This window comes from Camelus dromedarius, chromosome 9, assembly GCF_036321535.1.
Source record: "Camelus dromedarius isolate mCamDro1 chromosome 9, mCamDro1.pat, whole genome shotgun sequence".
NCBI lineage: Eukaryota > Metazoa > Chordata > Mammalia > Artiodactyla > Camelidae > Camelus > Camelus dromedarius.
The window spans coordinates 212,739-449,619 of NC_087444.1; the positions used below are offsets into that span (position 1 = coordinate 212,739).

Sequence of the window (236,881 nt, forward strand, 5' to 3'; positions counted from 1 at the left end):
TGGCATCTACCTCCATGGCTGACGCTGGCTTCTGCCCATCTCCAAGTTTCTGATTACTCGTCTGTGTTTCAGTTCCTCCCCAGGACTTCTTCCAAGGCTCCTTCTGAACGACTGGAGGCCTGGCCTAGAAATCAGCCTAGGGAACTGAGCCTTCACGTCCCTTGACAGATCTTCAGGTCTTCATTGCTGCGTCTTGCTCACAAGCCAGGACTCCCTGCTACCTCACTGTCAGTTGTGTTACCAGCTACACATCTGATTGAACCTGACTGTAGCCCTCAGAAAGTCAGAACGCATGCTTACCTGACAACCTAAACCCAGCCCAGCACATACATCAGGTGCCAGCTCCCCACTGGGTGGGTTTATTGCCAAGGCCCTCCACCGAGCCTATTCTGGTGGAAAGAACTGACATGTTCTACCAAATCCCAATAATAATAGCAGTTAACACTTATTAATATCTTACTAAGCTCCAGTCTCACTGTAAAGTATCTTTTTTTTTTTGGTTCTTACAACAACTCTGTGAGGCAGGTACTGCTGCCTTGTACAAAAGAAGAAATTGAGGCACCTACTGGTTAGATAACTTACCCAACATTCGTTGCTCGTAAGCAGCGGAGATCAGACTTCAGCAGGTAAGGAACATTGCAAGGAAGCAGCCTGGGACAGGAGGGAGAAGAACTGGTCATTGGGTACACACACGTTCACCAGGAAATAAAGCGTTTAATCTACCTGGGAAATGACACAGAAATACTTCAACCACATATAGAAGACCAAGTGCGTTTCAGAAAAAGGAAAGGTAAGAGAGAACAAATGACTTTAAATTTGTTCATACACAGGTGAGAAGAGCTGTAAAGAAGGAGAAAAAGTTGAATCTGCTAACTGGGCAACTGGACAACACTTGGCAAGAGACACGAGAGAAAAAGACTGGTTTTGGGAGAAGAACCTTCCTTCAGTTGCCAAAACCCTGGAGAGGGGAGGAAGCCTGAACTTAGTCCTGGCAGGAAGAGACCTGGAATGGCTCCGAAATGCTGCAGGGAGCTGTCGGGTCTGGCATGCTGGGCACTTGAACTCTCAGTCCGGGAGGGTTTTCTACCCCTTAATGGGAAAAGAAGGTGTAGTAGAGCTGTTTGGAGCCCACCAGAACCAGGGTCCACAGGCTCCACCACCTTGAGAGAACGAACTCGTTTTTCTGAGTCTCAGTTTCCTCGGTTATAAAATGGGAGCGTTAGTGTCTACCGTACAGGATCATGATGCTGATGAGAGACACTGTGTCTCTCACCACAGTGCCTAGCACAGGGCCAGTGCTTGGCAAGTACCTAACAATGATATCATCGTGATTTGTGAGGGAAGTAGGGGAAAATCCACTGCAATGCCAAGAAAATGATTGTGAGCTGTATTTTTGGTCCTTAGCAGACTTCCTGGCACATAGTAGGCAGTCAGTAAACATTTGAGTGAAAAAAGAAGTAAAACAAGGAATAGAGGAATCTCAGTATTTCCATTTCAAGACCCAGAATACAGATGCTTGCATAAGAGAAGGCAGCATGTGTGCTGATATCTGATGTGCTGTCCAAGGCTCTGTCATTTTCTGTGTCTCATGGGTCTTCTAGGTCCTGCAGGCTCTGAGGCAGGGTCCAGCACGCTGCCTCACTGGCATGCTGTAGGAGACTCTAATGCTTTTAACATATAGGATTCATGCACAGTAATAGTTGTCACGTGTATGCCACGTCAGAATTTTCATGTCTCTAATCTGAGTATTTTTCCAGACTTTACTCTTACTTTGGAGGTAGAGTGGGTCAAGAAAAGGATAAACCAGTCGTGTCATAGCCTAGATCCCTCAGTTGCCTGAGTAACCACTTGGTCCATAGTCACATGTTAGTATGGAGGTGGTAAAGGGCATCATTTGGGTATGGATACATGACAGTTTGGAAGTGGCATAGATGTGACATCTACTACTTTGAGAAGGAACTGAAAACAGGAGAGGATCAACAGAAGGAGCTCCAGGAGTAGGCAGGGCAGATTAAAGGAAAGTATAAAATGAAATCATACAAGAAAAATGCTGTAGTCATGCAGCAAAAATCTGTCATGACATTCTGAGAGATTGGCTATGCTCACTTCATATCAGGAATGAAATAAAATACAGCATCGTAATGAGCCAGAGACTTTGAACCCTGTGATTTTTTTGTAAAGAAAGAACAAAGAATTACTTATACTGATGGCATTTGCAGAGCTTTCAAAACTAGTAAATGATGCCAACTCACACGGCAATTAATAAAATATCCAAAGCCAGTGATATGGAAGGGGGAAACCAGATGCTTTCAGGGACCCACCCTTTGTGTAAGAGCCGAATCCCCAGAGCAAAAATGAATCCTAATAAAGAGAACTGACTATCAAAATAGATGACTGGAGTTATCATATGGTAGTTGGTTCAGTTCCAACTCAAACAGCAGACCAGTCTGTGGTACTTCTAAGCTCTTTCTACAGGCTGGCACCAGGCAACAAATAGCCCATCTGTATTCCTGGGGATGGCACCGATGAGAGCAGACATCTATTTACATAAAGACAGACTTCAGTGGCTAAAATTACCCTATATTTGGCACGGCTTCCTCCTAAAAACTGGGCATTTAATATGCCAGTAGGCTATAATTGGTCCAATGAATTGTTCAATTCTTGCATGGTAAATTTTCAGTGTTTTCCAAGAGGCTAAACCTACAATTTGCAAGAGCCTAGATTGTTTTACCTTAAAGCTAGCTAACTAGAAAAGAAAAGTTATTTTACATATTGTTGGAGGATAACGATCTGGACCTTTGTACTCAGAAAATATTTGTTTATTATTTCCTTCCAAAATCAAGGTTTTTTGAAGTTGCTTTTTCTTATGGCTGATGAACTGTATTTTTGTTTGTTTGTTTTCAAAAAGGTATGCACTGAGGAGCCGCGTGGGCCTGAATCATACGCTTCTTTCCAGCCCTGACGAACTGCGTCGCTGCGGTCACGTACGGGCTTCTGCTCCTGATCTACAAAGTAAGGGCAGTAGCAGCCGCCTCAGCCTGTTCTGAGGCTAAGTGGGACACACAATGCTTAGCAGAAAGTCTGGAAAAATTAAATACTAAATGAAGTTTAGTTACCTCTGCTTCCTTCTCTAGCTTCAATGTTCCAAGAGAATCAAATACAATGTTTTTAAATTTTAAAAAGTACTTTGACCTCAATTTAGCACTCTGTCCAAATGCTTGTTATTTTTCAGGAAGTAGCTCAGATGGGTAAATCTATGCAGCTGTAATGATTACGGGAAAGCTGGTGCACAAATTCCATTTTAAAAATCTAATTATTAACGATGTTAAAATCAGAGTTCACACTTTAAAAGAATCCTGTGAGGTAGCACCCTTGTTTGGAAAAAAATAACCACATCTAATTAATCTGTTTTATAATTCTGAGTTTCTGGGTCCTACATGAATAAAAATGGGACATGTCTCTTTTTAGTTCTTTGTAAGCCTAAAATTATGTATTTATTCATCAATGTCAGTAGACATGGAAAAAGAGTATTGTATAATGTTTACTATATATTGATTTCTGAAAACACTATTGTCAGAGATAATGTTTGATTTTTTCAAATAATAGGGCCATTGTTACATTTCAGTCTTCTGGGGAAAGAGCCTGCCTGATGTGTGTGTGTGTGTGCGTGTGTGTGTGTGTGTGTGTGTATGCTATAACATGGACTATAAGCATATACTCCAACTAGTCCATGGTAGATGCTTAATGACTTTTTGTGACTGTTGATTTTAGCATATATTAAGCTGTTGTCAGCCACAGACACACGTTGAATTGATTTAACTGGGGCAGAGTCCCAAGGGTTAGCAAAAAGAAGAATAAGATTGAAAATATGGAGAAGGACTTACCCTCTCCACGGAGAGTGGAGTTGTCGGGCATTGAATGGAAATAAAGGGCCATTGAAGGTAGTAATTCACTGCAAATGGAATACATGTGAGAGACAACACATAGAAATACTAAAAATTGATGTAAGCAGAGTATAGATTATTTTCCTATTGGATTATGTCCTAAAGTACTGTCCATTGTTCTAGTTGCATCATAAAATAAAAAACACAATAAAAATAGTAGTGAATTACGGATCAGCCTGACCTTGTAGGGAAGGAAGCACCGGAAGTGGTCATTTAGCAGGATGCCAGTCATCAGTACCAGTGCTTCACCTGCTCTGCCTAAGCCAGCTGTGACTTCTTCGTCTATTCCTGCTGGCACGTTACTACATTTCTACTGGTGCATAAGGAGTGATTTCCTGAGGAGAATTTAGTTTTAAGTTCTCCTACAAACTGCTGTAAGAAACCTTAAAAAATATTGAAATGCCATATGCTAAAAAGTATTCTTGCATGACAAATTTAAACAATGTGAAACCCAAGAGACTAGAAATATAGTTCAATCATCTTACCAGCCTTGGCTGGCGTCGAAGAAGCAGACGTTAGAGGAAACTGTAGGAACTATTTCATTTCGATGTAATAGATCTAAACTTTTCTCAAATGTCTTTGTTATAACACCCACATTATTCATATGCCAATGAGGTCTTTATAATTTTGTTGTCGAAGTTATTAACTTGTCAGATTGCACTGGTGTTTCTAGGTCTGAAACTACAACTTCTGTTTTTAGGAGAAAAGGCAAGTTTCTGTTTTGTGATAAAAATCACCACTTTCAAATATTTCTGTGATATTCAGATGGCACACCGTTTGGAGTCACGAGCGAGAGTTACTTATCTGCTAATGCATTTTTAAAGTAGCAAGACAAAGTGAGAAAGTGATTTCTAACTCCAACTGCACACTCACTGGCATAGATCAGTTTAGCTGGGCGCCTAACTTACCACTTCAGTAGAACCATTTTCTCACCGGATGGCACTTTCTCTTTAACCTAATCTTAAAAAGGGAAGGCTTTGGAATGGCCTCCATGATCTACTTCACAAAGTATCTTTAACATAAAAGGAAAGCATTTGTTGCATCTAACAGCGACTGGGGCTCAACTTGTAAGTCCTCCTTTATGTTCTTTTTTTTTCAACTGAGGTACAGTCAGTTACAGTGTGTCAATTTCTGGTGCACAATGTCCCAGTCATGCACATTCACACATGTATTCCTTCTTACTAGGAAACATCACAGTGCTACCTTGTGAAGAGAGACCAGGTGTGTGTATTCTCTGTTTACACAAATCTGGCTCTTTCGGAAGAGGCTGCTGCAGGATGTTATTTAAATTGATGTTCGTGGAGCAGCTGAACACTTAGCAGTTGAACCACAATGGGGCTTCGGGGGATGGAGCACTACTTGGAGTCTCTCCACTGCCAATTAATTTGAAGGAAAATACTTGCCATGTGGGGTTCTTGCTTCAGAGAAATAGCTCTGCTCCTTGCTAAGCCAAGTAATTTAAGCAAGTTGAGTGAGAAATGGACCCATGTGCAATTTTCCTCAAATTCTCCCCCTTGAGTGATATTAACCAAAAGAGTTCAGCATTGTTGAGCCTTGACAAGGCTGACCTCAGAAGGCTTAGACCAAATCTGAGGGTATTTGTGCTCATGAAGAGCTACTGGGGCACCTGCTGGTCCTGCCCTGGCGCTCCCATGCATGACTATACTTTTATACTTTTATGCTTACCATTTTATTCTCTTCTCTGTTTTTACCCTCTGTTTTGCTTTCATTTCTCATTTCTTTACCTCTTCTTGGACAGTTTTGTGTAAGTAATGGACAGAGGACGGGCCTTGGAGTCAGATGGGTTGCATCTGAGACTAAGCTCTAGAGCCAAGCTAAGTGACCTAGAAGAGGTCAGCTCTAATCTCTTCACCTGCAGAAATGTAGGAATAATATCTAATTTACTGTGTGGTCATGCGAGTTAGAGATGGTAAGTGTACTTCCTTAAAAGGTAGAAAGCGTCCGATAAGAGTGGCTGTTATATTATTTTTATTACTGTTACTACAATCATGTTTATATGGTTGATTTAGCTTCCTGTGGCAGCTGTTACTGAACTTTGTTCTGAGTCTGTGCTCTTCACATACTCTTTACTATGATCATTTTTATGCGGTTGATTTAGATTTTGATAGCTGCTATTGAACTCTCTTAGTCTCCTTACAGCAGAGTATCCATCCCAGGACGCTGTGAGTGCTGGCTGCTAGAGTCGCTCACATGCTCTCCCTTGAGAGATGCCTGGGAACTTGCATCCTCCCATGTCTCCACTTCTCTAAAGATTTCTTCTCAGAGGATTCAAGCAACAAATCATCTACAGGAATTGCCGCCTTAGGCTTTGCTTCTAAGATACTAACATAAGAAAATTATTATTATTATTATTATTATTATTATTAATTATTAATTTTTAATACTACAAATATATCTTAGGCCTTCCACTAGCAACCAAAGATACTCCAAGCCCTCAGCTAAAGAGAATGCTAATCTATACTGGATCAGTTTTCCCTTCCTGGCTCCACTTCTGGCATGACGGTGTGCAACTCAGACTCACTCCTCAGCAAAACTGATGAAAATTGTTTTTAAAACACCCATTTAAAAATAGTTGGCCTTATGGGCATACAAAAAATGGAAATACCCTACAGGCATACAGCAAATGAGGACACATTTACTCAAGAATATTTACTACAACTCCCTAAAACGACAGGAGTCTGTAGCAACTGAAGACCCGTACCCTTCCCCACTCCACTCATTGAGCTGGGAACTCCACCCAGACTGGTACCACCACGAACACAAGGTTCTGACGCCCCCCAGGTCCTGGTTGGAGGGTTGTCCTCCTGGGAAGGACAGGACATTAGCATTTCTCATGCTGCCCCTAGATACTTGCTGCGGAGGCAAAGTTCTGGACGAGTGCAGCCAAAAGGCGGGGGCTCCATTCTTCCACCAAGCTTCCTCTCACGAGACAAGGGTTCCACCTTGGGCATGGCAGGACACTGAGGCCCCAGCTGCTCTGGACTCAGCTCACGGGACCTGGGCTTGTGCCGAGGGAGACAAGCTGAGGGCGCCCGGGGCTCCTGCCCTTGTACCCGCTGGGCACTTACTTCTTCACACGGGGCCGTTGCTCAGAGCTGACCTGCTGGGCCTCACTCCAGCACGAGTTGTGGCTCAGAGATTCTCCCTGGGACGAAAGGCAGACCGTAGAACAGAGAGCTCAGATCCTCTCCCCAAAGGAGAGTCAACTTTATTTGCAACAGCATATGAAGTTCAAGTCTAAGGATGCTTTCAAAAACAGTAGAAGTGTTGGTGAGAGGCAGTGGGGAGGAGACTGATAAATTCATTGAAGATACAGGCTGAATGATAAGCCAACTAGTTGCTGGAGAAAAGTGAGAAAACAGCTGCAAGAACTAGAGTCTGAATAAACTTCACACACTGACCGTCAGGAACTGTCCCTTCATAGCAACCTGAATTTGACTGGATTAGGGTGTAAATAATTCATTCTCCAGGGCATTGTCACAAACAATAGAGCTTTTAACCGGCGGTTAGTGGAGTTTCATCAGTTAGTGTGGTCAGGTAACTAGACAAGCACTGCCAAAGTCCTGCTAAAACCCTGTTATCCCAGAGTGGCTGGGCATGTCCGAGGATGAATCCCTGAGGAAAAACATCAGAGGCTTTGCCCTATGTCTGTTGAGGGGATAGAGGAGGAGGAGCAGGGAACGGACATCACTAAAATAATCCAGTTAGTCCTTAAACAAGTAAACAAGCTAACAACAATGACAAGCACGGGAAGGGGGGAGAGATGAAGCCAGTACCCAAAGTTGCTGCAATATCTAAAATGTTCATTTTCCAAAAAATATTATGAGACATGCAAAATAAGCAGGAAATTATGGCCTAGATACCAGAAGAAAAGCAGGCAATAAAGCCACCTGCAGGAGTGACCAGATGTGAGAAAGAAGCCATTATAAATATGTTCAAAGAAACAAAGGAAACCGTGATTTTAGAAGTAAAGCATGATGACAGTGCCACATCACGTAGAGAACATTAATAAAGAGACAGCAGTTACTAAAAATAACCAAATGGAAATTTTAGAGTTGAAAGGTGCAGTAACTGACATTTTAAAATTCACTAGATGGGATCAATCGTACACTTAAGCTGGCAGAAGGTACAATTAAAGAACTTGAGACTAGATCAATAGAAATTATGCAATCCAGAGAACAGAGTGAAAAAAGAATGAAGAAAAAAATGAGCAAAGCCTCAGAGAAATGTGGGGACACTAAAGCACACCGACAGACGTGGAAAGGCAGCACCAGAAGAACAGAGACAGAAAGGAGCAGAAAAATATTTGAAAAGTTAGTGGCTAAGAAATTCCCAAATTTACTGAAAAAATTTAAATCTACATATCCGGAAGTTCAACAACCTGCAAGTAGGATAAACTCAAAAAGACCCACGAATAGACACATCATAGTAAAAATGCCGAAGAAAATCTTGAAGGCAGCAAGAGAAAAATGACTCCTCGCTTAGGGAAACTCCTATAAGATTAACAGTTGACTTATCATCAGAAACAATAGAGGGCTGAAGGCAATGGGATAACATACTCTCAGCCCTCAAATTTTAAAAACTCTTAATCAAGACTCCTATATCCAGGAACATTATCATTTAAAAATGAAGATGAAATAAAAAGACATTTGGATAAACAAAAACGGAAAGAATCAGCTGCCAGCAGACCTACTTACAAGATAAACTGAAGTTAGTTCTTCAGGCTGAAAGCAAGTGACCCAAGACAATAATCTGAACACACACACACACACACACAGCAAAGAACACTGGTGAAGGTAATCATGCAATTATAAAGGAGTATAAATGCCTATTTCTTACCCTTTCTTCTCTTACCTCATTTAAAAAGCATAAAGCAATATATATTTAATTGTATCTGAGGGCCTATAACATACAGAAATGTAATATATTTGCCAATAGCAGCACAAGGAGGTTGGTGAGAACAAACCTACGCTGGGTTAAGAACTGACTCCAGATGTTTCACTTGAATCCGAAGGAGCAAGTGCAGAGACCCTGAAATGGGAAGAAGGCTAATGTGAGAAAAGTTACACGTACATACTTGCTCTCCTTTCTGCTCTCAGCTTCTGTAAAAGACATACAATTACGTAAAAGAATAATAATTATAACGATGTTTTGTTGGGCTTGTAACATGCATAGAGATAACACTGCGACAAGAATACCACAGTAAGAGGGAAGAGAGAACAGAGCTGTGTGGGAACGCCGTCTCTGCATTCTCTGGAATGGCTGGTGCAATTCTGAAACTGGTTTTGATAAGATGTGCATGGTAAGCCCTAAAGCAATGACTAAGGAAACAACTAAAAACATACAGCAAGAAAATCATTAAAGAAATTAAAACGTAATATTAGAAAATGTTCAATTAATGAAAAAGAAAGCGGTAACGCCAAAAAAAAAAAAAAAAAAAAGGACTCGAGGTATAGAGAAAATAGTCACTTAAACGGGAAGCGTAAATCCCTTTGTTTTGCTGAGTTTTGTTTTCATGCACTCTGGGTACAAGTCCCTTAGCAGGTATATTATATGTGAATATTTTCTACCACTCTGTGGGCTGTCTTTTCATTTTCTTAACCTTAATATTTTAATTAATGCCATCTCTTTTTTTACTTAAAGTGAATGAGAGCAAACACAACGTGTGTACAAATGTATAGACACAAGTGCTCTGGAAGAAAGGCGTAAATACATGGCAAAGAAATGAGACTTGGTGTTTCAATGCTGATCATGTCATCCTCAATGCCGTAACACCAAATCTGTGCTTGAGACACAGCAAACTGTGTGTACCTTCCGTACCCTGCTTCTCAAATCCAGGACTTATGGACTCAAGTCAGAATTTGCCATCAAAGCCTCAATCGACCATGAACGCCTGTACTGGGAATGTCCCCAGCAGAGAGCACTAATGTGTTCTGAATATTCAGTGTAAGTGGCTGTAACTGAGACGAGGCTTAGGAAGCAGTTACAGCCCCTTCCCAGCCCCACAGCCCTGGGGACACAGGACCCAGGCATTTACGCCACCTTCATCAACAGTTCACAGAGCAGCCCCTGTCCCCAGGCACCACGTTAGGCCTTGGGACCCTGAGGAGGAAGTTCTTACCCTGAGGGATTTAAGTTCTAGTGAAGAAGACTGTCTCAATCTCCTAATAACCTCTCCTTCCATCAATCAAGGAAAGCATTTACTAACTAATCATGCACTTTCCTATCACAAACGGCATACGTATATGTAGAAAAGTGCATGGACTGTAAGCATTTGAAAACAGTAGGTTCAGGAGGGCCTTAGAGAAAATCCAGTCAAAACCTCTCATTTTATACCTAGAAACTCTAAGCCCAGAGTGGGTAAGTGACTTGCCCGTTTCACAACAAGAGCCAAGATTAATACGGCACTTCCTATGTGCCCAGAACTGCTCTAACAGAGTTATTTATTTAGTCCTCACCACAACTCAGTTTTCAAAAAGAAAACTAAGGCACAGAGAAATCAAGTAACAACAAAAATCGAGTAGCTCACAAGGGCCAAGTCAGGATTTGAATCCAAGTAGCCTTGCTCCAGAACTCATACTTTCAGTCGCCATGCAGCATTTAAGTAGCTGCGTCTAAAGGCAGCCATGATTTTCTGACTCACGTTTTCACATTGTCTTGTTACTTTATACTGTCAGGGTTTCCAGCATCCCTAGAACCCACTGGTCAAAAACTATCAAAGAAATCTCAAGATGTTATGGTACTTCAAAGTCACAACATCCTTGAGTTGGGGAAAATGGCTCAATCCAACGTGGATGTATATGTTGCCAGAAGGTGAAGATGCAGACATACAGAGCAGTGAGAGATATAATAGTAACCTTGTAATAGGTAATTTTTTTTTAGCGAACTTTGACAAATGTTGCCACTTGTATCCCATTTCCTTGTTTTCCTGAATCACTCCTGTGTACTCCTTCCCACTTCCAAACCCCAGTCTTTAAGTGTGTTGATTCTTCCATCAAGTAAGAACATGTTAACGTAGACAGAGCTAGGGATTAAAGCTTGAGAGGACCCTGCACTGTACAAGCTAGAGAAGATGTGCATTTCAGAAGCCTCAGACTTCATTTCACTCATTCATTTATCATCTAACAAATATTTACTTGGTGCCTGCCATGTGCACAACACTGCACTGGGTTCTGGGGATGTCCTAGTCGATGTGATGGATGTGACCTTTGCCCTCCTGAGGTCCAAGGCTTGCAGCATTCCTCCAGAGGAAGTTAGGGATCTGTAGCTAAGCACTTGTCAACTCTCAACCTGCTGGGCCTCTGAATGTTGGCCGAGCTACAGGCGAATGAACAGAATGACTCAGCAAGACTGGGGACTGCTAATAGACGCTGTGACTCAGGTGTGCAGACGACAGAGGAGAGAGCATATTGTTTAGAAATGACAGTAATACACTGTTTGAGTGATATGCATGAACTATAAAATAGTTTATAAATAGAAATTACTTGCATTATGATTGTGTTTTGTCAGAATGCACACATCTTTTTTTTCTGTCCTTGAGGATGAAGAGCAAGGTATTTTATCTGCTTATTGAATTGGTTAAGTAAATTAAGCAAATCCAGGGATTTTACCTGATAATCAAGTTCACTCAAAGATGAAGGCAAAATTGTAAAACTTACACCCACCTGTGCATCTGTTTCCACCCTTTAGTACACTTTCCCCTCACTTTTACTTGTGATCGAGCTGTCTGTAACTCCCCCAGGTACACAGAGGCCTGTACCAGACACCAAAAGCTTTTCTGCTCACAAAAACAACAGGCTTCCTCTGGCCTCAAGTCCTTTACTTTACCCTTTAGTCTCAATTTCCCTGAGAAATCTGGGCAGTCCTCTCCACTTTAACCCACTCTCATCTACCGTGTGAGACCCGACTATCTCTGCCCTTCAGTTTTGTAACGAGATAAAGGACGCCTGGTTTATTATCATACTTCTGTTTTTCACAAGGCGACCTGGTTACATTCAGCTATGACAAAGCGTATTTGAGTCGTAGGCTCTGAACCATGTCAATATCCTGTATTAGGAAATTCTGCTCTGCCCTGTATTTGCTCATGTATCCAGCTACATATTTGCCTCTGTTTTTTTTGTTGTTGTTGTTTTTTTGGTAAGCATGTATCTTTTTTTTTAAACTTTTTTTTTATTGAGTTATAGTCATTTTACAATGTTGTGTCAAATTCCAGTGGCAAGCACAATTTTTCAGTTATACATGAACATACATGCATTCATTGTCACATTCCCTTTTGCTGTGAGCCACCACAAGATCCTGTGTATATTTCCTGTGCTACACAGTACAATCCTGTTTTCCTAGTCTACATTTTGAAATCCCAGTCTGTCCCTTCTGTTTGCCTCTATTTTTTATTTTGTTTTAAAAACTTTAAGATTCTTGAGGGCACATGTCTTTTTGTTTTTATATGCTCCAAAAAATTTGGCAGAGAGAGTGAACTGGATATAAAGAAGTTGGCAGAGAAGTTAGTAGAAGAGTAAGTGGATAATTGGAAGGTGTGCCTGCATTTGGATACATAGGATTCAGGAGACAAAGCTGAAGAGAATGGTGGTGTGGGGACACACTGGGGTTTGGTTACTTAGTCCTCACTGATTTATCATGTCCAGCCTAACGGTCCCTGGAGGAATGCTTGGAGACTTGTGGACCCCAGGAGGGCAAAGGCCACATCCATCAAATGGACCAGTGCATCCTCAGAGCCAGTCCAGTGTTCTGCACACAGTAGGCATAGAATAAATATTTGTTGGACGATAAATGAGTGAGTAAAATGAAATGAAGTCTGAGATTTCTGGAGCATGAACTATTTCTATCTTCTTTTCTTATGTAGCCCAGGGTAGGTACATTAAACACATAGAAAACAGAAACTCCTGCCTAGACTGCTAGTGGCTTGCCCTAGGTCTCACGGCCAGAAGAGCCACCAGAAGAACCCAAGATACGAATTCTCATACACTTTCTGGCACACATCTCTTCTTCTCTAGCTCTAAACTGTTCTGAATCTTGTTCTTTTATAATTTATTTTGATTCTAAAAAAATTCTTAGTAAATTATACACACACACATGCGCGCGCACGCACACATTATGTCCTACTCTTAGAGAATCAGTCCTGGCGAGAATTGAAGTCCGGTATTAAATGTGTATTACAATGAACAGATAGCCTAATATTAGGCCAAGAAACACATGTGCACAAATACATACACACACAGCCGTTGAGGAACAAAATGTGGGAGTGGGGGTGGAATCAAACTCTGGCTGATGTTAGACCTGGGTCACCACAAAGCAAAGAAATGAGCTGACTGTGAGGAACCTCAGAAACCAGCTGCTTTCACAGCATCGGGAACACTTTTGCCCAGATTTCAACGTGGTCCAGGGAACACAGATCGAACCCTCACAGGGACCCCAGCAGGCACTGTCTCAGTCACTAGCAGAACCCATCAGGGCTTTCTTCAGACCACTTCACAGGAGCTAAGGAGCACCAGCTCTGCTTTAATTCTAAGTTTCAGCCTGGCTTCACTTGCAAATGTTTTCTTAGAAGTCTTCATTTTATGGATGGGAAAGGGACAAGAGTCAATAACTGGCTGGCTCCTGTGTGGTGGAATACAGTATGTGACCCAGATGACAGTACATATTCTTTAAATGGGATGCATGGGAAACTTTCAAAGAAACGTTTGGATGTCTTCCCAGAAGACAGATTAGCTGGGGATGGCGGGCATCCTGCTGCAGGAATTCGTGTTTTTCCTTTGGAGAAGAGCCTGGAAGGTCGCCTTCCTAACACTTGTCAGAAAAAGGAAGGGGTGTCCCATAGTTAAGGCAGAGGGTCAATCAGCACAGTGGGCACTGAGAACACAGAGCAGTTGGTCGTGAATATTTAAGACTAGGACCATGATAAGGGATCAGCTCACACAGAAGTGCACAGCTGGCCTTGCACAATTACCGTCTCTAGTCAAGCTACCTTATTCCAAAAACACGCGCAGTGTCCTCCTCATCCTGTCCTTGGAATTCTCACCACTGAGCTCATCCTCAGGGGTCAGTCTCAGAGTCTCTCCCAGGCCCGAGGAGAGCTCACGTTAAACCTCTGCAACCAGGAGATTGAAAAGGTCAGGGAAACATGGTGAAGTCTCTGGCCAAAAGTAAATAACAGTTCTCCCTCAGTGACAATATGCCCAGTCATGCACAGCTGGACCAGGGGGTGACTTTCTGAGAACGCAGAGCCGTGCATGCCTTCTCACTGCTGCTCTTTTCTCTGACCTGACGTCTCAGTAGGACTAACAAACTTGAACCCTGATGCTGAGACAATATTCCAAAGTGGTATTTCAATCGAGCACCATAAAGCTAGCCACACTTTCCCAGACCCATGTTCCTATGCTCCTCCTTCAGCCCTGCGTGGCCCACCAACCTCTCCTTTCCGTTCAGGTGCTGCGTGCTTCCCCTGAAGAGTACATGCTTCCCCTGAAGAATACATGCTTCTGAGGAAAGGAGCAATAATTCCTGTTTACCGTGGTATTCTGCCTCACCTCTCCAGATCTCCAGTGCTTTCTTTTAGATGCTGTAGACTTTCAATGTTTTAATTAATTTAAAGAAATAGAGGAGTTTTCATTATCAGAAATAATTTTAGAATACAGAATTGGAAAAGAACTGTTAATATTGGATAATATTCTGTCTTCTATTAATCATAAAAATTTTCTCATGACACAGAAAACTGAACACTTATCAAGGCAGCCACATGGGAGCATAGCTTAATGCTGATGACACTCAGGGTCTCTCTCTCTCTCTCTCTCTTTTTTTTTTTTTTTTTTTTTGGTTTGGTTTGGGGTTTTTTTTGTTTTATTTCATTTTGTTTTTCAGGGAATCAACTCAGAAGGGCCCTGCCAAACCCAGGAGTGAGCTGATTATTCCATGTGGGTCACGCAGTTCAATAACCAGATGACCAGACTGTAGTGACCCTTTCATGTCTGTTATTTGTGACTCTGCTTGTGTCACTGGGCAGCGGAACTGGCAGCACTGCTGCTCACAGCCATCCCCTTCATCATACGAATGTGAGGCGCCTACCCCTAGCTATTCCCCAAACCAATGGCATGCTGAAGAAAACAGTATTTCTACGTCTGTTTCTTCTAGAGTTTCTCAGCTAACCAGAAAGAGATTGACTGAGCCCTGAGGGTGGATTGGTCATTTTAAGACAATATTTGGGGCAGAGAAGGCAAAGGTATAGAATTTAGTTCTCTCTAAACAATCAGACTCTTCCTGATTATTACCACCTGCACCGATCCAGCTCTCCATGTTAGTACTTGGTTGTCTTCTATGTGTTCATCTAAGTTCTGAGCTGCTTGAGGTCAGAAACCAAGACTGACGCTTTGTTTGATATCACGCTTGATGTCTAGCATACTGATGGGCACAAAATGAGTGCTTAATATTTATGATGAGACTTCTAAACACAATTTTACACTTTGACAAATTTGGCTGTGGACATAGTGACTGAGTCTTTTTAGAATTTTCTTTGAATAGAATAATTGATTTTCTTCGATAAAAATAAGTTGATCAGAGAGTCCCTTAGAGAATTTTGGATATTCCTCTAAGGACTTGAGCATATTTCAAGACTCCACCTGCTGTGTTTTCAAAGAGATTGCAACGTAGTAGAAAAACTGGGAACAGGCATAAAACACCAAACACTTTTGTATTTCTCATCATAAGGCCTACCCTGGGATGCCAGTAATTTCTAGTTACTAAATACTCTCTTTTCTTTTTGGGCCCGAATCACGTGAGTAGTATTAAAGTTCTTCGAGAACAGCGTTTGAGGTTATTCAGTTTTCTCCCCACTGCAACGCAGGCAGGAGCTTACATGAAGCGAAATAGGAGGAGGAAGAAACAAAGAAACATCTATTTGATGCTACAGTTTCAGAGGAGGATTCCCAGGAGCAATAGCTCAAATTCAGAAACCCACTTTTTCCAGTGTTAGTAATATGTGTTGTTATCATGGAGGACGATTTTGTTCATGAGAATTGGAATAAAATAAACACATTTATAAGCTACATATCTGAGATGAACCCAGAGCTGATATGGTGGTTTTTATGAACTTGAGCACTTCATCTTCCTGCTAATGGTGACTTGGGTTACCAAGCACGGGAGTCACTTTTTTACTCGTACCCTCACTGGAGTTGAAATCTTAACAGATCGTCTAGTTTATAATCTCTTATTTTGTAGATAAAGAGCTTGACTCCCAAGGACGTTGAGTGACTCCCCCAAATCACACAGGTAGTGATATTGCTGTGGCAGAAGAATGCATTCTCTGTCCATAGATTTGGAAGGGGAGAGGATATTCCTTTCTAAACATTCAAAGACACATGGGAAATTGGACATTTTCAGTTTTTAATGTCATGACTTCCCAATCAGTATTTCTCGTAACACTCACCTTTTCCCCTGTTTTATATTTAATTCTGTAGCTTTTATCTTCCCCTCCAGGTTGTAGGCAGTTTGAGGACCCAACCCAAATCTAAGTTAGCTTAAAAGATCTGTCCATAAACGCATACTCTAATGTCTCACACTCATAAGCTAAATAACAACTCTATCGACGACCAAAGGAAGGAATGCTCTTCCAGCCTTTCCTCCAAGACTCAGGAAGGGCAGCTGCCAGCTCAGAATGGAGTGGACAAGGAGAGAATAGAGAAGACAGCCTTCTTACTCCTTTTCAGGGTAATTCAATCCGGAGTCCTAATCAGTCTCTGTCGGGCACATCTCCGTCTCAGATAGCACAGTTGTGCCATTTACTTTCATTTATACAAACCGATCAGATATGCTTCAAAGGCTTCAGAGGCTTCGGTTTTTACAGTGTTTATTTTATTCCTTTGGGAGGTTCCTGTAAAAACTTTTTTTTTTTTTCGTTAAATGGGAATGTGATCCCTGTAGCAATCCGGAGATAGAGGTGTTGCCTAAATTGAATCAGTGTTGAGGATGACAGCCTGTGCAAAGACTGAGTTAAATCTGGGGTGGGGATGAGAGGAGGTGGTGAATGGGGATAACAGAAATTTTAAATCCCCCGAATTCCTGGGTTTGGAGTGTTTGTTTGGTAAGGAGCCTTGCTGCTTTTCAAAGGAAGGCCACTCAACTGCAGAAGGAAACCGAGCGGGGCAGTAGGCGGGTGGACCGGCCATAAAACCCCCTTTATGAGTAAAACTAGGCTCCTCTGCCATGATGCTCCCTCCCCATCTCGAGGATAAGGATTTATGAGAGAGACGGATGCTACTGGAGGCCCAGAATCCTAACTTAAGCCGCTTAGTTTGGTACAACTGTAAACTGCCACGCGGCCCTGCAGCCTGTCTAAGCACGCGGTGTAAGAAAAGATAGATTTCTGCGGGTGAGAGTTAACTTCGCGCCTGCTCCCAGTCTTCCCTTGGGCTGCAAACCCATCTGTAAATAACAAGTCGCTCAGGATGCACACGTGGGAAGGCGGCGGCCGACACCAACACCGGACTTCCAGAGCCCCTCGCATGTGCGCCTGGACAGTCCTACGCCTCTCTCCCGACCCTCTCCCCGCCCGCGAGAGGTGTGCAGCCGGGCCCTGCTGCCCGCGCACCGGCGCTCGCGGCGGGGCGGCCGGGCGGCCTCGTGGCGCGCTCCCGGGTGACGGCAGCCGCGCTTTGTTCCCAGCGCTGAGCGGTGAGTCACCGGCCGCGCAGTCCCGAAGCTCGGCAAACACTCGGGCCGCGGCGGCTGCGAAGTCAACAGCAGGCGCAGCCACCGAAGCCGCCGCAGCGCGTTCTCCCTCTTCCTCCTCCTCCGCCGCCGCCGCCGCCGCCCCGGCGCGGCCCCCGCCCCCGCCCAGTCCCCTCCCCCTCCCTCCGCGCTCTTAGTCAGCGGTTCGCGCCGCCGCGCCCCGATTGGCCGCCCGGACGCGCCGCGTCACAATGGAGCCGCTCGGAGGCGGCGAGCCGGGCAGCGCTGGGGCTTCCCGCTGAGCCCGCAGCAGCCGGCGGCGAGGGAGAGCCGGCGCGGGGCGGCCGCCGGCGCGCCCGGAGCGGCGCAGGGCGCCCGCCGCGGGGAGCGCCGGCGTCCGGGGCCGGAGGCGCGCAGGTAGGTCGGGGCGGGGCGCCCCCCGCGCGGAGCAGGAGCCGAGCCGACCCGGGGGTGGAGGAGGAGGACCGGGTGAGGGGACGCAGCAGGTGGGGCCGGCCGAGCAGGTGCGGGTACCTGTCCCCGTCTCACCTGCGGGCCGGGCCTGCGGGCAGGTGGCTGGGCCAAAGCGATGAGGCGCGGCTTTGCCGCTCCCTGGTCCCCGGCAGAGAGGGAGTGATACCCCGGAGGGGACCTCTTCCGAGTGCTGGGGTCATCTGGGGCAGGAGGAGTGGGCGCCCGCGGCGAGCAAGCCCCTCTCTCCCCGAGCCCCGTCGGCGCGGCAGCGGAGCGCGAGTCCTCGGGGGGTGCGGGAAGCGGGCTCCGGGTCCCCGGGCTGCAGTCTCGCCCTCCCTAGGGGAGCGGACCTCTCCGGGGGGCGTCTGCGCTGCGGCCTGTCTCTTTTGACCCCTGCCCTGGCGCTGTTGGTTGGCAAACATTTTCTGCTCATGGGAAACCTTCGATTGTTGGCCTGCGATATGATGGTGGTGTCGGCGTTCGTTAGGGCGAAGGGAGCAACCTACACCCGTTTCGAGAGAGAAGCCGAGAGTTTCCTCCGGCGGGGCTGCAGCGGAGCAGGTGCTGAGAGACCGGCGGGGAGGAGGCTCGGTGCTGGCTCGTCACTCTGTGTCCTCAGCTGACTTCCCGAAGTCCATAGGTCGCCTCTAGTCGGATGACGTTGGTGGAAGCTTTCTTTGTGGTCAGAAAGGCTCCCTCTCAGCAGCCCCCTTCCCGCCTCCCGAGAGGAGGGCAGATAAATTTTAAAACAAAAACCTACCCGTGAACTTCCTTGAGTAAATTTGCCTTGCCAAAACCTTTTTAAAAGTCCGTGAAAAGATATCAGTATGAAAATTTTAAATTGCAAATATGTGGCCAACTTAAAATAGGCAGTGTTCACTGCTTTCCAAGAGGAAATGAAATGGCATGTTTCTTTATCAGACTGTTAGGTCTGCTAAACCTAAGAGTTAGGTTGAAGACACAGAAGCAACCAAACTGCAGTGTAATTAGTTACCAGTTCCAGGACCCTCCGTGTGTTCAGGTTCCACCTCCTGAGACCCCAAAATGCTCTTCGGTTTCTGAGTGCCAAGACGACTTTCTTTTGCCCCTGGCTTTCCTAGTCAGTAGCCCCACCCTTGAAGGAACATGAAATGACAGCCAGGCGCACGAGTAACTGGGTCTGTGTGAGTGAAGAGTAGAAGCGCTGACGTGTCTGACGTTGCTCTTCGTTCAGGTATGAAGGGCGCACAGCTGTCACTGAGTGCACGGCTGAGTTACGGCACTTAACCCTACTTACCCCTCTACTGCTCATTGGAATTAAATTTACGATTCTTTGAAACTTGTTCTGTTTTTCTTCAGTTGGAAAGGTGTTCCAACATGTCCAGCCTAACATGCACATTCTCACGTTGAGAGTGATTTCATTTTCAATGATTTAGATTTGCTGTTAAGATTTGCTTTTCTAAGACCGTTCCCCTCCCCATTGCTGTTTCAGCCTTCTGACTCCTCAGAAGGAAAGCACTAACATTAGTTAAAATGAAAAGGGCTCTAGTCAATATAACTGGAAAGAGATATCATGTCCTCCAAGGTTTGTTTTTTTAAATAGAATTTATTTTTAGAGCAGTGTTAGGCTCACAGCAGAACTGAGAGGAAGTGCGCAGAGTCCCCATATCCCCCCGCCCGCAACTCCTGCACAGCCTTCCCCATCATCAGTATCCCCCAGAGTAGTCCATCTGACACATCGATGAACGAACGTTGATGCATCATTCTCCCCCGCAGACCATATATAGTCTGCATTAGGGCTCATTTGGTGGTGTACATTCTATGATGCATCCACCATTACAGTATCATCAGAGTGTGGTACTATACTGTATTATCACTGCCCTGAAAGTCCTGTGCTCCACCAAAATCCTCTGTGTTCCACCTATACATGCCTCCTTCCCCCACCTACCCTTGGCAACCATTCATATTTTTACTGTCTTCATAGTTTTGTTTTTTCAAAATGTCATGTTATTGGAATCAGTCTGTAGCCTTTTCATATTGGCTTCTTACACTTAGTGTTATGCATTTAAGTTTCCCCCATGCATTTTTATGGTTTGATAGCTTATTTCTTTTCAGTGCTGAATAATATTCCATTATCCCTCCAAATTTTTTTAGACTGCGTGGGTATTTTCCTGCAAAGGCTTGAAATTTGTGATTTTTTGTTTTGTTTTGTTTTCTGGGGTCGAAGGGTAGAAATATTTTAATATGTAGAAGATTCTTGCTTAAGCTAATTTTTAAAATCTATAAACAAGTTTTTTTTTTTTTTTTAATTTAAAAATCCTCTTGATGGTACCTGAGTATTTTTATATTCCTTTTGGACTTTTTACTGCCCATACGAAAATAGCCTATTTAGTCTAATCTCTGAAATTTATTTAGTGTCTCTCACATTGAAGTTCCACATTTTATTTTTGTTTCTCCTTTCCAGCATCCACCTAGCATACACTGATATCATCAGGAAAAATGTACACTGAGGATTGAACCCAGGACCTCGTGCATGCTAAGCACTCACTCTGCCACTGAGCTATACCCTCCCGCTGGCGGCATGATTCTCATTGCCTGCTATACAGCGTGTCCCTCTCTGCTTTCCTGACTTGGGGAGTACAGTATGCTCTGCAAACAAATCTGACCTGTGACCACTCAAAAGAAACCGGGGAGGTCCAGTTACAGCATAGAGTGCATTTAACCAGCTGCAGAACGCATTGCCATTTCTGTCTTGTCTGCTTTCACATTGCCGCCTTTCCTTTTTTTTTTTTTTTTTTTTTTTTGCTATTGCCCACTTGCATTTTATTTCCCATCTATATTTTATAAATTTCTTGCATAACCTTATTATGACTTAGTTTTTTTTTTCTGGTGTTTAAAATAATGTCTTTGGCAGACATAACAACTTATCTTTCCCTGTCTGGACTATTAAGATTGATCTTAAATAAAATTAGGCCTAACTCCAATCACTGGGTCTCTCTGCTAAGTTCTTATCAGTGCTGTTCATTTAGAAACTGAACAAAGGGTAATAATAAACTCCCTGTTCTATGACTTCCCCTCATTTAGGATTCCACTCAATTGCAACACAATTTAAATTCACTTCTTCAATGCTGTTGTGAATCTGTGTAAAGGAAATGAATAAAAATGAGTTGTCAGAGCTTCAACCTTGACCTTTGTTTTTGCCTTTTTGGGCTGTATGCTGTCTTTGATATGGGTCATGTGACTTGGCTTGTCCCTTTCCAGACCGTGCATCTCATCTCCTGCTTCTCTGATTTCAGGGTTCCTTGTAATTCTTCCTTGTCTGTTTCATCCTGTGGCCATTTCCAGGGCTCTGCTCCACAGTGCCTCCTTCTCGGTCAGCAGCATCTTTCAGAGACATTACCAGCTGCACAGCTTCTGTTTCTTTTCCCTTCTCAGCTCCGTGCAGGTCCCTCTCTGATGGAGACTACGTTCTTGCTCTCCAGTAGCATATTTCCTTTGATTGTCTCTCAGGTATGCAGAGTTGAGAGTGTATTCGAACCTTCCTTCTTTTCTTCTGTCAAATTCTTGTCAGCATTTTTACACACACACACTCCTCCCCTACCACCAACCTTTTGCAGAATTATAAGCAGGAGTTCTTCAGGCTTCTACGTAAGAGCATGGACTTTGCAGACTGGTGGGCCTGGATTTGAATCCTACATGAAGACTTTGGATGAGTTTCTGGATGAGGTAAAATTAGCTGCCAGTTACAGAGACTGCAGAGAAGAGTGGCTTAAACAAAGTGATGTTTGTTTCTCTTTCACATTAAAAAAAAAAGTTTCTAGAGAGACAATCCAGAACTGGTATTACGAGTTCACAAATCTCCTGAGACCTAGGCTGGTTCTACCTTTTAGGTCCACTAAACATCAGATGAGGCCTTCAACTTCATGGTCCTAGATGGGGCTTTAGCCATCACATGCAAAGTAGAATGGAGGAAGGAAGGAAGGGAAGGAGACGGAGAAAGGCAAGAATCTGTGGTCTCTTTTTTTGTTTTGTTTGTTTGTTTTTAAACTTTTTTTTTGAGTTATAGTCACTTTACAATGTTGTGTCAAATTCCAGTGTAGAGCACAATTTTTCAGTTATACATGAACATACATATATTCATTGTCACATTTTGTTTTTCGCTGTGAGCTACCATAAGATGTTGTATATATTTCCCTGTGCTATACAGTATAATCTTGTTTATTCTACATTTTGAAATCCCAGTCTGTCCCTTCCCACCCCCACCCCCTTGGCAACCACAAGTTTGTATTCTATGTCTATGAGTCTGTTTCTGTTTTGTATTTATGTTTTTGTTTTTGTTTTTGTTTTAAATTCCACATATTAGTGATCTCATATGGTATTTTTCTTTCTCTTTCTGGCTTACTTCACTTAGAATGACATTCTCCAGGGACATCCATGTTGCTGCAAATGGTGTTATATTGTCAGTTCTTATGGCTGAATAGTATTCCATTGTATAAATATACCACATCTTCTTTATCCAGTCATCTGTGATGGGTGTTTAGGCTGTTTCCATGCCTTGGCTATTGTAAATAGTGCTGCTATGAACATTGGGGTGCAGGTGTCATTTTGAAGTAAGGTTCCTTCTGGATATATGCCCAGGAGCAGGATTCCTGGGTCATACGGTAAGTCTATTCCTAGTCTTTGGAGGAATCTCCATACTGTTTTCCACAGTGGCTGCACCAAACTGCATTCCCACCAGCAGTGTAGGAGGGTTCCAAGAATCTATGGTCTCTTAAGGAAATTTCCTGGAGGCTGTTATACACTTCCTGTTACATCTCATTGACAAGAATTTAGTATTATGGCCTCACCGAGCTGGAATAGAGACTGGGGGATATTGTCCTTATTCCATACACCCTTATGCCCAGCTGAAATGTGGGAGGTTCACATCTTTAGGAAGAAAGGGGGAAAGGAACATCAGAGTAGCCAAATACCACAGTTATTCTATGCCTCTTTTTTCTTGACTGTTATTACCCATCTCACAGGAGTCTTAGGATTAAAAGAAATATTACTATGAAAGCATTTAATACAGCATCTGGCATAAACAAGCTTTCAGTTAATGTTAGTTCATATCCCTCCTTATTCCTTTTTCATGAGTTTTCTCATTTCCCTGCTACCGCATCATGGGCATCCAAATCCTATTTTAAATACTCGCCCCAGTTGATGGTACTAAGCTGTAGTCTTGTACCTTTTCATGAGCGGGAGCAACAAACACATTATTATTCAATGTCAGCTTTTTTTTTTTAGCTTAAGGTATGGCTTAGATTTAAGACATAGCTCTTGGGATCAAATAGACCTAGATGTGAACCCTGGCTCTGCCGCTTAGTCAGTGTCGAACCCCAGCCTCTTGCTCCCTCCATTTCCTCATCTGTGACCCGGGGTAAGATTCAGATATGAGGATTAAGTGAAAATAATAGAGAGAGAGCGCCTGACAACGTCAGTGGTAGTTTTTCTTATCTTTTTAAATTTGGTCTAATCTGGGTGAACCTTTTTGAAAATAAACTGTTATTCCATTAAAAAAAAAGTTTTAAAATTGGTCATCTCCATGCATATCCAAATGAGTGTTGTTAAATTGTTAGTCAAACCTTTTGATAATTGTCTCCAAAATCAGTTTAAACCCAAATAGCAGCAAAGTCTTTCATGTATCTTTTTTTAAAGAAAAAAACAGCATAGCTGAGCCTTATTTAACCTTATTCAGCCTTGATTTGAATGATTTTTGGCAGATCCACTCTTAGAAGCAGAAACATTTCCACCAGTGAGTATATTTCATAGCATCTTTCCCCCAGTGGCTAGTTGTTAAGCACCTACTGTGTGCCAGAAGCTGTGCTAGGTTCTGGGGACATCTTGGTAAGCAGAAATGAGCATGGTCCCTGCTGCTGTGGAAGCTGCAGTTACTGAGGGAGACAGGTGAATCGATCACTGCAAGTAAGTGAAACATTGCCATTATTAAAGCGTTAGGAAGGAGACGTGCGGGTGCTGTGAAAGTATGTGCGAACATCTTATGATCCGAGGTTGAATGGTGACTTTAGGAACGAAAAATTGGCCAGTGAGCTGAAGTAAAGAGATGTTATGGGCATATGGTTTGAAATGAGCTCGGACACAAGGTGAGCCTGCCCTTGGCATGGACCAGAACACGCCACGGTCTCCAGCACCACTCCAGAGAATGCATTTCATGGTTTGGGGCCGTCTTTAAGTGCCCATGACATGTAACTTCTCAGCGTGCTGCTCTGAAAGGGGCTGCATAATTTAGGAATAATTTAATTCTTTCACAATTTATTCATGTTATATTGACAAACATTAAATTCACATACTTTTTTTTTTTTTTTTTTTTGATACACCAAGCACAGGCATCTGACAAAACTGGCCGTAAAGCAGGCTCTTTTCAGACAGGGTCCGAGGTGGATCTGCATCGCCCTTAGCGGGTGGAATTGGAAGCCATTTGGCTGAACGGGGGGCATATGAAACACTGTGGGCAGAAGAACAGGTAGCCCACAACGCAGCAGTGGAAGGCAACCACGGGGTGAGAGGTGTGAGCAGCGTGTGCCAGAGAGCGGGCGGGACCGTGCTTGGGACGGCCCACCTCAGGGCCAGCAGGCAGCCCAACACCTGTCTCTCCAAGGTGTTCCAGGTCCGCATAGACAAGAGCCCAGCTTGGCACCTTGGCAGTGGGGTGCCGTTTCTCCTTGTCCTGTCCAGCTGAGCTAGTGGGGCATCCTTTGGGGGAAATGTCGCCTCTGGCCCCTGGTAGGGCTTGGGGTTTGGTTGGAGGCTCTGCTCCTGTGCACCATGTCAGGGCACGACTGAGCCTCGGGGCAGAGCCGCCTGCCACTGGGCTGCAGGCGCTTTCTTGTTCTAAGCTGATACGTTTAGGGTGAATTCCATTCGTCTAAAGGGTCTAAAGTTCATCTGTCTAGGCGAACCTAAAGGAGTTTGTTCCTGGCCCTGTTTCAGTGCGGGAATAGGCAGCTGAGCAGTGGCTTGTCTTCCCAAAGCAATTGTGAGTCATGATGCCGTTTCTGCAGGCACAGTGTGTGCGTGGTGGGCGAGAGTATCTGTGCTAGGCAGCACTGCCCTAAGGGCCCGCAAGCCTTTCCCCTTCGCCCTCCCAGGAATGCCACAGGAACTGGGACTTCCCCCAGCTCCTCACTTGCCCTGTATGTGGAATTCCTCCCTCAGGGTGCACCAACCTTGTTTTGACCTCAGGGACTTCTCAAATGCTGTTCTCTGCCTGGAACATTCTTCCCTTAAGAATCTGCATGACTGCATCCTTCTCAATGGAAGGTCAGCTTCAGTGTGACCTCAGGGATACTTTCCCTGATCGCCTAGATAAAGTGTGGCTGCCTGCCCCCATCACAGTCCTCGGGCCTGGGTTTATTGCTTGCCGACCTGTTCATCTTCTGTTCCCCCCAACACAGACACCAGAATGTAAGTTCTGTGAAAGCGTGGATCTTGTCTCCCTGGTTTACCTGCTCTTAAGCCTGGAATGGAGCGAACTTCCCAACCTGCTGCATGTGATAGTGGGCAAAAAAATTACCTGCCTCGTAGAACAAGTGGGGCCTGGAGTTAGGGCGCTGAAGGTACTTTCTCTCCCTGAAACTTGTGATTCATCTTTTGATTCCATCAAACATCAATACCATTTACCCAATTACATAACCCAAAAAACTTAGAACACATTTTGGGCTTCTCTTTGCTTTGTTCCCCCCTAAACTACTCCTTAAACAATAGTAACCAGTTTGTCCAGAGGCCACATCCTTAAGGTCCCTCCCTTCAGCACCCTTCCTTCACAGCCTCTTGACTGCCTTGAGTCCTGCCAGGACCACCGCTAATTGTCTTCCAGCCAGCAGTTCAGTTTGTAGTCTTTCCCCTCTTCCACCTCCCAGATCTGTCACCCACACTGCAGGGAAGGCAAATTCCACAACCACTGCTGCTTAGTTTAATAATCGTGTCGTGACTTGCTTTGCCGCAGGATCAAGTCCAGATGCCTTGGAGACCCACATAAGACAGTCTTCCTCTGTGTGCTTCTGCAACTCTCCAGCTTCACCTCTCGCCCCTCTGTCATTTCTAAGTCATCAGTGCACGCACCACGCACACAGTGTGCACAGTCACGCACCACGCACCAGCCATCCCAGACTGTTCGCGGTGCAGGGAGGAAGGCACTAGGTTGCCAGGTGGCTTCGCTCCCCTCTGTCTGTGGTGTTCACATCGCCTTGTCAAACACCTGCCCGTCTTTCAAGAGTCAGTTCAAGTGTACCTATTCTGAAAGACCATTCCAGACCCTTGCCCTCTGCCCACCACTTCCAGGAGCTCCTCATTCCTTTCTCTGCACTGGCTCTGAGCCTGCACTAACCCTCGTGTAATCCCCGCGCCAGAGACCGTCTCCGCCGCCTGCTCGGTGCTCCTTCGTGGTGAAGCTACTTTCTTCATCTCCTGAGCTTCCTGGGCCAGGCATTACGCTCGGCACGTGAATCAACATCTGGAAAAGAACTGAGCAGTCAGATTCGGTGTGCTTACTATCTAGTCCGGGGCTTTGTTTCAGTAAGACACTTTTGGCTGGCATTTGAAAAATTGAAAGACCTCCTTGAAGGTTAGAGGTAGGAAGAAGGGGTACTGTACACGTGCTGTTAGTAGATGCCAGTTGGATGGCCGAAGTATTTTGTCAGTGAGCTGGCGTTCACTGAACACTTACTGTGTGCAGAGCGCTTGATTTGGCCATTTGCAGGGGATGCTCGAGACAGCTTTCGGACTTTCCTGAAATGACTCTGGCTTTATCTTTTTATTGTATCAAAACGTTAGATGGTCGGCACAGGTTCTTGGCTTCCAGGCACTTTAGAACAAAGTGTCTGAATGTTTTTCATCCACTACCTCTAAAAGGATTTTGAAACACTGTCCTTTTCTCATCCAGTTTAAAAGTTAATATCAAAAATTTTTATCTTGATTTTAAATAGTTATAAAAGATGGTGCTTCTGATATTATAAACACTGATTTTTAAAAACCACTCTTTTTAATGTACACAACGGAAGCTAAATTTAATACCAAAGTGGTTTTGTCTCTACCGTGTCATCCGTGTAAAAACCACATTGTAAACAGACTCTTCCAGAGAAGCCGGGAGTTTTACACAGTTGTTTCCCTCGTGGAATCATTTCATTCCTCTTCTCCTGTAAAACTTAATCCCCATACAATGTTCTTACGTTTGAAATCTTTTACTTATTACCTGTCATACTCTTGTGACACACATGTACACATACCAAATCTATTTTTTTAAGTTCTTTTGACAATAAGTTTCTATACTTCAAATAAAATTTCATTTGGATTGAGTTATTAATTTTGACTAACATACAATTGACCAGAACAAGTATATTAGAATTTTGATGAATAATTATTAAGCATAGGTAAAATTTTGCTGGAAAATAATTTCTCAGTGAGGTGCCTGGGGCTTTAAAATAGCTTGTCTATGCAGAGGTATATATCACGTATGCTAAAACAAGATAGGCTTCATAATCAAATCAAGTGCTTCTCTTTAAATGTAAATACTTGAGACACATTATTTTACTGCATAAATGAATATATGGGCATGAAGGCAGTATAACTCCACTCTGCTTTTAAAACTCCTGAGGTGTATGCCAAAAGTTACGTAGCGACTGACCACAAAAGTGATTGTCTAACAGCTTGATAAGGTCTTCTTCTAGTGCTGTTTGCAAGCAAGGACATGGATGGATATTTTCCCCTGACTCCCAGAAGGATTTCTCGGTCTTGAAAATCATTCTCTTTCTTAACATCTCTCACCCTACAGATATTTCAAATGACCTTCGGCTTTGGGCCCTGGAGATTTTCACTGCCCAAGGCAATGCACCGTAAGCAGTCTCCTGATAAGTGAGCTGTTTACCTTTCTTCTGGAACGTGGGGAGAGGATGGCTGAAAAGGGAAAACGGGAGATGGCCAGAAAGAACCAGCTGGACATCAGGGGTTCTGAAGCAGATGCTTTTTAGACAAGGGTTAACTGGTGATCTGGAAGGGTACTCTACCAGAGTACCCTTCCTTCCAAAAACAAAAGGCCCCCAAACCCTATACCCACTTTGAAGATCAGCTGGTTTGGGGGGCTCAAGAAAACTTTTCAGTCAAACTGACTATCAGCTCTTAAGGGGGAAGGCCTCTAATAGACCAGTTTAAAGATTTCTTCTTGGTGGACAAGAGCATTCATTAAGGAAAGAACATAGTTGGAGCTTATGACTCTTTTAAAAATACTTGATGGAAGTTAATTTGATACCAAAGTAATTGAATCACCATTATTTGTTTTAAGAACGTATGCTCAAACTCTCCTAGAACATTTAGAAATAGTACATGAATTTTTAATACTCACTGTTAGATTAGACACAGAAAGAATGCTGGTAAGGATCACCAGGTGCTTGACCGGCAATCACCTACGGCAGCAGTAGGTGACTTCTGAAAACAAGTTTTAATCCCACTGAAAAGAAAATTTCTGCGGTGTTTCATCGGGAATGCGAATTTCTTTCCAAGAGGAGGTTGTGAATTACATGCAAAATGGTTTGGTCCCAGGCTAGGTTTGGGACGCTGTTTTCTTTACAGAGCACTGCAGTCTGAAGGCAGAGGAGGTGAGTCTGGCTTCGTGCCACTGAGTGGGACGTCTTCGCTGGGTCCTCCCGACACCTTGTATGTCAGGACGCTGTGCAGGTGTCCCCCGTCCCCTTGCCTTCTCCCGACAGCTTATAGTAGGTCTCTCCTGAAACACTTCACAGGAGCCCCCACCTCATTACTGTGTTACACATTTGCGCATCGCTTCTCTCATACCAAAGCATTTATTCTCCTGATGACCTGTGGGAGATGGAGCAAGTGTTATCCATCCCCATGATACGGACGTGGACACTGAGTTAATAAGGAGATGTGCGGCTTGTCTCAGCAGATGCCACACGTGAGTGCAGATCTGGCACCTGATGAGGCAACTTCTTCTGCAGTGTGCTGCCGGCCTCCTTTCCCCGGATGTGTTATTTTATAGAAGGCTCTAAAGATTGGAAAACGTGTCTTAAGGTGAGCACGTGAAGACTGAGTAAGATAGATACGCTCGTGAAGTGCTCAGTAGAGTGCGCGGCTCTTAGCAGGCCCCCAGATTTTTTACAAAGAGAAAAAGAGTATTTGAATTTTGGGCCTGCCATGCTTTGTGTTATGGATTAAAAAAAGTTCATTCATTATTTTTTGAGCAATTCATATTTACCAGGCATCTCACCAGGCACTGGGATCTATATGCAACTATGAAGAAAACAGAATTCAAACCCAACAATGAAGAAGACAGAATGAGCCCTTTTTGGATGTAGCACACATCCCAGAGGAGAGAAGAAAGGCAGTAAGCAAATCCGACACATGATGTCGTGTGCTAAGAGCGGAAATGAAGGAAAATGAAGCAGGGCAGGGAGCTAGAGAGTGGCTGGTGGCGGGGGTTGCACAGGGTGGCCAGGAACAGCATCCCTCAGCTTAGGGTGAGGACTTTTGGGAAGACCTGAATATTACGCTCACTTGAGTCGGAGCTCAGAGCCTTGAGTTCATGTGGATAACCTGACTCAGTTCATGGTATTCTAGACTTGTGCGAAAGAGACCTTAGAGAGTATCTCAGTTTTTACATCGCACGTGCATACGTAGCCTTGAGAGTTTTTCCCGGAATAACACACATGCATAACATTTTAACGTGCCTTGACACCTCCAGTTCACACCCCTGCTCTATTTCAGCTTTTCTTTTTGCTGACAAGACATTAAGGTTAAGACATCAAGGTAAGAAGCATCCAGTGGCAGACTGGTTTGCAGCTGAGTCAAGGGCCTACGAGTCCCACAAAGTTGCCCATTGCTTTTTTCTGCTAAACTCGTAGGTTGCTAGAGTGTTAAACTCTCTCAGGTTAGTCCATAAAGCATCCCCTGCTTTGTTTTGTATATACACCATTTTTATCTGCATGGCATAAAACCTCCCCAACTAGCTCATGCAGCTAGTGTGTCTCCTTTTCCTGTTTCCTGACCAGTAACAACATAAATAATATCCCAAGTATTCCAAATGTCCTAGAAAATTAGGACCCGGGCTGGTGGCAGGGAAGGAAAAAAACAAAAAAATAAAATGGAGATCTTGGAGCGGGAAGAATTTTCTCACAGAGCTGATAGGGACTGACAGCGCCTTTGAAGGTCTCTGTACAGACATCAGAGGGGCTGGAGATGGGAAAGACCTTGTCCCAGTTTCAACAGGGACAGCGACTCCCTGGGGGAATAACAGCCACCCCACAACCCCACCCAGGGATTTCCTCTTGGGCCGTTTTTTACAAAAGCTTGGAAGACAGAGCTGTCTCTTTCAGGAAGATACTCACTGTATCAGCTTATCTTCCCAGCCACGCTTCCTTAACAGATGTCTCGACTTTTAACACTGCAAAATAACAAAAAATGTTCAGTAGTAATCCTCCACACTGGGGAGTGCATATGTGACTTCCAAAGTTGGGTGCTGTATAAAGCTTTTGATTTGCATACAGGATTTTCTAATAAAACACATCTGGCTTTAAACCCTCCGAAGCTTGGCAGCTACCTCCTGCGAACATTGATAGTTGTTGAATTTTTAGGCTGCTTTCTGTTGCTGCTCTTGAAGACAAAGAAACCTACTTTCCCCATTAGAAGTGCCCCTTAGTGTTATGTTGATAGATAGAAAAATTCTGGCCTTTCCTCTCTGAACCAGTGAAAGGACCCTTCTTCCATATTCCCATCCCCACTTCCCGTTTCTGGGTATTTCTAGCCTACTTTTCCATCTGTGTGCCTTGTTACTATGGTGATGGGCACCATAGAAATCGAGAACAAAGCAGATGTAATAAGCATCTCCTCCATGGTTTACAGTGCTAAAAAGGGATCAAGGTTTTTTCGGGCGTGGCTTGTTCTTTATTGGTGGCAGAACTGGGCCAGCCCAGCTGAGAGGGGGCGCGGGGGCTACGAGCTGATTCAGGGTCTGCTCTTCTGTTGCTCTGGCTTCACCAGCCCTTTCTTGACCCGTAGTCATGAAGGTGAATGGAGAGCGGTGGGAGCCTGTGGAGGGGTGCACGGCAGAGATAAGTGCTGCAGAGTCAGCCCACTGCAAAAGGCAAACCTACTGAGCGTAGCACGTGGGAGGGGATCTTGGCTGGTGTTGAGGTCTGCCAGTCCTGAGTCCTTGGCTGGATTGAGCGTTGTTTAACATGACCTTTCAGGAGAGGGGCTCTGCCAGCATGGACTTTCCTTTCTTCAAGGTACTTAGCCTGCATTAGATATTTTAAAAAATTAAAGATCTATCTTGCTTACTGATAGCTTGCAGTATTTGCTCCCATCCATTAAATTTTTAAAAATAAGTGGTTAAACTAATGTGCACTTATTTTGTGCTTGTTTTAGAATTACAGTTAAATGTTCTCTAGATACCGTGGAAATTAGTGTTTTTCGTAAGATCTGGGAGAAGGTGCCCACGGGCAGTTTCTGACCTTCCACACGCGTGGTCATTCGTTCATACGTTGTGTCTTCACATGTCAGGTTCTTAGACACTCACTATGAAATACCCAGAGATTAAATAAAATATTCCAGCTAATTACATCCTCTGGACAGTTATTTTTAAATTTATTATTATGTCTTAAGTTTTGTATCACTTATATTTTATGTCTATGTTTATGTAAAGGGAAAATAATTTAGCACCATGTTTTAGTATATGAAGTCAAGGGGCGTGAATCACATTTTTGGAGCTGAAGAAGGTGAATGCTCTGTGTGTCTTGCACGGTGTGTGGCATGAGGGCCTGAAGTTCCTTTTGGCTTTAAATTCGAGTTTCTTTGGCCATAGGGCTCCTTTCTTTTTTGCCTGATGAAGTAGGACTTTGCCAATTTTATCTACTATATTGGCTCTTACACGGATGTGGAAATGTGCTTGGAATCAACCTCATGCTTTGGGGCTTTTCCGTATGTGACAGTGTAGCCCTCGCCACCAAAGTCAGCTTTTCCCCTGGTACCATGCCTGGGAGAACCAGAGCACTGGAGCCTGGAGTGGGAGCTGGAGCTCCCAGTGCTGACTCGGCGCAGCCTCTGCCCAGGGCGGGCCTGCACGTGCACTTTTGGCCCCCCAGGCAGCACGCAGCTTCATCAGGGGCAGCCCAGGAGCTGCAGGGAAGGTTTGGAAGCAGAAGGTGACGTCGGCTTTGCTCCAGGAAGCGATGCTGGCAGCTGTGTGGAGGACGAGTTGGAGATGTGAGAGAGCACGCCGAGGGACCAAGCAGGGCAGTGAGGATGGAGCAGAGGAGGCTAATAGGAAAAAAATGCCTGAGGAAGAGGTCAGAGGAGTAAATACACCCGTTTCCTTTCATCACGGGTCTCATGGTGATTACGTTGCTGAAGTTTTGCTAGTTTTACTATTAAGTCCTAGCTCTTCAGCTGTTTTTCACAGAAGGACTGGATTACATTCCTCCTGATTATTTATGAGGCCCCTCGAATCCTCAAATTTCAGATTACCCGTGAATATACGTCATACCAGCACAGCTTTAAAGCTGAGTCTTCTGCTCCAGACTGAATGCGTCTCCCTCCAGAGTCATATGTTAAAACCTAACCCTTAAGGTTATGGTGGTAGGAGGGGGCCTTCGGAAGGTAATTGAGTCACGAGGGTGGAGCCTTCAAGAGCGGGATTAGTGCCCTTGTGAAAGGGTCTCCAGAGAGCTCCCTGGCCCCTCCAGCCACAGCCGTGTGTGGACCAGGAAGTGAGCTCTCACCAGACCCCGAATCTTCCGGTTCCTGGATGCTGGGCTTCTCAGCCTCTGTGACTGTGGGCAGTGAGAGTTTCTGACTGAGCCGCCCAGGGTGTGGGAGTCTGTTGCAGCAGCCCCAGTGGACTAGGACGGTTCTGGACGTGAGTGTCTTCTGACTAGCGACGAGGGAAGGCTGCGGAGAAGGAGTGTGTATTCTGTGGGAAGGAAAAGGACTCTTTTGCACAGGAGAGTCTGCAGAAACCAGGTAGTCCTTCCGTGCAGGGCAGCTCCTCGTCTTCTAGGAGGCTTGCGAGCTGTCGGGTAGGTTTTGTGTTTGCGAGGAGTTCACTCCTTCGTGGGCGATTGTTCTCTGACGCCTCCGGAGCGGAAGGAGTGGCCGCTGCGTTGGAGGCTGTCTTAGTGTGGAGGAGACAGTAGGCCAGGCAGCGTTGCTTCTGCTTTCCCAGTTAAGCTGCGTTCTGAGAGACGAGCTTGCTCGAGTGAAGGCGCCGCCAGGCAGAGTGAGGGGCCACCCTGCCGAGCCGCTTTGCCGAGCACTGCTGCTGCGCGCACGGCGGCGCGAAGGCACAAAGCACGTTTAGGCTGCTGTTCATCTCATCTTGGGCTGAGCTGCTTTTGACTCTCCTCCAAGGTCTGTTTGAAGGTTATTCGCATTCGTGCTAGCCTTGTGAGATTGTTGGTTGTGCAGACGTAGGTAAATCCCGTAACTGCCTCAGTTGCCTCATCTTACAGTGGAGATAACCTCACTGAGTTGTTGGGAGCATGAATAAGGCAATTGATGTAAAGGGCTAAGTAGCATATTGAACACGTGGTCACCTTGTGATGGGCACCAGCTCCCGCAGCTGAGAGTCAGAACATACTGGCCACATTCGACTACCTCAGCCTCACGTCAGCCGCTTCTCAGGGCCTCACAAAACACGGGGCTTGTTGAGTCCCATTGACCTTTGACCTAGGAGGAACTGTTAGGGCAGGTGCCACCCGGTTTGTCTCTTGATGATTTATGACTTGTTTCAGTTAACTAGGCTTCAGTGGACCTTTTTCCTGGTTATCTTAAAAGTAGAGTCCAATTGCTTAATTCTGGAAAATTAGGCTTTTGTATAGTTACTGATTGCCCAGGAGCACTACAGACTAATTAGAAGAAATTATAGCTGTTCCAAGACCAGGTTGGAAAAGCCTCTAAATTTTTGTTATAGCCTGAAATATGTTCAGTCTTTGCATTCTCTGAAATTCAAGCACAAGTTATTCAGCAAACGAATAAGTAAAAAAAATTATGGTCCTTCCCATCTTTAACACGTATTTTGAGATACATAGGTTTTAACTTTGAAGAGTCTTTCGTTATAATTGGTCCTCATGGTAACAACACTCAGAGTCACGTAAGTCTAAGTGGTAGGAAATGCTCATTTTTATTTGTCAGAAGTCCTAGAACGCCTTTGTTTCTCTTCCTGTTGGGTGTGAAGGTGACTGAGTCAGTTAGGGGTAGTTTCCTAATCTTCAAGCAATCCAGATGAGAGAAGGTTTATTCTAACAATATGATCTCATTTTTGAAAAATGATGATTTTTTTAAAAAAAAGGTTTCTGTCTAAGTGGGTGTGTGAGTGGAGAACGAGCCGCAAGGGTGCAGAGAGCTGGCCGGCGTGTGTGGCGGAGGGCGGGGAGTGGGGAGCGGGCAGAGGAAGGAAGCCGCTCCGCGGTTCATTCTTTTGATGCTGTGTTTTCCCTTCCAGTGAAGCATTCAGAGGTGTTACACATGGTTCAGTCTAATAAAAAAAATTCTCCCTAGACAAAAGATTTCCTTTCCTAATGAGATTTCGTTTTGGTGCTTTGTCGTCAGTGTGCTGTGAATCTTGAGATGTTCTGTGTGTTTCTGTGATGTTGAACTAGTAATCTCGTTTGGATCTACCAGGCTTAGCAGCTGTTGTTTTTACCAGCTATTGCTAAATTGTGTTAACGTCCAGAGTTGAAAAAGCCTTTTCTTTACATTGGCCTAGATTATCCCGAGTTTTATGAAAAAAAAAATTAGAAGCCTTTTCCTCACCCCTCATAATTTTCACTTACTTGCAAGAAAACTTGTAATATTAATATTCCAGTGGATCATTTAGGTAGGCTGAGTCTTTCCCTCACGGGACACTGCTTGCAGTGTCATTTGTAGAACGGTATTTTTTTTGATGACGCCATCCATCTTCTTTTCTGTTGGAGGAAGAAGAGACCTCAGTTCCACTGTAATTTAAGTAGTGTTTAGTGTAATACGATAAATATTTGCAGTTTGATAGTCATGATTGTTCTTTGGCAAAGCAGAAGGAAAAGTTGAGAAGCCAGACTTTGAAAATGTCCTAGGAGAGAATAAACTCAGAATGACAGCCATGCCACTGGATAACTCTGCAGTTTCATTTGAAGGAGGGAATCAGATGTTGAATTTTGCCTTTTCATGTAAGTCATGTAACAGGAATTTTTCTTAAACAGCCAACTGTCTGGCTTGCTTCTTTTGCAGTCTCTTTTTAGGGGTCCTTCGGTTTGTCTATGTTGATTGTAAGGCAGTGGTTTTTGAAGCTAGAATCTATCTGTGCTCTTATATTCCCCCAGGGTTAAGCTTGTGGTTCTGAATCCTGTCTGACCACGATGCTGACTTTCACATTCTCGTTTTCCCGGTTGAGAGCTTTAATTTATTCTCATATAATCAGGATCCAAAGCAATAGTTTTCCTTGTAATCAAATCAGATGGCCAGTTATTTCTACATTTACAGGTAATGATGTGTATCAACAAATGCTTTATAATTACAAAGCCGTCTTTACATATATAATCGCATTTGATTCTGACCGTTCAGTGACGGGGAGAGAGGATGGCTACAGGTGATTTTATGGGTGAGCTCTGAGTCATTCAGTGTACCCAAAAAACACACGAAGAGAAGGACCAGGACAAGGACCAGCCTTTTAGCCCCGTGTCTAGTGCTCTCTCTGGCCTGTCATACTGCACACCACGTTCTGTGCCACGAGGCGTCTGCCACGTGAGGAATTTAGTCAGTTTGCTGTGTGAAATTGGTGTACCAAATTTTAATAAATTTTATAAGACCAAATTGTTATCCTTTAGTTCTTTCTTTACTAAGCATTGTCACTGCACTGTCTGTGCAGTGAGAACAATTTCCTGCTTTCCAGGCCAATGACGTTGTGAATGTGCAACTTAAGTGGTAAGGAGCCCCAGGACAGCGATAAGAAGGATGTCCAAGGAGACATACGACTCGGGCAGGTTCAGTGCAAACAATGTAGGACGTGAGACCCAGGTGAGCCTGGCAGGATGAGATAGAATTTGGGAAGGTGCAGGGGATGGGAGGGACGTGTCTGAGCAGAGATGTGCAGAGGGCAGAATGTTCGCAGCACTGAAAGAACTGTGGGTGAAGTGATGCGTCCAGGATTTGCTTGCAGTAATCCCAGGCGTGGGTGTGGTGTGTTGAGAACTGCTGAAGCTGGGTGAAGGCCACAGGGGCTTCCTTGTGCTACTATTTATACTTCTGAATAAATATAAAATAGTATGTATTAAATATATGAAGACGGGGTGTGTTTGTGGGGCAGTGCGCAGGCCGGCCTGTCTGGAATAAAGGGTTTGTCCAACGGCAGGGTGGGGAGTGATGTTCGGGAACAGATTGGGTGGTGGGAGGGGGTTCGTGAAGGTACACTCTGGAGTCTGGGCGAGTGCTGGGAGACACTGGTTCATTTACTGGACTTGAGTTTCACCTGACGGTGAGCTCAGGGTGGAGTCACAGGGCAGCCTGGCGTCCTTGCCAAGGATTCAGCAGGATGCTTACGCCCCACCACATCTGACTTGCCGTACTCAGCTCTGGAAGGCACATTTCAAGCGGGCTTTTTACAAACTGAGTCTCCGTGGTGGGACGGATCTGTCTGGCATCTCAGGAGTTTCTCCTGCAGAGCGCTCCGTCGAATCGCAGCTGTCCACCTGGGAAAGGGCTTAATTCCCTCTGCCAGGTCGCTTTCCTGCTCCTCTTCAAACTCTCTCTCACGGGCCTGAGAATGGGCAGTAAAAGTGAAATAAAAACACTGCCGATTGCCAGTAATACGGGGTACCCGTGCGTGACGGCGTCTCATTTAGCCTAGAAACAGCCTCTCACAGTCTACGGAGCTGCACACAGCAGCACCGAACCATTTAGAAAGCCTAACATTTCGATGTAGCCGAAGCAGAGCTCCCTCTTCCTTCCTGCTGAAAATGCTCCTCTGTTGCTGAGGAAGAAGAGAAGGAAGAGAAATTTGGGTGGTTGGTGGTATTAAGGAATTAATTGTTCATTATTTGCTTGGATTCAGTGGTGCGCTGGAGCTGATGGGAGCTGATTGTTATGTTCTCAAGAATTTTGCAAGCCAGTTGTTAAACACAACCATTATAAAATTCAAAGTATTAAAATAAAGGTCACACTCAAAACTTTTAATTTTCTATTTTACTATAGTTTGCTGTTGTCTGTGCTCTTAAGGTTATGTATGTCTAATGTATCTGCATAGTAAAGGAGCTGCACATCCAGTGACATCGTGTCAGTAGCTTGAAATTGGCCGTGGTGGAATATTTACACCATGGAAATTGGCAAAGACTACAGATCGGGGCCTTTTATTTCCCCCTCAGATAACTGGTTGTTAAATATCCACCAGCACACAATTAGGATATTGTGGCTATATTAAAAAAAAAAAAAAAAAAACTCTACCTTTTGGAGGTGCATACTGAAATAAGACAGATAAGATGTAATATCTAGAATTTGTTTCAAATAATCCAGTCAGGGTAGGTATCACGATTGTTGTATCAGAGTGATGGGCACGTGGGTTTCATATACTACTTTTGCGTATGTTTAAAGTTTTCCATGATTAAAAAGTTAATAACTAAGGAATGTTACAGTGTAAATAAATAAGTTGCCTTTACCCAGTGGACAGTCTAGTACCTGTCTGTCCCTCAAACTTTGATGCTATAATTGATAAAACATTATTCTCTAATTTTAGAGCCCTAATTTGTAACTGGTTTACATAGATCATTGACTTTAAATGTCTGTTTCTCATTAAATAGCATCCAGAAGTCACTCTGTGCAGTTTATCATACCTGTAAGGGTAAAGGAATCCAACAAGGCCCTCCCCCTACAATGAAAAGCTCTCTCTTCACAATGGGGTGAGAATGCGTTTATTGGATTGCGGTCGTGTTTGCAGAACCAGTTGTACAGAGAGGGAAAAATGAATCAAGCTGTTGCTAGAGGACTGCTGTGGGCTGTGTGACAGCTGTGCACCCTCTAGGTTTATTTTCAGTCTGACTGATTCAAGTCATTACTCAAGAAAGTGCTGTCAAGTGAATTGTCTTCTGTGCAGACGACGAGAGCCTTTCTAAACATTGCCCTGCTGATAAAATTGATGTGTTTGGCCGATGAATTAAATTCGACCCAGTCCAGCGACTTGAAATGCAGAGTTCAGGTTGCACACTGGCTGCATCTCACAACGAATGCGCAAGCACAGAACTTTCTCCTAACATAGCTAGACATCAAACGGAAAATTTGTAGCGTAAATTGCTTAGAATACATCTTTTTTCTAAGTTTGAAGTCCTTTTTAATTTCATTCTTACTATGCATCTGGAGAATGGTAATAGTTTCTTCTTGTCTTTGATTGTATAATAGTTCATGCTGACTAAATCCAGTAGACCAGAAAAAATTCTGTAGAGTAAGAAATGCAAGTGGTCGCTGTGATTATCCCATCAAACAGGGGGTGAGGAAATTATCGGGTGTTATAAGGGGGACAAGAAAAGGTAGTAAGAACCTTGAGGAGAAAGTATAACAGTCTTTTTTTTTTTCACATTTTTTAAATTGAGTCATAGTCATTTTACAGCGTTGTGTCAAATCCCACTGTCTTGTGAGGTGAAGTTGTGTGAGTGCCTAGGCTGTGTGAGAAGCACAGGCTTAGGCCTTTCTCTAGGTTTAACAACAAGAAAGAGAATCAAGATGTCAAGCGATGAAGACGACAGGTGTCGGGCTCAGGTAAGCCGGGGTCAGAATAGCAAAAGGAAGTCTGGCTTGAAGCAGGTGCTGAAAACAGGAATTGAGATCAGGAAACCAGAAGCCAGAGTGGGATGCGGAGAGGAACCGTGACTCCTCCTTTCTTCCCACTGGTAATTTCTTTGCACCAATTACCTTCAGTGCCCTACAGGGTCCCACCAAGATGCAGATCCTGAAGGAGTTTCTTTGGAGATATAAATAGAAGTCGTGGTTCAGGGTTAAGCTGGAATATGGAGACCGAGCCATGATTGCTAAGGAAAAACACACGCTGAGTTCTCGAAGTGCAGGAATCACGGGATTGCGATCTGTCTACTCAGCAGTTATTTACTGAGCTCCTGCTCTCTGGGTTGAAATCTGGGGACACATCGCTGAACCCTACAGATGAAAGCTCTGTGCTCTTGAAGCTAGTGGGTAGACATAGAAAACAGACAGAATGATTACATAGCACATTAAGCAGAGATAAATTACATAGAGAAGAACAGAACAGGAAGTGCTCTTCAGCATTGGATTCCCCAGGATACAGTTTCCAACTCTACCAGAGCTAGCAAAGGAAAGATCGGTATTTGTAAAAATACAAAACATATGACGTCTGAAATTCCTTCCTGTTTCTGTCAACTCCTCAATAAGCTAAATATATTCACTATTTCTTCAAACAACCAATAGGTTTAGAGCACGAAATGTAGTTGAAGTCGCGGGGGGCGGGGGGAGAGCAGCCTTCTCTCAGTGCAGTGCAGTGAAAGCAGGCCCTCGTGTATCGCGTATCGTGTGAGAGCCGGCCGTTCGTGGACAGGGAGGCAGTGAGCACCTGCAGCAGGGAGGCTGGAAGTCACCTGAGAACTTCCAGTCCTGTTTACTGGATTGGGCAGACAAGCAGAAACCACTCAAGGAGGGGTGTGCGTGTGTGTGTGGGTGTGGGTGTGGGTGTGTTATAACATGCAGACTTCATGTCTTAGTCAACTTGATTGCCCTGGTAAAAAGTTAAATTGTCTCATCTTTAAATAGAAATATTTACAAAGGAAAGTGCCAAGTGCATCCTTTGCAGACAAGATGGACTCAGTCTAGTTCTTTATTTTAAGTAACTGATTTTTTCCAAATTACCAAGTGCACGTCTTTCAATCCAACACTGGCCAGGGCCAGCAGCAACAACGAGCATCTAACAAGCTCGTTCATTCGTCCTCCTCACCCAGGGCTCCAGTTTGCATCTATAACTGCCTGCCAGACCTTCACCCAATGACCCACAGGTATTGCAGACTCAGTATTTTGAAAACCAGACTCCTCACCCTTCTCCACTGACCAATTTTCACCATCGACTCTGTGACCAAAACCAGGGTGGTCACTTGTTCTTGAGTCCTGGCTCTCCTTAGCACCTGGTCTGCCACCAGCCCTGGTCAGTCCCTGAGGGAGCCTGGAGTCCGTGCCCGTAAGCTGTTCAGCAGAACACCTGCTTGAAAGTGCTTAGGAGTGGTGGTACTCAACAGCGCCGTAACGTACTTGCTTCTCTCCCCCTTCTCCTCACAGTCGCGTCTTCGCGCAAGCCTTCCTGTCTCCGGCCTCCTGCCCACATCATACACTTCTCCCTTCTGATGAACCCTCCGTGCTGCTGCCAAAGCAGCAAATGCTAAATTCCTAAATTTGAAATTTGACACTAGCCAGAACATTTCACTCCCTTGCATAAAAACCTTCATGAATTCCACAGCATGGTACCCAAGTCTCATCATGACCTGAACCTAAATGGCCTTTTCACCTCACCTTCTTCAGCTTTCCCCCTGGATTCACCCCCAAGAGCAATGCTCGGTCAAAACTTAGCTATGCCAAACTCCTAATAAAGGTATAAAACCTTAATTATGTTCGTAAATTACCCTTGATTCAAAGGAAAAGAGCAAAATTCACCAGATTGCTCATTGGATTTTCAGTGAATATTGAAATATTAACTCACACTTTATGATAAAGCCTTCACCCAGGTCTACTTCTATTTCCTTTCCTCATCTCTCCCGTCAGCCAGTACAGCCAGATTTTTCCCTGTTAGCACTACTTAAAGTCACACCGGACATCTCCACGGACACCCCCTGTTCGGGTCCTCACTCCTCAGTTATTGATTTACTGCCGTGGGATCCTGCCTGGCTCCCTTGCCTTCATTCTGTCTCCCTCCCCTCCCTTCTCCCGCCCCAGGGTAGCCCCCGTGCCACACCAGCTTAATTTCCCCAGAACATTGCTCACGTTCTGTTTCAGAATTTATAATGGTTCCCTTTTGTGAGTCAAGTGAAGCCATAGTCTTCATTCTGGATGGAATCTTAGGTCCAAACTGCCCTCACCACGTCACCGCTTCACGTTGTGACGTCATCGCGCTCTGGCTGTGAAGACTCTCTGCTCAGTGGGACCTGCCGCCTCGCTGCTCTTCCTCACGCGAGACCCCGCTGCTCTTGCCGCCCCAGCGAGACGTCTTCCTCCTGGTTGGCCCCTGCTTACCCCCAGGGGCTCAGGTGCACACCGCCCGGGCTGCTTTCTCCACTCTCTGAGCTGTGAGAGGCGGCCTCAGACGGCGAGAACAGCACGATTTTGGTGTCAGTTATGGAGTCAAGCTCTCGTTCACCAGACACGTGTGACTTAGTTTATTTTTTTCTCTCTGAGCTGGTGTCCATATTGCAAAGTCAAGTGCATGATTTAAATGACTTGTGGGAAAAGATGCTCCATAAACTTTAAAGCATTATGCAAATGTATCTCACTGTTTCAGTTATACTGTTTAATCCTTGATTATATATATTCCTGTTCCCTATTCATTTTGTGTGTATCTCCCATCTCCCTAACCTTGAGTGTTTTAAGGATAGATTTAAGGTGAAATGCCAGAGTAAAATGAAATAATGAATTCTCATTCACTGATTATCATTCCTTCTTGTCCTGTTTAGCCCACATCCACAGTAAATGTGCAATAAATTCCACCCTGTTCCCAGACTCCAAAGAATGCAAAGTATCAGGTGCTGTCGTGACAGTGTGGTATTTGCTACAGAAAGTGAGAGTAACAGGAAGAAAACGAGGTGCCTGAGAGCAGGGGTCTGACCAGGAGGCGACTGCCTCCGCACGACTTCTTTACGGTCCACGAGGGAGCCTGTTAGACCCCTCGGCAGTCTCTTCGGCCTCTTTACAAAACGGCAGTAGGACCGTCTCATTTTCTTGGGCGTGACACAGCTCTTCCAAATGTCTGCTGGGTTCACTGCCCACGTCAGTGTGCCGGCTGTCACGCACACACACACGGTATGGACACACACACACACACACACACACACACGCCAGTGGGTTTGCACGTCGCTGCTTATCTTCGCAGGTTTTTTCTCTTTAAATTTCATTCTCGTGTGCAGCGGCCACGTGTCTGCGTAGTCTGCAGAGCAGCGCTGGTGTTCGCACTTGCACTGTGTTTGTGCGGTGTCTGATGGGAGGTATCTGACCACTTGATGAAGTCGTAGTAGTTCATTGCTAAGAAATGTCCATAAAAATACTGCAGTATTTTTCATATTAAACTCACTCAAATCTTGCTTAAGAATAAAGAAAAAGAATCAGTAAATGAGAATTCGTTCTATTTTTGCACAGGTATCTTCTAGCTGTCTCTTCCACAGGCAGCCCGCTAGGAGTCAGGGTGGAAGTGGAGTGCAGGGACTTATGGCTGTGCTTAGAAGGGCCATATGAACTGTAACAAGTCTTTTTTTTAATTGAAGTGTAGTCAGTTTGCAGTGTTGTGTCGATTTCTGGTGCGCAGCATTCTGTACACGTACGTATACACTCGTTTTCACATTCTTTCTCGTTACAGGTGACGTAAGATATTGAACATAACTGTGACAAGTCTTGTCTGACGCCACTGTCCTTGGACAGTAAGGGTAATCATTAGGTACTTGATGACTTAGTACGTCTGGGTCACTGAATCTTCATACTCAGTTCAAAAACAAACTACAAATAGTAAAATACAGTTCCTGTTTTTAAAGAGTTTGTATTTTAAAGCAAAATACAGGGAATGACAGTAACCCCAAAACAATTAGGAGAAATGAGATTTGCTTGTTACCTTAGAGGCAAAAGGTACATTTCTCCAAAGCAGGTCGTTAAAGATTGTGCCGGTTTGTGGCAGAGCTGGCTCAGTAGCATGAAAATGATAGCTTATCCCCGTTCCCCACTCACCAGGCCGGCGGGTGAGCACTCGCATCTCAGAGGAGCCAGCCTGGCTACAGGAAAAGACGTTTGCACAGAAGATGGAGGGAAGTTGCCAAACAACAAAGTGAAGACTTCTGCTTTTGAAATTCCTCTTATTGCTGCTTTAATTAAATTGATGTTTCCAAGGGGGTGAATTTTTAAGTGAAATCTCTACAGTGCTTCAGCTAAGCCAGACATATTCTTTCATGTTACTTGGTTTTCACAACGTGACCAAATTTGGTTTCACTTCCTGGTTTGTTCACATAAGCCGGTTGCTGGGAAATATTTAAGTAGAGTTTGTGAGAGAAGACTGTTTTTTAACAGATGCATTTTGGTTTGATTTAGATTTAATTCATGTGATAATTTTTATAGAAATGAGATTTCTGTTGTCTAAACTGATAGATCAGTTGCTTAAAGAAAACAAAAAAAAAGACCCCACTTTTTTGGCACCGAATTTAATTAAGTTACCTTGTGGTGCAGTCTACAGAACTGTTTGATTAGGCACCAGTTGTGAAACAAATGAAATGTTGGCCCATAGTTAGAATAACTGTAACTTGATTTTAAGCAGAGGTTTGATTGCGTGGTGAGTGACATCACGCCTAGTGGCTTTTCCAGAAGGAAGGCCCATCGTGCTGTCAGGCTGCTGGCTGGCTCACGGTGCATCCAGCATGGCCACTCGCGTACCTGGCGCCATTGTGTGTGTGTGTGTGTGTTAAGTGACTGCTCTTGTGTGCTGTGGCATTGCATGAAATACTTGACTACTGTTTCTGAAAGTAACATTTTTACTCCAGAGCATCAAATTTCACCAAAGTATTCAAGTAGCATGTAGTGTAGAAAAGCTGATCAAATCCATTCCTCTTTTGAAAATATCAGTTAAGACTTTTGGGAACAGTCTGCTGCCTCAAAATCTAACTGTCTTGTCCAGTTGCATCATTGTACTGCCTCATGTTTCTGCTTGGCATTTTACCTTCGAAGTCTCTGTTTTATTTCACAAGGTGATGTGATATGTGCCCTGGTCCAGGCTTAGGCGCCCTGTCTCGTCCTCAAACCCCCTTCGATGAATTAGTCCTGATGCTTTCGAGTCAGCGTCCCTGATGCGCACTAACATGCCCTTCAGTGTGTTTTTTCCATCATTCCTCTGCTCGGGCATCATCAGTGACTCCCTACTGCTTGTGTGATCAAATCTAAACTCCTTTGTGCTCTCATAAAGATATTTGGCTGTTAATCCTGAAAGTGGCATTTTTGTGCCGAAGCAGTTATTTCTCAGGTGCCTGTTGATGCGAAGGGCTGAGCTATGTCTTGAAAAATTCTTAGCCAGACATTCTAGACTTTAGTATTTGACCAAAATCTACTTTCCATTCTTATCTCCATTATTTCTGTCTCAAAAATTCCATTTCATCCATAGATGTCTCTTCACTAACTCCTTAAATTCGCCTTGTCTTCCCCCGCCTTCTTTATTTGTTCCTCATTCCTTCACGTAACGTATTACATGCCCCGCCATTAATCCTCCTCCCTCGGCCCCTCATCCCTCACCTCCATTTGTGTGAACCCCGTGCATCTTTCTTGGTCCAGCTCGTAGCTCCTGGGCAGTGACTCTTACTGCTTTGGCACAGATTCCCTTAAGACACAACTGTGGAAGCCATTTGTTTGATCTCACATTCAGGCTTATTTCAACGAAGCATGAGTTCCTTGTGGAGGCTGTGTCTGAGTTGGACGCCTTGCCATCCTCTTCAGCATCTGGGGTGATGATGCTTTGCACCTTAGCGGTTAGGCCATGATTACTGAGGACACCTTGTGTCAGAGAGGATGCGAGATGTGACGGTCTCAGTACCCAGCTCTGGTCATGACGTGCGTTGGTGGCACATGAGGCCTCTTCCTTTCTCTGTTCAACGAACAGTGCCTAAGTTGTCGCCGTCTTTGAATGAGTAAGACTTTCCACAATAAAAACACATGATGTTGTCAAGTATAAATAGAAAAATACTGTTTCTTGTGTAGGGGTTGGGGGGGGGGGAGACAGAAAAAAAAGACGCCTTCAGCTTTCGTGGTGCAGTCCTTCCACATTCAGGTTTGCTGCAGAGAAATGACTGTAGACTTACTTGCTGTGAACAGAGGAGGAGCCTAGGTCGCTGAGCGGAGGTGGTGCTTGCGCGGCTGACTGAGCCAGACAGAGCCCCTCCCTGACTTAGAAATCCTGTGTGAAGCTTCCAGATGGGGAATGTAGCTTTTGTTTCCTGGGAAGCCATCAAAACTAAATTGCAGAGAGAACATGGTTTCTCCTCTTTGCTGACACCAAGCAAGGCCGCAGAACCCTGGGTTCTGAAGCCCAAAGCCGGCCTGATGTGCAGGGACGCTGCCACTCCCCTTCCTTGGACCGCGGGCGTCCTCCCCGATCCCTGTTAGCTCTTTGTGGGATCTTACGGAAGCCTGACCGTACTCATCACTCCAGCGTCCCGAGAGCTCCTCGAAGTATTCTTGATGCCGCGGCTGAGCGAAGTCTCTTCTCTGCTGATACGGCTGGAAGAGTCTTTACCTGCTGAAGGAGTCAGAGGCTTTTGCGTGTCGTGTGGAATTTGGTGAATTGAAGATAAGATGATGCAGCAATGATAAGTTATTCTTGTCTTTGCTCCACACGGCGGGGAGGGTCTAGTTTTAATTCTTCTAATGTTCATTTAATATTTAACAGCAGCGGCTGTCTGCTAAGCCCTGGGGACACAGCGATGAGCATGATACACGTAGAGCAGACCTGACGGAGCTTGCACTTACTTTAGTGCAAGAGAGAAACAAGCCTTAATTGAACAACTTCATGAAAGTGTGTGGTAAGTGCTGTGAAAGCGAGGAATGGAGAACTGAAAGCACGTTGTGAAGGGCCTGGTCAGAGTGGCCAGGGAAGGCCTCCCTTCAGAAGCGACTGCTCTAGTCATTGACCCAGGGTGTCGCTGGCTCACCTGCTTTGTTTGGTCCTTGAAGGTGAGCTTAACTTCCTAAGTGGCCTGCTTGGCACTGCTTCAGAGTGCAGCTGCTCTAAACAAGCACTAGACCTCCTGCAAGACTGTCCCCCTGCAGTGTGATGCCACACGTGGTACAGTCAGAAGTTCGTGTGTATTTTGGCCTTGCCCCCGGCGTCTGGCACAGAGCTCCTAAAACCCTTGGAATTTCCGGCTGGGGCATCTTTTGTTACTCACAAGCGCCCCTTTCCATCCTGCCCGAGTTTATGCTGAGTTTATGCTGATGGAGTGACTCTGGGTGGGGGTGCTGGTCGCCAGAGGAGCTGACCAGGTGGTTGGAGGGGCAGAACTTTCAGTACACCTCCTGACTGCTGAGGGGGCGGAAGGGGCTGGAGATTTTCCATCTCCAGTGGCCCATGAGTTCATCAGCCGTGCATGCCTATGTGATGAAATTTCCCCAAACACCCCTAAACGCCAGAGGTCGGCAGCGTCCAGGCTGGGGAACGTAGAGAGGTTCCAGGAGGGCAGCGTGCTCAGTGCAGGTGGAAAGCTCCCCCGGTCCCCCCACCCCGGTCCCACCTGCTCCCCCCCTCCCCCCGCCGAGTGCCTCGCCCGCGGCCTCTCTTCCGTTTGGCTGCTGCTGAGTTGTGTCCTACACAGTAAGCCTGTGTGTGCCAGCAACGGTCTTCCTTAGTTCTGTGACTTGTTCTGGTGAATGACTGAACTTGAGGGGGGGTGTGAGAGCCCCTGAATTTTGTCCAGTGGAGCTGTCCTGGGTCCCTGGGACTGGAGGCTGGCACCTGAAGTGGCGACAGTCTTGTGGGACGGAGCACTTACTTAAACCTGTGGAGCGACACCGCCGTACGTGTCAGAGCAGGCTTGCGTCACCGGACACCCAGCTGGTGCAGAGGGGGCGGTGTCAGAAAAAAGGCAACTCGCTGTGTTTCCCCTGAGTAGAAACCAGATGTTTCTCTGCTCCAGCAGGAGCCAGCGGAAGCCGGTGGTCTAGAGCCCCAGCGGCCATAACCAAGCTACGAAGATGAGGCTCCGATTGAACACCAGGGTGAAAGCGGACTTTTTACCTGAAACGTGGGTGACACAAGAGCTTGTTTTTTCGAAACTGACCTATTTCTCTCTTCACGCTCTTGCTCAACCCTTTACGTCCGCACCTCCTTCCAGGGAAAGTAGGAGCCGGAAGAGATGAACAGTCCTGGCCGGCTGGAATGTTTTGAAGAGCCGTCTCTGTGCCGGGCAGACAGGCGCGGCCGCATTTCATCGGCACCGTGAGCAGAGGTCGGTCCCCGGCTGGCACTGTGTTCGCTCCATTCCTGCTCGTTGCTGCAGGGTCGACTTGGAGAAGGGCCTCCTCCTCGGGTCACTGCCTGCTCGCAGGGAAGAGACTGCTGCAGCTCTGTTGTGGCCACGCATTTCCACCTGGACCGCTGGGCCTGTTTAAGAAGTTCTTTTTGACTTTATAGCAGGACCTAAACGTGAGGGGGTGTCGGTGGCCTTCCAGCACGTGCTGCTTTGTTTCCTTGGAACCAAAGTGGTGTGAGTAGGGCTCATTTCGTGGCTGTTTGTGTCAACTTCGGATACTGTTCCAAGGCCAAAAGCAGCTTCTTTTAAAATTACTGGCAAAAAAAATTACTTTCTTTGAGTCACCCTTTACATTTACGTGCACCGTTAATGATTTCAAAGTGCTTCCACAGTATTTCTTTTACCACTGCTACCAATCACAAGGCCAGCATGAGCGTCCACGCTTTGAAGCCTGGGGTGGGTGAGTGCGCTGCGTTGGTCCACGCAGATGGAGGTGGAGGCAGGCCTGGGAACCGCTCCAGGGCACGTTTTCCACACTGTGAGCAGAGAAAACCAGCCCCCACCGCTCACTCTCACTTGAGGGGAGGGGAGAGGAGGGTTGGGGGAAGGAAAGATACACAAATAAATAAAAAGCGGGTGGTTTGCAGTTAGCTAGAACGTCTCCAGAACATTCACAGAGCAGCGCCTCGGCAGGAGGGCCAAACACTGCTTTCCTAGAACCGACCGCCCCAGCAGCGAGCACTGCTGACCAGGAAGTGGAGGGGACCTTCTGTAAAGGTGCCTGATTCTGGGAGCACAGACGCCAGCAACGGGTAGACAGAAACGGAGCCAGAGGCCTCCCCGCCCCCTTCCCCTCACAGTTGTCCGGACTGCGTCAGAATCCACAACACGGGCAGCGTGAGCTGGAGGTAGCGGTGGCCACACCGAGCCCGCGAGGCTGTGTGATTGCCGCCCGGGAGCCGCGTGGTGCAGCGTCCTTCCTTCCTGTTCCAGCTGTTCTCAAGGGAGTGGGAGTCACGGTGATCACAGAACATGGTCCCGTCTGCCCAGCCTTTTGGGGTCAGATCCTCGCATTCCTGCTGAGAATAGCAAGAGCTAATAAAACAGCAAGAGAAGCTGGATAGCGTGCCTGCCCATCATGGCCCCTTGCCAGCCGCTGCCCTCCCCTCACCCCCAGCCGAGATGTTGCCTTCATAATAACAAACAACCGAATCAGGAGGCAATGTGCTTTAGAAGGAGCTCTCTGGCTGCAATACGGAAACGGACTAAGAAAGGATATCTCAGCTGTCCTCCCCAAAGATGGCGCAGGCTCCACTCAAGGGAGTGATGGCAGGGATGCGGAAGAAGGGGTAGTTTAAGAAAAGAGCCAGCTGATTTCAGGGAATAGAGGAAAAGGAGGCGTGAGGTTAGGAGCCTGCACGCTTGATGCTGCTGCTGACCTGCAGGGACCCAGCAGGCTTGGTGCGGGCGTGGGAAGGAACGGCAGGTTCCGTCTGGGGCTGAGTCCAAACTGCTCCCACAAGTCTCAGTGCGCATGGCCAAGAGGATAATGGGCAGGCGGTTCTGAAGCTTAGGGTTAGGGAGTGGACGCGCGTGTGGTTTTGGGGAATCGTCCATGCACAGGTGGTGGATAGAGGATGTCACCCAGGAGAGCTTCTGCTTGAGCAGAGAATCCACCGGTCAGTCCACTGACCCTGGCGAACCGCGCTGCCCAAGGGATGGGCAGCATTAGGACCCGTCCGTGGTTCCCAGTTACCTTTCCACCTTCAGTAAAAGTCCGTGCTTTCATTACACGCGTGACCCGATGACCTTCTGCACCTGCTGTGACCCACTTCGCTCTCTTCTCAGCAAGACCAATTTATTGGTTGCCAATTGTAGACCATTCAGTGTGCACTCTTTCTAAGAAAACACACAGCATTCATCTTCGAGTTCATGCCTTTTCTGGTGCTACCACTGTCTTCTTTGAAAGCCCTGCTCAGTTCGCACCACTCCAGAGGCGTCTCTTCAGCTTAGGTCTCCCGTAGCTCCAGCTGCAGGCGACCCACTCACGGGCTGGTGGAGTGCTGGGAGCGGAGGGTCTGTCTGCACCGTTTGGCTCGCTCTCGTGCACGACAAGTGAGCAAAGAAGGTCAAGTCAGGTGAGATGACTTGCCCAACATTGTATTGTCAGTTAGATGTAGAGTAGGTAGTAGAAGCTGGGTCTCTGACAGCAGGTCGGGGGTTCTTTCTGTTGGGGTGCGATGCCTCCTAGCCTGATTCTTCCCTGTGCCCTGGTGATGGTTACTTCCCTTCATGTAAACATCCAGTCTTGTCGCTGCATGCCCCTCCTCCTCCTCCAGTACAGCCCTGTAGAGAGCAGAGCAGCTGTTGCTTGTGTTAAATCGGCTCTCATTTAACATAGGTCACTGCCTGTGTTTACTCCTGCCTTGAATGGACGTTTCCCCCAACATAACTCAGAGACCAAGGAAGCAGCAAGGCAATCCTACAAAAATGTGCCTTATTCTGAAAGCCTCAGGGATGGATTGATTGACTAGTGTATGTGCCCAGTGAGTATGTCTCCTCTCACTGAGACAGAAGGTCATGGTGGCTCTTCTCTAACCACTGCCACACACACACACACACACACACACACACACACACACACACACACAACCTCTCCATCTTACCACCAACCTCTCCCTCCACCCTGGCTGGCACCCACACCCTACAAGGCTGTTCTTAATGCTTTCTGCTGAATTGAGCTCTTAATAGAAGATTAGCAAGAGGATCAAATACTTTTCAAATTCATCTGAAGTTATTAATGATTTTTGTAAATATAGGTGCTCCAACGGTTATTTTGCAAAAAAAAAAAAAAAAAAAAAAGATCTCAGGTGTGTGTTTACCTCGTCACTAGAAGACCTTTGAATGTGTTCACTGCCTCTGTGGCTGTTTTTCTAGTGTAGAAGCAGCTCATACCTTTCCTGGGCAAATTAGTGAGATCATATCATCTCTCTCACCCAAATCCTTTAAAGTAAAGGTGATGGAAACTTGGTAAATATCTGTTATTTATCATCATAGCCTATGGATTGTGGAAAGCAGCTCTGACATGGCAAAGTTACATTTTCATGTGTTGGTGTGTTTTCCAGTACGTGGGGACCCACTGCGTATTTAATTTGTGTCATCCATTTATGTTTGTTTTAAAGCAGTCAGAACAGTTTTCCTGTTTTACATGATGATTTTTTTGTGGTAAAATATATGTAACATAAAGTTTATGATTTTTACCGTTTTTAGGTGTACAGTTCTGTGGCATGAAGTATATTCACTTTGTTGTGCATCTATGATTATAGATTTTATTTTTTAATATTTTATTTTGTATTGAAGTATAGCCAGTTTACAATGTTGTATTAATTTCTGGCGTGAAGCATAGTGATTCAGTTATTGATTATAGATTTTAAAACATGGCCTTTGCTTGTGTGACATTGGCTGTATCTGACCTGTCTGCAGCATGAATCTCGGTTGGGAAGACAAGCGTTGCATCAAAAAGTGGAGGTTGCTTGCCCCGGTTAACTTTTTAAAATGTTGCATTGCTGTATATTGTTTTGACTTCACAATATTTTGGTCTTCCCTGCAGGTCACAGATTAAATAATTGAGGTGTTACATTTATAATTATATTTCACAGCATTTTCTAGTAACTGGAGTCATGCAATATGTTGCAAAATCTGGCACGGAAATCACTAAGTTGGGTGGATAACCAGACCCTCTAACATCCAGTCTGGTTTCTCTTGGTAGGATAACCCTGTAAAGCCAGCCTTTAAAGAGCTCACTGTAGCTAAGCCTACTGCCCAGTGAGTGCCCGTTTCTGGGCACTTACTGAGTTCCTGCTGCTGTGCTAAGCGTTTTGATTCATAGTTGCCTCCTAAGTTATCTAATTCTTAAAACAACTCCATTCTTATCTCCATTTTAGGGATGAGAAAGTTGATACTTGGCTTATCTAAGATCAAGCAGGTAGCAAATGACACGGTCTGCACTCGGCCTTGCCCGCTGTGCACCCTCCCTTTCTTGTATGAGTTTCAGGTAAGAACCAGGCCTGACAGAGTAACAATGAGGACATGAGATGCATCTTTATCAAGGCACTCAGAAGGAGGGTCATATCTAGGTGATGTGGCATAAATTTATTTTAGCCACATTTGATAGGAAGGCCAGGGAGAAAAGCCACATGAAACATCATTTAAACACAGTTTAAACGCAGGTTATTCCTCTCGTCGTTAGACGCGAGGGCAATGTTTCTCTGGAAGAGGTTGTGCTGGCAGGATGCTCCCCTGCTCAGGCGTCTGTCACGTTGATCTAAATTACTTAAAAGAGGCAGGCAGGATGGAGGGAGCAGTGGTGGTTCTGTTTCTCTAGATGGAATGCTGAGTCATGAGCTAGCACAGCTATAGGGACCTGATTTTCAGATTGTGTCTTTTAGTTTCTCTAAAAGATAGACTGTAGTTTTTTTTGTAAAGCGATGTCACATTCTATATAAAACTCCTTTTCACACAGCTCATTGCAGAGGCGGTGTAGCGGACGGCCCTTAGAGCTGCTGTGAGTTCTGCTTCGCCTTGTGAGCTTGAGCTTGAGCAAGCTTCTTGGTTTCTCCAGGCCTTACCTTTCTCACCATTAGAGTTGGGATGGTTATTCCTACCTCAGTCAGTGCACAGTAGCTGTAGCCTTCCCCCTCCCACCTCCCATCGCTTTCTCCATTCAACAGATGATTATCAGAATACCTGGTGTGTCAGCCCCTGTCTTGCATGCTGAGCCCTTCTGAGAGGCAGGAAGGCAGCGCCTGACCAGCTAATGGCGATGCCGTTTAACAGAAGCCATAGAGCACTGAGCGCTCCCTCAGCGCCAAAGGAGCACCTCCTGTGGAACAACTGCTCGTTTTGGGGGAAGAGTGAGCAGCAGTGTTTATTTGAAACATCGTTTGCACTTTGGGTCAGAAATTAGCTGGATCTAAACACTGCTCTGATTTGCCCTGCACAGCAATTTGATTTCTGTCATTGGGTTAACAACATGGTACAGCGGCGAAAGCGTTCTTTACAGTGATCACTGTCGGAAGTTACTGGTTTTATGAGACTGAAACCATCCCAAGATGTGAAATATTGTCATCTTGATCATAGCTCACAGGGTTGTGGAACTACAGCACTCAGGGAGCACTTCATACGCGGCAGGCTCTGGGCGACAAGGAACGTCCTTACCTTCCCGGAGCCTGTGGTCTCAGGGGGAGGTGGACTGGGCAGCACTTGGGCACCGAACAGCATGGTGCACACTATCCTTGTGGGGCAGCAGCTTGATACTTCCACTGGTCCCAGCATTATTCCTGTTGCATTATGCTGTTAATTTGTACGGAAGAAGAATTGTGAAATCATAATTTGATAAGATCTTAAGATCATTTAGGGATGCTGTGGCATTTATCCAGTGATCCATCACTGATTCAGAGTGACTCACTGTCGTTTTAACGCAGCCAATCCTGCTGAATGTGACAGCAGTTCTCCATTCAGATTTGTGAGATGTCATGTTTGGTGAGTAAGTTGGCAAATATGAATTTTTCTCCTTTCTTTCTGAAGGGGGGAGGCTCAGCCTCTGCTTCTGAACCTCTGTGCCTGTCATGAGCTGGTGGAATGGCTGCCTGAGGCTCTGGCCCCACTGCTTTGCTCATCGTCCTTCCCGACCCACCGAATGTGCCCCCAGGTCCCTCAGAGCGCCAGCCCCGCTCCTCTGTGCCCTTGGTTCCTGGCTGGTTGGGGCAACCTGATCCAGTATCATTGGCTCACGAAGTAATTCCTTACTCAGTGCTTACGGTGCGGGAGGGCAGGCCTGAGACTGGGGGCAGCTGAGGTGGGTTGTCAGCCTGTGTCCTGGGCAGGCTAAGGATCCGACGCCACTTCAGGCCACTGTTCTTTAAATACCTGTTCCGCATTTCTAAGAGGAGCCAGGAGCTGTATGAGAGGGAAGAGGGAGCCAGAGAGCCCCTTGTGGCCCCCCCTCTGCCAGCTCCCAGGATCTCAGCCGGCTAGAAGTCCCCTAGCAGACTCCCAGGCGTCCCTTCCAGCCACGCTCTGCACAGGCCCCGACGGGAGGTCGGGTAGGTGCTATGTTTGTGCAGTTCAGCAGTTTTCCCGAGATGCTGCGGCGCCCGTTGATGAACTGGCACAGGGCGGCTGCCGTAACACCCGGGCCCTTAACCTGGCCCTGGAAGGAGACTCTGGGGTAGGTCCCGAGGATGCAGGCAAGTAAGGTTCTGCCCCCGTCCTCAAAGGTCTGGAGGCAGTCGCTTATTACGTCTCTTAAAAGAGTGAGAGGGAGCCACTAGTGGCGGGCTCTGGGGCGCAGATGGAGGAGCAGTGAGTGTGGCCTGCGGAGGGCGGGGTGGCCCACGCAGCGGTCGGTCGTAGGGTGGGGCTGCCGGTGAAGTCAGGTGTCCTTCTCTTAAGTGCACCTGGTACTCACGGTCTGAACCTTTCAAACTGGTGGAAACAGGACACTTGAATTTTACACGACCTAACGCCTTCAACCTGGGGGCTTGCACGAGGCAGGTCGCGTAAGTGTGCCGTCGCAGTGGTTCCTGCCACATCTGACCTGCAAAATGGGTCGAGTGGCTCTGCAGAGATTCTTGCCTCCTTGCTAAATCCTAAAAGGAGTCTGCTTAACTATCGCTGAAAGACAAACTCACCCATCCCCAGTCTCCAGAACTGTGCGGCAGTTCTTCGCTTTCCTCCAAGGAGTGTGTTTTGTGCGTCCCCTCTGGCCCCCCCTGACAGTAGGGAGGTAGGAGCACCCGCTTTCTCAGTTTTCAGTGAAAGCCTCGGGGCCTTTTGTTTTTCCGTCAGGAAGCTGACCGCCCCCTGTTGTTCCTTAATCAGCAGTCACTTGGGAGTAGCCCTTCTTGTCCCCCACTGGGAACCTTCTGAAAGGAGCTCTTATTTGAGAAAGGGAGTTCTCGGCATATGCTTGTCATCGCCAGATCTTCCGGAATACATTTTTTTAGATGATCTGGGAATTTATTTTTTGGAGGGAAAATTCATGTCTCTTGTGTCCTGCCTCTGGGGGGAGAAAACATTTTTCAGGGGAAGATAATGCCGCCTTTACGGCCTCCATGAGCACTGGGCTGGGGATCCCATGGGTGCCGCCTCTGCGGCCCTTCTGCCTCGGTCGCGGTCCAGCCCCTGCCCTGACCCTGCCTGCCAGGGAGCATTTGTCCCTGTTCTGAGGAGCATTGCCATTTAGTGCTTTCGCGTTGGCTTCTTCCTTCCCACTTGTGTTTTTATTTGCTGCTGGGGAGGAAGAAAGACGATAACTTCTGCTACGGTTTCTAAAATTAGTTTGGGTGATTTGATTTTACCCCAAAGATGGAGCTAGATTTCACTTTTTTCGCTTGACGGCCATGGCTTCACTCTGAGATGACAGGTTGTCGTTCTGAGCGAGATTTCATTAAGTTCTACGTTTAGTCTTCCCAGCAAAATATTCCTCCAGTTTAGGTAAATGTGAAACAGGAAGGAGGAATGAAACTCATTGCTCAGACATGTCGGGAGGCATTCAGCCCAGTTCAGTCAAAGAAATGCACAGTAAGGCAACAGCGAGACCATTTTCGTGTATGGGATCAGCAGAGACTTATTTTTGACGATGGTTCCCACATATGGTAAGGGTGCTGCTCGTGCTGTTTGTAGGAAAGAAAATTGGTGTAATCTCCTTGGGAGATAACTTATGTTATATGTCAGAAGCCTTACGGCGTTCATGCTCTTTGACCCGTCACTCTTACTTTTGGAGGTCTGTGCAAAGGAAATCATGTGAACATAATTACAGATGTTTACAGCTTAATTAGTAGTAAAAAAAGAAAATCTAAGATTCAGAAGGGAAGTGATTTTGTAAACTATGACATAGCCATGTGTGAACTACTCTGCTTCCATCAGAAATGATGTCTAGGGAGACTACAACATTGTCAAGAAAGCGTATGAGAAATGAGGCGAAAAGAGGCCTCAGTGTCCTGCTGTTGAATTTATAATGGCGCGATCGTGTGCAAACAGCAGGCCAGCAAAAAGCAGAGCAACAACAAACTGGAAGGAGAAGGTGATGCTAAACATTAAGCCGCCCCTGCTCCATGTTCCCCTATTTGAAGCACAGACGATTTCAGTGAGCTTTCCTGTCTTCTGCTTATAAAATGAGTGGTGCCTCAGATACAATGCTTGTCTCATTCTTCATTACAAATTTAAAATTCGTGTTTCTTGCCCTGTGAACTCCCGTGGGGATGGGACTGAGTGTGTGCCTTATGGCAGAGATCTGTTTCTCTCCCTGGGCTTCAGCTGACACCTTTTGTGAGAGGTCAGAAAGTGATCTCTTTTAACAGCACTCACTTTTTAAAAAAGTTATCTTTTGTATGTTGCATAAAGTTATTATACATGTCTGAAATTTTAGAGCCACATAGGTGGCTGCATTGTCTTGCAGTTCTGTGATGCATAAAATATAACAATGTGTTTATGATTTCTCTTTAGGAATTTTTCAAGCAGAAACTAACTGCAGAGCTTCCGGTTGACCAGCACTCACAGGGTAAGATTACTATTCTAAACTGTGAGCACACGGCAAGGAAAATTACTATTACACTGGTAGCTTGGGGCAGGTAAGTACTGACTGCTTGGTGTGTAAAAAGAAATTACTATTCAGACAGACGTTTTGAGTAAAATCCTTTTGATGTTTTTAAACCAATTAAACAGAAAAGTAAATCTGAATGCATTCTGGTAAAATGTTGTCTTCTTATCCTTTGTTGGTTTTGCATGTAGAAAAGGGTGTATGTTTGGTGTTTGTCATTTTCTTTACCATTAGAGATCTAATGAATATAATGAATTTCTGTGAGAGACTTACGCTCCACGACTCCATGTCTAGACTTTTCTGACTTTTGTTTAAGTAGCACTCTTAACGCATGGACTCAGTTGCCATGTTTCCACAAGGGAAAGCTGGCCACGCTCTCCTAGAATAGGTGGGACGGAAATAACCAGGTCCTCCGCTCTGTCACCTCCTGCAGACTTCACTCATCTTTCATGATTCTGGAAGTTTAATCCTAAACTAGCTCTGTGGCAGAGCTTTTGACTTTGACACAGTGGGTGATTACTGTGAACACGGTATTAAGCAGCATGGCCCTCTGGTGCTGAGAATACGACACACGTGTTAAAAGCGTGTCACCAGCTCCGAACGCACAGTCCAGGTGAGGCAGGAATGAGGACAGTGGGTCTGCCCCCTGCTGCGTCTTGAACACCCTTCTTTTCATGGTTGAAGGTGTGGACCTTGGACCTCCTGGGTGTCCCCGCATTTCCCTGCTGATCCGCTGAGCTGACCATGAATCTAAAAGCTGATGACAGATGAGCTACTTCTCTGCTTAGGACTCTTCCGTGGCTTTTCCACCACCGCTGCTGATACCCAGATGCTTCATCTCGGCTGCAGGCCCTCTGTACTGCTCTCGCCGGGCTTCTGACAGTCCCGCCAAGTGGCCTCCATTTTGATCTACACACATCCTAAGCTTCTTGCTCTTTCTGCCTGGAATGATCTTCCCCCAAACCATCACACGGTTGGCTCCGTTTAGGTCTCCATTCTAACGGCAGTCCTTTTAAAGAGGCTTTCCCTGACTCCCCAGTCTAAAGTAGCTGTGTGTTCTTCATAAAATTTCTGATTCCATCGTGCGTGTATATTTAATTTTCTCTCTTCCCATACTGCACAGTAAGGCCCCTGGGAGCAGGGATCTAGTCTGTCTTGCACATCTATATTACCCTAAGACATAGAACTCTGTCTGGCACAGAGTAGGCTTTCTAAGTATTTGTTGCATGAACTGACTAAAATCCTGCCCTCTCTTTGACAAGTACTGCTTTGCCGTTCTCAGTAAGTTTTCACCCATTCTCCTTCGGCATTTTGTTTCTGTAGAACCAAATGCAGAACCCAATAAAGATTTGGCCATCATCCTGCTCATTTTGGTGCTGAAATGACAGCATAGATGGTGGGGCTTACTCTCAACCATGCATGTCTTCTCTCCACAATAAGACTGCAAATCCCATGAAGGCAGAGACAGGCCTCCTGTTGCCTTGGTGTTCATTTGTAATGCTAACTTCCATAACTGAATGCATATACATGTTAACTTTAGAGAAATGGTTAAGATTGGTGGCTTAATCATACCTTTAAGTATTTCTGGAATACACTGGTTTCTGTGTCCCAGGGCTCAAAAAAAAATCTCATTTTGATTTATAGTTTAAAAACAATTATAGCATAGAAATGTTCTGGACTATGTTTGCCACTTCGTGTTCCAAAACCCTGTTTTATTTTATTGAGGAGGCTTATCATTACTTAGGGTAGGTGGCCAGAAGCAATGCTGTCAACCTCCCAGTTCTTTTCAAATTAGGAAAGTTGGCCACAATCCCGCATTCTGCTACCCTGTGTCTATAGAGAAGCTGCTCAAACACCTCTGGTATTTAGTTCTCTTATTTGAGGAGAGTTAGACCCAGACTCTGTGGTTTCTTCCTGGGTTAAGTCGTCCATGTGGTCCTGCTCCTGTGGAAGGTGGGTCACCTGTGGAAGCACTAGGAGAAACGCGTGGGCTGATGGTCTCTGCTGTCAGCTCGTCATCCGAAAGGAGAGCATGTGTGTGTCACCAGAGACCACGCATAGTGACTGGGCTTGGCTCTCCTTTACGGCTTGCTTACTCTGAGGAGACAGGAGGGGTCAGGAAAACAATTTTATAAACGATGAAGATGGTGGAGAAGGGTTTGAGGTTGCCTTCTGTTTACACATTCTAGGAATTCTGTAGCCACTGGTAGCTTATGCTCTAGTGTTAATATTATAATAATGTGGCTGTAACTTCTCTTCATTTTAAATGGATTATAGATAATTTGGTAGCTTACTAAAAGCATCAAAGAATTGAGAGGTCTTTTCCTAAAAACACAATTACCATCTAAATTAAATGCGCGATGTATTTCATAACCGTCAGAAACAAGGAGACGTGAAGCCAAAGTCCTTAAAGTTCAGCAAGTGATTTAATTAGGGTTTCTGGAGTTGCTCACATGCTCTCACCTGTCACATCCAGTACCTTTCTCCTGGGGCTTCAGCTGGTTAGGGTGATTTTCCTCATACTTCGCATGTTACTGGACTGATTCACAGCTCTGGGCAAGAAGCTGCAGAAAGGCGGTGCCGGTCACTGCCCTCCCCTGCTTCCTCTGTGTCTCGGCTGCGAAGCCCGACTCTGGCTTCTGTGTCCACAAGCACTGCACTGCTGCTTTTTTTTTTTTTTTTTTTTTTTTTTTTACGTTACTGACTCTGCTTCTCTGTCCCCCTTTTGCTAAATCTTCCTTGTCTGTCCTTCCTCATCTGATATGTTATACAGGGAAGAGAAATTCTATTCTTTACTGACTAAATTCTTTCAGAGAATGAATTCATTTCTATGGCACTGTCTGCTCCTTAAATGCTCATGACTCCCAGTGGTGGACTAAAGATGGCTGCAAATACTTTGTGATTTTTCCCATGAAGAGGTAGAGTCTTGTTTCCCCTCCTGTGCATCTGGGCTGGCCCTGTTACCTTTTTGACCCATCAAGTGTGGCAGAAATGGTGTGGAGTAATTCCTAAGGCTGGACCTTCAGGAGATTTGTAGCCTCTGCCTTCCGGTGCTTGCAGCTGCTCCTGCTTAGAGCTGAGCCACCTGGCTGTGAGAAAGCCTAACCAGCGATGTGGAAGGGCGGCCGGCGCCTGGCCACTCGCTCAAGCTGAGTTCAGGCCAGCAGCCAGCTGAAACAGCAGCCCTTTGATTTTGGACCGTCCAGCCATCCCAACATTCTGGCCAACACCATGTGAAACAGAAGAACTGCCTCATCATCCCACAGAATCATGAGAAATGATGAATGGTTATTTTAGCTGCCAAGTTTGGGGATGGTTCGTTACATAGCAATAAAGAGCCAAAACAAAAATTGGTGCCTAGAAGTGAGGTTCTGCTGTAACAAAACATCTGGCACTGGCTTTGGGACCAGGTGGTGAACCTGGAGGGGAAGTAAGAAGACTGTTCATGGTGGCTGGAAGGGCAGTGAGGAAGTTGCTGTTGGAGGATGTAAAGTGGTACCCTGGTTGTGTGTTGACGGGAAGATTGACAAGATTGACACCCACAGTAACGTGGAAAGTGGAAAATGAACCTAACGGATTTGTGATTCTGGTTTAGATTTTCCAGCGGAATATTAGAAGTACTAGTTGACTTTTTTAGACCACTTACGCCCAAATTATTGTAAGAGAGAGGTTAATTAAAGAAGAAACGGTTCAGATTTCAAGTAGATTTTAGAAGATACGTTTCCAGTCCAGAGTTTTCTGGGGTCATGGATGAAACTGTTTCTTGTTCCTAGCTTCTCCACCCAGCAAAAGGGACCCAAAGTAAGAAATGGCCTCAAGCTGAAAGAACAGATCCAGAGCGCTCGTGCAGTAAAACTCGGTCTTAAGGTACTAATGAAAGCCAGGGCACGGGTGCAGGACCCTGCATTAAGACTTCAAAAGGCTTTAAGGCAGTGCCTCCTGGATCTGCCCTGTTAGACAGAACCTTAAGGGTGTTGTCCCGCAGCATCCTGGACGTGACTGACAGCACAGGATCCTAGACTTCAAGCTGAACTTGATGCCATGGTGAGATGAAGCTCTTGGAGGGCTGGGGAGAGGGTGAGGCCTTTCATGCGGGAGAACGGTAAGTCATCTGTGGGCAGAGACTGTGGTGGATCCAACATGGCCGCACGCCCCAGTGGTCTTCCCGCGGGGAGGAGGCATTTGCTTCCTGTCCCCTTGAACCCTGTGACTGGTGGAATGTGGCAGAGCTGGCACTGTGTAGCTTTGGGGGCTGAGCCATAAAAAACCTGCAGTTTTCGCCTCTCTGCTCGGAGCGCACCACTGCAGAACCCAACCCCAGGCTACGTGAGGACACTCGAGCAGCCAAGAAGAGTCTCAGGTGAAGCTCCAGCCAGCAGTCAGAGCCGACTACCAGCCTGGCGGGTGAGGACATCTGGGCCTTCTTTGTGCCAGCACCACGAGGTGAAAGAACCACCCACAGACTCACAGGAAATAAAACTACTTTTAAGCCATTAAGGTTTGGAATATGCAGACCAGTTAACCAAAATCCTTCCCATCTATATGCTTCTGAGTCTAGCCTCTCCAGGGAGAGGCTTAATCACCTTAGATACACCCTGCCTAAGGCATGAACGTACTTTCTTCTGCCTTCCGCTTTTTGTGTGTTCAGCTGTGTTTATTGTACACCACGTGCTAGAAACTATGGAAGGTACCATAGTACCTTAGGATCTGAATCAGAGCCCTTTTAAACCCTGCTTCTCCATGGCCCTCTCTTTGGATATTTGATGTTGCTAATGGTGTTGAATTTTTATTTACAGTGATTATTTCATATACTGCTTTCTTTTCAAATATATTACAAAGTGTTGCCATGTCATCTCTGGCCGACATGGCTGAAATAGCCTTTCAGCTGGCCCCCTATTTCTGATCCTTCCTCCTTAAACCCATCCTGCAACTCTCTGCAGCTCAGCGACTCGCTGTCCCACTGCCTCACAGGCCTGAGTCTCTGGAGTGTGGTTGGCGGTAGCTGTTACTTCGTGGCCTGTGGCGGGGGGGGCGGGGGGATCTAGACAGCCGAAACTTCTGGGAAGACTTAAAAGGTAGGCGCTTTCCCCAGATACTCTGTTGCCAGTCTGTCTTGTGAGCCTCTTCTCCTGGGGAGAGTTGGGGAGAAAAAAAGTCTGGCCTCACCTAGACCAATTGAAGTGCTCTGTAGGAGTGGCGCCCGAGTTTCAGTTTCTTGTAAAAGTGCCCCAACTGGTTCTGACGTGAGCCAGAATTGAGAACCCTGTCTTAGATTTGCGATTCTCAAAAAGTGACCTCTGCGCCAGCAGCATCAACGCCGACTCAGGGTTTGTTGGAAATGCGCATTCTCGGGCCTCCTCCAGCCCTAACGAGTCAGAAACGCGCAGAGGGGCTCGTCGTGTTCGACTGCACAGGCTCTCCAGTGATTCACGAGCACTGATGTTAGAGAAACCCTTTACTAGATGAATCCTAGTTCTCTTCTAGACCTCAAAACCAGTGTCTTGCTAATGATCATTCAAGTGCTGGAGAAATGCTAAATGATTGTCATCAGATTTCTGATGAAGGTTCGGGGGTTATTTAGTACAAAGAAAAGGAGCAAATTAATCCTGGATATAGCACATTGTCTCCCAGCGAGAGAACTCACAGAGGTGAGTGTAAACTTCAGTTAGGTGTATGTTAAACCCCAGAAGCATCTTGATGAGAAGTAGGACTAAGCATTTTGAAAGGATATAAGGTGATTTTTAAATCAGTTTTCAATGGTGGTATAGAGAAACCCCATTCTGAATTGTTTGGCTGTATCCCTGCCTGGGGCCAGAGGCAGAGACCTTTGAAGTGGCGTCCAGATCTCAGCATATAATGACTCTAAATGCCATCTGATCATCATTTGTTTATTTTTTCACTGGTTATTTTGGAAATGCTTTCAAAGTAAAATAAGGACTAGTGGGAAGTGAAGGCCGGCTAACTTGAGTGTTGTTGTTCAGTCTTAGAGACTTGGTGGTGGTGGGGGGGGGGGGGGAGATTGCCAAATGAATTCATGTGCTTTGAAAGCTTTTATGATTTTTTAATGAGGTTTAAAAGTTAAAGGAATGGAATTAGGACCATAAAATCCTTTACTTTTAACATTGTTTCTTTGAACTGATTTAGTGCATTGGTATATTAGAAATAGAGATCTGATTCAGATTGAATTCTCATTGTTTGCAAAAATATTGTCTGGAAAAAATTCCCTAGACACACAAACGGTATTAAATTTTGTAATGACAAAGGAGAGCTATGTTCTAATCTCCAGTTAAACACTTCAGTTAGAAAAATTAACATCATTTAATACATAGAAATGCTTGAAACTTTTCATACATCATTAAAGTCAGACAGATTTATATAAAGTCTTAGGTAGTTCAGTGGGAAATGTTTAGTAGAAAAAGTTTAGCTGAGAAAGCAGATTATATAGTATATAACTGGAGACACTGCAGAAAGCTGTTCATTTGTGTCCTGGTCTTTCAAAAGGTTAAAATGGAAGCAGTTATAATGCAGATGTGGGGGTAAGTTGATGTCTTAGTCCCTTCAGCACACATTTATCTCTCACAGTTTCTGGAGGCTGGGAAACCTGAGATCGAGGTCCTGGCGGACTCCGTGTCTGATGAGGGCTCACTTCCTAGTTCCCAGATGGCCACGTTCTTGCTTGTGTCCTCACGTGGTGGGAGGGGCAGGAGCGCTCTCCGGGGTCTCTTCTGTGAGGGCCCTCATCCCATCCACAAGGGCTCCACTCTCAGGACCTAATCACCTCCCAAGGCTCCACCTCCTAATACTATCACTTTAGGGATTAGGATTTTAAAGTATATATTTTATAGGGATGCAAACATTCAGTACATTGTAGTTAGGGAAGAGAGTTAAATATTCAGCTTTCTCTTTAGCTTTTGAGAGAACTCAGACTGGCATAGTTAACTGAATGAGACAGCATGGTCTAGTGTGCACAAGGCTGGAGATTTGAGCTGGAGGACCTAAGTTCTAGTTGTAACTATTTCTTGCCAGGCTTGTCACCTTGGACAAGATAGCTCCTTTGGGCCTGCCTTATTTTCCATGTTTATGAAATGTGTGAAGAATAATATTTATCTTAATGGTTTGTTGTTGGCATGAAACTAATGTAATGAAAGTGCTTTGAAAATAGAGAAACAGACATTAGATTATTAATAATAGATTTTTATTTGCTTTCTTGTTGACAAGGAAATCATCAAAGGGAATGTGAACTAGGTGATTAGAGGAAAAATTTATAATTCTTTTTTAAAAATAATTCTTAAAAAGGTGAACAAGAAGCATTCTTTAGAAAAATTTTTGGTTAGAATAGATATGGCGAGCCTGTCCTCAGCTGTGGTTCTCTGACAGGTTAGTTGCAGAAGTTTCTCATTATGATTATTTTAAAATATTACTGTAGTTGGCTTGTGACTCTCTCTTTTCCTAGAAATACCATGTTTAAAGCAGAAAAGTGTATTTGCAGTATTTAAAGGAAACTGTATTGTGCAGGAAGTGATCATGATGGCCTGGTAGCATGCTGGAATTAGGCAATAAATTCTCCCCTGGCTCATTACAGATGCAATGCAGTGGGAAATATGTAAATGTTTCACACAGTGAATGTCTTTATCATGCTTACTACACGTAAATGCAGTTATGTAGCATATGTTGTAAGCCTTTCAAAAATGAGTCGTGAACAAGAAACTCATACTCCAGTGGCGCCGAGTATGAACTAGTACATAGCTGGGTTGTCACACACTAACTGTGCTTTCTGGCTTGCAAAATAATTTGATACTGGATGGTAATTATAAAGCAGGCTTTAAACATGGATTGGTAAATCCAAAGTACATTTCAGACATGCTAACTTTTTGATCTTTGAAAATGACAAAGTTACAAGAATACTGCTAAAAATACCTTAAATACAATTTGGGGTCAGTACTCTGAGCTGGATTTCAAGTACTTAATAAACCAAAAAAGGATTGTATCTTCAGCCAAATTTATAGAACTTCCCAGCAACTTTTCAGAGATTACATAGGGACTAAATATATAATTTTCATACCCAGCTAAAAAAATTGTTTATGTTTTAGAATGTTTTCACATTTCAAACTAGTCAATATATGTGTAATTTAAACTACTGCAAATGATTGTTTAAGTAGATGCTAAGAATGGCTTTTATTCACCTACAAGGTAAAAAACAAAAGCCCAATACAAAGGGTGGAGCTATATTTAATGATATAATTTCAGAGAATTTCAGCCATATTTTGGGACTATGTCTTAAAAAGTTATTAACTTGTAACTATCTGATGAATCAGTAGGCTAAATTTTAGGAGCATTGAGTCTTATTTGGATGGATGTATGGTAAGGTTCAAAAATTATATGGTTTGACAGGCCATCTGATAAATGCAACTGTGTGTGAGGACCAAGTGAGAGAACTTGACATACATAAACTACTTGAGAAAGCCACGTGTTCATCTAAGTGTTGTAGACACAGCATTTTGAAATACATTAATGTCTAAATTTCTGTAGAAACTTCTCTGTAAATTAAGGGAGTTCAGGGGCTGTGTGTGATCTGTTTGTGGGTGGGGTCCTGTCTATACACCTTTGCCAGAATGTCCCCCAATATGAAAAGTAAGCTGGTCTATGAAAAATCCATCTGCCATATAAAGTTTTACGATGGAGAGGGTCTCTGAGGATAGTGTCTCCAGCTTTGTTTGTTTGAACATCCATAGCTATTTCAAGTTACCTATGCTTTCTCATAGAATGAAGACAATCACAGAGATGGTGTGTCTAAGAAATTTCAAAAGGTGTAGGCCTCCTGACTGAAGAACAGTCAACTTCTCAGATTCATTTTTCTCACTATAGTAAGTATAAATATTTGAAGTATTTTATCTTGGCCAGTGTTGACTTATGTTCTTTGGTGGATAAATATTCACTGTCTTGTCAAGTACCCTTGTTGTTAGAGCCATTTGTGTTTACATTCTTCCATAATTTCAGTTGTGGATCTTACATGACTTTAACTCTCAGGACCTTTGAGAGTATAAAGAAAGCCCTAAGCTTTGAGCTGCCAGAGCCCGTGGAGATGGTCCCGTTCACCCTCTTTATCCATTGCAAGAAATCCCTCTGCAGCCTCCTTGGTGGATGGTCATCTTATTCAGCTCTGCCCCAGTCGGGAGAAGGGCCTCAGCTATTCCTCGGAGGAGTCAGTTCTACGGATGCTCTGCTACAAACTGAATCAAAATGTCGTTCCTAAAATGAGCACCCACCTCGTTCTGCCTCTGGAAGAATTCCACTTATTCTTTAATCCAAGGGGTGGCACTGCAAGATGTAAAGATAAATTCTCAGGTTCCCCTAGTCATCTTTTATCTCAGCTGAATATCTTCAAGTGCATGTGTTCCTCCGTCAAGTACCTGTGTTCCTCTATAGGAAATGGTTCGTAGGCAAGTCGCTCCTGATTACTTTATTGCCCACTTGGTCTTTAACCCTATGACTGCATGTTGGGTGCCAGGTATGGTCTCACCAGCTGGGCACAGAAGGACTGTTGCCCCTTTACTGGGCTCGTGTAATACTATGCCCCTAGATTATAGTCATGTCATAACTCTGCTCAGCATAAATACAGCACATAGCTGTGTTTTACGTAATAGCTCTGACACAGTTAGCCTAAAGCATGCATTTATGTCGACTGAAACCCCTAGATATTTTTCACATGTTCCTCCAGCAGTGTTTTTTGCCATCCTTTCCTCCCATCGTGTTTATAGTATTTGGGGGTCTTAGTCCAGGATTTTCTGTTTGTCTCTTATAATCCTCTTGCTTTTGTCTTGTCTTGTCTTCACACACAATTATGATTAACTGCAGTGGGGTGAGGCAGAAGGGAGGAAGTTAAGAGCTAGACCCACTAAACTAAAGTAAAGGCGCCCTGGAGAGTTATTTATTCAAGCCATGTGTCCCAAGAGGAAGTTGAATCCATATGACATGCTGGTGCCCAGTGAGAATACAGCTGGACGGTGGTGCCCCAGGCCAGCAGGTAAAGTCAGGATCGGGGGTGTCCTTGTTAGGGGACTGCATGAAGGGTTAGGGTTCAGGGTCAGGTGGTCAGGAGCATGCTCGGACTGACTAGCAAAAGAGAAGATGCGTATTCGCAGGTCCCAGGGCCCCTGTCATGGGATTCTAGGGTCAAAGGCAGGACACCAGGCCCTCGGAGGGGGACTGGTGAGAGCAGAAAGTTTTCCTTGGGGGTGCTCCCAGTACTAGGGTGTCCAGAGAGAGAAACTCAGACCCAGGAAGGTTAAGACTTCAGACTCAAAAAAGTGCAAGAGAAGCCCTCGAGCAAAGCTTGGAGCTGGACCACCAGCAAAAGACGACCATGCTGCTGCGATATTTACCAGAATTGTTACTAGATCCAAATATTTCCTTTTATCTGTCTTAATCTGTGCCATCTTATAGATGGTCTGGATTTTACTAGCTAGCAGTTTTTTAAACAATTGGTACATGTAAGGCTGAACACTACATCAATCATTTCTGTAAAGAGCATTGTCTGAGTACTTTTTGACGTGAAAATGCAAAATCCACCTTGTTTTTCTGAAGGCAAAAATACTTTAATAATAGCATGTGCATGTGCCCTGATCATTTATCTTATTAGTGTTTTGCCATCGGGCCGTTAAACGTGAGAGCGTCCCCATGGGGGAGTCGTAACTGGGGCCTCCTTCCCCATCCATTTTTAAGCCGTCAGCTCTGTGTGTCAGCTTTTAAATATTCTAAGTTGGGTGTGAACTTAAGTTACGAAGCAAGAGCTCGGAGGGGAAAGGAGATAATGTATTAAATCACAGTTTGTTCTGACCATACAATTGATAAATCACTCAAACCCTAAGGGATAATTTTATGAAACAGTGTTGGCTCAAAGGAAGTTCTTGCAGTGGTGGGAGCACAGCTCTGGGGCTGTGCCCAATGCTCCGGGCAAGTGAGTGGGACGTGAGAAAGAGCTTATTCAGACCGTTTGGAAGGTACAAAACGTGGCTGTTAGAACTTAGTGGCATAAAAGCCAGTTTTCCTAATGTTGATTGAAGAAAATTTGGCCTCCGGTTTTTAACAGCTTAGCGTGGAGTGGCGCTCCAGGAGGAAACGAGGTAGCTGCTCCATGTCCTGCACCGAATACCTTTGCAGATGCAGCCTGGCCGGCACCGAATGTGTCTCAACTGAGGGGCTGTGTAGCGCACAGAGGGATGGCCTGAGGTTTCACATGAAACCAGAAGGCTCTCCTGCCTCTTGGTCATCAGCTCTGCCTCCCAAGACTTGCCCCTGAGCTGAGTCCTGCTTGGATGTGCTTGAGCTTTAGAGCTTCAGCTTGCTTGGGGGTACCTGCTCCAGTAGTTTTTCTTTTACTTTCCTCTTCCAGCTTCTGTACTCCTGCAAGGGGAAGTCATGATTACACTAACAGAGCTGAAATGTTTAGCAGACGCCCAGTCATGTTATCACATCCTGAAACCGTGGTGGGACGTCTTCTGGTATTACATCACCCTGATCATGCTGCTGGTGGCCGTGCTGGCTGGAGCCCTCCAGCTGACACAGAGTAGGGTTCTGTGCTGTCTCCCATGTAAGGTGGAGTTCGACAATCACTGCGCCGTGCCTTGGGACGTCCTGAAAGCCAGCATGAACGCGTCCTCTGATCCCGGGCCACCGCCTCCGCTCCCCCTCAGAATCCAGAACGACCTCCACCGACAGCAGTATGCCTACATTGACGCTGTCTGCTACGAGAAGCAGCTCCACTGGTTTGCAAAGTTCTTCCCCTACCTGGTGCTCTTGCACACGCTCATCTTTGCAGCCTGCAGCAACTTTTGGCTTCACTACCCCAGCACCAGTTCCCGGCTCGAGCACTTTGTTGCCATCCTGCACAAGTGCTTCGATTCTCCATGGACCACCCGAGCCCTGTCGGAAACGGTGGCCGAACAGTCAGGGCGACCCCTGACACTCTCCAAGTCCAAGGTTTTGCTTTCGTCCTCAGGGTGCTCAGCCGACGTCGATTCCAACAAGCAGCCGTTGCCCTTCCCGCAGCCTGGCTTGGAGTCAGCCGGCTTGGAAAGCCCGGCCTCTAGCGTCCTGGACAAGAAGGAGGGCGAACAGGCCAAAGCCATCTTTGAAAAAGTGAAAAGGTTCCGCGTGCATGTGGAGCAGAAGGACATCATTTACAGAGTGTATCTGAAGCAGATCATCGTCAAGGTCATTCTGTTTGTCCTCATCATCACATACGTTCCGTACTTTTTAACCTACATCGCTCTTGAAATCGACTGCTCGGTGGACCTGCAGGCTTTCACGGGGTATAAGCGCTACCAGTGCGTCTACTCCTTGGCGGAGATATTTAAGGTCCTGGCTTCGTTTTACGTCATCTTGGTGATACTTTACGGCCTCACCTCCTCGTACAGCTTGTGGTGGATGCTGCGGAGTTCTCTGAAGCAGTACTCCTTTGAGGCGCTGCGAGAGAAGACCAACTACAGTGACGTCCCGGACGTCAAGAATGACTTCGCCTTCATCCTGCACCTGGCTGACCAGTACGACCCTCTTTACTCCAGACGCTTCTCCGTCTTCCTGTCGGAGGTCAGTGAGAACAAACTGAAACAGATCAACCTCAACAACGAGTGGACGGTTGAGAAACTGAAGAGTAAGCTTGTGAAGAATCCCCAGGACAAGGCAGAGCTGCACCTTTTCATGCTAAACGGTCTTCCAGACAATGTCTTTGAGTTGACTGAAATCGAAGTGCTCAGCCTGGAGCTGATCCCTGAGGTCAAGCTGCCCTCCGCAGTCTCGCAGCTGGTCAACCTCAGGGAGCTCCACGTGTACCATTCATCTCTGGTGGTCGACCATCCCGCCCTGGCCTTCCTAGAGGAGAATTTAAAAATCCTCCGCCTGAAATTTACTGAAATGGGGAAAATTCCCCGCTGGGTGTTCCACCTGAAGAATCTCAAGGAACTTTACCTGTCGGGCTGTGTTCTACCTGAGCAGGTGAGTACCATGCAGCTGGAGGGCTTCCAGGACTTGAAAAACCTGAGGACCCTCTACTTGAAGAGCAGCCTCTCCCGGATCCCACAAGTCATCACAGACCTCCTGCCTTCGCTGCAGAAGTTGTCCCTCGATAATGAGGGAAGCAAACTGGTTGTGTTGAACAACTTGAAAAAGATGGTCCATCTGAAAAGCCTGGAGCTGATCAGCTGCGACCTGGAACGCATTCCACACTCCATCTTCAGCCTGAACAATTTGCATGAGTTAGACCTCAGAGAAAATAACCTTAAAACTGTGGAAGAGATCATTAGCTTTCAGCATCTGCAGAATCTTTCCTGCTTGAAGTTGTGGCACAATAACATCGCTTATATTCCTGCACAGATCGGGGCATTATCTAATCTCGAGCAGCTCTTTCTGGACCATAACAACATAGAGAATCTGCCCCTGCAGCTTTTCCTGTGCACCAAACTACATTACCTGGATCTAAGCTACAACCACCTGACCTTCATTCCGGAAGAAATCCAGTATCTGAGTAATCTGCAGTACTTTGCTGTGACCAACAACAACGTAAGTAACTCCACTCTTCCCTTTGTTTGGCCAGTCTTTCAAGCATCTGCTGTTACAGCGTGTGATGTAAGTAAAGATAATGGACTTTAAGTCATGCCGAGCGTCCTGAGCTGGCCTGACTACCACCCACCAGACAAGTGTTCAGAGCACTGAGCATCAGTTTTTAATCTAACTCACAAGCTGTCATGGGGATTTTATGAGAAAATGGATAGGCCTTTGGCACAGTTCCTGGCACACAGTAGTTGATCAACAAATGTTCTCTTTATTCTCTTTCCCTTTTTTTTTTTAATGTAACCATCAGAGTTGAAGTATTTTAAACTAATTAACTAGTTATGACAGAGCTTGTGTTCATTTTGGAAAAGCCTTAAGTACTTAGAAAGTTTCGTAGAACTTTTCAGCTTTCCAAATCTGTCACAGGAGAACTTTCTGTTAAAAATACCGGGATCATGAGTTATTCATAAACCCTATTTGTGATGCAGTAAGAAAGACTTGAGATCTCCATGCATGTGTAGAAAGACAACTCAAAATGAAAGGCCTGGTTCTATAATGCGACACTAGGGCTTCTTGGAAGCTTTTTCCAGCATCCACGCTTTTAAAATGAACCATAATTTGCAGCAGTAAAGCCAAGTTAAGGAAAACTTAACTTTGCTGAAACAAGAAAAAACAAAATAAATGAGTAGTTTCCTAGGTTAAAATGTGAAGGAGGAGGGAAAAAACAAAAACCATGCTGGCTGGAAGGGCAAGAGAGTGATGGTAACATCTGCACGGGAAGAAGGAGAAGAACCTGTCAGAAATCAGGTCTGCCAGACGATGGAGGTGCCCCCTCTCTAGTCGAACATGGGGATGACTTCCCTCTACCCGACCCTGAAAGGTGTTACCTCCTTTGTAATTCGTATTTTATGCTAAATATAGCTGTAAGCATGGTGTTGGCTGATAAACACATTAATCACCTGACGGTATTTTCAGAAACCATGGATTGTTGGGAAAATACCGAAGATCTAGGGAAGAAGAGCAAAATTCATGCTTTTAGAACTCTGTGACTTTACTCATATGCACAAGATTAGAAGCCATTATAAAACACAAAAAACTTCAGGTCTTAAAGGATTATGAGGTTTTCAAACTCCTTTAAGCCTGATCTGGATTATCTGTGTACACCAGAATCACCTGAGGGGCTTGTTAAAACACCGATTTCTGGGCCCCACTTCCAGGGTTTCTGATTCAGCAGGTCTGGTGTAGCACCCAAGAGTTTGAAGCTCTAAAAATCTCAAGGGAAGCTGATGCCACTGGTCAAGCGACCACCTTGGAAAACTACAGGTCTCGAGATTTACCGTTAGTGTCATTGATTTATGCAGTTGATTAATGTTAGTATTTTGGTGACACCTTTTCCATTGTTAAACCTATCATAAAAAGTATAATTATTTTGAAAGGCTTCGGTTTTACCAAGTTGTTGTACAGTTAAATCACTCCATGAAGTTTTGAAAGTTGGAGCTGATTAAATTGTTAGCAGCTCTTGAATTATCTAAATGTATAAGCAGGTTAATGTTTTTTTTCCTGCCTTAAGGTAGTGAAACTGTAAGACGTTGGTACTTTTGATACCAAGCTCATTTACTTCTTGATCTTGGTTGACAGAGAGAATAGGCGTGAGTGTCAGATACAGTCTGTCTTGAATAAGGGAGGTACTTGGTAGCACGTGAGGAGCCTTATGCTGGGGACAGTTCATGGCCAGAGTAGAGTGGTGCCTTTAGCTGCATTGTCTCCAGAATCTGGTGACCAGCAGATGCTGAGCATCCTTAGAACCACAAAGAGTCTTACCTACTAAGGATGTGGAGGAACAGGAACTCACTTGGAAGACAACAGCCAGAGAGAGGACAAGTTCCTCTCTAATGGGACAGTGTAGCCTAATGATGGGAAGTACTGGGGAGGGAAGGGCGAGAGAACAGTCCACAGTATTGGTCTTCAAATGTTTGGAAGACTTACATAGGAAAGAAAGCTTATTGGGAGTAGCTGTAAATGTTAGAGCTTAGACAATCAGTAAAAGCTTTCTCATCTTCCCAAAAAAGCTGTCTAAAGACTGAATGAACATTTGAGAAGGGAGAAGTGATCTTCTTATTCATGAAACTGTTCAGATATACATGGTCAGTCCCTTGGTAGGAATATTGTTGAAGGAATGAGGATTCACGTTTCACGTAGGGATTTAAATAATTTCTTCAGAGTTCCTTCTTGAAACCTTGAGATTCTCATGATATTATGAAGTAGAACAAAATATTTGTAAAAATTCGAAAATAAAAGGGGAGGGTATAGCTCAGTGGTAGAGTGCATGCCTAGCATGCATGGGGTCCCAGGTTCAATCCCCAGTCCCTCCTCTAAAAAAAAAATCAATAAATAAACCTAATTAACTCCTCCCAAAAAACTCCAAAAACAAACAAACAAAAAATCAAACTGGCTGTATTAATATTTAGATATGCATATACTCAGAAATGTGACTTAACGCCTCCATTTGGAATGGAGGTTGGTAAAGATTCCTGAAAAAAGAGGTTTTAAAGACTCTTTTTTTCTCCAAAGACTTAGGCATTGTGTCACGTATATAGATGGAGGAAACAAATACTAACTCAGTTACAGATGCTAAATACAGTTCCTCTAGTGGGAAGTGGGCTCTGCTTCCCACCGAGACGAGACAGGGAACTCTCTAGACATCAGGATGCTGGGCAGCCCCCACATGGCAGACGTGCACTGAGAGGGCACTCCAGAGCTTCTTCCACAGGGTAGTAATGGTTCTTATCACAAAAAAACATTAAACACGTTTATGATATTTTTGCTGCAGGACTCCTCAAAGCCTTTAATCCGTGAGCATGCGTTGTGCTTCTCTGAGAGGGAGGTGTGGTGCACAACGGTTGCCACGCGTATTTGAGCAGGGCATTCTTTTTCGTGGTAACTCTTGGAGAAGAGTGTTGCTGGGAACACTGAATGGGGTGATGTGAAAGAATAGAGGTCATGCCCAGAGGACTGCAGTAGGCATGCCCCGATGAAGTAAGAGATGAGAGCCTTCAGAAGGTGGGTCGGGAGGAGAGTGCCTTGAAGTCTGCCAGTCTAGTTCAGTGCTGAGTCACTGGGTAGTAGCCGGGATCAGACCTGAATTTGAAAGTGCTGGTGAGCCTGAACTGGTACCTTCAAAGGAGGCTCTGGTGGTAGCATTCAGAAGGGTTGGGAGAAGGCAGTCGAGGAACGAAACCCCATGGGAAGGTTTAATCAGTTACGGTTCAGAAGTAGGAATATAGATTAAAACCAGGAGACAAAGGCTCATATCTGAAAGGAACACTGTGGGTCACCTGGTCCTGAGGTCAGCAAAGTACATACAGCCTGCAAGCCAGATCCACCCACAGCCTGACCTAAGAATGGTTTTTAAGTTTTTAAGTGGTTGTGGGAAAAAATATCAAAAGAATAATAATATTTATCACATATGAAAATTATAGGGAATTCAAATTTCAGTGTTCATGAATAAATTCCATTGTTCTCATTAGCGGGCCTGTTTCCAAAAAAATTGTACTGAATTGTTTTTATATTTTTAACTTCATCACTTAAAAATATAACATGAAATTTTTTCCCTCTTAAGTCATCAAGTACCTACGTAATATTTTCAATTTTGCCACCTGGCTCGCAAAACCTAAAATATTTTCTGTCCAGCTCCTTTAGAGAAGAACTTTGCTAACCTCTGCTCTAGTCCACTGCCCTCATTTTGCTGGTCCTGAAACTGAGGTTCAGAGCAATTTGCCCGAGATCCAAAGCTTCCCAGGGATGGATCTGGGATGGACCCCACGCTCCAGCTCCGGCTCGCGTGCTCTTTCTACTACATCGCAGACGCACTGGTCCAAATGATGATCCCTGAGAAGCGGTGGTGTGTGTGGATGATGGGAGAGGGAGAGGCAGCACCCAGTTCTATCTGGTGCCAAAGCATAGTTGGACAATGATGGTGTTAAATGTGACGGAGAAGCACAGGGAAGGGGGAGGATGTAATAGCTTTGCTCACATCTTAAAAACCATTTCAGTTTACACCTAGGTCTTCCAATTTCTCCTTTTCTGCATCGAATGCATTTCTTTAATTAATTGGAAGACTTTAGCCAGAAGGTGAATAATACAGGAATTTCTTTGGAAGACCATTTATCTGGCAGTGCTGCTTGTTGGTTTTGACATTACTGCTTAATACGGAAATAACGCAACTTTGTTTCTTGAAATGATTGGATTTCATAGATTAGGTTGGCACGTTCCGAGACAGCATGTGTCAATGGCCAGAAAAACAGGAAATCTGACATTGAGGAGTTCTGAAGTGGGGTCCCAGCCTCTGGGAAACAGGGGAATGTTTAATTATCAGTGTCAGCCATGGACACAGAGAAAGAGCCACCCTTCCCTGCATGTTCTGGGGGTCCAGTCGATTTTGTTGAAGACACTTGGTTGTAAGGAAATTCTAGGATATAGAGTGGTCATGTAGCCATTAGTATGGTTGGTTTTTTTTTTTTCAGTTTATGTATGTATAAAATTTATCCTATAAAACCATTCTGTTTATAAAGTTTATCATCTGATAGTCTGTAAATATTTCTTTTGATTTTTGAGAAGAAATCACTAGTCCACTGGGGAATTTTTTTCCTTCCTGACTCACATATTATATAGTCTAAGAAAGAGCATGCTTAATGAATTCAGTATAAATAAATGCCATCTAAACATTTCTTTTTAAATTTTACTGGCTCAGGCAAAATGTGTAAGTAGATTTTTCAGGGTAAAACTGCTCAAGTCTCTAACACAGCTCCCCCGCCTCCTTTAGCAAAGATGAATTCCAGCAGGTGAGCTGAGGTCCTGTGCTTTAGCTGGCTGCTGATCCCAAGAGAAAGCCCCTGAAAGGGACACTTGACCCTCAGGGAGCATGCCTCTAGCCACACCCTTAGCTCCTTTCACGAAAGCAACACGACTGAGGGGCTGACCCCAGAGGGGCACTCCCATTACCTGGCGAAATCCCTTGCCTGGACTGGGGGCTGGGAAGTCACTCAAATCACAAATTCTGAGATTCGAAGGACCATCGTTAAGACAGGGTAGTACCGACAGCCGGACAGAAGGAGAGGGAGGCAATGGCTCAGGGTGTTCAGCAGGAAATAGTCCAGTCAAGCAAGGTACCTGCTGGGATCTGGAAGCCGACCGACCACAGAAAGGAGACTGGGACTCCCTGGTGCAGCCCTGGCTAGGGCACTCTTCTGCATGGCAGCCGTTGCAGACTGGTGATTGCTATGATTGTTTGCTACTTCTCTCCCCTGTTAGACCAGTGCTTCTCAGATGGGGACAGTTTTGCCCCCGAGAAGACGTTTGCCTGGAGACGTTTTTGGTTGTCACAGCTTTGGAGGAGAGTGGCACTGGTGTCTAGCGGTCAGAGGCCAGGGAGGCTGCTGAACGTTGACCAGTATGCAGGGCACCCCCATAAAAAGACTATGCCGTTTAAAATGTCCACAGTGCCAATGTTGAAAGACCCTGCATGGGTCCCAAAGACCCATTTGTCTCACTCAGCGCTCTGTCTACGACACCTGGCTGGGAACCTGGCACAACCCCCGCCCAGGCGCTCAGCAGGCGTCCACTGAATACAGGTGAGCTAAAAGCCTTCCGTCCTTCCAACTCATTTTTGCTTGTTGTTGCCTCGGCATCAAAGGGCACTCTCAACCCTGAGCTCACAGCGCAGGACTTGATTGTTCCCTCTGCTCACTGACCCTGCTCCTGAGCTGCAGGTGTCTCTGATCAGAAAGGTTACATTTCTTCTGTCTCATCTCTCTGCTGCATCTCTGTGCCGAGCGTTGCAGGGCGGGGTGTGTGCAGCTCGCTCTGCCCGGGGCAAACGTGCCCCTCAGTGGCAGGATGAGGGTGAAGGGCACTGTGCATGCTCGGCCTCTCGCTGGAGCTCTTTCCCCAGTAAATCCTGTGCATTTATATGTACACTGTGGCTCCCCCGGAAACTCACATGGCACCCTTCACACCAGAGACGGAGCAGTGCAGCCGAGCCGCTGCGAGAGTTGACCTAACTGCAGGCGGGTTATCGTATTTAAAGTGATCTCTCTGTCATGTGGTTTAATCAAAGCTCCCAGAGAGGAGGAAGAGTGAAAACTCGTGTGTGTGTATGTAGAGGGGAATGAACTGTACATATGTATGTATTATATCTTTTGGTCTCTGCTTCTGTCAACTTTTTTTTTTTTTTAACAGAATCGAGTTTTCAGTCTATGCTATGAAACCCTTACAAATAGCCTTGTGTCTGTTCTCAGGACGTTCTTGACGGTGGAGCCCCTTACATCACACAGCAAACTCCGTATGAGGATTCTTGAGATCGATTTATTTCTGATCTAAGACTCAAGAATAATTATGATTCTCCTGAGTTACTGGTTTGTTTTTTTATCTTAGGGATGAATGTGTGACAGAGAGGTTTTCTTTGAGAATTGAGAACTGCTCGTTAGAACGTTTCGAGCCAAACCGGTTGCCCACTTGTGTATAACAGGGATTTAGAAGTTCGTGGTGGCTTCAATCCTGACTCCATGTCGGGATGTCCTTATTTTTCCTTTAAAATCGTCTCTGTCCACTTCAGATGTTTTGGGGGGGAATGTAAGGGTGTATATAAACAAATGTGTTGTGGTAGGCCATCCAAAACCAGTTTTACTAGCTTCTTTTTCTCCCTTTCCAGATTGAGATGCTACCAGATGGGCTGTTTCAGTGCAAAAAGCTGCAGTGTTTACTTTTGGGGAAAAATAGCCTGATGAGTTTGTCCCCTCACGTGGGTGAGCTGTCGAACCTTACTCATCTGGAGCTCATGGGTAATTACCTGGAAACGCTTCCTCCTGAACTGGAAGGGTGCCAGTCCCTAAAACGGAGCTGCCTGATCGCCGAGGAAAGCTTGCTCAGTACCCTTCCTCCTCCTGTAACAGAACGTCTGCAGACGTGCTTAGATAAATGTTGACCTAAAGGGCAAATCATTTCTAAGAGAACACTCCAGGGCTTTAAATGAGAACTAAAATTTCCTGAGTTACAAGGATGAAAAATGGATCTTTGTGAGTAACTAGAACCAAATGTCTTATTAAAGAAACTCAGTGTCTATCCCTAAATTAAACAGGTAAAAAAGTGTTAACACTGAACAAAGTTTTGTGAGTCACTGATCTTTAACTTACGGAGATGTCCGAGGTGCACGTGGAGGGTGAATGGGGGCGTGACGTTGCTGCAGTTTACACCCTAAAGAGTAGACATTCCCCCCCCCAGCCCCTGTTACTTATTTGCACACTTGTTTTAGCGGACTTCCTGTTGTGACATTTGTCACCTAGACCATAAACGCATCAGTATAAAGTCCCTTGATGTGCCCTCAGCACTGTCTTTGATTTCTGTTCTTAAATATTTTTAAGCAGGGTGCATTGTGCTTGGCAGAATTCCTTCTCGGCTCAATTTTTACTTCCTGTCCCAGCTTCCTTGAGTCTTCCTTTAATGACAGTGATGAACGCTGAGGAAGTGCCTGCCTTTGGCCTTTACCTGGAGCAGGAGCAGGGTACTTAGGGCACGTCACCCTCGGGGCGTCCTAAAAATGAATGTGTCCGCTGAAAGGTCCTCTTGTGTATCGTCAAAGCCTTTTTTATTTGCTAGTAATTTTTATATTCAATGTAAAACACATAAATATTTTCTATTATATAATCTTGGATTCAAAATCTGTGGGAATGATTTTTGTAAGGTACAGGGAACACATGCATTTCTTTAAGAATTTATTATTAATATGCTTGGTTTGGGCGGCTTCTGATTCTCATATTTGTGTGCATTCTGCTCCAAAATGTTTTTGTACTCTGCAACTAATTACTTTTGGATAACAAAAGCCTTGTGTTTCATGCCCTAAAATATTTGGGGGTTTCCTTCTAAGAGGACGGCCGTATCGTCTGCCTCTCTCTTCCCTGGTCACCCTGCTGTCGCTGTGCTAACTGCTCCCAGAGCTGTGGTGGAGGGGCAGGCGCAGATCTGGGTCTTTAAAACTGCCTGTAAAACACTCTGTAGAAGTAAGAGTTAAGCCAAACACTTTTCTTCTCCGTCTGCATGATCTCTAGATGTGATAATGATGTAAAACACTCAGCCTCTATGCGGTGGTTCAGATGAGCTCTCAAAGCTCAGAAAGAAGTAGGTCCACTTAACTGAAATGCATCTCATGCCTTTGTCCAACTTTCCTGGAGTCCATTTTGCTCTTTTTTATAAAGAGCTTTGTGCTTGGCCGTTGATTATCACACATGTTGTAAAATGAATAAAATCGACTGACTCGTTCGGGGGAATGTGCATTTCCAATGCGGTTTCTCTGACGGGCCCAGGCGTCGTGCTGCCGCCTCGCTCTGGACGTAGCCGTGAAGGGATCTGCTAGCCGCGCCTGGACAGACCTGGGAGGCGCACGGAACCGTGAGGTGCAGTGCTTCGTGCTCTGCCCCTTCCAGAGGATGAAGTGGGTCTTTAAATTACAGCAAAATGCAGCTTCCCTCACCTGCCACTCACCCCTGGACTGGTCCGCAGAGAAGAGAATTGTTCACATCAGACGAGATTTGAGTAATACTAACTATAAAACACACAAGACACCAAAGGCTGCCTAAAACATTGTTTATTTTGTTGTAAACAAGTGTAAAAACGCAATTCTTACCAAAACTTGCCTTTAGTCAGAACACTCGAGTTCTCAGGGTCCCAGGCGTAATGACGAAGTGTTCCTCTAGGGCTTCAGAAAACAGATTCTCACTCTCTCTAGGGTTTTCTGTTATTTTCAATTTTCTTAATGTGAGTTGATCATTTTAATGTTTTGCATCTGTGTTTCACAATAGACTTGTCATGTGTACCGAGTCCACTGTTGGATAGGATTATCTGACGTTTGGAACATGAATATGATACATGGACGTATGTTTAAATGTTTTGGGCCATGTAATTAGCCATAATTTGTATGAAAAATCCCACCCTCTTCTATAAGAAAGAGTTTTCAAAAACAGTTTTCAGATTTGCTACCATTTCTTTGAGACTGGACCTTCTCCACGGCTAGTCACTGGTTCTGTTTACCTGCAAAAGTCACTAACTAAATCGCACCCACTGTTGAAACCCTAGAAGCGAGTTACTGTCGGGCTCAATGGTGAATTTTGTAAGCTGCTTTCCAGACAGCAGGGTGTGGTCCCTGTTCTTGACGCCGTAGCTGTTGGACCTCTTCTTTGCTTCAGCCCCACGCGTCAGTGTTGGGGAGCTTTTCGAATGATGTGGCACTGACGCCATGGACTCTGAGGCCACCCACTTAATGTGCAAAAGTCTGGTGTTTGATGCCACCTCTACCGCTCTGTGGGAGCAGATCTTCATTTTGCAAGTGTTTGTATTCATATAAGAGGATTTTAAACGAAGAAAATAAAGTTTGTTCACTTATAATTTTGAGACTTTAGGTGGCACTTGATTTCCAAGAATGTATCATGTATTTTCCAAAAAAATATAGATGTTATTCAGAACAAAGTTTAAGGCTTATGCTGACAATGGCATTGATTCATTTACTTACATCCACACACAAGGAGACACAGATGCACAAAGACGAGCTTGCGTACACAGACACACACCCCTGTGTGTGCAAAATGTAACTTACTAGTTCTGGATATGTTTAGTGTTTTTCCAAAGTCTCCAGAGGCTGCGGGTTAGCGCTGGGATAGGCATTCTGTTTTATTCCTCACTTGTAATCGCGGAGTGCTCCATTCTCTTAGTTATAACATTTCAAAGAAAACTGAATGCTCAGCCTCGGTCTGCAAACCTAGGTGGTTCTGAGCATTCCTGGTAAGGAAGGTGTTCCCTCCCTAACCTGTGTCGGGGTACGTCTGTGTGGCACTTAGACACGGCGTTTCATCCTTCATCCTCAGCCCTCGATCTCTCCCCCAGATAGCACCACGTCTTGCTGTCACTCAGCAGATGTTTGTGCTAAACAGGGTGCACAGAGGTCCTCGGGGTCCCAGCGCTGTGGCTTAGCTCCAGCGTAAGTGCAGTGAGTTACTGGCTTAACATTGCTGTTTGATAGTGAAATACTTGTTTCTGTCCTTTGGGCGTCTCGTGAGTCGAGTCCTGTGGCTTAATTAGGGTTTGCGTTATATCGACGGGCTCGGAAACCACTGAAACAATCATCCTTGAGGGCTTACAGCTTTCCTTCCTCGTATTTTCATTGAAATGCTCTTTCCGTCTTTACTGTCCCTTCGCACTGTCCCGTCCGATAAGGAATTTTGTTCTCCCTCTCCACTCGCCCGCTTCCTTGAATTTGTGAGGCAACAGAGTGTGTTTGTGCTGGAGGACGTGCAGTGACCCTCGGGCACGTATCTTGGGGGGAGCCAGAGCCCATCACTGTGCCTGACTGCTTAGTTCTCTTGTCCCATCCTGCAGAATTTAGGGCTGGTCCCGTGATCCCTCATCCCTGCCAGCAGCCCGTGACTATAACTGGAGACCCACTTTGTTTTCAGGAGCTACGTATTGCGTCAGTGTTTCTTTCTTTCTGGAAACAAGAGGAAGGCTGGTGGGAGAGGAGAGGAGAGGAGTTACTTTGCATCCTGGTGTGAATTATGAAGACATTATATACATGAAATGGCATAAACTAATAACTGCTGCAAAATGCCCTGGATATAATTACTTCTTATCTTCAGCTGGATATGGAAGTTGAAGCAGGGGGAACACTGCTGTGCTGTTTAACTGGTTCCTTCCAGTTTCCGGCCCAGCACTGCTGCATGCACTGGGGACTGTCTACCAAGTACCTTTGGTAATGGACTGCGTTCTCTCCAACTTTTTTTTATGTGAACAATTTCATCAACCCCTAAAGCATTAACAGAATATATGAGCCAAAGTACTGAGTGGCAGTGGCTTCCAGCTGAACTGAATTCATTCTTAAGTTTGCGTTTGACTTGTGTAACACGCCACTGCTGAGAAAAACAGGAATGCCTCCTGCATGTTACATACTATCTCTGACAGAGACGGTGCAATTTTAAAAATACAAAGGGGCACAGAATTAAAATGGATGTGTTTGTGCGTATGTGTGTTGTGTGTAACCCTAAATATTTATGCTCAGATATTTTTAAAAACTCTTCAAATGTTTCACTCTCAGCAAAGTAATGGGCCAACCCTGAGTAGAGGCATTTTCTTTTGTTAGCTAGCTTCACAGTGACAGCTAGCATCCATTATTTTGTCTTTGTCACGTCTTTTGAAACATGTACATAGTTGGTTTTTGCTTCTGATAATGATTATTTGAAGATGTAAGGTTTTGCTGTGAGTTGAATGTTTTGGGCCCTCAGGTTTACCGTGTAAATCTGCATCTTGGTAGTAACCATTCTGCCTGAGATTCAGTAGTTTTTGGTAAATTTTACTGTTTTTAAGGTAATTTTTGTGTAAAATAAAAATCTGATTTTTCTAATAAATGGCGAATACAAGCGGACGCCGTGTCGGACAGTGCCCGCCACTTCTTTCGCCCTCGCGGCCCAGGTGCCAGAGGGACCCTCCTCTTCCCACGGCTCCCTGGGCAGCTGTCCTGTTGTATTATTCACCGGAAGATTGACTTTAGACTTGCATGCAGATCTCACAACAGTAGTGGGAGATTTCAAAATACACTACAACGGCCGCAAAATATCAAGACCCTGGAAAGAGCCGGCTTGAGCCGAGAACGCGCTGGGGTGGGGGAGGGCGTGAAGTCTGCCGCTCTCCTGACAGGCCCATCTGTCCAGTCGTGCTCACCCTTGGGGACTGGTGTTCACAGACCAGCCCATCTCTCCCCGCCTCCTTCCTGACTCCCGTTTCTCTGTGTGCTGTTAGTCCAACACCGACACTGAATGGTGGCCTGGATCAGTAAAAAGTGAGAAGCTGCAAGGTAGGAACTTTTGAGAAGGTTTAGTAAAGGGAGAAAAAATTGAATTATCAGGTAAGCTAGGCATGCATTGGTTGAAACTTTTGGATGGAAGACGTTCCTCTTTCAGACACACACACACACACACACACACACACACACATGAGTTTACACACAGTAAAGCAGGTACCGAGAGAACAGAACTCAATACAGATGAAGGAAACCAGGCGGCCGTATTTTCTCCTGGAAATGCAGTTCTGCAAGTGAGGCTTTCCCTCACCTCTAAGTGCCTTAGGAGTGGGGATGCGTTAGGAAATGAAGCCAGTGCCTGAGCCCGGGCCTCCCTGCGAGGTGCCTTGGGTGCCGGGTCCTGTGACCCAGCCCAGAGTGCAGGGACCAGGTGGCCTCGGGTTCCTCAGCTCTCCCTTCTGCTTTGCAAACTCACTTTTCAACCCACACCCAGGGCCTGGCTGTGCAAGAGAGAGGCTGCGCTGGCGCCGTGGAGGCCACGGTTTGACTCTCTGGAGCTGCAGCTTGTGCCTGGGTTCCTGCCCCTCGTCTCGGTTCTCTGAAATCCGGGTTCCTGGCGTGTGTCCTCTGTCCCTCTCATCTCTCAGGTCTAGAGCAAAGCAGTTATCCAAAAGCACAGAGCCAGACCTTGAACTCAACCCCACACTTAGGAAGAATATATATGCCAAAGAAGGATCAGGAAAAAAGTCACTTTTTGATGCGCGTCGTCTTTGGAGAGCCAGCTCTCTGCGCCCGCGTAGCTTCGTCGTGCTCCAGGCCAGCATTCCTAGTCCTGCCTCTGCCGTGCCACGGAGTCTCCAGGACGGCCTGTGTGCTTCTGAGGAGCTTTTCAAATTGCTGCTTATACCAATACCTTCTGTGTCCGGTGCCTTTTTACACAGGCCTGCTTGTTGGTGTGTGGACGGCTCACACACATCTTTTCTGATTCTCTGCCTCCCTCTGCCGCTGAGATGAGAGTAAGTCAAGCAGACGTGTGCTCGGTTCCCACTCCCTCCCGTGGGTTCATTTCCTCCCCGCCCTGCCTGTGTCTAGTGCAGCCCCCGAGGTAGGCGCTGGAGGACTCAGGGACCCTCCTTAGTCTCGATGACTCCATCTCGAGTGAGATGCACTGAGAAGCCCCATGCAGTTCCCAGCACCAGGACCAGACCAGACGTGAGCAGGCGGCCTGGGTACAAGAGGGAGGTGGCGCTTCGAGACTACTACGAGCAGAGAGACAGGTGCGGGGAGGGGGCTGCTGGGCAAAGGAGGGTTCTCACGGCACTTCTGTGCACCATCCCCAGGGGATGGTCTCGTCCCCCAGGCCTCATCGGCTGCTGGGTCTCCCTTCCCGTCTCTCCAGCGGGGCGCCCTGCTTTTCGGCCCCGACTCTGTCCCTTCCCGGTCCCACTCCCTGCAGACTCCAGAGCCTGTCTCCCTCCCTCCCCCTCCCTCCCCCTCTGTCTCCCTGTCCCTGCCTCTGTCTCTCTCTGTCTCTCTCCGGGCTGTCTGGCACTGGCCTAACCGCATACTCCAAGCTTACGTACCCTCACCCATCACTAAACCCCAGCTTTGAAAGTATCACACACCTGCCGTATCAAAGGGGGTGTTTTAGCCTGTGCTCATCAAAATGAATGTCTTTCCGTTATCAAGGTCCCCACTCCCTGCAAGGGGGCTTCCTGGCACAACTCCGGGTTCCAAAGAAGAGACTTGCTCACTGCGCTGGACAGAGTAGGGCCATCGCGTCCCCTAGGCTGGTGACCTAGCTGCACGTGGAGACCTGAGTGGCCTGGTCCCCACCCTTTACCAGTCATTCCGGTGGCACTCGGTGTCCCTTGTAAGTGAGCACCCGGTCCAGGGTTCAAACACCGCCTTGTGCGGGGAGTCCCCCTCCAGTCTTCCCTCGAGCGGGGGGGAGGGCTCGCGTGCCGGTCTTCCTGCCTCTGCTGCACTTCATGGAGGGCTACTCGGCTCATCGTGGCGAGAAGAGGGCGTTCTGTCCCCCTTTCCACAACAGACTGAACCCATCTCAGGCGGTTGCTCTGTGGAAAGGAAAACCCTGAAGAAGCTGCCGAGTGAAGGAGCGCCGGTGCAGTCTGCAGCAAGAGGCCTGAGGGAAACTCTCTGGACCTGTGACGCGGAACCTGGGCAGAGCAGAGCGTCCCAGACCTCATGAGAGGCTCCACACTGAGGAAAGATGAACATCTAGCCGCTTCATCCCCGCTCCTCCAGCGTGGAGTCTGTCACCTCTGGGGAAGCACCTCAGCGAGCCATTTACCTCCCGCCGGGGGCTCCACCGGCCCCGCATGTGTGCTGTGTCAACCCACCCAACAGCCTGCTTCGGTGTGTCATTCCCATTTTACAGATGAGAAAGAAGACTTAAAAATGAGGACTCTCCCAGCATCTCATGGCTGTTCAGAAGAGGAGCCCTACTTAACCCACAGGTCTGCGAAGCCGCTCCCACGGAGGGTCAGGTAGACAGCACCCAAGCTCGGCACGCCTCTCCCTCCCCCACCCGGGTGTCTGAAGACGCAGGGCTCACGCCATGGTCCCCAGCGCTCCCTGGTCTCCTCTCGCCGGCTCTGAGCTGGTGCGCCCTCCCGCTGCCCGTCTGTCCTAGCCGTCTTCTCCTGAGCCAGCAAGTCCCTTCCTAGCCATTGAGTTTCTGCCTCATCTCCTAATGTGATTTAGAAACGCAGAGATTTCCAGTTAGAGGAACCATGGAGGCTGTTCTGAAGAGGGAGGCCTAGGTGGCTGGCCCGCGGTCGGAAGCCAGCTGTCTGAGGGAGGTGGCACAGGGACTGCGTGTGGCCCTCCGGGGCACAGAGTCGGCTGAACCAAAGCCTAGCGGAAGAGCCACGGCTAGCGCCCAGGCGTCCTCCCTGACCCCCGGCCCCGGACCGCCTCTGAGCAGCCGCAGTCCCTGCGGCCACGGTCTGCATCCTGTTGCTCGCCCTTCCCTGTGCTCCCTGTCACTGCGCCCACAGCCCTGGAGGCTCCCGTCCCCATCTCACTCGGCAGGGAACAGGGCTCTGAAAGGACCATCCACAGTTACAATTACTGAGAACTGCTAAAGCGTCTGCCAGACTTTGTAAGCATCGCTGATGCTTACTACGCGTTAAGGCAGGCGCCGACTCCATTTTATGGAAGAAAAGAAAGCGGTCCAGGAAGACTAACCGACGCAGCGGGCCGCGGGCCGGCACAGAGCCAGGGCGCAGCGGGCCGAGGCCTCGAGCCGGAGACTCTGTGGCACCACATCTCTGCCTTTTGCACAGTGCGTGCGGCCAAGGTCCTGTGGCAGGTGAGTGATGGCGGTGAGTGCAGCGGAGGACTCTGGCCTCTAACCCAGTCTTCTGTCTTTCAGGATGTGCAGACACCCTGGAAGAGGGGTGGTGTGCATGCAGACACACACACACACACACACACGCACAGTCCTCGACACCCTGTAGTATAAATACAGCAATTTCACCCCAAGGACTGATGTAATTTTAAACCTTGTGGTTCTTTTCCCAACAGCAGGGCTCTTATTTTAACGTCCTAACCTAAACTGTGAGCACATGGGCTCTCCTTAGAGCAGAGTGCCATTCTGGATTTCAGACCCTGTGGGAGACGTTGGATAAAGACCTCATCCTGTTGAAGAGAGCTGCCGACGTTCTGGTTTTCGTTTCAAGGTGCAGAGGGGGCTCCCAGTCAGCTTGGGTTTTATACGGAACTGTAGTTCCAGTTGACTCCCTGGGAGTCTTGATGTACGTAGGGAGATGCTGGCCAGCGTTCAGAGCTGCAGAGGGGCTACCGGGCACAGCTCAGGCTGGACTTGCTCTGAATGTGCTCTGCTGATGTGGACTTCGGGAGGGGGAGGAGGAGGAGGGACGGGCTATGCTGTCCCTACTGACTTCGTGCCGTGCTCCAGATGAGAAGCCGTGTTCCTTACCCCAAAACGATGGTGTGTCCCTCCCTGCCCCTGCCTTGTGGCTGAACACACGTCTACGCCTGGAGAAAGCCTTGACGGGGCTCTGAGCACTGACTCCCCGAAGCACTGGTTCACTTTGCATTTCCCCTTGGCTTCTTCAGAATGTGCCTGCCCTTCAAGACGGGGGGCGTGTCGGGCCCACTGAGCACCCAGATCAGCACGTCCAAGGCCCTCCACACAGTGGGGCTGCCGCTTTCACAGTCCCTCCTCCTTGCACTGGGCTCAGGAGAAGGAGACTTACCAAGTGACTTCGCACCTTCACCTTAGCTGTTTTTTGTGCTCTTCTAAAAGATGAAAGCAGCTGGCCCGCCTCCCTCTTTCTTTCTGGGAGGTGAGTCTAATTCCTCCAGCTTAGAGACAAGCACCTACAGAGATTTTTTTTTTTTTTTTTTTTTTTTTTGCAGACTGGAAACGAGCCCACAGCCCGGGGCTGCCTCACATAGCCAGCAGAGGCTCCGGCCGAGTCCCTGACCAGAGGGGCTGCAGGAAATCCGCGTGTTTCTCAGGATGAGCTGTGGCTCGGAGCTTGGCCAGCTCACAGTGGGAGAGAACGTGGGAGACCAGTGACTTCTAGGCGTCAGCACGCTGCCATTTCCACTGTCCCCTGCGCGTGCTGTGTGCTCCGGGTCCTGGACGGAGGGAGCCTAATGCGGGTGAGCCTCAGTGGTCCCTGGGGTGCCTTCCAACTCCAGTATTCTGATCTACATAAAATGCTCAGCGAGCGGGAAGTGTCGATCAGGGTTAACACTGAGTATCAAGTGTTTGGGCATGTCATGCACTTACTTTTTTAGGTTTTGAAATGACTCACTTCTATGGCATATGAACAAGCCTTTTATTCACCGAAGAACCTGAAGCATCATGGCAAGAGGAGGAGGATGGGACTGTTTCAGAGGGTAGCTCTGCAGAGCCTCCCGTCAGGAGAGGCAGGTGTGCGGGGAGGAGGCGCCATCTAGGGCAGGGCAGGTGGGAACACTTCCAGGGGGCCTTGTCCTCTCAGGTTACGCGTCCCAGGAAGGAGAAAGGGCCTCGGGTGGCACCGGTGGAAAGTTACCTGGGAGGCGCTCAGCCCTCTGGGGCTTGAACACCGAAGCATGAACTCTGAGGCTGGTCCATCACCACTGCTGTGCAGCCCACAGTCTCACCTGGGGCCAACACATGCCTCCAAGTTTTCAGTCTTCTGGTTCCTGTTCCATGGGCCTCTGGGCCTCAGTGTTCCTTCAGTTCCTTCGGCTGCTAGTTGGAGAGACACTCCAGGCTTGGGGACCCTGAGAGGTGTCGCCAGCGCCAAGGGCAGACTGACCCCTGGTGGGCTGTCCTGGAGCTGCGTGCCGTGCGCCTACTCTGTGCACCTACTCTGTGCTCTGGTGCCCGGCTCAGGACTGATCCAGGCCGGGTCGGGGCCTCTGCTGTGCCCAGAAGAGGAGAGAGCAAGACCGCTGTCTTACAGCTGGACTGTCAGCCGGCTGCTGGAAAGGCTCTTGGCTGCACCCTGGGTAGAGCCTTCTCTCTACCAGTAAGACTGGGTGACCTTATCTCTCTGAGCCTCAGTTTCCTTATCTGCAAAACGTAAATTCTATTCTGCAAATATTTAGTGCCTGCTCCTAGCCAGGTGCTGCCTTAGGTATGGAGGATGGGTCAGGACAAGACCAACAGGGTCCCACCCTCAGGGACACAAAGCTCGCTCAGTCTCAGGAGGATTCCAGGAGGTAATGTAAAATGCTTAGCATCTTGTCTGACCCTCGTGGGTGCTCACCTCATGTTAGCTCTAGTGAGTTTTCCTCCAAAGATGGTAGAAAAATCTTTTAAAATATCTTTCCAACCTCGGTCTTCACCCATGTGTTTCTCTCTGCCTGGAAGGCTCTTCCTTGATCCGTTTGTCTAACTCCTGTTCATCCATTTCTCTGGTTACACGGTCACTTCCTCAGGGTAGCACCTCCCCAGCCAGGCCCACGCTTGGCCCCCCTGGTGTGCGTTCTCACGGGAGCTGGCACTCTGCTTTTGGATAGCCATCACCTTGGTAACTCCGACTTGTTTGGTGTTCGTGTTCCTGACCAGACTGTAATCCTGGTGTGGAGAGGCTCCACGGCTACCAGAAGCCTCCGCATCTGGCTTTGAGTTCTCCACGAATATCTGACCATCCGACTGGTTGACACACGAAGGGGATGTTCCCCTTTGAACGATAAAACTACACTGGACCAAGGAAAGGAGACTGTGACACATCCCTCAGGAGCACACGGGCCCTTTCTTCCCTCCCTCTCATCCTCCTCTTAACATGAAGAGGAGGGACAGCCAAGAGACAGTGGAGAAAACCAGCCACGCCCTGGGCAGACCTGCATCTCCTTGGAAGCCATCGGGCAGCCAAGTCACCGTGCAAAGGATGACATGACGGGCCCCCACTGTTAACAAGTGCTTCTCTGCCACCGCTCAGGGCACTGCTGACAACAGGGCGGGAAGGTCTTCTCTGAGACCAGGCACCACAGGCACACTCTTGTCTGTCTCCCACAGCCAAGCAGTGTCATTTAAAGGAAGAAGTCTTGTCTCTCCTAGCTGTAGAGAGAAGGCTGAGAAAATTAAATCCAACGCTGCATGACTGGAATGGTGACAGCAGCAGAAATGTAACCATGCTGACTTTTTCACCCTGCCACGCAGTACAAGAGGCCCCCCGCCTTAGTACCTTGAGAAGGAGACACAGTTACTTACGTGTGACTCACTGCAGATGTGAGTGTTCTGGCCCCTTGGTGCCTTGTGGGGTTTAACAAAGCAGCACTGTGACCTGACCCCAGTGGTTTTCTTTTGGCCAGAATCCAAATCTTCTGGGCAGTGCTGGACGTCCCACGTGCTTTCCTGCAGGCGCATGGCATGGAACGCGTGCCAGTTCCCTGTTCCAGGCCTTTCTAAATCTCCATGCCTCTGCCCATGCTCTTCTCTCAATCAGAAGTCCCTTCTTTCCATATAAATTTGGAAGATTATCTGTCTGTCTGTCTATCAAACTGCCATTTATTCTTCAAGACTACGACAAAATACCATTTTGTCTCTGACCACCTTCCTTCTCCCAAGCTGGAGTTTAGTGCTTGTATTCCTAACCTTTATAACAGTGCACTGAGGTTATTTTTAGATTTCCTCCACACTAAACTGACAACGGAAACCAAATCTTATTCGTCTCAGTATCCCCTTCAGCTAGTAGGGTGCCTCACCTTGTAGGTGCAGAGTGAATGGAAGGCAGAAAGCCAGGCTTTGGCAAGCCTTGTCCCGGGGCCAGTGGGTCGGCCAGGGAGTCTAAGGACAAGCGTCCGCACCAGACACTGCTAGCGGGCACTTTTGTGGACGGACTGTGACAGCAATGAGAAGTCTCTGGAGGCTTGTGGGCAGGGAAGCAGCGTGAGGAAGTGGAGCTTGGGGCTCTCTGAGGGTGTGGTGAGGCTGAAGTACGGAAATCTGCTCGTTCTCCAGGTGAGGGAACTGGGGCTTGAGAAAGCTGAATGTTTTACAATAACACACCAGCTAATAAGCCAAGAAACCTGGTTGAGAGCCCAGATCTGATTCCAGGGTTTGTGTTCTTCGACACGGCGCAAAAACTGAACGGAGTCTGCAAGCGCCACCTAGAGCTGGGGCCCTTCAGTCCTTCAGGGAGCGCTCACGCCGACGGCAGAATGTCGCTAACCCTTCCTGGGCCCACTTCAGCCTCCTCTTCACCAAAATGAGGAACGTTGAGCCAGGTGGCTGTAAGGCCAGTTTTGGGCTCTGAGACGCTGTGACTCTCTCTGGAGCACAGATGGGCTTCCTGACCGGAAACCAGCTCAGCCAGAACCACGGGCACTCGTGCGTCGGCCCTGAGCAACTTCTTTACCGGTTGCAGTCATGACTCCAAAACACAACACAGGCTGTGAAATACTGTCTTAAAGTCTAACTCTTCTTCCCCGAGACGCTCAGGCGCTGAGCTGTAACTGCTGACCTCACAGGATTTATCTGTGTGTCTGAACAGTCACACTTAAGTCACAGCAAAGTTCTCCCTTGCTTTCCACGCCTTGGGGCTGTTACCCTGCTTGTAATTCTGCGTCGTTCTGAAAGTTCAACTTCGCACTGCTCAGACTTAGCCCTCCACACCCCCTCACAGACGTCGCTGTCAGACGGACGTGCCGTTCTCGGCCTTCGGGCTGAAAGTCAGGGTACAGCACATCTGAAAATGTGTGGTTCAGAATGAGCCCTGAAGTGAAAAGCTCCCCCCAAACCACCGAGTAACATCCTGCTGTTGTCCTCATCAAATCTATGCCATCGCTCCTTCGGTTCAGCCTCCGTTTGGAATCAGCTGTCTGATGCCATTTCTTTGAACCGTTCGGAACAAGATGCAATCTCATTATGGTCAGCTGCACAGAGTGGACCTTTCAGAGCATAAAGGAACATCTGTCCTCCATCTGCAGCGCCCAAAACACGGGACTTCCACAATAGAGTACATTGTAGGACTCCAACGCTTTTAAAGGGCAAGACGTTCATTTCTGACGTTTCCATAAATACAGCTAACGGAACATGCTCATCTCACATACTGTTCTTCAAAGAGCATGTCAAAGGCCACTGGAGCAGAGCATTTGAACGTGATCTTTAGATTCAGCCAGACCTGGTTCGAATACTTGTTGTGTCATATACTAACTGTGTGTTCTTGGAAAGTGACTTAATCCTGGTCATTTTAGGTTTCCTCAGGGATGTGAACTGGAGTAAGTGTACACAGTCGGGAGATGATGTCTTCAGAGAGAACGGCACACGCTGGGGCGCTGGGTGAACGCCAGCTGCTGCTCCTGCTTTGCTGCTACTGATACTTGGGGCTGAGCGGTCTGACTCCTGACGCGGCTGAAAAGAGCAGGGGACTGGGATGGGAAGACCTGAGTTTGCACCCTACCACTGCCGCTTACTGGCTGTGTGACCTCGGGGAGGTCACCGAGACCTTCTCAGCTCAGCTTCCTCATCTGTCAAACAGGGAAACTGAAGACAGCTAACGTACAGGCAGCTTCCACGAGGGGCAAGTGAGGCGATCTGCATAAAGTTTCTCTGCCAGCTGCCAAACTCTGCATGCCTGTGTCGTTTTGTCATTGTTGGTGTTAAGGACTGAATGTCTGTGTCCCCCCAAAATGCATGTGTTGAAACCCTGACTCCCAGTGTGATGGCGTTAGGAGGCGGGGCTTTGGGGAGTAATTAGGGTTAGGTGGGGTCGTGAGGGCCGAGCCTCCTCGAAGGGGTTAGTGTCCGTATAAGAAGAGGACGGGTCTGGGGCTCTCTCCCTCTCCCTGTCTTGCAAAACATCAGCTGTCTGCAGGCAAGGAGGACGGTCGTCACCAAGAACTGGAGGGGCGACTTGTCGACCTTGGACTTGGAGCCTCTGGGACTGTGAGAAGCAAGTGTCTGTTGTGTGAGACCCCCGTCTGTGTATTCTGCTAGAGCAGCCCGAACTGACGGAGACAACAGTCGCTCCGGACCTGAAGAGCATGTCTGATTTTTTTTATAAAAATCTTGGTTATGTGCTCAGGTCCTTATGACTGATCTCCACTTAGCCCCTTAAGTGAGGCAGCACCGAGCGTAGAACGCCGTCTTCCCCAGCACAACGCTGTGTGCTGGTCTCAGGGCCGACCTCTGTGCACGTGTGAAGTCCCAGGTCTGCAGAGCTGCTGAGGCAGAGAAGGGTCGTCGACTGCGGTCCCCGCTCTGTGGGTGTTGTATCTGATGTTGCAATCGTCAGGGTTTTCAGATCTCACCTCCCCCTCCCCCCAGAGCATTTAGAACAACTGGCAATTCAGCCCCTCCCCACCGTCCTGGGTGCCTGATCCTTTCGTCCCCACCCCGAGGGTGGAGGTCGTTGGGCTTGGGACCTCGAAATCCTGCCTCCTCGACTTTCTAGCCGTGTTACCCTGGGCATGTCACTTAACTTTCCCACACATCCATTTCTCAGCTGCAAAATGGGAGGGAATAACTGGTTGGGAAATTTTAATAAGACAGCACATTTAAAATTCTCAGAGCCACATCCAGCACCGGGTCACTCCCCAGCTTTGCCCTCCGTCCCTGAGCACTCTTCTCATTCACCGCTTGCTTCTTTTCTTTAATAATAAACAACATAACATTTTAATTAATTAGTTTATACCTGTATATTTCTGGAAAAATCGTATTTTTAATAAAATGTGTTAAATATTCAGATTGATTGTTTTGCTGTGGAGATATCATTAAAACTGTGTTCTCAGGTTATAAAGTCCAGGATGAGAAGAGGGCCAGCAACCGGATTCTCTGCTGTGGATTAGCCAGACCCACGCTCTCTGGATGATAGAGCACAGTGTTGCCAACGAGCAGATTGAGAGATAAGAGCAAATACAAGCCGCGCAACCATTTACCTGACCTTTCTTTAAATAAGTGGCACAGAAACCTCACTGTTGTGAAACAGCAGCACTAAGACACACAGGAAACAAAGGCACTCTCTCCCGCAGCTCCTGACACAGGCGCGCACGCTGCTCGCTCCTCGCGCCTGGTTGCTGACAGCCCTCTGGGCCTTTGGTGAGACGATCACTAGCAGAGTCAACAGCGACTTGTGAGCCTGTGAGGAAGTGCCCCTGCGGAGACCCCAGCCAGCACTGTATCTCAACAAAAACAATAGATTCTATAGAATACATTTGAAAGCGTGTGTGTGTGTAAGCTCAGGGATCACAGAACATCTCTGGTGGATACACAAAAAGACAGTAACACTGTATACCCTTTTCTATGCACATCTTTTTGTACTTTCTTTTAATTTTGCATTATGTGCATGTATTGCCGATCTTAAAATTACTTTAAAAATGATAGTCATGTGGGAATGCTCTAGAAAGAGTTGTCCAATGCCTTGAAGGTTAGCAGGGACTCCACAACTTTCTAATACATGGACAAGGGGGATGGCGGTTCTTGAAAACCACTGTCTAATAACAGCCTGCTAACAGCTAGAAGAAGAGCTTCTAACGCTGTGGCCTCTCCGCTGTAGAGCACTTGTAACCGCTCTCCTCAAGGTTTGTAAAGTAGCCATTTGTCCCCAGTAATAGTAGAAATGTTGATGGAAAGCTTACTGTATCAGGCACTGTCGTATGCACATTTAACACGTCACCTCGAGTTAATTCTCACAACAGCCCTCTGAATTGAGTCATTATTCATATTTTAAATAGCAGAAAGTTGTGTCTCGGAGAGTTTCCTAACCAGCAAGTGAAAGGGCTGAGATTCAAATCTGTTAGTTTTAACTTTTCTTTTTCTTCTTATTATTTATTGGATAAACTTGACACATAACATTCTATAAATTTAAGATGCACATCAGATTAATTTTATATATTTATATATTGTAATGATTGCCATCGTAACGGCATTTATCTACTACATACTTACAGCTCAATATTACTGTCTGTATTCATTGCACTGAGCATCAGATCTGTGGCTAACCTCCTACTCGTTACAGGTTTGCACGCTTCAGTGCCATCAGTCTTATTCTGCACCCCACCCCCATCCCCTGGTAACCACCATTTTACTCTCTGGTATTTGTATGTTTGTTTATTTGTTTGTTCACACAGGTCAAATCTGTTGTAGGTTTATGACAAGGGGCATAGGACTGTTATAAGGATTAAGTGAATTAATACGTAGAAAGTGCTTAGAACCATATTGCTTGTGGTATTTCTCCCCTTTAAGTTCCAGTACTAACATTCTGGAGTTAGGGAGGAATTTTGTAAGTCAGAGACGTGATCAAGTCAGCAAAAGTACACGAAGTCATTTTTATGAGCTGAGGTAAGTTAAGGTCCCACCTATTCTGTGACTGAGAGCTCTACATTTTCCAGGATAGTTTTCCCTTTATTTTTATTTCCTGTCGATGCCGCTTCCTAGAAGATCTACTGCCATGAATTTGTGTTATTTGTGCTCCACTCCAGCATTTTTATGCTTTTTCATCACAGCAATTTCCACCATAAAACCAGAGAAAGCCAACGAGTTTAAGTGCGGCCTTTAGGGTGGCCGCCCTCACAAGCAGAGGTCTTGTTACTGGACGTTCCCCTCGTGCTCTGGGCTGAGTCTCTACCTGCGGGGAGTGAGAACAGGGGGAGCTGGCGCTTTGTGGGGCAATTTGCCGTTCCAAGTGGGTAAGGCATAAAGACGGCTTGAGATCCTATTTTCAGCGTGTTCAGGAATAGCCACCACCTAACTGCTTACCGTAGAAAGCAAAGGAACACATCAGGTCTGAGCCTGACTGACAAAACACACCACGTTTCTTCAGCCGGATGTCAGGCTTGCAGAATTATGATGCGAGAGACGGAGACCCCTCCGTCAGCAGGACCGCGCCGCCCGGTATGACAGCCGCCGGCAGCCTGGGGCCGCCTGTGGCCGCCAGGCTCTTGAAGTGGGACTAGTTCCAACTGAGGTGTTCTGCATGCTGGATTTCAAAGAATTAGTTAAAAACAATAAGACACACCAATATTTTTATATTGATTACATGTTGAAAGGATAAGTTTGAGTATTTGGGGTTAAGTAATATAATTAAAATCAATCTCATAGATTTCTTTTCTTTTTTAACATTTTTTAGTTGAGTTATAGTCAGTTTACAATGTTGTGTCATTTTCCAGTGTAGAGCACAATTTTTCAGTTACACATGAACGTACATATATTCACTGCCACATTTTTTTTCGCTGTGAGCTACCACAAGATCTTGTACATATTTCCCTGTGCTGTACAGTATAGTCTTGTTTATCTGTTCTGCATATGCCTGTCAGTATCTACAAATTTCGAGCTCCCAGTCTGTCCCTTCCCACCCCCCGCCCCCTTGGCAAGCACAAGTTTGCACATAGCTTTCTTTTCATTTTTTAAAATGTGGATCCTAGAAAGCTTAAAATACCCATGTGGCTGGCATTCTGTTTCGACTTGGCAGCACTGTTCTAGGTTGAAGTCTTAACTTTACCTCGACCTGACCCTTAAGCCTCCAGTACCTTAGAAATATCAGTATAGAAAGTGACTAAATCCAAATCTAGATGTAAGTAAGATTACTGTGCACAGACTACAAAGAGTAATAATACAGAGTTCTTGTCCTTAAGACAAAGAAAGCAAGCTAAAATTCATCGAGTCCCACTGTGAGCCAGGCCCTGGGCACCCTTGCCAGCTAGACATTGTAATTCCCACTGCACAGTTTAATTCCAGCTTCACAGCCGTCTCCTTTCGGGGCCCAGAAAGCTGCTGCAAACCGATATGTGCACAGACGTTCTCCTCCCGTGATCTCCTGACCCCCTTAGTCATAAACACCCTCTTTCCAACGCTAGCCGGTGTCCCAGTCCATCCGCGCTGCTGTAACACAACGCCGTAGGCTGGGTGGCCACGCTGAACTGCCTGCTGTTCCTCAAAGACAGCAGGTCACCTCCAGTTTCAGGGCCTCCTCCCCAGTTCTCTCCCTCCCATGTCCAGTATCCACGTGGCCCATTCTCACCTCTCTCGGCTGCTCCCTCTCTGGTGAGCGCTTCCTGGACCAGTGTTTTTTAAGTCTGTGATTTCCCTTCCCAGATACCCCCTTCCCCCGCTTGACTTTTCTCCATAACACTTGTCCCAGCTAACTCATATTCCTTCTACTCATTTGTTTTCTCGTTTACCTCCCCTAAACAGCATCTAAGCTCCACAAAGGTAGGGACCCCGTAATACTCACTGCTCTCTTCCCAGCTCTTAGAACAGGGCCCACCACAAAATAGATGTTCAATAAATGCTTGTTAAATGACTGAATGAAATTTTTCAGAGGAGGACAGAGGCACAGAGAAGCTCACTTAGCCTAAGGTCACAAGACTAGTCAGTGCAAGGGTCAGGGTTAGAATTCGGCCAGCACCCACCTGGTTCAGCAGCGAAAAGGGGGCCCCCATCCTACTGCCAGAGCGGCCTGCTGGGCTGGGCTGTGGGGGAGGCATGCACCGAGGTTCAAATGCAAATCCTGCTGGAAGGACTGAGCTGAAACAGAACCGAGTCTCTTGGCAGCACTGTTGACAGTCTCTGAGATTAAGGAAAGTAATTTGAAGGCGGAGGCTGAAGCTTGCCAGGTTTAAGACTGGCTTTAACTGTATTTCTTTCCGCTGTAGCTTTCTGGGATGATGAACGTACCATATGTCTGTATCTCCAGGTTCCCACACAAATTAGGAAACTAAAAATGCCCGATGATTAAAACAGATTTCTGCTTGTTTCCATGGGAAATCAACTGCTGTGAAACCTTAGGAAACAAGAGGGAGGCTGTGTTCATTCTGAGGTGTCGTCCAGGACCGGCTGCACTCAGCCTGCGGCCCAGGCTCCAGGCCTCAGGCCGTGCACAATTCTGGACAGATGACACACTGTCCTGGGCTGCCCACCCTGCTGGTGGCCAGGTGACACTGCCAAGATCAGCGTGTCTTGTCCAGCACCTTTGAGCCTTTGCCACCAGGGGACTGGACACTATACTCCAGGACCTCCAGTGCTAGACGCCTGGCCAACCACAGCAGGGAAGGCCCTTCACCAACGACAAATAGACACGTAACACTGCGGAGCCCCAGCCTCAGCCTCCCAGGGTGGTTTCAGCCTGTGTTGAGCCCACGAGTGGGTCTTCTGAGGGACAGAGGGAGGCACCCTCAAGGCTTCTGGCTGGCAGAGCCATAGCTGGCTATTTGCAGGAGGGCAGAGGTGATGCAGGGAAGAGGGGGAGCCCCGGGCAGCTGCACCGAGTGTCTCTAGGAGGCTGTGATGGTGACTTGTCCCCGCCTGCCCCAGAATTGGCACCAATTTGCCTAAAAGAATGCTGAGAGAAAAGGCTACAAAAAACTCTCAGCCTTGCCTTGCCGGTGGCAGTCTGTTACCTGTCGGGGGAATCTGGCCCTGGGGCCTGGGCTGGGGCTGGTTAACCCACAGCCAGCACTCTCCCTGCCACCGAGCCAGGCGAGGGTGAAAAGATGACCCTTCTGTGTTCCCAACCCAGAGTGTAACTCAGGCGTGCCAGGGAGAGGCCCGAAGCTGGAACCTCAGCACTAAAGTTGAGTGTAGAGTTTAAATTTGGATGCAGATGGCCCCGAAGGCTAACGCTTGTCCTCTAACTTACTAGCCGGGAGACCTCAGGGAGCTGAGAGCCACAGCGGGAGAGTCTGTAATGTGGAGACAAGGCCGCCTCCTCAGGGGGGTTACCAGGATGAAGCAAGCACTCACACCAAGCCTGTAGGCAGCAGGTGCTCAGTGCCCGCGGCTTCTCTCCTCTCCCTCTCTTGCTATGTTTTACTACCAAAATTGGAAACGGATAGCTTGGTGAGCAGCAAAGAGGCAATGCCCTCCCTCCTCCCATAGCCACTACTACCAGCAGTCTCAGCTCAGCTCTTCCCAGAATCGTTACTGGGGATGCAGACAGCATAGAGGACTCCAAATCCTTGCACATAACCTACGCACTTGCTTGTGACTCGTCAGCCAGAACTGGTTGCCTTGCCCAGGTGGAATGTTTCTCAGAGACACTAGGTGGAAAAGGACACTTTTTTTTGTCTTCTGCCAAAATAAACCATTGGTAGGACCTCTTGGAATTAAGACCATAGATCACCATACATTCAAATTGCCCTGCGCTAAGCTAGTCACAATACTCTGACTCCTCTCGTCTGTAAATGACTCACAGGCATGATTTCTCACTATGAGGCCATCCTAGCAGGTTCCATGTAAGCCAGGTTAGAGGAGACAGGGTTGCTATTCTGTGGCCCTGGAGAGGCTTTTAATAAATCAATCTTTCCATTACAGCTGATATACAAAGTCATGCTCTGGTGGCTTGATCCATTTCTGTAGATTCCAGTAACAGCATCTTAATACCGTCAGCTCTGTTTCTACCCAAGCCAGCTCTGACACTGACTACCCAGGGCAGCAAGGCTGCACAGGTTGAGGGCAAAGTCCCACACAGGACTGCCCTCACCTCAAATGCTGCCACGAGTCTTGGGAGATCCCCAGGCCAACCACGCTTCTGCCAACTGGCTACAACTTTGGGGGTTCCATGACTCCCTCAGGTTTGAAAATTCACTAGAATGACTCAAAGAGCTCAAGAAAGTGCTCAACTAATGATCATGGTTTTATTAAAAAGGATGCAACTTGGGGGGAAGGTCATAGCTCAAGTGGTAGAGTGCCTGCTTAGCGTGCATGAGGTCCTGGGTTCAATCCCCAGCACCTCCTCCAAAAATAAATAAGTAAACCTAATTACCTCCCCCCACCAAGAAAAAAAGAAGAAGAAGAAGAAGAAGAAGAAGAAGAAGAAGAAGGAGAAGGAGAAGGAGAAGGAGAAGGAGAAGGAGAAGGAGAAGAAGAAGAAACTCAAGAGCAGCTACATGAGGTGCCGAGGAGGAAGTCTAGGAGAGAACATAGAACTTCAGGGCCCTCTCCCTCCGGAGTTGGGGGGTGTCATAGTCAGGGTGTGTCACAACATAGACACGATTGAGCGAATCGTTGGCCTCATGATTGAACTCAATCTCTAGGAACCCCCAATCCCAGAGGTCAGGCTGGCCCAAACTTTCAACACACTAAACACATGGTCAGTCTCTCTGATGTCCAGCCCTCATCCTGAAACTGTCTAGAGGCCCAGGTGGTCGCCTCATCAACTTAACAAGGGCACTCCATCACTCAGGAAATTCCAAATTTCAGGAGCAGGGACAACACCAAGTATATTCTTTATTGTACCACAGCCTCTTATTATTTACAAACTGCCAGTGCTCTGAGCTTGAGTTTTTTCCTTTGGGCACTGAGGAGTTACTCAAAGCAAGTTGTAATTATCATGTATTGAGCAGCTACTGCAGGCCAGCCATTCCTAAAATAAGAGCTGAGAGCAGTACTTTTGGACAATAAGATAGGTAATTGCAAGGCGGGTGGGGTCTGGCTGAGACTGGGAAAGAGGCAGAGTCACTGTGCAGCCACAGAGTGACGAGCGCTGCACTGGGCTGAAGTGGAAACGCCAAGGGAGGAGCTGAAATTTGGAAGGAAGACTTCAACTTATTTAAAGTTCTGTCTCTGTTATGAAACACCACACAATGGGTCAAGAAAACTGCTTGAGGCTTCAAACTGCTTTCTAAAGATTTCCAGGTAATGTTGACAGAGTGACTTCTTGGTGATTGACAGAATTTTGTAGCCTAAACATTAAAAACTCAACTAACATTAAAGATCTTAATGTTTTACCTCTCGAACAGCTTCAGGATCCCCGTCCTGATCTTTAATGCCATATTCCCTTTTGTTCTTCTGAACAAAAAAATGTTGCCTTCCCTTTTCTTCAAATGGAAGACCTGTTTCTGCTTATTGAAATGAATATTGTCAGTTTTTACCTTTCAGATAGCCTTTTGAATGTGTTCATTTTTGAGTACAAGAAGAAGAAGAAGAAGAAGAAGAAGGGCTTCCCTCCCCTAGGTTGCAAATCCATGAAGTGGGTGGGGCAGGGATGCTGGGATGGGCCCTGTGTAAATCACATGTAAAAGAGAACATCATTGTGTTAAAACTAGCTATTTCTTTCAGCATGCAGATTTCAGCAAACAGTAAAAGTTACATTTCAGACTTCTCAGTGTGTACTCCTTTTTCCACATTAGTAATTAAAACAGTGAGTCACTCATATCTGCAGAAGTTCTGCAATATGATAGATATTTTAGACCAGAATTTTTCAAAAAAATAATTTCATGGGTGTAAATTTGGGGGAAAAGAGAAATGATTATTTTAATGTATCATGGGTGATACATTAAATTGGAAATAGAAATGAAATAGTAAAAAATATATACAGTGTACCCAGGCAATAAGCATTACTATGTTTACTGTAAAAAATGTATTATATATCAAGCTACAAGATGTTAACTTTTAAGAAAATTGGCAACTGGCAACTCTTCATGTTTTCAATACACTCAAAAAAAAAAACTTGAAGGAAAGTCTGCTCCTTCGACATTATATTAAAATAATTAAGTTAACAAGTCATTTTTGAACCTCAGCTGTATGGGAAACAGAAAAAAATGTAAAGTGTCAAAAAAGAGAGGAGATAATTAGCTGTTAAATATTAATGAAAATGAACATTCATTGCTCGTCCGCAGTGCGTCGGGTGCTGTGCTGGTCTCATCACACCCACACTCCACAGCAGGGACCGTCACAGCCTCACTCGCCTGCAGAGGCACTGAAGCTCAGAGAGCGTAAGCAGTTTACCCAAATTCCCACAGCTATGGAAGATAAGAAGATGACTAATTACTGTAAGAGTTTACAGAGAAGAAAGTGTTAAAAAAGAGTTATAGAGAATTTGACTAGGACATTTAAAGACTGACGGAATTTGGAGGAGAATGGAGAGACGAGAAAAGGGAAGTGAGAGAACGCAGAAGGCAGTGTGAAGACATGTACAACATCAAGGTGGTGGTACAGAGTCACACAGCCGATGACGGCACCTGCCAGTGTGTCCCCTTCAGAGCAAACAAATGCAACACTCACGAAAGTGATTTTGCCAAAAAGCCACTGGGTCCGTAGGTGTTCAGTTATACGAGTTACAGAAGCATGCAGCGCAGGTCGAAATCCAGATAAATCCCAATCGTTTCAGTGAAGGCATTGCACTACTCCTGTGCAGCTCCCTGAGGTCTTGCAGAGATCAGGAGATGGGGCCATCCTTGTGCTGGGGGAAGTCATCGAGAAGACATGGCCAGTGAATTGACATGCAAGCTAAACTCTGGGGACTGGAGGCTCCCCACCTACTCCCCTGTCCTTGGAACGTGCATTCCACTGGTGTCACCTCCTCCCAGAAGCTTTAGATAAAGAATAAAACCTGGAGGTGACAATGTGGAGATGAGACCATCTAGACTGTGTACATGACCAAACCCACTTAAAGCATCTATGTAAACTTTTAGGATTCTGGCAGGCAGGTGTGGACATCTACTTGTCCTGCGTCTTCCCAAGACGAGCCTTGGAAATAGATTCCCGTATTAAACCTGCCGCCTACCAATCTGGAGTGGTCTGCCTCTTTCTTCAGCCTCTCCCTGCCCTCTGAGTACGGGGACCAGTTTCAGATTACACCTGGGACGCTCCCGATGAGGTTTGACAACCATCAACTTGCTTCTTTTAAACCTCTAGATTCAGTCCAGATTTGAGAAGCAGAAACTTCTTCCAGTCCTTGGCAGAAAGAGCAAAATACTCACCAATCTCCACAGAGGTTGTTCAGCAAAGCCCATGATGACGCCCTCATTTTCTCGTGCACGTGGTGGTCAGGGTTCAGACACGCATCACGCTCTCGCAGCTGGATTCGTGCCATGTCCTCTCTCTCCAAAAGCCAGAACACTGAGCAGATCCAACATGCAGAGAGTTTTACATGAAACCTTCCTACCACTCATTTTCAGAAATCATTTTGGGGTCTCAGAGGCTGGCCAGCAATCTGCAAATGCTGCATATTACATGGTTTCCTTGTCGTTCTAAGCAGTAGTCAGCCAAGATATTTAAAATTCCTCTCCCCTTAAAGCACTCAGAAGTCCCCTGCTCTCCCCTACTCACCTCCGTGCTCCTTGGGAGTTCAGATGGGAAAAGCTGCTGGTCTGACCTCAGGAAAAGCATTGTGATGTGATTGTTAGCCTGGGCAGGGTCACAATGTGCCCTTCTGGGGACTGTGGCAATTGTGGGCGACTGGAAGATGGTAGCAGCGTCCCTCCTGATCATGAAAAATTAAATCTTGCCCAAGTAAGGCATAGCAACCTTTAAAATACTGCTGTTCTCTTCCTTCTCTGGATACAGACTGACAGACACTCGGCATCTACTGTGTTTACTTTAGATTATTAAAAGATTTTTCAAATACATCTTACGTTTGGAGTTTGAGATACATCAAAACTTTGTGTGGAACTTTTCAAAGGGGCTTAATTGGAGTGTCTCCCTACTCAAAATGGGCTACACAGTATCTTCTTTCTCAGCATGCAGTGATGATGGACATAATTCACCCGTAATGGTCCTGAAATATGTTCACTGTAGAGAAATGAAGAACAAGACACTATATCTGGGAAGATAATCCAGAGTCAAAACACCAAAGAGGCGAGGAAATGGATGTTTATTTCCCTTAAGCATTCCAGAAAAAAAAGATCACAGTTTCTAGCAGTTTAAAAAATTCAGACGTTATAAGGCAGACAGGGAGTAGGAGAGTGTGGTAAGACTGCAGGTTTGGAGCCAGATACCTTGATTCCGCCGGCTCTGCCATTTACTAGCAGCATGGCCTTGGGCAAGTCACATTAGTTACCTGTGCCCCAGGCTCCCTGTCTGTGAAATGGGGACAATGATAGTACCTACTTCCCAGTGTTACATGGGTTAAATGAAATAATACATGGAAAATCCTTTCAACTCTGCCTGGCAGAGAGCACTCAACGAACATTAACTTACTGCTGTATTTGTGGCGTTCAAATCACTATAGCAAGTTGTCAGACAGCCTCTTAAAATTTCCAGACCAGGTTGCTCCCAGACCAATTATTATTGTATTCTAAAGTCCCTGAAAACCTTTCAATAAGAAAATGTTTCTTTCAAAGCAATTGATCAAAGGTATCATTACAGAAAGCGTAATTGTGAGTTTCGGTTTAGCCAATGAAACCGACAGTTAATACGAAATGTCGTCAGATCGGCTGCAAACAGACTGTTGTCAGGAGCATTTCACAAGCTAGAGGATCATGCTGACATTCAAGAAATCCGGACGTCTTCAGTTTCCTAAATGCGATCACAGTTGTTTTCATGTTACGTTAAAATGATTCTCCCTCTGGCTACATGAAGCAACTCACCTTATGTGAACTCCAGCCTTTTACTCTGTCTACACTCCTTTTGGAAGAAGTCAGCGTAGCCAGCTCAGAAGTACCCGCCCCTCCCCCAGCACACACGTTCCATTCTTTACTGTAAGATGGTACTCGCTGTTCACTGAGGATTAACCCTTAAGTTCCTTTAAAATAACAAGATAGAACGTAAAATACTTTCTAGTCATTTTAATGAGATGTTACCATGCTGGACAGACGCGTATGGTGACTGTCTTTGAATTCCATAGTCAGAGCACATTGCTCCCATTAGCCCTTGACCGATGTTCCCCAGGAACAGGAACGGAAGGCTGTACGTGGTACAACAGGCCCAGAGAGGCCAAGAATTCATAGCAGAGTACATTCACAAGACCAGGGCGGGAGCACAGCTGAGGATACAAAGTCACTCTTCCAATGCCAGCTCACAGGGAGGAAAAAGCCAGTTACTGTCAAGGACTGTGAGACGTCTGAGACTTTATTCTTTGCAAGAGAAAAAATCAGCCGGCCACAGTTTCGTGGATGCTGTTAGACGACATGAAACTCCTGGATCAGAGTTAAAAAGCCCATTGCTCTCAGTAACAGCAGTGGCCAGAGCGTCAGCGTTTCTTCATGTCAGGTCCTCAAGCGCCATCAGATCGACAGCAGATTGTGTTACAGGAGGGGAGCGTGAGCTCAGAGAACGGGAGCCTGTGACGACAAGAGTGTCTCTCTGTCCTTTGCTCTGGAGGGAAATACTGTCTTTATTGTACTGGACAGAGGTATGCTTGTCCTTTGCTCCAGAGAGAGATACAACCTGTATCTCCAAAGGCTGCTCACTATACAAATATCTTCGAAAGTCTAGTCTGAAAGAAAGGGTGGTCAGTGTCTTGCTCACAAGATGTGCAGAAATACCAGAGACCTCTGGAGCGGTGTCTCTATCCTGTGCTGTCCCACTGAGTGCTCAGAACGGATGAGTTTGTCTTATACCAGCTTCAACTATTTCTAGAAGGATGCCTAGAGGCTAACAGAAATGTGTAAAGGCAAAGTAGTATTCCTCAGTGTAGAGACAAGGCTAACTGTTACCAGTGAGAATGGGCACTCTGTCTTATTAAAGACGACAGGCACTCTGTCGTGGCTGTTTTTAAGGAAAATGCCTGCAGATTGCACCTATCAAGAGGGCTTCCCTTGGCAGGCATTCATTAAATTAATTAATAGGGCCTGTAACTCCCTTCTCTTTCCAAGGGGGGAAAATCTTATGAAGGCTCTAAATCTTCAACTCTAGAATAAGAATTCAAATATTCTATTCTAAGAGATTTTATTCTCCTTGGAATGTTGATAGATGTGCCAAAGGAAATAGTTCCATGGGAAATGATGTTAGAGAAATGCTAGGTTCAGCAAAGTTAACAAGTATTTTTAAGGTAGGACTTCTCAGAACCCTAAGCATGTCAATATGCATTGTGAATCTCCAAGAGGGATACAGTACTCCCCCTAATGACTCTGACCACAGATCCCTGTCTCCCAGGGTTATCAAAGGTAGTGAACTACAGAACGCTACTTGGAAAGGCCTCAGTGGAGGGAAGGCTTTATCTCGCTGGCAGTGGATGGTGGAAGAGAAAGATGCTCAGGAAGACGTTGTCTGCCAGCTCCAGACGCATTTCCCATAACAGCAGCGATGGGTGCCTTCCTGCACCTTTGATTACCTGTTGGTGACTATATCCATTACTGGCAAATCTAGAGAGGAAAAATATGTATCGTTTAAGATCAATGTGAAAAGTTTTAGCACTGAACAAGTCCTAAGAAATCACCTGTTCCAACCCCTTCATTTCAGATAAGGAGACTGAGGATCCAAAGATACAAAGAGGCTTGTCCCAAGTCGCCAAGTTAGTCAACAGCAGAACTGCACCCGGAGTCCAGGCCTTATTAATCCCAATGTGTGCTCTTTTCACTACCAGCAATGAAAGTGAGTCTTAATGAGCATTCGCATTGACACTGAGAAGGCAAACCAGGCTTTCTTGTTGCTTTTTCCCCAGAGAGGTAAACAACATGAGTTTATTCAGGAAATTAACAAATGAGCTCCAAAAAGGCTCAAGAAAAAGTATCTTGTGTCAGTGCGGGAGGCAGTGTCAGAAGAGAGCGGCTAGGCACGGTTCTAGCATTTTCTAAGTATACAGAGCACTGTCCAGCAGACTTTCCCAGAGAGAGAGCCACGTGTATGTGAGCGACAAGCGCGTCTTCAGTGTCACTACCTAATAAGGTTTCTTGAGCCACGGAGCTTCATGCCTCAGTGAGAGAGCATTTCTTAGTCAAAGGTAAGGAGTAATTCCTTAGGCCTGAAATCAGGTGCTTTGTCAGGGCTGATGCCACTGAAATTTGAAGGAAGGCAATGTCAAACTGTGATCTGAGCTGTTCTAAGGCACATTCTATATGCATAATGTGATATGGTGTTAAGACTGAAAATGTTGAGTCCTGGGGGGAAAAACGAGTTACCTTCCTTAGAAGGTAAATCTTAATGTATTTCTTTTTAATAAATAAGGAAGCTCTAAACCTCTTAAGAGTGTTTCATTATCTTTAGAATAATCTACTTCATGGCTAGAGCCAGTCATTTGTAGACTTAATTAATGAGTTAACGCGTGGAAAGTTCCTAGGTCAGTGGCTGTAAGCGCTCAATAAATGGTAGCAAGCAAACGAAATGTAGTAACAGTCACACCAGTGGTGTTTAGGCGCAGAAGGTCGCTCCTGAGAACGCCACACGCATGTTTCACTTTGAGTTTATACTACGCATCTACCACGTGAAAGTCACTTAGTAATCATTGGTCCATTTATACAGAGTTCTAAGAACAAGGCTCTTGGCCTGGTATATTTCATTTTGCCTAAAATCAGAGCCATAGACACTTCATGATCTTTCATTAAGTTTGCTTTCAGTCATAACAGACTTTTCAATTAAAGAGCAAGCTGTAAAGTCACCCCAGGAAGGCACATGTCGGGCATGAGTATACTATTGGGAAAAGCACAAATGAATGCAATTTCAGAAACTACTGAAAAAGGACATCATCAACCTAACTGAGGATACTTGAAGGATACAATTTAAAAACAAAGATTCCTTTCCCATGTGACTGAGTAGTGGTTAGGCCTGAGATGCTCTGAAATAGACTCACCCGGGTCCAAACCCTGACTCTGCCACTCTTCGGTCAGGGGACCTTTAGTTAGTTCCTGGACTACGGCGTGCCTCAGCTTTCTCCTCTGCCACTAGGAGAGAGTAACACTGCCTGCTAGCGGATGGCGGTGGCGACCAGTTGAGACCATCCATCTAAAGCTCATGCGTACGTAGCTCGTAGCACGTACCCAGCAAGTGCTGTTCATTGTTGTTATTTCCAAGGAATATCTCAGAATTTCTGTCTTTTGTGTGTATGTGTTGAGGGAGATGTATAAACTATACAGGACTGATTTTAGAATAACTTGACCCAAAGTTTTCTAGAAACCTATTTTTAAGTCCTCAGCACCACTACCCTCTCCTCTGGCACAGATCTTACTGCCACTTCAGGGTCAAGACCACATGTGACCAAATTGCCTCTTGGGCAACTTCCTGCTCACAGCGCATTTTCTAGGGAAGGTTTCCCCTGTCCTAGTATTTTTAATGGCACAGAGTCGAGACTTTCAAAACTGTTGCTCAAGGTGGATTTTATCTTGCAGCTATTAATTCAGAAAATGCTAATGGTTGCAACAGTGTTAAGAGCTGACACTTGAAACAACGTTTCCCATTAGCTCAGGATCCTTCCCACAAAGCCCAGAAACGGTCTGGGGAGCGGATGTGCACAGGGTGGGGAGAGAATGCCGGGCAAAATCCTGCTGGCGGTTCTAGTTTAGAGTTTAGATTCTACTTTCACTATTACTGGGCAGGATCAACTGACATCACATACAAAACAAAACAAGTATAGCAGGTTGGTCTTAAAGAATAAGCCCAGCATTGAGAAATCAAGGTTTACGCAGACACATATGCATAATACATGATTTTAGCGTAAACTATGAGCAATGGGGTTCAGGTCTTAGCGCCTACAGTTTAATACAAATTATACTGAAATTCAAAACCAGTACAAGAAATTGAAACATTTTAAAACTCATTCTTTCAAAATTTAATGCCAGGCTCTGTGCCGGGTGCTGATGTAGAAATGACTAAAGATGCAGAAGTGAAGCAAACGCACAGGGATAAGTGGCATGCTAAGTGCTGAAACAGAGCTTTGGAAAAACAGTGCTGCGGGAGCACAAGGAAGAGAGGGTCACATTTGCCTGGAGCCTGCAGAGCCCCACAGAGAAGGCGACTTCTGAAATAAGCCTTAAAGGAATGGTATAGGCTGGACTTTTCTCCTGTAACTAACTAGATCCTGTGATATAATCACCATTTGCACACCCGCCCCCAAAGGGGTTGCAGAAATTCTGTCTAAGCCTCCCTAGAACCTTAACAAAGAAGGTACTGCTATTCCGACAGATGGATGGGGAGCTCAGGGTTCAAAGAGCAAGAAACTCCGCGTCATGCAGCTAGTGAGCGGCGAGCCCAGAATTTGAGCCCAGATCTACATCATTCCAAATTTCTTGCCGAGGTCAGGCGTGGCCCAGAAAGACCTACTCCTGCTCCTTGTTGTCAGCCAGCACATGGATAACTTGTAACTGTGTGGAGTCTAAGTGTGGGAACTCACCCTGGAAGCCATCCAGAACGCCAAACTTCGGCCTAAAGAACTGGGTACTGAGTGAAAGATCACGATGGTGGCTCCGGCCCAAGGCGCCCTCGCCTTTCTCTTAACTTCGACCACATTTAGTTCAAAACAGTTTATATGCTTCAAGCGCATGACAGATCCCCTCTCCCACGGTCCATCAATACCTTGAATCAGGCAATAAGCCTCATTCCTCTTTGAGACCCTCGGGGTCCAGCATTCACAGAAGCTGGCTGATTGATTGCTGATTTACCTCGTGCTTTACAGAAGGCTTGGTGAGCGTGCGTCTTGATTTCAGTTAGGTTGACTGAGGTGAGGTGACTAGACTTGAGGCTTACATTCTGTACAATAAGCAAAGGAGTCCTAAGCAGGGTGACATAGTGATTTTCAGACTTGCGCCTCTCAGACTTAAGTGTGCGTGGGACTCATCAGACTGCAAGCAGAACTGTCCAGTTCACCCTGCTACAAAGCAGGCACAGAGCAGACAAAAGTATTGCAATTTAAGCAGCCGTGGGGGGCGGGGTGGGGAGGGACTCAACCTGCAGGGATTCAGATCCATTTCCAAACCTCATTGCTGTTCCTGGTCCTTTTGTTCTCAAGTCAATGAACAGTAGTAGCAGGCACGACAGCTCCCATTTCCTGAGCACTTGTAACGTGCTTGGCCCTGTTCTTGGTGGTGTAAGAGCTTATTTGATTCTCACAGCACCCTGTCGTTTAATACTCATATTGCTGATGGGGAAAAAAAGTAGCCGTAACTTCCTTACACTTACACAGGAAGAGCGGGGATTATGCCCGGCTCACCTGAGTCCAAGCTCTCGGATCATGGTTCCCTGACAGCGGGTAGTGAGGAAGCATTTCAGGGATGCCGAAGCTTGAGGCGAGGATGCCAAGGGCACACGGAGGATGGAGGTGCACTCAGACAGCACCTGGAGAAGAGGGCCCTTCACAGGACGTGTGTACCCGTCGTACTCGCCTCACTGAGTGTTTACATCCAGGAAAGGTACTTAGGGCTGGAGCTTACCTTAGGTACTACCTGGTGGCTTGCAAGGTACTTGCATTTTTTAGCAAATTGCTAGACAGCCTCTGCCTTTTCCCCAGGAACTTTCCCACCTACTGTCCAGAAGGAAGATCCTACCCTAGATGTGGCTGGTGGTAGGCTCATCTCCTAAGGCCCAAGAGGATTTCGGGTAGTCTTCTGGGCCTCAGCAACAGCACTGGAATTGGAAAAAGGGTAGTGGTTTGTGGGAGGAACATGGGAAAAATCAGGTAAAAGCCCAAGAGAACAGCTTTTGGACAAATTTTCATTTTGGCTTGGAAATAAAAATGGGGTAAAGGAGACGCCTGCTTTCCTAAGGCTTTCTGTGTAAAAACAAACCAGCTCGTGAAAGACAGTTGTCTACGTTGCTCTACTGGCATACACCCATCTTGTCCTGACTTCCAGGACAGAGCAACAGTTTAATTTGGGGTGCTCCTAAAAGAGTTAATATCGGTAAGCAATCCCAAAAGACCCCATATTACTTAGTTATCTTGTCTGTATACTTTTCCACTGGGCAGAAGATTTTCCATACCGATTACTGTCAGCTTTCAAGAAGGCAGAGTTCACTTTTTCATCCTGAAATTGGGTAGGGAAATCGGAGAAGACAAGCATGGTTCAGATCAACTTTTAAAAAGGTGGGGGAAGCCCTCTCCCGTACTCTTTAAACAACAGGTGGCTTTGACGTGCACGGTCACCTCCTTCACGCACAGTACGAAACTGCACGCGGAGCACTCAATTTCAGCACCCCCGGGCCTGCTGCCGAGAGATCCAGGAGCCGGGCTGTCGGGGTCCGGGAACGCCGGGGTTCCTGCGGGAGAGCAGGCTCGGGTGTCAGGGGGCTCGTGGGCTTTGTGGTCCAGGAACACTGGCTTTTGGCTTTGCCTTCCGAGTTCCTCAGTGTGCCCCACCACCCCCTCCCACCCTTCTGTTCCTAAGTGGGAGGAGGAATGATAACGGAGGGGTTTTCTCCATCCCGACTCCGGTCCTCGCGAGGAGTTCCCAGAAGGGCTATTTTTGGTGGCGGCTGCTCCCCGCTCCAGGGGAGGAGCCGCGGTCGCGCAGCGGCGCCGGGCGCGGGGAAGCCTCGGCCTCTCCGCGCGCCGCTGGGGATGGGGGCAGGTACCGGGCCCAGCCGCCTCCCCGCGCAGAGGCCGCCAGGTGGGCGTCTCGCTGGCGGGGGCGGCCCCGCCGGGGAGCGGCGGGAGGTCTCCCTCCTCGCCCTGAAGGAAGCCCCCGGCGGCGGGCGGCGGGCGGCGGCCGCGGCGCGGGGTGGTCTCCGCAGGGGAGGAAGTTCCCGGGCCCGGCGGCCTGCGTCACAGCGGGCCGGCGGGCGGCGCGGCGACCCCGGGGCCGGGCGCTGGGCGGCGCTGGCGGCCGCTGGCCGGGCTGCGCGCGGGGCGGCGCTGGAGGCGGCTCCGTCCGCGACCGGGGAGGCGGAGGGGAGGAGGGCTGCGGGGCCGGGGCGTTAGCTGCGTCCCGGCTCGGAGCCCGCGAAGAGGACTAGGAGGAGGGGGCCGCCGTGGCCGCGGCCGCAGTGCTCCGGCAGCGACGAGCCATGAGCAGCGGCCCCGCGGGCGACCCCGCTGTCGCTGGCCGCCGCTGAGCGCGGCCGGGGGACAGCTCGCCGCTCCCCAGCAGCCTCCGCTGCCGGCACCCTCGCGCCCGGAGGTAAGGGCGGGGACCGCGCAGGGATGGGGCGGAGAGGGGCGGCCCGCCGAGGACCCAGGGCTCGGTCCGCTAGGTGCGCCGGAGCCGAGACTCGCCCCGCCTCGTTCGCGCCCCTGCCTTCTCCCGGCTTTCGGGCAGGCGGAACGTGGTCCCGGGAGCCATCCGCTGCTGGGGCTCGGGGACCCGCCAACCCTACCCAACCCACCCCACGCCACGCCAGCCCCAGCGTCGGGCGAGGGTCCCCAGTCTGGCGCCAAGCGCAGCGCGGCGGGTTCTGCGGACTTGGAGAGGAGGTGGTGGATGGGACCAGGCGGAAACGGGGCCACTCTGGGGGCGATGGCCGTTCTTTCCGACCTTAAAGCCCCCCGAGACCCCAGGGCCTGCCCCTTCTGGTCTGCTCTCCCCTTGCCGCCCCCGAGCCCCTGAAGTTGGCACTTGTGGGGAGAGAAAGGAATTGGAAGGTCTCCGAAGAGGGCGGTATGTGCTCCCTGGCAGGACCCGAGGGGAGAGAGGGTTTCGCCGGATCGCGCGGGCCCCACGGCCAGGTGCCCAGGCCGGCCGCTGAGGCCAGGACCGCTGCCTCGGACCCGAACGCGGCCGCGCCGGCCTTTCCCTTTCCGGCTGGCTCTCAGCAACGAGCTGGTTAGGGATGCAGTTAGCAGCTCAGGAGCCTTGGGATGTGCTCTGCGGGCGCTGACTCCTTTCTCTTCGCCCTCGGCCGGGTCTTCCCTCCCCCACCCCACGCCCGCCAGGGTACATCCATTCCGGCCGCTTCGAGACCTCGCCCGTGCCCAGCGTCTAGTGCTCAGACGCTACCCACATCCCAGGACAGAATTTCAGAGGCTTAGGGCCAAACTTCGCTTTTAAATTCTTTTTAAGCTTGTGAAACTCCCAACAAACCAGTTAGGAAGCACTTTCAAGTGCCCATCCTCCTTAAAGTAAAAAAGAAAATAAGAACCAATCACCCCGTGTGGGAGGCCGGCGCTGGGCGGAGGGAGGCTTGAATGACTGTTTCTTGCAGCTTCTGGGGGAGGAACAGGTGAAGGGAATGGCAGTCGCACACTTCTTCCAGGCCCTCCATAGTGTAGGAGATGCAGCCGCGTTTCCGGGCAGGTGTGTGGTGGGTTCCTAAGGCTGCGCGAGGCTTCTTCACGGACAGGTCATTAAGATGCCATCCAGGTGAAAGAGGAGGACAAGTGGTCACCTCTTGGGTGGCACAACACTGAAAAATCGCCAGAGGAAATTAGCTTTATATGTTTTCCCATTACCTTTCTTTATTGTTTTAATGATTTATGTAAACCCCAAATGTAAGCTGAACTTCACAAAATTTGCTCAGGTTCATAAACCGTGTGTGGGGTATGTGGACACAGGTAACAGATTAGACGTATACAACTCTCATCTGGATATTTGCATTTCTGTGACTTGCTTCAATAGGGACGACCAGGGATGTAACCCTGATTTGCTTTCCTTGAGTGATTAAATACTCTCTTTAGGTCAGTTTGTTCGCTTTTGAGGGAGAGGTGGGGAGCAGCTTTGCAAAGATGGATACCTCTGTGGTTCACGTAACAGACTGACCACAGATAAGGCCCACTGACCCAACCATCAGATCAGAGATAGCGAGCATGTTTAACAGCTTTCTTTTTAATGAAATTATCAAAGCGGTTGTTAATGATACTAATTTCTTATTTTTCAGATTGACTAGGCACGTAATGGAATGCTTTTTTAGAAGGGAATGCTTTAAATTAAAAAAAAATTTAGGAACTGTAAGAGAAAAGAATGAATGATTTTTCACTTATATGACATTTATCTTTTAAAAACAATACAAATTCACAATATTTTAAACTCCAAAGTATCAAATTTTTATCAAATTGTTATGGTTTTTTAATAGTCTGTAGTATTTTTAAGTTGTAGTTACCAATAACTTTATAATAAGGCCCAGGTTTAAAGAGAAATAGGGTAGAAACTCATCCTTATTTTGCCAAGCATTGTGTTAATAATTTAACGTGTTGCGTCACTATAAAACAGTCTTGTTGCTCTAGGGGCCTCACGCACATTATCTCAGAATCTGACAACAGCCCCTGAAGGTAGATGGCCAGCCGTTCACACTCATGGAAGAGGGAGGCTCAAAGTTTTGTGACGTACCCAAGACGGTGCAGCTAAGTTAGTGCCCCTTTGGCCTTAATCACTTACTTTTCTGTCATCCAGAGTTGCTTCTTTTTTCTTTCCTACATAAATTTTTTGTTAACTTGTCACGACAGTATGAGGAAATGGAGGTCAAGGAAGTAAAGTCGCCCGGCTAGGGTTTCCATGTGACGAGTAAACAGCAGGATTCAAATTTGGAGTCAGCGCCATCTGCTTCCCAAACCCCCATTCTTCCCGCTGAGCTCTATTAAATTACTGATTCAGGGCTTAACCAAATGAACATTTCACTTGTGCCCATCAGCGGCCCTCACCCGCACGACGCCGCCGCCTCGCGGGCTGCAGCACACTCTCCCAAAGACCTGATGCTCAGTGCCTGGAGCACTGGCTGTATCTCCAGGGCTGGGTCGCTCATGAAAGCATATTGCAACCAAGGAGGTGACATCGCTGTGCGGGTATCTTTGAATTCCCTTCATTTCTCTTAAAATATAAGTCATTCTAGATTGGCACGGGGTAACTGCACAGTACAAGTGCCAACTAACTGAACTTCTCTGAGCCCCACTCTCTTTGTGTGTATCGTGTGTGTATCAATGAAGCCCTCCCAGCCGGACTGTCGTGTGGGTTAAGTGCAGCGACGAGGACAGCTCCTGTCGCCTGGGAGGTGCTTCATAGACGGCAGGACCACTGTATTCTAGCACTGGTGAAGTTTCTGCTTCATTTTACGTTTGTTTCTTAACCCTTTTACTTGTTTATTTATTTTTAGGGTTTGCTTTTGGGGGGAGATGAGGTTTATTTGTTCATGTGCTCATTGTAACGGAGGCACCGTGCATGCTACGCGCACACTCTGTCCCTGAGATGTGCCCCCTTCGTTTTATATCTGTGTGTTTTACACACATGCAGCCATTAGTCAGCGCTGTCAGTGATTCACTCTTTATACAAAGGTCTTATCTGGTTTTAGCATCTTTAATGTGTGAATCACTTTTTTTTTTTATGGTCTTGACTTAAAAGCATTTATTCACCTTATGTAGTGTTTCCTTTGTTCCACTCTGCACATTGTTTAGAATATTATTAGCCATATTTCAATGGGTTGGAATTTGTATTTTTTGGCAAAGACGCTTTCCTGTTTTCTGCCTCTCCTGATAGCTCAGCCTTGCTTATCACTCAGAGCACCATGACAATCCAGGTATCTCCCCACCACACACCTCCCCCTTAACTGAGCCTCCACCAGCTGGAATTCTGCCTCTCCTTCAAGGCCCAGTCTAAATGCTACCTCCTTCCTGAGCCCATAGACCTTCCCTTTAAAATTATTGTCGGTTCACTTATAATTCAAACAACATGTACCCCTAATACTTTTATTTATTTATTTATTTTTTACTTTTTCCGTTATTTGCTCAGGTAATATTCTACAATAGACTGTAAACTCTTTGAGGACAGGGACATTTTTCTATTTCTTCATATTCTTTGCTTTGTATGAAACATAGATGGCTTCAGTTTCCTGAATGAAGGATGAGTCAGATGTTTAGAGAGAGGTTCTTGCAATAATCAGGAAAGATGCCCAGGTTGCTTGTCTCTGTTACATGATGGCTTGTGGTGCCTCCCTCTTTTTTTCTGGGACTTGTTCCTCCCAGCCTTCTTTGCCCATTTAACTGGCATTTAATTTACTGGCAGGCCGCAGTTCCTAAACAAAGCCTTGGCCATTAGGTTCCATGTGGGATAGCTATGTTTCATTGATAAATTGTTCCCGTGGTGGTATAATAACCTCATTAGGTTGCAAACATATTGATCACGTCAACAGTATTTGAGTAGTTTAACATTTTAGATGGGGTAACGGTCCAGATGGATTTCGTTAATTGGGAATATAATTTACCTGAGGGAAAGGAATGCAGGTTTCCCTGCTCGCCCTAATTCGAGTTACTACAGAAACTTACCTAAGCTGAAACGGCTTAAAGAAGCAGTTAACCTTAGGGCACGTCTTACTAATGGATGCACAAAATAAACGGAGAAAAAGCACAGGTACTGTCGGAGTTACGGGGGCTTGATGCTGGGAGGGGAGGGAGCCAGGCCCTGCCACTCTTGCGGCTGCTCTTGCTGTGCTCTGGGTGCGCGCTGCCTCTCTGTACCTGCTCCCTGCAAAACCAGTGCCGGACACGGCTTTTTGCCCTTGCCTTTCTTTGTAAAAGCAAAAATCCTTTTGGATTTCTTTCAGTCAGTGAGAGCAGGTACCAAATGTGGGTCTTTCATAAAAGTGAAATGGTGTAAGGGGCGCTTTTGAAAAGTGAGGATACCTGCACCTGCCTTAGAGAGAAGGTCGAGGTAATAGGCAAAGAGGGTCTCGACCTCTTTGGTGGAAGATAAGACCAACCTTGGCACAGTACGGACAGCACAACCAGAAGTGACCTCGTGAGAGAGTCAGCACAGGGAGAAGACCCAGGCAGTCTCACCACAGATAGGAGAGACAGAAGAAGATAAACAGGAGGAGGGAGAAGACGTGGAGCAGGACTGGGACACTGTGTGCAGCTGCTAGAGGTGGGTCCTTCCCAGACCGCAGAACTAGGACAGGGAGGGTGGGGTCAGATGGGCAGAGAGGGGAGAGGTTAGTGCAGCCTCAGACATCTGGAATGTTAACATATTCCTGTTTGTTCCCAGCGCTTGGGCAGGAGGGGTTCTTAGAGCTTTGCTTCAAATAGATAGTTTGGCAGGAATACATTGAAAATTTCCTGGAAGTATTAAAAGGTAGAGAATTACTAAGCTCTTTTCCAATCCCAGGCGTGAAACAAACAGAAAGAACCTGGCCTATCTACGTGGAAGGGTAACACACCATCACAAGTTCTGTGAGTGAATCTGAGACCCTTTGCTGGGGTTGGATGAGTGTCCCTTTAAAGTATGTTTCGACAGCCTCTGAGTGGCAGTCAGGGGAGAAATGGTTGTATTCAGAGAATGAACAGAGCTAAGAAGAGAAAAGAGAAGACAGGCAAAATTCAAAAATCAGTTTTAAGAAAAATAATTTAGAGCTTAGAGAAATAACTGAAAATGCCCCCCGATGACTGAAGCATTTTGGGTCAGAGGAATCCAGGAGAGGGATATGCTCTTCCAAGAACCCTTCTAAGAACTCAGAGGGACAGGTGCTCAGCCCACGCTGGGGCGGGGCGGGGAGGAAGAGCAAGGCCGGCGGTGGGATAAACACGCCCCGGGCCCGGCGGGAGTGAGGGGCGCATCTTAGCCTTTAGTTCACTGTTGCCGTCCCTCCCCTCCTTTTTCAGATACGTTGTAACGCCACAGACACTCTGTGTATCTGTTTGTGTGCTGTTACCTGTTGGCAGGCTACACACCGGAAGATTCTTTTACCCTCCTCCCCCTCCGACCCAATTTTTGACGGAGACAAGATTGCCCCCCTATTGAGAATACATGATGTAGCATGATTCTAGATTGTGTTTGAAAATCACAAAAGAGCCATATGGAACTAAAAGACATGAAGGATAGTCAATATGTATGTATATATGAATGCAGATGATACCTTCATTAACAAATTATCTGCAATTAGATTGCCCTTTTTTTTCCTTTATAAAAAAGCAACTTCATTGGATCTTAAACTGAAATACATTTGTAAAAACTATGGAGCTTTCAATTGTCCCAGTTTCACCATGGCAAGATTGTTAAATTCACAAAGTTATCCAAAGCCTCCTCTACCTGCAGTCTTTTGTTTCTGGGATGGGAAGCCCTCCCCAAATTTTAAATGCTCAACATCTTTCATTTACTCACTTCTGTTATGCTGGGAAGGCTCTGATAATAACCATTCATTCTTGTGACAGGTCAATTATTCATGAGTATAAATTACTTTGTATTCATTAGAGGGTTTGCATTTTAAGCTAGTTATTTATAATTATGAAACACTGTGTTCCCTATCAACGAGATTTTAGCTCATAACAAGTAGTTGTTGGGGAGGGTGGGGCTTCTGAGATCATTCTTAGCTTCTCACATGCGGGTCCCTGCTCCAGTCCCCCAGGGAGTGTTAGCCCGGGCTTCTGGTGTCCCCTCTCGGAGCTGTAAGGGTTTAGAAGAGCTTGGCTTCCTTTTGCATTGGTTTCCTTCAGCATTTGGAGGCTGTCATCCTTGGCATGCTCCCTTCCCCCCAAAATCCTCTTCTCCTCCAGCTTTACTTTAACCATATTGCTCTTTTCCCTTTCCTTTACCCTCAAACCTCCAGAAATATCTTTATTTTTCAGCATTTTTTCTGTTTGATTTTACCTGCAGTGAAAGTCTCATAGAGATGGAGGCCATCCAGGACATAACCGTCTTGTTTACTTCTGTATCCACAGCCCCTGCCCAGTGCCCGGGCAGAGCCACTCACGAAAGAGTTGTGCAATAAATATTTAATGACGTATTTTACAGTAAAGTTTCTAACCTACCGTCTTAGAGTGTATCCATTTCCCCTTCTATTATTTTACATTCTAGAAATGAAATTTGAGAGTGTAATTAGAAGTTATCCTTCTTAATAGGGTCATGACATACCTGCATAGAAATATTTCTATATATAGTTGGAAATTAGGAGCAAGTATTATATAAAATACGAAGTCAGGACATCAAAATAAACCCCAGATAAAAGTCACTAAATAAGTTAAGTATATGAAAACTCATGGGTTCTGTGTTCTTCCTGTATACATGAAGAACTTATCAAATCAATAAAAATTAGTTAACTACTTTATCAAATACCTTAGAGAGTTACAAAAATTAGAAACAAGTTCAAATATCTTTGTTTAATGGGAAAGTTATAACCTATAAATCCAACTTCTGAAAAAAATGCTGTAGGGGATTATTTAGCTAACAACACCTTGACTTTTTAAAAAAGCTGTGAGAATAGCTTCATTAGGAAGACACGGTCAGGCCAATTTGTATTATCCCCTTTGACGTTAGCAGGGTCCAGGGCAGTGTCCTTATCAGCAAAGTCAGGAGACGCTGTGCAGCACACAGAGCATCGTTCTGGCTCATGCCCAGCCGTGTGGGTCCCTGCAGCCAGAACGTGGCTGAAGCTGAGGAGAGCCGGGGGTGGTGTGTCTAGGGTTCGGATCTGAGCTGAGTGTTTGAGCATCTCACCTAAGGATCTGGATGGCGTAACATGTATCTGATGTTTCTGTGAGTGGCCCCATGATGGACAGAGCAGCAAAGTGCCAAAGCAAGGACTGGGCATGAACTTGACAAAATAAAAAAAAAAAATGAAAGGAAATTGTCATAACTGAGCAATGAAATTCACTTGAGGGAAGTATAGGGTTATACCTGATGAAAAACAAATGAGCCAGCTGTACAAATATGCTACATTTTTGTCAGCTTTGGGTCCATTTCTGTATCACCAGTGTTTAGAGCAGTACCTAGTACGTAGCAAAGGATCAGTAAATATTTGTTGAATGAATAGATGAATGAAGTGCAAGAGAAAGACTAACTCTATGCCATTAGGGTAAAAGTTAAATGGACCCTGAGGAGATGGCAGTGGATAGCTAGTAGACTGAGGAGGCTTTATGAAACGTTTTTGGAAAGATCATTTATAAATATGTGTTAAAGGTTTATTTTATTTTTAGTCTTACATGTAAGAGAAAAGACTTCTGGTAGGTCGGTTAAAAATTTCATCCTTACCAGGGATATTTTATAAGCATAGTGGATAATTAGGTATCATTGTTAGACTAGATAAAAAATGTGGGTTTGAGGTCACTAGACTCTTGGCTAACAGCTAGTGGTTAGCTGATTAGCTCCAAGGACAAGCCTCATCCTCATTCAGCATCATACAGGAGGCTAGCTGGTGCAAGAGGATGAAAAAATATTGGACTTGAAGGTTGGTAAGGAAGAAGTAAAAGTCTCTCTCCTTACAGACTTTGTGTTTGAAATTAGGATTCCATATCTTAAGGAATCTACAAAGCAACAACTACAGATAAATGCCACACTAATCTCTAACTGACAGGTGGGTATTTAAAATTTATGAACAAAATCTTAGAAGTAAATCTGCTGACAGTCACTATTTCAGTCAGCCCTTGTACCTGAATTTGAAGATGATTTTACTTATCCTGAAAGGGTATCTAATGACATTATCACAATTAACAACATTTTACCTATCAACTCTTTTTTTTTTGTTTGAGAGCTTTCCCCATAATGTGACTGCAATAAACAGAACAGCCTACTGTTGACCTAATTAAGAAATTTAAGGAGCAAATAAATTAAAACTAATTATCTCTAGCATCTCTTTTTCTTGTGAGTGCCACATCCTGGCTTACGGGAGAGGGAGCAAACCCTTGGTGCTACCTAGAGGCTGTCTAGTATGTCTCAGACATGTTTTGGGTGATAGAAAACTGCTCCTTTTTTAATTGCTCCAAATTTGAAACGATCTCAAAGCAACATTTTAAAATGTTGTCAGATAAGAATACTGGCGCCCAGTGATAAGAGAAGGCCATGCTGGCGGCCGGCTTGTTACCCACAACGAATTATAAAATGTGTAAGAAATCTCAGCATTTTAATTCTCTACAGGCCAGAAATCTCTTACTATTTTTGCTTTCAATTATTTATAATTTTGAAATACCGAAAAGCAGCACAAAAGCAGGAAGGCTAATTGCCCCTCTGAAAGAACACACTTGGTTTGGGTGAGTGAAAAAGTACCTTTCGTCAACTAGGCAGAATATATGGAAAGTAAATAATTTTGCAGCCTCATATTGAGAAAAGACCATCTCAAAACCATTTTTTCCTTAGTTGCAGTTATCTGTTCTGCTAAGGTAATAAAAATAGTTCGTTTTGTCTCATTGCATGTTATCTATCATACAAGTCACATAAGCTAAGCGGTGGTGGGTGGTGGTATTTAAAGGGTTGGACCGTAGCTTTTAAAATAAAGTTAACTTTATCAACATAAGACAACGATTATAGTCTTCTTTAATATTATGAAGGACAAATTATGTTTATGTTTAGATATGATGCGTAGGTTAAAACTATCATATGATAGTATTTGCCAAAGATTACTCACTAATTATCTGATTTTAATATTAGCCCTAGGTCTTAATATTAATTATCTTGAATTACAATTTACATTGCCACTTAAGAATCATATAATCATAGTTCATATTGAAAACATACCAGGGGAATATGACACTCCATGGTTTCACATCGCTGCAGCAGCACAACAGCCGTCAGGTAAACTGGCACTAGTTCCAATCAGTGTTGCTGAACATTTCTACAAAGACGTACATTTTTAGTGTAAGTAATTATCTAACTAATGAGACACATATAAGGATTAAAACAGGCATCCTGTCGGAGAACAGATCAGCCAGGCATGAACTAAAATCCTTGGTAACAGCTTTACTGAGGTATAATTTACATACTATACCATTTATTTGATTAAAGTGCGTAATTTATTGGTTTTTGGTATAATTACAGAATTATGCAACTGTTATAATCTATTTTAGAATATTTTCATCACCCCTCCCCCCCCAAAAAAAAGCCTGCACCCATGAGCTGTCACTCTCTACCATACCCTCCTCTCCTCCCAAGCTCTGGGTAGCCACTAATCTAGCCCCTGTCTCTAAATATTTGCCTATTCTGGACACTTCGTATAAATGGTGTCATAAAGTAGGTGGTCCTTTGTGACTGGCTTCTTCCACGTAGCATATGTTTGAGATCCATCCACACGGTGGCAGGTATCAGTGCACCATTCCTTTTAATTGACAAATAATTTTCCATTATGTGGATATGCCGTATTTTCTTTATCCATTCATCAGTTGATAGAACGTCAGGTTGTTTCCACCTTTGGGCTCTGAGGCGTGACGCTCCTATAAGCATTCGTGTGTAAGTTTTTGTGTGGACATGTGTTTTCATTTCTCTTGGATAAATATGTGTGGAAGTGGAATTGCTGGGTCATATCATATCTCTTTAACATTTTGATATCAATGAGGAGTAATTTTTACATCATCTCCCCAAACTAGAAGAAAATCAGGGTTAAGACACTTAACTGTCTTTTAAACAAAATTTAACAAAAGGGTTTAATTTGTCCAAGAACTCCTCATTATCAGGAATACCAACTGAACTTTGAATTTTTATATAATTCAGTTGTAGTTCACAAAGTACTTTTAAAGTACTACTAAGTTGCTGTGAATTAAAAGTTCTGGTTAAGAAATATAGAACGTGCTGCTGAAGGCTAACCGGAAAGCTGTTTGCACACTTGGGGGTCCCTTGTCCTTGGTGACCTGTGGTACCTCCTGTTACCTCCAAACTTCCTTTTGTGCGGTTTTTAACTCTTTTTGTTATGGGCAGTGGGGAATGGTGGACATTTTTCATATTCGTTTATTCTAGATTGTGTGTTTATTACCTTCTGCTTGGAATATGTGAATTCACTCATTTGAGTTTTTACAGTCTTGCTAATTTCCCTCTGGAAAGAGGCAGAGGAGCTTTTCACAGTAAAACACCTTGCCCCAGTCAGCGTTCTTTCAGGCACTACTCTTCTGCCCAGGGTGAAAGTGGAGGGACTATCTTTATAAACTGCAGATTCCATCTGTTTTGGTCTATTTAGAACTATTGTTTGGATTCACTATCAGACCAAGGCCGGGCAGAAATTTCCCTTAACTCTTTCCCACACACCCTTATGAAGTCACCCACGCAGATTTCCCCTTCTCCCTTCACTTCAAAGTGAATCTATTTAAGGAGCTGTTTTCCTAGCATACAAAGGACAAACTCCGTGACCACTGAGCCTTCATTCGTAGAGGTACTCTTAAGCAAGTGAGAAGCTTCGGTCTAATAGGTGCCCAAAGAGCTCACTGACCAACAAAACAGAACAGACCAGAACAGCACAGAACACTGTAAGTAACCACTTACAGAAACAGGAAGATATACAGAAAACCACTGAGCCAGTCCTACCTGCAATTCTAACTGTTAGGCAAACGCAAATATGAGTGCAGATATATGCACAAACCAGCCATAAGCAAAACACAAGGTAACGAGACTTCTGTGAGTGCTGTCAAAGGATAATTTTCTAAAAGATAAACATGACTGAAGTGAGTATAGAGTGAACATGTCAAAGGGCTATTCACCTCCTGGACGGAGGAGCCAGCAAGATGGAAAAGCGTTTGGTTTAAAGGGCATTCCTGGAACTATTTGAAGAAAGAATGTTAGAGGAACATTGCATGGTTAGATACAAACTACACAATAAAAAAGAAATGTTTTGGGTTCTCTCTTCTGCCTAACAGAGAATCTACAAGTATGGAAGGTAATCAGTAGTAATTAGCAAGTCAAAGAAGAGTATATTTTTCTAAGTTATCCTTGGATGGGCCCTGGAAATGACTTTTCAGTGTAACAGTAAAAGGATATTCTGCCTTCCCTTTGCCTCGCTTCCAAGTTTTGGATACTTTCTTTTTTTAAACAATGCATAGTTGCTCACCCTTTTTAAGGGCTTTAGTTTTTCTTAGTAATATAACAAACATTTGGCCGTGGAGTGGGTCAAATGCAAAACACTGGTCATGGGAGTTCTCAAACATGGGACAGCAACTTTGGCTTTTACACTTGACTTCCCTTCCTGGGGGTCCTTTATGTCACTCAGATGTCAAAATAACTCTAATCTCATCCTGGGGAAGGGTTCTGCTTTAACTCCAACCTCAAGTTTAACCAGTTCTTGGGGCCCAAACCGTTCTCCAAGCTCTCAGAGTAGATAGTAGATCATTGTAGATGATGTAGATGCCCAGTAGAACAAGCATGCTTGCAGATGGCTACTAGACTTTGACATTCTAGTGCTCAGATTGTCATGAATCAGCAAAAAGCCTGAGGCTCAAGAAGCGAAGAAAGGGATCTGAACAGTGTGAACGTCACACGTTTCCTTGAGCCAGAGGCTGCTCCTGTGAGGTGCGCTCGTCCCCACGGGCCCTCCAAGGACCATCACTACCGAAATTGGCAAATGTGGCCCACGTAGTTTGGATCTGCAGCCTGTTTTTGTATGGCCCGCTTGCTGAGGTTGATTTTTACATTTTTGAAGGGTTGTTTAAAAAAATTTTTCAAGAATATGCAACATATACCAGATATGACCTGTAAGGCCTAATTATTTACTATCTCTCCCTGTATAGAACAACTTAACTGATTCCTTCACTAAAAAAAAGACAACTTTGGGGGAAAGGGTAGAGCTCAGTGGTAGAGTGCATGCTTAGCTTACACGAGGTCCTGGGTTCAATCCCCAGTACCTCCATTAAATAAATAAAATAAAATAAGGAAATAAGCAAACCTAATTACCTACCTCCAAAGGACAGTTTTGTTGTTAGCATGTACCAAAGTTTTATAACAAGTTTCCCATAAAAGAAAATCTCTCTAGTAGATGAATTCAAAGAATGGTTAGAAAAGCACTAGATTCAACATCAAAAGAAAATAATATTTGCTTAAAGGCTACTAAACTCTTGATTGACAGCTCATCAATTGTCTGGCTGGTAACTAATTTACCAGAATTTCTTAATGTCAGTAAAGTTCATGAGAATCAATTAATTAAGCATTGTGTCAGTAACATTAATTTCTTTCTGGGAGGAGGTTGCAAGTTATACAAACAAGCTTGGAACAATTTTTCTTCTGTAAGGCAATGTATCAGTAAATCTTAAAAGCACGCAATAGGCTGCACTGAAAGAAAAGGAACCTCTGGGAATCTCTCACTGCCACGCTAACTCCTGCAGTCTAATTTAGGACTACACAGATAAACAGGAAGACAAAAAGCTTGGCAGAGTCGGGAGACCATCACAAAAGATTAGAGCATTGAAAAAGTGAACCTATGTGGGAAAATGGAAAGAACTGGGACGTTTCAACTAAGAATCTTTTGACATCAAGGCGTTAGGCTTTCCACAATTTTCAAAAGTTCACAGAATTTTCACTGGGTCTTCGGAAGGTTTCAACAATTGAACGGGGTTGGGGCTCTCTGCCCTGGTTGAGTGTGGTCTTGCCTGGAGGTGTGGCCAGATAGTCCCTTGAGATCAACCATGTGTTTTTAATTCAAGACCATACTGGGTGCAAACCACCACCAGACCTATTCTCCTTTGAGGAGGCTGGAAACCAGGCATTGTCCTTCAGGGCGTCCTCTGTGACAGGTGGAGCAGGGTAAACAAATACACGTGTGGCAAAGCCAAGGGGCAGCATTACCACAGGAGAACGGAAACATTTGCAAGCACTGATATATCTGGAAAGAGAAACGATTAAAAACGTAGCTTATAAGGCAGAGACTGGAGGAGGGGAAGGAGCCAACCAGTCTGAGGAGAGAGAGATCCAAGAGGAGGGAGCAGCAAAGGCAGAGGCAGACCCCTGGCCTGACGGAGCGACAGCAAGAGGGCTTCCACATGGGTGTCCTTGTTCCTGGGTTACAGCTCCGGCACCACACTGCCTTCCCAGAGCACGTGTAGGTCGTCTTTACCTCCCAGGCAGCCCAGCAGTGTGCACGTAGGCGTGACAGTGCATGGACTGGGCATGCAGACGTGTGTCTGCTTTACAGACCTGAAGAGCAGCAGGGCAGCAGGGCTTGTCTCGTGTAATCGGAAGTGGAGTTGGGCCTAGAACCTTGGACTTCCAGCCAGATGTCTTTTCTGCAGCCAGTGCATCTCCAGCTTTCCATCAGAGCCTCCCTTAGGATGGAAGAGATTTTCTGCTTATTTCAGGAACCTGGAATAGAGCTAGAAGTGTACCATGTGAAGTACCAAATTTCACTTAATACCTTGTATTTTAACTCTAAAAAGCACATGAAACTATGTCCTTATTGGTTTCAGTGTGACACTTTGAGTAAAGTCAATGTGCCTGGAAAATACACGTGTGTATCTTCTGGCTTCTCATACTCCCCAGCTGGACGCATTCACCTACTCCGATGGGAGCACTGCCACATGTGGCTAAGGGTTGTGAGTTCAGATGCTGTCAGAGATAGCATTTGAACTGTCTCTGCCTCCTCCTAATAGTGGCTTAAATAAGAAAGGACATTATTCTTTCTCATACTAATGGGAACCTGATCATGTGTGTCTGTGATGTCAAGGGTTCAGCCGCCTCGAGTCTTCATGCTCCACCATTGCTATCATGCATCCCTGGCTGGTCTAACTGAAGACGATTAACACTAAGCCTACATCCCAGGGCAGAAATGAGGTGAAGGCATGTTGAGGGCAAGCTCCTTTCCTTAAGGACACAACACAGTGTTGAATACATCTTTTCTATTTCTGTTTCACTGGCTAGGACCAGGCCACATGGTCACGCCTGTTCAAGAGACCTAGAACACGCACTGTCGTGTAGAAAAGGAGACACAGGACATCAGGGGACCATAAGCGATCCCTCCTGCCGTGATGTTGCCATCCCAGCTCAGGCCACAAAGGGCGCAGGGCCAGAGGGGCCCCTCACAAGGGAGATGCGGCATGAGGGCCGTGTGGGTGACTGCTCATGGAGGCCACGACCTGGCTGCCGGGAGTCTCCCTTAAGGGGACATGTGGGCCCCGCAGCTACAGCAGCGACCGTGCTGCAGACCCCACGAAGGTAGGGGTGCTTGTGGACGGCAGCGGGCAGAGGAACAGCCTTTCCACAGTGGTGTGATTTCACGCTGGCAGGGCTAGCCTCTGAAGGTGGTTGGGGAGGGCTGGGCACTTGTTCTTCAGGAACTCCTCCACTGACCTCATCTTTGCTGGTCTTAGCTGTTGAGGCTTCCTCCAAACTCTGGGTCAAGCTCCGGAGATGCTAGGTGCCTAGGAACTTCGGGAGCCACGTAGTCTGGGGGGCACAGGGTCTAACAGATTTGCATATCTGGGACTTTGTATTTCCAGATATCTGGTTAAAGAATCGGGGTAGTTTGGCATTTTCTTGGGGTTTTGTTTCAGTACATCCATGCGACAGAGATAAAACATGTAATTGGAGGTGGCTGATTTGAAGAAACTGGCCTATCCTGAGGTAAGGAAAAAAAATTACGAAATGTTTTAAAGAAGATTCCACAATTTGGGGATACTTTGCAGCATATTCTATGAAAAGTCGATACAGAGGAACATACATTAAATGGGATTTTTTCAGAATCCAGAAGCTTCCCAGGAGAGAAGCCTCGCTAATACTTTCTTAATTAAATAATGAGGTTGATAATTGTCATATTTACTGCAGGCACTTTTCTAAGTGTGCATAATTTAAAGAGGTTGCCAAAGAACTAGATTTTAACCCCAGGTCTTTCTGGCTGTAAAATTTGCACCATGTTGAACAAAATGGTGAGTAGAGGTAACTTACTTTCATTTTCACTTTTTAGATTAATGTGCCTACTTATGACTAAGCTGAGCGTTCTGAGAGTTCAGGCGCTAGACAAGGTAAAATGCAGCCCGAGGCAGTAGCAGGAAGGTCTTTAGCAGTTTTGTTGCTGGCATGTATTGCTTTGGACTCAGGATTTCTTTTCACCCTACATGCACAAAACTGGAGTCGCTTCATAGAGAAGAGAATTTGCACGAATTACCTTTAAGTTTTGTATTAAAATGCTGCTGACATGTCAGTGCCATCAGAAGGGACATGAACCATCCCCAGCGTTGTGAGCGGTCTGCCCAGGGAGCTCAGTCGGCAGCGGCCATCGCGGTTTAGAAAAGAGATGCTTGGTTTGGTGACTCTCTGATTCTGCGAGATTTTCAGAAGACTTATTTTTCAATAGAAGGGAAAACAGTTTTAGACCCAAACTGGAGCCATGCACAAAGGACTGTTTCATACTAGAGTATTTTACATGCAAAAAGGAGAATGTTTTAGGTGAGGCAGTAAGGTGTGTTGTGACTGTTAAGCAGCAGACATCTGTATGGAACCTCTCAGAATGTGTGTCTGACTGAGAGCATCTTTACATTTACTCAGCTGTATTGAGATTTTTTTAATTGAAATATACCATACTTTTAAAAGGCCCCCTTGTGCCGCATCCACATAAGAGCAGAATAGGTCCCTTATGTAGGGAAACCACAAATCTTGGAAACGGCGGTGTTCCCTGATACTCTTTGGCTGCACTGCTGTTTGGCTGAACTAGCGTTTCTGGTCATGGAACTGCTTGAGTCTCAGAATTAGTTTGCTGAGAATTTTTATGTTTCTGCCAGCCCTCTTCCTGTTGACATATTCAAAACTGAATCAGAATTAATCGTGTGACATCATAAGAGTGTAAGTATGGTGTCTGAAAACAGCATAAGGCTCTGATATATTAATTAATCTATTTGGGTGTGTTTGCTCGGACCCCTGGAATGAAACCTGTTTTAAAATAGATTTGTTTTTAGAATATAATCCAAAAAGAACATGTGCAACCTCTACAACATTTTAAGATAGTTATTCCCCATCTCAACATCACATAGTCCAGCTAAGTCATTTACTTAGTGGAAGTGGGGAAGGGAGCAGAAACACTGTACTTTAGAAAGAGACAGCTATGTTCTCATTTTTAGAAAGATTATTCCTAAGCGGCATCACTATTTTTATGTTAGAATCACCTGGGAAGAAGATTAAAGAAATCTTCATTACCTTTCTAAAACTAAGCCTTCGATATAAAAACTGAACCCATGTGGTATCTTTCATCGCCAAATAATAAATTACAAATTTTGTATTAAAAATACGGACGTACAACAGGCCGCTGGACCAGCTGCGCTCTCATTTAGCTGTTGGACGAAGTAGATTCTACCCTTACAGTTCTTTAACGTTATTAAGTGTTTGACCGAGAGGCCGGAAAGCTGATCTTTACAGCCAGAGTTAGTAACCAATGCCAGTGGAAAAGCAAAGAGAAAACTGACAGAACATCTCTTAACATGGGATGCTCTGAACACAGTAAGTCTCAAAGAAAGCGTCTCTGACGTTCCAATGAAGGTAATAGAAACTGTAAGCAGCCGCACTCCGGGCTTTGGGGATCCCTTCCGTAGACTGACACCCTTCCTTGCTAACTCCTGGATTAAGTCAAGAAGCGTAATTTCCAGTCCTGTTGCCCATGAAATCTTAGATTAGTGACTTACGTTACGAGAATAGCTGGCTCTAAAGACGGGTCGCCTGGCTGCGCTCCTCCGGCACCACCGTGTGCCCCGGGCAGGGCGAGCAGCCCCGCGGGGGCGCCGGGCGCGTTCGGGCCGAGTCGCGCGCACGAGCGAGGTGCCCGGCGCTGCGCGCGGGAGCCCGCAGCTCCGCTTGGCGGGACGGGCTTTCCTTCACTTGCACGGAGGCCTCTGCGAGTCACAGCCGCGCCCACTGTCACTCGGAAATGGGACACCTGCCGAGCGAAAGTGTTCCCCGGGAGAACTGCAGTTCCGGTGTGCGAAGCGTCATCTGCCCTCCCAAGGCGCTCGGGGTGGGGGTGGGGGGGACCCGCGGCCGTCCTGGGGCGCGGAACTGCCGCTGTCGGGGGACACGGGCACGCAGACGGGAGCCCAGGGGCGAGGGGGCGGCCGGAGCGGCCGGGCCGGGTGTCGAGCTCGGGCCGCGGCCGAACAGACCGGCCACGGGCTCCCGGGGCAGGGCCCTGCGGCTGCGGTCCAGGACGCCGACCCTGCCGAACGCGCAGCGCAGGCTCGTCCCGCGGGGCAGCCGCGCGGGAGCCCGTCCGTCCTGACGCGGTGATCCGGGCGAGGTGGGAGGTGAGGCGCCTCTAACCGAAGATGGGGTGTTACAACGTGAGTTCACAGAGTCTTGAAGCCGTCTTAAGTAAGGAGACTCCGCTTTGCAGGCACAGATAAAGCTCTGACTTCCCCGTAAGGCCGCACCTGGTTTGTAGGTTTACTTTTCAATCACAAGAAGAGGAAGCAAGATGTTTCTCGGGAAACAGGTCTCAGCCTCAGCTGCACGTTGGGGTGACCTGGTCACCTTTAAAAAGAAACTTTACGCCTGGAGTGCGTTCTGATTTAACTGGCCCTGGGCATTAGTATTTTTAAAGCCTTCTGGCCGATGCCACCTGCAACCAGCCGACACTGAGAGCCGCCACTCTACCCACCTGAGGCTTCATCTCCCCCAAGGCGTTCTGACAGATTTCAGGAGCCTGGCTCAGCCCAGACTCTAGCAGCAGGCTTTCCAGCCGGCGGTTCCTAGACTAGTGTCAGTCCATGTGTTTTCCCTCTGCAAGCGCACGGGGCTCTGCTGTTCAGTGAGTGACGTTGGCTTCTGGGGAGGTGCGCACCTTAGGCCCCGAGCAGAGCAGCACAGAGCTTTCTCATCTAGCACTCTGCCTCCGGAGAGCGAGTTTCACCTGTTTTCCAGACCTCCATGGCATGGCGACCCCACGGCTTTGTCTTACAACCTTCTGCTGAATAACTTAACAGCAGGTTCCCCCTGTCCACCCTGAGTCTCTCGTACAGCAGTTTGAGGCCTGTTTTCACATTCGAAGTTGAAGCATTTTGTATTTGGTACCTTAGTCTGTCCACATATTTCTAGGCTCTGGATTCATCTATTAGAGACTTACATATTCCTTTGCTTATCTCCGTTTAGGTAACATTTCTGTATAAATTCTGTTTCTACTGCTTTTTTCTTTCATTCAAAAAATATTTATTGAATGACAAATGTGAGCCAGGCACTCTTCTGGACATTAGGGGAAAAAATAGTGTCTAAATCTGCCATCTTGGGACTTACGGTTGAGGGGAAGGAGATAAGAGAAATACGTAAGTAACTAAAATACATAGTATGTTCAAAGGTGCTAAATGCTGTGGAGAAAAATAGGGCAGGGCAGGAAGAAAGGGGCCTGGCTGGGGCTGCAGTATTATCCATGTGGGAGCTAGTGAAGGCCTGGGCCAGAGTGGTGGTAACAGAAATGATAAAAACCAGTTGGAATCTGGATAAGTTTCAGCAAAGCTTGAAGAAGGCAAGGGATTGAGCCATGCAGATATCAGAAAGAGGACAATTCCAGGCAGAGGATACTGCAAGTGCAAAGGGCCTGGGGCAGGCGTGAACCTGGGATGTTAAAGAAACTGCCAGAAGGACCAGCGTGGCTGGAGCAAGCCAGAGTGAAGGAGAGGGTGATGACACAAGCTGGGGGTGGGTGAGCGCAGTGAAGAGCCTTGTAAGATTTTTGTAAACATTCTGGCTTTTTCCGAGTAAGATGAAGTTATTAGAGGGCTCTGAACGCAAGAGAAACCCACTGCTTTAACAGGATCATTCTGGCCGCACAGTTGAGACAAATCCGTGTGGGTCGGGGTAGAAGCAGGGAGACCAGTCACAAGGCTGTTGCCGTAGTCCGACTGACAGATGACGATGGCCTGGACCAGGGTAACTCAGTAGAACGGAGCTGGAAATACTGAAATCTACGTATTGTGGAAGGTAGAACTTGTCGGTCTTACATGAGTGTCTGTCTAACATTTTTCCACATTCCTCTCGAAAGACGCAGCCTCAAACTGCAGCAAGGGGTCTGAGTGATGCTTGGTGACAGCAAAAGGCTGCCTTCTGGCTCTCGTTACCACAAACTCAGTGTCATGCTGTTTTTAAAGGACGCTGGTATTAACTGATTTGTTCTGCTTCCATCCTCCGTGGCCTCCCACAGTCCTGGCTCTCCAGCTTTTCTGCGCGTTTGCCTTACTGCTCACTTGCCATTGAGGATTCTGGCCTGCTGTTGCTCCCCTCTCACGGCCTTTACCTTATTCTGTGCAGGTCCCTGGAGGAGACTCGGGCAGGCGATGGGGGTGGAGGGAAGAATGTGATTCTGCTGCTGTTGCGACACAGGAGCCCAAGGTTCAGCGTAAATCAGGACGGGACACCTCTTTCCCCACTCCTCGCCTCTTCCCTCCCCCAACTCCCCGAACAAGGCAGAGAACAGAGAAAGACGTTCCTTTTCAACCTTCACATAAATCTCCCACGTGGCCTTTTATGCCTCCTTTGTTTCTTCTCTGCCCTGAAGCAGAGTGTGGGCATCGTGAAAAAATGCAGTGTTGAAAAAAAAAAAATCCAAATTCTGGTATTCACAGAAATACCCATTTTATGCAGGCACACCTCGGAGATACTGTGGGTTTGGTCCTAGACCACCGCAGTAAAGCAAATACCGCAGCAAAGCGAGTCACACCAATCTTTGGCCTCCCAGTGCACGTGAAGTTGTGTTTATACTGTGATGTTGTCTGTTAAGTGTGCAATAGCACTGTGTCTCAAAAAATGTATATACCTTAATTAGAAATACTTCATTGCTAAAAAATGCTAGCTATCACCTGAGCACGCAGGATTGCCACAAACCTTCAACTTGTATAAACAAAAAAGAAAGCGTTATCTGTGAAGCACAATAAAACGAGGTATACCTGTTCGTTTTTGACAATGGAGAGAATTTGAGAATCTGTACACTCATTTTTCATTATTCAGTCATTCAGCAACTGTTTATGGAGTACTTGTTATGTGCCAGGCAGTGTTCTGCACATGGGGAGGCAGGCGTGAACAGAGTCCCTGTTTCTTACGGAACGTACTTACAACATGGGAGACAGACAAAAACACGAGTAGGCAAGTGAACACGTATGTGGTGCATCTGATAATACAACGGTGTGAAGGTACTCAGGAGAACTAAGGGACTACTGGGCTTAGCGTGTGCTGGTATTGGTATTCATATTTTAAATAGGGTCACCAGAGACGGCGTGGCATCATCTTGTTAATGATGACATGGCATTTTCACAGCAACCTAAAGGAAGTAAGAGTGATTCAACCCCACGTCTGCTGAGAAGACGCTCCTTGCTGCAGGAGGTCCTCACACAGTTGTCCTCCCTCTGCGTATTTCCTAAGCGACTTTACCCCGTCCCATGACTTTAATCACTTCCTGCACCCCGATGGCCCCCAAATCTCTGTCTACTGCCCAGATCTTTCATTACTCCAGCCAAGCATATCCAGCTGTTCTGAGGTCCCTCCACTCGGATGTCTTAACGGGTGTCTCAGAGTCAACACACCTCTAGCCAAGATCCTCAACCCCCGACACCAAACCTGCTCTTCCTGTAGTTTCTCTCTCCCTTTGGAAGATGTCATCTCCATCCTTTCTGTTTCTCAAGCCGAAATCTTGCTCTCATTGTCTCTCTCAGATCCCATGTCTGAGCCACCAGAGACGTCATGAGTTACTTGTATTGGGGAAAACTAGAAAAGGTGGAAACTTAGGAAGCCAAGATGAGGAAATCGAGTTTACACAGAAAGCAGAGCCGCAGCAGAGGTGCCCGCAGGTGGGATTCGGTGATAGGAAGAACGCTGAGCCTGAGAGAGCGTGGGCCCGGGAACGCAGGCTGACACGAAGCCGCCTCGGAAGTCAGAGGCCCCGAAGGCGGCTGCAGTGCCAGGCCGTCCTCGCGTCGGGGTACGTCCTGACATCGGGACCTGTGTCGGCTGGCAGAACTGAGGCGGCAGCCCCGCAGGCCGGGAAGGGGCCTCAGACACGTGTGGGAGGCTCCCACGTGCAGCTCCCCCAAAGCACGATCCGCCCGCTGCCTCAGGAAGCACTGTGGAGCTCAGACGGGGAAGCTAGAAATTCAGAATCATAACTTTTAAAAGACAGTGAACACTTGAGCCATTTTTTAGAAAAACAAATCCTCTGTGGGTGTATCTGCAGTGAAGCAAGACACTTCGCTGAAGCATCAAGGAAGGGAGGTTCTGATAGTTTTCTAAGGGCGAGAGATGAGTAATGTTAAGGGTCTTGACCAAATTAACTGGAATAAGAACAATTAAAAGGAAGTAAGTAGTCCCTGTCCTTTCCCAGTATTCAGGTTCTCAGTACAGAAGGTTCTTGCTGCTTTGCTGCACTGCGTTCCTGGAAGTCACCTGCAGATCCCCCGAGGAAACTGGAACAGTGCAAAATCCAGGGGATTGCCTTCTTCGCCCAAGGGTTTACCAGCAAATGAAAAACTGGTGCAGCCAAGTGCGTAACAAGAAGACCTGCGGTTCTGGTACGTTTGCTTTTCCAGCTGTTTACGAGAGAAGTGTGAGTGCCCTACCAGTTCCTCCTTCGCGGAGGGAGGCTGAGTCCTTTGTAAACTTTAAACAGACCTGTCCTCAGACTGGTGTTCTCTCGCAGCACCAGGTTTTAGGCTGGAGTGTGCAAATCACAAATTTGATAGCCCTGAATTCCGTCCTCAGATTGCTAACTCCTCAAATAGGTGTTTCTGCCGGCGGATGGCAAGGCTGAATTCCCCATGAAGGAGGTTGTAGAGGCTAAAATAATTTCTCCCGTGAAGTGGGGTGAGCCTGGGCACTGTAACCTGAGGGCTGAGGGAAGTCCTGCCGTGCCACCCACAGGCTTGGTGACCTTGGAGAGGTCATTTCATCCCTTTGCACGCTGCTGCTTCTGCAGGGCTGAGACGGTGCCTGCCTCGTGGGTCTGATGTGGATGTTCCTTGTCTGAGGCCTGGCCTCTGTAGGCACAGTAACACCAAATGCTCATCGTTAGCCCTTTCCTTTCCCCTGTAACAGAAGTGGCTCTTTTGAAGTTTGTTTCTTCTGTTCTGTAAAGAATTGTTCTTTGTGTGATACCTCAGGCTAGAACTGACGGCCCCAAACCCAAGGCAGTCTTGTTCTCCATAGTAACCTCCCTGTCACACTTGCCAGGCCTGACTGTCAGCTCTGTTGATGCGTCCTGTGCCCTGCCTCGTGCAGCAGCTGGCGTTTGCCAGAACCCCCTCTCCTGCACTTCCCAGCAGCCCTGAGAAGGGAGCTACCGTCCTTGCCCCCACCTTAAAGATGAGGGAACAGACGGTCAAGCAGCCTGCTCGTGGCCGCCCGGCGGCGGCAGAGCCAGGATTCAGACCCGGGCGCTTCAGGGCTGTGCCCTGAACACTTCGGTACTAGAGGAATCCTCCGGGGCCCCAGGGCCTCGTCGTCACGAGTGACCCTTCTTGCCTTCGTCACCAGGGACGTAACTCCTCCGAAGAAGCAGAGGCTGGGCGTGGGAAACGTAACCTAGTCCTTACGTTTTCCTTTCCTTTTTCTTTTTTCTATAGTAAAACCAGAGCTGTAGACTGAGTGAAGGTTCTGTACCACGTGGGGGAAAACAAGTGGGTGAAAACCGCACGCGAAGCTGAACTGCTACTGTTCACGTGACATCTGGCCCCTGCAGACTCCGTGCCTTCCCCCTCTCTAATTCTGCGAAGTGCAGGGAGAGGACGGTGCAGGCTGCTCACTAGACCAGCTCAGTCTTTATCGCTGCGCTTCCACGCCCTTGTATACCGTCTTCCTTTTTCCGTTTACATGTTTTTTGCCTGTTGCCATGGTAACGCTCATTCCAGGATGTGGGCGATCTTAGTGCCCAAGAAGCTTTTCCTAATGTTGAACCCGTGCTTTCACTTCCACATTTTATCTCAGTGTGACTAGGGCAACCCAAATAATTTCGTTTTCTCTTTGAAGCTGATACCTTTTAAAGCTGCTGTGCCCTCATGCTGACTCACTCACGTTCTTCCAGTTTTTTTCTAGTTTGATTCCGGCAGCTGCCTCCTTTGCACACAGGCTTTCTGCTTTTCTGTAGCCGTGATAGCTGATGTGCTGTGGGGCAGTGGTTAAGTGTTGGAGGGATACAAGTCCCACGGAGGATTAGAAAAGAGCTATGGACTTTCTCACCAGAAAAAAAAATGTCAGTTTAAGAAAAAAGGATGAATATACAATGGAGAAAGGATTGTCTCGTTAATAAATGATATTGGGAAAACTGGACAGCCACAAGCAGCAGAGTGAAACTGCAGCTCTAGCTTACACCACACACAGAAATCAATTCAACGTGAATGAAGGACCTGCACGTAAGACCTGAAACCATGGAGCGCCTCAGAGAAGGCGTGGGGGCTGAGACCACGACGTCGGCCATGGCAGAAGTTCTTGGCTATGAGACCAAAAGCAAAGGCAGCAAAAGCTGAAATAAACACGTGGGTAACATCAGACTAAAAGGCTTCCGTACAGCAAAGGAAACCATCACCAAACAGAAAAGGCAGCATGTGGAATGGGAGAAAGTACTTGCAAGTCATAAATCTGATAAGTGGCCGATAGCAAAATAATATAAAGAACTCATGCAAATCAATAGGAAAAAAGACCCCGAACAATCCATTTTTCTAAAAATGGGCAGAGGATTTAAATAGATATTTTTCCAAAGAAGACATACAAATTGCCAACAAGTCCGTGAAAACGTGCTCAGCATCACTAGTCATCAGGGAAATGCAAATGAAAACCACAATGAGATAGCACCTCACACCTGTCAGAATGGCTGTTATCAAAAAGACAAGAAATTAGTGTTGGCAAGGATGTGGAAAAATCCTTGTGCACTGTTGGTAGGAATGTAAATTGGTGTAGCCACTATAGAAGACAGTATGGCGTTTCCTCAAAAAATTAAAATTAGAACTAGAACTAAAAATAGATCCAGCAATTCCACTTGTGGGCATTTGTCCAAAGGAAACAAAAACACTAACTGGAGAAGACGTCTGCGCCCCGTGTTCACTGCAGCGTTGTGTGCAGCGGCCAAAGCACAGGAGCAGCCCATGCCCTGTGATGGGTGAGCGGATGAAGTAAGTGTGGTGTCCGTGTACAACGGTTTATTATTCAGTCATAAAAAAGAAGGAAATCCTGCCATTTTTAACAACCGGGTGCACCTTGAGGGCACTATGCTAAGTAAGTGAGAAAGAGAAAGACAAACACTGTGTGATCTCAGTTATGTGGAATCTCAGAAAAGCAAAAAACGTAACACAAAACTGACCTCATCGATACAGAGAACCCGTCGGTGGTTCCAGAGGCAGGAGGCTGGGCGTTGGTGAACCGTGTGAAGGTGGCTGAAAGGTGCAGACTTGCCATTACAAGGCCAGTGAGTTCTGGGGACACAGTGTGTAACGACGACTGTAGTGAGCAGTGCTGCACTGTCTGCTTGAAAGCGCAGGGAGAGTCGATGCTAAAGCTTCTCATCGCAAGAGGAAAATCTGTGCTCTGTTTGGTGCTGGGCATCAACCAGCCTTGCTCTGGTCATCATTGCACAACATACAACATCAGATCATGACGTCGTACAGCTGAGAGTAATACAGTGTTGCGTGCCAATTACAAAGAGAGAATGAATGGGAACATCGAATAAACAGCCTCTCTTGTACAAATTTATTTGGTTTGGGGGGTTTGGATAGCAAGTAGCAAGAGTTTGTATAGGGAGAGACTTTTCAAAAATAATCTATCCCCGTCTGTTCCAGTTCAGATTGTGGAAGTTAAGGCGCCTGTCTATGTCCGTTTCCAGCTTTGCTCCATCCCAGGGCCGTCTCGTGCTTGGTTTTGTCCGTGTCCTTCTCTGGCAGGTCTCTTGGCCGACCATCTGCAGGGGTGAGATGGCCAGTGGGCTGCTGCTTTTCTGGTGTGGGTCTGGCTCGCAGAAGCCCTTAGGGTTTGAATCCACCCAAAATCTGAGAAGCCCAGAGAAGGGGCAGCACACCTGGAGCCGCCTCGTTTGTAGGTCCATTGCCCACATATTCAACTAGAGCTTCTTTGTCTTTTATCCCCGGTGCTTGGCACATGGTGGTTGGATAAGAAATGTTGAAAGAGGGAGGGAGGAGCAAGGAAGAGAAGAGGAAGAAAGAAATGGAAGGAAGAAGGGTCTATCCGAGAAAGGAAAGGCGGGGACGAAAAGCAGACTCAAGGAGACCACCCTCTGACCAAAGACTGATTTCCTGTGAGAAGTCAGTCCCGAAGGAGGAACCCTGGACAATGCTGAGTGAGACGACGGCTCCCAGGCGGGCGCGGGTTTGGATGGTGCAAGCGAGGAGCGCAGCCTTTGGTCCTGAGAGTTACTGCCTTAGTAGAAGATTCCTGCTGTGTCCTGGCAACTTTTTGCCGTTTCAATCTAAGAACATGTAGCTTGTTGCCCTCTGGCTCTTGGAATCTGAACCAGCTCAGGCTACCCCTGCCGTTACGTCTCCAGAGATGGAAGATGTCAGGTCCAACCTTACTTGAATAAAAGAAACAACACCTTTCTAATGAGTGATGGAGGGCAAAATGATGCATCTCAAAGGGGAACCAAAACCCATCGCACTGCACACCTTTCATTCTGCCCAGAATGTTCTGCTGGCCCTGGCCTCCAGCTCTGCCCAGGCCCCTGTTCCCGCCTGTACTTCCTGTTTCATGCAGGCATTGATCCCTAAGCCCCCCATAGCTCAGGTACCTCAGCGTACTACCAGAGTACCCCAAACTCCCACTTCATCATACCTGTCACAGTTGTGATGATACGGTTGTGTGTAATTATCTAGTGTCTCTCTTTCCACCATGATGTAAGGTTCAGAAGGACAGGGGTTGTGTCTGTCTTAATCACTGGTGTGTCGACATGAGTGAGCTCAACACCGGACAGGGGAAAGCCGCTACAGTATTGCAGAAAGAATGAGTAAGGCTGCCGGGCACCTGCTGGGTGCTGGGGATACAGAGCTTTTCAGAGACGCTGCTTCCATCCGTGGAAAACTTGGTGCCTCTGGAGCCACTGTCTCTAACGACAGTGTATCCCTCTCTCAGCCTCTGGAATTGAAGACCGAGGCTGCCTCAAGACCCTGTGGCTTCTGCACCTCACTTCCCCGGATCCCGACACTTTTTGTGAACACCGAGTAGAAATGAACCAACTTATCTTTTCACCAATTTCTGCTTCTTTGCTAAGTGGACATTTATTTTGTTTTTGTAGAACCGACTTTAGTTTGTGTCTGTATAACCATCGGCAGAGCTCTGAAACGTCGGTCTGTTAAGGTTTTAACACAGGTCTTCTGAAAATAGGATTAAACGTCACAGAACAAGCACAAACAAACCAACCCACATAGCTGCCCCATAAACCACGTTTTCCCTTGGCCGAGGGCCACTTGAGGGATCATTCGCTCGTTCCTAAATCTCATTTTACTTCAGAACTCCGAAGATCTCTCAGCTTTGAGACGTTTGACTTTTAAAAGTAACTTTTTTACTTGTTTCTTCCTCACTTGTTCCTTCAAAATCTAAGTTTTAAAATACATTTCTATGACCTCCCTGCCCAATTTTTCAGTATTTGTGATTAATACTTAAAACCTTCTGGTTTAACAGCTCCTGATTGGTCTTGCTTCTTGCAGGCATCCCCAGTCCCCCTCTTCCTCCCAGTGAAGCTGTTTGGCCAAACCACTGCGGGTAACGGTGTCGCCACACAGGCTGATGCATTCCTGGGCTTCAGCATCTTGTCTTCCAGGTCTTCGAACCATTTTTAAAAACACATTTGGCAGGGCTCTGAACATCCTTGAGATACTTCTCCCAGGGAGACTCCGTCTGGCCCCAAGCCATCTTTCTTACTAATGATAGCAGGTGCAAGTGAACAGTTTCAAAGCGCGATACAGTCTGTCTATAAAGACGCACTGTTTTGGGTCTTACTCCAAGGAAGCTTATGGGCTTTACACTCTGCCGCCTATTTTCGTTTTGCTGACACAGTATTCAAGTTGGTAAGTCAGAACTCTCACACCTGGATTGCTCTTGTCACTTTGTTTTTAATGAATCGTTCGTTTGTTTGATGAATATATATTGAGCACCTCTTGTATGCCAAAGACCATTAGGTGTTGGGAGAACAGTGGAGACCGCCAATGCTCCAGAAACCACCAGTGAACGGAATGGGGTGTCCGTGAGGGGGGCAACCGCGAGAGTGCCACAGTGCCGTGCGAGCCTGCAGAGCGGGCTTTGCCTAGTCAGGGCAATCTAGGACAGCTTCCCCAAGTGAGAGGTACCGAGGCGAGCTCTGCGGGATGCACAGGCGGTGGAAGAGTGAGAGGAGGCTGAAGAGCACTCCAGTGTGGGGTTAGCTCCTCAGCGGCTGGTGCCGTTGCTGTGTCTCCTCTGGGGTGGATTTCCGACAGCTCTGCAGGCCCCCTGAGCTCTGCAGGCTTGTGACGTGTGTCACCGACCTTCACTCTTTCCTTTTTGGTTGTCGGGGGAGGGGAGGGTTTTTCTTTTTTTAATGTGTTTTTGTTTTGTTTCGTTTGTAAAGAACATATCATCTTTAGAAACATGTATTTTAATGACTTACGTTTCCCAAGCACTTTTTTTCATTTAGAGTTTTGGCACAGGTAGGTCTGAGAGGCAAGTACCTGTTGACCGCAATGTCCTAGAGTCTTCATGTAAAGAAGCTTTCCATGCCCTTCCTCAGCTTCTAGAATGTGAGATTCTGGGAGTATCGGATACCATCATGTGAGATGTTATTTAGCTTTGATGTGAGAAAACAAGAGTTGGGAGAGGGAACTCCTGTAGTGTCTAACTTGGAAAAGATGGCCCTTAAATCAATATGTTCATTTTAGAGCCAAAGCCAACACCTATTTTTCTCTTAGGCACAAAGCCTTGCATTAAATATTTTTTGGCTGGATAGACAAAAACCTAATATTCCAATTTTCCACAGCATTTATGTCAGGTTTAATATTCTGGCAGTAAAACTCTGGTCATTGATTTTCTCCTGTAGTTTTGTTTTCCTTTTTTCCTGGAGGCCGGAGGGTCTGAACTTCTTCTTTTCATCGTGGACTTCACGAGCACAGCCAACAGGAAAGACGAACCAAGAGCTCACTTCTTGAGAACAACCTTCCTGAAAAGCCCCAAAGAGATTTATGCAGCAGTTAACATTTCTCTGCTATTACCAGCCTTTCCATGGTCCCCGGTCTTAAAAGGGAGAATTTGAATGGCAGGTTTTTGTAAAGGTGTGTTTAATAAAGAGGACAGCGAAGTCGTCACATTTAACTCCATTCGTCTTTCGACGTCTCACTTTGACCACCAGCCTCTTGTCTCCTGAGGGGTGTCATTTTGCTTCCTGGTGGCTGGAAATGTGAAATTTTACCCCATTAAAAAAAAAAAAAAAAGCTTAGTGGAAAGTTTTGATAACAAATTGCTTTAGCTTCCCTGTCACGTGTTTTGTTGGCTCTGTTCCCTAAGTACCAGTGTATACATGTTTGTGAAAAAGTGTTTGTAAAACACCCAAACTTTCTGTTGGGACAGAAAAGGCAGCTTCCCCCCACAGACTCATAGGAATTCAGCTCAATAAACCATTGAGCACTTTGGGCCCCAGAGCAAGCAAATGAAATAAAAGAGGACCCCTGCCTGTTCAGACTCCTCTAAACTCCAGGGGGTAAAAAATAAGCAAAAACCTCCACTTGGAATGTTCCGGAGCGCAGGAGCCGTCCTGACTCTCCACGCGCCTCCCCTGGCCACCCCTTCCAGGGGAGAGCGGCCCTCCAGGGAGACGGCTTCCTGCGCTTGTTGTGTTGAGTTTTCTGGCCTGTGTGGTACATTCATGCTGTGCCAGCTGCCCAGAATTTCTGTGCTCTGTTGTTCAAGGGGGAAAACTGGGTTGGCGATGAACTTCAGCCCCTTCTTGTCCGCCGGGAAGGGATAAATCGTCTTCAGAACAATCACTGCAGATTTACTGCTGAACCCTAGACTCAGCTTTTGGATGGTGAGACTGGTAAGAACGGAAGCCTCATCTGCGTCCTGTTTGAATGATGTCAGGCGTCCAAGGGGAAGCACACACTCTCCTCAGGGGTTACAGTCCTGGGGGGGGGGGGCGCTGAGTGACACTGACGCTGGAAGCCTGCTGCTCCTGGTGTAAAGGAGGCGGAAGCGGTGTAAACAGAGAGGTGGCCAGGAAGCCCGGTGGACGCAGAGAGCTGGAGTCTCTTGCTCAGAGACTCTGGGTATCTCCAGGGTAACAGGAGAGGGGCGGGGTGAGTTACATTTGATGCCAACCTCCTACGGAAAAGACTATTAGATCACAGTTTAGCCGCATTTTAGAAAAGATGTCTGAGTTTAGATTTACTTGGAATATATAGACTAAACCTTAAATAATTATTAGTGTTATGTACACGTAGCTGAAGCTCTTGGACAGAAACCCCCAAAGGTCACGATCTCACCAGGGGTTACAAAGGCAGGCAGCATTCCAAACCATTACACTGCAAACAAGGCTTTAATGTTTGGCTCTGTTTTTTGTCACCTGTTCCTTAATAGGGTAATGTTCTGATAAGGGAGGCGCAAAGTGTGGCCACTGGGGACACGCTGGTGCCTAAGAGGTCGTTGTGATCCACACATTTTCCCTGTGACTAGTGACAGACCCTGTGCGTTAGAATTTCAGTGACCCTTACCTTTGAAATTATGCGTCCCCCCTGGCCCTTGTCCGCGTCTCAGACGGCTCTGCAGCGGCGGGTGTGCTGTGGATACTCACCGTCTACGGCGTGAAGCTACGTGGCGGTGGTCTCTCTCTCATTTGCTGTGTGTCAGACTGCATCAGAGGCTGACGACGTAACAGAAGTCTGGCCTCGGCTACAGAACGCTCAGCTGGGTGTGTGTGCCTGTGTGTGTGTTTCGGCCTATTTGAATTTAGCAAATGCGTCCTGAGCTTCTGCTCTAAGGTATTGTGCTATTTCCTAGAAGATACACAGATAAACAAAATACAAACCCTCTCCTCAGGGAAGTGAAAACAGCCACCCCTTTAAATGCGTCATTGGCACTGGAAACAATAATCAGTCACTTGTACAAAGAAGACCAGTCACAATTCATGCTTCAGAGGCATTTCCTTAGCTACCTTCTCCCGTCAGAGCCCAGGGGGTGGGGCGGGTGCTTGGTCGGTTTTGTTCACTTCCGTTCCCTCAGCACCTAACACAGTGCCTGACTTAGCTGACACTCTGTATTTTTAAAGTAAATTTTATTACAATGCTGTAATTATAGCAAGTATGTGAGTAAATGAAAGTAATCTGTGCTTGTGAGAGAGAAAAATCAGCTACTGATAATATGTAACAAAGTTTCAGTGACTTAAATAGAGAACAGTGGGAGCTGTTATGTAAAGCAGTGGCCTTGAGATGGATGAAGTGCAGCCATCAAAGGGGTTTCCTTTAAATATGGAAAAGGTGCAAATGAGAGAGAGGTAGCGTGTCATAGTTTGTTAACAGAGAACTAGAAGTGCCGGGTAGGTGTGATTTTTGTTCCCCACCATCCTTAGGAAAACAAGTTAAGCTCAGTTTGAACACTTTCTAAATAATGTGACTGGGCCATTAATTTAACATATGACCTAACGAAACAAAGAAATTTCCAAGGAGACAGTAGTACAGAAGCATCCACGGTGTTGCAAGTTCGGCTTGCCTCTTGCGACGACTCCTTCTGAGCCTACGGCTCTCACTTAGGGACTGTGAGCGCGTTCTAGCTTAGGGTCACCCAAATGTAGCGGTAAGAGTTTGTTTCTCATTTTGTATTTTCCATTAGGGACGTGAGAAGAGAGAGTGACATTGGAGAAATTCTGTTCGAACCGTTTGCTTCTTACTGTAGTTTGGATCCCTTGCATTCAGTGTCGTCCGGACTCTGAGCTGCGCAGAAAGAGGTGCGATCTGATTAGAAGTCACGGCTCACCGTGACGTGTCACCTAGTCTCTCCCGGCTCGAGGCTTCTCACTCGTAAAGTGAGAGTTACGGGTGGGTGACCTCCGAAAGTGCCTTTCAGGTTGTGAAAGGTTATAACCCATTTATGATTTTCTTTAAATTAAGTCCACTTCTATAGAACCATATAATTATGGTCTTCTTTAGTGGACTTTTCTAAAACTTGTTTGCCATTGGTGCCACAACTACAGAGTCAAACACACCCTAGAGTCATGCTCTCCCAAGAGAGAAGGCTGTCATTTTTACAAAATTGGAAAGTTTGGCTTTGTGTCCTGTTTTTACTTCCGTCCTCGCACTGCTGGAGGAAGAGCGATTTGTTTTATAGTTGATGTTTTGAGCACATTCTGATAACTTTATTTTGACTTGCGGAGCCGGTGGTGCTACTGGGAAAAGGCTGTAAATAAATCGGGCACTTCCGTGCTCTCCTTGTCCACCCGCCTCTCCTGGGCCCACGTCCCCGCCCTGTACCTCCCATGACGCTGCTCAGACACACACTAGGCTTTTGTAATCCTCATTTCTAAAACAAAAGGCAATCACACCCCCTCTTCATTAACATTACTAGTTATTCACTAATTTACTCAGCAAATTCTGAGTGCCTGCTATATGCCAAACATTATTGTCTAAGTACTGGGACAAGTCAACATGCAAAAAAGAATTGAAAAGGAAGTTCCTGCCATCGTGAAACATACATTCTTTTAGGGGAGACAGACAATACATTAAGGGATATAAGTATCTTTTGACAGATTGGATGTGGGGTGTAAGAGACAAGACCCAAGGGCGACTCCAAAAATGTTGGTCTTGCAACTGGAACGATGGAGTTGCCGTCAACTGAGGGGAGTCACGTGAGGGAAGGGCTTTGCCGGGAGTGGGCAGTGGGGATGGGGAGTGGAACTGGAGCTGCCTTGGGGCATGCTGAGTTTCACGTGCTAGCGGGTGTCCAGGTGGAGGCATTGTGTGGGCAGCTGGGTCCGTGAGTCTGGAAGCCAGTATGAATTTTGTTTAGGATGATGCCATTGAAAGCATTGTGACTAAATGTGATCACAGGGGAGTACTTGAGTTAGAGATGACAATTAGACCGGAGACTAGGCACTGGGCACCCTGAGGTCAGAGGTCAGGGAGGAGACAACGGAACGGCCAATGAGGAACGAAGGAGCAACACGGGAACAGGAGGCATACCTCATGGCTTGGCGTCTTGCAAGCCAAGCAGGCAATGGGCGTATTTTGCCAAATGCTGCAGACAGAGCAGGTGATGTGAGGGCCGAGAACTGACCATTAGGTTTAGCCGCATAGGTGAATAATGTAAGTGGGTTTCTTTCCTATAGAATTCATATTTCATGTGCTCAGGAATTACTGAATATTTTCATTCATTTCTGTAAGGTGCCACTCACCACATTACTGATATGATCACTACTATTGTGTGGAATTGGCCCTGGGCTCCTTGAATGGTGCGTGATTGTACTGTGTAAAGATGGTACCATTTTCCAGCTGCTGGAAGAATGTGGAACGAAGCAGCGTTAGCCCACCCACCTGATGGCCACTGGAGAACAGTGTTAGCAACCAGGCTTGAGGCACAGTAGAATATGTTTGCTATTGCTAAAGTCATGGTTGATAAGTAGAGTAGAATTTGTTCTGTGTGATTAATTCCAGAGAAGAAGATACTAAAATTCTCCTGAGAGGGGGGAAGACAGATTGTTTCAGGAAGAGCCAAATAAATGAAAGAAATAAACTCTGGGTTTGCAACTAACTGAACCAATATTCTTTACCAAAGAAATATATGATATGGTATTTTTGAGAGGTAAAGTTTTATAGATAATGGAACCATTAAAGTGACTTTTGGTAATAAGCATTTTTAATAAAAGAAATGCATGTCGATTTCTGCAAAAGGATAGAGTCAAATACATAGCATAATGTAAAAAATCATATATTTTTAATCAGATTCTCTTGATTGAATTTGCAATGCCATGGTTCCAAAGACACTATTAGGTAAGCTAAAATCTTACATAATGAGTTGGAAATTGGAGTTGGAAGAATTATAAAAATTATCATTTATTAAAAAATCTCTAAATAGAAAAAATGTTAAATATAAATGAAATTATCCTGGTTGATCTCTAGGGGAAGAAAGCTATGTAAACTCAGCAGTTTATTCAGAAGTGGCTCCTTCAACTTGAGATGACAATTCTTGAAATGGTCACAGGTCATCTGGAAGCTGCGATGGCAGTGAAAGGGGAAGCAGGTGTCAGAACCCTAATGTGCAGCGTTGAGAGGAGCTGAGTTACGAAAGAACACGCATCTCTCTTTAATTAGGCGAGTGCGGGGTCCATGCGCGCTCTCTTTAGTTGTGGAGTTTTTCAGTCACCTTCTCCTTTGCTTCCTCCCCCTGAGGAAAGCGGTGATGATACTAATGAATGTGATTTTTAAAAACAATTTGTCAACATCTGGAAGATCTGCATCCCTAAGTGACCAGTGTTGTCCAGATGACTGATGCAAATCATCACAAAATCGAGCTTGGATAAATAATCCATTCACAGCACAAGACAGACCAATGAGCTTTAACTTCAGAGAGTTTGAAAAGTTCATTGATACAGTTTTCAGTTTCCATATTGCAACTAACCACGTTAGCCTGATACGTTATCAAAAATTAACATCCACAATTATGTGAAAAGTCTGTTGAGATGCTCCTCCCTTTTCTAACTGCATATATATTTGACTCACAACGTTCAGTCGAAGCAGCGTCACCGCAGACTGAGCAGCGGATGTGAGGGCCCAGCCGTGCTCCACCAAGCCGGCGGCCAGAGGTCAGCAAGCACGTAAGACGCGCCGTTCTGCCTATTAATGGTTTTTGTCCTGGAGAATATAGTTATTTTTTTATAATATAATTTGTTAACTTACAATGGGTTTATTATTTTTAAGTGAGTTCATATATATTTTTAAATTCCTTGGTTTTAATCTCTAATGTGGTCAATATTGATAGGTGCTACCCTCATAAAAAGTACTCTTTAAGGTCTTCTCCTCACTGCATTTTAAAGCATGAAGGGATCCTGAGATCAGAAAGTTTGAGAACCACAGCTCTACCTTGGCGTTTTTTTATTCCTAAAATTGCTCTTTGCTTCAAAGAACAAGCCCAGTTCCCTCCAAGGTGTGTGGGGACTTACCACGAGGGAGACAGCCAAACCCACCACAGGACGTAGCCGGTGGCACAGGGGCCACGGCTGTCAGCACCGCCGCTGGCTGGGGTCCCCCCACATCTGACCGGGCGAGCAGTGCTCCGTGCACAAGCATCTGAGTTCATTCATTCATTTGACAGACAGGTGTTCAGGGCCTCTTGTCTGCCAGGCACTGTGGTTAAGTGGTGGGGGTGCAAAATAGAATAGTAGCTTCTGGGCAGAATGTGGACGTTTAAGCTGAGTGAGTGCCTGCCTGTGGCTGCCAGCCGGAACAACTGTGACTGGAAAGCGTCTGGGGCCGTGGAATTGTCATGATCCAGGGAGAAGAAAAAGGTCATGAAGGGCCAGGAAAGGCAAACTAGTCCGAAGTGTCAGTGATGCTGGGGATGCGCCGTTACTTATTTAGCTCAGGGGCTTGCTGCAAGGTGTGTTTTGAGAACACAGACACGCATGGCCTATAGGGCCTCCCTTCAAGAAGCCTGCGCCCGGTGGTGGTGACCGAGTGGAGTTAGGGAAGTGTGTTTCCATAGAACGAGGAAACTGTATCATGTGCTGCACAGAGTCAAGCAGGTTGGTCACAGGGAAGAGCAGCGCCAAGTGGCTGAACTTTCAACCTTGTGTTAAGGGAGGCAAATCACTGCTTCAGAAAAAGCCAGAACCAGCAGCAAGACAGAATGAGCACCTCATGGCCGTCCCCAGAGGTAACCCCCAGCGAACTCCAAGAGGAGCCGTTGGTCTCCTTGGGGCTGTTTGTCATGCAGTATCCAGTTCAGTATTAGGGAAGCGAAAATCCAGGAACAAAAAGGCTTGGGAGGGTGAGCACAGAATGCAGCCTCTGCCCTGCTCTGTCATCAGACTGAATGCCCAGGCAGGTGTGGAGGGCTAGAGACGGCGGAAGGGAGAGGAAGTGCCTTGTTGGCCCTCACTGGCCACCCTCACTCCTTGACATGAGATACGGAAAGACTGTTCCTTCTCCCGGTAGCAGGATGATTAACTTAAAATCCTCGACCATAATAAAGGCTGGGGAATGAGCAGTGAGAAGGACAAGGCAGACTAGGAAAAGGATGTGTCTCCCCCTTTTCCCAGAGCCTCAGGGACACCTATTCATTTATCTTCTGTCATTTAGGTGGAGACAGGTGTTTCCAGGGCAAACTGATTTCTCAGAGGGTAAGTCTGAAGTTCACAGTGAAATGTAAGGGGTGTAGGAAATAGAGGAAAGAAATCAAGTCAAAAGCACGAGGACCCAGAAAAGGGGGGAGAGCAAGAGAAAATGGAGTTCCCCCCCACACCCCCTCCCCCCAATGTGAGCATCCCTCTTACCAGAAAAGGACCAATGGCAAAGTCATTTGCCTTCCCCAGAGAGCAAGCAAAATGCTTTACAAATAGGGCTTAGTAAATAATTAATATAAACCAACACTGAAGTTACACTCAAAAAAAATAGTCTAAGGCAACAACCCAAGATGATAAATAGAAAAGCATTTCAAAGGACGGGTCCTGCTCTTTCTGGCGTCTTCGTGTTCTGTTTACGGGAGGGAGAGTCCGGGAAGTAATGGACGGTCATGCTCTCTCTGGTCCACTTGGGGCCGAGGGGCCTGGCTGACCGGACAAGAGGCGACAAAGGTAGTTGCTTTCTCTACGTGGGGCTCCCTCCTTCCTCAGCTGGTGGTTCTCTCAGTGGCTTGTTAAAACCCCGAGGTGCTGTGACGGCTTCTGGACTGATTTAAACCGCTGAATCCAATGGGTTGAAGCAGAATTTCAAATGCGGTTAACAGTGCAGTACGTTGTGCATAAGGATAAATCAACTCACCAGTAACCTCTCCTTCCTCAGAAACATGATTCCGGTGACAGAATTCCGGCAGTTCTCTGAGCAGCAGCCGGCCTTCCGTGTGCTGAAGCCATGGTGGGACGTGTTCACCGATTACCTGTCGGTGGCCATGCTGATGATCGGCGTATTTGGATGCACTTTGCAGGTAGGTGCCTAGACGCGTGTCAGAATGGAGCCAGGGCAAAACACTAAGCTGTTGAAACCTCTTAAGAGCTGGCTGCGCGGTTTCTAGCCGTGTGCACGACTTGCTCTTCTCTCCTCGTGTGTGGTGTGAGTGATCACGGCAGGGAGCCTGGAGCCTAATTTACTGAACTCTCCTAATACGGTAAATACGGCACCTGTAAGATTTAATGGCGCTCAAATAGCAACTGACTACAACCAAGCAGTATTTGTTGTCACTAACATCAAAGGGAGTCCCTCATCTTTCAAAGTTGGCTTTGTAGTAGAGAACAGCGTGTGTATCCACAGTGCCACTTAGACTGTTAAAATGGGACTTTTTCTTTACTTTATCGCTTATATTTCCCCCAGATGAGATTTTCTGGAAGAACTGACATTTTGATGAGATGTCACTGTCTTGCCCAGTGTTTAGTTCTGAATTAAACTGCAGCTGAAGCATACACTGGCAATCAGGCTCGGCTGCGTTACCCTGTGGTGGAGGCTCCCACGGCACTCAGCGAGCCCAGAGGGAGGGGGCAGGAGAAATGGCCATCTTAAAACGCGAGAAGTAGTCAGGAAGAGGGGGCTGGGGAGGAAGAGAGTTCCAGGAAGGGGAAAGAAAGCTGCAAGTCAGGGGTGTGAGGAAGAGCACGGCCTCCCTGGGAACTGTCGGTAGAACTGGCACACGCTGGGTGTCATTGCTGTGAGAGTTGGAGCCATGCCTGTGAGTGGAGTCACCCCCAGAGAATGTGATGAGTGAGGTGACGCCAGCAATAACTTTAAGTGAGAAAGAAGGAAAAGGGGGTGCCTCTGAAGAAGGCGGAGGAGGGGCAGCCGTAGGACGGGGGAACCAGGAGAGAGGAGGGGCTCAAGCGTGGTCAGTGACGACAGGTGGTTCCACTAACTCACGGACTGAGGAGGAAGGCGGCGACCGGCTCATTAGAAACCTTAGTCTCGGTAGATGGAGAAGTGAGCAGAAATGAAGAGCTGTGGGGTAGACGGGACTTTCAGGTAGATCAGCCAAGAGGAAGAGGAGCTGGGGAGAGGGAAACAGCTAGAAATGGTGCAGAGTAGAAATAAAGGCCTTTTTAACATTGATTTTACCACTAGTTAACACGTGGTGTTTCCTGTGTGTCAGGCCCTCTTCTGAGCACTTTGCACGTGTTTTAACCCATTTCATCCTCCTGTCAGCCCTAAGATGTCCCTGTCCTTAATCTCTGACACCAGGCTGCCTTTTATTTGTAGAGTGGAAATATTTTGCCCTCCTTCCCCCACCACCAAAAAAGAGGTTTGCCAGTGAGAAAATACAGCGTTTGAAAGACAGAAAGGACATAAATATATTCATAAATAAAAGAAATAGCTTTGAAGAACTCACTGTATACCAGGCACTATTCTAGGTGCCAAGCATTATCAATGCAGAAAGGGAGAAAGAAAGGGAGAAAGGGAGAAAGGGAGAAAGAAAGAAAGAAAGAAAGAAAGAAAGAAAGAAAGAAAGAAAGAAAGAAAGAAAGAAAGAAAGAAAGAAAGAAAGAAAGAAAGAAAGAAGGAAGGAAGGAAGGAAGGAAAGAAAGAAAGAAAGAAAGAAAGAAAGAAAGAAAGAAAGAAAGAAAGAAAGAAAGAAAGAAAGAAAAAAGAAAAAAGAAAAAAAGAAAGACAAATATCCCAGCCTTAGAATTTAAATTCTATGGGGGAAAAAATACTAGCAAAATAAGCAAAATCAGTTAGTAAATCATATATGCTAGACAGCGGTGAGGACAATGGAAAAGAAAAGAAAGCGTATGAGGCTGGTAGGAGGTCCCAGCAGGAGAGGTTGAGTCACGGTTCTCAAATCAGGTGATGGCCGCATTGGGGAGGTGACTTTTGATGAAGGCATTGAAGTTGGTGAGGGAGCAGGCCATGCAGGTGTCCAGGGAGGAGCCATCCAGGCAGAGGGAACAGCAGGAGCGAGAGACACAGCGAACAAAGCGCTCGCTCGACGCTCCCCTTCTCCAGGAGAGCTTGACGCCTGGCTTTCTCGACTTCCTCGCTCACTTTCCCTGGAGCCTGACGAAGGCCGAGTGTAACTGTGTCACTAGGTGCTGTTGCTTATGGCACAGATGCCTGCTGGTTGCCCAGCTGCGTCTGGGCTCGGGGAATGATCAACACCTGGCAGGTTGCCGCACCAGGGGGCTTCCGGACTGTGGTGACCCTTGGCACGTGGAAGATGTCTTTACAAAACAGAAACAGACGCACAAAACAAACTTATGGTTATCAAAGGGGAAAAGGAGGGGTAAATTTGGGATCTGGGAGTAACAGAAACCCACTGCTATGTATAAAATAGATAAACAACGGGGAACTGCTGGAGAACACAGGGCACTGTGCTCAGTGTCTTGTAAAGACCTATAATGGAGAAGAATCTGAGGCTATACACCTGAAACTAACACAATATTATAAATCAACTAGAGTTAAATACTCTTTTTGAAAAAGAACGACTAAGATTTTTAGGCCTGAGCAACTAGACACAGTTTGTTTTTGAGCATGTTAAGTTTGACGTAGGTTGGCTGCACAGGTGCAGATGTCAAGTAGGCAGTTGGATGTAAGACCCAGGACCTCGGGGTAGGTGCGGAAGGGTCACCCTCAGGAGTGGGAGGCGATGGACCCAGTATCCAGGCGGGCTTGCCCTTGATGTGGGTGGAGGGGTCCCTTCCGCCTGGGTGGGAGTGATGGCTGCAGGCGCTCTTCATCAGGGGCCGGAGGGTCGCCGAGGGAGACGGGAGCGCGCGCATTCCAGCTTCCGTGAAGTGGGAGGGGACGCCCCTGCCGAGAGGGCGTGAGCTGCGGGAGGCAGCGCCGCGGGGTCATCGAGGAGGAGCGCGGATGTGGGCGCGCAAGGCTGGGAAATGGTGGAAGGAGTGACGTGGCGGCGCCGGGCGGCCCTGCGTCCTCTCGCTTTACTGCTGAGCCACGGCACCGGCCTTGTCCCCGGCCCTGCTTGTCGGCAAGCCCAGGAACCGCGTCTCGCTTTGCTTGTTGCGTGGCGGGAGAGATGCAGGAACGCGATCACACCGACCGAGACCTCGCAGTCAGCTTGGAGCCGGGTGGGTGAGCGCGGGGGCGCGCCCACGAAAGCAGCTGCCACGTGTACCGTCTAGGGGATGTGTCTGCGGGGAGCTCAGGGGGGCTTCAAGCAGACGTGAACCTTCTGCTTCTGCTGCTGCTTCCACTCCTCTTTTAAAGGAGTCTCTTCCCGAACCCGCGCCACACGTTCTTCGCAGAGCTCGGCCCCTGCGAGCCTCTCCTGCGCGGAAGCCCTCGTGCTTCCCACTTAGCAGCCCGAGCCCCGCCGCCGCCGCCGCCGCTGCTGGCTCCCAGTCGGTGCCGGCTCCTCGGATGCGTGACCTAAGCCGGCCCTTCACACACGGGCCCGCGTCGTCCTTGCAGCCTTTAAGGACACGGACACAGGGTGACCGGGCACATGAAGAGCTCAGCCTGAGACGCCAGCGCTCTGCAGTGTGAACCACCCCAAAGACAGGCTGCATCGGAGCGTGAAGGGCCCGGGCCCAGGCCGGGCTCAGTGCGGGGCGGGCAGGTTGGTTCGGCAAACGCCCCTGGGCACCGGCGGGACGGCGGGCGTGGTGGGCGGCGCCGAGAACCGAAGGAGAAACGCTCCGCCCTCGGAGCGCTGGCGCCTGCGGGCCACGGAGCGTGCGCCCCCGTTGCGCTGGCCTTCACGGCGTGGGCTGCGGAGACAGACGGTGAACACGGCGTTGTCAGCTCAGCTCCTGGAGCGAGGGGCTTGAGTGACACTGAGCTAATTCTCAAAGAGTGAATACAGAACCCCCCCCCCCAAAGTATTTTTAAAAGAGGAGTGGAAGCAGCAGCAGAAGCAGAAGGTTCGGTGTGACCGCTTTACAAGCCCTAGCTGACGAGTCCTCGAGGCGCTTTCGGGGCGTCCTGCAGTGGGTGGGACGCTCCCACTGAAGCCAGGACGCCAATGGCGCTCCCACTGCACGACACCGCGGAGGGAAGCTGTGCTCGAGCCAGCATGTGCTTTACTAGCTCCTGGAAGGAGCGTCTGGAGGTAGATCCGTCCCATCTTCCAGGTGAGAATCCTCTTCTGAGAGGTTAGGTGACTTGCCCCCAAGCCAGGAAGGATGCGGCAGGAGTGCAGATCACAGGTCGCCTCCCCAGCATGTGGCTCCCCCCGCCCCCCGCCCCCTGCTATGGGATGTTATGGAACCATTACAGTTGTACAGGTTGTGGGCCAAATTTTGGCTTCTAAAACAGGATTTTAAGTATAAAAACAAGTGCAAAATGATTGAAAGGGAAAATAGTTATAAAGGAATTAATTCTCTGAATTACAGCTTAGATCTTCTAAAAGATTATTCACTATACACCTGCTATTAACAAACAACTTGCAACCTATCGTAAACGTTAAAGAAATAAGGTGTAAACTAATAAAGAAAGTAACCCCCCAGGATCCATACTGCACGTGGAAGTAGTGTCCTGAGGGGAAGAATTTAACTCTTATCTTAGCTCTGCTCTGATAATCCTCTGACACTGGCTTAATGACTGGTAACTTCAGAGACAGAAGGTTCTCTGTGAAGCTCAAAGTCTCTTCCCACTTCCAAGGTGATATTACAATAATCAAAATGTGTTTTTTGCGCCTTGATTTTCCCTTTGTAAAGTGACAGTGCAAGCATCCGTTCTGATCTTATTGACAAAACACGTTAACTCCTGGGGTTGGAAAACATGACGACATGAAGTCTAGGCAGGGGCAGAGCACCCACTGGTGACAAAACAGTAGCCCCATGGCTTTTTGACTGTTTCATAAATGGCTTCTACCAATGGCAAATAACGGTTCATTCTCTCTTTATTCCTGGAAGGTTGTGTGCCTATAGGTTTAACATTATGTAGCTTTGAAAATCCTAGGGAAGAAAGAAGTTACTGGCTATCAGTGGGGTGTTGATTCTTTCTTGCCCTGATGTAAAAGGATTAAAATCAACACTTGCCTCACTCATCTGACAAATACTTACTCATTTCTGAGCAAGTAGCAGTTTTCAAGGCTGCCATGGCTTCAGACCGTGCTTGAAGAGCACTCCCTAGATTGCATCAGTCCACGTGAGAAGCAAGGATCAGCTCACTGTAAACCAGGCGGGTGCGCGCATCCTATTTCTGTGCAGTCACACAACCTCAAGGGCCAGTAACATAAACACACAACCTTGGGCTGTAAACGGCAGTATTCAAAAGCTCAACACACTTGATAAAATAGACGAAATCCTGAAAGGTCAACACACCACTTCCTGGAAAAACAAGATTGCTTTAGATCTCTGCTCTGTGACTCCAGGTTATCTTATTATGACCAAATCCAAAACAGCCCACAGTCGGGCCGTTACCAAATATAGAGTTAACAGTCAGAGACCAGAAACAGGAACTGGAAGATACAAGCCCCTGGAAGCCCTAGGGGACTGCGCTGTGACTGCTGTGCAGGAAAGACATTTCCTGCTTTCTGAATTGGGGGGGAAGCCAAGAGAATGATTTCAAGGACTTGAAACCACCTACAGAAAAATCCTTGTGGATTAAGCCAGTCACCAGGAGCAAACTGGCCAGCAGGGTCACGCTGAAGAAGAGCCGGGGACATCTGAGCGTGTCGGGTTGGAGTTGATCCTCACTTTTATTTTCGGTACATACTGAACCGCTTCTCTGCTTTAGAACCTTCAGCATCAGCTCCGTCAGCGTCAGACTCTGAACCACGGCAAAGGGCCTTCAGGTGAAAACGCCCCCAGGCAGTTCACCAGAAAGCCGGGCAGGAGAAGTGATAACCTCTAGGTGACTTCAGAGCAGTTCCTTTTGGTAATGTGCCTGAATTCTTGCTTCCACTGCCCTCCCACAATTCCCTGTTCCGTTCCTCCTGGGATTTCTGGTAGATCTTTTTCTTTTGCCAAGTCTGAATTTACAGATGGAGAGTCAGAAACTCTTACTCAGATTAGCTCTTGTTTAAGGTGAAATCCAGAATCGTGATGAAACTGCAGTTAGCACCAATGGGTAGACTTCAAATGAAGACCTCAGCTAAGATGTGTTTCATAAGGTTTCTGTGTACCCACAACATTGCACCAATCTGCTTCAGTCTTTGGGGAATGTTAGACAAAAATCACTCGATGGTGAAATGATCGTAAAGAGCAATCTTCCTCATCTCGGGCTCCGTGCGAGAAACACTGTCTCAAACTCCCCGTCACACACAGTAACAGAAGTTCGGCTTAGTTAGGACCTCCTTGTTACTGTGGTTTTATTCAGACTGATACCTTTTTTTCTTCCCTAGAGCTTTATTTCTTGTCATCTATCACCTTGACAATTAAGTGTGCAGTAAATTCCTGGCCACAAGAGTGATGTGTAAGTGCCTTGCACCTCACTCTCGGGCTGAACACAGGGCATGAATCTAAGTGCTTTTCTTAGATCATCTGATGCCACCCAGTGCCACTCAGTGAACGGGGAACAGCTCCTTTTATATCACTGTTCTGGGCTGTGACGACCACGTTGCCTGTTGATTATTTAGTAATACCTCTTTTCACTCAAATAACAAAGCACTGACAGCGTATTGGGTGTTTTTTCTATGTGAAGCAAATGAGATTCACCACCTGCCTTGTCTGTAGGGTTCATTCCTGTGTCCCCAGAATAAAGACAGTAGCGGTCATGTGTGAATGCTCACCAGAGCAGCCACGATCCGTCGTGGATTGTGTGTGCGTTGTAAATCACCAGAATCAGTAAAGGTCTCCATGAAGTGGATTTACCGTGACATGGAGGGGGATCCTCCTGTCCTTCTAATCAGGGCCCTCCCTTTGGGACCCTCCCCGATCCTCTCACCCTGTCAGGCAAACAGATCCACTGGGTTCCGTTCCAAGTCCCCTCTGTCCCACTTCACCGAGAACGCTGACAACATCTGGATCCTCTCAGCCTTGCAGGGCCCTGGGGTCAGGATCAGGCGAACGCTGGGGCTACATTGTAACTGCAAAGCTAGTAAGTGTCTAGGTTTGGGGTCTGGAGCCTTCTGTTTAATGTAAATAATGAGTCTGTTCCTTCTTCCCCTGTGCTACTGTTTTCCTTTGTAAAACCCTGCACTTTTGTTATGTTTATTTTATAATTGCTATTGTTTTGGAACATCTAGGCTTTGTATAGTTTTTTAAAAATCTAGTCTTATTGTTTTGTATTTACTTTTTAAAATATGAAATACTCCCAACTAGAAAGATGCATACCAAGTAAAACATTTAACAGAAAATAAGGTACTGCCCAAAACAGCAACAAAAGCTATCAAGTGTCTAGGAACTGAGCTAATCAAGAATGCACAAGAACTTCATACAAAAACTTCACACATCTAGCAAATGACATGTAAGGCACTATGAATAAATGGAAAGACACGGTCTTTGGATGGCACACACATACAAAGATGTTCGGTCCTCACACATTATTTTGTAAGCTCAAAGCAACATTAAGAAAATTCTAGTTAGAATTTGTTTTGAGAAACTTGGTGAACATAGACCAAAATTTACATGAAGAGTGCTCACTTACGGTGCTGGAGGGGAACAGGATGGTGTAAGGTGATAAAGGGAAAGAAAAAGAGGGAGGAGGAGGAGAGGGTGGCGGGAGGGGAAGGGGCTTTGCAGGAACTGATAATATACTGTGCATCGAGGACGTGGGTAATTCAGCCCTCTGCCCCGAGGGTCCCCTCTCCCACCACACAGTCACCTTGACTACGTGAACTGACTTCTTCAGATTTCCTTTATAAAATACAAGTCAGAAGCTCCATCGAATTCGCATCCCTTTTCCAATTGTGAATTTCTAAATCTCTGTGCAAATATTCTAGTTTCTTTCACAAGCAGGAAATTTCTTAACTCTAAATTGCACAAGTGGGTGAATAATTAGCTCTAAGATTTATCATCCCTTTGTTTCAAAAACAACAATCTAGTTGGAAGAATAACCTCTAAGTGTTAGGAACATAATCTTCTCAAGGCCAGGCCTCGTCTACAGGGTTCATTCCCAGAACGAAAGCCGGCAGCACTCGTGTACAGGCTCACCAGAGTTCGCTCTGCAGCATGAAGGGGTGAGTGAGTGAGGAAGAGTGGATGAGACGTCCTTGCCATGTGCTAATGCACAGTGAGCATTTAATGGCCTTGGAAAGGGACTGAGACTTCTGAATTACAGAGATACTAGACTTATTTCTGGGTATTTACAGTGTAACTTAAGAGATTGTGACCAGTAGAAGAAAGAGACCAAAAGCCTTTATGTGAGTCCTGGTTGAGGTACATGTAGCCTGAGGTGGGAAGACCGAGGGGACATGAAGACGGACCGCAGACACTCGAAGGGCCGCCGTGGGGAACGTGTGAATGACTTCAGCTGATTCCACGTGCCCTGCAACACCAAGTAGAACCAACAGCAGAAGTTCTAGGAAGGAGGATTTTGGCTCAATACAAACCCAAACTTTCAAAAAGTTAAGAACTTTCTGAAAGTGTCATGTTAGGTAGTGAGTTCCCTGTTACTGGAGGTGCCCGTCCAGAGAGTGAATGGCCTGGTGGAGGGGAGGCTGCAGGGGGAGTCCACGTGTCCTGAGAACCATGTGCTTTTGTTCTTTACATAGAATAAATAGTTCCAGGCAGAGGGGTTAGGCAGTGATAAAAATGACAAGGCCCTGCCAAAAACATAAACATATCCATTTAAAATGCAACGTCAGTAGAAAACAAACGATGCTCACCAAAGGGGAAAGGACGGGGAGGGATAAATTAGGGTCTGGGACTCACAGACACATGTTACTATATATAAAATAGGTAAACAACAAGGACCCACTGTACAGCACAGGGAACTATATTCAATTCCTTGTAATAACATATAATGGAAAAGAATATGAAAAGGAAAAATAATACATGTACGTATAGTGTACCTGAATTGCCTTGCTGTACACCTGAAACTAACACTGTGAATCCACTACACTTCAATAATAAAACTAAAAATAAATAAATAAATAAAATCCAATGTCAGATGTAAGGGCTTTGTGAAAAAAGCAGTGTAAGGAGAGGGGGGCAGCGGTCCTGCTTTAAATAGTGTGGTCGGGGAAGTCCTCTCTGAAAAAGTGACACTGGAGCAGAAGTAACGGAACTGCGAGAGGGAGGGGTCCGTGGCTCTCTGGAGGAAGAACATTCCAGGCAAAGGGAACTCAGGAGGCCAGGGTGGCGGGTACAGAGGGGGCAAGGGGAGCGTGGCCTCTTGCAGGTTTTCTTGCTGGAATCCACTTTATAAGGTTTAACATCAGTATTGACCTAAATTGAGCATCACCAAAAATGTCAGGCATCTGAGATTTAAGCTTCAGACTTGTCAGTTAGGACAAAGAATTTAATCCTGCAGTGTCTGCAGCCCGGGACCTTATGAACTACCAAAGCAAGCAGTGTTAACCCTTTGCTGACACAGCCGGCCACAGTGTGTGGAAGAAAACGGTACTGGTGTATCTCATTGCCCATTACAGACTTCAGGTGCTCAAAGGCAGGGTTGGTGTCTGATACATCCTGGCACCCACCTCGGCGTCTTAAACATAACACTTGAGAAATGTGTGTTGAGTGAGTGCATCGCTGTGCTTCCGCAGCTCCAAGAACTGTCTCAGTGATGAAAGCAATTACACAAACGTGCAGTTTAAACCTGCACCGTAAACTGGAGGGGAGCTTCGTGTGCGATAATTAACGACAGGTGATAAAAATCAGGTCTCCCTGCAAAAAGTAGCAAATGGTCTTTTCTTAGTAGCACTGGGGATGAAGTGCAGCCTCTGCAGAGCGGGACCGAACGCGGGGAGCACCCTCTGCAGGGTAATTCACGTAAACCCAGGGCCAGGGAAAGGAGCCAGGCCCTTACGTTTGAGCAACAGTCTTGAAAGAAGAAATCCTTTGAGGATGTATTGCACAAATGTGCTAACACTAGATCAACAATTCCTGAGTTGTGTTAGGTGCCCACAAGTGTTGGAAAACTACAGCCAAAATTTGTATAGAAAAAAAATCATGCTCTTACAACAAAGAAACTGAAGAAACTGTAGACATGGCGGCACATCATAGAGAATCATTTCAGTGAGACCAACGGAGTATACTTTACAGAACTGAGAATTCGTCACATTTTGGCCATAGGTGGCTGTTTTATAATAAAGCTGACGGCCGTGGTGAAAACCAGGCTTTTGTTACACGAGTGATTGCCCTTTGCAGTGGGTGCTGTGTGGAGAGGTATCCTGCTGGCGCCGTGCAGTGAGTGTGCGACACTGTGAGTGTTGCCCAGGTTCCACAGCGGTGCTCGCCCTTGCTCTTGTACCTGTGGGATGGATTCTGTGAGCGGCCCTGAGAGTCTCCGCACCTCGTGCTGTTTTGTGGGAAAATGGTTTCCTCATTCTAAACGACCAGTTTTTAAATGGACTTTTGAGGTCTGGCTTACATTGATTAACTGTTTAGTATACTTCAGTCTTTCAGGCTTTGTTTTTTAATTTACTTAAAATTTAGTGGTTTCTGAGTGGTGGTGGTATTTTCATGGTGTTGGTTTTTGCTGATCTAAGAAGATTATTGTCCTGCACTAGTGAGATTTCTTTTAAAAAATAAAAATGACAAATTCAGAATTGGAAAAGAATTTAGAGGTGACACACTGGACGTTCTCGTCCAATATGGAATCTCTTTTATAGCATCCTTGTTAACACCTAGATTAACACCTAGTTTCTTTCTGAGTATATTTGTTGAAAGGGAGAAATGTCCTGTTTAATGAAGTTTTTGCTGAGAAACTGCAAATACATCAGTGCATATTTGCTGCATGTTGACTCGGTTCCCAGCACTGTGTTCGGTATTATGGGGGATACAAAGTAATTTAAGGCTCCGTCTCTGCCCCAGAGAAGCTTAGGGAGCATTTGGAGAGACAAACGGCTCATTGGTTCGGCCGTCGCACCAGGGCGTTCAGCTTGTGTGTTTCTGGCACTGCTGTGTTCTGGCAGCACAAAACTTGGTCTTGGCCCTGAAGATGTTTAGACGGTTGCAAAGATGGGCATTTACATGCATCCTTCTAAAACACAAGGTAATTGCTTTGTGTGTGTGTGGGTGGGTGTGCCTGTCTGTTCGTGCTGCAGTGGCTGTGAGAGGGGAAGAGCAGCTAGTGTACCTGGGAAAGCAAGGTTCTTGATACTGTGTGTGGGATGCTTTAAATTGTATTCCTATGGGGGAAAGTGTCGTGGTTGTTACAGAGAGTAAGACTTGTGAGGCAAAGTAAAACGTATTAAAAGTCTGCTTGGAGGTGTCTAGCAAACAAGGACTTCCAGCTTTCTAGAGGCAACGGCACTTCCTGTTTCTGAGAATAAGGGAATAAAGGCCTTTGAACGTACACTTGCCTTTTCATCATGTAATAGCAAGTTCAAAGCTTTCGCCTTCCTAAGCAGCAAACTATGCTGCCTGGCAATATTAGGGTCGGCTGTTTTAAAATGGAGCCAGCATCTCCCTGCTCAAGGTCTATTAGTCCTAAGAGCTGGTGAGAATCTTTGCACTGATACCTAAAGCTGAGGCTGTGTCACCTTAAGCTCAAGTATGTTAGCTTATGTTTGGGGATGTTGATGTTGACTTTGTAGATGTGGGTGCTGGATACTGGACTCAGAAGTGCCTACTGCATGCTGAGATGACGTGGTACGGATGTCCCCATCTGGATCTCCTTTGTGCACCTCATTGTACTGCATCTGATTTTATGTTTTTAGAAATTCTGCAATATCAGCCAAAAGTCTTTCGTCTAACAAATAAGCTACGAACTACGTCGTCATTTTACCTTGTAAGGAACCTCATCTGCTCACTGGACACACAAAACCTGGGTTGATTTTTATCATTTCAGCTAGGTCAAGTAAATTAAAACAAGTTCAATCTTTCCCCAAAACTTCAAGCAGAAAACATGGGCTCTTCCATGTGATTTGGGGGTAAAAACACATGGCCTTTCTGAGCCAGTTTTATTAAATGAGCAATATTGGCATCATTCCCATTTCCCAGATTTAAAAATAATGATGATAAAGTAGAAATTTGTTATTTTTAGTCTCTTTAACTATAGTGTGTAAATGCCTTCTCTTCTGGGGCATTTCCACGTGTCATAGATGTTGAGGCTCTGGCAAACAGATCGAGAAAGATCTACGATCAAGGACCAGATGCCCAGTGCTTCCCCCACAACTGTCTGCTTCCCTCTCCCAGAGGGCTCCGTGGTAGCCATGCAGACAGGGGACCAGACCAGGCAAAAGAGTGTGTGATGCAGGCTCAGCTCTGGCCCCACGCCTCCCTGTCACCCTCCTGGTGAGCTGGTCCAGAACTCAGAGAAGTCACAGGGACTTCCTTGGCCAAGCGCTGGGGACCTACCCATGTAACCTGGACCAGAAGGCGGTGCGAGGGGCACAAGGACCCTTCTCACCTCTGTCCTTGCACTGTAATCTCTGCCTGCTCAGAGCAGGAAAAGGGGAGCCCAGGCAAGAGAGAGACGGGGTGGGGAGAGGTGGGGGAGGGTGGGGAGGGGTGGGGAGGAGGAGACTGACTTTGACTCCCCCTACAGCCAAGAGGAGAGCATCTGTGAGCGGTCCTCGGCAGGTCTTCCTGGGGCATAATCTGCTCCCGAGAGAGGCAGCTCCAGGCCCAGCCTGTCAAATCAGCTTCAAGGAGGAAGAAGACCTCAAAGCGAGGACTCCCAGGAGAAGCTCTGAGGGAGACTCCACGCAAACTAATGCCAAGCGGAGCCTCTGCTTGACCTCTGAACCTTAACCCCTATGAGCACCAAGGTTCAACACTTCTCCTTTAATGTTACCATCTCTTCAAGCCCTCTTTCTCCGAGACAGAAGTCAGGAGGAACAGAGAAGAGTCTTGAGTTCTGCTCAGAGATCGGCCATCTGGATGAGTCAGAAAAAAGAAAAAAAAAATCCGTAACTGAAATCACCTTGTATGGTGAAGATCTGTCTGCCTGGAAGGCGCAGAACCAAGGTAGCGGTGCTGCTGGCGTCTAGGTGGCTTAACTTCCTAAAAGCATCGCACCTGGAGGAAGTGCTCCCGCCGTCCCACACCCCTGGGGGGCTAAGAGCTGTCCTGACTCCGCACCCCCGCCGGCCTCTGCGGACGCGACAGTGAGGCGCAGCTGCTCTGTCTCGCGCCTGGACCACAGCCGGCAGCTACAGCACTCACTTGCTGAAGACTGTAGCGAATTATTCTCTGATTATTACAGTAAACTTCTAAAATAAACAATCACTTTTTAAAAGATTCTTTTGGTACTTTTCTCTTTGTTTATCTGGACGATTCCCGTGTTAGAATTCTGTATCCTTGTGCTGCTTGCGCACTGGCGTACAGTCCAGAGGACGTTTCTCTTTGGACTCTCCCGATTTCTGTCGTCTTACCCTGCTCACAGATTTATCAGTGCGCTGCAAGGTGTCCAGAGATACGTCAGTTGAGTGTAGAACTGAGATTCCAGTCCCTGGGGGTTGCTTCAGAAAGAGCTTTTTCTTCCTTATTTCAAGAGCATAATTATAAATATTTCAAATTTTTTAAGCAACTAAAGCAAATTGTCTTGGTTGTGAATGATGAACAAAATATCTGTAATGTTTAGCCATAGTTTTTACATATGCACTGAATTTTTTCATGTCGTTTTGACTTTGAAATAGATGCTTCCCACTTAAGTCTTAAACTGCCATGGATGAGATAACTCATTAGTCCACTTGGCTTATGGAAAAATGCCGTAAGCAAAGTGAAAACAGTTTGGAATCTCATCCGTGCCCTCGTTTTTGGAAATTTTTTCTTAACTCCTTTTGTGTCCTGGAGACGCTTTCCTCAAAAGAAAACACAGTGTAGATGCAACTAAGATACAGGAGACAAGGAATGAATGCATCCTTGATGGCTGGAAAGTCTCAGGCTAACCAAAGGTCAAAAAAAAAATGAACGTTTGTGAATGTGTGTACAGTCATCCTTGCCCTCGGAAAGTCAAGAGACTGCATCTTCACAGCGGTAGGAGAGTCGCCTTTGTTAAGTGGAATGTCAAAGTGCAGGCGCAGTCCTGACATGGGTGTGATGGTTCTTCCCTCACTTAGGAATGAAGTGAATGGGTAGAGCCTCTGAATCTGGCGCTTTCTCCGTGTGCCTTCAGTGAGTCAGCCCTTCACTCTGGCTTTAGGACTCACTGGGTGAGGTCACTGGCTAGTTTGGAGGATGCGTGAACGAGCTGTTTGGTCTCAGAGGAAGGCAGCCAGGAGGCAGGTGTTTCCAGCTGTGCACGGGCAGCTGACTGTATCCGTGCTGCGCTTTACCTTCCTTCGGGGCGGGGCCGCAGTGTTCATCCACCTCGCAAGTCGTGCGTGCTCCCTGCGTACCAGGCAGGGCCAGCAAGGGCGGAACTTGCCGTAGGGAGCTTCCTGGTGTAGGAGGTAAAGTGGCAAGTAAATAGACGGTGTTTCCACAGGGTCAGGAAGTTGCGCCATGTTTCCATAGGTGCTGTGAGAAAACTGCTTCAGTTCTGGTTAGCTGTATGTTTTTGTTCTTCACAGTAACGACTCAGGGAATGAAGCTTTAGCTTCTTAGTGTTTAATTCTTCTAGCAGACCAGTGGCATCTGATGTTCCTCAAGCAGAGAAGTTTCTGATGACGCTTCACTTGGGAAGATCTGCTTTGTGCCTGCTTCCGTGTGCAGACGACTCCTGTAGCAAGCGCGCTGCTGTCGCACCTCACCACCCGGAGAACTCGGTGATCCAAGAACCTAGGCTTTAGTCGCTTGCCCCTCAGATCCCTTAGATTCTCTTCCTGAGGACGTTGACCCCAGCCCTCGGGGTGCCAGGCTATGATTTTTTTCTTCTCTTTTCCCTGTTGCTGTTGAGGAAATGAGCAACCACTAAAAACAGACTTTTTACTCAGCCCCGTGTTTATTAATAAACACCTCAAAATTCGGCGGTTTTCTTTAGACGGCTCAGTCTCTCTCACCCTCCTCTCTCTGGGTCCAAACTTCCTCTGCACACAGGGTGCTATTTCCTGACCATCGTGTGAGGTTTAAACACCATCGTTAAGGGAGGGCGCCGCGTGCGCGTGTGCGCAGCAGGCAGGAAGTGAGGCCGCGCCCTGCAGCCGTGCTTTCCCGCCTCCCCTGCAGGCAAGCCCCGTTTGTGCTGGTGGGAGTGAGGCGGTGTGTGTGCTCGGGGGCGTCTCGTTTTGTGCTCCAGTGGCGACTGCCCCCAAATACACAAGTGCTGGTCTTGGAGAACAGCACACCCTGTGAATAAGGCGTTGCTAAGAATGGAAGTACCTAACTCTTCCCCATTTAGGACCATCTTCCCTGTCTTTTCAGTTACTTTTCTTTCTCACCAAAGTTTTTTTTTGTACTCAGAATATTTTCAGTAGTTAGCCTTGAAACAAAATCTGCGTGCTTAGCATTAGCTCTGTCACTGATGAGCACACATCGTACGTCCCTCAGGACAGACGCTGTGTCTTCCAGCATCTTGTTTCTGGCAGAACACGATTAATTAAGTTTGCACATGAGCTGATAGCTTAGTGACATGAAAGCTGACTCCCTTCCCCTGCAGCCCCATCTCTTTTCCCAGAAAGAAATAGTGATGGTCCATCTTTTTAATCTTTTCACTTTTTCTTCCCAAATAAAACCTTTTGCCTCTGTCTCTGGAGCCCACAAGGTCCAGACCTTCCCCTTCCCGCAAAGCCTGTCCGAGTCCAGCGTCTTCGAGGCCCAGATGAAGACGTCGCCCCACTCCATGAGCCCTCCCGGCCCACTCAGCGCCTGAACTCCTTCTGTGTCACCACGTCACTCATGTGGTGGGTGTGCAGCCTGTGTGCACTCCTGTGTGACTTTTCTCATGGCTATTTATGTCTCTCCAACAAAACCGTAAGTGCTTTCAGGACTGCAAACATTGGCTACGCCTCCCTGCCTCTCCTATCTGGTTCGCATGAAGTAGACGGTCAGTGAGTGTAGGTTAGTCACGGATAATCTGTCCTTAGTACCTCTGAACAAGCCCTGGGGGGTAGGTCTTTGGGGTCTGCTTCTTACTAGGTCATTCTTAGATCAGCAGAGATAACTCGTTTTGCTCTTACCAGACTGGGGGCAAACCAGGATGGTCAGCTTCAGGGCACAGCCTTTTGCAGTGGTTGTATTTGAATTTGTGCAGCGGGGGGAGGAGAAAGGATAAAGCTAATCGCCTGCATGTTGGCCCAGCCGCCACGCTGCGGCTCTAGTCTGCCTGTTTGTGTCACACTCGCCAGAACCAAGCTAAAGCACCGTCTTCTGAAGGAGCAGGTCACCATCTAAAGAACACACGTCAACACTATCGGAATGAGGCCTGCTGTCCTGTCACATGCAGCTACGTTTCTCACTTCTTGCAGTGATAACCTAGCCGTAACTGTGGCGTATTTGTTGAGGTTACAGGAAAACAACTGCTCTCGTATGCAGTGGGGGGGGGGGGTGCAAGAGAAACGCAGCCTTTCCTCGGTGGGGAGACGGCTTTGGCATTACAGGTGTGCCTTGCTCGGCTTTACCCCGGCGATGCTGATTCTTCATGATGGTAGACTTGAGACTGATTTTTGTATTACAACACACTGTCTCTCTCTTCTGAAAAGATAGTGAAGCAAGAGTTACTCTTGAAAACACTCCCTCTGTTCAACGCGCACAGTCATGATAAAGCATAAAAAGAGATAACAAAACGCATACGTGGGCTCAAAACAAGATAAACACTTGTGTGGAGCCCGAAAGGAATACTGAACGGGGCTGAAGCAGCCGCCGGGCTCTTGTCCAAATGCAGGCAGTAGCAGCCAGGAGCTCAGCGCCTGCCAGGAAAGGAACTGAAAATGCTCCAAGCAAGATAAGAGACTGGAGCCTGGTCACTGTTTGTAGCCAAAAGCACTGACTCCCAAAAGGAAGCTAAAAAGAATGGCGATTAGCCAGTGCTTCAGAGGAAACCGTGCATCTGGGGTGCCTCCCACCCAGGAACTAAGCCGCCTGCCCACGTCCCCCTGACTGGATCTGCGAGGGCCTGACATGGCAGTGGAACATCAGAGCATCGTGCTGAGTCCTGATGGTGGACCGGGGGCCTGGGGGTTGGGTGCAGGAAGCCACAAAAGGGCGCGTGCGAGAAAACAGCCTCCTCAGAATAAGCCTGCCACCCAGAGCATGCGAGGAACACTGGGCTGAGAAAGTGAGCAGCACTGGCAGCTGGGACCCCGATGTACTCAGCTCGAGACGAAACAGACTTTAGAACCAACCATGAAGTTAAAATAAGTGTGCTTATTAGATTGGTCAAAGTGTGAGGACAAAACATAAAAAAGGAGGCAGATCTGATAGAAGAGCAAATGGATATAAAAATTCTCTACGTCGTGGAAATAAGAAAAGGCGCTGAATTTAGAAACGCCGACATGTAGAGAAACAAGACTGCGCTCAGCTGTGGGCGGAGTGATGGGCTAGATGAGGGCTCTGAGTTACCCAGAGCCCAGCACACGGGGAGACGGGGTGACGCAGCACCGCGGCCCGGAGGACCCGCTGCGAGACGGTGACGTACATGCGGTAGGAGGAATGGCAGGAAAAAAATGGAAGAAGTGATGAAGGAATTCTTCAATTATTTTAAGAGATTTTGCTACAATTTTCCAAAACTGAAGCCAGTCAAGTCCTTGACCACTGACATTGAGCAGCGTTAATCTTCATCCATTTAAAATTAAAGTGAAATTGTAGAAGGTCTGGAATTAAAGCTAAAATCTTAAAAGCTGTTGTCGAGAAAGATAGATTGCCTACTGAAGAACAAATGCAAGATGACAGCAGCCTTCTCATCAGCAAGAAAAGGCCAGAAGATGGGATAATGTTTTAAAGTGCCGAAGGGGAATGACTGTCGACACAGAACTGTGCAATTGACTAAACTCTTATTCAAGAATATAAAGCAATATAGACACATTCAGACATGCGCGGTACATGGATTTTCATCCGTAGACCCTTACCAAAAGAACTATTAAGGGATATACTTTAACCAGAAGGAAAAGGAACTCCAGGGAAGATAAAGGGTCTAAAAAAACAGTGAGCACATGATTTAATAAATATGTAAATAATCGCAATCAAATAGATTACGTTTTTAAAATTGTGTGTTTCAAAATTTTATCATTGCAACAGAAGGCAGGATGGGGGAAGAAAAGGCATATATAAAAATTAAAGATACGGAAAGAAATCCAAATGGCAGTAAATATCCAAGTATGAATGAGGTGAACAAAATAAGATGAGATTAAATTCACTTGTAAGAAGAAAGCGATGATTAGTCTGGATTTTTTTTAATCCATAAAACAGGCACCTAAAACATAAAACAAAATCACAGACAAAGGTACAAAATAGAGATTAAAGAATGATATTTAAAAAAGCAGAAAAAAGTCTGGTGGAGCACTGTTAATATTAGGCAGCATTCAGCCCTCCCCTCTTCAAGAACATGCTCTTTATCAACACAAGATACACGTTTGAGTTTTAAAACATACAGAAGTTCTTGTCACTACCACACAGGATCCAAAGACTCCCAGCACCCCAGGGAATTCCCGGGGCTCAGCCTTTGCAGTGAGCCTCTGGCAGCCGCCCATGTGCCTTCTGGACGGGTTTACAGAATGCCACGTAAAACCAGGCAGCATGTAATTTTTTGAGACTGGCACTGATTTTAATTTGAAAAATTGCTTAAATGCACATATCAGCATTGGAGTGTTTTTAATACATCGTAGTACATCCGCACTGTGTGATTCTGTGGTCTCCAGAATGAAGTAAGTCCCTGTGTGCCGACGTGTGAGGTCTCCCAGACGCACTGCGAGAGCGAAAGCGCGAGGCACGAGGGCAGCCCGAGCGGTAAGGTGCCGTGTGTCGCTGTGCGCGTCGGCGTGCGCGCGCAGAGGCGCCTGCGGAAGAGCCCGCTCGGGGCTGACCAGCGCCTGCTGCAGGCTGGCGTGGGGGCAGAAAGGGGAAGGGAGATCTCCCCTCTGTGTTAAAAACTAGTCTTTAAAAAAAAAAAGTTTTATAATAACAAAAAATAAAATGCTTAGGCTTAACAATAAATGTCCAAAAAACCTATGTGAGGAAAGCTAGAAAGCAGCCCTAGAGACACAAACTGAGATGTGCACAAGTGGAGACGCCACGGGGAGGAGGAGCCAGCACCGCAAAGCCGTCGGTGCGCCTCAGATTAGCTCATGAGTGTAACGCCATCCCAGTAAAAGTACCACCGAGGTGGTGGTGTTGCTGCTGTTTTCCTGGATCTAGATTATAAAGCAGATTGTAAAGTTCACTGTGAAAGGCAGGCGTGAATTTGAGCACTTACAACACTCATGACTGAGTTGTCTTCCTCTTGTGCTTGACCTTGAGAGTTTGCCGCTCGTGGTGTCACTGGGACTGCTGAGCACGTGGGGCTCCGCGCCCTGCGCCGCCCCATCGGTGACGGTTGTGTCTCCCGCGTGTAGTGGACAAGCTGGCCCTTGTTTGTGTGGCTCTACCTTTGTTATTTCAGACAGTTTCTCTGAAGCTAAGTGGTCTGGTTTGCTCTGGATCTGCTTTGCTTTGTTTTAAACTCAGCGCTTCGGTGTCACTCATGCAAACGTGTTTCCACAGGTCCCTGCTGCTTCCACTGCAGTGCTTTTCTGGAAACTGCCTAAATTAAGTAGATCTTATTTGTACATTATGCTAATGAGTGTCATGATTCTAACAAAGGAACGGATAATAAAATAACCCCCATCAAAGGTATATCATACAAAGGTGTAGATGAGGATTAATGATTTAAAATAATGAGAATTACTGTTAAAAGGCCCTAATTTTGCACTGACCATGCAAGGTATTTCAGTATGCTGCGAAAAAGTGTGCACATACTCCACTTAAAAATGCAACTCCTTGCTGGTATAAATTTGACAATTATAGTTTGAAATATTTAATGTCTGTAGATCTGATCAGCATTTCAGGACATAGTTTGGATGGGCTGTTTCCTATTTTAAGGAGGGCTGAATTTTACTTTGTTTCTCTTGAAAACATACCCCCCCACCATAGAAAGTAAAGGCAAGAAATTCAGTTTATTTCATTGACCTAGGAATTTTAAAAGCTGAATTCCTTTTTTTTCCCCTAAAAACAGCTGTCATCTTAAAATAATTTGCAAATGATAGTTCATCAATCCAAGTTTTAGTAAGCCCATCTCCCTAGTGCCTGCAATGCTCACGTTTCTTTTGCAGAAATATTACCTAGAAAGTATGACAGCCATGGAACGATTTTACATGTATGTGTTTATTCCTCCAGGAACTTTGCTTACAAAGTCTTGAGGCGCATCTTACATATTTTTGTTACCTGGATGTCAGCTGCGCCTTGAGACCTAGAAGGTCTTGGGTCAGTCGCAGCCCGTGGCCTCTCCGAGTGGCCTCCCCGAGCCCCAGCAGACTCATGGGAGAGTGAGGCCTCGTGGCCCCAGCTCCTGCTTCCATGGAAACAGCTGAGCTTAATGGACTTTCAGTGTCTCAGACAAACTCTCCTTGTCTGTACAGTTTTGACCCAAGCATGAAATTTGGTCCCTTTTTGCTGTGATTTCTACAAAATTCATTCATAAAGTGTGTGTGTGTGTGTGTGTGTGTGTGTGTCAGATTCTAGCAAAGGTTTGGGGAAGAGTGAAAGGTACTTACAACTCAAAGCGGAAACATGAGTGTGTCCTGCAGCCTCTTCCCGTGTGCCTTGACCCGCTTCCTTTGAGTCTGGCCCCTCTCTGCTCTGCTGACCCCGCCCTTCCCGCCGCGCCCGCCCTTCCCCGGGGATGGTTGGTGGTTCAGCCGTCTTTGTTTGCCCGACTTCACCTGCCCTTTGTCCTCAGTGACTCCTTCTTCAGTGCCCCCTCCTCCTCATTCCCAAGCTAACTTAGATATTTTCCTCAGCGGAGATGATTTCATCCAAGACTTTGCCCCAAACCCACTTTTAGGACAGTAACTTTCTCGCCTTATAATATTTGGATCAGATTCTCTTGTTCATCTTGCTTTTTAAATTCTTGTCTCTACCCCCTACCACCGTTTCTTGCCCCTCTTTCTTGCCCTCCCCCTACACAAACACGCCATGTAACTCTAGTCTCAAAACTTCTTCCTCCAAAGGCAGTCTGAGGGTTGCCCCTGAAGAAGACAGACCTCCTCCACGTGGTGACATGAGAGTGAGTGTGCATGAGCTGGCGGTGACGGTCTGGGCCTCGGAGCCTAAGCCCAGAGCAGGACAGGGGCGGGTTCCCCGCTCTCACCCCCGGCACCCGCTCTCAGTCCGGCACCAGCTGCCTGGAACCATGGCTCCTTTGAAATTTGTTTTGCAGCCTTTCTTTAAGGCGTGTTTTGTACTCTCATCTTTAAATTGGGGGTAAACATAGAAAGAAGTGAGGCATTGGTTTCACAGGGAACTATATTCGATATCTTGTAATAATCTTTAGTGGAAAAGAATATGAAAACAAACCTATGTGTGTAGATGCGTGACTGGGACTTTGTGCTGCACACCAGAAACGGACACGTTGTAACTGACCGCACTTCAGTCAAAAAGAGAAGAAGTGGGGTATAGGGTTAATTAGAGCAGCTTCTCAAAAGAGCAGAAGAGGTGAAACAGAAACTTAAGTTCTTACAGGCTGCTATTTACAAAGATACCACAAAAGTACTCTTTGCCCTTCTCTTTTTTTGAAGGAAGCCTGTCTGCCTTCCTTCTTTCTGCCTTCTTGCTCTTTTTCACTCTACCTTTGAAAACACTGTTGCTTCTCCCCATTTTGCTGCATGTTGCAGTGATCAGAAACACGGTTTCTATTAACCACGGGGGGTAACTTCCTTCCTCTCCTGTGGCTGTTTTGCCGTGTAAGTCGTCACACTCTTTACTGCTAGACTCCGTAGCCTTCCCTCTTCCTTTCCATAGTCCTGGACTGACCACCTGCCGTCACATCCCTTGGGAATTCTGCTCTGAGCGGTGTCTCTGCAGGCATCTTACTGTGATTCGCCCTCCTGGCAGCATAAGCAGCTACTGTTCCTCTGACGAAATTCCAGTATCTTTTCTGCTCTGCGCTCATTTCTGAGTAGTTAACAGCTTCCAGAAGATAGAGTATTCTCTTTACCCTCCAGAGATTTAAATAGGCACATTTTAAAAATTGCATCTCCGTGAAGATTGAAGGAGAAATGTGGCATCAGAAGGCTGCAAGGAACTTCTGGAGATCGTCTCGTGTCGCCCTCCTGCGCTGGGCTGCTCTCCTGAAGCCGTCGCAGCAGAAGCATGGAGAAATGAGGAGACTGTGTAGAGGGGTGGAGATACGCTAGTCTGCGCTGCTGTTTCCTAACTGTGAACTCGGGCAAGGTACTGAGCTTCTCTGAGCCTTCGTCGGGTCCTTCTGTAGAACGGGGAGACAATGGCCCACCTCTCTAGCATGGCCGATGCTAGTATGCTAGCCAGTCGGGTGCCTTGTGCAGAATACAGAAAGGCATCCCACAGGGTGCAGCTGCAGGGGGAGCGCAGCAGGGTTCCAGCCCACACTTGCTCCTTGGCTGGGCTCCCTGGTGCAGGTGTAACCTGAGACCCTCTGCAGCAGCCAAGCCCCAGAGGTTCATCTTCCCCCCTGAGGAGCAAGCCTGGGGAAGGGCTGGGCGCAGGGGGTGGGCAGTCATGGGGCCACCTGGGTGCTTGGCAGGGATTTAGCACCGTCAGAAGGTGCTGATCTTGCTTTCACACCAAGGCCTCTCTATTTTCATCACACCATTAACCATGTCGTATTAGGGCCCTAGCTCTAAGGTGTCACTCCTGGAGAAGACGCTCAGGGAAGCATTCCTTCCCATGCTGGTCTCTAGCGCCTACCTTCTGTCTACTTCACAGATTACTGAAGCATTAAATGAGAACATGAGTGGGACAGTGTCTAAAACATGACCCCAAGTACTGAATTTCTCGTTTTCCCTCTTTGGTGTTTCTTCAGGGCAGTCTGACACTTGTGTAGCCTTTCTCCCACTGTGTTCTATTCCAGGGGTTTCCAAGGCAGAGTGTTTGGCCCCCAAGAAATGAGAAGGATGCCCCACTGAGAGATGAGATTAAAGTGAAAACTTTCATTTATGTTTATTTTCAACTTAAGGAGAGAAGAATTAAGCTTTCTAGTATCTGACACATGGATTGGCAATACTTTGTGGATATAATTACAAGTAGACATACCCATGCCCACAAATGTGGATGTGTTTACCGTTTTTGCTGATACAGGTAAGTGATAAGAGTGTTTGAAGACGCTCTCAGCTATTCTCACACCGCTGTAGCCACCAAGCCCTCTGAATGCAATCACGTTTGGTGTTCTTTTGATTTACATAGCAAGCACTGCCCCTGCTTTACCTTCCAGGGTGGAGCTTTTATAAATCTTTACAGGCGAAACTTTGTCTGTTCCCCTGACCTCATGCTTTCACTGTTATCGTCACAGGATGCGGGGAGAGATGAGCTTTTCACCTAAACACATGTAATTTACATAAGGTAATTTGTTGCTTAGGATAAAGTCAAATTGAGATCTTTTTGTTTATCCTAGAAATTGGGTAAAGTAAAATAAGGATGTGGGTTCTGGGTCCAGGTGGCCTTGGCTAGATGACATTAAACAAGGTGCTTAACTTTTCTGTGCCTTGGTCTCCTTATCTGTGAAACTGGAATAAGGACAAGGTGACAGTTAAAACAATGCCATGGCATTGCTGGAACAGGGCTGCATCTTACGCACAACAGGAAGTTTGTCGCTGTCCCCACTGTAGTCGCATCCCCAACTCCATCCCTAGGAAGGGCATGGCGCACACCCAGACCCCTGCAGCTCTGAGCTGGAAGGGCTGGTGTCGGTTCTGGGTTCATGCATGTTCTCAGCAAGTGTGTGCAGCTGGTCTCCAACGTGTCGGACACTCTGCGAAGTGCTGTGTGCTCCTCTGCATTGTCAAACCTTGTACCTCTCTCTGGGGGCTTGGGGTCACGTTCCCATGCCGTAGCAGGCGACGTGGTGGCGGATTCAGCTTCTACTTCCGGAATCTACATAAAGGGCTCTGCCCTTGCAAAATCACCAAACACTGTGGGTTTTAGCCATTTGACATTTTAAGGTACAGACAGACTCCCCCTGCATTACTAATTCCAGTTTATCGCTGTCAGCTTCTTGGTTATTATTCCTCCTCTGAGCTGTTTGTTCATTGTTCAGATAATTCCACTTAGGTGGTTTTCTTCCTGGGGAGACTCCTCCAGGTTGATTCAAGGTGTGTCTCGCCTCGTCCCACCTCTTCCTCAGAAGGGGTGCCTCCTTCATGCCCAAACTGCACTCGTGTGAGGCTGCTGGGCGTTCCTAGGGCTTAATATTCTTCTCAAAAAATTGAAGCATTGGTAAAGAGATAGAAGTTAATGTAGTATTTTGTGGGAAAAGCAACAAGTTTAGATAATTATTTTACTATTGGACATGTCTGTATTCTTTCATTTCCCTGTGAAGAAACAGTTTTCACAAAAGCTGAGTAAATTCCCATTATATTACAGCCTGTCACGTTCACCTATGCCTGTCCAGGAGATGGGCAGAAAGAAAAGCGGAGATGATAAACACAGGCGTTTCTCCCAGATCCCCTCTTTGCAGCGCTCTTACTTCCCACACACGAGCTAATTACGACCTCAGGAGCCACCCAGCGCGAGAGCACGGCTGGCAGAGGAGGTGCTTCCCTGCCCAGAAGCTGGTTCTCCCAGGCACCCTCGTGAGAGAAGAAATGCAAATTTTCAAAAATACGTGAATGTCCTTTCAATATTAATTTTGTTGTGAGTTGTTCTATGTCCTAACAGAACTGTTGTGTTTTGTGTCACGACTGAGACACGATGAACAGAGACGTGTGTCTCGTCTCCCCAGCGCGTGGGCTGGGAAGCGGACTCTTGGTGCTGGGGCTGAGCGCGGTGCCCTCCAGGCCAAGGAAATGGACGTTTGTTAGCTGTTATTCCTGCTCTCTTCATGCTAATGACATTATGAAAGCTCTCTGAGTAATACAATTTGAAAAAATGATTTCTGTGTTTCAGGTCATGCAAGACAAGATAATCTGCCTTCCAAAAAGAGTTCAGCCTTCTCAGAACCACTCTTCTGTTTCAAATGTCTCTCAAGCCGTGGCCAGTACCATCCCACTGCCTCCACCGAAACCGTCTCCTACTAACCCGGTCACAGTGGAAATGAAAGGCCTGAAGACAGACCTGGACCTTCAGCAGTACAGCTTCATTAACCAGATGTGCTACGAGCGAGCCCTCCACTGGTATGCCAAGTACTTCCCTTACCTCGTCCTCATCCACACACTGGTCTTCATGCTCTGCAGCAACTTTTGGTTCAAATTCCCTGGCTCCAGCTCCAAAATCGAGCACTTCATCTCCATCCTGGGGAAGTGTTTTGACTCTCCCTGGACCACGCGGGCTTTATCTGAAGTGTCCGGGGAGGACTCCGAAGAAAAGGACAACAGGAAGAACAACATGAGCAGGTCCAACACCACCCAGTCTGGCCCGGAAGGCAGCCTGGTCACCTCCCAGTCCCTGAAGTCCATTCCTGAGAAGTTTGTGGTCGACAAGTCCACGGCGGGGGCTCTCGATAAGAAGGAGGGTGAGCAAGCCAAGGCCTTATTTGAGAAGGTGAAGAAGTTCAGGCTGCACGTGGAAGAAGGTGACATACTCTACGCAATGTATGTTCGCCAGATGGTACTTAAGGTTATAAAATTCCTAATCATCGTTGCATATAACAGCGCCCTGGTCTCCAAAGTCCAGTTCACAGTGGACTGTGATGTTGACATTCAAGACATGACCGGATACAAAAACTTCTCTTGCAACCACACCATGGCCCATCTGTTCTCGAAGCTCTCCTTCTGCTACCTGTGCTTCGTAAGCATCTATGGACTGACGTGCCTGTATACCTTGTACTGGCTGTTCTACCGTTCTCTGAGGGAGTACTCGTTTGAGTACGTCCGGCAGGAGACTGGAATCGACGACATTCCAGATGTGAAAAATGACTTTGCTTTTATGCTTCATATGATAGATCAGTATGACCCTCTGTATTCCAAGAGATTTGCAGTGTTCCTGTCTGAAGTGAGCGAAAACAAACTGAAGCAGCTGAACTTGAATAACGAGTGGACTCCTGATAAACTGAGGCAGAAGCTGCAGACGAACGCCCATAACCGCCTGGAACTGCCTCTCATCATGCTCTCTGGCCTTCCAGACACTGTTTTTGAAATCACAGAGTTGCAGTCTCTGAAACTTGAAATCATTAAGAACGTAATGATACCAGCCACCATTGCTCAGCTCGACAACCTCCAAGAGCTCTCTCTGCACCAGTGCTCGGTCAAGATCCACAGCGCGGCACTCTCCTTCCTGAAGGAAAACCTCAAGGTCTTGAGCGTCAAGTTTGATGATATGCGGGAGCTGCCCCCCTGGATGTACGGACTCCGGAACCTGGAGGAGCTCTACCTGGTTGGCTCGCTAAGTCATGATATTTCCAGAAACGTTACCCTTGAGTCTCTGCGGGATCTCAAAAGCCTTAAAATTCTCTCCATCAAAAGCAACGTTTCCAAAATCCCGCAGGCAGTGGTGGATGTTTCCAGCCACCTCCAGAAGATGTGCATTCACAACGACGGCACCAAGCTGGTGATGCTCAACAATCTGAAGAAGATGACCAACCTGACTGAGCTGGAGCTGGTCCACTGCGACCTGGAGCGCATTCCTCACGCCGTGTTCAGCCTGCTCAGCCTCCAGGAGTTGGACCTCAAGGAAAATAATCTGAAATCTATAGAAGAGATCGTTAGCTTCCAGCACTTGCGAAAGCTGACTGTGCTCAAGCTGTGGCACAACAGTATCGCCTACATCCCAGAGCACATAAAGAAGCTCACCAGCCTGGAGCGCCTGTCCTTCAGCCACAACAAGATAGAGGTGCTGCCTTCCCACCTCTTCCTGTGCAACAAAATCCGATACCTGGACTTGTCCTACAACGACATTCGATTTATCCCACCTGAAATCGGAGTTCTGCAAAGTTTACAGTATTTCTCCATCACTTGTAACAAAGTGGAGAGCCTGCCAGATGAACTCTACTTCTGTAAGAAACTGAAAACTCTGAAGATTGGGAAAAACAGCCTATCAGTACTTTCCCCGAAAATTGGAAATTTACAATTTCTTTCCTACTTAGATGTTAAAGGCAATCACTTTGAAATCCTCCCTCCCGAACTGGGCGACTGCCGGGCTCTGAAGCGAGCTGGCTTAGTTGTAGAAGACGCTCTGTTTGAAACCCTGCCTTCTGATGTCCGGGAGCAGATGAAAACAGAGTAACTTATTTTTGTTTAAAGTTGGGCTGAAACACGCTTCTACCAAATACAGTGTAAATAATTAGGTAATCTTAATGCCTTTCCTACTTTTTTTCTTTTTCACACAAAACAAAATGTGCACAAAGAATGAGTAAGGAGTATGTATTTTTTAATAAAAATTTAATTGTATTTTTTCAAAATTAATATTTTAAAGTTTTATTTGTCCTGGAACCTAATGTATCTATTATTATTTTCTACTGACAAAAACATGGTTCCATCTGTTTTTTGTTTTGTTTTGTTTTGTTTTGTTTTTGTTTGGTTTGTTTTGGGGTTTTTTTTTTGTTGTTGTTGTTTTGTTTTGTTTTGTTTTACCCCAGTTCATTCTTGTGAAAGGGAGGGAATTTTAGTTGCATGCTTTCTGGTGTTTCTTAAATAGATGAAGATATTTTGCCAAGGTCGTATTTAGCTTGTTTACATCTCTACAAGGTTCTTATTGTTGGTTTTCATTGTATGTGAACCAAGGAATCTGTGCTAGTTATTTTAATACCAGCTGCCTTCTCCATCGGCCAAGTCCTTCATGCTACAGAAAACTCTTCTCTGGAGTGTAAATTCACATAAGTGCATTGCCATAGACGCTTCACATTTTCTTCTTACCTCCAACAGAACCCTAAGTTATATTCTTTCATATACCTGACAGGCAAGAATTTTTGTGAGTAAAGACAATAATCTTCCAAGGTCAAATGCTTGAACTGGTCATTTATAATTTAAATGATTTAATTTTTACCAACATCTTTAAATGATATTTTAAAAATGAAATACAGAGATTCCTCCCCTTTAATACCAACATTGCTATGCAGTACTGGTGAGCAACCTTAGAGAAGCTAGATTTATTTTAATTAAAATAGGTAATTAAATTTAAAAATCATAGAATTAGAAGCCTGTTTTTTTTTAGTAATTTAATCATCTTTGATATCTTGATATGTGAATACATCTGATGGAAAAAAAAAAATGCACTACTGAAGCACTCTGTTACAGAGCTGATGCACTCCAGCCAGGCGGACCGACCCTCTGGGCAGTGCAGCTGTGGGGAGCTGTTCAAATTCTGCCTGTTACACGAAACGATCCATGTATGTGTATATATGTTAACCAGTCTCCCTCAAGCCTGCCCTTCCTGCGAATGCTAGTGTTCCAAGCACAGGAACTGCTCTCTTTGGCATCAAATAAGCATATCTCATCTGAAATGATTTTGTTACTTTTTTTTCCAAGTGTGAATAACTTGCTAAGCAAACATCACTTAGAAACAGTCTTTGCCTGGTGTCAGCAGAGCTTTCATTTATCTGTGGACTGAAAAATCCAACATAGTATGGGTTTGGGGCAAAATTTTTCACTGACTGCTAAACTGTATAGAATGGGAACATGAAAACACTATTTGTGCTCTCAACCTGGGACAGGTCCCACCTAAATGGGAACTTTGTTTCATTCTCCAGCTTTGCACTGAGTGTTTCTGAAACCCTGGTCTGAGCTAAGGGACTTCTGCGACTTAATGAAAGGCAGTAGGAAGATGGTTTGGGGTTTAAAAATGCTGCTTCTAAAATTTACTCCTTGACCCTGGTGACTTTGCTTAATGCTACTTTGAGTCATTCACGGAACACAGCTATAGGAACTACTCAACAGATACATGTACCTCAGCTGTGTTTTAAATATTATGATACATCATGGAGTAAAGGATTTGGGGAAGAGATGCTTTTCATTTATTTAATAATTGAATCATGTAGACCAAGGTGCTTTGCTGTTTCTGCTCTGTGTTCAAGTGTTAGAATGGTGATTTTATAAAGCTGGTTTCTTTCCACCTGGAATTGAAACAATATGTTTAGAATAGTGACATGGTTATATTTCTTGTAGGATAAAATATTCAATTCTAGAATGTTGTTAGGATCCTGATTATAAACAATGTGTTGTGTTTAGAACCTGTTTTAAGCAAACAAAATACTCTACAAGATTGTGCGTGGCTGGGCACGACAAGGCTGCATACCCCCCTGTTGAAAGGTGAGCTTTGATAACTACTGGTGAAACACTGGGTGCACTGTTTTTCTGGTGAAAATTTATAGTTATTTTCTATATCACCCTTTAAAGGGGATCTGTTCAGGTTAAAAATCATATTTATGCTGAAGTCTCTATCTGGTGTTAATTCATAATCTCACATGGGTTCCTAACTGAAGTAAATCGCTAATAATTAGTCTTTGTGACAGTTTGCTCGAAATGCCAAAAGAATTTGATTTGCTTTCTTAATGATTTCACAGGCTCTAACCTAAGTTCTAAATAACATCCAGTCAATCAGTATAAGTTCTATGACTTTATGTTTTAACTAGGAAAAAAAAAATGCATAGATGTTTCTATTAGATTTTATAAAAATTCAAAGTGCTCAAACTTCATCTTGAGTCTAAATTTTCTGACTCTGGCCCTTTTTAATATTGTCTATTTTTGTTCACATTATTAAGTAAAAAAGCATTTAATTACTATTTAGCTTTTAAATGGGAAACTCAGGTAAATGAACTGCTGACTTTTCTGAAGTCCTTCAGTGAATCAACTCAGTGTTCAAAGGGGTATTTACCTAATCCCTTTCGTATTTTACAAGTGCTCTTGCTAAAAAGGAACAACTAGCTCTATTTCTCCAGCTTCTGCAGACTTCATGAGAAGCTGCTCGTGTGCATATAAAGGTATCCATCATATGCACCGTTAAACCCTGTAGCTGCTGGACACTGACACCCAGGATGAGTGTGCTTTTGGGTCAGTGTTAATGGTTAAGTGTAGAACAGACAACTATTTGGTGATGATCTGGCTGAAATAGAGTGTCTAAGTATATCCCAATGGAACTCGCCCGAGAAGAGCACACCTCAGGAAGCCAGCTATGGGGTGGCTTTTCATTTTGTTTTGTTCTTGACACAGCACTTTTAATGGAAGAGTTCTTGGTGCAGTAAACCCTGACCCTTGCACTGGTAAAGTCTCTGATTGCTCCCCGCCTTTCCCCTGCCTTCGGTGCCCCAGGCGCTGCTGCGATGAGTTCTGATGGTTCACGTGGCTTCCTGGGCAGCAGGCACTGCTCCTCCAGGAAGACTCGGGCACGAAGCTTGCTGTGAGGGTTTTGCTCATTTAGAGATGCCTCCTTATCTGCCTCTCTGGCCATCTTTGTAGAGAGGGGTCTAAGCAACCTGGAGTCTCCCTTTTGTTACTCGGGATGAGGAAAGTACATGTTTTTGCAATATGCTATCTCATGATTTCTGGTATTAAGAAAAAGAAGAAAAAATCTTTGTATCTCTAGTCACCACTTCCCCCAGGAGGAGCTTTGCTGTCGTTTATGTTCCTAATTCTAAGGAAAGTCCATTTTCTAAGTAGTTTATTTTACTCTAAATTTCATACCAAATACCTGATCAGTAGTGATGATGTATTTAAACAGCGAGCAGTCATGATCCATCTTAATGAAAACTGTCAGCAGTACTTAGTAGTGAATAGATAAGATAAATTTCAAAACAATTTCTATTTGCGATTAGAGACTAAATTAAGATTCAGTTTACATTCTCCTTTAAATCCTGAATGTGGTGATTCTGTTCAAGCAGTCCTCATTTTGGGGAGGGTCTCAATAACTCAGGGTTTTAGTGAGGGGAATGCCTCAGGGTCAGTGAGTTTGTCTCATCTTTTCTTGTCTATTGAGACACATTGTAAGAAAACTTGGGCAGTCTTGACCAGACCAGTCGTGGCTTTTCAGACTTAGGCTCAGTGACATGCTTCTAATACGGTTTCATGCCAGCCTTCCAAACTCGGTATCCACTCTGACTCCATCTTCCCAGAGCCTTTCACTGATAAAGGTAACATCCTTCAGTTCATTTTGGGGAGAGGGAAGAGGGTCTCCTCCTGCCCCAAGGAATTTTTTTCTAATCAAAAGATCTTAAAAGGGGGAATATAACTTTAAACAACTTAATTTCTCAGCCATGTTAAATACCAGTTCCTGTGCATGATTTTGAATGTGGTATAAATTTGCTCTCTGCTGAATGCCGTTCCCTCTCCCACCTGACTGATGAGTATCTTTACTGGGTTGACACTCAATGCCTTATGTGCTCACTTGGTTTTCCTTTTGCTGCTGTTTTCTCCACTGTATGTACTCAGATTGTGTCAAATGCGGGCAGAACCTCTACAACTGTCAAGAAAATGCTTGAAAGTTTGGTATGTCATAGTGTAAATTTATGACTGATGTCTTAATGTTATTTGGCTAAGTAGCCCATAGGACAGAAAATAACCTAAATAAAGTCATTTTTGTAATTTAAGGTTGAGGTTTGTCCCTTGCTTATTCATCTGTGGAAATCATGTTTCTCTCTTGCGTTTCTCTTGTATTTTTGCATGTGCTGTTACTGAGGAGCCCTGTACTCTGCAGGAAATAGGTTGCATGCATTTTTTCACTTTATAACTAGCTGTTTCTGCAATTGTGACTAATTATTTCCTTCCTTGATTCTCTGTACTGCATCTACCTAAGGTGCCCCTAGAGTTTCATTCGGGTAATTAGTGCCTTACTGTGTAATCTGGAGCACAATTTCCATGCATTTGCCAGATCAGATTGTACAACTGCTGTCCAGCTGAGCTTTTGGTAAATACATTTATGGTAATGATTGTGGCTACTTAAATGAGTCAGAATGGTTCTGTACAGACAGAAGGCCTTCCTCAGTTAAACACGTACATTCTAGGCTTAGGGAAGCCCTTTCTTTATAAGAAAATTTCATGCACCACTTACGCATAGAGAATTGTGATTGGTAACTTTCAAAGCTAAATTATCACTTCACATATTTTTCCTGTAGCCATTTATGACTCAGTTATTCAACTGATAATCAACAGAGAGTCCTTTGGAGAAGGACTACTGAGCTGAAGAAGGATTACAAGTGTGGTGAGAAGGCCACGTGGCTGTGTGTATCAGAAAGCAGACGGGATTGTGAGAGCGCTCCGGGGAAACTCTGGAGACAAAAGCTGAGATGCGCAGCAGATTTAGGGACATCTGGTGATTTCAGTGCAGTTTGCACATGTGAAAAAGCCTCTGTCCCCTGCCGTCTTCCACTGCCTCATCTTCCAGTCCTTTCACTGATACAGAACAGTGAGAGAAACACTGACATTAAGTAAGTTGATTCAGTTACTCACGTTGCTGGCCAGCAAGGTACAAGACAAGCATTCACATTTGGCTGGAGAAGCACACGAAGAGGGAAGTCGCTGAAGACAATTCTAGACTCAGTGGGGCACTTAATTAGCCACAGCACAAGCCTGCGCATTCTCAATGTCAGTTTGAATTTCACCCTAAATATCCGAGTAGGGAAAAGTGAAAAGCTGTTCCTTAGCTGCATTACTTCTGTGTGTAAAGCTTTGAATGCAGGTTATACTTTAGATTTCTTAAGCAAAGTGCAAATAAGCATTTACATGACAGGCATCCCACAAGTGATAGGGTGCTTTCAGAGTCTGGATATTCTGCATAAAAAACGTAGGCAAAGACGTTATTATCAAACATCTGAACCAGACTGGCCATTCTGATTATTTTGATTCAGGGATTCTTCTGTTGTAAAGTCTAGTCTGGACTTTCTCTTTAGTTTTTTTCTTTTAATCTTTAAGAATTAATTTTATTTCAATTCAAGTTACACCTAGATATCACCATTAAAAAGGTGTTTAGTTCCATTCTTAATAGCAGTCTCAGGTAAGACAGATCTTGGGAAAAGGGATACACAAGAGGCAACATGTAACTTTTGCATTTATAACTCCTCCATAGTTCTAAGGAAAAAAACCAACTTCTCAGCACTGATTTTGATATTGGAAAAAATTACATTTCTTCAATCTGAATTGCAAGATACTTGCGATTCCATTGTAATTTCATAGAGACCATGTGGAGTAGTTTTGCTAAAATCATGATCTAAGTAACATTTGGACAGCTTTCAACAGTTCAGGCTGATTTAGTCCAAGAGTAAATAAAACCAGTGCAAAAACATGAAAAGATAATCCTTGTAAGTTTGAGAAATAAATGCCCACAAATTTCTGAGGGAATTAATGTGTTCCATTTATGCCTATTGAGTTGTATGTATAAATTACATTTCTTAGGGATTTAAATTTATTTATAAAGAGCACTTTATGACGTAGCCAGTCTCAACAGAAACCTGAGGCCGTGCACACCAGCGACCTCTTAAGTGCTGTTTAAGAAGAAATCAATCTGACACTTGTTAGAATGGCAAGGAAGACTTTTCTCAAGACTTACTATTTATTCAGGGTTTTTTCTTAATTCCCCCTGGGTCCTAGCCTCTGGTGACATGACCCTTGGACTTTCGCGGGAGCCACATCCTGAGCCCGAACCACACCAGCAGGCAAACAGCGTTAATAGTCTCACGCATCCGGAAACAAAGGACAGTGCCCACCGCTACCTTAGTGAGGAAGTGTTTAAAATGAGTTCACACTTGTGAGATCGACAACTAGAGGTTAGCTTCAATCAAAACTACTCAATCTAAATATTTAGCCACAAGAATGTTTTGTTACGTCCGGACCACCTCTCAAAGAAACTGAACTGGTGTCAAATGGGAAATACGAAAATGTCAGAGGGATTAAGCACCTGATTAAATCACATCAGACTTCTGTTTGTTGGGGGGGGTGGGGGGTTGCCTTGCTTAACCGGGAGCCTCCTGATAAAGGGTGCTCAGTACACTTTCTAAAATTCGGGCTGATTTGTTCCCCTTCAATTCTACCAACAACAATGTTAAAACAATCAGATCAAAAGTACGGCCAACCAGCTGGACCATTATTTTCAATTCGCTTTTCCTAACTCAGAAACTGATATAATAAAATAAATAAAATGCATAAGTAAATTTTAAAAAGAAACTGCTAGCGATACTGAGTGCTTTGATTACAGATCTGATCAAGAACCTGCATCCAAAAAAATGCCTGAAAGTTGACTCCAAAACCTTACAGCAAATGGCATTCTTAACAGCACTGACTGTATCATGGTAAACAGTCGTAACACAGAAGTCGCATTGCAGGCTGTTTTAAAATGTTCAGACTCACACATGTTTTTTCTTACATGTGCGGGGAGGAAACAAACGTTACGCAAAAGTAACTCTGCAAATGCTTTAAATAGGCCTGACAATAAAGGAGCTGCACTTTACCTGAGTCCTTTGACTGGACAGAGACCCGAGGAGAGTTAAATGCTCGTAGACACACCCCTTCTGTCTGCCTTCTGGCCACCCGCGTCTGATTTTAGCTCTGCTTACTCTAAGGCCCCTGAGACTTTTGAAAGAGCTTTAAGACTTTTTTAGAATTTCTCTTAACACTTTCCACCTGCCGCATCACCCAGTCACTTCTCACTTTTACTACGGTTATTTTAGGACTTGCCGCCTACTGGAGTTCCAGTGACTGCAGAAACCAAGACTTAATTTATCTTCAGATTTTTCTGAAGTGCTTCCCATTGTGGTTTAGATGAGATGGGTGCTGAAAAATACTGCTGAGTCAATCAAGAGGCCTCACTCTCCTAATTGAGGATCTTGGAGCCAGGAGGGCCGTCACCCCTGTTCCGACTGGTTCTGAGATGTGCTATTTCCTTAGCGCCTCCGTAACAGACTCCCACACCCTGGGTGGCCTACGTGAACACAGTGCCGTCCCACAGTTCTAGACCAAGGTGTCAGCAGCAGGCCCGGCTCCCTTGGAGGGCCGTGCGGGAGGGCCTGTCCCACGCCTCTGCCCTGTCTTTGCTGGTCTGCTGGCAATCCTTGGCTTGCAGCCACACCAGATCTCTGCCTTCACCTTCATATGACGTTCTGCCTGTGTTTGTCTGTGTCCAAGTGTCCCCTTTTTATAAGAATCATATTGGATCGGGACCCACCCAAGTGCCCTCATCTTACTTTGAAAATCTGCGAAGACCCTATATCCAAATAAGGCCACATGCGCAGGCACCAGGTTAGGACGTCATCTTGTGGTAGAATGCTGTTCAATCCTTAATGCTGGGCAAGGTGGTGCTCTTTCCTGATGAAGCTATTACACTCCAGGTCTCCTAGAAACAGAGAATCTGGAGCTGTTGAAGGCTGCTTAGTCCTGACGCTTTCAAATAGTGTTCCAGGAAGCTTCCTCCCACAGAGGGTCTCAGGAGGACAGGATGGGGCTCCCGGTTTCACGTCTGTTCCAGTTCCTATGGCAACGTAACAAACCACCCCCAAACTTAGCAGGGAAAAACAACTACTTTATTACACTCCTAGATTCTGTGGATAAGGAACTTGGACAGGGCATAGCAAAGGCAGCTTCTCTCTGCTCCACCATGTCTGGGACCTCAGTTGGGAAGAGTCGATGGCTGGGAGCTAGAATCACCTGGAGGCATCTTCACTCCCACGTCTGGCGTCGGATTTCGGCCATTGGCTGGAACCTCGGCTGGGCCTCCCCATACCACCTGGGCTGCCTCAGAGGACGGCAGCTCCAGGGCAGCCAGAGATCCTAGACGACAGCTCGGCTCTAAAGCGTCTGCTCCAGCAGGAAGGACACACTCTGCCACCTTCCAGGGCCCCGCTTCTGTGACGCTGCTTCTGCCGTGCTCTGTTGGTTGACGTAGTTGTAACTCTCGCCCAGTTTAGGGTCAGATCTTTCAGGGAGGAGCATCAGGGTCACACGTAAGGCGCACGTGTGGAACAGGAGGCACTGCTGAGGCGTCTGTGAAAAACATAACCTGTCACGTTGTCCACTCCGTCCTCTTCAACCGCTGGGCAGCAGCCTTTCCTAACTCTCTGATGTTCACTGGTGACTGCAGGTGAGAAATACAGGATCCACACAGGCCAAGTAACACTCAAAGTTTCAGTCTTTCCGCATATCTGGTGATTAGTGTAAAAAAAAAAAAAAAAAAAGAGAGAAAGCTATTATTTCCTTCACTCCTGTTCTGTTTCTAATTTTTTTGGGCAAGCTGGGAGAGCCTTGGCTGAACTTCTATTATGAAATAACTGGAAGAAAGTCATCATTTCATTTTATTGACCCATATCTTAAAAATCATCCACGTTTTGACAGGGTGTGAACAAAGGGCCTTCAGAAATTTTGCTTGGCTCTCACGTTCCTCCCAGTGGCAGCCAAAGCCTCCTGCGCTGCTCGGAGGAGCACGCGCACACCCACAGCCCCGGCCTGCGGCTCACACAGAGCAGCAAGAGAGAGTCTCGCCAGCATCCGTGGTGAAAGGCGCAGACGTGCTCAGCTCGGGGCCTCAGCACCTGCTCCTTTCCGGGCTAGGCGTCTGCCCGGTGCCCCAGCTCCCCGCTGGACACACGCTCCCAGAGCCCGGAGGCCAGGCAGGTCTCCGAAGCCCCGACCCCGCTCACGGCAGCCTGCTCCGTTGGGCCCTGTCCTTCTAGCTCAAGAGGAATGTTTGGGGGTTGGAAGCGTTTTCTAGGAAACAATTACTCACGAGCAAAGAGGCCAGAAAAGTCCCGGAGATGTCCTCCAACTGACAGCTTAAACCAGTGACTCGCAGTGGGGCGGCCTGCCCTGCCACAGCTGGTGCGAACTGTCTGGGCGACGCTGCACGAAGGTCTGGGTTCTCCCTCCGGCCTGCTGCATCTTCCCACCAGTCATTCCAGGGGTCTCCGTGCTCCTGTGCACACACCTGAGAGACGAGCCTGCCCTCCCCCCAGCACGCACACCAGGCTTTGGTACATCTCAGGGACGTCAATGAAGGTTTGGGAGAGGCAGAGCCTTCACAAGACCCACACCAGCTTCAGGGCCCCAGGTCTGCAGAAGCCCCCCAGCCTGTCTGTGACATTACTCAGCCTCCTCCTCTCTCCCGCCCCGTCCTCCCTGTCCCCAGTCTCTGCTCAGCACGCAGCTCTAATCTCAAATCCTTCACTCCCGTTGCCGGGCAGGTTAGCTTTCTCCAGCTATCTACATTCTCCTGCTGAGCCCCATCACTCTGGGCAGTTTATCTAGGTTTTCTCAGCACACGTCCATCCCGTAAGAGGAGGTCTGATGTCTGCTGTTACGTTCTTTTATCAGCCTGTTTGTTACAAGTTGTGGCTGTGACCTGCCCCTCTCTGACTATTCCTCCTGTCTTCAAAATTCCCCCTTTCTTTGTCCCTCTGAAAATGCCAAGTCTGCAAAAGTAATCCTCACTCCTTCATGTGGAGCAGTCAGTGGGGGCTGTGAGGAGAGGTGGATGGAGTTCGGGAAGGATGACTTGTTCCCTTTTCTTAGAAGTTCAGACACTGAAAGGTAATTGGGATACGAGGGAGGGGCTAGAGCCAAAAAAGCTGGCTGCCTCAGAGCCTCTGAATTCAAACCAGGGTTTACATCTCCCCGCTGCCACCGTCTGGATGTGTGCATCGAGGCAAATCACTTAGCTCCTTGGGTCATAGTCTCCTCGTTGTAAAAGGGGTGTGGGGGAACCCACCTGAAGGGCTGCTGTGATGATGAGCTGTGTGACGTGTAAGATGTGCTCAGTGCTTGCACTGAAGAAATTTGCTAGTATCATGATGACTCTAGGCTGAGCTCTGGATAATGTAAAAAGTAGCCTACAAAACCGCACATTTTACTAAAGTCAACACTCATTTAACACCTGGAATATGCTAGGCTTTGCCTTAAAGGCAGTAGGCTGGTCCCTTTGCCCTTAAGGAGCTGGCGCATCCCAGGAGGGCCACAGGGAAGCAGCTGCCTTGGGCGCACGGTGAGCGGTGCAGCCGGCGTGTAAACACGGCTAGCCGTTCCTCAGCATCTGCGGGGGTCGGTTCTGTGGACCGGAAAACTCAAACGGCTAAAAGTAAGAGAAGAGTTTATTTGGGGTCTTAAGAACTGCATTTCGGGGACACAGGTTCAGATAAAGCCAGAGTGTCCCAGGGAAAAGAAAGCGTTCGAGGCTTACAAAGGCAGAAGCTGAGTCTGCACTGTGACGTGAGGACAGGGGGGTTCGTCCCTGAGGCTGCCACCAGCTGTTTCAGGGTGAGGGTCGGGTTAGCGTCGTGAACTTCTGCCAGTTGTGCTGGATGCCTGTGTTGAGACGGTCAGTGGTCCAAAGGTCAGAGTCCGTCTGGGCGAGATGTGCGTAAGTTGACCCTTCCTCAGTGGCCTCCGAGCTCCATCAGAGAACTCTCGGCAATGCCGGTGCCATTTGATCTCCCTGTCACGACTCCGCGACGCCCCCACACATACTGGAACCCAGGGACGCTCAAGTCCTTTAGATAAAGCGGCGTGGAATGGTCAGCCCTCTGATCCACAAGACCAGCTGGACCACTCTGGTCACACAGGCGCTGTCTTCACCAACCAGCGTTCTCTGAGCACATTCTAGGTGCTGAAGGATCAAAAATGAATATGACTCCTGTGTTTAAATAGCTCATAAACTGACAGGAAAAGACAGCCATGTGTCCAGTAGCTACAGAGTCTCCCAGGAGCTCACCCGGAAGTCTGCTCCCACTGCGCATGAGCACAGGGAGGACGTGGCCAGATCCACCTGCGATGGGAGGGGTTTCGGGAGGGGAGCCTGAGCTGAGTCCTGATGACGGCGACCCTGCGGCAGCATTGAGAGCCCTGTGGGGAAAGAGCGTTTTGAATGGACACAGAGGTTGAGAGATCCACGAAGTCATTAGAGGACTTAGGGACAGGGAAGGACCAAGAGCCCTTGAAACTGATGGGAGGCAAGGATGGGCAGACCAGGCTTGAGGGTGCCCTGGACCTGCCCCCAGCACCACAAAGCTCTGGAGCACATCCTTCGGCAGCGGGAAGAGGCAGGAATTTAAGTCTGTCCTTAGTTACGTCCAAGCCTGGTAACCTTACAGAGGCTACATGAAAACTTCCTCTGTTTTCAAATCCTTGTAAAAAGAAAAAAACTACCATCTGGTCTTGAAGAAAACCGAAGACTGCACAGTGAAGCCAAGCGTGGGCAGGCTGACGATGCCCAGAGCAAACCTGGCCGTGCGTAACGCAACTCATAAGCATTGCAGTGCTGCTTTAACTTGTCCTTGGCGTCGGGACCTCAGGGAAATCGCCCAGCAGACTCATTCTTTGTCCCTGCCTCTTCCTCTTCCTTCACACCCGAGTTTTCCCTTTGCTTTGCTGCCAAATTTTAAATAGACCACTTCATTGTCGGAAATTCCCTCTGTTGAAGAGTCTGGAAAGTCATGAAGGAAATGACTCAAGCTGAACTCTGAGTGTCGTTCTCCGGGCAAGACCTCCCCCTTCTGGCCCCGCCCCCTGTGGCTGTGGGGTGCTCATTTGGAGGTGCCACTGCTCTCACACACACAGCAGGATGCAGTTTGCAACCGCTTGCCCTCTCCGAAGCCCGCTCCCAGCTGAGCCCAGCTGCCTGCTTGAGTCACGGGGGCGGGGTGGTCCAGACCAGGAGATGCGGAGGAGGACGTGGCTGGACACAGCCAAGTGTCCTCGCCTGACCTCTTGCTCTTTTTCTGTCCCCAGAGGAAAGGTGGAGCTCTCCTGCCCACAGAACTTAATTTCCTTTTCCCATTCCTTACAGGCTGCGTTCTGTCCTGCCTCCTGGGGAGAACCAGGCTTGGTGTTTCCCGTGGACGCACTCTGCACTGACTCTTCTCTCAAAACCAAGGGCTTTGATGAGCCTAGTGGAGAAACTGTAGGTTGAAAATCTAGAGGCTGTACCCCTCCTCTGCTGGTACCACTGTTGCGGAAAAATGTGTTACACAGTCCCGTGTGACAGCTCAGTTGGGACAGCAACCTGGATTCGGGCGAGAAACCAAGCAGCTCTCGGAAAGTAGCAGAACTCAGGTTTATTACACCAACAGACCCAAAAAAGTTAACACTCCAACCTCTGGACCGTGTCTGCAGCTTTACACAGGCCTTTTATAGGCTGTCAGTTTTATACTTCGCAACATCATATGCAAATAAAGTACAACAGAAGTTGACCAACCAGGAACAAGTGTTGTAGAAATAGACCAATCAGGAGTGAGTGCCATGCAAATGAAGTACTACAAATGAGCCAATCAGAAGCTAGGGAGGTGGACCAATCAGAAGTGAGAGTAGTACCCAATCAGGAGTGAAGGAAATAACCAATCAGAAGTAAGCTCAGGGAACCAATAGAATTCTAGGTGTAAGTTAGCCGCTTTAGAGGCAAAAAGTGAGATAGAGGCTCTGGACCTGGGAACCGGATGGTGCTGGGAGGAGGAGCGGCCCTGCCTAGGGGTCCTGCCGGTCTTTTTATGGGGCTTCCCGCCTCACCACTTCTTAGTGTGTTTGCATTGCCTGCCTCCCTCAGGGTGCGGCTCAGCGCCCGGCAGGCCTCCGTGAGCCTGCCCCAGCGTGAGCGCCCCATCACCCATGTTGGCCTTGAGGAGACGGGGACTCCCTCGCTGCTCCCACCGCTTCAGACCCAGAGGAAGCCCCGCCCCCTGCGTGGCCACGCCCACAGCCAGGCCCGAGGGGCCAGGAGCGCCAGCCCGGAAGTGGGGGGATTCAAGCCAAAGGGAGGAAGGGGAGCCGCCGTCCTCCCTGCGGTGCGTCACTGCTGCTCTCAGCTGCCTGGCGTGCGCTGTGGGAGCTGTCCCGCGTCGACGGCTGACAGCTCGCCTTCCTCCTCCCCGGCCTCGCCCTTCCTTCCCCTCGTTCACAGCGCGGCCGTGGCGCCTCCCGAAGGAGCGCTAGCAGGTAAGCTTCGCCCCGACCGCGGCCTGCTGACTTCAGAGTAACCCTCTGCCCTGCTCGTTTGGCTGCGTTGCTCCTGGGCCGGCCTGGGCGGGTGTGCAGCCACCGCTCCCCGCCACCCTCTGAAGCCCCGAAAACCGTTCCTTGCTTCTGCCTCGGAGGAGGACGCATGCAGACCTGCAGATCCCGGGACACGCTTGGTCGGGAGCGCCTTCTCGGCGCTGTTGACAGAAGCGGGAAAGACGGGCTCATCTAAGCTTCCAAAGATGGAAAGTGCTATCTTCAAATAATAAACATTTAAAGTAATGTTGCGGACATATTTATTGATAAATAAACTTTTTGTCAACACAAAGCCTATTTTATAACAAAGTGTTGACTATCTCATGTAAATTTATCATGAGTTCATTGAAAAAAATTGAAAACCAAGCACAGTGCGATCTCACTTTTGCAAGAAACAAGAAAATATATTTATCTCTTTGTAGAGAAAAATCGGGGGAAGTTTTGTGTCAAATGCAAGCAGAGGGTGTCATCTGGAGGGGGATTATGAGTGATTCTCCTTTTTTTAAAAATAAGTATCTGTATTTTAATTTTTTCCTCTAAGAAATACATGTTAACTGTGATTTTTTTCTAATTTAAAACGGAAAAAGTACCCTGAGCCTGGTGCTTACAAATGCACCTTCTCAAGCAGTATGTTGTCACTTTATTTTTTTAAATTTTTATTTATTTTTTAAATTGAAGTATAGTTGATTTACAACATTTCAGGTGTATAGCAAAGTGATTCAGTTATACACATATATGTTCTTTTTCATATTCTTTTTCGTTATAGGTTATTACAAGGTACTGAATATAGTTCTCTGTGTTATAGAGTGGAACCTTGTTTATTTTATACATAGTAACGTATATGTGTTAATCCCAGATTCTTCCTTTATCCCTCCCCCCAGTTTGCTGTCACTTTAGAAGGAGCAGGAGACGAGACCCCAGAGACTCTGGGAGACTAAAGGTAACTGGGAAGCTTTTTATTTTGGGGGAGAACTACTAAGCAGGGATGGTTGTAATTATTCCAATGATGAACACCTGTTGAAGTGCAAAGGCAACATGTCTATAACTCTATAAAGAGAAAGTTTATAGTTTTGCTGCTATAACTGTCTTTTATGGGGCAGCTTATAAAGCGTGCCCATGTGTGTCATGCCTGTATTGAAGTTCACAATTGTACTCTTCCTAATAAATATATTGTTCTTTAAATACTTCTTTTGGCATACTTTTTAGTTCTTGAGAATTTTTAAGAATAAACACATTTGCAGAGGGTGAGGCAAACGGTAGATGGACCGTTGATTCAATATACACTAAGTTTTGTCCACTTTTCAGAAACTAAGCTGGGTCCTAGGTGATCAGCAGTTGAAGACGTACTCTCCCCTTGGTGAGCTGGAAAGGGACAGGGACCAGAGAATCGATACCTGCGGTTGACTTTGATGGGCATTCTATGCCCAGGGCTCTAATGGGCCACAGGAGGGCTTGCAGTCCAGGCTGGGGGACATGAGTGGTCAGGGGACACTTCTCCAGAGTAGGTAATATCTGAGCTATATGCCGAAGGAGATGTTGGAATGAGCCAAAGAAAAGGAGGAGGGCATTCTAAGCAGAGGCTAGGAGATACAGAAAGGAGCAGATTTGGAGACTGGAAAAAGCAAAATCTGTGGATCAGTGGCTTTCAGAACCATCTGCGATGATGGAAAAGTCCCATATCTGGGCTGTCCAGAAAGGTACCTGCACACTACGTGTGACTGTTGAGCAACTGAGGAACTGAAATTTTAATTCTATTTCATTTTTCAAATTTAGATAGCCACGTGTGGCTGGCGGCCACTGTATTTTTTCAGCTACTGTGTTGAGGTCTGGCTCACATACGAGCAGCCGTGCATAATTGACGTACACAACTTGGGAAGTTTAGAGGTAAGCATACACCTGTGAAGCCACACCACAACCTGTGCCATGAATACATCCATCACCTCCTGAAGCTTCCTCCTGTCCTGTACTTATTACCCCCTTCTGTGTGTGACGAGAACGCTCGACGTAAGGTCCAGCGGGTACCGAGCAGCATGGCTTGGGGGAGAACTGCCACTGGATCCTGGATGTCGTTTTTCTTCTAATAAATTTCATTTCATGAAGATGAAAAGGAGTCACTGCAAAATTTCAAAACAGAGTAATTACATGGGTAGACTTAGGAGAAACACTCCTTACACGTTTGGAAGCAAGGTAATCTGGCCAGTTTTTAACGTGTATTCACTTTCCACGATCTTCTTAGGGAAGGTGACAAAAAAGAAGCGTATAAAACAAACTGCTGTAAAATTCATCTTTGGAAATGATATGACAGTGGAAACTACCTAACAATTAGCTCACTTACAAGCCAGTAAGTAAAGACGGCCGTCGCAGTGTGGGAACTGAGGAGATGGCGTTAGTAAGCCATTCCCTAGGGCTCGCATGCAAGTGGCCAGTTAAACGCGTAAGCCTGTGTTCCACCTCCCTGGCATCCAGAAAAGCTTCAGTGAAAATGAGATTCCCATTTTTCAACAACCAAATTAGTACCATTTTGTTTTGAAGGCAGTATATTGTTGAGGATGTAGATAAACAACTGCTCACCTTACCATCTTAGGAAAACAAATTCGTACATTTTTTCTGGAAGCCAGTTTGGCAGTATTTTGGTAAAAGACTTGAAAATGTTTAAGGCCTGTCAGCCAGCTATTCCATGTCTGGAAATGTGCCATAAGGAAGTAATTGGGGATTTTTCCGAAGATTTATGTACAAAGCTGTCTATGTCTGTATTACATATGAGTGAAAAAACTGTCAAAAAAACCCCACCTAACTATGGTTCCCCATAGATTTATTTACTAAATTATGATACATCTACACAACTGAACAATACATAGCCATTAATTGTCACGTTGTGCACAAACACCTGCATGGGGGAAATGTGTGATATATTTTTTGCTGGAAAAATACCAAATCCCTATTAAAATGTAAAATTTAAGTTGAATATAAAAAATGTATACATAGAAAAGATACTTGAGGGCTGTTCGCCAAAGTGTTAACACTGTCACTTAATAGTGTGATTAGGGGTTATCTGGTTTTTTTCTTTATGTTCCTCTGTATTTTGTAATTTTCTACAATGAAAATATATGACATTTACAACAGAAAAGGATTTTTTTAAGTTGAGATTGTTAATTATGTGGGAAGAGTTCAGCTGTGATAGAAATTTGAAAGTATGTAATTGCCACACGTCTGCTGTGCTAGACAAAATAATTAAAGTGGTGGCAGACATGTGCCAGTCCAGGCTTGTGGCCAGCAGAGCGTTTGGAGAGGCGAAGTGACTTTGGCGTCCCTTCCGGAAGCTCTTCCCTGCTGTGGGCAGCGGCAGGAGGGCTTTTGTTGATCAGGATAAAGTGTTTTCGCCCAGAGGTAGCAGCGAGCAGGAAGATGGTCTTGCAGCCAGGTACGTGGATGGTTTAACTAGACAGAAGGGATTTCCCCTTGTTAGGGTCTCCCTAACACTTCAGCCCAGGTGCGTCTGAAAAAGAAGAGGGCGGCAAGGGAAGTTTCAACCAGAGACAGAGAACCGGAAGCTTCAGCTAATCAGACATTCTTCCGCCTTTGATTCGCAGGGGAAAATGGGAAATCCCCCAAAAGTGACTCTAAACTGGGACAAGCTCACAACGAACTTTCAGGCCAGTTCTAAATGTTTCTGAAAATTCTCCGATTCTGACTAGTCTGCAGACTTCCTACATCAACATTTGTCATTCTATCCAGTGAAAATAATTCTTAGCAGTGAATCTGAAATTTCAGAAGGATTTTCATTATCAACGAAAACAGATTAAATTATGTTCTATATACTCTACTTCCTACGTAGAAGGAAGAGAGGGAAGGAGGGAGGGGGGGAGGGGGACGATGTAGGCTGGGCAGACTGGCTCTCCAAAGACTCCCATGCTCCTGGTTTGGACAGATACTTAGAGGGGAAAGAAGGAAAAATAATCTTTTATTCCTAAAGTGACTTGGGTGGGTTATGGGGCCTGGGCTTAGACGCAGAAATGGAGGTTAGTTGTTAGGCACACGATGGCAGCTGGGTCTCAGCAGGTTATTTTGCTGAGTTACTGTCGCCTGACCAAGCCTGGGCGGGCAGCACTGGGACATGCGTGAGGCTCGGGATACAAGGAAAACCAGCGCAGTATGAGAGGCCTGTGCAGAAGCACACCTGCTGGTATTATTTTTAAGTACGTTTTAAACATTTGGGATCAGTGGGTGCTGTGGCAGAGACGGTGTAAAAGGAATGAGCAATCTCACGTTTCTGAGGGAGCAGCACACTAACCCAGCCCCGCCTCGGGGGCAGCGGGGCTCATCCAGAAACTGCTGGACTCCTGGCTCCTGTGAATGCCTGGGACCCAGCTCCCTGTGTCCCCAGTGATGCACACACCCAGGACGTGGCAAAACAAGTCACAAGCAAACAGCCCCTCCGTGGGCCCGGCCGCGCCTTGCTGTGTCCAGGGCTCCGGTGCTGTGGTTTTGGACTCCTTGTGTGGGAACCGCAGGTGCCCAGACCGTTGGTGCCTGCCTCAAGGAGACTCTGCGGGTCAGAGATTCCTGTCCTGTACATCCCAGGATTTTGACCCAGTCAGGTTTGCTCCTTGAAACACGACTTCTGTTTGGAGAACTGTCCTGCCCAGCACACACCTAATTCCGTGTGCCGCTGGCTGCCGTGCCCGGCTGCGGAGCGTGTCTTGGAGAGGCGATCGCACTTTCGATGTGGCCCCCGTAGCGACTGCTGCGCGCTTCCTACCTGAGGTATGGATGTACCTGCATATTCGGGCTTCATGGGGTGGGGGAGGATCAAGGGACGACGCATTTCAGACTGCTAGCCAGAGGCATGGCATGGCACATTTTGCTTTCTCCCTCCCCCTTTTCCTGACTTATCCGTGGCTATAAGTGGACACCTTGGAGAATTCAAAAGTACAGTCTATAATATTTATACAAGTTTCAGGAAAGACCGGACTTGTGTCTCCCAAGGCCTGGTGCTTAGCACGTCCTTGATGTTCAATAAATACTTGTTCAATGAACAAATGTGAATATTTTTTGTGGTCACTCCTGCCTTATATTGTTTCCTCAACACAGGTTGATTGCCTGGGACACTGGGTTTCCAAATCGCGCCCTCAAGGCTCTCTGCCTTTGCTGGGGAAATGGCTAGCGTCCGCCCAGGGGTGGATTACGTGCTTAGCCTACGTCGCCGTCGCCGGAAGTAAGTCCTCTGAAGTCAGCCTGTGGCCTGGCAGGCCGCCTTGCTTCTGCTCAGTGCCCCGTCTGTACGGGGAGGCAGGTTGCCGTTCTGTGCGGCCTCGCAGCCCTGTCCCCGGCAGAGCATCCCACTTGGGCAGAGTGAGGGCGGGAGCTGGTGGTGCCCTCTGTGCTCTCGCTCCAGCCGCAGATTCCTTTCTGAAGGGGAGGAGCACCCTGACCTCAGGGCCAGTTTGTCCATGAAACTTTTTAGAGACCCAGGAAAGTGTTTAATTTTCTCTTAAAATCAGAAGAAAATGAATACAATAATACTTCCGTGACAATGATTCCGGCCTGAACTATCTTTATACCAACATAGTCATAAAATAAGTCTTCTTTTCTTTTTTCTTATTGGAGCAAGGGGCCCGTGAAAGTTGCGGTGTGGCCCTAGGTGTCCTTGTTGCCGGCAAGTAGGTTCTTGACTCCTTGTGGAAGGAATTCAGAGGCGAGACACGGAGGTCAAGACGGTGAGGTGAGGATTTATTAAGGGACAGACTACACTCTCAAGGGGAGGCGGGCAGGCTCAGGGGAGCGGCTGCCCTGAGTTTCTCTGGCAGGTTGGCTACACAGATTGTAGAAATGCGTGGGCGGAATATTCACTGGGGAGGGAAGGGTTTGGGGTCGTATTCGCTGATTTTCATCCCAGCTCCACCTTCCTGAAGGGAGGAGGGATTTTTGTCCTTATTTAGTCTGGATCGGAAGTGTCACGGCTTCAGTGCATGATGGGCAATTCTCATCTGCAAGGCCAATTTTATTGAAATGAGGGCATAATGAGCCAAAGGTTACATTCAGACACTGGAGATCCCTGCCTCTTCCCACCTTTCTTTGCCGGCCTCCAGGGCACTTGTCACCCCAAAATGTGTTACTTGCCACCAGTCCCGAGGTTCCTGCTTCTCTCTGTCGCCCAGGGGCCCCTGTTGTTTGCATGATGCGGGGTTTCCTGCATTTGGCCCTGTGCCTCTGTCCTTTTTGCCCACTTTCTGCCATTTGGCCTGGGATCCCCTTTCTCTGCTCACATCTAGCGGTCTGCCTGCTCTAACATCCTGAGCAGAACTTAGGCCTTGCCCAGCACTGTGCTGCCCTGGGAGGGCTGCTCCCAGAGAAATGCAAGCTCTTCAGGGAAGAAGACAGACTTGCCTTTGGAGGCACAAGAGCTTCCAGACCTCCCCAGCCTCTCGCACAAGGCACACCCTCACACAGCATGCCCCTCCCCTCACTCCTGGACGCAGAATAAGGGAAACAGCAGCATGAGCTCATTCCTCTCCGGGTTTGAAGACAAACCCAGATGTGACCTCGTCCCCTGACTCCTCAGTGGAGAAAGCTCATCAATGACTTCACCTCCTTTTCCCTCAAAAGTCAAGCTCTGTCAAATCCGGCAGGAAAGATCGGGGTGATGTCACCCCCAGCCCCACCCCGTGCCTCTCCCACCCGCCTAGCTGATGACCCGTTTTCACCGGAAGCCCTCTCAGATGCGGCTCTGTCCGAAGGTGTGGCTGTCTGGCCGGCCGCTGCTTCCTCTCGGCCCCGGGGCGAGCGCATCAGCCCCAAAGGCAGTGGGGCCAGTGAGGAACGACACGAACTGTGACTCAGCACATGGTGGCCAGCGAGAACTTGTCACGGCTCCACATTCAATTAGGAGGCTTTGGGCAAGTCTGGAGGGCAAGAAGAGCCAACTCACAATGAGAAAATGAAAAGCAAAAGGGGAAATCCAAGACTGAGAGATTCCTAGAAAAAAATGCATAACCTTGGCCAGGAGAAGAAGGTTGCTTAAAATGACAGGGCTGCGAGGCAGAGATGGCCTCAGACCTGCAGCAGCTCACAGCCCTGCAGGCACTCAGGAACCCAGCCATCTGTCCGTCCAAGTTTCCTGTGAGTCCTGTCCTGCTCTGCGGGCAGTGGGTCTTCCGTGCAAAAGAGAACGGCAGGCCGCGCAGGTGTGCGTGAGGGGCGTCAGCGTCCAGTGAGCGATAGTATTTGAGTATTTGAATCTGCAGCCCAGACTTAATTCAGGAGAAAGCAACAGGGAGGGAAAGAAGTTCCCTTTGTAAAAAAAGAGACCAGCCGGATGTCGACAGTTGGGGGGGGGGTGTGGGAACTCTCTGTACTTTCCATTCAATTTTGCTGCGAACCTAAAATTGCTCTAAAACATGAAGTCTATTTTTAAAAACTGGCTGAGATTTTTTGAAAGTCTTTTCTGTGGCTGTGGAACCCTGCCTAGCATCATGCAGAGGGCTGTTCTAGCTCAGAGGGAGCCCAGGTAAGCAAGCTGACAGGGCCACTGGGGACGTATGAGCCACAGGCTGACGGGGCCACTGGGGACGTCTGAGCCACAAGCAGCATGGCCTTTCCTCTCCCTCGCACTTCCGGCACACCCACTGGTGATGTAATTCCTTACCTGTGTGCAGCTGCTTTGCCTTCTCCAGCTAGGAAGCAAGTCACAGCAAATGCTTCTGGGAGAGGTGGACTCGGGCATAAGAATGGCTGATAGACTTATTCTTGAGGAAGCGTTTTGACAGTGGAAGCCTCGGTTTCGTCGTCGGTGAGCTGAGGGCAGCGGCGCTAGCTGTCTCACAGAGGTGGCACGTGGCTCAGCTGTGGTGCGGCCGTCCGCCTCCTCCACCCTCACCAGTGCTTCCCAGCACCTTGCCTCTTGTTATTTTTCTCCAATGCATTTATCATCATCTTTATATCATGTATTTTACTCTTTCAATTCTCTTTATCTCTCTCTGGAATGTACATTCCCTGAAGGAAGGGATTTTTGTCTGCTTTATTCTGCACCCCCAGCACCTGGAAACTTTTCTAATATAAAATACGTCCTATGTAAATATTTATTGGATAATATTATTCAATTCATGTAAAGTGCTCAGTACAATGGCTTCTACATGCCCAGTAAGTGACACACATTAACTATTATTGTTTGCATTATTCCATGCTGCAAAAAATAGTTAAGAATGATGAAGTTCTAGAGAGGAGAGAAAGGGATGCAGGTAAGAGAGAATCAGTGAGGATCCAGGAACACAAACACAGATTTCCTAGGTGGTACAGGTTTGCTCTGAGTTGGGTCTGCAGATGTAGGTATATGCAGGGCAGGCCTGGCCGCTAAGTAGCCCAAAGTGCCCACCACATAATGAAGATTCATGCTGTCTACATCAGAGCCTCTAAGACAATGTGTATGTGCACTTCAGCCAACTGGTTCACCTCTTTTTTTTGGATTCTTAGCAGAATCAGTGGTGGGCCAGTTGTGCTTTGCACCGCGATTTTAATCACAAGTATTACATGCCTCCAGCGTTTCACTGGCTGCTGAAAAGGAAACTGGAAGAAGAGTCCAAAATCACCTCCACCCAGCCATCCCACAATAGCACCACGAGGAGCGTGCCAGGCAGTGAGGATCAAAGCAGAAGCTCGAGGGTCATCGGAGTAAAAGGCCGGGGGTGCTAATGCAGACGGAACTGAGCCACGACAGGCAGCAGGAAACAAAGAAGCACCCTGAGTCGATGTGAATCTGTCAGGGCGTCCTGATGAGGCAAGTCCTTGTTATGCGCTCGCGGGCTGGATGTAGCCAAAGCCAGTCGACAGTCAGCCTTCCACCCTGACGGGAAACTGGTTCTTTCCAAATGTGCTTGGATTGCCTCCTTTTTGAAACGCACACATACAGACACACACACACATGCACACACCCAAAATCCCCCTCTGTCAAGCTCAGTTTCTCATTGAAATGCCTTGCTGACCCTCAAAAAGAAAAAGAGTAACCCTTCCAAACCATGGTGAAGGCGCCCTGCGCTAATGCTTTCGGAGGACTTTCCTCCTCTCAGCGCCCGCTTTCCTCACGTGGAGGAGCACTCAGGCTCCAGACAGGAAGACCCGGAGCTGAGCTCGCCGGAGAGCAATCTGTGAAGTCCAGGCAGACTGCCCTGGCTTGTCTTTCCCAAATGAAAAGGAAGAAAAAATTGTGAGGCAGCTGTCGGCAGCTGATTCAAAGGGCAGAGCTACACGTCCAGTGGTTGGACAAACTATAAAAAGATGCCTCCTCCAGAACCTTGGATTGGAAACATCTTTCATTCTTCAAGGCTGACGCCTGGCGAGGGAAGCAGGGCTGTCCTGTGGCCCACTCGCAGCCCTCCTGCTTGGTCAGGCCGCTTTGTGCAGGACAGAGGTTGCGCCCCTGGAGCTGGCGGCTGGCTGTGTGAGGGGGCGGCACTGGAGGGCTAGGGGCAATGAGAAGCAAAATGCCCCTCCCGGGGGCGCACACCCCAAGGCTGAGACCCTTGTCCTTTGCAGCTGGAGCTGAACCTCGTGTGGGGTCTCCTCTAGAAGACGCTGACCTGCAAGCCTTTCCCCTCCACGCTGCCTGCCGCCCTAGCCAGCCCTGCTCGAGGCCTGTGCCGCCAACACTCAAAGCAGGCTGGAACAGGACGAGTGAACAAACAACTTAAAAGGCTCTTTGGAGGGGGGTGAGGTGGTGACACGGAAAGGCCTCAGGGCCTGGAAGCAGCTGACCTGGAGTGGTGGCTTGATAAGGGCAGCGTGGGGAGGCTGAACTCCATTTCCCGCAGCTCCCTTCCCTGCACGTTTCCCATCAGAGTGGCCGCAGGAGACACCCTTGTACGAGGCCGGAATGGGGGAGGCGGGCCATGGCCACGCTGTCGCTCACACATGTTGCCACTCGTCTTCCGATGCACCTCGCCGGCCCCAAACAGGTGTCTTCATCGCTGTTCTTGCCGCCCAGAGCTCTCCAGCGTGACAGCACCTCGCCTCCCCAGCCCCGTTCCAAACTTCCTAGCCAAAACCGCTTGCATTCTTAGCTGACAGCTGGGTAAACCAACCCCATTCCTGCCCACTGCCCCCCCCCCCACATGGGATACCAGCATTCTCTCAGGACTTCCACACACAGAAGGGTGGGAGCAGGGGTTGTGGGCACCAGACCAGGCTCGGGGGGAGGCACCCGGGGGCGGTTTCCCCCAAACCCCACCGTGACTGGCATTACACACTCTATTTGGATTCACAGTAAAGGTGATTATTTCTGACCTTGTTAGCAAAGAATATAAATACCTCAGGGAAGGCCTCCCCTGTTTCAATTCCTTCTCAGCTTTAGGGGCTTGCTGGAACATGGAGCAGTTCCGACGAGGAGGCCTCTCACTGCTCCCTGGCAGCCTACCTTCCATCCCATCCACACCCTGCACTCCCCACATCCACGCCTACACCCTGCCACGCTCTCCCTCCCATCCTGCTGTGTGAGCACCCTGGCCTCCATCTGTTTTTCCAAACGTGGGCAAAAGGGTGTAAGCTCCCCCCGGACGGCTTGACACAGAAAAGACCTTTTCAGCATCCCAGAATGTCGTGATGAACTCTCTGAGAAACAGTCTAAGGGACTGGACTGGTTTTTCCAAAGTCAGCCTCCGTGGAAACCATGTTGAACACTTGACTCACTCGCTGACAATGTGGGAGAGTTAAATAGTGGAGGAAGAAGAGGGGAAGAAGAAAGGAATGACTAACTGGCTTCTTTTTGTCCACAGGTATCTGATTCGGGTGCCAAGGCTCATGGATGTTGGAATACAGTCAGCTACGATCATGGGTGGTGAGTCTCCAAATGGAGAGACCAAATATTGGCAAAACAAAAGGCAGATCTGGTCCATCACATCCCGGCTCTAACGGGTGCTGAGAAGTGGGCCCTGCACAACCACCCACGGGTTTCCTGGTGCTGCTGCTGTCATTGCAAAATCCTGGCTCCTTCACAGCATCATCTCTTGCCCCTGACAGAGAAAGCCAGCCTTTAGAAGAAACTAAATCCACGGGCACTGACTTCCACATAAAGAGAATATTTTGTCAGCTGCCAAAATTCAGTTTTCTAATGTACTCTTACCCAATAACTTAAGCCTGGCGTGCTGGGCAGAGTCCAACTTGGGTCATTCCATCCTCCCAGCCCAGTTCCCCCAAGGAGTCTGAACTGGACACGGCACTACCCTTCACTTCTCCAGCTGTCCTCTCACTCATCAAACCACGGCTTTGTATTTCCAAAGCATCAGGGGCTACACGGATGGGGTTTCTAAAAAGATGATTCTGAAGAATTTAGTGATGAGAGGTTCCATTGTGTGAATTCAGGCCAGCTCTTTGGAAGCCCAGTCTGGATTCATTTACTCAACAGTTACGAGTGTGTATGCCAAGCTCCGTTACCAACACTGCAGGTGCAGCGGGGCACAAGAAAAGGTTTCTACCCTCAAGAAGTAAACATCAGAGTGAGTGTAAGCGGCGAGGTTGGAGAGAGGGCAAGAATCAGACCGTGTGAGCCGTGGCCTGGGGTTCGGACGCTGTTGTGAGGACGGCTGGAGGGCCTGGGGGAGTGGTGTGGGCAGATCTGGGGTTCTTATAAGAGCACCACAAGGGCAGGAGCCGCTCTGCGGACTTTCTGTGGGCCAGGGTCCCAGTCTTCTGCTATTTTCCACTGGAACTGAATTGCTTGGCGGTCAGCACAACCGTGGCCAGTCTTCTCCCGGCAGGACTTCAGACAGCACTGGGTCTTGGTTAGCTCAAAGGCCAAGGAGGCCAGAGCCAGGCTTGACCACGGGGGCCGGCAGCACGCACTGCTCAGGACGAGTGCGGCCTCCCTCTTGCCCTCTTCATCCGGCTGTACCCCCTAGGCTCCCTTTGGTCGCATGCGACACCAGAGAGGTGACAGTGAATAAAGAACTAGCTCATCTCCACTGCTCCCAGAGACATTATGAAAGACTGAACTGAATGCTTTGTTAAAGTCCAAAGTCCTGAGGACCGCGGTCATCCACGGAAGGTTTTAAGCCTGGGTGTGATACAATCAGATTGAATTTTAGAGATGTGTCTGCCAGGCAGTGAGCTGAGGGAACTGAGACTGGAAGCAGGAAGAACAGCTCGCGGGCATCCGGAAAGGGGGCCACGACGTAGGAGCCGCTAGGAGCTGACCAAAAGCAAAGAGCGGTCGCGATCACCTCATCCCCACTTCGGCCAGCACTGCGAGCCTCGTGTGTGTCGGGGAAAGGCCTCTCGCCCGCTGCTTGGCCTGGCCCCGCCCGTTCTTCTTCGTCTGTCCTCTGGCCGTCGCACCCTTTTCGATTTATCTCGCTGCCTGAGGAGTCTCCCTGCCACTGGGCTTTGGCACAATCCCCTCCTTTTGTTCAGAACGTTTTCTCAGCCTGTCCCCTTTTCCAGGCTAGTCACTCGAACTGTGAGTCTCCATTCTCCCAGGGAGGCCTCCCCTGACCCCTGAAACCAAGCTCGATCCCCTTTCTGACGCCATTCCCCTCATCCCTCCCCTTCCAGGACCTCCAACGCCTGCAGTCACTTCATTTCCTCTGGTCTCTTCTTTGAGACCAAAAATTCCCTGAGGGCAAAAACCACGTCTGTGTTGTGTTTACCACCGAGAACTTAGACAGTGTGACGTGGGTGTTTGCATAACACTTGCTGAATAGGATTATCTGCTCACTTGTTCTGAAAGTGCGTCAGAAGCAAGTGTGAAGGCGAGCGGACTGCAGCCTTCAGAATCTCCCCTTTCGTCTTCGGCTTTCTCCAGGGTCCAGAGGCTCCCTCTTCCCTGTAGGGACCCTCGGAGGCGAGTCTTTTCATTTTCTGGGGTTGTCATTGCTTCAGTGCAGGGATCTGCAAACTACAGGCCAGCTCAAATCTGGTTAGCTGCCGCTTTTTATAAATAAAGTCTCATTAGAACACAGCCACACCTACTCATTTCCAAATTGTTGGTGGCCGCGTTCATTCTACAAACGCAGAGTTGAGTAATTGCAGCCAAGGCCACGTGGCCCACAAAGCCTGAAATATCACCTTGGCAGAAAAAAGTTTGCCAACCCTGAGTCCAGGGTAAAATTTTGAACTGCTTTAGGACAGCGAGGTGAGCTCTGTCTGTCGGTCCGTCCGTACTCGGCTGCCTTTCCTCTTCACCCGTCTCTGATCTGCCTTTATGGTTTGAAAGTCGTTCTTTCTATTATAGAAGTCAGAACAAAGTGGACAGCTGCCCACTGTCATCTCCTGACACGTGTCTTCTGCCCGTGCACTATCTCCTCCTTATTTGGTATTTTTTATAATGAAGATTATTTAAAACAAAAATCACTACTTTTCTTTTTTTTTACTTGCTCAACTCACACTTTGTTTTTTTCCAGTTTTATCGAGATACAATTGATGTGGAACGCTGTGGGAGCTTAAGGTGTTGAGCACGATCCTTGGCTACACGTCTGTACAGCGAAATGCTCACGGGGAGTTTGGTCCACACCCACCACCTCTCCCCCACCTGGCCTCCTCACTCTGCGAAGCGAAGGCCGTTTTACTGCCCTGGGGCTCTCTGCGGGCGTCTCACTCTCAGCTTCCTTCTGCACGTTCTGCTACGTGCTCGTCCCTCCCGCGGGGTTCAGCCGCCTGGGGTCCATCAAGGCAAGAACTCCCCGAAGGGCTCTCTTCGTAGGCATGCTAGTTCCTTTCTCTGGGACCCCCCCCCCCACCTTGTGTTAGCAGAATTCCGTTTTTAAAGCTGCTGCTTTCTCACGACGGGCCTCCTGATTACACCTGGGAGTTGTAATGTCCCAGTGCTGTTTGAAGAGTCTGGAGACATGTCAGGAGGAGCCGAGAGGTCCTTCCTCAGCAATCCTGAACCCGCCGATGGCTCCTGCCCCACCTCTGTCTCCAGCCAGTCCCCGTGTGGTCGGGGTTCCGGGCTGGATTGCGTCCCTCAGAACACGTGTTGCAGCCCTGACCCCAGTGCCTCAGAATGCAATCTTTCCTGGAAACAGGGACTTTACAGAGGGAATCAAGTTAAAGTGAGTTTATGCTCCATGACAATGTTGTCATGGTCACCAATAAAAAGGAAAACTTTGGACCCAAAAGCAGACACACCACAGAGAGGGCGCTACGTGGACTTGGAAGCCGATGGGGGAGGGTACGCTGAGGTGGCAGGTGCGTCCCAAGCCTGTGAGCACCGAGGACAGAGCCTCCTCCAGGCCTCACCGCGGACTTCCGGCCTCCAGGACCGCGCGACAACAAATTTCTGTTGTGTGAGTCACCCCGTTTGTGGGGCTTTGTGACAGCAGCCCTAGCAAACCAATACAGTCAGAATCAACCCCCAGAGATGTGAGAGCTTGCAGGCTGATTCCAGTGTGAGCTCCACCTCATCTCTCCCAGTTCTGCTGACTCTAACTCCTCCGTCAGAGCCTGTGGTCATCCAGTAAAGCTCACCAGACTCCCACCCAAACCTCCAGATGTGCCCAGCTTGGCAACTCCAGAGTGGAGCCTGGGTCTGCCTTCCATGAAGCCGTAGAGGTAATGCCAGGCCTGAGAAGCAGGCAGGGCCTAACTCACTTTGTGTAGTCCAGTGTCCTTGCTGGCCCCAGGGCCTTAGCACGACACCTGAGAGCTGACAGACTCCTGTCTGCTGCTAACCTCAGCCAGGATCCAGTGCCCCCAGGGGGCTCCTGTGCTGCCTGGTGTCCCCAGGGCCCCCTTTTCTGAATGACCTAGGTGGGGGCCTGCCATTCCCTCACACCCTTGCCAATCGATCTCATAAGAAGACCCCTGACCCTAGACCCCAGTCCAGTGGCCAGGCCACTAAGCTCTGAGGACAGATCTGCCAAAGGACTCTCCCAAATTATTAACCTCGATTCATACATAAGGAAGCTGAGGTGCACAGAGGATCCTCGTCCAGGATCACACAGCCAGGCAGTGCTTCTGGGACTTGAATTCAGGCCATCTGCCTCCAGGAGCCGTGCTCTTCTCCCCCTTTCTCCCAAGGACAGTCTGCCCCCCGTGCCAGGCAGCTTCAAAAACGGTCCTCCAGCGTCGCTCTACACACCTGCTTCCAACAGATGGCCACCAGTAAGCCCCTCCTCTTGAGAAATCCTAGCGCACCTTGGGGCTGAGCCCGACAGATGACTAACAGCAGTCATTTAAGAACATGTCCCCCCTCCAGTGAAGCACCCCGAAATGTGATAAGGGGCAGGTGTGGCTGGATGAGCCTCAGCTGGCCCTCAGCCCACCTGTCCTTCACTCAGTCTGACCCTCGACCCTCAGCTGCTCTCTTCATCTCCCCAGGTTCTCTTCTGCTCGACTTCACCAGCCTCACAGGTCACAAAAATAATCTTTTCGTTATTGGCCTGCCGTCTTTCAGACTTCACCAGGCAGCCTCTGTAACCTGGTGTAGCTCAAGTCTTAGGGACAGAACACCTCGGCACAGCCCCACACCCTTCCCCCACCTGTCACCATTCAGGGTGGTCCTGGCAGGCAGTCTGTAAGGAAACTAATTAATTCCTGGCAGGAATTAAATAACAGAAGGCTTTTAGAAACCTAGATTTGACATCGACAACTAAAAGGTTTAAGACATTAGCCATGAGACTGAGCGGGAAGGTGTCCACCCCGGTCCCAGGCACTTGAACTTGGCTGTGATGTGAGACTTGCCTAGCTTTGGGCAAACGCTCCCTTGAACTGCAAGGGCATAACCTGCGTATTTAAGGGGCCATTAATCAGCACAACATGGCAGCTAATACGTGAAGTGAATGGAAAACAGGAAAGGCAATCATTTCCTCACTAAATGAAGGAGGAGACAGGAATCTGGGAAATGCTGAAAGTCAGTTACCAGCCGTAAACACGGGGAGAGAAGCCCCAACAGGCAGCTGGGTTTTATAAGGAAGAGGGAACTTGGAGAGGACACAGGAGGCGCTGGGCCCAACCAGGGCTGCGCTGTCAAGGTTACAGAAGCAGGCGGGAGTCACAGAAAGCACCCCCTCCCACTCTCCCAGAGCCCCACCTCCCCAGCGGGTCTGAAGCTGTTAAACAGCCCGACCCAGATCCACTGGGGGGGCGTTGTTACTGCGACTCAGGAGGCACAGGCCTCAGCTCGGAGGGGAAAACCTGTTTCAGCTTATACTCAGTCTGAAATCTTCTCACTACCAAGAAGCCAAGGACTTCCCAACCACGCTCATCCCTGCAGCCTACAGGGACAGAGCCCACGCAGACCTCAGTGGGAGCTGCCAGCCCGCAGAGAGCAGCGAGCCACCTTCTGCAGAGAGCAGCGAGCCACCTTCTGCAGAGAGCAGGACGGAAAGAAGCAGCGGCCGCTCCCCACCGGAAACCGCCACCCTGCCGGGAGCTGAGAACTCTCTGCAATCCGCTGGAGCCTGGGGCAAGGAAGGACGGAGCAGCGTGGCTGGAAAGCTCAGGACTCCTCTGCGCATCCCCACAGAAATCCCTTCTTCCTCCGGCAGAAAGCAAGCGGAGAGAGTCGGGGCAGCCTAAGAGGAGGTGAGGGACTGGGCAGAATGGTGGGGGCAGGATGGCTGTGGTTTTGCTTCGGTGATGGAAGGGGGCTCGGCCCCACGGGCAGGCGCTGTTATGCCCACAGTCCTGAGCCCTGCCCCACGAGCTTCCGTAACCCCAGGCAAGGCAGCTGTGCGCACTCCTGGTCCAAGGAGAGACAGCAGAAGGGTGACACAGCTGCTCCGTTAGCTCAGCAGCGCTCCACCCTGTCTTCTTTGGCCTCCAGCCCTCAGGCTCTGGACATGCCTGTCAGCGCGGTGAGCTCTTGAGGTGGTGGAACCAATGACCACAGCACTGCAGTCTGCATCCAGGAGGACCCACCCCAGTGGAACATGGCAGAGGACCTCGGAGAAGCTGGGGAATGGCACAGAGTGAGGATGATGGGGAAGGAGTTGGGAACGAAGTCTTTTTTGAGTTTGGATAGTCATTTCTTGAGCCAGATTTGACTAAGGCTGTAATTAATTCCCAGGATGGAGGCGTTTTAAGTTACAACACACGCTTGAAGCTGATTGTGTTGATACCATATTTAAATGATAACTGATGTAATTAACTGTTTAGTGAACTGGAAACAGTTCTCATTCAGCACGTAGGGGTTAGTCATTCTCAACAAATCTTTTCATTGCCTCTATAAATTCAGGTAAAGAACTCCTGAAAGCACCTGGAGATGCCCCAAACTGTCCCACGTGCTGAGGGCAAATTTTGGATACATGGTCCTTCTTGTCAAACGCTTCCCTGACAACGCTCACAGCTGTGTGCTGTGACGCCCTTCACAAAGCCAGTGTGAACCTCGCACTGAAGGAGCAGGCCTACCTTAGACTGGCCAAGGGAGGAGGCAGAGATTTTTCTGAAGTAGTTTGAGGCCAACTTTTGGACGAGGACAGAAGGGGAACTGAGTTTACTTCGTCTGGTGTTAACTGAAACCCAAGTTACCAGGCCAAGTATCTGGGCCAATGACTAAAAACCAGATTGGAGAACTCAGGTTGTGACCAGGAGGAAACGATGTCAAGACAGGAGGATCTGATGCTGAGAGCTGGTTCCCTTGTGGGGAGGAAGCGGGAAGGGAGCACAGAGGACACCGAGGAGCAGGGAGGGAAAGGGTGAAGGCCGTCAGCGCGCGCCCTTCAGTGCGCCGCCCTCTGAATAGCCCTGAGGGGGCTGGCGAGAGGCCTATTTCCAGCAGCCCCTCACGCCCACTCAGGCTTCCTGCTCCGGCAAAGTAGAGGGGAGGATCGATTTTACCGAAGGAAGCACATGGTTCTCACAGACTGGGGAAGTACACCCTCCTTCTCTTAAGACACCTCTATTTTGTTTTCCTCGGGACAGTGTATGAATCCCAGGAAGCTACAGTGGGCTCTGAGGAAGCCAATTCGAGGCACTGAGCATGCCCAGAGGTGAGCGTGTGCCTAGTGTGCACCAGGCCCAGGGTTCAATCCCCAGTACCTCCATTAAAAGGTAAGTAAGTAAAAACTAAAAGTATGAAAAAAATAAAGCATTGAGTCTGTTAAAGAGAGAAAAACCTTCCAACAAGAAGAGCAAGTGCTTGGTGCTAAGGTGTGTGCTCTGCCGTAGATGTGGCCACGGAGGTAAGCTTGTCTCTGGTAATAACTCTTTTCTGGGGAAATTCTCCGGTCTAAATTCTTCTGGGTAGCTGAGGGAGGGGCAGTGGTTCCTCCTGAGCCAGCAGGGTCTTGACTGCCTTTAGCTCAGAATAATCCTCACATAAAAGTGACACATTCGGGGGAGGCGCATTCTGAACCCCTACAGGTCTGCGTAGATTCCAGGTTCCAGGAGAGAACAAAGTCCATTAGTGAATCTGAAGCCAAATACAGCCCCAGCTTTTACACACAGAGTGTCTTCTCTGTAACCAGGAGAGAGACCGTGTTGGCTGGAAGTAAAAACATACCTCATGCAGGAAGTCCTTGACCGGGTAAGACTTCAGAATTGCTTTTGTGAAATCTTCTGCAAAAACAAATAAAAAAAACCAAACAAACAAAAATCCTGCCTTAAAACTGATCCATATTAATGCAATTCCTATCTAAATCTAAGCAAGCTTCCTTGCAGGCCTAGACAAGCTTCTTCTCAAATGTATACGGGAAGGGAAGAGCCTGGAGCGGCCAAAACGATTCTGAAAAACAAACCTGAAATGGGAGAATCACTCATCTCAACGTTGAGGTGTGATATTTAACTGCAGCGCTGAGACAACGTAGTTTTTACTGGTGGGAGGAATAGCGAGCCCAGATACAGATCTGCACAAATGTGCCCAATTATCATTTTTGACTAAAGAGTACAAGCAATCCAATGGGGGAGAAGCAGCCTTCTCAATAAACGGGGCTGGAGTGGTTGGACGTAATTAATTCTCACGCCTTGTACAGAATTAATTCAAAATGGGTCACGGTCTCAGATGTAAACACAAAACTACAAAACTTCTAGAAAAGAACCGAGGAGAATGTCTTTTTGACCTAGGACTAGGCAGAATTTTTGGACTTGACACCAAAGCATGACCTATAACAGGAAAAATTTATACATTGGACCAAATCAAAATTTAAGCCTTCTTTTACAAGGTCTGTGAAGGACCTTGTAAGAAGAATGAAAAGCCAAGTTACAGACGGGGAGAAAACGTATCTGAAAAAGGCCTTGGGTCTAGAATTTGTAAGGAACTCTCAAAACTCAGCATTAAAAAAGGCACCCCTTTTGCACCATGTTTCATGGCCAGTGGTCTGTGGACCACCTGACCTGGGATCTTGGGGTGGGGGGGTGACAGGGGAGGGCTTGGCAAACGCAAGTTTCTGTGCCTCAGCCCAGAAATTCTGATTCTTTAGATTTGGGTGGGGCCTGAGAAACCTGCATTTAAAACAAACTCCTCAGGAGAATGCTTTCTCTTTCTAAAATTTGAGAACTCCCACTTCTGTTCCTTCTAGCAAACTGTGAAGGCAGAACCGCATTAGAGAGAAAACCAGCTGGGGCCGGGCCACTTGGGCCCGCAGGGGGCGGCCGAACAGGGACTGTTTAAAGACAGTCAGCAAACGAGAGGGTCATGAACAATCCCTGCGGAGAAGCGACCACTCCCTAGCTGTACTGGGCTGTGAAGGAAATGAGGACGTGCACCCTCCCAGCCCCCCTGCCCCCCGCCCACTCAGAGAGCAAGTGGAGGGAACTTGCTGTGAACGGAGAGATTTGAAAAAACCAGCTCAGAGCCCTGTGCACGGGGGGTCTGGCGCCCCGGGGCGTGTTCGCGGGGCTGCGAGGGCCCCTGGGAGACCTGTCTCTGCAGGCAGGGCAGGCACTTTGGCCACTCGGGGGACACTCGTTCCCCACTGAACCCGTGTCCTTGAAGCCCGCGTGAGTGAGGCCTGAGGGACACCCACAGACGGGGCCCCAGCTATTGCCACCGAGCAAAGACCTGCCGTGGGGGCCTCTGACATCACCTTCCCCCGCGGCCTTCCCGCCTCCTTGCACGTAAATATAAATACGCACATCTGGAAATCAGGGAGCCGCTCCTTCTCAGCAGTCCACCAAGTCGTCTGTGCTTCTGCTCTGCCGTTCTGCCTCCAGCCCTCCACAGGAAGAAGAGGAGCGCCTAAGGACGAGGCACCATGACCAGTGCAGACACAGGTCGAAGCCGGGGCCATCTCAGCAGCCGGTGAGGAAGACGGCCGTGACCACGTCCCCGGGAAACGTGGACGGAGGCCAGCCTGGCAGAGGGGGTGAGAGGACTGCCCAGGAGGGGGAGGTCGGTAACTGTCAGCCCATCAGAAAGTGAAGTGGTCCTGAGTGAGGTCAGGGCCAGCCCGAAGAGCAGCTGGCCAGGGCGGGTCCACACTCACCTGCGCCCAAGGGCAGGAAGGAGCCGCCTGCCTGACCCCGCACCGGGCTCCTGAGATGCCTTTCCTGCCCCGGGGGCTGCTGGTGGCCTCCCAACCTCCTGCCCAGCCCCAGTCCCTGGGTTTTCCCTTCTCTGCTCATTTACGACTAGTGTACGTCCTCTTGTCAAAACTGATAGCTACTAATTAGTGCTGAAGCCCAGACTCCCTCCAGTTCACTTCCGTTCACCTCATTATCTGTTTCCCTTCTGGGCTGAAGCCAAGCAACAAACACTCGCATTCCCCCTGCAGGGCAGGCGCACACAGACACACGCAGCCCGCTCGCACAGGCACGCGCACATGTGTGCTCACACACACACGCACACGTGCTCACTTACATACACTCATACACTTGCACCCACTAGCCCGTATGCGCACACACGCTTCACACCCGGGACAGGAGAGGAGCGTAACTGCTGGCCTGGCCGAGCGAGCCCTGGCAAGCCGGAAATGACAGTCAGACCCTGGAGCCCGGGCCCCCCACCCCCACCCTCCCGCCCCAGCGCCTGCACCCTGTAATTCATCACGGCATCTTAGACCCAGTTTGCGGTCCTTGTCAGTCGTGTGGGAGACCTTCCCAGGTTCCATGTCAGTGAAGACCGACTGTCCTAAATCCCAGCTCCCCTGACACGTGCCGTCAGGGACCAGCCTGACTTGGATTTAACCAGCAGAGCTGCCCTCCCAGGATGCTGAGCAGACCGGGCGGGGAGCCCTCTCGTGGCCACGGCTGGCGTGACACTAGACTTGGAGGGCTGGGGCTCTGGGCCGGGCCCGTCAGCTCCTCTGGATGACGGGGAAGGAAACCACAGCGATAAAATCTTCAGAGTCTAACTCCTCCCTCGTCATCGCCCCCAGGTCCCTTAGTCACCACATCCTCTCAAGCTGCCTTCTCAACAGCACCCTCGTCGCCCCCACCCTGGCGCTGGCCCCTCACCCACGCTTGAGGATTACAGTCTCCTTCCTGGATTCCCTGCCTCCAGCTCCCTTGCTTCCAGCTCGTCTTCCAGATGCTCCTTATCTTCCGTGCCCTGCGTTTGCGTCTCCCCGCCTGCCTGCTGTCGAAGGAGGGACACCCTGGACACTGTCTCCTTGAGTGCAGCCGGCATTTCCCCGCAGCCGTCGCACTGGCTCTTCCCTCCGCTCAGGACATTTTCCACACACCTCCGTTGCTCAGTCCCTGACCTCCTTCATGACTTTGCTCAAATTTCACCTTTTCAAAAAGAAAAAAAAAAAAAAAAGAAAGCCTATTCTAACCACCGTACTTAAAATTTCAACCTGCCCACCTTCCCCCAGTGCTGACAACTTTGTCCAGCTTCCCCCGTTACCTCCTTGCGTCACAAAAGCAAGCACTGGCAGGCGGTTCTCTTGTAAGCTGCCGTCGGAGTGTAACTTGGTACGGCCACTTTGGAAATCTCCAGCAGGTTTAAGGGGTCTCCTCTAGAGCTATAGATTCACTGCGCTGTCCTGGGCGTAAACCCAGCAGGAAGGAGGGCTTCTCTGCACCAGAAGACCCATTAGTCACAGTGTTAAAAGCAGCTCTGTTCACAATATCTCCAAGCTAGAAACAACCCAGTATCTACCAACAGCACAAGGGACAAATAAATTGTGATAGTTTCAAACAACAGAACAATGCGCAGTAATGAAAAATGAATTGCGAACACCCTCACCAACACGAATGAGTCCCAGGCCTGACGCTGAGAGGGAGAAGTCAGGAGCAAAAGAGAGCATTTTATATGGTTTAACTTATTTGAAGTTCAAGAAAGGCGAAGACCTTGATGAGAGAAGTCAAGTAGAGCTGCTTATTTCCCCGGAGGGGAGGCACCCTGGCCTCTCTGAAAATAATGCCAATAGTATCTCCCCTGCGGGGCTGGGCTAATAGCTCACACCCATTCCTGGCACAGAGCAGTGGTTAAATACATGAGAGCTCGTGTTTATGGATGTTCTCAATTTGTTAGCTTAATTATTCATAGGTGAAGAATAGTTTTATGACATTCAGCCCAGAAGTTCCAGTTGCATCTAACGTTCGTCTCCTCCGAACAGCCACTCCTGTTCTCTTCCTTACAGAGAACCCTTACCTTTGGGAAGCCGTATGCCCAGCCCAGCAAGGTGAAGCATGACTAAGCCCACCATGGGGCCCCCGCGGCCCTTTGCCGCACACCCGCCATCCCGTCCCCCTCACTCCTAGGGCTGACCCTGTGCCCAGTGTGGGCCAGTGGGACCTAAGGGGAATTCTGACGGGAAGTTGTTTGGAAAGATGTTTCCTCCTTGCTGAAAGGAGAAAAGCACACACTTTCTTGCTGCCGCCTTTGGATGGATGATGCATGGAGCTGTGACAGCCATTCTTGACCATGAGAATCACAGAGACAAAGACCCGGAGTCCGAAAATAGCAGAATTACCAAGCCACCTGCCTTCAGACTTCTCGTTCTAAGAGTGAAACACCCTTGTGTTTATTGGTTGAGTATTCTGTGCCTCCAGCTGGCGCCATTCCCGCGGCAAGTGCCTTACAGAACACAAGTGCGCAGCTGGGAGCCCTTAAGCCGATCCTTCAGGCACCCAACACGCTCCCCCTGATCTTCCCGGTGTCTGAGCACCACCCGCGCCTTCACTCGTGGTCCTTCCACAAGTCTCCTGCGAGCTAGTTTACCACAATGCCTTCCATCTCTAAGTCAGATGCCTTTCAGCGGTGTACGATCGCCATAGTGAGGTCAGTAACTTCCCTCAGGCCTTAAGGCTGCGGAATAAAACAGGAAAATTTGACTCAGTCGCTGACTCTAGTTGGAGGTTAGCCAGCCGAGAAGCATACTAACCTGCATTGGCCCACAGCACCCCGGTGCGCCAAGCCTGCAAACGCGAGTGTGCTGTGGATGGATGGCTCTGCCCTGGTTGGCAAGGCCGACTCACCTTGAGGTTGATGACATTTAGGCCCCTTGTGGGCACAGACCCCTTTCAAGGCCCTGTTTGGGGCCCAGGTAATGTATTCACATGTCTCACCTCCGCTGGCCGCAGCCCCTTCCCCTCCGGCTGACCCTCTGTGACACTCGCCCTCCCGTGGGCCGGTCCTGGGGAGGCCACGGGTCGCTTGGGATTCAGCTAAAAGGCTACTGAGGTGAAGATGCATAGCATTTGGGGTAAGAAGGCTGTACTTATGTGGTTCAGTTTTGCATCTAGGTAAGTTACTGCTGGCTATTCCTGGGCAGGAATGGCTTCCAGCAAGATGCCCACTGCCCGCTTCGGCAATGCCGGAGGTCACGCTGGGACGGGAACGTGACCTATTCACCAGGCGTTGGAAGCATGTGGGTACTGAAAGAGAAATGAGTTTTCAAAACGATGAAGCAGAAGCTAACCCATGAGAATTCTGCCGATCTTCGGATTTGTGCAGTTACAAGCAGAGTATTTTATTCTCACAGTCAAGAGAGCTTGGTCACGGCCTAGTCAAAAGCTCTGTCCTGCCATGAATATATTTGATAAGCAATGTATGCAGTTATAAACCCACAGTATATTTTTTCTTTTTTGGTGTAAGTCACACAAAATACAATTTATCAGGATTCCTGGGCTTGTGGGGCACAGAGCAATGCCGCTTCCACAGTGACTGTGTCTGTCTGTTTAGTCCTGTATTTTATGCGTCCAGCACTTGGATCATGTTGCACCCTGGAGAGAATCAGCAAGTTCAGACACGAAGGGAGGAGTGATTATCCATCGGAGGCGCACAGCCACCTGAAGAAGGAACCCGGGGGCGAACATCACTGTGCGTATTTACTAACAAATTGACGTATGTGACACAACATGATGCGATTGTGTGACCAAATGGCTCAGTGCCGTGCAGGCTGTTCTCACGCGTCTCAGTTACTTCTTTTAATTACTGCATGTTGCCTGCGTGTTTATCGAGGACGGTGAGAGATTACCACCCAGAATATGTGTCATCAGTAAGGGCAAAAGCAGAGCTGTGCTTCCTCACATCCGTCAGTCAAATCTGTTTGACACTTTTGTTATATTAACTTAAGAATAAGCAAATAGAAAGCTATAAATAATCTAAAACTGTAGGTATGGTGTTGAGTGGATATAATTTCCCAATCCCTTTTTCATATCCTTTATTGAAAGCCATATTCAGAAGTAGCCAAATTCGTATCTCTGTCTTGATCTTAATCTGAATCATCCATTCATTCGACAAGTATTTATTCAGCTTCCTAAATGCTCCTTTGGTCCTGCCACTCCCCTACTCAGGAATCTTCTGACTCCCCATTGCTCACGGCAGTGATTTTCCAGGGGAGGAGCCCTCCTCTGGGGAGGGGTATCAGTGACGTGGGGCTTCAATCCATCCTCACCACCCCCCTCTTCTCCTGCAAGCTAAGACAGGGCTTTGGGGCAGGGCCGGGGGAGAGCTCTTACATCCCGTTCCAGCCCACCCTCCTCACTGCCCTAAAAGCCATTGTGATAGCTGAGGACTCACTTCACTTGCTCTCAGCAGGGCCTCTGTCTCCTTTGCCCGCTGAAATCACTGGGATAAAAGGCAGAAAGAATTGTATTTCATTTGGATTCAACTTACATTTTCTTTTTTGTTAAATTAAGCTGGGAACACAACGTGGTCTGCTGCCAGCGGCCCAGAGGGCCCCTCCAGCGCTGTGCCCTGGGGAGGGGGAGCCCGCGGGCTCATGTGAAGGTCATCTCCGGGGCTCTGCGGCCTCTGCCTCTGGCCCCTGGCCTGACAGAAGGTTTGGCGGCTCTGGAGGTCAGTCAGTTTGGCTGGGAGAGGGAGGGCTGCGACAGCAGGTACAGATGTCCGACCTGCACCCAGCCGGAAGGGCAGCTTTGTTGTTCACACACTCGATGAATACTTATGTGTTTAAGTATCAAACTCAAATAGCAGGAGCTGGCCTGACCATAGTCTTCTGTCGCCACCCCAAAGCCACCTAGCAGCATGATAGTGTTGATAACAGTAAATAAAAAGTGTGAAACCTACTGGAAAGAGTGAAAATGCTATTTTGTTAACGTGAAACCTGTCATCTCAAAGCATACACTTAGGAAAATACAGCTTCAAGATTTGACCCCTTCTTCCTGCAGATTTTTTTAAGTTGTCACAAGAGAAGCTTATGGTCTAATGGAGTAGGAGACATGTGTGCACAATTAAATGAATTACTAGAGGGGAAATGCTATAATTGGGTACTGTGTTTTCCTAATGAACCCTTCCCAGGGTGAGCCAAGAGTGTTCATTTTCTTCTGGTAAATAGCAATCTGGCCCCAAGAGGTACTCCTTACCCAAACATCCAATCCGCCAGCATCGGCGTCTTGATAATTCCGAGAGGCGTCCCCGTGGGGTCTGACCTCCCGCATGAGGCCGGGAGGGGAGCGCTCTGTGCGCCCCTGCGCTCGCTGCCACTCCTGACTCAGTGCCTCCCTGGAGGCTCTGCCCGAAGCCATCCAAGTCTGCCACGTATGGAGAGGTGTCTGGAAATCACTCTGGAAGAAAGACGGCTGAATTTCCTTCTACCGAGGACGAAAGAAAGAACTGGTCTTAGAAACACGTGTTTGGCAGGGTCGGTAGGTTTCCCATCAGTTGTTGCTTTTGGAGCGTTTTCTGTGTGCCGGCACAGCGCGGTGCACTGCACGTACTGCGATCAACGAGGTGGGGGTCCCTTACTCTCCAGGTTCCTCACAAGGTAAACTGCCCAGGCATTTTACGTTTTCATTTCCCTCCTTTACCAGGAAGACGAACCCGAGCTTTTTCCTCTAGGAGCTGCCCCCAAAGGCTGGTTCACTGTTACTCACACTTCTGCAGACAACCGCCTGTTTACACGTGTTTCAGTGCGTAAGAAGTGCCATGCTTTCCCCACGTCATTCTCTGTCACAGCGCCCTGTTTACTGCCTTCCTCACGTCTAACATCTGAGGATATTTCCTTAGTTGGTGAGTCCCCATGTTCATGACCTCTCCCTCTCACTAGCATGTAAACCCCACGGAAGCAAGGACCGCTTCTTTATCCCCAGCTGAATCTTCAGTTCCTAATCAGACCCTTGCACGTTGTAGGTGCTCAATAATATTTGTTGAATCAACAAATACAAGGAAGGCAGGAAAGTAGGGAGGAAGGGAGGAAGGGAGGAAGGAGAGAGAAGACAAAAAAGAGAAAGTGACATTAAAAAGTTATGCAAAATCTAACCACTACGAGGCAGCTGATTTCTTGAGGACTTCACCCATCCTTGGACACACTCCACTTGAAGGGGATCGTGTATCTGGGGTGGCACCTTGGCAGCGTCTAGATCCGCAAGCAGCTCTCCCAGGCATTCTCTCAGGGCAAACAGTGAAGTCTTTTGGGCCTGCAGACCTTGAGCCACACCCTGAAGGAGGTTATTATTACCCCTTGATGTCACTGAGCAGAGGAGAGAAAGGGCACGCGCTCGCGGGCTGCGGGCTGCCAGCTTCATCTGGTGGTGCGGATGTGTCCTCGGAGGGAGGACACTGGCAAGGCTGCATGAGCCCCACGTGCTTTCCTTTGACCAAGGCAAAAAGGCCAATGAAAATACTTCTTGTTTTTGTAAGGCAACCTTTAAAGATATTTTTTTCTAATACCCTTAAATGTGTTTTTCTAGTCAGAGCTCACACAGCCCGGCAGCAAGTCTGTTAAACTGACCAAGCAAGGATGTGTGAAGACATGAGGTCATTGCAAGGAAATGCATGCGGTCGTAGAGGTGTGACCCTTCAGAACCGCAGCCTAGGTCTGGGTTAAGAATTTTAGGTACTTGAAGTCCTTCGCTTATTCCTATTTCAGGCATTTATTGAACATTTATTGAGCCCGCATTGTGTCTCCAGTGGATTTATTCGATGACAGACGTGGAGGACAAAAGTGAAGCGCGCTGGTCGGGAGGGAACGGTAGTGGCCACTGCTGGACGTACTGGGGGCTTCGTAGACTTGTGCCCTGCTGCGTATGGGGGTGCAGGATGCACCAGCCACTCCTGCACCCCGAGAGGAGGGTTTCCCACAGCCCCGCAGTGGGGTTAAAGAGCATCTTGGAGCTGCTGAGGGTACAAAGATGTTATTTTTTAAAAGGATGTTACGTCAGAAGACACAGTGGGGCTTGCTGCTTTCCATCCGCAGCCGTTTGTGTGAGAATGCTGGTGAGGTCACTTCTTGGACATCAGAGCAAGAGCCAACCCTGGTGCCCCCCCAAATGGTAGCCACACGTGTGTGAGAGAATCACAGGGCCAGACGGCCATTTATTTCTAGGCCTCCCACACTCACTTTTTTTTAACTTTGTTTAAGTACCAGAAATTTATTTTTTCATGAACATGTGGTAAAATGACTTTTTCTGTGCACAGCTGATGAATTTTTCAAAATTTTATTTATTTATTTGAATTCTTATTTTTTATTGACGTGTGGTAGAGTTACAATGTTAGTTTCAGGTGTACAGCAAAGCAATTCAGTTATACATGTACACACTTTTTTTTTTTCAGATTCTTTCCCATTGCAGCTCATTTAAAGAAATTGAATATAGTTCCCTGTGCTATATGGTAGGTCCTTGTTGTTTGCCTATTTTATATATAGTAATGTGTACCTGTTAATCCCAGACTCATCTAGTCCTCCCCCCACCCCCGCTGGTAACCAGTTTGTTTTTTGTGTCCGCCTCACACTCACTTTTGATGCAAACGCCAGAATTCACATTTCTCTGGGTTTCTCGTTCACCAGCAAGTACCACGAGCAAGAGTTGCCTGTAGATCACACGGAGACTTGCTGGTCCCTGCAGGCCTGCTGGTCGAGCAGCTGTCCTGTCCCCCCGCTGACCGCTGGGCAGCCACTCCGGATCGCTCCCTGGCACTGACTGATCAGCTGCCTTCTTAGGATCCTGCCTGGCCGTTAGATGTGGAATGTCACACGTGCCATGAGGCTGTGAGAATCCCAGAGTCCTTGGCGGAGAGGGAACCCGTGTAATATTTCTGGACGGTTTCTAATAGTCCCTGAGAAAGATCTCTTGACTCTCTGTCTCAGCTGGAATAGTCTATCTCACCCTCAATTCAGAGCCCTTCGGCCGCACCGTTCATGACTTGTTCTGTGGTTGTATCTCCCCTGCTGATCTTTGAAGTCAGGGGGATCTGTGTGGTGAGCAGGGATGGCAACGTCCCAATCCCTGCAATCCGTGAATATGACAGGCTACCTGGAAAGGGAGAATTAAAGAAGCAGGTGGAACTAGGTTGTTAATCAGCTGTGGAGATGTGGAGTCCCTTCATCACCCAGGTGGGCCCAATGTAAGCAAAAGGGTCCATTAAACAGAAGAGGGAGGCAGGCCAGTCAGAATCAGAGAAGGTGGGGTAAAGCAGGGTTGAAGCTGGGAGGGGGCCCATGAGCCGAGGAACGCAGGCAGCCTCCAGAGCTGGGAGGGGCAAGGAAACGGGTTCTCCCGAGGGCCTTGCGGAGGGATGCGGTCCTGCTGTACCCTGATCTCAGCCCAGCCAGACTCCCTGTGAACTTCTGACCGACAGAACTATAAACAATACTGTTGTGTTGCTTTAAGCCACTAAGTTTGTGGTATTTTTCTACAACAGCAGTAGGAAGCTGATACACTATGTCTGTTCCACCTTTCTTTCCATCAGTGTTCAACACGGATGCTCCCTGCAGGTGTTCAATAAATATGAGTCAAATGATTGAATACCAAAGAAATACTGTCTATACCTACAGCTGATTTATTCGTTGTGGTAAAATTACATTACACGTTATTTATCACTGGAACCATTTGTAAGTATACAGTTTGGTAGAGTTAAATTCACTCACAATATTGTATAACCATCCACCACTGTCTACACCCAAAAGTTTTTAATCATCCCTCCAGCAAAATGTCTCACTTATTAAACAGTAACTCTCCTTTCGGCCTGTCCCCAGCCTCTGGGGACACCTGTGACTCTCTGTGAATCTGCCCGTTCTGGGCCTTCCTAAGTGGACTCACACAGTAGATGCCCTTCTGTGACTGGTTTGTTTTATTAAGCATAATGCCTTCAAGGTTCATTAAGGTTGTAGTATACATCAAAATTTAACTCCTTTCTATGGCTGGATAATATTCCGTTCTATGTATACATCTCCTTTTGTTTGGCAATGCACCCACTGATGGACACTTGGGTGGTTTCCAGCCTTTACCTTTGGCAACAGTGCCCTTACGAACACTGTTGTGCACATACCCGCTCGAGTTCCTGCTTTACTTTCTTTTGGGTCCCTACCTGGGACTGACATTGCTGGGCCACATGTGGTCGTCCTGTGCTTAACCTTTTGAGACACTGTCAAAGCGTCTGCAAGCAGCTGCACCGTCTCACATTCCCACCAGCAGTGCACGAGGTCCAACCTCCCCACATCCTAGGCAACCTTTTTCTTTTCCTTTCCTTTTTATTGAAAGCACGGCCATCCAGGTGGTTGTGACGCGGTAACTCACTGGGCGTCTGACTTGCGTCTCCTTGATGACTAGTGATGCTGAGCGTCCTTCCCTGGGCTTACTGGCCACTGGTGTACCTTCTTTGGAGAAATGTCTATTCAAATACTTTTGCCCATTTTCTGAATTGAGTTATTTATTTGCTGTTGAGTCGTAGGTGTCCTTTATATAGTCTAGGTATCAGCCTCATCAGATGATGATTTGCAAAGACTTCCTCCCATTCAGTAGGTTGTATTTTCGCTCTCTCGATGGTACCCTTTGGTGCACAAATGTCCACGAAGTCGATAAAGTCCAAGTTACCTTTTCTTTTTCTTTTTGCTGCCTGTGCTCTTACACGCTTGCCTTCAACCTGAATGACACAGGCTTCTGTCCGAAAGTCTCACCAAGAAGCACCCTAGGGTTCTTGGTCTGGTTTTCTACTCAGTGTCCATCATCAGATAAAAAATTGTCCAAACAGCAGAGTTTGAGTGCAGCTAAGTGTTCTTTTGCACATGAGAACCTCTGACTGTGCAGCGTTATTCACCATAGACCAAGGCTGTAAACAGTCCGACGTCCATGGCAGTAGGTGGACAAACAAACCGTGGGACACTGTGGCAGCAGAGTGAGACACAGTCATGGGGCAAAACAGAAGGAAAAAAGACAGAATGCAGTCCTGCTGCACACACGAACACGGACGGGCCCACCGGCAGACTGACGAGGACAAGGCCAGACGTCAGAGCGCACACGCTGTGTGGCTCCACCTGCTATGGAGTCAGAGAACAGACGGAACTAACCCAAGGCGATAGAAGCCAGCGTCACGGTTACCTGGGATGGGGCGCTGACTGGCCTGGAGAAGGCAAGGAAACACTCTGGGGTGTTGCAAGTAATCCGTCTTGATCTAGACAGCGGCTACATCGGGTACACGTGTGTACAGTTCATCAATTATACACAGGATTTGTGTCCCTGGCTGTTTATACAGTATACCTCGCTTTAAAAAGTTAAACCTCTGGCTAACAGTGAAGTTCACAGGATTCATGTTAGTACATGAACTTGATGGTGTTTCCCAACACGACATGGTCTGAATAAACTCTCGAAAATACTCTGCCTTCTCTGGGAGGCTTAGAAACAATACCTGCTGGAGTATCGCTGGCAAAGAGAAGCTCCGTGAGACTGTCGCCGAGGCCGGAAACGTGCTTGCGGCAGGAAGCGTTTCCTTGAAGACAGAAGGGCAAAAAGTCATTAGCTTCTTGATTCCTGTTTTAGTCCTAAAATAGAGGTTGCCTGGAGAAAAGCTGCGCACAGCCAGGTAGGACGCTCTGAACTCTGTGGTTTTAGGGAACGATGCCCCAGATTGTGGCTTGAAGATGTTGCTAAGATACTTTAGATACCAAGACACAGGATTAAAAAGGATGACGCAGAAGTTTTTAAAAACACAAGTGTGAGTTCAAGCACCCATCATGTTAACACAGACTCAGAGGCGAACTTGAGAAGGCACGAGATGCCAGCGCTGGCTGCAATTTGTCCGCGGACTGTTCCTCTTAGCAAAGCGTCTGAAGATGTGGACACAGCCCTACAATAGATGACATTTGAAGAAATTAGATTTAAAAAATCATTTGGATGGAGACCCAGGGGCCTAGAAATATGAGCCATTGGTCCATGTCAATGGAGCAGGTGACTGTAAGAGCGAGGGGTGAACGGCAGGCGGGCGGGCAGGCAGCACTGGACATGGCGAGTCCCATCCTAGAAGCTGAGGCTGTGAATCGAATCAGGTGACTCAAATGCCGACCAAGTACAAGGTGAAATGTGTGCGGTGAGAATGCAGGTGTAAGAGTGCATGTTTGGTCCAATTCCTCTTGTCCGGAGACCAGATGGAAAATAAATCACTAAATAAAAGTGCAGAAGGAAAAACCAAGGCTTTCTAAGTGAAAACCTTACCTCAGCAACGTGTGTTATTTCAAAAGTTTTCAAGACACAAGGGTTTGAGACGGAGCTCGTATTTCCCATTCTCAGAACTATTACAAAGAAGGATGTATGTTAGATGGACAGTAGGCACGTGAAAAGATGCTCAAAGTCACTAATTGTCAGAGAATCGCAAATCAAAGCTGCAATGAGGTACCACCTCACACCAATCGGAATGGCCGTCATTTAAAAGTCTGTAAAAAGCAAGTGCTGGAGAGGGAGTGGAGAACAGGCAGCCCTCCTTCACTGCAGGCGGGAGTGGAACTTGGTGCAGCCACTGTGCAGGACAGTATGGAGATTCCCGAAAAAGCTAAAAATAGAGCTACTGTATGACGCAGCAGTCCCACCCCCGGGCACACACCCAGAGAAGGCTCTAATTTGAAAAGACACATGCACCCCAATGCTCATGTTTACAACAGCACTTTTTACAATGGCCAAGACATGGGAGTAACCTAAATGTCCATGAACAGATGTTTGGATAAGGAAGATGTGGCATATATACACAATGGAACACTACTTAGCTGCAAAGAAGAATGAAATATTGCCATCTGCAGCAACATGGATGGACCTAGAGATGATCACACTAAGCGAGGTCAGCCAGACAAAGACAAATTTCACACGATGTCACTTGTATGTGGAATCTAAAAAAAAAAAGATACAAATGAACTTATTTACAAAACAGAAATTGACTCACAGACACAGAAAACAAACTCGTTTACCAAGAGGAAAAGGGGCAGGGGAGGGACAAATGGAGAGTTTGGGGTTTGCAGATACAAATTACTGCATATGAAACAGACTAACAGGGTCCTCCCGTACAGCACAAGAAACTACATTCAGTATCTTGTAATAACCTATAATGAAAAAGAATATGAAAAGGATATATTTATACATTTGTCTAACTGAATCACTATGCTGTACATCAGAAACACACTGTAAATCAACTACACTTCAGTTTAAAAAGATGCATGTTATGCGAGAGATAAAAGGAATCCTCGATGTGCACATTATTGTCAATATCATGTTTTGCCCACTGAATATTTAGAAGAGATTTTCAAAGATAGGTTAATTTTTAAAAGAATTTTTTAAAGGAATTAGGAATTCAACTTTTATTAAGCAAGTACTGTGTGACATAGGTGTGGAAGCCCCGAGGCACCTGACATTATCTGGACACAGTACAAATTTCAGGAAAGCTCCCCCATCCCATCTCCTTAAAAAACTATTAGAGAATTAGGAATTAGCCTTATTTCAGAAAAAAAAAATCACAGGAGTTACTTCATGCATCTCTGCAAGTATGCATTTACCAGGGTTATTAGAGAGAGGCCTGAGTAGGTGCCAACGCCATCAGTGGGGATCCAAGCAGAGCTGCGCTAAATGCTACTAGGGCATTCCACGATGTTGTCTAGCTCGGGGTCGAGCCTGCAGCGAGTCATGGCGTCTATTCCAAAGGTCTGTAAAGCAGGACGGCTCCCCTCCTGCCCCTGACAATTGAGGCATTACATATACTTTGGAGTCAAGGAGTCAACGATTTTAAGTACGTCATACACTACAGCCTTTTCCTCAAAGCCCTCACACAGCCGACAGGTGGCAGAATTGGCTGTTCTACGGTTTAACACGAATCTATGTATGAAGCGGAACAGGTGTTTTATAAGGTAGGTGTGTGCCTCCCTAGGAGTCAGGTGCGTGCGCCATCTCAGAGTACGTTTCTGAGCCTCTTTCCCCAAAACTTACCAAAAGAAGGGACCTCACCTTCGGTTGGTGCCCTGGGCCAACAGCACACTCGGTTCGAGAAAATATAAGGCTCATGAACAAGAATATGCAATAGAGCTCTGGGCTCTTTCGTCACAGAAATCCCATCAACACAGGGCAGACCTTCCAATAAACAGTTTAGAATCGGTGTCAACCACCATCAGCCTTACCTGTCTCAGTGCAACCGTTTCCCAAAGAGGCCCTGGGGTGAGTCAGGCCTGACCTCAGACCAGATCAGACTTCTCCTGACCTCTGTTCCCTGGGCCCAAATTGTGGTTCCAAACAGATCTCAAGCCCACACCTTCCTCTTGGGCCCTTGATCACCGCCTAGGTCCCTGCGACAGGCTCGGACTTCTGCTTTTAAGTCTGTCCTGAAGGCACTTCAGCTCATCACAGGGACTAGATCACACACACAGAAGCGAGGAAACCAGAGTCCTGATCAACCTGTGCATGTGCTGCGTGCTTCCCTCCCTCCAGGATCACAGGATCAAACTCCGTGTAAGCAGTTTCTGAAATGGCAGGAATCTCATGATCCCTTCTCCACTAGCGAGAAACAATAGCTGATATTCATCAAGCATGCACTGTGTGCTGGGCACTATTCTGAATACTGTACCTGCATGTATTCATCCAACAACTTTTGCTGAGTGACCACTCTTTGCCAGGCACAGCCCTGAGCCCTGGGGATGTAGCAGCAAATTAAAACAGACAGACAAATAAAAACTTGCTTTCATAAATGGCCCAGTCTAGTGGGAGGAGAAAAAGAGTAAGGAAAAATAATTAAATGATAAAGTGTAAGAGAAGTTACAGGGCCCACAGAGAAGATGACGCAGGCAGGAGGGATGGGGAGCACCAATGGGGGGGGCACTTGCTATGATAAATCGAGTGGTCAGGGACCCGACTGCAGAGGTGGCACGCGAGCAAAGCCCATGCAGAAGCCCTGGGGCAGGACTTTGCCCGGCACGTTCAGACGGGGGCGGATGCCGGTGTGGCTGGCGCGGAGTGAAGCAGGGGTGGAGCTGTGGGCGGTGCGGCCGCACAGGCGTTGGCAGGGTGGTTGGGCAGATCATGCAGAGGCCTCCAGGTCACTGTAAGGAGTCTGACCTTTACTGTGAGTGAAGAGGAAAGCCGTGGGGTGTCCTGACCTCATTTATGTTTCCACAGAGTCGTTGTGCCGGCTAGCACTGAGGGAGCCTGCAGACAGTCAAGGGTACGAGCACGGTGACCATTCAGGGGCTATCATGACACTGCAGGTCAGAGACTGTCTTTCTCTGGGTTCCTTGGAAACAAACTCAGGTGGGGGACTGCAGGCAGGAGGCCATCGGGAAGTGTGCTTGGGAAGTACAGCTGTAGGGACACGAGGAAGGCAGATTAGGGCAGACGGAGAAGCCAGCCTGCCAGATGGTGGCAACCAAGGCCTCAGCCACTCCCCGGGGAGCTCTTGGAGCTGGAGTGGCCTTTCAGAGTTGTCCAAAATCGTCTGAATGTCTCATGCCGGCTGTAGCAAAGTCCCACAAACACAGTGACTCAAGACAACACGAATTTATTATCTCACAGTTCTAACTACCCCAAGTCCAAAATGAGCCTCCCTGGCTGAAGCCGAGGAGCCGGCACACCTGCCGTCCCTCTGGATGCTCCGGGGAGAATCCAGTTCCAGCAGCAGCGTCGCTCCTACCTCTGTTCCCGTTGTCCCAGCTCCTTCCCAGACTGATTTCTGCCTCCTCTTTCATTTATGTGGATACCTGCAGTTACACGGGGTCCACCTGAATGATCAGGGTAACCTCCCATCCGAAGCTCAGCTGCTCAGCCGCCCAAAATCCCCCTTGCCACGTAACCCTAACATACTCACGGGGCTGCCCCTTGGAGGAGCATGTAAGTGTTGAGTGAGACAGGAAAGACACGCTCGTGTGCCTTCCACAACCAGTAGTTCCAGTGGGTCGGGACTGGGCACACAGGTCCTAAAGAGACCCCCTGGGAACCATGGGTTCCCAGGAGCCGCTGCAGAGACGAAGGCGGCCAAGGCGGGTGATGGCTGTAAGCGCGGTACAAGGCGCCTGGATTCTGGAGATTTTGGAGCTAAATCCATCAGAATTTGCCGATGACAGACGAGGGATCAGGGACACACCATGATCTGGGGACTGAACACTGGGAGGAAACTGAGACACAGAGGCGTCTGTGTGTCAAGTGACAGAGCTGGGGTCTGAACCCAGCCAGTCCCACTCAAAACACTGCATGTTTCATCACTGACAAAGGGGATAATGGGACCCCCTTTCCAAAATGCCTGTGTAGGAGCCCAGAAGTTGAACTTACATCATCTCACAGAACCTTGCCCTCTCACCCTGGGCTTAGAACGGTGGCGGGCACGCCGTAGAGTGCTCAGAAGTACTTGCGGACTGACTGTGTGAAGATCCAGCAGCATGCGTAGAATGCCTGTGTGTATTCCTGCTTGGCTGTTCAGCATCACATCCTTGCCTGAAACTCTTCAGTGCCTCCCACCTCTGCCCGCAGAGCCCAGACTCTCAGCTTGGAATCCGTGATGTGGTCCAAGCTCGTCTCTCCCTGAGTCTCAGCCCCTCGGTGCCGCTTCACATGTCAGCTCCTCGTCGATCCTCTGGCTCTTCTCCAGGTGCCACAGAGACGTGCTAACCGTGCTCTTCCCAGACCTGCTGGACTCCCACCTCCCTCTGAACCCACTGTGCTGGACCTGCTGTCCTGTCACTGGATAGGGTGCCCTCCACACCTGGAACTCTTCTCTGTTCCCCTAACCTAGCTGAGTACTCCTGACCTTCAAAGCTTAGATGGAGACTCTGTTCCATGAAGTTTTCCATAAAAGTTAGGGTTCCATTCAATTGCTTGTAACAGAAACTGGACTGCATTGCTTTAACCATGTAAGAGTTTACTTTCCTCACACACCAGCAAGTCCAGGATTGCTACAGCTGCTTGAAGACCTCATCAAGGGCCAGGCTGCTCTGAGTTCCTTGTCTGCCACCCTGCACGTTTGGCTTTAGTCCTCATGGTTGCAGGATGGCCGTTCCACTCCAGGTATTGCATCTGGGTCCCAGGGAGAAGGGTCAAAGTTGCATGTCAACTGAATCTGTGCCTTCCTGTCAGGAAAACAACTTTCCAGGACCCCCACCCAGCAGACTTCCTCCGTCATCACCTTGGCCAGAGTGTGATTGCATGGCCACCTCTTCCTGGGCACAAGGGTATGCTGGACAAAACTGGAATTTGGTTCAAAAGGAAGAGGAAGAGACTGAAGATGAGATAAGCAAGCGTCAGTGTCTGCCAAACCTTCAGAGCCTACTCCAGCCTGTTTGCACTTCATCCTCCCGAGTGACTATTTATTATTGCATTTGTGAAGGGTACAGTCCTTGTCTATATTCCCCTATTGAGTGCCAACCATACGGGAAGTGTCCGCTGACTTCTATCACAAAGGCAGAGGCAGGGTGCACAGTGGTAACTAGCCAGGTGGCCTAGGTTTGCATCCCAGCTCTGCCGTTTGCCGTTTTTTAGTTCTGCAACCTCCATCAAGCTACTTAACTTCTCTGCTCTTCAACTGCCTAGTGTATAAAAACGACAGGGTAACACATAGTTTACACCGTTGTGATAAGGATTAGGTTAATTTCAGCAGTGCGTTTAGACCAGTAAGCACAACGTGTCTGTTCGGTAAGTACGTGCTTGCCACCTGTGTTCAAATTTCACTGGAAAATGGGACACACAGTTTGACAAGTTAGAGCATCTTTATGGACCAAAGGGACAGAACAGGTGATGCTTCCACTAGGAGACTAGGCCATGTGCTGGCCAGAGCTCCGTCTCCAAGGTCAGGCTGCCCAGATTTGGCTGCTAACTTCCCCTCACTTATTAAATGTGTGCCCTTGGGCAGATCACTGAATCTGTCTAATTTTGTCTGTGATGTTGTTGCAAGAACAAAGGAAAATTCCTAATTGTTTATTTAAAAATTGACTGCATACTAAGCCATTCTGTGTAACAAAATCTCCCTCAATTAGAATCATAGAGAAAACTAGGTCAAAATTACTAACATCTATTTGTAGAATGAAAGCACAAAATGTGGAAAATATTTTTTGTGAAGTGTTTTTAATCCTTTTAGGTGGAATATACATAATTAGCACCAGCCCAATGTAATAAACTAAATGAGCCTAATTAAACGACAAAAGCGATAGTTAAAAACAGCAGTGTGTCATCACCGTGCAAGTCTTTGAATATAAGAAGTAGTTGCTGATTCCCACGACAGACTGCATGCTGAGGAATATAAGATTTTAATCCATTGCTTTGAAAATAAAATAATGCTTTGAATTTAGCAAGTAAGTCTTTGAAAATGCTCGGAAGAAATAACCTCAAAAATCCGAATTCAGTAAAATGTATTCGAGCTCTCATAGAAATTCCAGAAGGATTCACCAACCATCTACTATTTGTACGAGGTATACTTGAGCTCATTTACACCCCCCTCTCCTGTAAGATGTAAAACACACATGCTTCCAAGGAACCGGAGGCTGGATGTCTTAGCCCACACCATGCAGCGGGCTTTGAAGCTCAGTTTTCTAACTCTGAGTGTGTGGTTTGTAACATTTCAGGCAACTCCCTGTGTTATAAAATCAATGCAGAACAGTCTGAACAAATGTGCTTTCCCATGTTGTCCACATAAACTCCTCCTCTTAAATAACTTACGACATATGGTTGCAAACAAAAATAGATGACCTGGAGGAAGATCAGAATCCTTCGGTCTCACACACCACTTGTCCTTCACCCTGTGAGAAATTTTGGAGGCCAGATGTGTCTCTGGAAGACTGTATGGTGCTAATGGAAACCTGGAAACTTGGACTTTGGCCTCAAATGGCATCGGGCTCCACCAGTAGGTGAGGCTGAGCCAGGTGACGTGGCCTAGAGCCTGGAAGAAAAACTGGTCACCAGCCTATTTGACCCTCCTTGTCTAGGCACCCCGAGGCTCAGCCCCCTCATCCCAGCACTCGACGGGAAGGCAAAACCAAGCCAGTGACAGTCAGGAATGAGGGCCAAGAGAGGAGCGCTCGGGAGCTGTGTGCATACCAACGCCCAGGCACAGCCCTCAGATGGACGCAGTCCTGCCCTTCTGACTTACTCAGACGGAGGGCAGAGTGAGAAGGGAGAAATGAGAGAGGATGACACAAGCAGCCAGGACTTCTCCTTCCTTCTTCCTCCTCCAGAGGAAAGCCATCGCCAAAGACAGGAGTCTTATCTAAGCTCCACCTCCAAGGTGCAGCGCCTTATTCTAAGCGCGGCCCAAGGGTATCTCTGGCAACGGGACCGTGACCCGCCTATAGAGACATCTCTCCTTCTGGGATTGATCTCAGAGCTGGGGCTTCCTTACCCTGCAAGCCAATATACTCAATTTTTATTTTTGATGTAAAATTTTTAGAACCTAGTAACATTATACAGTATGAAATAATACATGTTGGGGGTTTTGTGAAGGGCCTTGGAAATCCTGCCCCTCAACTGGAGATCTGCCCCATCGTCTCCTAATTTTTCCCCTACAAACAGACGTAATCCTTGCTCCTGAAGGAATTTATAATGCAAAACCTTCCGAGGGCGGAGGGCAGGTTCCACCTACTTCATTTTCACAACAGGGGAAGATTGCTTCCAGGAAGGGATTCTGAGGATGTGAATACCGAAGGAGCAGCGCCATCATATGTATGTGAGATGGAAAAGTGCCCCCGTGTTTAGGAATGGAGGCAGTGGACCAGAGCTGGTTTTAATTATGTAGGAGTGATTGGTTATGTAAAACACAAACTGGAAAACTGCCTCAGAGCTCGTAAAGAATTCATAAGACTTCAGAGCTGGCAGAGACAACGTGATCGTCTTATGCAGCAGTGCCCTACATTTTATTTAATACAGTCAAAGAAGTATTTACTGAACATCTATTATGTGCCGGGAACTCAAGCACAAAAATTCTTTTTTAATGTTACAAAAGGTCACAGTCTCCCATGTAACAGTAATTGTGGTTCTAGACGTTAGGAAAGAAAAGTACTTAATGGGATAAATTTAACTGCAAACATAGTAAAACTTTAAATATTACATTTTAATCATTACAATAGGCCTTTGATAAGTAGCCAGTTAGCAACTGAAGTGAGCATGGAAACAGCCCCTCCAGCCTCTGTTAGGCCCCCCGGTAACTGCTGCCTCATGCGACGTGACATGCGACAGGACCACCCGGCTCAGTCCCTCCCAGCTCCTGACCCATGGAAACTGGACAATAGATGCCACTAAGTCTTGGGTTTGCAGCACAGATCGCTGATGCACTCGTTGGGTGTGCTGGCTCTGTTACCGTATACAGGGCTTGGTAGATGTGCTAGAAACGTCGCCCTCTCCCCGGTGAGTAGGCTAATTCCATGGAAATTAGTTAATGGTGTCCAGTTTTCTGTAGGGTCAGAGGTGATGATGCCTGCAAACACATCTCTTCATAACGGATCTTAGATGCGTGGTTTCTGGGGCTGAGGGTGGAGGTGGGTAATCTCACCAAGTGTTACCCCAGACCCCAGACCCCAGTCCCCAGACAAAGGGGCAAATTGGCATCAAGTTATACAACTGATCTACATTTAGATTTTTCCTGATATTTTGGCAAAATAAACGTATAAATGCAGGAGTCAGTTCTCGTTAATCATCTAAGCAGCCACCCAGGGCACTGGGACCAGGGCCTGGCACAGCCTGAGAAGACGGTCACGGTAGTCGTGGACCGCCTCCCGCTTCCTCCCGCAGCATCCGGGCGGTCAGCCACTGCGTCTGGTAGAGACAAGCTTCCGAGTGTCCCCAGAGTCCCTTCTGCTGCCTGAGACCCGAGCTCTCCCGCCACGCTGATTTCCAGGGAAGGCAGGGTGCCACTGTCATGTGAGGGCTCCAAGAGCATCTGAACTGAACACGTTCCTTCCCAAAATAGTCACCATGACTTCCATATCCCAAATCAGGGCACATTCTAGTTAGGAACTATTTTTAAAAATCCAGGACCCAGGAAGGACCACGATCACAGAGAAATGGGCTGACCTGGCAGTCAGCACTTCTAATGACCCGTCATTCATTCCCCAGACAGTCCATTCCCCAGAGTGTCCGTATGTGCCAGACAAGACACCAAGCACCCTGACAGAGGCGGACCCAGCCCCTGCCACGGGGCTCTCTCCATCCAGCCTTCAGAGCCGCTGCCCACTCCCCGCGGCACGCCAGCATCCCCAGCGCCCCAGCCCCTGCATGCTGGGAAGGGGGGGAGGGACCCAGCCTGTGCTTTTCCTTTGCTTTCAGGAGTGAGGTCTTGTGTGCAGCTGTGGGGGGGGGGGGTGGTCAGGAGAGTAGGCTCGCTGGGAAGCTGGTGACAGGGGCTGTCACCCTCTTCTCTGTCAAATAGCTGGAGAAGGACTTGAAATATGCAGATCATTTTTCCAACGCCCAAGGAACTCAGGGAACAAGAGCTGCATTTTTATTCTGTGTCAAAAACAATGCTTTGTGGTCCCAAAGCCTCCATCCCTGACTGTTACAGTGTCTAAGGCCACAGTCACAGAGAGTCCTGCGCTGGCCTTTGAGGACACAGAACAACAGGTGGCAAGTGCTCCCCTACCCCAGAGTGGGTTGCTAGCCCACTGGCAAAGGAGGAGCTAAGAACTGATTTGAGACCTCAGCTGACTACCCAGCCACAGCCTGCGAAAGACTGAGGGTCTGAGGGCGAGGCTGGGGGTCTGAGGGCGAGGCTGGGGGGTCTGAGGGCGAGGCTGGGGGTCTGAGAGAGAGGCTGGGGGGTCTGAGAGAGAGGCTGAGGGTCTGAGGGCAAGGCTGGGGGTCTGAGGGCAAGGCTGGGAAACAGAGGAGGAGGATTTGGTCAGTGGCTGGTGTGTGGTTCTCCCCAATCCTTCAATGCAGAAGAGGTGGCAGGCTTTCAGAGGGACTTTCTGATGCAGAGGAAATGTGTCCCTGGAGGTGGAGCTTGGACTGTACCCACTTCAGGCCTGAGAGTTCTAAAGGGCAGGCATCTGACTGAAGCTGCCTGGGGCCACCGTGCAGCGGGTGCGATCTGGGAAGTAAGATCAGCCCTGACCACAGGGCAAAGGTGCTTGTTTACCGTGAAACAGAAGTGCAGTATGTGAGGGTGTACTGTGAGTTGACCTGGAACCTCTTTAAAAAGAAACTTTGCCCCAAAGGGTCATTCCTTAAGGAATTCCAACAGAGAGAGCTCGCCTCCCAAGGACACAGGCTAACAGGGGCGTTTCGAGCAGCAAGCCCGTGAGGACATCACAGAATTCGGGAAGTGCAGGTGAGAGACCCAAGGAACTGGGTCTCCGAAGAACCTGAGAGCAGCCCACGTGAGGAAGAGCACCAACCACTGAGCAAGAGGAGAGGGAGCACCGGGTTTTGCTGGAGGTGAAATCACGGGGTGGGGCTTCCAACTGTGAGCCAACCAATGAAGGCAGGGATGTGAGGTGGGACGGCCCCCGGATGGCCTTCTGCAGCCTCACCAGCCCAGGTCTGCCCCCAGGAGCACCAGCATCAGCGCCTGAGAGAGCGGGGGGGGGGGGGGGGGGGGCGGGGGGCGGCTCCCACTTCCGGCCGTCCTGAGCAGATTCACATTTCTCAAGCTCCCCAGGTGGCTCTGTGCACATTAAAGTTTGAGCAGCTCCACTCTTGAGTCTGACCAACAATCCAGCTGTGGCCTAGAAGGCGCCCAGGACGGGGATCCTGTGCGTCTGGATAGTCCCTTCCTTTAGGTCTGCAGGCGGCTGCTGCCCTGGCCTCCTGGGAGACGAACATAGACGTGAGGTGGCATTACAGACGAGCCACTGGGCACGTGGCCAGCCACACACAGAGGGGACCAGGCTGCCGTGGTGGCATTAGAGAATCGGGTCCACAGTGTCCCTTTCTGGGTGGCTGTTTGGAGGGGAGCGTGTGGCTGAGGGGAATCGAAGCCATTTTGTGCCTGGACAGAGCGAGAGCATGACTGAAGGGGGTATGCCGAGACTGGGCCCCGCTAGCTCCCATGGTTCTGCTGCTTCGTGCCTGCTGCCCCTCCCTCCAGCAGCCGACTCCACAGGTCTTTGTTGGGTGTGAACCAGGGGCCAGGCAGACACTCCTAAATATCCCTTCCAGTTTCCTGAGCCTTTGCATAATGAACCTTCTCACAAGTTAATTTTTATCCCCAAAGCCACCCTCTGAGGTCAAGAGGGGAGACAGGATACATTTTCTTTACTTACAGCCCGTGAGGGTTTGCCCCAACTTGCACAGCTCAGAAATGCCTGAGTGGGGATTCAATCTGTGTTTTCTGACTTCGGTCTGTCTCTGCAGAAAGGACGGGCTCTTTAACGAAGGGGTGTCTTTCTCATTTCTTAGCCGTGAGAGTCTGGCGGACCCTGAATTCTTATAAAGTGTTTGACTTCCTAATTATATGAACAAGGGACTTTGAAATGCGGAACGAGGGCCCTTTCAGGGACAACCTCCTGTCCAACCCACTCATGGTTTGCTGCAGACACAGGACAAGCGCTGCGGAAAGCAGACGCGCCGCTTGCGCTGCTCACCCGGGGTGGTGCACAGAGAAGCCCTGCCGTCCTTTGTGCCAGGAGCGCGCCGGGGAGAGCCTCGCCATCGCCTTCCACTTCCTCACCCCACGGGGGGTCAGCTTACAGCTGCGTGGCTAGAAAACACCGCCGTCCGGTCACTGATTCGAAGATGAATGCACATCACGCTCAATCGATTGCGGGCAGGAGTCTTGCTTCTCAAAAGGAGAGCGTGGTGGGAGGAAGGAGCCCGCCGCTCAGCACACCCAGACCCTCCCGCCTGCCTCCCCACGGCCCGCCCTCCTCAAGGGGTCCCTCCGTGGTCAGGGAGGCTGGGCTGGGCAGGCCCCGGAGGGAGGTGCCGAGCCTCCTTTATCAGGGTTGTTTTGCAACCGGCTTCTCCCTTTCAGTCCCACAGCCTGAGAACAGGAGTTGTTTTCCAAAACCCAGGGAAAGGAGGCTGATGTGAAGTTGTCTCACTGATGTGGAAGGTGCCCCGGCCTTTGGCCCCTGAACAGTCAGCTCCCGGGGCATGTTCCTCGGTTGTTTATGCAGACCTCCTCGGCACGAGTGGTTGGGGAAGGCAGAGAACAAGCCTGTTTAAAGCATCATCACTGAGCCCGGAAGTGCCTGCTGGAGCCCCCAGCGTTTTCCCTCTGACCATGGGCTTATCGCCTTGCCCTGGAATTCCAGTTTTGTCTTTGTTTTTATTTTTTTGAAAAACACAATGCAGTGACCAGAGTCTGGACCAAGGACCTGGTGGTAAGGACTATCTGTTCTGCCACGAGTCCTAACATTTTCCTTTAAGTAAACAGAGTGTGCAGGCCTGTGCTGAGTGAGCTAGTGTCAGCTCTGGAAGCAGCGTGGTCCAGAAGGTCCAGACAAGTAAAACGGTTGGCCCAGGTCCCAGAGCTGGTAAATCTTGAAACAAAGATAAGAATGTAGGTCTCTGCATACAGATGGCCAATAGGCAAATGGGAAGATGCTCAATATCACTAATTACCAGTGACATGCGAATCAAACCTGCAATGAGGTATCACCTCCCACCGGTCAGAATGGCCATCATTAAAAAGTCCACAAACCATAAATGCTGGAGAGGGTGTGGAGAAAAGGGACCCTCCTACACTGTTGGTGGGAATGTAATTTGGTGCAGCAAATATGGAGGTTGCTTTAAAAACTAAAAATAGACTTACCCTATGACCCAGCAGTCCCACTCCTGGGCAGATATCTGGAGGAAACTAATTCAAAAAGACACATGCGCCCCAGTGTTCACAGCAGCGCTGCTTACAACAGCCAGGGTGTGGAAGCACCTTAGATGTCCACTGACCAACAAGTAGATAAAAAAGATGTGGAATACGTATATACAGTGGAATCCCACTTAGCCAGAAAAAGCAATAAATAATGCCATTTGCAGCCACATGGACAGACCTAAAGACCATCACACTAAGTGAAGTAAGTCAGACAGAGAAAGACAAAAATCATATGATATCACTTATATGTGGAATCTAAAAAAATGACACAAATGAACTTATTTACAAAACAGAAACATACTTAGAGACATAGAAAACAAACTACCAAAAGGGAAAGGGGAGGGGGAGGGACAAATTAGGAGTCTGGGATTAGCAAATACAAACTACTGTATATAAAATAGATGAACAACAAAATCCTGGGGTAGAGCACAGGGAACTACATTCTCTATCTTGTAATAACCTATAATGAAAAAGAATATATGTGTGTATAACTGAATCACTATTATGCTGTACACCAGAAGCTAACACAACATTGCAAATCAACTATACTTCAGTAAAAAAAAAATTAAGTATATACAATTCAAAAAAAAAAAACCCGCAGGTCTCGGACCTCTACCTGCAAGGTGCCCACCCCCTGCACAGCCTTACTGCTCCGGCGAAGAGCCACGTGCTGGAAGAGCCCTGAGCATCCGTGCCGTCTGCGTCTCTCATCGCACATTTGCAGGAACTAACTTAGCCGAGGTCACCCAATTAGCCAATAACAGAATTGGCGGAGAAACCGGACTCCTGATCACCGAATGTCCCAACTTAGTGATACTTCCATTCTTTCAAAAAGGAAACTTGTTAAGTAAAATGATCAATAAAAGATCTACCTGTGCGAAACACATTTCAGTCATTTTGGAAGCATGGAGAAACTCTGTCTTTGGTTCTGTCTTCAACTTCACAGAGATTCTGTTTTGAGAAGAAAATCATTCATCGGTCACTGGAATTATAGCTATAAAATTACAAAGTAACTTTCCTTTGGTGTCCGTGTGCAGCATCCTACTAGAGACGTATTTTTATGCAGGTTATCTTAGCTCTAAAGGACAGTTTCTGGCCAAACTAGGAAACACCAGCAGCCACAGTTCCACACCTGAACGCGCCGTTGTGGCCTCGAGCACCAGGGGGCGCACGTGAGAAGGCTGGCCGCGCGGACCCCGGGAGCCCCGAGCAGCCGCAGGCAGCCGCGCGGCGGGAACGCGGGGACGGCGGCGCGGGCGCTGCCGCGGCCAGACGTCGCCCGCCTCACGACGCGTTGGGGAGCTGTGCGCGCTGCGTTTAGTCTTCATTGTTTCCGTGTGGCGTTGGTCCAGAGCGGGACCGGTGTTTCACACGTCGGCCACTCGGCCCTCACAGCCCGGAAGGCAGGCGGCGGTAGCTCGCTTCACGGATGAAGAAGCCGAGCTGCGGTGAAAGTAAGCGAGATGCCCAGGGTCGCAGACGCAGCCGCGTTTTGCCGTCAGCCGCCCTGGCGCCCGCGTGCGCGCTGCGGCGGGAGCGCCCCCTGCGGCCGTTTGCCGTCCTGCCGTCTCGCCACGTGCCTCCCCCTCGCAGAGCTCCTCCCTCAGAGGTCGTTCGGCGACGCCTGTTACCCACAGCCCTGCTCCCGCTCCAGCCAGTCCGGGGTCCTTGCTGCCCCGCGCACACATCTTTTTGGACTCCCTGGTGACTTCGCTCAACCTCACCTGCTAGAAATACCCTCCCATTCGTTGTCCCCCTCTGGGATGACCACGCCGCCATGCCCCAGGGACAGCGCGGCCTCGCTGGGCGTCAGACCGTTCCTCTGCGACAGGCCCAGGAGGTGCCCAGTGCTGGTTCACAGTCTTTCTCAAACCCCCCGGGTGCTCGTTGGACTTGCAGAGGCCCCGCCCCTGCCTCAGACGTCACGGTCCCCGGGGTCTGAGATAACGTCCTTGCGTATCTAACCAGCAACCCCGGTGAGTCCGACGCAGGTAGTCCGTGAAGTGCACTTGCACGAAGCACCTCCTCCTGCATTCTCCTGGGTGAGTTCACTCCCTTGTGCATCATCGGAGGTGATGTGCCGTTTGTTGCTGCTACTTCAGGCATGTCCTCAGGTCGCCTCGTTGCTGTGCATTTGGCTTCTCACCAGTGTGAGCCCTGCTCCCCTCTTCCACACCGTCAGGTCCCATTCGATCAGCAGGTTCCCAGCGCACTGTCGGCGTGAAGCCCGGCTTCCCCGTGTCCCTCGGCTGCGGGCTCTCCTCCCCTGACGACCCAGGGACTCGGTTCCAGCTGCTCCTCGTGAGCAGCCTGCCCGGGTCGCGGCGCGGCGCTCCGGCCGCTCGTTGCCATGGCAGCCCGCGGCTCTCCCACGACGCACGCGTCACCCTGCGTTTCCTTGCCGACTCTGTCCCAGCCTCCTCTGCCGGGTGCTCGCTGCTGGGCATCCCTTTGTGAGGACAGGAGTTTGGTTTTCTTGTTCTTACTGTATCTCGGCACCAAGGGCAGAGCCTGGTACACCAGGCTCTTCATGATTATTTGTAAAATAAGTGAGTGAGAAACAGAGCATAACAACTGAGAAGAAAGAACCGCGGGAGAAGAAATTTCAGAAAACACCTCAATTCACAATAGGCTGGGAAGTGTGGCAACAATGACGTTTGGGGCCAAATGCGGCAGCCAGGGGGCGACCAAGGGTGAGCTGTAAACCCCTGGTTGCTTGGCCAGCTTCGTTCTCCCTGTGGACGCAAGTCAGCTCCGCTCAGCGCGTGTGTGGCGGGTGCCCGCGCCGCGACAGGCATCCTGCTAGACGCCGGGGAAGCAGAAACGTGTAAGCCGCGGCCCCCAACCTGAAGGTGGTGTTTGAAGTGAAACCGTCTCGTGATCTGTCTGGCAGTGTGTTTAACTGTTAGTAGGAAACAAGAAATGACACTGTTCCGCTCTCAGGAGAGTTCAGGTGGTTCTGAGTCTTACAATTGCCACGCAACGTGAGGGAAGACCTGAAAAGGCATGAGGCATAATGGGGAAAGACAGGCTTCGACGTCCACGCGCCCAGGTCGGAGAGCGCCGAGTGCACGTGGAAACAGGTCTGACGGCAGGGATCGCCCTCCCGGCCTGTGACAGCGACGGCTGCCGTGACCGAGCACAGTGCTGCGCTCCCTGCGAAGCTCTTTTCGCTCTTTTCATTCATCGAGTCATTCAATCTCCTTGGCAATCTAAGTGCTTTCTTTTCACATTTGGCGACTGGAAGAAACTGGCTCAGAGAGACTGCATAATTTGCCCAAAGGGACACCCGATGACAGATGGCACAGCCGGGACTTGAACCTCGGACTGGCTGATGAGTAAGTGCGATCATACAGGTACAGCCCGGTGTGGTTCCTGGCAGATAATAAGCCTTTGACAAAAGGCTTCTAATGTTCTCACTACATGCAAGAACTCCGGGCCTGTGGAATCGTCGCCGCTGGGCTGAGTTACTCTGTGGAGGGGTCAGCAGATGGGGAGGGGCCTGGGTCCCCGAGTCCGTGGCACAGACTGGAGGCAGGAAAGGAGCCCATCGGCCACTGGTGCTGATGCAAGTCCTCCTGCACTCCGCCTCCCAGACTCAGGAGCCATCGCCCCGGCCCCACCCCTGGGGACACAAAGCATCTTGGGGTTCCCAAGGCCTCCCAGGCCACCCAGCTGCGGTTCCAAGCTGGTACGTGCCTCCCGGACCACGCCCCTGCAAACGGCTGTCTCTGCTTCCAGCTCTGCCCCGCCTTCTGCAGGCATCTCCTCATTGCTCTCTGCAGGGATGGCAGGGCCTAGAGCCCAGCCCCGGGAGTCATCGCTGGACAACACTTTCGAGATCTCGGAGGTCAACCCCGCGTGTCCTACCGGTGGCCTGCCTGGAGTGGGGCCTAGGAGGGCAGAGCCTTGGGACAGGCTGGAGCTCTTCCCTCCCTCCAGTAGAATGTGTCATTCTTTGCCATCCCAACCCCACCCTCTTCCATCTCTGTCCCTCCGGGAGGCAGGGAGAAGCTGGGAAGATTCACGTGTCCATGAATCCAAACGAAGATCGGTACAGGCCAGAGAGGTCCTCAGTCCTGGGACCCTGGGGTGATGGAGGGCATCACTGCCGAGGGCAGGAGGCATGGTCAGAGGAAGGTGGCTCTCAGAAGGCCAGGGTCACACCACCTTGCTGCACTGGGTCCAGAAGCCGTCACACACAAGCCCTTGTGAATGCTCTCGGGCCACCAGATGCTCACTGGTGACTAATTTCCATCTTCTCGGCTCTCCTGGCCCTTCCTTTCACGGACAGGAAAACCTGGGGAGGGAGGTGTCAGAAGAGAATTTCCTGCCCCGGGACCCTCCTCACTTAGCTGTCAGCACCAGGACATCAGTGAGGGGCAGAGGATGGAACCCCTTCCTGCTACATCCACACCCAGTGCCTGTTTGTCTTCTCATTTCCGTGCGCACACGGCAGGCAAGGCCAGGCCTTAGCCACCCTTGGTGGGTCAGGACAGCAGTCCTCTTCCAAGGGCTGGTGCCTCCAAATGGGACATCTTTCAGATTCTCCTGTCCCAGCTCTCATGAAACCTGACCTCCTAGGCAGACATGAGTTAGGAACTTATTATCATTTGGTATTTTGTACATTAACAGGTGTTTGATAAAAGCAAAGCTGAGTAGAATTCGAGCGTGAGTCTATTCTTGGAACCAGTGCCCTGCCCCCAGAGCCCCTCTCTCCCAGCCCCCAGCCTCCCTGTCGTGCTGGGGTCCTGCATTCCCTGCAGAGATTTGAGTTTTGAGTCTGAAAGCCCTCCCCGGACCTCATCTCCAGTTCTTCCTAACAACCAAAGCTTTCATTGCCTCTAAGACTTGTTCTCAGGCTATTTTTAACTTGTCCTTTCTTTATAAAAAAAATTACACCAAGAGGAGCTTAATGAGCCCCATTTAGCTTTTTGTCGAGAAAGAAAATTTGCAGACATTAACCAGGAAGTGCTCCTGAGCGCCGTGGCTGGCTGGCGTGCCTCTTCAAACCAGCCTCTCTCCCCCTCAGCTCAGGCGTTGGGTTTTGGACAGCAGCCTCCGCACAGCATCACAAACACGCCACACAGGGCTCATGGTGAACTTGGAAGAAGGTGGAGATTTAGGTGAGAGGTTCAGGAAGAGAACTCGGGGCTGCAGAGGATGGGTGGGGGAAGGAGGGCAGAGTTCCCGTGGGATGGGAAGTCCTGACCTCTTCCAGCACCTCTGGCCGGCATGATTCTGTGCTTCCAGTCGGCCGCAGTATGAAGGAAATGACTGAGGTGGGAGATGGAGACAGACCTTTGTTCACCATGTAAAACTAACACACACACACAAACCCCGACAACAACAACAACTAACACACATACACACACACCACCACCAACAACAACTAAAGCAAAAAAAACTAACAAAAAAGAGCTCACGTGTTCTTGCCGAGAACAAGACACTGTGGCAATACACCTCTCAGCCGTCCACCCACCCAAACCCAAGAGTCCTGCTGGGTCAGAGCAGATTCCAGGGAGAGGTTCTCCGCCGTCCTGCCGGGCAAGAGATCCAACTCACAGGTTACAGTGCTGCCCACTTCAGGGTCACTTCCTCTCTGGATTTTCCAGCTGCAGGATCACAGAGGCCTTTCCGGGTGTGAAAGCACAGCCCAGGCTCCTGGTGCCCGCACCGAGCCTCTCCATCCTTCCAAAGCCTGCAGCTGCCCTTCCCAGTCAC

General features: G+C 47.6%; 2 protein-coding genes and 3 long non-coding RNA genes across 19 annotated transcripts; 4 read left to right on the top strand and 1 right to left on the bottom strand.

Moving 5' to 3' along the window:
• Window positions 1–17,999: 17,999 nt before the first annotated feature.
• LRRC8B (leucine rich repeat containing 8 VRAC subunit B) lies at window positions 18,000–91,498 on the top strand. 3 transcript variants are annotated; one of them, XR_010382138.1, is made up of 6 exons: window positions 55,838–55,892; window positions 64,694–64,795; window positions 67,324–69,488; window positions 76,189–85,022; window positions 85,726–85,974; window positions 90,007–91,498. XR_010382138.1 is itself a non-coding variant. In XM_031457537.2 (5 exons), exons 4-5 carry the CDS (start codon window positions 67,350–67,352, stop codon window positions 76,459–76,461), a joined length of 2,412 nt encoding a protein of 803 aa, XP_031313397.2. In that variant the 5' UTR covers window positions 18,000–18,059; window positions 55,838–55,892; window positions 64,694–64,795; window positions 67,324–67,349; the 3' UTR covers window positions 76,462–80,940. The 3 variants fall into 3 exon arrangements, 1 of the variants encoding a protein (XP_031313397.2); XR_010382139.1 differs by having other exon boundaries at window positions 76,189–84,652; XM_031457537.2 differs by lacking the exons at window positions 85,726–85,974; window positions 90,007–91,498 and adding an exon at window positions 18,000–18,059 and having other exon boundaries at window positions 76,189–80,940.
• Window positions 91,499–109,223: 17,725 nt separating this feature from the next.
• Window positions 109,224–177,551, top strand: LRRC8C (leucine rich repeat containing 8 VRAC subunit C). 8 transcript variants are annotated; one of them, XM_064488676.1, is made up of 5 exons: window positions 109,224–109,452; window positions 131,207–131,393; window positions 140,671–140,785; window positions 145,833–145,974; window positions 170,984–177,551. In XM_064488676.1, the coding sequence occupies exons 4-5, from the start codon at window positions 145,837–145,839 to the stop codon at window positions 173,255–173,257; spliced, it is 2,412 nt and encodes an 803-aa protein (XP_064344746.1). In that variant the 5' UTR covers window positions 109,224–109,452; window positions 131,207–131,393; window positions 140,671–140,785; window positions 145,833–145,836; the 3' UTR covers window positions 173,258–177,551. The 8 variants fall into 8 exon arrangements, with proteins under 8 accessions (XP_064344746.1, XP_031313398.1, XP_031313399.1 ...); XM_031457538.2 differs by lacking the exon at window positions 140,671–140,785; XM_064488675.1 differs by lacking the exons at window positions 109,224–109,452; window positions 131,207–131,393 and adding an exon at window positions 138,739–138,883.
• An 8,503-nt stretch (window positions 177,552–186,054) lies between these two features.
• Window positions 186,055–190,706, top strand: LOC135321985 (uncharacterized). The gene is made up of 3 exons (XR_010382146.1): window positions 186,055–186,864; window positions 187,803–187,861; window positions 188,695–190,706. It is a non-coding gene; the product is annotated as an uncharacterized LOC135321985 (long non-coding RNA).
• Window positions 190,707–192,016: 1,310 nt separating this feature from the next.
• LOC135321986 (uncharacterized) lies at window positions 192,017–197,797 on the top strand. Its single transcript, XR_010382147.1, has 3 exons — window positions 192,017–192,136; window positions 192,529–192,643; window positions 197,685–197,797. It is a non-coding gene; the product is annotated as an uncharacterized LOC135321986 (long non-coding RNA).
• On the bottom strand, window positions 192,701–207,770 carry LOC135321984 (uncharacterized). Of its 6 annotated transcripts, none has more exons than XR_010382143.1 (4): window positions 207,270–207,770; window positions 206,920–206,999; window positions 193,916–205,404; window positions 192,701–193,823 (listed from the first exon to the last, which is right to left on the bottom strand). It is a non-coding gene; the product is annotated as an uncharacterized LOC135321984 (long non-coding RNA). The 6 variants fall into 6 exon arrangements; XR_010382142.1 differs by having other exon boundaries at window positions 206,920–207,022; XR_010382145.1 differs by lacking the exon at window positions 207,270–207,770 and having other exon boundaries at window positions 193,916–201,985; window positions 205,349–205,404; window positions 206,920–207,019.
• Window positions 207,771–236,881: the final 29,111 nt, after the last annotated feature.

Excerpts from the sequence above, each read along its gene's own strand:
- LRRC8B (XM_031457537.2), top strand. The coding sequence starts at position 67,350 with ATGATTACACTAACAGAGCTGAAATGTTTAGCAGACGCCCAGTCATGT. Across the intron at positions 69,489-76,188 it reads TTGCTGTGACCAACAACAAC|ATTGAGATGCTACCAGATGG; the intron begins GTAAGTAACTCC and ends CTCCCTTTCCAG.
- LRRC8C (XM_064488676.1), top strand. The coding sequence starts at position 145,837 with ATGATTCCGGTGACAGAATTCCGGCAGTTCTCTGAGCAGCAGCCGGCC. Across the intron at positions 145,975-170,983 it reads TATTTGGATGCACTTTGCAG|GTCATGCAAGACAAGATAAT; the intron begins GTAGGTGCCTAG and ends TCTGTGTTTCAG.